The following is a 288358-nucleotide window of genomic DNA, read 5'->3' as shown; positions in this document are numbered from 1 at the left end:
GGAGCTGTGTGTGTGACATGCATGTAGTGGAGCTGTGTGTGTGTGACGTGCATATAGCAGAGCTGTGTGTGTGTGACATGCATGTAGCTGAGCTGTGTGTGATGTGCATGTAGCTGAGCTGTGTGTGTAATGTGTATGTAGCAGAGCTGTGTGTGTGCTACGTGCATGTAGCAGGGCTGTGTGTGACGTGCATGTAGCAGAGCTGTGTGTGTGTGACGTGCATGTAACAGAGCTGTGTGTGTGTGACGTGCATGTAGCAGGGCTGTGTGTGTGTGACGTGCATGTAGCAGGGCTGTGTGTGTGTGACGTGCATGTAGCAGGGCTGTGTGTGTGTGTGTGACGTGCATGTAGCAGAGCTATGTGTGTGTGACATGCATATAGCAGATCTGTGTGTGTGTGACATGCATGTAGCTGAGCTGTGTGTGTGATGTGCATGTAGCTGAGCTGTGTGTGTGCTACGTGCATGTAGCAGAGCTGTGTGTGTGCTACGTGCATGTAGCAGGGCTGTGTGTGACGTGCATGTAGCAGAGCTGTGTGTGTGATGTGCATGTAGCAGAGCTGTGTGTGTGTGATGTGCATGTAGCAGGGCTGTGTGTGTGTGACGTGCATGTAGCAGAGCTGTGTGTTTGTGTGACATGCATGTAGCTGAGCTGTGTGTGTGATGTGCATGTAGCTGAGCTGTGTGTGTGCTACGTGCATGTAGCAGAGCTGTGTGTGTGCTACGTGCATGTAGCAGGGCTGTGTGTGTGTGACGTGCATGTAGCAGAGCTGTGTGTGTGATGTGCATGTAGCAGAGCTGTGTGTGTGTGATGTGCATGTAGCAGGGCTGTGTGTGTGTGACGTGCATGTAGCAGAGCTGTGTGGCGCATTGCGCCACCAGAAACTCTGGTGCTATAATTTCCTAATTACTAGTACTTGTATATTCAGTGCATAGTTAAACATGAAGGCAAAAGAAATTAATGAGACTTCATTAAGTTGTTTTTTTTTGCACGTTAAAAAAAAAGTGAATACACACGCAAAAAAAATGCAACAAGGATCAAATATGCAGTAAATGCGTGCAGTTTCAGTTAGTTAAAATGCTGCCTATTTCACAGACTGAAACTGCGTACACCCGTGTGACTGAGCGAAGGGGTCGAGCCAAGTATAAACTTATTCCCTATCCACAGCATAGGGCACTCATGTCAAACACAAGGCCCCGAATCCGGCCCGCCGGCCGTGCAGCAGCCTAACAGGCGCTCTGTTCACCCAGCCTGCAGCAGCGGTCCGGAGTGAAGCCGCCTTAGATCATGGTCACACTGCAGATGTTTACCGCAGAATTCTTGTGCCAATGCAGATCCCTTTGCACTCAGTGGGTATTCGCGCCATAGTCTGTGTGGTTTGGTTTCTGCACACTGATTTTTAATCCAGGTATGGAAAAAAAGTGAGACTTCTGAATGTGAATTCTGCACCATTTATGTGCATCACATCTCACTTCTTGACGCCGATTCCAAGCCGCTTCTTTGCAGAATCTACTTCAGGAATACTGCACTTGGATTTCCCCAGATCCGCGGTCATTATCCGAGTCCTCAGCTCAGCTGCAGATCTTGTGACAGGCTCCACGCAGAAAACCTTTAGCCAGATCCCACCTTGTGGACGTGCCCTTTGTGTATGATCACATGGTCCGATTCACCACGTCTTTCTGCGTTGGAACTCTGAATTTTTCCCATTGACAGGGCTAAATCCGCAAGGTAAACCAATAACCGTGGCAGAAAGACGTGGATTTAAGAGGTGGAATTCACGCTGAAAAATATGCCGTGGGATCATCCCCTTAGGCCATCTTCACATGGGGCGGATTTGCCTTGTATTTTCCTAGCAAAACGGATGAGATTTTCAAGATCCTGTACATACACTGCGGCCGAAATCCACACGAAAAAACGTGCGGAAATTGACATGCGGTGCAGATCCTAAATCCGTAATATGTTAATTATAGCAGCGGGTACGCTGCAGATTTCGTCCAATGGACTTCAGTGGAGCGGCCAAAAGCCGGACCAAATCCACAACACTAGCTGCGGGTTTGACAAACAGATTTTCCCCACAGCAAATCCGCTCCGTGTGAAGATCTCCTCGGGGCTCTTGGCAGGGTGGATGACGGTCTCTGCAGGCACTGAGTTACTGCGGTTAGTGGCGGTCAGTCTCCCTTACCTGCAGGACAGCGACATACAGAAGCGGATTATTAAACGTCTTCCCGCAGGCGGGTGGCGTATATTTCCAGGTCATCTCTGTAATCCCGTAATCCTGGAAGAACAAAGTCACTTATCTGGAAACTCAAGTGAAACATCTGTTTATAAATATTAACGCTGTAAATTTGCGTTTTCTGCATCGCTGACTGTGGCCTCGTTCACATCTCACCTAAATTATGCAGAAGAGATTGTTTGCATATTAGATATTCGGTACTCTGGAAGTCTCTGACGAGCCCCGCTGATTATATAAGGCTGCAGAAGAGCTTGCCGCCTCCTCATTGACCTCCAGGGTATAAAGGGGCAAATCCTTTTTATATGGTGGGAGGCTAGAATACGATTCATATATACTAAGGTGATCAGACGTCCCGATGTAGGCAGTGCAGTCCCATTTTGCGATGCTGTGTCCCGCCTTCCCCAGGGTCCCTAAGCAGGACAGCTGCAGCTCTCCAGGTGGTAATCACTCAATGGCGCTGCTGAGGGATTTACACACTCATGTCGGTGTGTGCCGGCAGGATCCTCCCCTGACCTCTCCTCGTTGGTTCTGCAGAAGGAGAGGAGATGGGAGGAGGCGTCCGGGCGCATACACTGCCGTCAGTGTGTAAGTCCCATAGCAGCGTCGAGCAATAGAAGAGAAGGAGAAGGTAAATATATCGGGGCCACTGTGGGGGTCACTATTACTACTGGGGCCACTGGGGGGGCACTATTACTACTGGGGCCACTGGGGGGGGGACACTATTACTATTGAGGCAACTGGGGGGGTCACTATTACTACTGGGGCCACTGGGGGGGGGGACACTATTACTACTGAGGTAACTGGGGGGGAGTCACTATTACTACTGAGGCCACTGGGGGCTCACTATCACTACTGAGGCCACTGGGGAGGTCACTATTCTTACTGAGGCCACTGGGGGGGGGCACTATTACTACTGCGGCCTCTAGGGAGGGGGTCACTATTACTACTGGGCTAATATAGGGGACACTATTAGTACTGGGGCTGATATTGGGGACACAATTACTACTGGGACTCTATGGGGGTCACTATTACTACTGGGGCTGATATAAGGGGTCACTATTACTATTGGGGCTGATATAAGGGGTCACTATTACTATTGAGGTCACTCTGCAGATAGCAACGTATCTTAAGCCGACTTAGGGTATGTATACACATGGCGGAAACGCTGCGGAATGACTGCAGGGTGAATTTTTCGCTGCAAATTCTGCAGCATTTCCGCAACCAAAAAAACAGACAAAATCCGCTGCATACCCGTAGCGCTCCCCCTCACCTCCTTCGAAGGCTTCCTGCAGTCAGCGCTCCCCGGCTTCCCAGTGGCCTGGTCAAGTGTGGCTCCGGTGGTCAGGTGATGCTTGTCAGATGAGCCCACTACAGGCCGCTGGGAATCGGAAGTCGGGGAGTGCTGACAGTGGGAAGCCTACGGCGCAGGTGAGGGGGAGCCCCGAATAGTATGAAATCAGCTGCGGATACGCGGTTGATTTCCAGTCGAAATCCACACCAATAGTACAGATTTTGACTGTTTTTTGGGTGGCGGAAATGCTGCGAAATTTGCTCCTTGCCTTTTTCTAAACAGCCCAGTACTTTTTATAACGACCGAGGTAAAAATCATATGTTGTGATAAGCCCCGCCCCTGACCACACCCCTTTCTCCCGCTTTGACCCTGGGAAAATCTGGTGACCTTATATATACTTACCAGCATTTGAATCCCCTTTCATAAAACAGTTTTGAGCTCCGCCCCTGATCAGCACAGAAACATCCACAAAGCCTTTCGCTTTAGGTATTTTTGCATAAGCCCCACCCTATTGTACGTTGTTGGGCAAGCCCATGAGGATCTGGACGGTTGGGAGGTCTGATAAGCGGGTATGATGTATCCAGTACATCAAGAACTAACAAGAATGAGCATCCTGCACTGTGAGACCACTAACTCTGCCCTCTGCGACACTGGCATTCATGGGCGGCCTTAGCTGCCAGTGACCTGCAGTAGTCACCAGCTTGTAGGGAGGAGGCACAAGGCAGATGTGGACTAGGGGCAATTGCACCCTTAAAGGGAACCTGTCATGTCCTATAAGCAATATGGTGCTTATAGGACAAGGGGCTATGGAGGCTATGGAGTCCAGGATTGTACTTTTCATACTTGCCGAGCTCGCCATTTCTCTGCTGTCACCCTGGGAAGTCAGCGTCTTGTCTATCAGCCCGACTCTTTTTATAGTGTGCACTGACTGAAGAAAAGAGTCACACTGACAAAGCAGGCATCTTGTGGAGCTACATGAATCCTCCTCCTCCTGGCTGCATCTCTTCCCCTGTGATGTTTTAAGGTGCCATTGTCAGCCCATGGGCACCCTGCAACACAATTGCTTAGTTCTCCTTAGTACTGTATTTATGTACTGAGCTTGGTTCTGGTATTGTGTCTTTGTACTAAGCTTGGTTCTGGTGCTTAATTGAGGTTGTGAGTAGTGTTGAGCAAACCAAAACAGTTGATCCTTGTTTTAGGTCAAACTTAGCTAAAAGTTCAGTTCAGTTCAAACCTAAACTTCGTGTGGTTCATCTTGGCCTAACCCCAGCACTACCACCTTCTTTTAGGGGTATTTGTGAAGTTCCAGTTCAGTTCAAACTAATGCAAATTGGACCAAACTTTCTACCAAAATTTGGCAAACCGACCGAAACCAAACTTTTCAAATCTTCACTTCTCACTAGTTCTGAGCTTGGTTCTAGGGCTGTATTTATGTACTGAGCTTGGTTCTGGTATTGTATCTGCACTGAGTTTGGTTCTGAGGCTGTATTTATATTATGTGCTTGGTTCGGGTATTGGACTCTAAGTGGAGACCTGCACAGGAAGAAAAGATACCTCAGTGCTGATGGGTATAATGTAGTCTGAAATTCAACCCGTCTCATCAGTCTCAAGACTTTGTTCAGTCCATCCCAAGCTTTTCTCTACAGCTCGGCTTATTTAGATCCCAAACCAAACCCCTTAAAGCAATTGGTGCAAGTCTAGACCACTAAAATCAACTCACGGAATGAAATCGGACATGACAACAAAATGAAAAATATACCCCCCCCCCCCCTTAAATCCCCCCATGCACCTATGACGGCGGGTCTGCAGAGTCTGGACAGCTGCTGGTGGCCCGCTCTGGATTCACACCGATCTATACCGTCTCTCTGTCCATTGACTCCCATGCATTGCAGCCGCTGCCATAAAGCGCACCCACTGCTGCACTGTCTATACGTGCGTCTCCAGTATGGCCACCGTACAAACCTACATCTCAGGCTGAAATCTAATTACCGAGGATCACATCCGCGAGACATTCCCTCAAATTCGCCGTTTCTCCTGTCTCGTCCCGACAATGCCGCGCTCCCGTAAATCGTGTTCAGTGTTGAGTCCTGACAATCCTATTGTGGCCTCGGCGAGAGCAAAAACAAAAGGCGTCCGCCAGCGCGATCGCTATATCTAAATAAGGCGCCGTAAAACATAATAGAGGGCTCGTCTTCCAGGCAGGGGATATTTGTTGCACCTCCCTAATGATGTCTTGCCAAGGCTTAACTTTACGAGGCCACAACAGTTTGGGAACGGCTCGTGAATTTTATCCCTTAAGTTTCCCCGCCTGTGACAGTTCTATTGTTCTGTACGGAGAAAAAAGTCGCTCTGAAGTGACAGAACACAAATAACGCGGCGGCCGGTAATGAATACAAATGTGGGGAGCGCTCGTCTCACACGGGGGGCTCCGGAGAAGAAGCGTCTTATTTACACAGCGCCAGACGGAGGCAAGTGCGACAAAAGGCGAATCGTAGATCAGCCGACCGTATAGATTATGGGGCTTTATATACGTTTCCTCACAAGATGCTGTTAAACTTCTACAAATTACAAAACCGTACGGAGAATAAGACTGGGAGGCGTCAGCGAGGCGCAGTGATGGATAGCGAGGACGAGGCAGCAGCCGAAGCTCCGGGACCCCAACCCCACCTGCCGCAGGCTGTTTGTAATACTAGTGCCTTCGGGCCCCGCAGGAGATAGGGCCCCACTTGCTAATAGAAGGAGTAGCAGGTTAAGACCGGTGTCTCGCACATGGATGGGGCGTCCGTGTGTTGTGCGATGCAAGTTGCGCCCGAGCAGCTCAGGCACATCTATCTGTGACCCGCGTAGATCCGTCCATAGAGTTACATAGCACAAGGAGCCATGTACACTGCAGCACAGAGTATTTCAGTGGGAAGGGGTGTGCCAATCTTGTGGAATGTCATAGACTGCGAGTGTAAAGAGCCGACCCCCAGCAGCGCAGAGTATTTCAGGGGAACCATGGAAGGACTGAGGAGGGGACCTTCACACTGGCGAAAAAACTGCGCGATTTTCTCGCAGAAGCGCTGGCCCCATTGAAAGCAATGGGAGAGCATCACAATCCTCTGCTGCGGCTGTGAGAGACGCGGCAGGGGATTCCTTCAGAAGCGGCAGGGGTGAAGGGATTCCCTGCATCGATGAAGGGGTTCCCCGCGGGGCTGAAGGGATTCCCCACAGGGATGTGAGGCTCTTTTCACATGTAGACGCCTCCCATCCAAGGGTTTCACATGGATTGCGAGGGCGATATCGGGCCATGAATCACGGCGTGAGAGTCACATTATAGAGGCATCTCCCCAGCAGCACAGAGTACTTCAGAAGAGGAGTGCGCTGATCCTATAGGAGGTCGGTAGCCAATAATTACATGGTGGGGGGCTCATTCCCACAGGCGTGATTTCACTGCGTATAGCGCATGCGATGTGCGTGAATGGAGTTGATGAAATAGATTGATGCATTCACACTCACATGTATACATTGTGTATAATACACACGTGAACGCAGCATGTTCTGTTCCACCGCGTGTTGCGCACGTACAGCCCTATTGTTCTCTTTGGGTTGCGTATTCTTGTGGAACAATACGGCCATGTTGTGTATTTCAGTCCGTGAATACGCTGCGTACTGAAATCGGCAGAAACATGCAGGGAATCGGCATATCGGCCGTGTTTTACGCATATTAAACAAAAAGCAGGAAACCCCATAAATATGCGGGGTATACTCGGGTTTCTTGCGTATTTAGAGCTCTTTCACACGTAAATATACAGCGAGTAGCGCTCATTGATTTCAATGGGTTCATTCACAGCTGCGTATTTTTTACGCCAATTTCAGTTTCGTGAGAGAACGCGGCACGTCCTTTCTGGGTGTGTACGGTATTACACAATGAAATAGCCCATTAAAATCAGTGGGCGCGTGTAAATACTCGTGAACGCAAGAAAGCAGCGTATTTGCTTTTGCGGTCTGCTTTTCCCTCCATTGTGCGCCGGGTAACTCCCCCGCCCCCTCCCCTTCTTCCAGCTGCCATAGAAGTCTATAGGAGCTCGCTGCGTATCACGGTGAAAGATCACGCGTATCACACGCGTAAATACAACATAGTAGAGTATTGCTGGAGCGGAACATGCGGATCTTCGAGGGGATCGCCTCCTGAGCGCTCCTCACAGCGTCCTGTATGGCATCACATAGCAGAGGGTCCTGTTCGTTGGTGCTCTGATGCCCCTGCTGCGCGCCTCTATATGAGACCCTCCATATTCTGCCTCCATGCCCCCACCTGGAAGCCCACCATCCCTGTACACTCCTCTCCATGCGCTCGGTAATACCCGCACAGCCCACGCCGCCCCCTCCAGGTCTCTAATGACTTTATTTTTCTCCCAATCGCTTAATACATCAAAGAGGCGAAAACCTGAGAAATACGGAGAGAAATTAAATAAAATGGGTTTCTAGAAGTCCCGGCATTAAAAATGAATCTGCGCGGCTCCCAGGGGTGGGAGGATCAGGCGCCTTCTAGGCATTTTACTGATGATGAAAGGAGACAGAGCGAGAGAAAACGGTGTCATGCCGGCGCCGGTATCTGACAATGATCAAAAGGAAAGTTTCTTTAACTCGGCGGACTGTTGAGCGTCGGGCGCGGCGCGCACATCCCAACTCATCAGGCTGCAGCATTCTGCCCCCCAACCAGAAGCTGAAGGAAGAGCAACACGCGGCCGCGATCCTACCACCCCATATCATATAAATCATCTTCCTTTACCCCTCCGCCTGCCCTCTACTCCTCCCTGCAGCGACTGCTTTTTGCCCGCTCAATGCACTAAGATTAAAAGTAATATTTGCCATTTCTTTTTAGGTTTAAAGGTCTTTTCTGTCATATTTCTGACTTGATAAATTATATAATTCTGCTTTGGCACAGCCACCACTAGGGGGAGCTCATGGCATATGAATGTATGCAGCTAGTATTGGTATTAGTGTATCTTGACGCCACCGGATGTGGTGGGTGTAGCTCAGTGTTAGGGAGCTTGACAGCAATGTCATGCCCCCAGTGTCCGATTGCCTCACCCCTCATCTGCTGTGTTGTGCTGGCCTTCACAGAATGTTCCCCGGCGGCTGAGGAGAGTAAGGCCAGCTCCTGTTCTCAGAGGTAAGGGTGCTTCCTCTGTGACGTTATCAGCCCTGCACTATGTAATTGCGGAGGGCCGATGGGTTTCCATAGCAACCAAACACCAGACAATAGTGCCCGGGCCTGCCATGGTCTATGATCGCTATTTATTAGTGAATACATTGCAGTACATAAGTACTGCAATGTATTGTCATAGTGATCATAGGTCCACCGGTTCAAGTCCCCTGCAGGGGCATAAATAATAATAATAATAATAAATAAAATGTAACACAAACATAGTGAAAAAATGTAAGAAAAAACAAAACACACACAAAAATACATGTTTGGTATCATCACATCAGTGATAACCCCTAAAATAAAGTGAACACACTGCGCAGCAAACACTGTAAAAAACATATGCAAGAAAAATGATCAAAAAAGCCAAAATGATACCCCAAAATGGTAGCACTTAAAACCACAGCTTGTCACGCAAAAGTCAAGTCCCCATACGGCCATGTTGATGGAAAGATAAAAAATGTGGAATTTTGAAAAGCGGAGAAGAAAATCCCCCCAAAATGGAGTAATCCGGCCATCATTGTGGCTTTTATGTTACCTATACGAGGCGGCTTCTTCCTGTTATGTTGCCCTCACAACATGCGCTGCGCTGGTCTAAGGGAATCTTCACACGGGGGAATATGATGCAGATATTTAAGTGCACATTCCACCTCTCAAACCACAGCAAAAGTCTGCAGTTAAAGGGATAGAAAACTACTAATGTATTATTATAGGACAGGCCAGTAATAATAGATGGGGGGGGGTCTGCTACCTGGGACCCCTGCAGGTCGGGTGTTTGCTGGGTCGGTATGTTCATACAATGAGCTGATTTCTGCACGAAGCAGACAGCTCTGTTCTCTCTGTAGTGGCCAGGCTTGGTATTACAGATAAAGTTCCCATTCACTTTCATGCAAGCACAGTTAACAATACCAAGTCTGGCCACTGCAGAGAGGATGGAGCTGTCTGCTTCCTGCAGAAATCAGCTCAGTGCATGAGCATACTGGCCCAGCAAACAGCTGACAGGCGGGGGTCCTTGACAACGGACCCCTGCCAATCTACTATTGATGATCTATCCTGCTGATAGGCCATCTGTAGTTTACAAAAGGACAAACTCTTAGGGCTCTTTCGCACGACCATATGCGTTCTTACCATCACCCGTAAAATCGCGTAAATGAAGAATTGCCACGATCAAATCCCGATCTTTAGCCGCGTATTCTCCCTTTTTCACACGGGCAACTGCTGCCTAATACGCTGCAGTGCGGAAATCGCTGGATCAGCAGAAATCCTCAGAGTGACTGCTAATGGTTAAATAGAGCGAGCGGTCTTCTCCCCCTCACTATCCAATAGAAGTCTAATGCTTCAGATGGTCGGGAACTTTGCCCGATTTTTGAATACAGCTAAATAGCGGCATATATACAGTCGTGTGAGAAGCGGTATATATACAGTCGTGTGAGAAGCGGTATATATACAGTCGTGTGAGAAGCGGTATATATACAGTCGTGTGAATAGCGGTATGATTTTACCTCCGTCGTTATAAAAAGTAGAGGGGCGCTTCAAAAAAAGATAAGGGGCAAATTCAGCGGCATTTCTGCAGCCAAAAAACAGTCAAAATACGTGTCATTGCTGTGGATTTTGACTGGAAATCAGCTTTTCTTCAGTCAGTCCCAGGATCAAAGCGGGGCAAAGGGGTGTGGTCAGGGGCGGGGCCTATGACAACATATGACTTTTACCTCCATCCTTATAAAAAGTACAGGGCCGTTTACAAAAAGCCAGTGAGCAAATTCGGCTGTATTTCTGCGACAAAAAAAACTGCCATGATACGTACCATTGGCGCGGATTTTAACTGGAGATCAGCCGCGCACCTGGAGCTGATTTCATACTATTCGGCGCCCCCCTCACCTCCTCTGGAGGCTTCCCGCTGTCAGCACTCACTGGCTTTCGGTTCCCAATAGCCTGTAGTGGCCTTACCTGACCAGACTGCAGGGAGCGCTGACAGCGGGAAGCCTTCGGAGGAGGTGAGGGGGAGCGCCGCATAGTGTTCAAGCAGCTGCGGATATCTGTACCAATAGTACAAATTTCGACAATTTTTTTTTTAGATGCGGAATTTGCTGTGGAAATTTCTGCTGCGGGCATCCCACAGCATTTCCACCATGCGTAAACATACCCTAAAGCTGGGTTCACACAGCGCGGATTCCCGTCGGAAATCTCGCGGTTTGGCCGCAGCAAAAACCACAAGATTTCCGCCGGGAAAACCGCCACGGTTTAAGCCGCGGCGGCTTTGAAGCGGCCCGGCCGCTTGCTTTTCCGTTGCAGCTGTCGCTCCCATAGAGGAGAGCGCGGCCGCAACGAAAATAAACAAAAAAGAAACGGTAAATAGACATGCTGCCTCTATTGAAACCGCGGCTGCGGCCGCCGCAGCCGCGGTTTCAACCGGATTTGCCGCAGCGGATTAGCCGTCCTGTGTGGACGAGATTTCTAAGAAATCTCGTCTACACGGCTGCCTAATCCCGAGATTAGCAGCCGCAGGCGGTTTTGCTGCGGGCGGATCTACCGCGGCAAAACCGCGGCAAATCCGCCCTGTGTGAACCCAACCTAAGTCAGCTTGAAGTATGCTGCCACATGCAGAGTGGCCTCAGTAGTAATAGTGTCCCCTATAGCAGCCCCAGCAATAATAGTGACCCCCAAAGTAGCCCCAGTAGAACTAGCACACCCCCTATACCAGCTCCAGCAATAATACTCACCCCCACAGCGTCCAGTAGTAATAGTGTCCCCCATACCAGCCCCAGCAACAATAGTAACTCCACAGTAGCCCAAATAGTACTAGCTCTCCCCTATATCAGCCCCAGCAATAATAGTGACCCCTAAAGTAGCCCCAGCAATAATCGTGACCCCCACAGTAGCCCCAGTAGTAATATTGTCCCCCATACCAGCTCCAGCAATAATAGTAACCCCACAGTAGCCCCAATAGTACTAGCGCTCCCCCATACCAGCCCCAGAAATAATAGTAAACCCACAGTAGCCCCAAAAGTACTAGCGCTCCCCTATACTAGCCCCAGCAATAATAGTGACCCCCACAGTAGCCCCAACAATAATAGTGACCCCCAAAGTAGCCCCAACAATAATAGTGACCCCCACAGTAGCCCCAGGAATAATAGTGACCAGAGGTGTAACTTGAAGCTTCTGGGCCCCAATGCAAAATCTGTAACAGGGCCCCCAACTATAATGCTTTATTCATAGTACTGGGCTCCCTATATGGAGAAGAGAGGCCTTATGGGCCCCCTAAGGGTCCTGGGCCCAGGTGCAACCGCATCCCCTATAGTTACGCCAGTGATAGTGACCCCCCACAGTAGCCTCAAAAGTATGGCGCTCCCTTAAGACTCATATAATTACCCTCCTCCCGGTCTTCACAGCGCCGCTGCTCCTCTCAGCGCTGCTGGCAAAAGTGTGTGTGCCCGTAGCAGGGCCTCCTCCCTCTCCTCTCCTGTCTTGCGAAACCAAAGAGGAGAGGTCAAGGGAGGAGGGGAGGAAGATCCCAGATGCACACTGCCGTCAGTGTGTGCATCTGGCCACGGTGCGGCAGAGTGATTACCGGCCGGGGAGCTGCGTCAACCCGACGTCCCAAAAGCAGGACAAATGGCTGTCCCGCTGGGGTCTCGGCAGAAAGCGGGACAAAGAGTCTCAAAGTGGGACTGTCCTGCCTAAAGCGGGACGTCTGGTCACTTAGCTAGGGGCCCCCACAGCACTTATTTAGCTATCTCATGCAGTGTCTATGTATGTATCTGTGTGTATGTTTGTACTGTTAATGTGTGTTGAGTTATGTGGATTGGCCTAGACAGATCACCAAAAGGTCAGTGTCTGGGGTTTGTCCTAACTTCTGCATGCGTTTGCCGTTTCCTACGTAACCCACCATGTTTCCCTGTCAGTCATCCCTAGTTGGTTCCTGGAATTAGTGGGAGTCCCAATAGTTGGACCCCACTGATCATAAAGCTAGCCCCTATCTTGTGGATAGGGACTAACTTTATAACTTGGCACAACCCCTTTAAGTCGGCCATGCACTTTGGACAATGGTTAGCAGATCCCGCTGGTGCCGGCTGCTGGAGCCCCTGGCAGTTGCCCTTCTGCCGGCTCGGTCTATGATGCTATTTCTATTAGCAGCAAGTTCTATCCGTTCTTCATCTCCGTTGCACAACTTTTCTTTATTAACCCCAGATGGACGTCATCTCGCAGCCTAGTAAATGTTGATTACTGTCACCTCATCTGCTCTGCATTAATGACGCTTAGATATTCAGCGCCGCGGTCTGACCTGAAATGCAGACGTTGGAACCTCAGGCAGCAGAGAATTAATAAATCCAATTACTCTATAATCTGATAGGAAAGACAGAGAAAGGATTACAGCGGGGAGAATGACTGCTTCCTCTTAAGGGGTCAAGCAGCCAATCATAGGAGTCAAATCTTCTGGTAATAATTAGTGAGGCGTCCTCCTGAGAGGTGATGCACTACATGTTCCAGCAGGGACAAGATGGCGCACAGAGAGCTTTTAATTCTAGATTTTCACTATGTTGGCAAAAGTATTGATACGCACATAGAACGGCATGAAATTGGATTTTATTCCCTTTTTCTCATTCACTGTTGCCCGACTTTAGTCTCAATGACTGCAGTCACCCTCCGCGTCCGCTTCCCACCAAATTCACATAGATGTATGAAGGGATTTGCCTCTATTCCTCGAGGAGCTTCAGATAGTGATGCAGGGGATGATAGGCATGTATGGGGGGCTCTATTACAACACCGAGGGGCCAATATTGCTGCATTGGGAGGGCTCTATTACTACAGAGAGGGGCTCTATTACTACACCGAGGGGCTCTATTGCTACATTAGGAGGGCTCTATTACTACACCGAGGGGCTCTATTGCTACATTAGGAGGGCTCTATTACTACAGAGAGGGGCTCTATTACTACACCAAGGGGCTCTATAGCTACATTGGGAGGGCTCTATTACTACACCGAGGGGCTCTATTGCTACACATGGGGCTCTATTACTACACCGGGGCGGCTCTATTACTACACAGAGGGGCTCTATTGCTACACATGGGGCTCTATTACTACACCGGGGCGGCTCTATTACTACACAGAGGGGCTCTATTGCTACATTGGGGTGGCTGAATGACTACATAGGGGGGTTTCTATTACTACAAAGGTGGGTTTCTATTACTATACAGGGGGCTCTGTTACTAGAATGCTTCTAACCAGGTTGTGGTGGTCCTAGCGGAACTCTTGCACTTAGGCCCATGAGCCTGCAGCTACGCCCGTGGAGCTGAACAACAGAAATCACCTGAAACCCCACCGCAAATGTGATTGGGGCGCTACTCTAAATTACACCAGAAACCGGCGGAAACTATAGTTGAAACCTCTGCCGGCTCATAGCCGCCGCAGGCTTCAGTCCGCATGGATGAGGATTCTGAATGAGTGACTTCGCCTGACTTCAAAAGTTTGCCCGAAACTTTTAGTTCCCCGCACAATGCTCCAGAGTGCAGCAAACGACAAGATATTATTCATTATTAAACATTTATTATTGTATTTTTATGCCTTTGTCTCGATTGGCTGCCCACATTAATTGTTAAATATTGCTTAATAATAGCCGGCGTTTGTTGTAAGGAAGCGAGTTACTGCGCATTTTCGTGCTCTAATTATATTTTGCTGTTAACAAGGGACGTGTTCTCTTGGATACAACGTTGCTTATAATTAGTAAATTGGCCCAAGCAGATAATAAAGATACATGAATATTGAAAGATTGTTATTGCATTGTTCATTAAACACTGCGGCTGCCAACGGCACAAAGAGATCAAACACAGAGGAATCAATGGTAATTACGGGGAGATGGCGCCATTTACAGCACTAGAGATGCTGGTAAACACTGCAGATTGTCTCCATCCTCCCCCCCCCCCCCCCCCCCCCGCCTTCAAAATGCACAGGGGTCACGGGAAATGATCTGCATTAATATAATTAAGGGGCTCCACACAGACCCCCCGAGTGAGAATAGAGCAGTATTAAGGCAAAACGTGCAATTATACGCCAACTATGCCTCCTCCACCGGGGACCGAGACGGAAAAATGAAGAGGATGAGTCACTTTTATGGACTTTTCTTTGTTAATTGCAAGTGAAATTAGAAAAATAAACATTTTGGAAACTTAACCCCTTAGTGACACGGCTTATTATGGACATAAGGACTCAATCTTTGGGTGGATTTTCATTTCCACTATTCAAAACCTATAAATTTTATACTTTTCCATCGACATGAGTTTTTTTGTTACCATTTGTTGGGTACATATAATGTATCGTATAACGTTTATTAACTTTTTTTGGAGAAAAACCACCTCAATTCTGCCATTTTATAGTGTTAATCATGCAGTATAAGGGCTTATACGAGCCGGCCGAAATACGCAACCATCTGAGCTGCCTTCCCCTTCCCTCCCCATCGATGGCTCATCTCCTCTCTCCTCCCCTCTGGCTGTTTGCAATGGGAGAGGGCGGAGCTAAGGAGAAGACAGCTCAGATGATAGCGTATATCGGCCGGTCGTGAAAATGGCGACCAATAGATGCTCGTGTGAATAAGCCCTCAATGACAATTTTTTCTGCGAATCGGTACGCTTAAGACAATACCAAAATTATATACTATTTTAGGTTTTTCCACTTTTGCACAATCCAAACCTTTTTTTGAATTTTTTTTTCCATCGCTGCAATCAAAGTCCCAGAACCTTTCATTTGTCCATGGACGGAGCTCTGTCGAGGGCTTGTTTTTTGCGTGACAAGCTGTAGTTTTTATTGGTACCATTTTGGGCTAGCTATGGCTTTTTAATCAAAATTAGTCTGTTTTTAGGGAGTCGAAATGAGCAAAAAAAATTTTGGTTGTTATCAACCTTTTTTTTTTCTTCAGCATTTGACATGTAGAATAAAAAGCATGTTTAATGCATTGCATCGGTCATGACAGATTCGACAATACCAAACGTGTTTTTTTTTTTTAATGTTTAAACAAAGAAGAGAAAGTGCGCAAAAAAGGTTTTTTATTTTGCTGATTTTTAAAGGTTTTTTTATTTAGCCTTTTTTTTCTTTACATTGTTTTATGTCCTTGTAGGAAACTTGAATCTGTGATTTTATGATCGCACTGATAATACATTGCAGTACTTCTGTACTGCAATGCATTATAACTAATCATAGCGATCATTGGCCATGGCAGACTGGGATGGATTTGTCTGGCATCCCGTTGCCACGGTAATCCAGCAGCCCTCAGCAGTTATATGGCGAAGGGCCAAAGACATCTCAGAGTGCGTCCTCTCGCCATAAACCCTTTACATTTAGCATTGAAAGGGGTGTGTAAGGGGTTAACAGCAGGGATCATTGTTCTCACCAATCCCTGCTATTGCAGCGGAAGGTCGGCTGTCAGTCACAGCCAGTTACCACTGCAAATGGCGCGGCTCACCTTCTAAGCCTGCGCAGTCCATAGGACATATGTTTGTATCCACGTGCGCTAATTTATTCCTGTCCAGGATGCAAACTTACGGCCTAGGGTGGGAAGGGGTTAAAAGAAACATTCTTATCTAAAGTGCTACATTGTATTCTGTCTAAAGCGAGGCCTGAGGGGGCGGAGCAGAGAATACCAAACAACCAATAACAGCCCTTTTACCCAGATGGTTAACGTTCAAATAATCGCTGGATTGTGCAAAAGTGAATGATTGTTCAGTGTAAACATGGCCAACAACTGAATGATGAATGATAATTCATTCACTTATTGTTGATCATTTTGTGCAGGCATAACAATGCTTGTTCATCCTTTGTCAGTCGTTCTGTGTAAAGTAACGTTGTTCACAGACAACTGCAACAAGTGATTCTGAGCGCCAAACCAAAGAGCACTTGAAAAATGAGCACAGAATAACGGAGCAGAAAGCCACTAAAAACCGTGGTAATGGCGACAAGGTACTGCCTGAATCACCCTTACCAGACCGGCAACTCAAGCAGAGCACCCACTCTGAAAAAGGCAACCACAGAGCATATGGGAACTAACTGAGAACTCAACCACTGAGCACTGAACTACTAAGCACAGACCTAACTGAGCACTGAACTACTAAGCACAGACCTAACTGAGTACTGAACCACTGAGCACAGACCTAACTGAGTACTGAACCACTGAGCACAGACCTAACTGAGCACTGAACCACTGAGCACAGACCTAACTGAGCACTGAACCACTGAGCACAGACCTAACTGAGCACTGAACCACTGAGCACAGACCTAACTGAGCACTGAACTACTAAGCACAGACAAACTGAGTACTGAACCACTGAGCACAGACCTAACTGAGCACTGAACCACTGAGCACAGACCTAACTGAGTACTGAACCACTGAGCACAGACCTAACTGAGCACTAAACCACTGAGCACAGACCTAACTGAGCACTAAACCACTGAGCACAGACCTAACTAAGCACTGAACCACTGAGCACAGACCTAACTGAGCACTGAACCACTGAGCACAGACCTAACTAAGCACTGAACCACTGAGCACAGACCTAACTGAGCACTGAACTACTAAGCACAGACCTAACTGAGCACTGAACCACTGAGCACAGACCTAACTGAGTACTGAACCACTGAACACAGACCTAACTGAGCACTAAACCACTGAGCACAGACCTAACTGAGCACTGAACCACTGAGCACAGACCTAACTGAGCACTGAACCACTGAGCACAGACCTAACTGAGTACTGAACCACTGAGCACAGACCTAACTGAGCACTAAACCACTGAGCACAGACCTAACTGAGCACTGAACCACTGAGCACAGACCTAACTGAGCACTGAACCACTGAGCACAGACAAACTGAGCACTGAACCACTGAGCACAGACCTAACTGAGCACTGAACCACTGAGCACAGACCTAACTGAGCACTGAACCACTGAGCACAGACCTAACTGAGCACCGAACCACTGAGCACAGACCTAACTAAGCACAGAACCACTGAGCAGAAAGCAAACTGAGAACAGAATTAACCGAGAGCAGAACTAACCGAGAGCAGAACTAACCGAGAGCAGAACTAACCGAGAACAGAACTAACCGAGAGCAGAACTAACCGAGAGCAGAACTAACCGAGAGCAGAACTAACCGAGAGCAGAACTAACCGAGAGCACAACTAACCGAGAGCAGAACTAACCGAGAGCAGAACTAACCGAGAAGAACTAACCGAGAACAGAATTAACCGAGAGCAGAACTAACCGAGAGCAGAACTAACCGAGAACAGAACTAACCGAGAGCAGAACTAACCGAGAGCAGAACTAACCGAGAGCAGAACTAACCGAGAGCAGAACTAACCGAGAACAGAACTAACCGAGAGCAGAACCACTGAGCACAGACCTAACTGAGCACAGAACCACTGAGCACAGACCTAACTGAGCACCGAACCACTGAGCACAGACCTAACTGAGCACCGAACCACTGAGCACAGACCTAACTGAGCACAGAACCACTGAGCACAGACCTAACTGAGCACCGAACCACTGAGCACAGACCTAACTGAGCACTGAAGCACTGAGCACAGAAAACTAACTGAGCACAGACCTAACTGAGCACAGAACCACTGAGCACAGACCTAACTGAGCACAGAACCACTGAGCACAAAACTAACTGAGCACAGAACCACTGAGCAGAAAAATAACTAAGTACATAACTAACTGAGCACTGAACCATGGAGCACAGAACTAACTGAGCACAGAACTGAGCACAGATGTAACTGAGCACTGAACCACTGAGCACAGATGTAACTGAGCACTGCACCACTGAGCACAGTACTAACTGAGCACAGAACTGAGCACAGATGTAACTGAGCACTGAACCACTGAGCACAGATGTAACTGAGCACTGCACCACTGAGCACAGTACTAACTGAGCACAGAACTGAGCACAGATGTAACTGAGCACTGAACCACTGAGCACAGATGTAACTGAGCACTGCACCACTGAGCACAGTACTAACTGAGCACAGAACTGAGCACAGATGTAACTGAGCACTGAACCACTGAGCACAGACCTAACTAAGCACAGAACCACTGAGCAGAAAACTAACTGAGCACTGAACCACTGAGCACAGAACTAACTGAGCACAGATGTAACTGAGCACTGACCCACTGAGCACAGACCTAACTGAGCACTGAACCACTGAGCAGAAAACTAACTGTGCACTGAACCACTGAGTACAGAACTAACTGAGCACTGAACCACTGAGTACAGACCTAACTGAGTATTGAGCCACTGAGCACAGACCTAACTGAGCACTGAACCACTGAGTACAGAACTAACTGAGCACTGAACCACTGAATACAGACCTAACTGAGCACAGAACCACTGAGTACAGACCTAACTGAGTACTGAACCACTAAGCAGAAAACTAACTGAACACAGAACCACTGAGCACAGACCTAACTGAGCACTGAACCACTGAGCACTGAACTAACTGAGCACTGAACCACTGAGCAGAAAACTAACTGAGCACAGACCTAACTGAGCACTGACCCACTGAGCACAGACCTAACTGAGCACTGAACCACTGAGCAGAAAACTAACTGAGCACTGAACCACTGAGTACAGACCTAACTGAGTACTGAACCACTGAGCACAGACCTAACTGAGCACAGAACCACTGAGCACAGACCTAACTGAGCACAGAACCACTGAGTACAGAACTAACTGAGCACTGAACCACTGAGTACAGACCTAACTGAGCACTGAACCACTGAGCAGAAAACTAACTGAGTACTGAACCACTGAGTACAGAACTAACTGAGTACTGAACCACTGAGCAGAAAACTAACTGAGTACTGAACCACTGAGTACAGAACTAACTGAGCACAGAACCACTGAGCAGAAAACTAACTGAGTACTGAGCCACTGAGTACAGAACTAACTGAGCACTGAACCACTGAGTACAGAACTAACTGAGCACTGAACCACTGAGTACAGACCTAACTGAGTACTGAACCACTGAGCACAGACCTAACTGAGCACTGAACCACTGAGCAGAAAGCTAACTGAGCACTGAACCACTGAGTACAGACCTAACTGAGCACTGAACCACTGAGCACAGACCTAACTGAGCACAGAACTAACTGAGCACTGAACCACTGAGCACAGACCTAACTGAGCACTAAACCACTGAGCACAGACCTAACTGAGTACTGAACCACTGAGCACAGACCTAACTGAGTACTAAACCACTGAGCACAGAACTAACTGAGCACTGAACCACTGAGCACAGACCTAACTGAGCACTAAACCACTGAGCACAGAACTAACTGAGCACTGAACCACTGAGCACAGACCTAACTGAGCACTGACCTATTGAGCAGAAAACTTTGCAAAAATGTGCTGGTTCAAATACCAACATAGAGAAGCTGCTAATACGCTCACCCAGCTGATAGCCCAGCCAGCCTACCAACGCTGGAACCAAAGGGAGATGTTAATCCCTCGGCATCCAGGCCTGAATGGCACTGTGCATGCATTGACTGGTGCATCATGTGATCCGGAGCTGGTGTTGTGACGCCCCCCCATGCCAGCGGTGGAACCAGATCCATGTTAACAGGTCATTGTTTTATTAGCGTAAATACATTTCCTTTTCAGCATGTACAGAACAAATAGCATAAATCAGATTAAACAGTTGCATGTGATACATAAGTCCAATATCCTCCACTCAGCGGGCTGATACTTTCATCCACCTACAATTTTGTGAACAGTTCATACATCACAATGAGATTATGTTCAGCCTGATACTAAACTCCGGGGGACGTCATACATTCTCCAGCCAGGTCCGTTCTCCCCTGCACCCTCGATGGAGCTCCTCTGTATCCGCCAGGGTTTGTTTTCCCCTCGCTATTCTCTGTATACCGCCATATATCAGCAGAGATGAGAAAGTGTTATATGATTCCACCTCATTCATTATCAGCTGGCAGGACCTGCAACAAAACCTTCAAGTGCCCAACTAATTATATCAGTGACCATTAAAAGTTCCCCAAAGCTGCCGAGAACAAGATGTAGAGGCCAACAGAACCGGAGCGGACGCTGCAACATAATCACATTTATATCGCGCAACTTAATATATTCAGTCACTGTAATTTATGAAATGGATATTTTATGTGAGCAATAAACCGAGAATGAACCCAGAACATATCACTAGTGAGGAAAACGTCATAACACATCAGCATCATACATGTCACATGCATTGTTATAACTCCAGGCTGATGTGATATTCTTGTACATAGGAGGCAGTATTATAGTAGTTATATTCTTGTACACGGAGGCAGTATTATAGTAGTTATATTCTTGTACATAGGAGGCAGTATTATAGTAGTTATATTCTTATACATAGGAGGCAGTATTATAGTAGTTATATTCTTGTACATAGGAGGCAGTATTATAGTAGTTATATTCTTATACATAGGGGGCAGTATTATAGTAGTTATATTCTTATACATAGGGGGCAGTATTATAGTAGTTATATTCTTGTACATGGGGGCAGTATTATAGTAGTTATATTCTTGTACATAGGGGGCAGTATTATAGTAGTTATATTCTTGTACATGGGGGCAGTATTATAGTAGTTATATTCTTGTACATAGGGGGCAGTATTATAGTAGTTATATTCTTGTACATGGGGGCAGTATTATAGTAGTTATATTCTTGTACATAGGAGGAAGTATTATAGTAGTTATAGTCTTGTACATAGGGAGCAGTGTTATAGTAGTTATATTCTTGTACATAGGGTGCAGTATTATAGTAGTTATATTCTTGTACATAGGGGGCAGTATTATAGTAGTTATATTCTTGTACATAGGGGGCAGTATTATAGTAGTTATATTCTTGTACACAGGAGGCAGTATTATAGTAGTTATATTCTTGTACATAGGGGGCAGTATTATAGTAGTTATATTCTTGTACATAGGAGCAGTATTATGGTAGTTATATTCTTGTACATAGGGAGCAGTATTATAGTAGTTATATTCTTGTACATAGGAGGCAGTATTATAGTAGTTATATTCTTGTACATAGGGGCAGTATTATAGTAGTTATATTCTTGTACATAGGGGGCAGTATTATAGTAGTTATATTATTGTACATAGGAGGCAGTATTATAGTAGTTATATGTTTGTACATAGGAGGCAGTATTATAGTAGTTATATTCTTGTACATAGGAGGCAGTATTATAGTAGTTATATTCTTGTACATAGGAGGCAGTATTATAGTAGTTATATTCTTGTACATAGGGGGCAGTATTATAGTAGTTATATTCTTGTACATAGGGGGCAGTATTATAGTAGTTATATTCTTGTACATAGAGGGCAGTATTATAGTAGTTATATTCTTGTACATAGAGGGCAGTATTATAGTAGTTATATTCATGTACATAGCAGCAGTATTACAGTAGTTATATTCTTGTACATAGGGGGCAGTATTAGAGTAGTTATATTCTTGTACATAGGGAGCAGTATTATACTAGTTATATTCTTGTACATAGGAGGCAGTATTATAGTAGTTATATTCTTGTACATAGGAGGCAGTATTATAGTAGTTATATACTTGTACATAGGAGGCAGTATTATAGTAGTTATATTCTTGTACATAGGGGGCAGTATTATAGTAGTTATATTCTTGTACATAGGGAGCAGTATTATAGTATTTATATTCTTGTACATAGGGGGCAGTATTATAGTAGTTATATTCTTGTACATTGTAGCAGTATTATAGCAGTTACATTCTTGTACATAGGAGCAGTATTATAGTAGTTATATTCTTGTACATAGGGGGCAGTATTATAGTAGTTATATTCTTGTACATAGGAGCAGTATTATAGTAGTTATATTCTTGTATATAGGGGGGCAGTATTATAGCAGTTATATTCTTGTACATAGGGGGCAGTATTATAGTAGTTATATTCTTGTACATAGGGGGCAGTATCATAGTAGTTATATTCTTGTACATAAGCGGCAGTATTATAGTAGTTATATTCTTGTACATAGGGGACAGTATTATAGTAGTTATATTCTTGTACATAGGTAGTAGTATTATAGTAGTTATATTCTTGTACATAGGGGGCAGTATTATAGTAGTTATATTCTTGTACATAGGGGCAGTATTATAGTAGTTATATTCTTGTACATTGGAGCAGTATTATAGCAGTTATATTCTTGTACATAGGAGCAGTATTATAGTAGTTATATTCTTGTACATAGGGGGCAGTATTATAGTAGTTATATTCTTGTACATAGGAGGCAGTATTATAGTAGTTATAAACTTGTACATAGGTGGTAGTATTATAGTAGTTATATTCTTGTACATAGGTGGTAGTATTATAGTAGTTATATTCTTGTACATAGGGGGCAGTATTATAGTAGTTATATTCTTGTACATAGGGGGCAGTATTATAGTAGTTATATTCTTGTACATAGGAGCAGTATTATAGTAGTTATATTCTTGTACATAGGGGCAGTATTATAGTAGTTATATTCTTGTACATAGGGGGCAGTATTATAGTAGTTATAGTCTTGTACATAGGAGGCAGTATTATTGTAGTTATATTCTTGTACATAGGGGACAGTATTATAGTAGTTATATTCTTGTACATAGGGACAGTATTATACTATTTATATTCTTGTACATAGAAGCAGTATTATAGTAGTTATATTCTTGTACATAAGAGCAGTATTATAGTAGTTATATTCTTGTACATAGAAGCAGTATTATAGTAGTTATATCCTTGTACATAGGGAGCAGTATTATAGTAGTTATATTCTTGTACATAGGGAGCAGTATTATAGTAGTTATATTCTTGTACATAGGGTCAGTATTATAGTAGTTATATTCTTGTACATAGGGTCAGTATTATAGTAGTTATATTCTGGTACATAGGAGGCAGTATTATAGTAGTTATATTCTTGTACATAGGGGGCAGTATTATAGTAGTTATATTCTTGTACATAGGAGCAGTATTATAGTAGTTATATTCTTGTACATAGGGGACAGTATTATAGTAGTTATATTCTTGTACATAGGGGGCAGTATCATAGTAGTTATATTCTTGTACATAGGGAGCAGTATTATAGTAGTTATATTCTTGTACATAGAGGGCAGTATTATAGTAGTTATATTCTTGTACATAGGAGGCAGTATTATAGTAGTTATATTCTTGTACATAGGGGGCAGTATTATTGTAGTTATATTCTTGTACATTGGAGCGGTATTAAAGTAGTTATATTCTTGTACATAGTGGGCAGTATTATAGTAGTTATATTCTTGTACATTGGAGCGGTATTATAGTTGTTATATTCTTGTACATAGGGTCAGTATTATAGTAGTTATATTCTTGTACATAGGAGCAGTATTATAGTAGTTATATTCTTGTACATAGGAGGCAGTATTATAGTAGTTATATTCTTGTACATAGGGGGCAGTATTATTGTAGTTATATTCTTGTACATTGGAGCGGTATTAAAGTAGTTATATTCTTGTACATAGTGGGCAGTATTATAGTAGTTATATTCTTGTACATAGGGGCAGTATTATAGTAGTTATATTCTTGTACATAGAGAGCAGTATTATAGTAGTTATATTCTTGTACATAGGGGCAGTATTATAGTAGTTATATTCTTGTACATAGAGAGCAGTATTATAGTAGTTATATTCTTGTACATAGGGGCAGTATTATAGTAGTTATATTCTTGTACATAGAGAGCAGTATTATAGTAGTTATATTCTTGTACATAGGGGCAGTATTATAGTAGTTATATTCTTGTACATAGTGGGCAGTATTATAGTAGTTATATTCTTGTACATTGGAGCGGTATTATAGTTGTTATATTCTTGTACATAGGGGGCAGTATTATAGTTGTTATATTCTTGTACATAGGGGGCAGTATTATAGTAGTTATATTCTTGTACATAGGAGGCAGTATTATAGTAGTTATATTCTTGTACATAGGGGGCAGTATTATAGTTGTTATATTCTTGTACATAGGGGGCAGTATTATAGTAGTTATATTCTTGTACATAGGAGGCAGTATTATAGTAGTTATATTCTTGTACATAGAGGCAGTGTTATAGTAGTTATATTCTTGTACATAGGAGGCAGTATTATAGTAGTTATATTCTTGTACATAGGGGGCAGTATTATAGTAGTTATATTCTTGTACATAGGGAGTAGTATTATAGTAGTTATATTCTTGTACATAGTGGACAGTATTATAGTAGTTATATTCTTGTACATAGGGAGCAGTATTATAGTAGATACATTCTTGTACATAGGGAGCAGTATTATAGTAGTTATATTATTGAACATAGGGGCCAGAATTATAGTAGTTATATTCTTGTACATAGGGGGCAGTATTATAGTAGTTATATTCTTGTACATAGGAGGCAGTATTATAGTAGTTATATTATTGAACACTGGTGCAATTATATAGTAGTTTTTATCTTGAGCTATTTCTTGGCTGTTTCTGTGAATGCTGATTGACATTTTGGCTGCCGTCGGAGCTCATACAAGGTTTGTGCTGATCAGCATTTCTGCCTAATAAATCTATAACGCCTCTCTTGTACAGTGTTAGTATCTTGGTGTTCATATTCCTTCTTCTCTTTCGGCAGGGACCCCCCCTGGGGTTAAAATGACTCTGGACGGATCTTTTCACTGTCGAAGTGGAATGGAAATTAAACTATCTCAAGTCTGCAATTTCATCTCTGACTGTGAAGAACGGGAGGACGAGGGCGATCTGTGCCGTGAGTGTCCACTATCATGTTCTAACCCTGCATCCTGGTGTGACATTCCCTTTACTTTACAACAATATAGAGGGCAGTGTCTTTATTGTAGGAGGACCTGACTGCTTGCGGATTATCAAATGTGAATTACAGGGCAGTCATAGAGAAGAATATGAATGCGCCAGGAGACTGCCGGTATATCGTGGATGCCGAACCGCAGCCATGTGTTTACCTCTAAATAAGTCGTCTTCTTTGTATACCGTATCTTGCTTCTTTATGCCTACAGAGGTCCCAGATTATTAGGACTTACATTGCGTTACACTGCTTATATAAATGCACAAACCTAGATGTTGCCCAAGTATCACTCATATTAACATAATATGTAAGGCCATCCAGTTTAGCCTATCATCCCCTAATTTTGTGTGACCTAAATACACTGAATGACCCTTTATTAGAGCCCCCGACTAAGGTTGGGACATCGAAATATTGATATATCGCCAATGGTTTGGTGTTACTTTTCATGGATATTGTTATGTCTGATTTATCGGTAACATCGATAGTGTAGGGCGATAGAATATGGATTTTTGTGAAGAAGCAGCGTGTCTTGTGGTCCGGTGACCAGATCTTCTTTTTTTACATTCCGCCCTTCCCTTTGTGTTGTACAGGATGTAGTTTTGCTCGCGGGCCGCGGCACTAATGAACTTATAAACAAGTTCTAGAAACTTTTGGAAAGTGTCAGTTGACTCTTTGTCACCAATCAGGTTTGCTCCCGGCAAAACGACTCTCAGAATAGTGGGGTCTTCGGCCCTCCTCCACATGGTTGGTTCATGGCGTTAGACGAGGCTCTGAACACTTGCGTCTAACGCGATGGCTGTGGGCAATGCTTTCTAAATGAAAGATGGAGGGCTGCTGAGCTGAACGCACGAAGGTCGCGTCCAGAAAAGGAGGCGGACATGTCGTACGTTCAGCGTCTAACGCGAACGCAGTGCCCATAGAAAAGATAGGAGACCCATCTAACGCAATTACAGTTGCGTTCGTGGCACTGCATTTGCGTTACCAGGCCCTGCATTGTTTACAAGTTGCCATGGAGACCGTTGGTCCCTCAGCGGCAACTTGAAAAAATGCAGTGCAGGCAGCCCCACGAACACAGAGATCACGCTCAGATCCCGTCAGGATTAACCCAAGACCTGTTTTATTTTCATACAGCATTTAAAAAAGTCGATATATCGATAGTTTGTTCAGCGATAGTCGATACTATGGACTATCGATATTTTTGTGTCCATGTCCCAACCTTACCCCCGACCCTTTATTAGAGCCCCCTATCCTTTATTAGAGCCCTTGGTCCTCTCATAATTTGTGCTTCCCTGTATGGTAATTCCCCCCGTGACCCCGGAGCATAAAATCACGTGACAAGTTTTCCGTCGAACAGTTTCAGTGTGAATCCACACTAGATGTGAAAAGCCAGCGAACGGAGTGACTTCCAACGAGGCCGGTCATCGGTGCTAGACTAGCCGGGGTCTCTTTGCCAACTGCAGGGGATTCTCATGTAACGATGTGGAGATTATACCGAGAATGGCGCGATCGGGGAAAACATCCAGTGAAAGGGGATCCTGTGGACGGAAACAACTCATCACTAAAAGGGGTCGGAGGAGGATGTCAGGAATCGTTCTGACCAACAGGCTGCACAGTCAGCTGAATACAACGCTGGAGCTCCAACTAACGTGTCCGAATGCACAACTCGCCGTTCCTCCGCACGGATGGGGTATAACAGCAGACGACCAGTTCCAGCGCCATTGTGTCTAAAATTTGTATCACTCTGAAGTGCAAAAACATCTCCTGGTCAAATGGATTTAGATTTCTGTTGCTGATGGGAGGTCAAAATATGGCATAAGCAGCATGAATCGCTGAGCCCTTCCTGTCAGACTGGTGGAGGTGCACTAATGGTGGGGGAAGGCTTTCTTGGTGCACCTATGATATCAATGGATGGACGCCATGATGAAATGCTGCAATTCTGAAGGCTAAATGGAGGTCCTATGTACTACTTAATGGGGGCTCTAATAAAGTGGCTTTTCGGTTTACGTTAGGTTCAGGTTGGTCTTAAAAGTGCGATTTGTGTGTTCAGATCACACTCTTCAGCTGATGGTGCCCACTGACGGCCGGTCAGTCTTGTGCCCATGATGAATCATTATTTTACTTGTATAGCGGTAGTACTTAGAGGTTGGATATCACTGTTATTAGATGACTTCATATATTACTAGAGATGAGCGAACGGCTCGTTTAGGACAATTACTCGATCGAGCATCGCTTTTTTCAAGTAACTGCCTACTCAGGTGAAAAGATTCGGGGGGCATCGGGGTGGAGCGGTGGGTAGCAGGGGGGAGCGCTCTCTCTCTCTTCCCCCCCCCCCCCCGCTCCCCACCGCAACCCCCCGCTCACCCCCGGCGCCCCCCGAATCTTTTCACCCGATTAGGCAGTTACTCGAAAAAAGCGATGCTCGATCGAGTAATTGCCCTAAACAAGTACATTCGCTCATCTCCATATATACCCTATACATATAGTGGCGGTACGATTGTTTGTTTGGTCACTGTTTCATGTAACTGGGAGTGGGGGTAGGTTTGCCGAGGATATATGTAATTAGAGGTTCCTAGTAGTTCTGTGCTGCGGGGTGGTACAGCCGATGAGTTTATGCCATGTATACCAGCCAATGACCTTCTGCGCTGTGATGGCCGGAGGACGACAACTCACAACAATAACAGATTTTATGTTTGTTTCCGGGAAGGAGCGAAGCTGATGAATGTGCGGCAATTACTTAAAGTCGACCTAAAACACAAACGGAGGAATCACTTACTGACGCGCAGCGGCGTGTTCACTTATTTAATGGCACAACTCTATCTATATCCGCATAAATCATCAGTAAAGGGACTCTGGCCCTCACCCAAAATACAGCCACTTTGTTAATGACTTTTGTTTTATATACCTTTGCGACAGGTGTAGCCGAGGTATATTATATATTATGTACAGATGTAGCAGAGCCCAATCTGTCAAGAAACTCTTTACATTATGCGTTGTAAGACTTGAGATTCGGAACTCACAAAGCATGAACTTCTTATTGAATTCACTGTAGAACTCTGTATGCACTGAGCTCCCCCTAGTGGCAGATGCAGATGAACACAATGTTATCACGACGGTATGCAGGGGATTTGGAGCTCTGTAGCAGAAAATTGGTGCTTTGACGCCCATAAAAATATATGTTACAAAAATAAGTAGCAAAAGAAGCCCATTTAGAAAACTGTTGTTGGTCGTTTCTTTCATTTTTCATGAAATATTGAAATACAAAGACATTTATTAACCTCTTAATGACGCGGACCTTTTTGTTTCATCTTTGCTTTGTCTTCCACATTTTCAAAAAATCTTAAGCGTTTTATTTTCCTAGCGATGTAAATGTCGGGGGGGCGTGTTGTTTTTTTGCGGGACAAGTTGTTTTTACAGTGTTGCTGTTTAATGCACTGAAAAACTGTAAAAAATGTGTAAATGAAGTGAAATAGAAAAAAAACACAATTCTCCATCTTTTAATGACATTAACTTTATTCTGGGAGTCAGGGCTTATTTACACGAGCGTATATCAGACAGCGTTTCACGGCCAGGTGATATACACTTCCATCTAAGCAGTTCCTCCCTCCCCCTCACTTCCTCTCTGCTTCTCTCCTCCCCTCCGAGCGGTTTGCAAGGGGAGTGGGTGGGATGGGGTGGAGCTAAGCTCACACCCCCTCCCCGCCACTTGTCCATAGCCAGCAATGGGAGTGGGTGGGACATAGCAAAGCTTAGCTCCACCCCTGTCACGCCCCCTCCCATTGCAAATGCCGGAATTGAGGAGAGAGGCAGAGAGCCAGGGAGGCGGAAGAAAGGGGGGCACTGCTTAGATGGAAGCGTATATCGGCCAGCCGTGAAAACACGACCGATGTACGCTCATGTAAATAAGCCCTTAGTCCGATTACGACGATACTAAATTTATATTGTTTTTTTTATTGCTGTACTGCATTTAAAAAATATAATATCTTTGGCATTAAATGATTAACCTTATTTTGTGCCGCCATCTTCTGACAGCTATGATGGGTTTATTTTTCGGTCAGCATAGTTGGTACCATTTTGAAGAACATACAACGTTTTATTAACTTTTTTCTTGGCGACAGGGTGAACAAAAAAGGTATAATTCTGGCATCGTGCGTGTTCTCTTTTTTTTTTTCGACGTTCACTGTGCGGTATAAATAATGTGTTACTTTGATAGATTGCACTTTTACGGACACGCCAATACCAAATATGTTTTCTCTTCTTTTTTTTTTTCTTATTTTGCTTTATTTTTTATTATTAATATATAATTTTTTACTTTTATTATATTCCCTTTTATTTTTTATAATAATTATTAAAACTTTTTACACTTTTTTAGTCCCTACTGGTGACTTGAACTTGAGATTGTTTGATCACTCAGACAGTATAATGTAATACCATAGTATGACATTATACAGCATTCTGACCATGATGTGCCACAGGCTTATATTGATAGGCAGTCAGTCACGGCAGCCTTGGGGGCCTTCAGAAGGCCGCAGCCTGCCATGGTAACTGTACGGCACCTTGCAAACTCATCACGGGGAAACGGTTCAGGACCCCCAAACACCGATCGGGGCATTTAAATGCCTTTGTCAGAATTCAAAAGTGTCATATAAAGGGTTAACAGCTGCAATCAGCATTATCACTGATCGCAGCTGTTGGGGGCAGGTGTGAGCTGTCAAAGATGGCTGACACCCGCCGTGTATGGAGTCTGATCGGTCCCCAGTCCCGCTACATATAAACCTTACACGCCCAGAATACAACTGTACACCCCGGGTGTGAAGGGGTTAAGTAAAGTGTGTGCCCAGCTGTGAGCGACAAATGTTTTACAGGGCACAAGCGTCTTACCACATTAGTCTCACCTGGCAGCACCTCTGTACCCAGATGGAAGCCTCCGCCAGCTACGCGGTATGAAGTAGGTTTCTGCTATATTCTATACCAGTTTTTGTTGTACGCCATAGCGAATGTGGTGGGGCCACGCCCCCTATCACGAGGCCACACCCACTTTTTTTTAAAAAAAGTGGGTGCTGTCTTCTATAAAAGCCCCAAAAGTTGCAATAGTCTTCTTGATGTTCCCCAGAAGCGTTTGTAGGATGATATTCCTCCCCGGTAAACGCTGCGGAGCTCCTCCCATGTGTCACACCGCAGGCTTTATAGTTTTGGTTTTTTATGATTTTTTTTCAATTTTTTCTTAGCATCAACTTCATACAATTCCTCATAAATCCTCATTATTGAACGATTTCCTTGTATCTCTTGTTCCGTACACCGGCCTACGTAAAGCCTGCGCCAGCGTAAATGCCACAAATGGATTGAGGCGCAGACTCGTAATACATTTGTCACATCTGACAGCACCGCCATAGACCGGACTGAGAGCTGCGCCAGCGGGTGCAGGTATCAGTCATCATTTCTGCCAGTTTCTGGCACCCCTAACTCGATACCCCGTCCAGGAAACGTGAGGAGCGCGCTTCATACACCAGTCTTAATTTTACCATATATGAAGGGGCGCGTGCCTGGGCATACATCGGGCACATCTGGACGGCAGCTGGGAGCCCGCATAGATTTCTGCCATAATTTACGCTATTTTCTGGAATAAATTGTACATAAAGGAGTCGGTCAGACGGGAGAGCAGCGCAGAGCGGCGTACTGATGGAAAAGCTGTACAAGCAACATATTGTGGCTTTTTTACCGCAAATAAAGGCGCCTCCAAATCGCCCCCTTTGTCAGGATCGGAGAACAACGCGCTGCGCTCTGCTTCGTGGTTTGTACTTTTACATCATCAAAGCAGACTGTTCTGGAGAGGGCACGTAGTTTTCTGGAGGGAGTGCATATATATGTTTCTGGGGGTCACATACTTTCCAGGGGCATGCATAGGCTTATTAGGGTGAGATGTACATATTTTTGGGTGACATCATACTTGTTAGGGGGGCACATACTTATGGCGGCACTGTGATTGGCTGCTATGGGCAATAAAGGCAGGTTTTTTAAGGCCACTTTGATAGGAGTGCGGTGCCGGTCTGCCTGTCCGCGGCAGCACAAGTCTGATGAATTCTCTATGTGATTGTTCCCAGCAAGAGAAACCACGTAATCTTGTAGATATGATACCTTGTAATGGCTAACAAAAATACATGATGTAATAATAGCGAGCTTGCGAACCAACGCAGGGTTCTTCTTCAGGCTTATGGATTGGATCTGAAGAGGCATGCATATTTATACACACTTATAACATACATACTTATGACAAGGCACAGATATGGATGGGATTGGTTCGCACTTAAAAGGAATTCTGCAACAGCAGTGTCTAGGCACTGATAGCGGAGTGAAAGTTTATGGTCCCTAAATTACTGTTGGGGGGGGGGAGGTCGGGCAGGTTAGAAATGCTACAAGAGGCGCACAAACATTTTTAGCTAAACACTGATAAGGGAGTGAATGTTTATGGTCCCTGAATTACTGTTGATGGGGGTCTTATCTGTATAATAAATGTCTCACACTTCCCATTCACCCATAAATCCTGGGGAATAATTTAACCCCGTATTCAGCGTGTCAAAGGTTGTTATCAATTTATATTCCCAAATTCTTCTGTGGTTTTGTGACTTGAAACCACCCTTCAATATCAAACCTCTCATATCTCCTATGTCATGTCCATGGTTAGAGAAGTGCTCGGCCGCAGGTAATTCTCTTTTTCTGTGTTCAATCGTGTGGCGATGAGATCTCATCCTGGCTTTCAGTTTCTGTCCTGTTTCTCCAACATAAAGACCCCCAACAGGACATTTACTGCACATGATCAGGTACACAACATTGGGCGAGGAACATGTGAATGTCCCCGGGATCTTATAGTCCTGCTGTGTGTTGGGGATCCGTATCCTGTCCGCAGTCAGTATATGTCAGCAGGTCTTGCAGCTCCTTACATTACAGGGATAAGTTCCTTTTTGTGTGTCAGAGGGTAATGCACTCCTGATTATAAAGTTCCTCAAGTTAGGAGGTTGCCTGTAACACAGAAGCGGAGGGTCCGGGAATATGGTTTTCAGACGGTCATCCTTGTGTAGGGTATGGTGGAGTTTTCTTGCGGTTTTCCTTAGTACCTCTAGTTGTGGATTGTAGGTCACTACTAGAGGCACACGATTGTTTCTTTCCTTCTCCTTGTATTGGAGTAGTTGACTTCTGGGTATCCTGGTGGCTCTGGTGATTTGGTCATCAATTGAGGTGGGATGGTAGCCCTGATTTATAAACGTCCTTTTAAGATGGTACAAATGTTCCTCTCTGTCCATTGGGTTGGAGCAGATCCGGTTGTATCTGATGGCCTGGCTGTAAACAATGGACTTTTTGATGTGTTTAGGATGGAAACTGTCCCATCTGAGGTATGTAGGCCGATCAATCGGTTTTCGGTATAGGGTTGTCTGTATTGAGTTGTTTGAAATCTTTATGGTGGTGTCCAAAAAGTTGATTTCTGTATCTGAGTAGCTTAATGTCAGGTTTATGGTGGGTGGAATGCATTGAATCTCTCATGGAATTTTATTAGTTCTTGTTCTGTGTTGGTCCAGATGATCATGATGTCATCAATGTAACGGAAGTAGGGAAATGGTTTGTTGGGGCAGGAGGCCAGAAAGTCACTCTCCAATTTTGCCATGAAAAGGTTGGCATATTGCGGTGCCATTTTACACCCATGGCGGTTCCGGTGAGTTGCAGGAATATCTCTTTGCCAAAGAACAAATAATTGTGTGTGAGAATGAATCTTGTGAGTTTTAGCACTGCATCAGAGGCGACCCCATTGGCCTCAAGGTGCGCCTGGCAGGCAGTCAGTCCATCTTTGTGTGGGATGTTGGAATACAAGGATTCCACATCCATAGTGGCCAGGATGGCGCCATTGTGGAGGGGACCTACGGTTGACAGTTTGTTCAGTAGGTCCGTGGTGTCTTGCAGGTAGCTGGTTGTGTTTCTCACCAGTGGTTTGAGGATTCCTTCCACCCATCCTGAGATTCCTTCAGTGAAGGTACCCACACCTGAGATAATCGGCCTCCCTGGGTTGCCAGCTTTGTGTAGTTTTGGAAGCATGTAGAATGTTCCAACCTTGGGGTTCTCCGGTATCAAGTCCAAATGTTTTGTGGAGCCCACAGACAGCCTTCTGATGACCCTTCTCAATTCCCGCACATATTTCTGAGTCGGGTCTTGATCCAGTGTGGTGTAGTATCTGGTGTCCGTCAGCTGTCTGTCTGCTTCTTTCTTGTAGTCCGATGTATTCTCTACAATCACCTCTTTGTCTGACCTTACAGGAAACCTCCCTCCAGGGTTCTACTGCAGGTTTGAAGATGGCGACTGCGGGTGGGCGCTGGACCCCAGAATATCGGACTGGAGGATCGCAGCACTGGATGGTTCTGGAGGTGAGACCAAATGTCATCATCGGCCTCTGGAATAGCAGAGCTGTTAGTGACACAGCGTGAGGGGATGTAGTGCTGTGGGGTTAGGACAGTATTGTAGTGACCCAGAACACCATCCTGGTCCCCTCCATAAATGTCACACATGTTTTGTCCTATGTAGATGCACTATGCAAAACATGTCCTGTCATATCCAGTGTGTGTTGCACAGCTGCGGCGCTTGAGAGGTTAACTCAAATAAAAGCCTGCATGTAGATGTTCCAGTATGTCATGTCATGTGGTGTGAGAGAGGGTATAAATCGGAGTGTTTGAGAGTGGGAAAAGGAGTTCAGTCTTTAATCTGTGTCTTCCATCTTGTCTGCTACCTAAGTGCCACCAAACACAGTCACATGGAAGCACCTTCAGCCTCCTTGTGATGAAGATGGAGGAGAAGGAGAGATATCCCGTAGCAACTGAATTCTGGATGTGAGTGGAGTGAGCCCCAAATCAGAGAGTGAGCCTTTGTAAGTAATTACTTTCTCTGACAAGGCCAGTGCAGAGGTACTAGTCAATCCTTCCACTGTTTAACTTTCCTATTCGGCCATCCAAAGCTAGGATCCCCGCGTAGACGTATTCTCGTTAATTGTCACACCCACATGTTTCCAGTGTGGGGTGCAAATACTGAAAGTCAATAATTGCAGCTAGAGTGTCTGTGGAGTGACCCCTACCCCCGTCCTCCTCCAGAGTGCTTCCAGTCCAGGAGCGGTACCTGACAGATAACATGGACTGCAGGACCGGTGTCATCCTGTGTTTCCTCCCTGATCTCTGATCTCTCTTCTTACCTGAACTGTGAAGATTGTACCTAAGTTGTCATGTAATAATTGTATACTCTAAGTTATTTCAAGTAAAGTTCATACTGGGCCCTAACCGTTCCTAGGCACCCAAGAAATCTGTTTCTGTGATTATTCTCCGGCGTTTAGAATACCGGTGTGTAGGAACGGTGGCGTCACCCGTGACAACTACTACCCCCATCATCCTATTTATTGGCATTCCCCATCCTAGGGGTGTTTTTGGTGGTCTGCAGGTATACTCTGGACTTGGCTGTGTGTCATCCCTCAGGGAAAGGAGTCTGATAAGCACCGCCGTGACAAGTGCAACACCCCAGAGAGTTGTAATCCGGACACTTGACTAGCCTGCAGAGCTGGGAGGGATAAGTGTTGGCTTGTCACGGTGGCAATTACCACGCTCTGGTCCCTGAGGGATGACACGTAGCCAAGGCTAGAGCAAGATTGCAGGCCACCTTCGACACCCCTAGGATAGGGAATGTCAATAAACGGGATGAGGGGAGTAGTAGTAGTTATCACTTGTGACACCACTGTTCCCACACACCGGTATGTTACACGGCGGAGAAGTAACACAGAGACTTATGTATAGTACCTCGGGTCCCCAGGAACGGTTAGGGCCCGGTATAACTTTACTTGAAGTAACTTATGCAAACAATTATTGAACACAATGCAGGTACAATTCTTTTAAGTGCAGGCAGAACAAAGCTCAGAGTTCAGGGAAGATACACAGGATGAAACCAGGCCTACAGTCCACATTATCTGTATGTCACCGCTCCTGGACTGGGAGCACTCCAGAGGAGGAAGGGGGTAGGGGTCTCTCCGTAGACACTCTGGCGACAAATTACTTATAACTGCAGGCACGTGGGTGTGACAGCATCGTACCTCTATACGGTGATCCTGTAGTTGGACGGCCGTATAGGAAAACTTGTAGTATGAATTGGTACTTGTACGATGGGTCTCCATATACAGAATTATTGGAAGATGCTCTCTCTCTTAGGATCTTGGGACTCACTCCATTCACATCCAAACTTCACACACTACGGGAAATCTCTCCTCTTCCTCCATCTTCACCTACATGGAAGCTTAAGGTTCTTCCAGGTGACTCTGTGTTAGCACTCTCTGAAGATGGATCTGAACTGAACTCCTTTCCCATTCTCAATCTCTCACATTTATAACTTCACTCACACTACATGACATGACAAACTGATACATTTACATGCAAGCAGAGATTTTATTAAAGTTACCCTCTTAAGAGGGTATGTAGATGCACTGTGCAACACACACGCTGGATATGATAGGACAGCTTTGCACAGTGCATCTACATAGGACAACACATGTATGACATTTATGGAGGGGACCAGGAAGGTGTTTCAGGCCACTACACAAGCCATCACTTAACCCTCCCAGCTACCCCTGTATGTCAAGTGTCTGCGGCACTCCTCAGAGGTACTGCAATATTACACATTATGGGCTTAGATACACCGACTAAGGAGAGTGTATCACACACAATAGGCTTAGATACACCAGCTGGGGAGACTGTATCACACATGATAGGCTTAGATACACCGGCTGGGGAGACTGTATCACACATGATAGGCTTAGATACACTGGCTGGGGAGACTGTATCACACATTATGGGCTTAGATACACCGGTGGGAGACTGTATCACACACGATAGGCTTAGGTACACCGGCTGGGGAGACTGTATCACACAGTAGGCTTAGATACACCGTCTAGGAGACTGTATCACACATTATAGGCTTAGATACACCGTCTAGGAGACTGTATCACACACGATAGGCTTAGGTTCACATCTCCAGCGCAGATCCAACATGAACTCCCAGATGACAGACGGCAGAATGATGTGCTATTTTGTCTAGCAAAATTCCAGTCGGAATGCGTAAAGCTGGAAGACCCCATTACAGTCAGCGGGGTCCGGCAGGAGCCAGATCTGACGGTTCCGGTATTTTCATTGTTTGACTCCAAGGACAGAACAAGACAACAGAAATAGACCAGAAGTGTGAGCGAAGGTGTGAACATGCCCTTAGATACACCAGCTGAACAGACAGTATCACATGCGATGGGATTAGATACTCTCATACACATATAAATCATCTCCAATAATCCTGCAGACTCCAACTTACAAAGAAACGAAAAACACACATTAGGAACATGACATTTACACTCATATGCATACCCCACACGTATACCCTACACTCCATACCCACACATATACCCTGCACCCCATACCCACACGTATACCCTGCACCCCATACCCACACGTATACCCCACACTGTATACCCTACACCCCATACCCATACGTATACCCCACACCGTATACCCTACACCCCATACCCACACGTATACCCCACACTGTATACCCTACACCCCATACCCACACGTATATCCTACACCCCATACCCACATGTATACCCTGCACCCCATACCCACATGTATACCCTGCACCCCATACTCACACGTATACCCTACACCCCATACCCACACGTATACCCCACACTGTATACCCTACACCCCGTACCCATACGTATACCCCACACCGTATACCCTACACCCACGCGTATACCCTGCACCCCATACCCACACATATACCCCACACCAGATACCCTACACCCTATACCCACACGCATACCCTACACCCCATACCCACACGTATACCCCACACCGTATACCCTACACCCTTTACCCACAAGTATATCCTACACCCCATACCCACACGTATACCCCACACCGCATACCCTACACCCCATACCCACACGTTTACCCCACACCGTATACCCTACACCCCATACCCACACATATACCCTACACCCTATACTCACATGTATACCCCACACAGTATATCCTACACCCCATACCAACATCGTATACCCTATACTCCACACACTATATTCCACGCCTTTAACCCTACACCCCATACCCACAGCCTATAATCTATACCCCATACCCTATACTTCACACCCTGATCCACTGCCAATACCTACCAAACATATTTGTAAAACAGACAAGAATTAAAACAAATACAGATTCTCCCCCCCTCCCCTCCCCCAGAGTGTACAGACACATAACAACTACCCACAAGAGCACATAATACCTAATATACATGGTACACAATGAAACATAATACTACGATCCCAAAAGGACGGCCAACCCAAACGCTCATAAGCTAGAAACTCTCAGCCCTTGAGTACAAAGTTTTTAACCAATTTACAAACCCCACTGGCAGACCATACTTCACATGGGCAGACCATACTTCACATGGGCAGACCATACTTTACATGGACAGACCAGAGATACTCGTGATTTACTCCATCAAAAGCTTTCGCCTGATTCAGGGAAAGTAAAACCCCTTCCAGAGACCCGCACTGCCTGTCCACAGCCCCCCGCTTTACAGCCCCCCGGACCTTCAGCTCTGGCCGGGAACAGAGCAGCGCCAAGCCCCAGAAAGGAGCCGGGGTGCAAATATCACCAACCTCAAAAGCCCTTCCACCTGAATCCTTCTGCCTGCACTGAGGAGCGCTATGGGACACAACATTGTGCGCGGCGGTATATCTCACGCCCGCTGTCATGGGCAATATTCCTGTTCTGTTTTTTTGGTAAAATTCCCTCTACTGTCGCTTCACAACAAGGCATATATACGGCATTGATTACATGCCCACAGAGAACAATGGGCTCTCTGATGCTAATATGCTGCGTTCTTTTTGCATTTATGTGTTATGCAAAGCTTACACGCAAATGTGAGCGAAACAGAGTAAGGCAATGTATCTGAGTGGTAAGTATTTAATTTTTTTCCCTAATGACAGAGCCCCTTTAAGGTGGACAGAAAGAGATGATATGACCTGGGGTTCCTAAAGCCGGGAGGCGAAGGTGCCCCCCTAACCTGGCAGCAACACTCACATAGCTTCTAGGAGCCGACACTGCTGGGGGCCGATAAACCAGGACCCCCACTCCTCCCCAAATCAGCAGACACTCCAGAATAAGACACAACTCCACCAGACACTCCTCCCTCACCTCCTTTACTAGTAACCTTGTACATTCACTGCCTTTTCCCTTACCTCCCCCAAATACTCCTCCATAAGGTACCCCAACATTTAATACTGCAATATTTAGATTTCCCACACCCCAAAACTCCCCTTCACGCACACCACTTGCTATCATACTGCCCCCTTTATCCCTTTCACTCCCCTCCATGTTTTCCATATCAGTCTCATCCTTCTCTGCCCCCAGACCAGTAACAGCTCCCCTCCTGGCTGGGGAAGTAAGAGGCACTTGGCGGGCCCAGAGGCCCCTGCCACCTCCCCAGACATTTGCAGGGGAACAACCCAGGGTTGACTTCTTAAAAACTGCCTCCCCCAAGCCACCAGCCCTACCCCCTTTTAGTAAGACAGGAAACGGGCCTTGCAGCCATACACATGGCATGGCTTTCTGCCCCCCCCCCCCCCCCCTTCACCACCACCAAACTTAATGTAATCCCACTAAAAGAAGTCCGGCGTGAAATTTAACAAACACCTTGACTGGAAATTGATCCTTCAGCCGCACCCACAGAAAAGCCTTAAGCCCCTCTCACCATCACCATATTCACAGCTCTATGTGTGTGGCCCAACATTGGTCAGTCCCCTTCAGCACTAGCCACCATTGGGGATTTTAGGGGGGCCTCCAACACCATATTCCGTTCCCGTCACCATATTCACAGCTCCATGTGTGTGGCCCAACATTGGACAGTCCCCTTCAGCACTACCCACCACTGGGAATTTTAGGGGGGCCTCCAACACCAAACCTCCCCCCACATATGTCATCTTTGCAGTGGTGCCACCCGTTACTGGGCAATCCCCTTTTTTTGGGCCCACCGCAGGGCCCTTCTGGGGGTCACCTGATGCCGGATAAACCTCTCCACCCAACTCCTCCACCCTCCTGAAAAGCTCAGGATTACCCAACGCCGGGCAAACCCTCTTCCATAAGTCCACTGCAGGGCTCTTCTGGGGACCTCCAACCCTCTATGTCTCCTTTTTTTGGGGCACCCACCGACAAGCAACCACACTTCTCTGGGCCCACCTCAGCCCCCCCCCCCCCCTCAAACTTGCATGTACATGTGAGTTTCATATGAGTGCGATGGGATTTTTAACTCGCCCAGAGCAAGTAATGAGTGAGTTTTTAGCGATATTGCTAAGAAGTGGAACATGATGCAGCTTTTCCATCTCGCAGCAGTGCTATGAGAGGAAAATGCCAATGTAAAGTAACCCATAGAAACAATGGATTAATACATCACACAGATAATTTGTGTGATTTTCTCTCCTGTGTAAATAAGCCCTAACTCATAATATCACACATGATCGGATCAGTTACTGGAGGTAGCTGCTCGTTGGCTCATCACAGTCTCCGCAGTCTATCATGAAGTTGTGTCATTCCGTCCAATGTCACCTTGAGGTTTAATGCAGCCGGCGGAGACAGAAGATTCCAAGCAGCTGTCAATCAATCTAGAAGAATGAAAACGGCCTGTCATCCACTTATTTACTGTATAGACATTGTTCTCCGGCTTCTCGGCCTGCGGTCTATTCTAAAGCTTCAGTTTACTCTGCATCTCATCCTTTATATTACATAGGAGGTTATTATACCCATTGTATTAAAATTGGCTCAGTTGCAGTTGAGATCAACTGTGGGGCCCCCCATGTTGGAAATATGTTGTCTGGTCCCTGACTTCTTACAGGCATCTAATCTTGCGATCCTAGAAAAGTGATGAAAGTGTGACTCAGTATGATGTCATCTCATTAGAAGGCACCTCAGTGATGTAAGCAGATGAGGAGGAGCCACGTGATGTCACCTGATTTTGAGAAGCCAGAGAAATGTTATTAGGTCAGGAGGCACGTCAGTGATGTCATCAGATCGAAACGGAGGCTCTGCGATGTTATTTGTTCCAGAGAAACTTTAGTGATGTCATGTCACCATTGTGTGCTATATAAGAATGTCAATAAAATGTGTTCTTATTTTTATAGATGACTCAGTGCTGATCTTAAATACAAAGGAATCTAAAGCTTCTCAGGGATCCATAATGACCAACGTTCTGTACCCATCACCTCTGAAGAACTCTACCTGTGAGGTCAGTACAGAGCACAGAGAAACCTAAACACCTAGCCATTTGTACAAAAAAATACTGCTCCTCAATATACAAAGATATAACTACTATAATACTGCCTCCTATGTACAAAAATATAACTACTATAATACTGCCTCCTATGTACAAAAATATAACTACTATAATACTGCCCCCTATGTACAAGAATATAACTACTATAATACTGCCTCCAATGTACAAGAATATAACTACTATAATACTGCCTCCAATGTACAAGAATATAACTACTATAATACTGCCTCCTATGTACAAGAATATAACTACTATAATACTGCTCCTATGTACAAGAATATAACTACTATAATACTGCCTCCTATGTACAAAAATATAACTACTATAATACTGCCTCCTATGTACAAAAATATTACTACTATAATACTGCCCCTATGTACAAGAATATAACTACTATAATACTGCCTCCAATGTACAAGAATATAACTACTATAATACTGCCCCCTATGTACAAGAATATAACTACTATAATACTGCCTCCTATGTACAAAAATATAACTACTATAATACTGCCTCCTATGTACAAAAATATAACTACTATAATACTGCCCCTATGTACAAGAATATAACTACTATAATACTGCCTCCAATGTACAAGAATATAACTACTATAATACTGCCTGCTATGTACAAGAATATAACTACTATAATACTGCCCCCTATGTACAAGAATATAACTACTATAATACTGCCTCCTATGTACAAGAATATAACTACTATAATACTGATCCCTATGTACAAGAATATAACTACTATAATACTGCTCCCTATGTACAAGAATATAACTACTATAATACTGCCTCCTATGTACAAGAATATAACTACTATAATACTGCTCCCTATGTACAAGAATGTAACTACTATAATACTGCCTCCTATGTACAAAAATATAACTACTACAATACTGCTCCTATGTACAAGAATATAACTACTATAATACTGATCCCTATGTACAAGAATATAACTACTATAATACTGCCTCCTATGTACAAAAATATAACTACTATAATACTGCCTCCTATGTACAAAAATATTACTACTATAATACTGCCCCTATGTACAAGAATATAACTACTATAATACTGCCTCCAATGTACAAGAATATAACTACTATAATACTGCCCCCTATGTACAAGAATATAACTACTATAATACTGCCTCCTATGTACAAAAATATAACTACTATAATACTGCCTCCAATGTACAAGAATATAACTACTATAATACTGCCTGCTATGTACAAGAATATAACTACTATAATACTGCCCCCTATGTACAAGAATATAACTACTATAATACTGCCTCCTATGTACAAGAATATAACTACTATAATACTGATCCCTATGTACAAGAATATAACTACTATAATACTGCTCCCTATGTACAAGAATATAACTACTATAATACTGCTCCCTATGTACAAGAATGTAACTACTATAATACTGCCTCCTATGTACAAAAATATAACTACTACAATACTGCTCCTATGTACAAGAATATAACTACTATAATACTGATCCCTATGTACAAGAATATAACTACTATAATACTGCCCCCTATGTACAAGAATATAACTATTATAATACTGCCTCCTATGTACAAGAATATAACTACTATAATACTGCCTCCTATGTACAAGAATATAACTACTATAATACTGCCTCCTATGTACAAGAATATAACTACTATAATACTGCCTCCTATGTACAAGAATATAACTACTATAATACTGCCTCCTATGTACAAGAATATAACTACTATAATACTGCCCTCTATGTACAAGAATATAACTACTATAATACTGCCCCTATGTACAGGAATATAAGTACTATAATACTTCCCCCCTGTGTACAAGAATATAACTACTATAATACTGCCCTCTATGTACAAGAATATAACTACTATAATACTGCCCTCTATGTACAAGAATATAACTACTATAATACTGCCTCCTATGTACAAGAATATAACTACTATAATACTGCCCCCTATGTACAAGAATATAACTACTATAATACTGCTCCTATGTACAAGAATATAACTACTATAATACTGTCCACTATGTACAAGAATATAACTGCTATAATACTGCCCCCTATGTACAAGAATATAACTACTATAATACTGCCCCCTATGTACAAGAATATAACTACTATAATACTGCCCCCTATGTACAAGAATATAATTACTATAATACTGCCTCCTATGTACAAGAATATAACTGCTATAATACTGCCCCCTATGTACAAGAATATAACTACTATAATACTGCCCCCTATGTACAAGAATATAACTACTATAATACTGCCTCCTATGTACAAGAATATAACTACTATAATACTGCCCTCTATGTACAAGAATATAACTACTATAATACTGCCTCCTATGTACAAGAATATAACTACTATAATACTGCCCTGTATTTCGGGATAATATAGTTGCGGTACTCCCTGACTGTATAATTGCTAATGATTCAGGTGTCACTCAGTGTCTTTTATACCTGCTGAGCAGTCGTGGCGCTTCATCCTCCTATTATGACGACTGAGCAGTATGGCGGTCGCAGCGCACATTCAGTACCAATTTGCCTTGGAGATAGGCTGCAGGTATCGGCATGAATAATATATGCTGCACAAGCGGTTGTATAGAAAACCGAAGCAACTGGATTTTACATATAAGTATTTTAATAATTGAAGTCGCCCTCAGGGGCTTCGCTGCTTCCACTTACGTACTACAAGATGCAATGTAATCCTCTTCCTGTGATACAGTTGCTCTTGCCGCTGCGCAATTCTCTTAAGCGTCCCAGCCAACATGTAATTAAGTGTGTCGGGCCCAGCGCCGCCGCGTCCCTTCACAGAACTCAACTCTCCCAGGATTCCTCAAGGCTGAAGAATTCTTTTCATGTGGATGTTGTGATCCGCGGAGCTGATTCGTATTCGCTCATTTTAATAGCTGCTGCTCCTCGCGAGTGACTCTTTTTGTTAGCGGCCTCTGGAGGAAACCGCGCAGATAATTGAAATTGGATGTATTCCGAGTGATCTAACCAGCGTGGATGGACAATCAAGGAAAGCATACGAAAAAAATAGCAATAAGAAGCTGTAACATCTGGCGCCGAGACGTGTGACTTGTCATCATCGATGAGTGTAGATGATACGTGGAATCAGTAACATGAGACCTGTGTTGGCCGATCGCTGTGGCCGTCCAATCTGGAGTGCCACGTAAGGGCTCATTCACAGGGGCGCATGCAATACGCTGCATGTTTACTGCCTGGGGATTTAGTTTTGCGTTTTTTTGTGGCCGTTTCCTGCATGTGGATTTGCAAAATGCAAGAAAGTCCGATTGACTTCACTTTAAATAATGTCTGCTGCCAACGCGCGTAAAAACAGTGCGAATGCGCATGAAACTGTATTTACTGTGTTTGTACACAATTCCATAGACTTGGGGCACTTCTGTCCATGAATACGCACAAAAATAGGACATGGTGCAATATTTTTGCTCATCTGAATACTCCAATGCAAATCAATGGGTTAATTCTGTCCAAATTATGCGCTGAAAAAATGCGTGCGTAATACGGAACGAAAAGTGCGATTGTCCTCAGTAAGAGAAAACAAGTCATCTTGTAGATATGATAGCTTTTAATGGCCAACAAAAGTACATGATGTTATGGCGAGCTTTCAAACCAACGCAGGGCTCCTCAGGCATAATGGTTGTTCAGAGGGGAATACAGATAAGAGGGAGAATATAGACTTAGAGTTACTTAGTGAAAGAAGTAAATCATAAACCGTGTTGCTAGGAATGCGGTTCAGACAGTATTTGGTTTCATGAATACAATGTTGCGGAGCCGATGACTTTCTCTCCACTGCAGAAAATCCAACCGAGTGGAACTTTGTGCAATGATTGCAGCATCGCCTGCAGCCTCGTTACCCACAGGGAGTCATTAGGGTCAAATCGCTGTACTGCTATGATTCTCGCCATGAAGCCCTAGCCTAACACAAACTTCATGTATGTGATACACATATAGACATCATACATATATACCGCGTGTGAAGGAGAAATCGAAAGCACATGCCTTTAAATGGCTGCATTTACTGCGGATCTTCCGCAATTCAAATCCGTTCGTGTGAGGGGGCCCCGGTATCTGGCTCAGGGTTTCTTTCCCCAGTGATCTGGGATGGTGTCAGTAGCACGGCGGCTCTGGGAATAGCTCACATAGGGTCCGGGAGTTGACATGTATGGTTTCCGTAACAAACTTTAATGAAATGGTAAAAGAAAACAGATTAACAGTTTAAGTGCTGGCATGACTCAGGACTGTGTAGCAATGGGCTATTACAGAGGATCTGCATTGGCAGTATTGCATCCAGTGCCCATATACTAAGTCTCTTAAAATCCTTAACCGATTACCTGTAAGGTAGTCTCTGGCAGCTCAATACCACGTCAACATTGTCGGGTAGGAGGGGAACGATTAGGCTCTCCTGTGTTTGTATTCAGCTCAGCCTCTATCCAAAAGAAAGATCTGTCCCATTGAAGAGCTCATGCCTGTAGGGCTGATCCTGTGCACAACTGTTTCTCTCACAACAGGGAGTAACCCTTGCTGCTCACTCCACAGATAAACAGGAGCATCCCCAGCTCCTCACTCTGCAGCATAACTGCACAAACTCAGAGGAGTATCACCAGCTCCTCACACTGCTGCATAACTGTGCAAACTTAGGGGAGCATCGCCAGCTCCTCCCAATGCTGCATAGCTGCACATACACAGAGGGGCATCTCCAGCTCCTCATACTGCAGCATAGCTGCACTGACACAGAAGAGCATCCCCAGCTCCCCAGCTCCCCACACTGCTGCATAGCTGCAAAGACACAGAGGCGCATCCCCAGCTCCTCTTACTTCTGCATAGCTGCACAGACTCAAGGGAGCATCACCAGCTCATCACACTGCAGCATAGCTGCACAGACTTAGGGGAGCATCCCCAGCTCCTCACAATGCTGCATTGCTCCACAGACACAGAGGAGCATCCCCAGCTCCCCACACTGCTGCATAGCTGCACAAACTAACTATATCCGGTCCCTTCTTCCTGCTCAGAGAGCTGCTGATTGGTCGCTCCCCTCTTTAAAGTCACAGTAGTTTACAAATCCCTGTCAAGCAGAACATCAAATGAACAATAAAACAATCAGCAACAATATCCCCCTTACATTAGCATATCGTATTTCTCATCCGTGGTATGAGCAGGAATAGGACATCCATGTGCACGGCCTCACAGCCCTATAATGGGGCCATGTGCTGTCCGTGTATGGGGGGCCTTTTACTGTAAAACCCCTTTCACACAGGCGTGTGTTCCTTCTGTGTGCTGTCTGTTGTCTTACTGACTGAATATTGTAAATGAGTCCTTGTCTGGAGCTGCTCTTCACCCGCCGGCCTCAGGCTTGGCACAGGCTGCTGGCAGGGACGGGGTTAATGCCTTCTCGCTGTGATGGATCCGCCGTGCCGTGAATATCACCAGAAGGAAACGAGTTTTTCTTTCCGACATAAATTGCATTAACGCTAAATTCTATTTAATTTCGTCCAATATTAAAAGCATCTGTAAACTGTTCTCTAATCCGCTGATGACGGGCGCAGCCAAGTGCCGGGGCACGCAGAGCAGACTGCAGGCACAGATGCAGCAGAGCTAGATGTGTCTCAGAGCTTGTGCAGATGATGCAGTCCTATGTAAATCAGCAGGTAACACACTGTTATCTCACTAGGGTCCCTGAAAGAACTAACTGAGCTCTGCTACATTTTCATGTCCTGTCCTATGGAGATCTTATCTAGAATCTTTCCCATCATATAGTATCTGGGTTGTCACAGTGAGGACATACGCAGCCTAGAAAGGGTCAACGTGTCCAAGGCGAGGCTTGTCTGCCAGCTGCGCCTGTACAGCTTTAAGAGAGTGATAATTATCCCCAATGTGAATGTCACTCGACTGTAATTGTAAAGAATTATCCCGCCAGCAGACTGACGGATGGGGGAGTGCAGCAGAGCAAGCCAAGCAAGCAACGGTGAGCAGGTAGCTACATACAGTCGTTAGTGATAGCGCAGCATCGGCAATATCACAGAGACTTGGGAAGGACCTAAGAGCTGCTGTGTCTGTACCTTCGAAAGGCAAAATCATACACTGGGAGGCGCTATTGTGTGCACTTAATGCTAAATAAGAAGCATTCTCAGTAATGTTACCGCTGCTCTCTAGTGAATGTTCAGAGAAGAGTTACCAAGATGATGAGCGGTCTGCAAATCATGTCCTATGAGGAACGGTTAAAGGATCTGGGAATGTTTAGCTTGCAGAAGAGAAGGCTGAGAGGAGACTTAATAGCCGTCTACAAATATCTGGAGGGCTGTCACAGTGCAGAGGGATCAGCCCTATTCTCATCTGTATAAGGAAAGACTAGAAGCAATGGGATGAAACTGAGAGGGAGGAGACACAGATTAGATATTAGACAGTGAGGGGGATCAATGAGTGGAACAGGTTACCACGGGAGGTGGGGAGGTCTCCTTCAATGGAAGTGTTCAAATAAAGGCTGGTCATATATCTGTCTGGGATTATTAGTGATCCTGCACTGAGCAGGGGGTTGGACCCGATGACCCTGGAGGTCCCTTCCAACTCTACCGTTCTATGATTCTATGAATGGATAGGCTGCATCTGCAGTGATGTCACCGCTGCTCTCTAGTGAATAAATAGGCTGCATCCTCAGTGATGTCACCGCTGCTCCCTAGTGAATGAATAAGCTATATTCTCAGTGATGTCACCACTGCTCCCTAGTGAATGGATAGGCTGCATCCTAAGTGATGTCATCACTGTTTCCTAGTGAATGGATAGGCTGCATCCTAAGTGATGTCATCACTGCTTCCTAGTGAATGGATAGGCTGCATCCTCAGTGATGTCACCACTGCTCCCTAGTGAATGGATAGGCTACATCCTCAGTGATGTCACCACTGCTCCCTAGTGAATGGATAGGCTGCATCCTCAGTGATGTCAATACAGAAAGAGTAAAATTTTAGTTTCTTGCTATTCTTTCTTCTTCGGACAAATTTGCTATAAATCATTGAATTAGCGAGCGGCGTGCGTGAATTGTAAATATAAAGATCCTTTCATCCGTTTATTATGAACAGCGACAATGTTTCAGTGCTGTGCCATTTACAGAGTAGTAAATAATTTACTGTGTATAATTACACTGACATCATAAAATATATTTTTATATGAAAGTCATTTGAATTCAATGTTTCAATCTGTTATTTTAAGATGAGTGACCTATCATCAGAGTGTATGTAATAACCAGAGCGCCACATACAGGATCTAACCTGTACTACACTTAGGAAATTAATCTTGATATAGATTCCCACCCGTGACTCAGGTTAGTGGTTGCATAAACCTCCACTGGTGCAATACACAAAGCTACATTCTGCTGAGGATGGGTTAGTGACTGATAATATCAGAGCCAGAGCCGAACACAGAGACAAAAACCGTGTCATCAGAACACCTCTCTGCTTTGCTACTGTCATCAGAAAGCTAGATAGGATACAGGAGTAATCATTAAAAAAGTTACAGTAACACTAAATATTATATATATATGGATGTATGGCACAATCAGGGAAGAAACAATCCCCGGCTCCAGAAGCCAGAGGGATCAGTAATACTGCTTTATTATGCCACGCGTTTCAGCAATACAGGTTTTTCCTTTATCAAGCATATGATACATACATAGGTTTAATACATCAATATGTATAGAATTTAAAATCCACTTACTGTATATACTCGAGTATAAGCCTAGTTTTTCAGCACATTTTTTTGTGCTGAAAAAGCCCCCCTCGGCTCATACTCTAGTCTAAAAAAAAACCTCCATACTCACCTCCAAGCCGGCATTTGTGTCTCCGTCGGCGGTGCAGCAGGCTGCTTGAATTCTCTCCACTGTTCTCTTTGCTCGGCTCTGTCATCCCCCGCCGTTAGCGCTGTGTAAGTAAGAGCAGTCATTGGATTGAGCGTCGGCCAATCACAGTCAGTGCTCGATCATTCACAGCCAATCCAGCTGCTTTAGAATTCTCCCTGCTCGGCTTTCAAATCCCCTGCCGTCAGTGCTGTTTAAGTAAGCGCTGTGATTGGATCGAGCGCCAGCTGTGATTGGCTGGCGCTCAATCCAACCACACCTCTTACTTACACAGCACTGACAGAGCCAAGCAGAGAGGACGGCAGGGGATGACAGCGGGGAGAATTGAAGCAGCTTGTCGCACAGACACCGACGCCGGCTGGGAGGTGAGTATGGATTTTTTTTTTATACCCAGTATATACCCGAGTATAGCTTGGCTTATACTCGAGTCAATAAGTTTTACCAGTTTTTTGTGGAGAAACTTATTGTCTCGGCTTATACTCGGGTATATACGGTATGTTCCTCTAGGTCACGATGCATGCTAGCATGGGAGCCATCTTGGCGTCATGTGACTCAATACGTCACTTTTTTTCTCAATGCGGACGCATTCAGCGCACCGTTTACAACTTGATTGATTAAAACTAGTATTTACTACAGCAGAATGCGCACGGCTGTGGACTGCAGAACTTGTTCAGTTCGGTTTATAAATCTCCTAGATTATAACAATACTGTTCAGCTCTAAGATATTAAACATACCATGGTATCATTATTTGTTATCGCAGGATATCCACTGCTACGGTAAATAAAAACCGCAGGTCTGTTGTTTACTTGGAAGACATAAATCATTCATAAATATCCCAAATAAAAATTAAAACTCTTAAAACATATATAAATATCGATCATAATGCAGCGATCTAAACGCGGTTATACATACATTCAGCCTTAAAATCCACTGTGAATATCAGGGATATCTGATGACTAGGTACAGCACAGTTCTGAAGCTCTGATTAGATCTGCTCTAGTATTTTGCCCAGCCTAGTGGAGTCAGTCTGTCATCTATAGATCTGTCCAGCCTAGTGGAGTCGATCCTCTATAGATCTGTCCAGCCTAGTGGAGTCGATCCTCTATAGATCTGTCCAGCCTAGTGGAGTCGATCCTCTATAGATCCGGCACATTTCTTTTTTCCTAAGTTGACTGATGGGTTTTGTTTGAATATGTTTGAGTTGTGTTACAGACAGGAAGTCCATGAAGTGCCGGATGCACTGTGTGGGAAGTCCATGAAGTGCCGGATGCACTGTGTGGGAAGTCCATGAAGTGCCGGATGCACTGTGTGGGAAGTCCATGAAGTGCCAGACTCACTGTGTGGGAAGTCCATGAAGTGCCGGATGCACTGTGTGGGAAGTCCATGAGGTGCCAGACTCACTGTGTGGGAAGTCCATGAAGTGCCGGATGCACTGTGTGGGAAGTCCATGAAGTGCCGGATGCACTGTGTGGGAAGTCCATGAAGTGCCGGATGCACTGTGTGGGAAGTCCATGAAGTGCCGGATGCACTGTGTGGGAAGTCCATGAAGTGCCGGATGCACTGTGTGGGAAGGCCATGAAGTGCCGGATGCACTGTGTGGGAAGTCCATGAAGTGCCGGATGTTCTGTGTGTGCTGACCGCCCTTCTGATGTTGGATCTCTGATTGGTGATACGTAACCTCACAGCATTTTAACCTATAGTTGTTCTTTCTTTTGATTGGCCTTTCTTCTTGCTTTATCTTGATGTATTCCCCACCCTGTTGAATGTGGTGACAACATTTACATTTATAAATTCCTGGTTTTGGTGCAAAGATGGTATTTTTGTTCTAATTCTTCTTTTCTTGAGGGGTTTTGAGGTTTTGTTCTTCCTGAATATCCGTTTAGGGTTTTCTTCCTTCGACTCACTCAGGATGGGATCGCTCTTAAGGTTGGACCAATTTTTCTGTAATATTCTCCGGATATCTTGAGCCGGGTTGTTATATTTGGTAATGAAGGCTTCCCCGGGTTTCACATTTTTATTCATTTTTCTTTTATTTATTGTAAATTTCTCCTCTTCTTTTCTTTAATTCCATTTCTTTTTTTTTTCTTTTAGTACTTTTTCATATGCTCCATCAATGAGTTTTTCTGGCTATTTCTTCTCCAGGAACCTTTTCTTTAGAAGATGGGATGTTTTTTGTAATCATCCGTTTTTGTCCAGCTGCGTCCGTAGGGGATATTTATTTTCCAATGTCGCGCATGGCAACTGTAGAAGTCTACGTAACTGTTGCTATCTACTTTTTAAAAATGAGTGGTGGTAATGATTTTGTTATCCTCATGAATTAACTCTCGATCTAAGAATACTAATTTATTGGGATTGGTGTTATCTGTGACCCGGAGATTATGTTCATTTTGATTTAAACACTGAATAAATTGGATTACATCATTTTTCCCTGAAAATAAGACATACCCTGAAAATAAGACATAGCATGATTTTCCAGAATTTTTGATGCAAAATGATTTTTTTAGGCTTTTTGAGGATGCTTAAAATATAAGCCCTACTCCAAAATTAAGCCCTGCTAACAGTTAATTAAATAAGTCAATTTAAATAGTGTCCAGGCAGCTATACTTGTAAAAAAGTTAAACCTTTTTGAACAAAACTTAATATAAGACACTGTCTTATTTTCGGGAAACATGGTATGAACCTTTTATGGAATATTATCCATTTGTCCCTAAATCTGTTCTCTTCAAAATTTCCCACGTATAAATTTGTGTAACTTGGTGCGAATTTCATCCCCATCGCGGTCCCTCGTTTCTGTTTGTAGAGTAGTTGTTTTCCAGAATAAATGGGATTGACTCTGTGATGAATTGAATCTGCTGGTCAGGCATTAGCGGATCTTTGGATAAATGATCTTTGATTGCTGGGATACCTTTATCATGTGGGATGCGGGAGTATAGTGCCTCTACATCTAGTGAGCACCAGGGGTACGAGTCACTCCTTCCTATGTCACTAATCAGGTCTAATAAATGACCTGTATCTTTGAGAAATGTGGGGAGATTCTGAGTATATTTTTGAAGTTGTTAATATACTCGGACAATCGACAAGTAATGGAGTCTATGCCTGTGTCCTGTTGTCTGATCTCTACAGCTTGATGTGTGACTTGTGTCCTGTTGTCTGATCTCTACAGCTTGCAGTGTGACTTGTGTCCTGAGTCTGTCCTGTACAGCTTGCTGTGTGACTTGTGTCCTGTTGTCTGTCCTGTACAGCTTGCTGTGTGACTTGTGTCCTGTTGTCTGTCCTGTACAGCTTGCTGTGTGACTTGTGTCCTGTTGTCTGTCCTGTACAGCTTGCTGTGTGACTTGTGTCCTGTTGTCTGTCCTGTACAGCTTGCTGTGCGACTTGTGTCCTGTTGTCTGTCCTGTACAGCTTGCTGTGCGACTTGTGTCCTGTTGTCTGTCCTGTACAGCTTGCTGTGTGACTTGTGTCCTGTTGTCTGTCCTGTACAGCTTGCTGTGCGACTTGTGTCCGGTTGTCTGTCCTGTACAGCTTGCTGTGCGACTTGTGTCCGGTTGTCTGTCCTGTACAGCTTGCTGTGCGACGCGATTTGTGTCCTGTTGTCTGTCCTGTACAGCTTGCTGTGCGGCTTGTGTCCAGTTGTCTGTCCTGTACAGCTTGCTGTGCGACTTGTGTCCTGTTGTCTGTGCTGTTGCAGCTTGCTTTGTGAACTGTGTCCGGTGCCGCTGGACTCCTGGTTAGTGTAGGGACTAGCAGTATAGCCAGGAACCTTGACGTGGCCCGCTAGCTTTCATGTTTTAATCACGTCACGGCTCCTGGCTATACCACTAGTCCCTACACTAACCAGGAGTCCAGCAGCACCGGACACAGTTCACATCGCAAGCTGCAACAGTCCAGACAACAGGACACAAGTCACACAGCAAGCTGTACAGGACAGACAACAGTACGCAAGTCACACTGCAAGCTGAAGTAACCTGACTGCTCACCCTAAACACCAGACAGACACTGACAGGAGCTGGGTTTATATGTGCTGCAGACTAAAGGAGATTGGCTGCTGGAGAATACAACACCCAGCCAGCTCAATTAACCCCAACCTGTAGTACAACAGATCCCAGCAGCACACCCTAACACTAGTGTTATAAATGCACTAGTTCACATGATTACATTGGTTTCTATGGCTCAGTGTGTATAAGCCATTGTGCTGGAGTCAGTGGAGTGAGCACTAGCTCCACCGCTCCTGATAAAGTGTATGTACACCTACTGTATTTAGTGAGGTAGGTAGTTTTTTTAAAATTTCTTTGAGGTGAAATTTTATATATGACCAGAGGCGTAACTTGAAGCTCCCGGGCCCCAATGCAAAGCCTGTAACAGGGCCCCCAACTATAATGCTTTATTCATAGTACTGGGCTCCCTATATGAAGAAGAAAGGCCTTATGGGCCCGCTAAGGCTCCTGGGACCAGGTGCAACCGCATCCCCTATAGTTACACTCCTGTATATGATTAATAATAGTTTATTTTGAAGGGGATCCACTCCGGGGTGTTGATTTTGGCAAATCTATTGGTTTTGCTATTGATTGCAGAGGGGCCTGCTGGACCCGGAGCCTTTCCTTCTTCTGCATGGCCTTTTCCTGAGTATCCTCTTATGGGAAATGTTGGGGAAAGGAATTGATCAGTTCGGCTCCCAACGTACTTTGCTGCCAAAGTTGACTGGCGACAACTTATTTCCCTTTCCCATTGAGCATACAATGCCGGCTCAGTCGAGCACCTGTGTTGGCGTTTAGCTTGTGCTTCCGACATCTACTGTATGCGTACGGGCGTCTTCAAGGGAGTCTCTGCCCATCAAAAACTGTAATAATGGCTGGATTATTTAAAAAAAAAAAACCAGTTTCCGAAGATATGATTTTACCTCTGTACTCTCTGTTGTACATACCCAGGACTCCTAAGCTCTGCGAGAGGACTCCTAGGCACTCCGGTACTCGGACTGGTGGTACCAGTGAGTAAAGTGTTAAGAAGTATTTGCAATCGGCATCTTTTCACGCGTCCAACCGTTACAACGGTCTCCAGCGGTGACAGATTCCCTTTAAATCTCTACAATGTTTTTCACTCTCCGCTGTGTGTTCCGATGATTTCCCGGACTTGTCACATGACTGCGCTGCCACTCCACCTCTCGGATGGTTAATGAGGACCTCTCCTGGGTGGCAGAACTTCTAATGAATGATCTATGTGCGGAGTTACCAGAAGATGGATGCGCCCGGCAGATCTGATCCGTCAGAGGCATCTTAAGCATCTTGTGTATTTAACCAGCAGATTCTGTTACAGCAATTAATAAGTACGCCCCTGCTTTAGGGATGCGGAGACTGTGACAAATGGCCGCGTCCTGGGAGAGGAGCCGTGACGTTTGTTGTTTTATTTATCTTCTCGGCTTCTAATCAGGAGATCATTTGCTGAACACACACTTTTATGATCGTCCATTAACCAAAAAGTAGCAAACAAACATTTTTGGAATACAAATGATCCGCTTCTTCTGTTTTCGGTGTGATAAATATCCCTTAGCTGGATAAATGATGATGAGGTTAGTTCCGTGTATACTGCCAGTGCCAGCCCTGGGTCAGATGGCATCCTGTCCGAAAGTTGGGTTTTTTTGTGCAGTCCTCCCTCTGCCATAAGAAAAAACTATATATATTGTAGTGATAGGCAGTCTGTCTGTACTCTGCCTGTGTAGAAAGCAACAGTATATACAATCATTATCAAAAAAATCCCACCACTAGAAGAAGTTTTTGCTGCAAAAGTCGGCACGCGGTTCCATCTCAGGCAGATCTGTAAATCATGAGAGTTGTGGTGATTAGATGGATGGTCTTGTCACCCGAGACTCTAAAAGTGGTTCCCCCCTTGGCCTATAAGAGGCTCTCGGAGGCTCCTTGTGTGCAGTGACCTCTTCTTCTGCTTGTGTAGAGCTTGTTGACCACTAGACGCCTCTAGGATGCAGAGAAGAGACTTCATCACATTACCAGAGGGGGGCGCATTATTGGGATGTGAGAAGCTGGATGGTCGTATCCATGAATTGTCCCCCACCGGCCATTCTGACCAGACAGTTAGGAGGTGTTGGGACCAGTGGATGGGGGCACACAAAATGACCGGGCTCAGAACGCCCTCTACAGACCACCAGTAAAGAGGAGCATCTCACCAGACTGTTAGGAGGTGTTGGGACAAGTGGATGTGTGAGGGCACACTAGGTAATCGGGCTCAGGGCGCCCCCTACAGACCACCAGTAGAGAGGATTGTCTGATCGTCCACCAAATACCAACAGCAATAAGTGTTTCATTATCTGCCATCCAGAGACAGGTGGGTCCATCGTTGCACCCCTGTCTCAGCCGGAACCATTTCCAGGCACTTGGATGAAGGATATTTGGTCTCCCATTCCCCATTACATGTATGGCCTTTGACACCCACCGACTCCTCCATTTGCAGTGCTGTCGTGAGCGATGAAACTGGACACTATGGAGTGGAACCGGGTGTCTTCCGCGACAAATCCAGGTTTAGTTTGGGCGCTGATGACAGCCGTGTTCGTATCTGGAGCCTCCATGCCTGCCTATGTCACATCTTGTATCCAAACTAGAGGTGGCCCAACAGTGTACTAGAGCCTCAATACCTGCTCGTATCACATCTTGTATCCAAGCTTGAGGTGGCCCCACAGGGTACTAGAGCCTTTATGCTCGCATATGTCTCATCTTGTGTCCAAGCTAGAGGCGGTACAACAGGGTACTAGAGCCTCCATGCCCGCATATATCTCAATTCCCAGTCATTGTAACAAGACTTGTATAAAAAGTCCCACTTTGACTCGAAGGAATGCTGCCTTTCAATAGGTGGCACTGTGGAGGATTTATTCCATCTCCCTTATTTGCATATTACCCAGAGGAGCGTGCGTGGCCATTTGAGTCTCCTCACTTAGTTTATAGTATATAGTTGCACTCCCTAAGGAGAAAAGAGCGTTTCTGACCCCTGTCCCAGGCCTCTCACTAGCAAAAGCCAGACTCCTACTGTACACTGATGAAGGGCAATAACCCGGAAACAGCTGTCTGTACATGGAGTCTGGCTTTGCTTTTAATTCCCAGTCATTGTAACAAGACTTGTATAAAAAGTCCCACTTTGACTCGAAGGAATGCTGCCTTTCAATAGGTGGCACTGTGGAGGATTTATTCCATCTCCCTTATTTGCATATTACCCAGAGGAGCGTGCGTGGCCATTTGAGTCTCCTCACTTAGTTTATAGTATATAGTTGCTCTCCCTAAGGAGAAAAGAGTGTTTCTGACCGCATATATCTCGTCTTGCATCCAAGATAGAGGTGGTACAACAGGGTTCTAGAGCATCCATACCTGTATATATCTCATCTTGTGTCCAAGATAGAGGCGGACCAACAAGGTACTAGAGCCTCCATGGCCGCCCGTATCACATCTTGTATCCAAGTATGAGGTAGCCCAACAGGGTACTAGAGCCTCCATGCCCACATATATCTTATCTTATCTCCAAGCTAGAGGCAATACAATAGGGTACTACAGCCTCCATGCCTGCCTGTATCACATCTTGTATCCAAGCTAGAGGTGGTATAACAGAGTACCAGAGCCTCAATGCCCGCCCGTATCACAATTTTTTATCCAAGCTAGAGGCAGCCCAACAGGGTACTAGAGCCTTTATGCCCCAATATGTCTCATCTTGTGTCCAAGCTAGAGGCAGTACAACAGGGTACTAGAGCCTCCACGCCCGCATATATTTCGTCTTCCATCCAAGATTGAGGTGGTACAACAGGGTTCTAGAGCACCCATACCCATATATATCTCATCTTGTATCCAAGATAGAGGCGGACCAACAAGGTACTAGAGCCACCATGGCCGCCCGTATCACATCTTGTATCAAAGCATGAGGTAGCCCAACAGGGTACTAGAGCCTCCATGCCCTCATATATCTTATCTTATGTCCAAGCTAGAGGCAATACAATAGGGTACTACAGCCTCCATGCCCACCCGTATCACATCTTTTATCCAAGCTAGAGGTGGTACAACAGGGTACTAGAGCCTCCATTGCCGCCTATATCTCATCTTGTGTCCAAGCTAGAGGTGACCCAACAGGGTACTAGAGCCTCTACGCCCACCTGTATCACATCTTCTATCCAAGCTAGAGGTGGCCCAACAGGGTACTAGAGCCTCCATTGCCGCCATATCTCATCTTGGGCCGCCTCAAGCTTGGATTCAACAGGGTACTAGAGCCTCCATGCCCGCCAGTATCACATCTTGTATCCAAGCTAGAGATGGTACAGCAGGGTAGTAGAACCTCCATGCCACTCGTATCACATCTTGTATCCAAGCTAGAGGCGGTACAACAGGGTACTAGAGCCTCTCTTCAAGAGGTCAGTTTTTCGCCATAAATTATCCTTTTGCTCTGATATTGTAATTACTTACATCAATGTTACAATCACAAATATTAAATTGCATGTGATTTTGACAACTCCTAGGAGAGGGTTTTTTTGACAATGAGTGTATATTAAAGTCTGGAGGGGATCTATTGACTATGGAATAGTGTTATGGGCATGCTCTGCGACCCCTGCAGGGAAGGAGAGGGGTGAGCTGTGACATGACCTATTGTGCGTGGTGATCCTGGGTTATGTCTATAAATGTCACCTCTCATTGTATTCCTCCCTGTGATGATAGTCAGATGACTGCTGGGAAGTTTTCTCTTCCAAACATGAAGTGTCAGACTTTCATTAGATCTAATGGTCAGTGGAAGAACTGCAGGATTTCAGGATTTTTTGTAAACATATGTCTGATACAATAGTTTTATTTATACAGTACGGAGGTAACAATCTTTAACATGGTTGATGCATCGTGATGACGACATCTTTAGTTGAGTTAGCATTTTACCTTAAATATCAAGTTAACGTTTGCTGCTTCTGCAGGTAATTTCCTGATGATGCATTCCCTGTAACCAAACTCTATTAAACGATGGCGGCTCCTTCACTCCGTACAGCGATTTCTTCCAGTGTACAACTCTGCAGATGATGCATGGACCGAGGCTTGTAAGGTTAGAGGCTCATTGACCTCACCGATGCGTCTGGGCCGCCAGCTCAATAATATCTTGTTTTCTGTAGGAGAATCGGGGTCTATTAAAAGCTGAAAACTGCACATGAAGCAAAAACTATTTCGGTGTCAGAATTTCCTTCTGTCCGCATCAGCGTTTACATAGAAAACTGGCTATTGAACCTGATGCTGCAGAAATAGCGCACGTGTCAATCTGGGCCTCATCCAGGTACATTCATTTGTTTTCTGAGCTCCGTGCACATGACTCGCCGTGTGTACGATCCCTCAGGCTATTGCTCCACAGCATCGCTCACGAGTCAGAGGAATATCATGGCGTTACTGCTATTTCAGGGCTTCCATGGGAGAAATAATAGATTATCTGGTTTTATGCAGGTCACATTGGGACCAACGCAAAACATGTGACTTTCAGATAACCAGGAAAGCTGGGTGGCAACTCTGTAATTCCATCATGTGTAATGTGGATGTCCTAGTTCCATAAATCACAATTCTGCCTATGTTTGCAGCAATACCAGAAAAGGGAAAGTAATAGATATGAGTGAGCCAAAGTTACAGAAACAACGGGGAATCATTTTTCACTTTTTTCACAGTTTAAGCTGAATTAGATTTTTTTCTTGAAAATGTTAGAGAATTAAATACAGTAATTGTTCGTTGGTAAAAACAAAAGGGGCTCCAAACTTGAGACATCAACGTCTTCATAATTAGCAACCACAGGAAATGGGGTTAATTATAAAACATATGACAGTGAAGTCATTAGATAAACTAGAAATGACCCCAATAATGATCAACGGGAACGGTAGAAAAGTATCGGGGAAATCACTACCTGAGCTGCAAGAACAAATTGTGCCATGTGTCAAGTGACAACAGCAGGAGTGGAAGGGAATGATTAAAGGGGGCGTCCATAAATCGTTGTATAGTGGAGAAATCTGCAAATTACGAATAAGCTACGTGCTACTGCAGCGACTGAGAACCAGGCCTTCAGCCGAGGAGACAGCGGGGTACAAGGTGGTACAAGGTTCTGCATCCAGCTGTTCCCCGCTCGGAGCACCTGGCTGTTATACATCCGGGCGCTCAGAGCGGGGTATGGAGAGCAGAGCTGGACCACTCTATTCTTCATACCCCGCCTGTCATCAGGCAGCCGGATACAGCTGAAACAATAGTATCAGCTGTATCCTGCTGTGAATCCATGAAAAGGCTCACAGTTGTCTTGCAGCATGCTGAAAGATAACGATGAGCGACGGCGTAACGAAAACTGCAGGATGTCAGCGCAGTTAGACACAACGATTATCGCTCAAAAGACAGCTTTTGAGCGAATTTTGAGTTATAATCGTTGTATCTAAATGGGCCTTTACACAGCCTTGCAAATCACTCATACTTTAGCTGTTAGCTGTAATAAGTTTCTGCGCTTCCCCTCTAGATGCAGTTCAGCGGGAACGTGTGCTGCACTTGCATTCCCATACCAACTATTAAACAGCATCTCCTGTGCTTTCGTCCCCAGAGGAGACACGCCTTCTAGCTATAGAGGCATAACTATAATACTGCCCCTAATGTACAAGAACATAAATACTATAATACTGTCCCCTATGTACAAGAATATAACTACTATAATACTGCCCCTAATGTACAAGAACATAAATACTATAATACTGCCTCCTATGTACAAGAATATAACTACTATAATACTGCCCCTAATGTACAAGAACATAAATACTATAATACTGTCCCCTATGTACAAGAATATAACTACTATAATACTGCCCCTAATGTACAAGAACATAAATACTATAATACTGCCTCCTATGTACAAGAATATAACTACTATAATACTGCCCCTAATGTACAAGAACATAAATACTATAATACTGCTCCTATGTACAAGAATATAACTACTATAATACTGCCTCTTATGTACAAGAATATAACTACTATAATACTGCTCCTATGTACAAGAATATAACTACTATAATACTGCCCCTATGTACAAGAATATAACTACTATAATACTGCCTACTATATACAAGCATATAACTACTATAATACTGTCCCCTATGTACAAGAATATAACTACTATAAGGGCGCCTACCCACTGGCGTTTGCGATTTTCGTGCGTGAAAAACGCAGCGTTTTCCGAGCGTTTTTCACGGTGTTTTTCGCGGCTTTTTCGCGCCTTTTCCGTTAATTTCCATTGATATTCATGGGTGCATTAAGAGAAAAATAAGGACACATATGCAAATGACAGTTCCTATGTAAACAATTGCAACAGACCGAAAAAAAAAACGCCAGTGGACAGGAACACATTCTACACTAATTCCTCTTGAGAATAAACGCAAAACGCAAAAGAAAAAAAATCGCCAGTGGGTGGGAGCCCTAATACTGCCCCCTATGTACATGAATGTAACTACTACAATACTGCCTCCTATGTACAAGAATATAACTACTATAATACTGCCCCTATGTACAAGAATATAACTACTATAATACTGCCCCCTATGTACAAGAATATAACTACTATAATACTGCCCCCTATGTATAAGAATATAACTACTATAATACTGCCCCCTATGTACAAGAATATAACTACTATAATACTGCCCCCTATGTACAAGAATATAACTACTATAATACTGCCCCCTATGTACAAGAATATAACTACTATAATACTGCCCCCTATGTACAAGAATATAACTACTATAATACTGCCCCCTATGTACAAGAATATAACTACTATAATACTGCCCCTATGTACAAGAATATAACTACTATAATACTGCCCCCTAAGAACAAGAATATAACTACTATAATACTGATCCCTACGTACAAGAATATAGCTACTATAATACTGCCCCCTATGTACAGGAATATAACTACTATAATACTGCCCCCTATGTACAGGAATATAACTACTATAATACTGCCCCCTATGTACAAGAATATAACTCCTATAATACTGCCCCTATGTACAAGAATATAACTACTATAATACTGTCTCCTATGTACAAGAATATAACTACTATAATACTGCCTCCTATGTACAGGAAGATAACTACTATAATACTGCACCCTATGTACAAGACTATAACTACTATAATACTGCCCCCTATGTACAAGAATATAACTACTATAATACTGCCTCCTATGTACAAGAAGATAACTGCTATAATACTGCTCCTATGTACAAGAATATAACTACTATAATACTGCCCCCTATGTACAAGAATATAACTACTATAATACTGCCCATATGTACAAGAATATAACTACTATAATACTGCCCCCTATGTACAAGAATATAACTACTATAATACTGCCCCCTATGTACAAGAATATAACTACTATAATACTGCCCCCTATGTACAAGAATATAACTACTATAATACTGCCCCCTATGTACAAGAATATAACTACTATAATACTTCCCCCTATGTACAAGAATATAACTAATATAATACTGCCTCCTATGTACAAGAATATAACTACTATAATACTGCCCGTATGTACAAGAATATAACTACTATAATACTGCCTCCTATGTACAAGAATATAACTACTATAATACTGCTCCTATGTACAAGAATATAACTACTATAATACTGCCCCCTATGTACAAGAATATAACTACTATAATACTGTCCTCCTATGTACAAGAATATAACTACTATAATACTGCTCCCCTATGTACAAGAATAAACTACTATAATACTGCCCCCTATGTACGAGAATATAACTACTATAATACTGCTCCTATGTACAAGAATATAACTACTATAATACTACCCCCTATGTACAAGAATATAACTACTATAATACTGCCCCCTATGTACAAGAATATAACTACTATAATACTGCCCCTTATGTACAAGAATATAACTACTATAATACTGCCCCCTATGTACAAGAATATAAATACTATAATACTGCCACCTATGTACAAGAATATACCTACTATAACACTGCTCCCTATGTACAAGAATATAACTACTATAATGCTGCCCCCTATGTACAAGAATATAACTACTATAATACTGCCCCCTATGTACAAGAATATAACTACTATAATACTGACCCCTATGTACAAGAATATAACTACTATAATACTGCTCCTATGTACAAGAATATAACTACTATAATACTGCTCCTATGTACAAGAATATAACTACTATAATACTGCCTCCTATGTACAAGAATATACCTACTATAATACCGCCCCCTATGTACAAGAATATAACTACTATAATACTGCCCCCTATGTACAAGAATATAACTACTATAATACTGCCCCTATGTACAAGAATATAACTACTATAATACTGCCTCCTATGTACAAGAATATACCTACTATAATACCGCCCCCTATGTACAAGACTATAACTACTATAATACTGCCTCCTATGTACAAGAATATAACTACTATAATACTGCCCCTATGTACAAGAATATAACTACTATAATACTGCCTCCTATGTACAAGAATATACCAACTATAATACCGCCCCCTATGTACAAGAATATAACTACTATAATACTGCCCCCTATGTACAAGAATATAACTACTATAATACTGCCTCCTATGTACAAGAAGATAACTACTATAATACTGCTCCTATGTACAAGAATATAACTACTATAATACTGCCCCTATGTACAAGAATATAACTACTATAATACTGCCCCCTATGTACAAGAATATAACTACTATAATACTGCCTCCTATGTACAAGAAGATAACTACTATAATACTGCTCCTATGTACAAGAATATAGCTACTATAATACTGCCCCTATGTACAAGAATATAACTACTATAATACTGCCTCCTATGTACAAGCATATAACTACTATAATACTGCCCCTATGTACAAGAATATAACTACTATAATACTGCTCCTATGTACAAGAATATAACTACTATAATACTGCCCCCTATGTACAAGAATATAACTACTATAATACTGTCCTCCTATGTACAAGAATATAACTACTATAATACTGCTCCCCTATGTACAAGAATAAACTACTATAATACTGCCCCCTATGTACGAGAATATAACTACTATAATACTGCTCCTATGTGCAAGAATATAACTACTATAATACTGCTCCTATGTACAAGAATATAACAACTATAATACTGCTCCTATGTACAAGAATATAACTACTATAATACTGCTCCTTATGTACAAGAATATAACTACTATAATACTGCTCCTATGTACAAGAATATAACTACTATAATACTACCCCCTATGTACAAGAATATAACTACTATAATACTGCCCCTTATGTACAAGAATATAACTACTATAATACTGCCTCCTATGTACAAGAATATAACTACCATAATACTGACCCCTATGTACAAGAATATAACTACTATAATACTGCTCCTATGTACAAGAATATAACTACTATAATGCTGCCCCCTATGTACAAGAATATAACTACTATAATATTGCCTTCTATGTACAAGAATATAACTACTATAATACTGCCCCTATGTACAAGAATATAACTACTATAATACTGCCTCCTATGTACAAGAATATACCTACTATAATACCGCCCCTATGTACAAGAATATAACTACTATAATACTGCCCCTATGTACAAGAATATAACTACTATAATACTGACCCCTATGTACAAGAATATAACTACTATAATACTGTTTCTTATGTACAAGAATTTAACTATTTAATACAACCCCCTATGTACAAGAATATAACTACTATAATACTGCCCCTTATGTACAAGAATATAACTACTATAATACTGCCTCCTATGTACAAGAATATAACTACTATAATACTGACCCCTATGTACAAGAATATAACTACTATAATACTGCTCCTATGTACAAGAATATAACTACTATAATGCTGCCCCCTATGTACAAGAATATAACTACTATAATATTGCCTCCTATGTACAAGAATATAACTACTATAATACTGCCCCTATGTACAAGAATATAACTACTATAATACTGCCTCCTATGTACAAGAATATACCTACTATAATACCGCCCCTATGTACAAGAAAATTACTACTATAATACTGCCCCTATGTACAAGAATATAACTACTATAATACTGACCCCTATGTACAAGAATATAACTACTATAATACTGCTTCTTATGTACAAGAATTTAACTACTATAATACTGCTCCTATGTACAAGAATATAACTACTATAATACTACCCCCTATGTACAAGAATATAACTACTATAATACTGCCCCTTATGTACAAGAATATAACTACTATAATACTGCCTCCTATGTACAAGAATATAACTACTATAATACTGCCCCCTATGTACAAGAATATAAATACTATAATACTGCCCCCTATGTACAAGAATATAAATACTATAATACTGCCCCCTATGTACAAGAATATAACTACTATAATACTGCTCCCTATGTACAAGAATATAACTACTATAATGCTGCCCCCTATGTACAAGAATATAACTACTATAATACTGCCCCCTATGTACAAGAATATAACTACTATAATACTGACCCCTATGTACAAGAATATAACTACCATAATACTGACCCCTATGTACAAGAATATAACTACTATAATACTGCCCCCTATGTACAAGAATATTACTACTATAATACTGCCCCCTATGTACAAGATCATTACTACTATAATACTGCCCCCTATGTACAAGAATATAACTACTATAATACTGCTTTATATATACAAGAATATAACTACTATAATACTACCTCCTATGTACAAGAATATAACTACTATAATACTGCCTCCTATGTACAAGAATATAACTACTATAATACTGCCCCCCCCCCCTATGTACAAGAATATAACTACTATAATACTGCCCCCTATGTACAAGAATATAACTATTATAATACTGCCTCCTATGTACCAGAATATAACTATTATAATACTGCCTCCTATGTACCAGAATATAACTATTATAATACTGCCTCCTATGTACCAGAATATAACTACTATAATGCTGCCCCCTATGTACAAGAATATAACTACTATAATACTGCCCCCTATGTACAAGAATATAACTACCATAATACTGACCCCTATGTACAAGAATATAACTACTATAATACTGCCCCCTATGTACAAGAATATTAATACTATAATACTGCCCCCTATGTACAAGAATATTACTGCTATAATACTGCCCCCTATGTACAAGAATATAACTATTATAATACTGCCTCCTTTGTACCAGAATATAACTATTATAAAACTGCCTCCTATGTACCAGAATATAACTATTATAATACTGCCCCCTATGTACAAGAATATAACTAGTATAATATTGCCCCCTATGTACCAGAATATAACTACTATTATAGTGCTCCACTGGACATAAAAATGTATGAATTGGTTTGTGAGTCAGAGTCTGGAAGTGATTAGAATCTGACCCTAAATTAACTGTTTGTTGTGGTTTTAGCTCCGAATGTCGTTTCTCCTCTATGGTTTCTTGTTGGGAGACATATCTGTGCGGCTTCATGATAACAGAACTGGAAGAGTCAAGACACGAACACTATGGCACTTTGCCAATGGGGAGGGTCTTGGAGTTTGGCAGCATTTGGTGCTATCTCTACAGGGTGTGCTAGAGAGGTAAGTCCTTCTTGGAAAAGTCGGGTTGCAAGTAATATGAATGATATGAAAGCTCCTATGGGAGAGTTTACCCATCTTTCCTGAGATTCTGAGTGGATGACATCCCTAGTTAGCACATACTGCCCTGAAATCGGGTGTAATTGTATTCACGGTCTGTGTATTCCATCATGCAGGTTTTGGCTGGAGATCCATGCGTCCTGGTCCAAGGAGTCGGACTCCATTATCGCGTTTGACAATATATCGCTGAGCCTGGGCTGTTATCTAACAAGTAAGTACCACTACTTTCCCCAGCACCACACCACTCTGGGGGGCAGCAGGTTACCATAAGCCGGCTGCACGTTTGAGTTTGAAGGTTCCTGGTCAGGTGACCTGGATGTGCCTTCATTATGCATCTCTATAATGGGGATTTAGATACATGGTGATCCCCCGATAGTAACTCTTTACTGCACTATAAGATGCATTACTGTTCAGCTGATATGGGACTGCACCCCTCTGCATTAAAACTGCAACACCAAGAAGGATAGGACATGGATTTATGGAAATACCAGGGTGGATACACATGTTCATGATATGCAAATGGTGAAAAAGGGGAAACAAAATATTCAAAATATCTTGAGTTATTCAGTATGATCGCCACGCGCAGAAATACACGCACCTACCCAGCTTGGCGCGCTCTCAGTGATGTCTGAGAACTGTTCTCCCATGCTGATTGCACTTGGGCTCCCTTTACAATTTCCACCCAGTGACGTCCCAGATGTACATAATGGCAGACACGTTTGGAGACGCTGCAGGCCATGGTAGCGCATTTAGACCTCGCAGGCTGCTCACAGTTGCACAAGCAGCATGGAGCCTGACATTGTAGTGTTGAAAAACGTCTCTTAGACACTTTGGTGCAATGCCGTACCGCTGGTTCTACAACCAAATCATCAGAACACTGAGCTGTTGGCGTACCTGGAGTGAAGACTAGAGGGGTCGGCCTCCGTATATTATACCACTCCATGCCAAAATCCCAGGAGTCGGATTGGTGTGAGGTTCACTCATGAAGACCCCTTCATGGCGTCGCCCACATGGTCTACAGACCAATGTCTGACTACTGTGTCCGAGACAAAAAGCAGGACTCATCACTGAAGAGGATAGACCTTTACTCCAGCCGCCATTGCCGTCTTGCTTTGCACCACGATAGCCTGTAGGAGCGGTGGTGTGAGATCAATGGATCACCCGTCGCTGGACGTCCGGCTCATAGCCCAAGGTCATGCAAGCTCCTTCTGATGGTTTGTGTAGACCCTGCTCCACGCCCGAGGCTCGGGATGTGACGTCCAGTTCCCCTTGCAGTACAGAATGGATCACCCGTCGCTGGACGTCCGGCTCATAGCCCAAGGTCATGCAAGCTCCTTCTGATGGTTTGTGTAGACCCTGCTCCACGCCCGAGGCTCGGGATGTGACGTCCAGTTCCACTTGCAGTACAGAATGGATCACCCGTCGCTGGACGTCCGGCTCATAGCCCAAGGTCATGCAAGCTCCTTCTGATGGTTTGTGTAGACCCTGCTCCACGCCCGAGGCTCGGGATGTGACGTCCAGTTCCACTTGCAGTACAGAATGGATCACCCGTCGCTGGACGTCCGGCTCATAGCCCAAGGTCATGCAAGCTCCTTCTGATGGTTTGTGTAGACCCTGCTCCACGCCCGAGGCTTGGGATGTGACGTCCAGTTCCACTTGCAGTACAGAATGGATCACTGCGCGCCATTCTACTAATCTGACGATCCGTTCTGTGTACCTCTTGCTGTCATTCGGTTGAACAGCGCTGACATCTCGGGTACACGTGTAGCGATGTACTGGAGTGATAAACCAAGGTCTCTCAGTTCAAGGATTCTGTACCTCTCAGTTTGCAACAAGTGACGCTAACTGTCACCTCGACCACCAGGAGGCATCGCACAATCAGACCGCAAGATGTCATCAGATTTTTGCAGCTTCATATGGCTGAAAAAACTTGCTTTTGATGTGGCTTTGATACCACTGAAGCCCCTCCCACATGCCGGAGATTGGCACTAGGTGCTTGAGAATTTGAATAACTTAGCAACACCTACTTCCTCGATCTGCATAACCTCACGGCTTCTCCTTGGTGTTGCAGTTTCTGTTGAGGAGTGTATTTCGGTGCACGTCATGGTATTGGGATTTCTAGCCCACCGAATTACAGGACTTTTCAAGTGAAGTTTTACTTTTAGCGTTCGCTTATTACCAGCTATTCTGCATGCTGAGGCATTTGTATTGATCTTCAGTTGTATGAATTTTGCTGGAATCTGTCGACATTGTGCTGATGGATACATAAGTGTGACTGTGGTGGAGACAGACTGCAATTCTATTGCTGAACCAGTAGGGGTCCCGCAGTAGGATCTCCCCTATTTCCAACTTTTATGGCAAAATTAGTCAATATGTCATTTTTCTGTAACGACACTGGCTGGAGACAAGACCACAGAACTGGACTTCATCTATAATAGTCGCCTTTCCCAGGGACTTACAGTGTCTACCAGTACTCAACTACCTCTAATACAATAGAGCTGAAATATGTGACCACCAGAGAGTCAAATGAGCAATAATATGGATCAGGTATCATCACTATTAGGTAACAAAGATGCATGAAAAGGAGCTCACCAAAAGAAGACATAAACAGAATGGTGATGATAATGATAGTATCAGATAATGGAACAGATGGAAATGGTAGACAGATAATTGCAAACTGACAATAAATGACTAGCTTTCTCTAAATTTTCCCCTATTCTCTCTCTGACACTGACCCTAACACCAGACACCATTGTCCTTAAATATTCCCAAAAATCTGCTCAAAATGAGTGTGTCATAAGAAAAATATCTATTATATAAATCACATTTTTGTGTTAAACATCTTTTTTATTTTTATTTTTAGTCACAATCTATATTTTAAAAAAATCCTAAATTTTTAACATTGACCGCAGAGCCTAAAACTAGTGTGTCGCTTTGCAGCGTTCATCTCACTAACATCACAGGCAGGATTACACTGAAAGGTAACAATCATCTGTAGATAACACAGGATCCACCATTCTCAATAACTAATTAGCTGTGAATATTTACTCCCTTCCCTTTAAAATGACCTCTGTACAGGCTGCAGAGCATGCCTATAACAGTATCCCATACAAAGTCAATAGGTCCCCTCCTGTCCATTGTATGAATGACCAAACATTGAGAAAAAAAACTGTACTGCGCATTACAGACGGCGAGCCGCCTTGGTCATCCGCAATAGAGAAACAGCAGGTACGCAGGGTCGCCGACTGGGCTCATAGCCGAAATCCACTGTGGGCCTCCCACATGCAGAATCCGGTCTGCCGGTGTGAGCCTGGCCTAAAAAATTCTACACTCAGAAAATAAAAATCAATTAGAAAAATTGAAAATGTTTCACTATCTGGTTTTCATTAATACAAAAAAAATTGGTGATATAGTCCCTTAAACCCTTTCCAATCCACTGTCTGACGTCTGAAGACATTATGATTTAAGGCTGTACAGCTCCAATGTTGGAAGACTTCCGTCGGGGTTCTCTTATCGTATATTGCCAGCCTCTCTGCTGTAGGTGCCTATCCAACGTTTCACCTCATGCAGTACTGGCTTTAGCCAGCAGGTAGCGCCGTTGTATAATGGCAGAAAAAGAGTAAGCCCCCTAGAAAAACCAGGGTACAAGTTGGATTGGAGAGGGTTAATGGAAACACTGTCTCTGGCAAACAATAAAAGCGCATTAAAACCCAGAGACAAGAAAACCAAACTGAGCAGAGCTGAATTAAAAAGCGGGACAAAGGCTTATGCAAATAGAGAAAATGTAAAAGCACAAACAATAAGGCTAAGAAGTAGGGACTGGACTAAAAGTAACCACAGGAACAAAAGTATACCAACAAGAAACAAAGCTAGACTAAGAACAAGGTACTAGAAGCATATAAGGAATAATAATAATAATAAATCTGTATTTGCATAGCGCCAACTTATTCCGCAGCACTAGGAATACCAGACTGAAGTGCACATAGTTTACACTATAACCAGCAACACATTGCAGAAGACAGGAATATGTAAAAAGAGGCTAATCAGTCGGGAACGTCTCTCCAATGGGTTGCAGCAATTTGGTCAGCTGACCCACTATAATGAATTAGCCATTGTCCCAACAACAAACTAGTAGAGAGTAGATGAGGAAACAGGAGGAGCATTCGTACTGATCAATTCCACTTCCGACTACGATAGTACCATTTTAAAATTTATTAACCTCTTCATTTTACTAATACTTTTACATGACCGTGTATAGGATTTTACGTATCTGGTAGCAGAGGGGTCTACTAATCTACTAATTAGAAGGGGGTCACATACTTTTAGCAGTGCACTATATGACGTAACACTGGATTGTTTTGCTTTTATGTAGCTAAATGACCACTGCTCCACACATTACACCCATTTTTCTAAGTGATCACCAGTTTTGATGCGATTTCTTCTTTTTTAACGCTCCAGGTAACGGTGAGATGGTGGTGCAGACGGCATCGTTCCTTTCAAGCAATCTTCTAATGGAGAGCAGCAGCACCCAGAAGAAAAACGAGACTGGGGCGCAACATCTAGAAGAAGGATTCATCCCTACTCCCCAGTCAGCTAAAACAGGTGCAAAATTAGAGGGCGCTATTCAAAAAGATGCTTTCTCTGTTTAAAGATGTTTTTCTGAGACTAGGATGTTGATTGCCTGGGCATAGTATCAATAACTAACAGATGGGGAACCTGCTCCTGACACCCCACAGATCATCGGAATAAAGCGACCGGAGCGCTCCAGTGAGTGCTGCATCTCTTTCATTGATTACCCTGTCACAGTGCTATGCATACAAATGTGGCTTATTCTGGTACTGCAGCTTAAGCCTTTTTAAGCGAATGGAACATAGCTGCAGTACCAGTCACAACCACAAACCTCATGTCTCTTAACTATCTGTGGATTTTGTGGGACAGTCCCAGATTTTGGGGTTGTCCTAGCATCCCAGAAAGCAGGAGACGTGTCCCGCAGGGTCAGCTGAGAATGGAGTAAAATAAAAAATAGCCTGTGCTCTCCCCTTTCACTTACCCCCACCACTCTAGTCCATGCCACCCCGGTCCGCCAATGACTTCCAGTAAGCACGATCACTTGTTGTCTAGCATTTGATCACTGCTGCCAATCACTGGTCTCAGCCATAGCAATGCTGAGGCTGGGGATTGGCTTCCAGAAATCATGTGATCGTGCTACCTGGAAGTGAGCAGGAGATCAGATCAGAACAGTTGGAGGAGTAAAAGAGGTGAATGTGGGCAATTTGTGTTTCACTGCATAAAAAGGGGGCATTATTAATGAGCGGGGGCATGCGAGGACACTATTACTCAGCAAGCGCATTAGTACTGGGGAAGGTAATGCAGGGGTACTATGACTTTGAAGGGGTCATTGAGGGTCACTACTTACTGTGAGGTCACTGAGGGGTGCTAGTTCTGTGACAGGGAGGCTAAGGGGCACTAATACTATGAGGAGGTCAGTAAAATTCACTATTACTGTGAGGGGGTTAGAGGCTACACTGTTACTGTGAGGTGAACACTAAGGGGCATTATTTCTGTGAGGGGGTCACTTAGGAGCACTATTGCTGTGAGGGTGTTACCGAGAGGCACTATTACCGAGAGAGGGAGGCTAAGGGGTATTATAGCTGTGATGGGGGCAGTAAAATTCACTGGCTGCACTGTTACTGTGAGATGAACACTTAGGGGTAGTATTTTTGTGAGGGGATCACTGAGGCGCACTATTACTGTGAGGGGATAATTGAGGGCATTACTACTGTGAGGGGGTCATTAGCAGGCACTATTATTGTGAGGGGGTCACTTAAGAGCACTATTGCTGTGAGGGTGTTACTGAGGGGCACTATTACTGTGAGGGGGTCATTAGCAGGCACTATTATTGTGAGGGGACACAATGGGTGTAGCTTATCATATATTGCCTGTGTTCCCCACCCCCTGCACCTCCTGTACCACCCTCAACCCATTTGTGTCTAACCCAATGTACCTTATATTGTATTTGTTGTATTGTTTTGCATTTATCCATGCCTGAAAGCGCTGCGGAATAAGTTGGCGCTATACAAATAAAGATTATTATTATTATTATAAGGGACGTGGCCTAATGTTAAAGTAAAACTGCTGCTGTGCACACCATAGCAAGTGTCTTACTAGGAGGTATGCAGCCCCATGTACAGTTCTGTGCCTGTAGTAACCATGAAGTAGAGTTGGCACTGGAGTGCGGCATAAAATCATGTGCAAATTTTCCGTGGATCAGTGTCGGTATGAATCCCGCGATCTGAGCGACTTCTATCGAGGCCCGGTCATCGGTGCTAGACTAACCTGGGCCAGGATTTCACTGCCAACCCCGTGGGTTTTAATCATGCAACGGTGTGGCGAGCATGCCAAGAATGAGTGTAATCCAGGAAAACATCCAGCGAGAGGCGGTCCACTATACAGTTATATCATAAAATTAATCATCATGCAACTTTAGACGTTAATAAAGGCATGGTAAGGCGTCCTTGAGGGGTGGGGCCTGTCATAGTAAAGAAGTTTATGGGTACGACAGTCGCCAACCTATAACCTGTGCAAGATGGAGCCCAAATTGCACTATCACGGCCTAACAAGCTCCAACACACTTCGCTGCCACGACTGACCGTTTCAGACAGGTAAGTCAGCCACCTCGGTACACCAGGCGACACACAGCTAACACACTTTGGTGTTATGGATCACTTAAAGTGTCAAGGAAATTGACTAAATAAAGTTTGAAGCGTTATTCTAAGAAGGGTTAGCAATGATTAGGTAAAAATATACAAAATGAGATATTTACAGAAGGAGGAGGAGCTACAAATGCACACAAAAAAAATCAAAAATACCAGTCTATGAAATGGTTTCAAATAGTCCTAGAGCAAGGAGCACGCAGAGCGGGGGACAGGCCAACATTTAGATGCAACTCCTGGGTCTCGCAATGGGGGAGGCAGATCCCCCTTTAGTTTTAAAGTCCATTGGGGTCCCACCTTCACTGTCGTCTTCATGACATCACCAAGGGCTGGCTAAGTAGATGTAAAGATTTCCCAGGTAGAAACTCAAATAGGGAAGCTATGGTCACCATGTTGCATATCATACGTTTACCTACCAATGGATATGTAACATGATATGCGATAAATGATTAGTTTCACAGGTATGTGACTCTGTGGATTCTGGGGGTTGCACAGTGACGAGACCGAATACACTGCATCTATAGTACACTCACGGTTTTGAAAACATAATTGCTGTTGAGCTGGGACCTTTGGATGACCCATAATCTCTGTTATTATTTTTTTTGTCCCATCTCAGTGGAGGGGAATCGCAGTCAGCAAGTCTGGAGGATGTGTATTGGAGGGGCAAAGAGACAACAGAATTGCCTGCAGATGGCTAATTTAATAATCACTACAACAAAAGGGCTTCCTTGCTGGTCCCCTCTGGTAAAGATGCGAAAGGCAGTGAAATATTGATGAGCTCTGCCTAGGGGGAAATACACTTAACATCTGGCTAAATCCACTCAACTTTTCCCATAACGGAAAGGTAGCAGAGTGACACACAAAGATGGGTGACAATCTACCAGCATCACTTCATAACAGGACCTATTCCTAGTTCTGCTATGAGGTGACCCTAGTTCACAGTAAAAGAGCAGTGATTCTGGAAATCATTTTGGGACAGAGAACTGCGTTGACTTGCTCATTATATGACATGGCGTCCGATGTATAATCCATGCATCATGACATCACAAGACGTGCTCATTATACATCACTCTATAGGTGACATAATGAAGACATTTTGGCCGATTCATTAGAGCGTCTCTCCTATTCTCTGGCACAAAGTCTGATTATCATTACAATGATGAAAATCCTAGTCAGACCCTGATGGCCGACCAGTAGGATTTCATTCCTGAACCTCGGTGATTGATCAGCAGGGGCGAGCACCACATCCAAGTGCGACAGATTCATATCTGGAATTTACCACAAGCTGTTACCATTAGTGCAAAGAAAAAGGTTTGTGAAGAGCTGCACAAGCGCAACACATATATATATATATATATATATATATATATATATATATATATAAAGGTGGTGAAAGCCCTCACTGACTGACAAACTGAGTCACCACTAATTCTCTAACTTCCCAGAGTCGCACAAACATAAAATTTGGCAGGACCATTCTTTAGGTCCTAAATAGGAAAAGTAAAGGGGGTCACAACTCGAAAATTCAATGCTAAGTGTAAAAGTATTGGCACCCCTGTGTAATGTACCAAATCTAATTCTTTAACTTCCCAATGTCGTACAAACATGAAATTTGGCAGGACCATTCTTTAGGTCCTAAATAGGAAAAGTAAATGAGTCACAACTCAATTATTCAATGTTAGTTGCTAAAGTATTGGCACCCCTGTGTAATGTGCCTAAGTTAATTCTTTAACTTCCCAGTGTGGCACAAACATGAAATTTGGCACCGCTATTCCTTAGGTCCTAAATAGGAAAGTACGGGGGTCACAACTCAGTTATTCAATTCTAATTGCAAAAGTAAGTGCACCCCTATGTAATGTAACTTCCCAGTCTCATAGAAGTGTGAAATTTGGCGCAAGCATTCTTTATATCATAAATAAGAAGAGTGGGAGGGTGGCACATTCTGCAGAAGGACATCGGTACATGCTGCCTGAGGAGAATCTAACGCTCCTCTAGGTGTATACATATTTTATTCCTCGGTTCCTCTAAAGTATCCCTGGCTTCATAAAACTTCCTGTACAAACAACCCGTAAACACCTGTAGCAAATTAATTTGGGTGAAGCTGGGTATATCAGCTAGTTTTACAATAAAAATTAAACCCAAATTTGTCTAAATCAAATTTTGTGTCCCAAAGTATCATTATACGATGCAGAAAATTACTCTGCATCACCCAAAAGTTATCTAATCTCACAAAAGTATGTTCTGTTGGACAAAATGTTTTCTAACATCTAATGGTATTTATGTCACCAAATTGCCTTCTATACAACATAATTTTGTGGCACAGAAAGCGATTCTGTCAGAAGTGCTGCTCACAATTCACACCGCACGTAGCGGAGACGTTTATGTGATACATGTTTTGCTCTTTTGCCCGCTGGAGTCTTTCAGATTCTCTTAGACACAATGGCGCTGGATCTGGCCGCCTGCTGTTATGGCCCTTTTACATGGGCTGAGAATCTCACATTTTTCGCTTGCCCAGCGGGACGTGCTGGTGACGAGCTCATTGAGAATCGTGCCGTCCTTGGGCATTTATTAGTGTTTAAACTGGACGATAAGTGCCCAAGCCGGCGCTGGCTTTTATGCCGGCTGAAACTCAAAGACGAGCGAGAACCTCACCGCCCCCGTTCGCCGTTCAGTTGTTTGCCTGCATTTAAACTAAACAATTACGTTTTATCTAAACGGGGCATTATAGCCCATCCGTCCTAAGGGACATTAAGTTGTGCACTAAGATACGTTAGTTTGCTGGTGGGAAGCGGATCTGGACCCATCTGACCAGGAGATGTTTTTCCGCTGCTCAGTGATACAAGTTTTGCGCTCTTTTGCCCGCTGGAGTCTTTCTGTTTCTCTTAGACACAATGGCGCTGGAACTGGTCGTCTGCTGTTGTATCATCCGTGCGGAGGAACGGCGAGTTGTGCGTTCGGACACGTTAGTTGGAGAACCAGTGTTGTATTCAGCTGACTGTGCAGCCTGTTGGTCACAACAATTCCTGACATCCTCCTCCAACCCCTTTCAGTGAGGAGTTGCTTCCTTCCACAGGATCCCCTTAGCTGGATGTTTTCCTCGATCGCGCCATTCTCTGTATACTCTCCACACTGTTACATGAAAAAAAACCCCTGCGGTTGGCAGTGAGACCCCGGCTAGTCCAGCACCGATGACCGGCCTTGTTGAAAGTCGCTCCGATCGCTGGATTTTCCCATCTAATGTGGATTCACACTAAAACTGATCCACGGAAAACTTGTCACGTGATTTTATGCTCCGGGGTAACGGGGGGAATGTCCATACAGGGAAGCGCCAGTTGTGAGAGGGCCGGGGACTGTAATAAGTTGGCAATTTGATGTAAATCCAACTATTAACCCCTTAGCCATACGTGCTTTTACAGCGGTCACTAAGGGCCCTTAGACTAGGCCACTTCTTCCCTACGAACCTCCTTTATCATAGAAAGAAAAGAAAAATCATATTACATATCGCCACATTCGTAATGAGCTTTGCTATCAAAATATTGTGGCCCACGTGGTAAATGTTGTAAAAAAATTTAAAAAATGCTATTTTTCGTTTATTCACTTGTCAAAAAATGCAATAAAAATCAATCAAAACGTGTCGTGTGCCCTAAAATGGTACAAATGGAAACAGCTGCTTGTCTCGAGAAAAAATAAAGTCTCCCACGGTTCTCTTGGCAAAAAAATAAAAATGTTATGGATTGTGGAAGATGGCGATGCAAAAACAATGACTATTTTAAATAAAAGGGGCTTTTATTGTCAGAAAGTAACTTAAAAAAAAGACTCATAATCGTACTGACCCCCAGAATCAAAGTAACACGTCATTTATACTGCACGCCGATCCGCGTAAAAGAAAACCTAAAGCAATGACGGAATTTCTGGGGGGTTTCTGTTACCTTCCAAAAAATTAATAAAAGTTAAACCAAACATTATATGTACCACTAGACGATATGACTCATCCCACAACAAGCAAGGCCTCATATGATGGAGCAAGGCTCTTGGATCACAGCCATTCAATAAAAAGACTGCTCGGTCCTTAGGGTACAAAGTAGGCCAGTCCCTAAGGGGTTAACACGCAGTATTATATTCCAGCCCAGCAGATCGTCACTCTGGCAGTTTAGTTCTGACGTCTTACTGTGAATTCGCTTGCAGGTTACTGGTTCTTTACTACGTGCGGCGCCAGCGGCCCTCATGGACCCAGCCAGAAGCTTTGTGATGAAGCCTATGAAAACTTCAGCGTGATTGTTGGAACGGGGACCCTGAAAGGCGTGCAGATCTGGAGAGTGCCGGAGACCAACAGATACAGGTAACCCCGGACAATGCCCTTAAAGAGCAGAGGGCACCAATGCATTCTTTAGATGGCCCCTAAAAGGCCTGCCGGGGGCCGCAGCATACTTGTATAGTGCTACCAGCTGCGCCTCCAGCTCTCATCTGTTCATGCTTAGAGGCGGAAAACAAAATTTGGGGAAGATTTGCTTTCTAATATTTGGGTAGTACCAGCTTAGACCAACAATCCTAAAACGTGCCACATTTATCACAGTGACTGCTGGATAATAAAGCTGGCACATCTGTCTTAGGGCTCATTCACATCTGTGTCGGACGTTCTATCCGGACCCTCCATCGCAGATTTCTCTTAAAATCCAGCAGAATACATGGGGGCATAACAGAAGCGGGACGAGCCTTGTGGGGCCGTTCACCACCATTGGTTTAGATCTTGGAACGGAAAGGGTTTTCGGTATTTCTGCTCCCATGATAGAACGCAAATCTGGAGTGATGTGAACGACCCCTAACTTTATATGACCGACCCCTAACTTTATATGACCTATCAGAAAGCTTAGTGGATGCTAGTTTTTCATTAAGAGGTGTTACATTCAGGCCGCACCTGATTGTCTCACTAAGCCTCATCCTTTCTTCGAATGCAACAACAAATTTGTCTTGTTTCCGACAAGCTGATTACGGGCGCGTATCTGCGTCTGTAATATGGACGTGTGGCCTATTTTCTTGCACGCTTATTTTGCTTAAGTCGTCCGAACTGCAGCATGGTTACCTATGGCAGATTGGTACAGCGTATTAACCACGCAAAATCTGTGCGCAGAGTATGCTGTAGTGACATGTGACCCGAGCCTTAGGGCGGCTTCCCATTGGTGCATGCGCAACAAATTTACCCAGATTTTAGTGGTGGTTTTCCCCAATTCTATATGTGAATGTACCCCAACTATACTGAAGGCGCTATTACTCTGCAGGGCACAACAGGGGGCACTAGTACAGTACTAGTAAGTGCAAGCATTATGGGAAGGCACTGAGAGGGGCAGTGAGGGTAGCTGCAGGGCATGGGGAGAGTATACAGAGATAAATAATGTCACCAATCAGAGGAGACGTCACCTGTGATCACTGGAGGTAACTGCACTGTAATCACTATCACCGCATAGAACTGGTATCTGAATATTAGATGGTGATTATATTATTTAGAGCGGAGCTGCTGTATCTGAGCCCGCAGTGTTATAAAAGCCGTCTTATCTGTCCAGAAATGTTTTTGTATATATAATGTATATGGAGAGGCACACGACTAGCATCACCTCTGGCTGATAGCGCCGCACCAATGGCTCACTTAAAAGACTCAGTGATGGAGCGTAAAGTTCTTTGCAGAGTTGTTTGGGCAACCGTGTTGTGAGGGGTCCCCAAGCCGAACGTTCACACCTGAGTTCCATAAGCCTTTAGCTATGCCCTCGCCCGTGTGAATACCCTCTAGGGTGGCTTCACATACAGCATGTTTTGGAAGCCGCATTTGCAGCGCTGGAAGCAGGTTTTGAGCGACACCAAAAAGTGGATTTAAAAAAATTGAGAAGCATAAGAGAAGAACTTCTCCATCCTGCAGATCCACTTCTGGCTTCAGCTAAAAAGACTGCATCAAAATCTGTAAGTGCGTTTCCCAAAAAATGTGTGTGAAGCCGCCCGACTCCATGCGGATTCTGAAGCAGAATGGGGATCGGCCTGCAGTTCTGCACCAAAATTATCAGTTAGTCCAGCGGGATTTAGTACGGAATTCTGCAGTGACAAATATCATTCTGTCCCGTCGGAAATACTCCATCCGAAGTAAGCTTAATATTTCTGCAAGACACAGCTTAATTTGCTGCTGCAGATTTCTGCTCCGTAGCCCGCATGCTTGCAGATTTTCTTGCACAGTTTTCTGTCTTTAGGTGCGTCTTGCAGAAATCTTCTGCACGTGTGAAAGGTCCTTTAGACAAAAGAGAGAGGTGGACTGCTGCATTAATGTCACAGAGGATTGCTGACACTGATACATTGTAACAAACCTATCAGCCATGTGGGCAGGACAAGGTGTCAGGGCATGAATCCGCTCTGCATAATAATAGTTCTCACAGCTGAGGGTTTGGTACAATTATATCAGGTCTAGCTCTGTGGGCTAAACCCCCTGAACTCCACACTGCTATCGTACTTTGTCCTTCACTCATACATTGTAGCAAACTATCAGGACAGGAGAGGGACTTCTGTTGCTGATGTGTTTAGTTGTTCAGATTAGGGTGGGTTTTCAGATGACAACAAGCAGAGATCTTAAAATAATGAGGATTAAAATAGAAGAAAATGTCATCAAACAATGACTAAAATAATACTGACCAAGAACTGGAAGACTCCTTTAAAAAGAGGCAAACCTAACCTACGCCTGGTTAATAATAAACAGAACAGCACAGGCATCCCCCAATCTGATCAGGACCCGCAAGTTCCAGCAAACGCTGCAAGCAACCACCAGACTGAATGGCTATGAAGCTGCCTCCTACTCCCAGCACAGAACATCGGGCAGGAGACGAGACGCTATCCTCAAGAAAATATGTTCTTGTAGTAATTTGTTATGATTTATATACAACTAAGTATCTAGTGTATTATTTCCTATCAGTAAATGCCCCTAGCTTCTGTGGATTATTCCCGCTACTGCTACTTCTCTAAATTGATACAGCCTCATTACCGAATATCATTATCCAGCTTTACAAATGGAAACAGCAAAAACAAACATAGTCCTGAATTAACAGAGTCTGAGATTTCATAGAAAACTCAAAATTTCACTCTTACAAAGCGTTGGTGAAACATTAATCTTTATATATCGAATTACCCTATGTACAACACTCTAACTAGTGTAATACTGCCCCCTATGTACAATAATATAACTACTATAATACTGCCCCCTATCTACAAGACTCTAACTATACTGCCCCCTATGTACAAGAATATAACTACTATAATACTGCCCCCTATCTACAAGACTCTAACTATGCTGCCCCCTATGTACAAGAATATAACTACTATAATACTGCGCCCTATGTACTAGACTCTAACTACTATAATAGTGCGCCCTATGTACTAGACTCTAACTACTATAATACTGCCTCCTATGTACAATAATATAGCTACTATAATACTGCCTCCTATGTACAATAATATAGCTACTATAATACTGCCCCTATGTAGAATAATATAACTACTATAATACTGCCCCCTATGTACAAGAATATAACTACTATAATACTACCTCCTATATACAAGAATATAACTACTATAATACCGCCTCCTATGTACAAGAATATAACTACTATAATACTGCTTCCTATGTACAATAATATAGCTACTATAATACTGCCTCCTATGTACAAGAATATAACTACTATAATACTGCCCCCTATGTACAAGAATATAACTACTATAATACTTCCCCCTATGTACGAGAATATAACTACTATAATACTGCCCCCTGTGTACAAGAATATAACTACTATAATACTGCCCCCTGTGTACAAGAATATAACTACTATAATACTGCCCCTATGTACAAGAATATAACTACTATAATACTGCCCCTATGTACAAGAATATAACTATTATAATACTGCCTCCTATGTACAAGAATATAACTACTATAATACTGCTTCCTATGTACAATAATATAGTTACTATAATACTGACTCCTATGTACAAGAATATAACTACTATAATACTGCCCCCTATGTACAAGAAAATAACTACTATAATACTTCCCCCTATGTACAAGAATATAACTACTATAATACTGCCTCCTATGTACAATAATATAACTACTATAATACTGCCTCCTATGTACAAGAATATAACTACTATAATACTGCCTCCTATGTACAATAATATAGCTACTATAATACTGCTCCTATGTACAAGAATATAACTACTATAATACTTCCCCCTATGTACGAGAATAGAACTACTATAATACTGCCCCCTATGTACAAGAATATAACTACTATAATACTTCCCCCTATGTACGAGAATAGAACTACTATAATACTGCCCCCTATGTACAAGAATATAACTACTATAATAATGCCCCCTATGTACAAGAATATAACTACTATAATACTGCCTCCTATATACAAGAATATAGCTACTATAATACCGTTCCCTATGTACAAGAATATAACTACTATAATAATTCCCCCTATGTACGAGAATTTAACTACTATAATACTACCCCCTATGTACAAGAATATAACTACAATAATACTGCCTCCTATATACAAGAATATAACTACTATAATACTGTTCCCAATGTACAAGAATATAACTACTATAATACTGCCCCCTATGTACAAGAATATAACTACTATAATACTTCCCCCTATGTACGAGAATTTAACTACTATAATACTGCCCCCTATGTACAAGAATATAACCACTATAATACTGCCCCCTATGTACAAGAATATAACTACTATAATACTGCCTCCTATATACAAGAATATAACTACTATAATACTGCCCCCTATGTACAAGAATATAACTACTATAATACTGTTCCCTATGTACAAGAATATAACTACAATAATACTGACTCCTATGTACAAGAATATAACTACTATAATACTGCCCCCTATGTACAAGAATATAACTACTATAATACTGCCCCCATGTACAACACTCTAACTAGTATAATACTGCCCCCTATGTACAAGAATATAACTACTATAATACTGCCCCTATGTACAAGAATATAACTACTATTATACTGCCCTCTATGTACAATAATATAACTACTATAATACGGCCTCCTATGTACAAGAATATAACTACTATAATTCTGCCCCTATGTACAAGAATATAACTACTATTATACTGCCCCCTATGTACAATAATATAACTACTATAATACGGCCCCCTATGTACAAGAATATAACTACTATAAACTGCCCCCTATGAACAAGAATATAACTACTGTAATACTGCCGCTGATGTACAACACTCTAACTACTATAATACTGCCCCCTATGTACAAGAATATAACTACTATAATACTGCTCCTATGTACAAGAATATAACTACTATAATACTGCTCCCTATGTACAAGAATATAACTACTATAATACTGCTCCTATGTACAAGAATATAACTACTATAATACTGCCCCCTATGTACAATAATATAACTACTATAATACTGCCCCCTATGTACAATAATATAACTACTATAATACTGCCTCCTATGTACAAGAATATAACTACTATAATACTGCCCCCTATGTACAAGAATATAACTACTATAATACTGCTCCCTATGTACAAGAATATAACTACTATAATACTGCCCCCTATGTACAAGAATATAACTACTATAATACTGCTCCTATGTACAAGAATATAACTACTATAATACTGCCCCCTATGTACAATAATATAACTACTATAATACTGCCCCCTATGTACAATAATATAACTACTATAATACTGCCCCCTATGTACAATAATATAACTACTATAATACTGCCCCCTATGTACAAAAATATAACTACTATAATACTACCCCCTATGAACAAGAATATAACTACTATAATACTGCCCCCTATGTACAAGAATATAACTACTATAATACTGCCCCCTATGTACAAGAATATAACTACTATAATACTGCTCCCTATGTACAAGAATATAACTACTATAATACTGCCCCCTATGTACAAGAATATAACTACTATAATACTGCCCCCTATGTACAAGAATATAACTACTATAATACTGCCCCCTATGTACAAGAATATAACTACTATAATACTGCCCCCTATGTACAAGAATATAACTACTATAATACTGCTCCTATGTACAAGAATATAACTACTATAATACTGCCCCTATGTACAAGAATATAACTACTATAATACTGCTCCCTATGTACAAGAATATAACTACTATAATACTGCCCCTATGTACAAGAACATAATTACTATAATACTGCCCCCTATGTACAAGAATATAACTACTATAATACTGCTCCTATGTACAAGATTATAACTACTCTAATACTGCCCCCTATGTACAAGAATATAACTACTATAATACTGCCCCCTATGTACAAGAATATAACTACTATAATACTGCCCCCTATGTACAAGAATATGACTACTATAATACTGCCCCTATGTACAAGAATATGACTACTATAATACTGCCCCTATGTACAAGAATATAACTCCTATAATACTGCTCCCTATGTACAAGAATATAACTACTATAATACTGCCCCCTATGTACAAGAATATAACTACTATAATACTGCCTCCTATGTGCAAGAATATAACTACTATAATACTGCCCCTATGTACAAGAATATAACTACTATAATACTCGCCCCTATGTACAAGAATATAACTCCTATAATACTACTCCCTATGTACAAGAATATAACTACTATAATACTGCCCCCTATATACAAGAATATAACTACTATAATACTGCCCCCTATGTACAAGAATATAACTACTATAATACTGCCCCTATGTACAAGAATATAACTACCATAATACTGCTCCCTAGGTACAAGAATATAACTACTATAATACTTCCCCTATGTACAAGAATATAACTGCTATAATACTGCTCCTATGTACAAGAATATAACTACTATAATACTGCCCCTATGTACAAGAATATAACTACTATAATACTGCTCCTATGTACAAGAATATAACTAATATAATACTGCCCCCTATGTACAAGAATATAACTACTATAATACTGCTCCCTATGTACAAGAATATAACTACTATAATACTGCCCCTATGTACAAGAATATAACTACTATAATACTGCCCCCTATGTACAAGAATATAACTACTATAATACTGCTCCTATGTACAAGATTATAACTACTATAATACTGCCCCCTATGTAGAAGAATATAACTACTGTAATACTGTCCGCTATGTACAAGAATATGACTACTATAATACTTCCCCTATGTACAAGAATATGACTACTATAATACTGCCCCTATGTGCAAGAATATAACTACTATAATACTGCCCTCTATGTAGAAGAATATAACTACTGTAATACTGTCCGCTATGTACAAGAATATGACTACTATAATACTTCCCCTATGTACAAGAACATAACTACTATAATACTGCTCCCCTATGTACAAGAATATAACTACTATAATACTGCTCCTATGTACAAGAATATAACTACTATAATACTCCTCCTATGTACAAGAATATATCTACTATAATACTGCCCCCTATGTACAAGAATATAACTACTATAATACTGCTCCTCTGCACAAGAACATAACTACTATAATACTGCTCCCCTATGTACAAGAATATAACTACTATAATACTGCTCCTCTGCACAAGAATATAACTACTATAATACTGCCTCCCATGTACAAGAATATAACTACTATAATACTGCCCCTATGTACAAGAATATAACTACTATAATACTGCCCCCTATGTACAAGAACATAACTACTATAATACTGCCCCCTATGTGCAAGAATATAACTACTATAATACTGCCTCCTATGTACAAGAATATAACTACTATAATACTGCCCCTATGTACACGAATATAACTATTACAATAATGCCCACTATGTACAAGAATATAACTACTATAATACTGCCCCCTATGTACAAAAACATAACTACTATAATCGTATAATTAGTCATTTCAAATTATGGTACCTTGGCTGCAAGTTATTTTGCACGTGCAAATGTGCATACAAAGTTTACCGTAAGACCTGCAGTTGTGTGTGATGCAACGCAACATCAGATGCGCAAAAAAGTGGCACAATTGGGTATAAGCCTGTGTGAATCTGCCCTTGGTCCAGTACTTCCTGGGGTGTGTGACACGCTGTATACGGTGAGCTGTATGTCTCCGCTCGGTCGTCATCTCTTCGGTGTAGTAGATTGGATGGGCTCCTGTGAATGGCTGTGATTTTGCGGCGCGCTGTTCGTCAGACACCAGGGTTCTTCAGGCTTTAATTACATGAGAACAGCGGCGCTCTATACTTATCATTAACAACAGTCTCTTGAGCCGTGTAATTATATGATCATAATTAAACCCTTCTGGGTATTTATATCCTTCCTCCAGTTAATATCTCACTACTTTAAGAGTAGCTCAACACCCAACTGCAGCGGATTATAATCTCCAGCCGCAGAAGATGCGAGTTATTTTATGACTATTTCATGTCACCTTCATATTCTGCAGCGCTGTACTGTCAAAGTAAAAGTATGGGGACTGAGGAAGTTATAACGCCTCAGTATCCGAGCTCTAAGCCCCCTATATGCTGCACAGTATATACTATATCGCTGCAGGATAAGTATTTACATCCCAGTAACGAGATGTTTGACAGCACCATGTCACGTAAAGGTCTCCCATCCTACACATCGCCCGAGAGAGTCCATCCTATCGCAGCCTCACCATATGTTATGCTACCAGCCGGGGGCTACGAGGCTGGAGCGGCTACAAACAGAAGGAGCAGATTGAGTGATTCATATGGCTTCGTTGCCCTGCAGTCAGCCATGTGTAAAGGCAATGCTGGGAATTGGAAATAACTGCATAAATATGGGACACAGAGGACCAAGGGGGATGTGTCGCTGGAGAATGACCTCTTCTAAACGTCAAGTTTTTATGCTAAAAATATTTTACTTTTACGAATTTTTGGTGACTTTTGTTGTTACATTTCGATGTCAAATCCTAAAATTCGGCATTTCTCACACTGACCACTAAGCCTTATAATAGACTGACACTTTCTGTTCTGTAGAATAAATTTCTCAGCAGTCGTCTCATTTTCATCACAGAAAGGATTACACTGAGAGGTGACACCTACATATAGATAACACATGGCCACAATTCAAGTTATGTGATGTCACAGCTCACCTCCTCCCCCTCCCTGCTCAGGTCACAGAGCATGCCCACAATATTCTTCCATAGAACTCTATAGGTGATGTCAGCAGCTCACCTCATCCTCATTCCTGCATCGGTCACAGAGAATGCCTACAACACATTCTCATAGTAGTCTATACGGGATGATCACAGCTCACCTACTTATAATTCCTGCACAGGTCACAGAGCATGCCCACAACACTCTGCCATTGAAATCTAAAGGTAATTGTCATAGATCACCTCCTCCCCCTACCTGTACAGGTCACAGAACATACACTTTATCCTATAAGTCCATGGATCATGTTCAAGCAGCGGGTGCGAACTCGCTGCACTGCAAAATGCTTTGATGTGGGGCTGCTTCCAAGGGCAGCTCCTGAGATCTCCTAGGGCTCCTGTCCACGGGCGATTGTGCATTGCGTTACTTGCGGCGATAATCCGGCCACGGGTAACGCAGTGCACGCTTTCCATAGCGTTGCTATAGAAAGTGCAGCCTCCAGCCCACGAGCAGAGAATCATACCGATTCTCCACTAACGGGACTCAAATCGCGGCATGCCGCGATTCTCCGTGGTGAGTCTATCTGTCAGGCTCACCGCAGAAAACTAACAGTTCTCTCCCCTGCTGCCCGGCGGCGGAATATCACTGGACAGGGGGCTTTAGTATTTACCCTTTAACTTTACCAAGCAGGATCTGGTCTTCACTGCCGGAGTTGTTACCCCAGAAGTCTTGTATTGTACTAGCTGGCGTAAACTGGGCAAGGTAACCGTATGACCGTAGTGGAGGGGCAGGCAGAGACATGGTCATGGAACACAGAGTCGAGATTTAGATCGGCAGAAATCCTGTGTAATGGTAAGAGTGAGAAAAGGTCCGGGCAGAGTGCAGGCAGAGAACAAAAACAAGCCAAGGTCAGGAGAGGGGAATTCAGGAAAACTGGGTAGAACAAGCATGGGTCAAGCCAGGAGTCAGTCAGGAGTACACACCTTTGGATACCATACTGGACTAATTACTCAAGCACCTTCCAGTGGGGGGAGGGTGCCTTAAATAGCAAAAAGTCTATCCAGATTGGCCTGAGATGCAAAAATTGGCTGTGTTGACCTTTTAAGAGGTCGGGTCAGGCGCATGCATTCACCAAGTAGCACGGAAATGAGCTTTAGGCTAGTGGAGGAAGCAGCGTCTACCACATGTGACAACGGCAGCAGATCAGGCACTGCAACCACCAGATGGGTAGGTAGGCAGAGCCAATGGCCACAGTCACCGAAGAACATGATAGTCATCTCCTGCCCATTGTGTGATGGCCCACGAGGCTGTTGTAAAGAATCTCTCTAAATGCTGTTAAATGCACCTCGGACATGATGGCCGCCCACATAATCATGTTCAGACAATAGAATAAAAAATCTACAATCAAAATAAATACAGATTAGAAAAAATGTTTCACTCTGATTTTAATCAGTAAAAAAATATAGGTAATGAAATCTTCACTCATTAAACCATACTTCTCGTTTTTTAGCAGATCTGTGAAAATTAAACTTTTAAAAAACTGTTTAAAACTTTTAAGATTTTGATAATATTTCACATAAGAAAAGATGTGTTTCACTTGCAGTACTCTGTCTGACCATATGGTGTGCTGTTGTGAATGAGCATCACATACGGTAGAACACAGCTCTTTTATTCAAGTCTATGTAGTTTAATTCGCAAAGACTCCACCTAGTGGTAGAAATGCTTAGCACACCTGTTTATGACACTGGTTTAGTTGCATTCCAGATGATAAATATTAGCCTTTGGTTGCGGCCACGTATCCCGCAGGTTGTGGCACGGTTCTGCATGTGGCTTCAGGTCATCCAGCGGTGACTTCATCTCCTTCTCTGTTTAGAATATCGGGTTATGGAGCAGCTGGTGGCATTGGAGTAAAAACACCTTCCAGGGCCCACGGGACAGCGCTGGTCGGGGTGTTCGAGTTACAGAAGGACGACATCTTGTACATACTGGTGGGTCAGCAAGGAGAAGATGCCTGTCCGAGAGTAAGTGATTGTGGATATATATAACTGAATGTCATTATCCCGTCCCCCAAGTGTCAGCGTGTTATTATCCCGTCCCCCAAGTGTCAGCGTGTCATTATCCCATCCCCCAAGTGTCAGCGTGTTATTATCCCGTCCCCCAAGTATCAGCGTGTCATTATCCTGTCCCCCAAGTGTCAGCGTGTTATTATCCCGTCCCCCAAGTGTCAGCGTGTCATTATCCCGTCCCCCAAGTATTAGTGTGTCATTATCCTGCACCTCAAGTGTCAGCCTGTCATTATCCTGTCCCCCAAGTATCAGCCTGTCATTATCCTATCCCCCAAGTATCAGCATGTCATTATCCTGTCCCCCAAGTGTCAGCGTGTCATTATCCCATCCCCCAAGTATCAGCCTGTCATTATCCCGTCCCCCAAGTGTCAGCGTGTCATTATCCCGTCCCCCAAGTGTCAGCGTGTCATTATCCCATCCCCCAAGTATCAGCGTGTCATTATCCCATCCCCCAAGTGTCAGCGTGTCATTATCCTGTCCCCCAAGCGTCAGGCTGTCATTATCCCGTCCCCCAAGCGTCAGGCTGTCATTATCCCGTCCCCCAAGTGTCAGCGTGTCATTATCCCGTCTCCCAAGTGTCAGTCTGTCATTATCCCGTCCCCCAAGTGTCAGCGCGTCATTATCCCATCCCCCAAGTATCAGCCTGTCATTATCCCGTCCCCCAAGTATCAGCGTGTCATTATCCTGTCCCCCAAGTGTCAGCGTGTCATTATCCTGTCCCCCAAGTGTCAGCGTGTCATTATCCTGTCCCCCAAGTGTCAGCGTGTCATTATCCTGTCCCCCAAGTATCAGCGTGTCATTATCCTGTCCCCCCCAAGTGTCAGCGTGTCATTATCCCGTCCCCCAAATGTCAGCGTGTCATTATCCTGTCCCCCAAGTATGAGCGTGTCATTATTCCGTCCCCCAAGTGTCAGCGTGTCATTATCCTGTCCCCCAAGTGGCAGCGTGTCATTATCCGGTCCCCCAAGTATGAGCGTGTCATTATCCGGTCCCCCAAGTATGAGCGTGTCATTATCCCGTCCCCCAAGTGTCAGCGTGTCATTATCCTGTCCCCCAAGTGTCAGCGTGTCATTATCCTGTCCCCCAAGTATCAGCGAGTCATTATCCTGTCCCCAAAGTATCAGCGTGTCATTATCCTGTCCCCCAAGTGTCAGCGTTTCATTATCCCGTCCCCCAAATATCAGTGTGTCATTATCCCGTACCCCGACTGTCCGCGTGTCATTATCCTGCCCCCCAAATATCTGTGTGTTCTTATCCCGTACGCCGACTGTCCGCGTGTCATTATCCCGTACCCCGACTGTCCGTGTGTCAGGTAGCCTTAGATTCTGAGCTATTACCTGTGAACGCCACGTCTCTCGGGCCGCTCTTTATTCGTGGCTGTAAGCCGTGTGTCTGGGTAACTTTAGTTGATCCGCAGCTCAGACATCGCATTAACCATAAATGACATAACGAGGATGTTGCAGCTCGGGGTTATTTCATTAGTATTGACGTCCTCTCTGGCTATAAACAGGAGGTGTCAATACGTTCCCGGTGTGACGTCAGCCCACCCGGCAGCAGAGACCCCCCTCACTCTTCAGCTTCACCCATCTACACAACGGGGGTCACTTATTATATATAAGTTCATGTCGAAAACCACATCATATTTCGCACCAGTAGCGCAGAGTTTGATACACAATACAATTTGCAGGGATATTGGTGCAAAATTAATCAGACTTTTCAATGTCCATGTGCTGATGAGCTGAGGTGTCCCGGGTTTTCTTCTAAATGACCATCGGAATAACAAGATAATAAGCCGCAGGAAATCTCCTTGTTGATTGTTTCCATGTAGCAAAATTAGATTTTATCTTAACTGCCCCACACTGTTTGTTGCCCCTGTGTGAGGGGGTGATGCCTGACGTCCCCTCCCCCCCCCTTACCCTCCTGTTTAACAATGCTTTGTATGTGCCTTGCAGTATTTTAATTAAGGGCTCCGTCACACGGGTGTGGATGAACCACAGCCCAGTATCGCCCTTGCCATCCATGTGAAACCCGTGGATGCGAGGCGCTTTCACGTGCAAACAGCATTGCATCCCTGCGGGGATGAAGGAATCCCTCGGCGTGGTCGTCAGAGCCGCGGCAGAGGATCGAGGAGTTCCCCCATTGATTTCCCTGCGTAGCATTGTGGGGTCATGCAGGAAAACATCACTAATGTGAATGAACCGCGTTGCTAGCACCTACCGGAAGGGGAGCATGCGCCGTCTTGGTACTGGGAGACAGCCACGTTGTAAGTGAGAAGAGACATGTCTGATGTTCCTATGGGGAACACATTATTGGTTTGGCGACACCGACCGCTCAACAAGGGACTTGTAGCCTCTGTCAATGCAGAGCCCACCAGAGACTGAAAACTACCAGCAATCCTAATAAGTAGCCTACGGGATTTTATGTGCGCCCCTACAGGTTGGTGCCGGCGGTCTCCGCTCCTCTCCCTCGGCAGACAAGATAAAACTATAGCCTGAGGGTTTCTTTACAGCGGTCCTACAGAGAGACTATACTGTCATCGGACGTGGCCACCATCGGACTGACCGGTAATCCACTCTGTTCAGTTGCGCTGTGCTGTAAGCGCGCCGGGACCACCGATTCATCCGGAGAGATTCTTTACTGTTTTGAATAACGTCCCATTATATTGTAAGCCACGTCGGTGGGATCTCTGACTGATGCTGACCAGCAAACGCCCGCACCAGGCGAGCCACCTCGCCCCCCGAGCTTAGCCACGGCCGTGACCAACCACCGGAAGCACAACCATGACCAATCACTCCCTCCACCAAGGTCAGCTTTTCCCAGCGGCCGAGCCCACTCCAGGAACACCCACCACCGGTTCTCACACATGTACTGTAAAGGGAACCTCCTTGTTGATGGTTTCCAAATAAAATGTGGAGCATTCTGTGACGCCATTCATCATAGAAGAAAGGGGACATTTGCAGGCAACTTACATAATATCTGCACAAACTGGCGGGGCACCTGGGGGCCCTTTAAGAGCAGCTCACATCTGCCTTGACGATGAAGTGCCGGTGATCACTTCTATCTTTCCTAATATGAAATAGAGCCGCGTCCTTCACGGCGACCGTTCCCTATCCACTTCCATTATGTGCAGAGAGCAGACGATACGCAATATATATATTTTAATGAAGCAAATTCAGGGCCTTTTGAATAAAAGCGAAATATGAATTTCTGTCGCCGGAGTGGAGATGTATTGGCCAAGGGACTAATTAGGTTCTACTCCATTGGATTGAAGTTTATTCACGTAATTGGATTGTAATCAGCGGCCGTACAATAGAGCAGCCAGCGCCCGGATGCTTCATAATGTCAGCGCCAATTTCTCTCCACATTCCGGACACTTTATTATTAAATCTTCATAATTCAGGCTTGAAAATTCAATTACAGCTCAGCTCTGTGAGAGTCGTCTATAGGGGCGGCTACAGCGACGGCCCATCCAGTCCGCGTTATCAGCGCTGATGGGTCTGATTTGGGTACTTAAAGGACATTGCCACTAAACCTAACAAATATCACAGTAGGATAGATACATTCAGCAGCAGACAGAGCTGACAGGCCATGATTTTAGAGGAGTTAACCCTTCAGACGCTGCAGCTATGCAACACACATACAGAAAGTGACATGACAGTTTTGCACAGTGCATCGACATGAGACAGACATGTATGACAATTATGGAGGGGACCAGGATGCTATTCTGGGACACTACAGTTCCCCCCTACTTAAAAATAAGCCAATCCCCGGCGCCTCTAAAACAGAGTGTATACATCCCGGGACGTACCATCTTAAGTGTATTACTTCACTATCACTGGAAAAGGTTCTGCGCAGTCGCAGAGTGTGCAAGGTGAAACCTGTAAACACAATTCCATCCACTGGTTACCTATGTATAAGGCTTAGCCCACCCCCAGTGTACTAGTGACTAAAGGAAGTGTCATTATTGTGTAAGACTTTGGGTTTATGACAGCGTGTAAGAAAGTGATTTGCAAGTACTTTTGTGAAATATCTACCAGGGTGGACAGAATCCCAAACCGCAGGTATTGCTATGGAGCTTCATACATAACTCTTTGCTCCAAAGACTAGTGAAAAATGAGATCAGTGGAATGACCATCACTGTCTCTTTAAGAGAATGAAACACACTGTGTGACCTACAGCAACAATTAGAAGAGGTGACTGGCAGAGAAAGAGCACATGACCCGTGGAGGCCAGAATACTTCGCTGTAGCCCACCACCCCTCTTACCACCAATAAAAACACCACTCCTTCTTCTTTGGCTAAATTGGCCACAGCAGCCAGTTTATTAACAAACAGTACATAAAATGAACAATGAACGAGAGGGAGTCCTTGGAGTCACAAAGATCTGGTGCAACCATAACCGGGAAAAAATGCAACAACTGCCCCCCACCGGACTACAGGTTCAGGGGCCAACCACGCCGCCGAAGGCTGGCAACCCCTATTGTGACTTATAGCCGGAGGGAGTCTACTGCCGCCCCCTCACCAGCCACGTCACCTGCACCAGATCACATCAAAATTTAACACGGAGGGATTCCCCCCACACAATTTCCACCGACTCCAAGGACCCCCCCCCCACCCGCCAAGCTGCCATGACAAATGGTATAAACCCCCAATTCCAACCCCAAACCCTTGGACGGGCGGGCAGGACTCTCTCGTGTTCCCTAAAAAGGTGCCGCTGCCACTCCCCCCTTCCTTAAATACTCCCCCACCCCTTACTTTTTCCACCAATCCTCCACAGCTATCCCCCTAAATCTAGAAAATTCTCCCCAACACTAACAAAATTAACCCCATACTCCCCGAATAATTCTAACTCCAGCTATCTCCCCCCACGTGTAATGACGGGCTTCCATTTTAGGTGGGGGCCTCGCCTTCCCCCCCATTCCAGCCCTATCCTGGAAGTACCTGGAAAAGAGAAAAGTCATCAGAACAGTCAGTAGCTCCAGTCTATACCACTGTCTATGACTGAAAAAGTGGTAGGAAGGCCCCGCCCCCTGAGACAGGCTGATGAAGGGCTGCAAACACAGAAGAGTGGCCCCACCTAAACTTGTATGAGCGTCCATTAACTTTATTAGGCACATCAGGTCAGATCCTGTTCATGGGATGCCAAAATTATTGTGGTAAACTATTAGACCACTAATGGCAGCCATTATCAACCTGACAATGTTTATCTCAATCCAAATGTATGTATTCTTCTGCTCGGCCGGGTGGCTGTCTTCACTGTAGAACTAGTATTTTATTCATGAAGCACCACACTATGAAATGTAATGTACAGTACACCCCCCTTAGAGTGTATTCCCATCTGGACTTATGGTCCCTCCTCTGGAATCCTCATCTATCTCAAGAATGGGGCCCAAGAACACCATATTTTTCGCTTTATAAGACGCACTTTTCTTCCTCCCAAATCGGGGGAAAATAGTTGTTGCGTTTTATAAAGCAAAGATGCCATAATTCGTCGCATCGGCATTCGTTCACGCGATCGCTCTAACTAAATTGCAGGCGCACAAACAAACTCGCGATCGCGCGAACAAATGTGCAATCAATTACCAGTACTCTCTCCTCCCCACTGCTGCCGATTGGTGGTGAGTGCCAGCGGGAACTGCTGCTGCTTCCCCGCCTCCACCAATCGGCTTTTTCCCATAAATATTTTTATTCCCCACGGGGGACTTGAACTTGCAGTTACTTGATCACTTGTACTATATACTGCAGCACTTCAGTGTTTCAGTATATAGCAGTCTTGCCAGGCACAGGGCTTGATAGGCATCTTTGCATGGCATCCTTTAGTAGGCTCCAGGCTGCTGTACTAACCCATCGGCACCCCCTGATCACGCTGTGGAGGGTCAGACCCCCACCGATCAGCATGTTATCTCCTATCCTGTGGACAGAGTGTAACTTGCGATTCTGGTACAACCTCTTTAAGAACGGGCGTTATCGAAACAGCGAAACACAAGTTACAAGCGGGCCTCTTCCTCTAAAATTGCCCCACTTCTCTCTCCGCAGGCCGATCCCATCCTGAAAATGGTGTGCATGGGCGAAAATAACCAGATCGAGGAGGAGATCAGGATCAATGGGAGTGTCAGCGAGTGGGCGGGCGGAGGAGGAGGCGGTGGAGGCGCCACCTATATTTTCAAGGTAATGTACAGCTGAGGAGGTTGGGACGTAAGAAGTGAGCCGGTCTGGGGGCCGCAGATGTCTAAATATACCAGTTTCGGTAATATATGGACAGCGCTACACAGATAATACGCCTTAAGGTAGGGGCACACAGTGGAATCTGCTGCAACACCCGTGGTGGGATACTGCAGGCACTGATTCGCTACCCAAGCATGCAGCTGGAGTTGGGAGGGTGTAGTGCATGGATATGTCATGGTGCCACTTACCAACTCCGGGTCCCAGAGAGAGTTACCGCAGCAGAGGATAGGGCCAGTAGTCCTCAGGATGAGGGGGGTAGTAGTTGTCATGAAGCCACCGTTCCACACACCGGCCTTCATACACGCCAGAGTAATAAACACTGGACAAATGTATCGCGGGTCCTCAGGAACGGTTGGGGCCCGGTAAAACTTTACTTGGTTTAACTTTGCATACAGGTGATTCCAGGTAGATTCACAGCAGCAGTTACAGGAAGAAGCTCAGAGGTTGGGAGGATAATTACACAGGAACAATACGGCCCTACAGTCCACATTATATATATATATGTCACCGGTCCTGGACATTATATATATACTCTGGAGGAGGCAAAAAGACAAGATCCTCTCCACATACTGTCTAGCAAGACAAAATTACTCAGAAGAAGACTTAGTTTAAATGCACCCCGTCCATTCTCCGCATGGGGGTTAAAATCACGTACCTCTGTGTGGGGATCCCATTGGTGGACGGCCACACAGGAAAAATAACTGCTGCAATGTGAACGGGTACCTGGTTCAATAGCAATTGGGATTTGGTGTGCTCACTCTCTCTGGGGGATTTTTAGGGACTAACTGATTCTCTCATGTGTTTCACATGCGGTAGGGATGTCTCTCCATCTCCTCCATATTAGACACAAGAAGACCAGAGGTGTCTCTCTGCGCCCCTGCGGTTTCTCCAACGGATCGAATGAGAGAGAAGATCCCCAGCTCCCCCATAGGGAGTCTCTCCTTCTTCTCCATTTTCGATACAAGGAAGCTGAAGGTGCTTCCCTGCATCACTGTGGGTCGTCCAACAGCATGGGCAGATGGAAGATCATCAACAACACCTCCCGCTCTCAGACACTCACATTTATCACCTCACTTGTAGCACATGACACTATAAGATAGGTACATTCTGCAGCAGAGCCGGCAGGCAATGATTATAAGGTAGTTAACCCTTCAGACGCTGCAGCTGTGCAACCCACATACAGAAAATTGACATGACAGCTTTGCACAGTGCATCCACATGAGACAATACATGTATGACAGTTATGGAGGGGTCCAGGATGGTATTCTGGGACACTACACCGCCATCCTTCTGTCTTGGATCCAAGGACTTATTTAGCCCTGTCAAAATCCGCATGCAGAATTGCAACATGAAAAAAATGTGCGTTTTTGTGACATCTTGATCCAGAAATGCGTCAGAATACCGCATGCAGATTTTGCTCATCCACAGAAATAAATCCACTCTTGGGTCCACGGCAGAAAGATACAGGTTTTACCGCGGTTTTTAGAGATGGAATCCACGCAGATCAGTGGCAAAACCCCAAGGCTCCGCAGTGCATCACGGAATAAAAGGATTGACGTCAGTTCTTGGTGTTTCCTCAGCTGAGTCTCGGCGTTCTGCCACAAATTTGCGTTGGTGTTCAATGGGCGAGTCCACGTGCGGCGCCCAGACACAGGTTCCGTGGAGAAGGCGTGTCTGGTGGCCACATACTGATTTGCCTCATTGAATCCATATGGAAACCGTAGTGTTCTGCGTGGGTCATGTGACAGATCTGCCACAAGCTGCACACCCCGTACATCATATCTTACACTCCAGTCACACATAAAGCTGCTACTTTCACACGGCTACAACATCACATGTATGTGAAGCCCATGATTTCCACTGGGTTCCTTCACATTAGCGACATTTTGTTTGATGCCATTTTGCTAGAAAAACAAATTGCTGCGCGCTGAACATTGCCGCGATTTGCGGTGTCTTGTAGCCCATGTTACCCGTGGAGCCTCCTCATTCATCGCATCGCACAAACTTGCAATTTTCGCATTATGCGATACATTTTTAACATTAGAAACTGCTATTAACTGTCTTGTCATAAAATCGCGGGTAGCACTGACGCGATGCAAGAAAAAAGCATCACTCGGAGCTCTATCACACGGGCGCAGGCAATGTTCGGTCAGCCATGTCACAGCCACAGTGTGACTGAAAATCGCGTGAACGGGCGCACAAATCTCCTGTTTGTGTGCCCATTCAGACGGGTTCGGGTGTGGCGAGTATACGCCGAGCCCATAATACCATTGGGCAAGGGGAGACTGTTAAGCTGTCGTGGGGGAGGGGCAGGAGCTAATGTGCTAAGCTTCCGCCCCTTGTCAGCTGCCAACAATTGGCAGGAGGGTAGTTTAGCAACTAGCTCCGCCCCACCCCCTCCCATTGCAAACAGCCGGCAAGGGGCAGAGAGGAGGAGGGAAGGGGGTGGGAGTTTAGCAGTCAGGCTCTTAAACTCCCTTCCACCTCTCTTCTTCAGCAGCTCCTGTAGGCTCCCATAAGAGTCTAAGGGAGCCGCTGCCGTATTCTGGCCAGAAAATAGTTGCTGCACCGTATGCGCTATCTTGGCCGGCTGGGCGCATCTGAACTGATGCATTGTAAACCAATGCATCAGATAGGCAGCGTATATCGGCCAGCTGTGAAAGTGCGGCCAATATGTGCTCGTGTGAAAGAGGCCCTCAGGCCGGCCCCACACCAGCGATCGCGAATTTGCAGCGAGAAAATCGTGGCAAAATCTCATCTTTATTGAGCTATGTATGAGCGGCATAATATTGGATAATATTGCATCTCATCTCTGCTGACTGCAATAAAACCGCGCGACAAACTCATGCAATTTTTTATCGTCGGCATAAGGCCGCCTGCAGACGAGCGGGTCGGATCCGGCAGCGAGAATTCTCGCCGCAGGACCCGACCCGAGAACCTGCAGGGACGAGCGCGTACTCACCCGCGCCTGGCGGCTCCGGCTCTTTCATGTGCCGGCTGCGGCGCAGCCCGCGCATGCGCAGACCGGAGCCGGCGGCCGGGTGAGTACGAGCCCCGCACAAAAATAGGACATGCCGCGGTTTGTTTGCCGTGCGAGATTTCGCGCGGCCAAACCGCGGCCGTCTGCATAGGAGTGCGTATTGTAATGCACTCCTATGCAAACTTTCAGTGGCGGAAATCCCGCGGCGGGATTTCCGCCCGTGTGCAGGCGGCCTAAGTCCATGCGACTTTGTAAAGTTAAAATGGCAAAATTAATATTCTGCTTTTTTTTACTATGGCAGCAGGCGAACATCAGTCCGCGTGAAACTAATGATTTCTAATGGTTTCCTTCCCATTTGCGGTGTTTTCACTGATGTTGAGGGGATTAAAAAACGCGGCATTGTCTCTATTTCTGTGTTGTGCAACTTGTCTCCCATGTTTCCCTATGGCGGCTTCTTTTTATCGCAGCTCAACAAACGCGCGTTGTGATGCGCTTTTAACATTACAAAGTCCCATTGACTTATGCAATAAACATTTCTCCTCGGGCGGCAGCGATGCAAGAATATTCTAAAAGGGAAGCATTGCTGACGCTCACAAGTCGCACTGAATAAAGATACGCTTTTCTCGCTGCAAAATCGCGATCGCCTGTTTGGAGCCAGCTGACGCTACAAAATCGTGTGTACAAATCTGCGATATCGCTGTCGACCGCGTGAAAGAGGCCTCAGGACTGCTAATTGGAAATTATGCTTAGCTAATTAGCTATAGTACACTGCTGTTGCACTATTCCCATGCTGCTGCCGTAGATGTAACGTTATTCTACATCTCCCGCAATGCAATGCAGCAGAACATGCAATATTTACAGCAACACATGCAGAAGTAACCAAGTATCCAAGCCGGTGGTGATACGCTGCAGCCGGGGCCACAGCTGATGGAGTTTCTCCTTCCTGTATATCCTTTTCTCCTGCGTCAGGATACGGTGCCAGCGGTGAAATATGCCTTTTCATTATTGTGTGTCGGCTTTTTCTCAGCTTGTATCTCCCCATCACACGGCGATTAATACACCGCTGTCACGTACTTGACAACAAGCGGAGTTTTTCTGTCCTCTGCTTGCTGTTAGAGTGGATATTAAACAGGCGATAGCCATTAATAACGGCCCAGAGTAATGGGGGATGAATTCAGTATGGATTCTCTGCCGTTTACTCTGTAATTATTCCTCGCCGCCTGGAGGTGGCACCGTAACGAGCCGTTGTCTGCATGGAGCGTATGTTGTATAACCTCCATATACTGCTCAGCACTGATAGTGCCTTTCAGGATGTGCGCTGCCCATGTAATAGGCACTAATGCCATCAGAGATGCAGGCTGTGCGCTGATAAGCTGGAGGTTCCTCGCAGGACACGGCGTAAGTCGTTCCCAGAAAAAATTCTAATTTTGCTTCATCTGACCACAGAACAGTTTTCCATTTTGCCTCAGTCCATTATAAATGAGCTTTGGCCCAGAGAAGACGCCGACGTTTCTGGATTGTGTTGATACATGGCTTCTTCTTTGCATGATACAGCTTTAACCTGCATTTATGGATTACACGGTGAACTATGCATGATTTGGTAACATAGTATCTTAGCCTAAAAAAAAGCCCCATGTCCATCCAGTTCAGCCTGTTACTCCTCAATGTTGATCCAGAGGAAGGCAAAAAAAACAACGAGGTAGAAGACAATTTTCCCCATTCAAGCAAAAAATTCCTTTATGCAATCAGAATAATCCCCGGAATGCCGACCCTTCTGAAGTTATTAATGATTATACCATATAATATTGTAATGCACAAGTAGGACGTCCAGGCTCCTCTTAAACTCTTTTATCGAATTTGCCATCGCCACGTCCTCAGGTTAAAGGTTCCATAGTCTCACTGCTCTTACAGTAAAGAACCCCCTTCTATGTCAGTGTAGAAACTTTCTTTTTCCTAGACACAAAGAGCGCCCCCTTGTTACAGTCCTGGGTATAATAGATGTTGGGAGAGATCTCTGTACTGACCCCTGATATATTATATATAGTTATTAGAGCGCCCCCTTGTTGCAGTCCTGTGTATAATAGATGATGGAAGAGATCTCTGTACTGACCCCTGATATATTATATATAGTTATTAGAGCACCCCCTTGTTACAGTCCTGGGTATAATAGATGATGGGAGAGATCTCTGTACTGACCCCTAATATATCTATACATAGTTATTAGAGCGCCCCCTTGTTACAGTCCTGGGTATAATAGATGATGGGAGAGATCTCTGTATTGATCCCTGATATATTATATATAGTTATTAGAGCGCCCCCTTGTTACAGTCCTGGGTATAAAAGATGATGGGAGAGATCTCTGTATTGACCCCTGATATATTATACATAGTTATTAGAGCGCCCCCTTGTTACAGTGCTGGGTATAATAGATGATGGGAGAGATCTCTGTACTGACCCCTGATATATTTATACATAGTTATTAGAGCGCCCCCTTGTTACAGTCCTGGGTATAATAGATGATGGAAGAGATCTCTGTACTGACCCCTGATATATCTATATATAGTTATTAGAGTGCCCCCTTGTTACAGTCCTGGGTATAATAGATGATGAGAGAGATCTCTGTACTGACCTCTGATATATCCATACATAGTTATTAGAGCGCCCCCTTGTTGCAGTCCTGGGTATAATAGATGATGGAAGAGATCTCTGTACTGACCCCTGATATATTATATATATTTATTAGAGCGCCCGCTTGTTACAGTCCTGGGTATAATAGATGATGGGAGAGATCTCTGTACTGACACCTGATATATCTATATATAGTTATTAGAGCGCCCCCTTGTTACAGTCCTGGGTATAATAGATGATGTTAGAGATCTCTGTACTGACCCCTGCTATATCTATACATAGTTATTAGAGCGCCCCTTGTTACAGTCCTGGGTATAATAGATGATGGGAGAGATATCTGTATTGTCCCCTGACATATCTATACATAGTTATTAGAGCGCCCCCTTGTTACAGTCCTGGGTATAATAGATGATGGCAGAGATCTCTGTACTGACCCCTAATATAGCTATATATATTTATTAGAGCGCCCGCTTGTTACAGTCCTGGGTATAATAGATGATGGGAGAGATCTCTGTACTGACCCTTGATATATCTATACATAGTTATTAGAGCGCCCCCTTGTTACAGTCCTTGGTATAATAGATGATGGGAGAGATATCTGTATTGTCCCCTGACATATCTATACATAGTTATCAGGTCGTCCTCAGCCATCTTTTCCTAAAGTAAAGAACCCTAATTTTGATTACCTCTCTGGGTATTTAATCTGTCCACTCCATTTATTTCTTTAGTTGCCCCCTTTGTGCCCGCACAAGCTTTGATACATTCTTTTTCAGTATCGGTGCCCCAAACTGTACACAATATTCCATGTGTGATCTGACCAGTGATTTGTAAAGAGGAAGAACAATGTTCTTGTCATGTGCCCCTAGATCTCTTCTGATGCCCCCCATGATCCTATTTGCCTTGGCAGCAGCTGCCTGACACTGGTTGCTCCAGTTAAGCTTACAGTTAACTAAAACCCCCAACTCCTTCTCCATGTCGGTGTCCCCAGTGGTTTCCCATTTAGTGTGTAATGGTGACATGTATTTCCTGCCCGCGTGCAGAACCTCACATTTATCAGTGTTAAACCCCCCCCAACTTATCCAGATCCATTTGCAACTGCATTCTGTTCTCCCTTATGTTTATGACTTTTTATATCATCTGCAAATATTACTATTTTACTGTGCAATCCTTCTACCAGGTTATTAAAAAGAATAGTGCCCAGTTCTGACCCCTCCAATACTGCCCCCTGTGGTACCCCACTAGTAACAGTGCCCCTTTCAATACTGCCCCCTGTGGTACCCCAAAAGTAACAGTGACCCCCTCCAATACTGCCCCCTGCGGTACCCCGCTAGTAACGGTGACCCCTCCAATACTGCCCCCTGTGGTACCCCGCTAGTAAGAGTGCCCCCCCCACTAATAACTGTAACCCAATCAGAATAAGTACTATCTATAACCCCCCTCTTCTATCGCTGACCAGTTACTCACCCCCTTACACACAATCTCCCCAGACCAAGCATTCTCATTTTATAGACCAACCTTTTATGCAGCTCAGTATCAAACGCTTTGGAAAAGTCCAGATACACAAGATACAGTGACCTCCCGGTCCGGTCTAGAACTTACCTTCTCGTACAAGCTGATCAGGTTGGTTTGTCAGGAAGTATTCCTAAGCCCATGCAGTGATTTGCATTACAGAATCATGCCTGTTTTTGATGCAGCGCTGCCTGAGGGCCGTAGATCTCCAGCATCCAGCTGTTTTTCATTAGTACCACTTCCTTTTTTAGCCTTTTGTTGCCCCTGTCCCAACTCTTGTGAGATGTGTTGCTGCCATCAATGTCTAAATGAGTTACTGTTTTAAATGAATTGGTAAGATGTCTCCCCTCCCCCTTCTAATATGTGAATAAAATAAGGTTAGATGAGATCTCCGAATCATTGTATTCTTTTTTTCTTTAGTTTTATTCACATCTTACACAGCGACCCAACTTTTTTGGAATTGGCATTGTACATGCACTCTGGTCCAGTCTGTGGTGATCCAGGCTTGTTGAGAATTGTAGCTCCATATGAGCTGGAGAGTCATAGATTAGAGACCAGCGCCCTAGAGGGTTAATGGTGTAACTGCTGGCATGAACAGCTGAACCACCCGTATCTCACGGGATCTTCTGTTCGCTTCCACCAATTCAGGACAACCTCCAGACCATCTTCTGTTGAATTTAAATATTCCCCTGATAGATTTGAAATGTCACCAGCAGGGGGCAACAAGCACTGTGGGTGTCATTCTGCAAAACTATGGTCTATAACCTGTGGCTTCCCAACATGCTGGAAGTTGTAGTTTCACAACCACTGGAGAAACATGAACCGCAGACTGCTGCTCTAGAGGAAACAGTCAGGGAGAAGCCATAGAATCCGCCATCACAGGACCTCTAGTAAACAAGATGTTAGAGAGTGTAAGATTTTGCCATAATTGGTTCCATTTTGACTCGGGAGGCGGAGTCAAGATATTTGTCTGAAAATCTATTTACTTTTTCACAGATGGAGAATGGAAAATATATTCCGCTGCTGATTGCTGCAGGAGGCGGAGGAAGAGCATATAGGGCGAAAGCTAACATCATTCACCCGGAGAGGCTGGAGAGTAATTCCACCATTCCGGGGATCAATGGAAAATGTGGAGCAGCAGGTACATTGGGGGTTAATATTTTTTGCTAATATTCACATTAAAACTTTTAAAAATTGTACTTGTAATACCCCACCTGACCAGATGGTGTGCTGTCCAGAGAAACCTACCCATGAGCTTCTGCAGCACTATGCACTTCAATCTGTACATGGAGAGGAAGTCTCTACAGTGCCACCCAGTGGTCAGATTGGTTAAATCAAAATCATGAGAATGTGTTAACCATCTGAATGTCATACATGTAGAATTATTCTGATGACGTTTGTTCTCTTGTTCTCGTTGGGCAGGAGGTGGAGGCGGCTGGAGTGATCACACAGCAATTCCTTGGGCAGGAAAATCGCTCTTGGATGGGGGAACTGGAGGGGAATCCTGCCCCCAAGCCAATAAGAAGTGGGGGTGGGAAACAAGAGGGGGTTTTGGAGGTGGAGGAGGTGGATGCTCTTCAGGAGGAGGAGGTGGAGGATATATTGGTAAGCAGGATTAAGTGCTATTTTTTTCTTTCTTCTGGCTTAATGTGTATAATAACATGTACTTACTGTATATATCTCCTGAAAATAGTGATATGTATATAATTATATATGTACAGCTGGTATAAGTTATACATCCTGTATATAGTGATATGGACCATGCTGGTATAACCTGGGTATCTCCTGTACATAAATATATATGTACAGCTGTATATAGTGATATGGAGCATGCTGGTATAACCTGGGGATCTCCTGTATATAATTATATATGTACAGCTGGTATAAGTTATACATCTCCTGTATATAGTGATATGGAGCATGCTGGTATAACCTGAGTATCTCCTGTATATAATTATATGTGTACAGCTGGTATAAGTTATACATCTCCTGTATATAGGGATATGGACCATGCTGGTATAACCTGGGTATCTCCTGTATATAATTATATATGTACAGCTGGTATAAGTTAAACATCCTGTATGTAGTGATATTGAGCATGCTGGTATAACCTCGGTATCTCCTCTATATAATTATATATGTAAAGCTGGTATAAGTTATACATCTCCTGTATATAGTGATATGGAGCATGCTGGTATAACCTGGGTATCTCCTGTATATAATTATATATGTACAGCTGGTATAAGTTATACACCTCCTGTATATAGTGATATGGATCATGCTGGTATAACCTGGGTATCTCCTCTATACAATTATATATGTACAGCTGGTATAAGTTATACATCTCCCGGTATATAGTGATATGGAGCATGCTGGTATAACCTGGGTATCTCCTGTATATAATTATATATGTACAGCTGGTATAAGTTATACACCTCCTGTATATAGTGATATGGACCATGCTGGTATAACCTGGGTATCTCCTCTATACAATTATATATGTACAGCTGGTATAAGTTATATATCCTGTATATAGTGATATGGAGCATGCTGGTATAACCTGGGTATCTCATGTATATAATTATATATGTACAGCTGGTATAAATTATACATCTCCCTGTGTATAGTGATATGGAGCATGCTGGTATAACCTGGGAATCTCCTGTATATAATTATATATGTACAACTGATATAAGTTATACACCTCCTGTATATAGTGATATGGAGCATGCTGGTATAACCTGGGTATCTCATGTATATAATTATATATGTACAGCCGGTATAAATTATACATCTCCCTGTGTATAGTGATATGGAGCATGCTGGTATAACCTGGGTATCTCCTGTATATAATTATATATGTACAGCTGGTATAAATTATACATCTCCCTGTGTATAGTGATATGAAGCATGCTGGTATAACCTGGGTATCTCCTGTATATAATTATATGTGTACAGCTGGTATAAGTTATACATCCTGTATATAGTGATATGGAGCATGCTGGTATAACCTAGGTATCTCCTGTATATAATTATATATGTACAGCTGGTATAAGTTATACATCCTGTATATAGTAATATGGACCATGCTGGTATAGCCTGGGTATCTCCTGTATATAATTATATAAGTACAGCTGGTATAAGTTATACATCTCCTTGTATACTGTGATATGGAGCATGCTGGTATAACCTGGGTATCTCCTGTATATAATTATATATGTACAGCTGGTATAAGTTATACATCCTGTATATAGCACTATGGAGCATGCTGCTATAACCTGGGTATCTCTTGTATATAATTTTATATGTACAGCTGGTATAAGTTATACATCTCCTGTATATAGTGATATGGAGCATGCTGGTATAACCTGGGTATCTTCTGTATATAATTATATATGTACAGCTGGTATAAGTTATACATCTCCTGTATATAGTGATATGGAGCATGCTGCTATAACCTGGGTATCTCTTGTATATAATTTTATATGTACAGCTGGTATAAGTTATACATCTCCTGTATATAGTGATATGGAGCATGCTGGTATAACCTGGGTATCTCCTGTATATAATCATATATGTACAGCTGGTGTAAGTTATACATCTCCTGTATATAGTGATATGGAGCATGCTGGTATAACCTGGGTATCTTCTGTATATAATTATATATGTACAGCTGGTATAAGTTATACATCCTGTATATAGTGATATGGAGCATGCTGCTATAACCTGGGTATCTCTTGTATATAATTTTATATGTACAGCTGGTATAAGTTATACATCTCCTGTATATAGTGATATGGAGCATGCTGGTATAACCTGGGTATCTTCTGTATATAATTATATATGTACAGCTGGTATAAGTTATACATCCTGTATATAGTGATATGGAGCATGCTGGTATAGCCTGGGCATCTCCTGTATAAAATTATATATGTATAGCTGGTATGAGTTATACATCTCCCTGTATACAGTGATATGGAGCATGCTGGTATAACCTGGGTATCTCCTGTATATAATTATATACACTACCGTTCAAAAGTTTGGGGTCACCCAAACAATGTTGTGTTTTCCATGAAAAGTCACACTTATTCACCACCATGCGTTGTGAAATGAATAGACAATAGAGCCCAGACATTGACAAGGTTAGAAATAATGATTTGTATTTGAAATAACATTGTTTTTACATCAAACTTTGCTTTCGTCAAAGAATCCTCCTTTTGCAGCAATTACAGCATTGCACACCTTTGACATTCTAGCTGTTAATTTGTTGAGGTAAGCTTGTGAAATTGCACCCCACGCTTCTAGAAGCATCTCCCACAAGTTGGATTGGTTGGATGGGCACTTCTGGCGTACCATACGGTCAAGCTGCTCCCACAACAGCTCAATGGGGTTCAGATCTGGTGACTGCGCTGGCCACTCCATTACCGATAGAATACCAGCTGCCTGCTTCTGCTGTAAATAGTTCTTGCACAATTTGGAGGTGTGTTTAGGGTCATTGTCCTGTTGTAGGATGAAATTGGTTCCAATCAAGCGCTGTCCACTGGGTATGGCATGGCGTTGCAAAATGGAGTGATAGCCTTCCTTATTCAGAATCCCTTTTACCCTGTACAAATCTCCCACCTTACCAGCACCAAAGCAACCCCAGACCATCACATTACCTCCACCATGCTTAACAGATGGCGTCAGGCATTCTTCCAGCATCTTTTCATTTGTTCTGCGTCTCACAAACCTTCTTCTTTGTGATCCAAACACCTCAAACTTGGATTCATCCGTCCACAACACTTTTTTCCAGTCTTCCTCTGTCCAATGTCTGTGTTCTTTTGCCCATCTTAATCTTTTTCTTTTATTGGCCAGTCTCAGATATGGCTTTTTCTTTGCCACTCTGCCCTGAAGCCCTAAATCCCGCAGCCGCCTCTTCGCTGTAGATGTTGACACTGGTGTTTTGCGGGTACTATTTAATGAAGATGCCAGTTGGGTACCTGTGAGGCGTCTGTTTCTCAAACTAGAGACTCTAATGTGCTTATCTTCTTGCTTAGTTGTGCAACGCGGCCTCCCACTTGTTTTTCTACTCTGGTTAGAGCCTGTTTGTGCTGTCCTCTGAAGGGAGTAGTACACACCGTTGTAGGAAATCTTCAATCTCTTAGCAATTTCTCGCATGGAATAGCCTTCATTTCTAAGAACAAGAATAGACTGTCGAGTTTCAGATGAAAGTTCTCTTTTTCTGGCCATTTTGAGCGTTTAATTGACCCCACAAATGTGATGCCCCAGAAACTCAATCTGCTCACAGGAAGGTCAGTTTTGTAGCTTCTGTAACGAGCTAGACTGTTTTCAGATGTGTGAACATGATTGCACAAGGGTTTTCTAATCATCAATTTGCCTTCTGAGCCAATGAGCAAACACATTGTACCATTAGAACACTGGAATGATAGTTGCTGGAAATGGGCCTCTATTCACCTTTGTAGATTTTGCACAAAAAAAAAGGCATTTGCAGCTAGAATAGTCATTTACCACATTAGCAATGTATAGAGTGCATTTGTTTAAAGTTAGGACTAGTTTAAAGTTATCTTCATTGAAAAGTACAGTGCTTTTCCTTCAAAAATAAGGACATTTCAATGTGACCCCAAACTTTTGAACGGTAGTGTATGTACAGCTGGTATAAGTTATACATCCTGTATATAGTAATATGGACCATGCTGGTATAGCCTGGGTATCTCCTGTATATAATTATATAAGTACAGCTGGTATAAGTTATACATCTCCTTGTATACTGTGATATGGAGCATGCTGGTATAACCTGGGTATCTCCTGTATATAATTATATATGTACAGCTGGTATAAGTTATACATCCTGTATATAGCACTATGGAGCATGCTGCTATAACCTGGGTATCTCTTGTATATAATTTTATATGTACAGCTGGTATAAGTTATACATCTCCTGTATATAGTGATATGGAGCATGCTGCTATAACCTGGGTATCTCTTGTATATAATTTTATATGTACAGCTGGTATAAGTTATACATCTCCTGTATATAGTGATATGGAGCATGCTGGTATAACCTGGGTATCTTCTGTATATAATTATTTATGTACAGCTGGTATAAGTTATACATCCTGTATATAGTGATATGGAGCATGCTGGTATAGCCTGGGCATCTCCTGTATATAATTATATATGTATAGCTGGTATAAGTTATACATCTCCCTGTATACAGTGATATGGAGCATGCTGGTATAACCTGGGTATCTCCTGTATATAATTATATATGTACAGCTGGTATAAGTTATACATCCTGTATATAGTGATATGCAGCATGCTGGTATTACCTGGGCATCTCCTGTATATAATTATATATGTACAGCTGGTATAAGTTATACATCTCCCTGTATATAGTGATATGGAGCATGCTGGTATAACCTGGGTATCTCCTGTATATAATTATATATGTACAGCTGGTATAAGTTATACATCCTGTATATAGTGATATGGAGCATGCTGGTATAACCTGGGCATCTCCTGTATATAATTATATATGTACAGCTGGTATGAGTTATACATCTCCCTGTATACAGTGATATGGAGCATGCTGGTATAACCTGGGTATCTTCTCTGTAGAATTATATAGAGCCATAGCTGGTATAACCTAGTCTTTGTCTGGCACATAATTATACACAGCTGGTATAAGTTAAGCGTTGTATTACTGTATTGTGTTGGGTGATTTATACTGGAAGTTGGTAGAAGTTGGAGGATATGAAGGTGACTTATTCCGGGACCGATGAGATAAATGACTTTTCTTTATTACCAGTGTAAAATCTTGTAGCCGTCCTATTTGTAGTAATGTATTATAGAACATTATCCTGTCTTTATCTGCATTATTTAGTGATTTATTTCCACACTCGGGAATTTCCTGAGCATTTTTAGCTCTCAGGTATCGCAGCGCAGACACTGTGCTAAGGTCATGGATAACCTAGCAAGAGATTCACAATTCACCGCCATGAATCAGAAAAATCCTCGTCCCCAAATCTGGGGAGAATTCAATAAAGATTTTTAGCTGCTTTTTCCACTTTGCCGCACTATGTAACCGTGCCGGATGCACATATAATGCTCGGTTACGTTGTACTGCTCTTCATGCCTTCCTCTACTCACATCCAGAGCTGCATTATATATTCTGCTGGTTGGTTTGTGACTCTTAGGTTATAGGAGCTCTTATTTGCATTCTTCCTTCCATTAGTTTAAACATGGTCTATTATGTTGTAATAGTGGTGCAGGTGTGGTGTTGTAATGGCACGGCAATGGACAGTCGAAAGCAGCTCACCTGAATGCTCTACTGTACACATACAGTATATTCTTCATCACTCTATAACAGAACACCTCAAACTTGAAAAGTTAAAGGGGTTGTCCCGCGGCAGCAAGTGGGTCTATACACTTCTGTATGGCCATATTAATGCACTTTGTAATATACATTGTGCATTAATTATGAGCCATACAGAAGTTATAAAAAGTTTTTTACTTACCTGCTCCGTTGCTAGCGTCCTCGTTCCCATGGAGCCGACTAATTTTCGCCCTCCGATGGCCAAATTAGCCGCGCTTGCGCAGTCCGGGTCTTCTGCAGTCTTCTATGGAGCCGCTCGTGCAGAATGCTGGCTCCGTGTAGCTCCTCCCCCGTCACGTGCCGATTCCAGCCAATCAGGGGGCTGGAATCGGCAATGGACCGCACAGAAGAGCTGCGGTCCACGGAGGAAGAGGATTCCGGCGGCCATCTTCACCGGTAAGTATTGAAGTCACCGGAGCGCGGGGATTAAGGTAAGCGCTCCGGTAAGCTTTCTTTACGTCCCTGCATCGGGGTTGTCTCACGCCGAACGGGGGGGGGGGGGTTGAAAAAAAAAAAACCGTTTCGGCGCGGGACAACCCCTTTAACAAGCACCGTCCCGAACACTACAACAGGCCTGGTTTCAGTATTGAGCGAGCGTACAGATAAGCGAGCGTACTCACTAAGGCAAACTACTCGAGCGAGTAGTGCCCTATGCAAGTACCTGCCCGCTCGCCTCCAAAGATTCGGGTACCGGCGGGGGGGCGGCGGGGGAGAGGGGGAGGAACGGGAAGTAGGGGGATCTCTCTCTCACTCCCTCCCCCCGCTCCTCCCTGCTCACTCCCGCAACTCACCGCTCTCCCCCCGCCGGCACCCGAATCTTTAGAGACGAGCGGGCAGGTACTCGCATAAGGCACTACTCGCTCGAGTAATTTGCCTTAGCGAGTACGCTCGCTCATCTCTAGTTATTATATATAATAGAGCTGCCCCACCAGTGTTCATAGATCTGTTTATTTGGTTACTGCTGGGAGGGAGACTCCATACTTTAGCATGCACTGATACTGTATTGCTCTGGGCCGATAATCTGTGGCCATACTCTTTCTTTGACTTAGCAACCAGACAACTGTGGTCCACTTGGCCCTGGAGTCGTCATGGTCCCTTCTGCGCTACTTTGCTGGCTCTCATTTCTCCTCAGCCAGTAATACTGGTCTACTGCTCCCTGCTACCTCACCCCACTTCTGGTCGTCTCTGCATGAATCTTGAGCCTTCCAGCCCTCTTTGGCTCAGAGCCACATCTCTGCTACATGACTGAGTGGTTGAGGCTTCTTTCTGGTGCTAAAACAGGTAACTGGGTCCCATAACTAAAGATTGTCCAAACTGGATAGATTATAGTATATCCTTACATTCTCTCTGTGCCATGCTGTGAGAGGGGAGAGGGAGCAGCCAGGATCAGACATCTGAGCCAAACTGTTACATCACATTAGAAAGAGCCCGTCTGCTGATCAGACACGGACCGCTAAATTGTCCATTTACAGAAACCAATCTGCAGGTTGGGCCATTAAGTAGATGTTATATGAAATTATCCTATTTCTCCCTGCAGGAGGTAATGCAGCAGAAGACAACAGCCCTGATGCAGACGGTTGGGATGGGGTGTCCTACATCAGTCCGCTGGGAGTTTTGTACACCCCTCCCCTTAAAGGTAACTATTATGCCATTTTCAGGGGTGTATAAGGGTGGAGTTGGGTACAAAGAACATGCAGATTTACTATGCAGTTGTCACAGGGAGGCTGTACGGCCTAGCTGCTATGTGGACATTGATGTGGATGGTGACTTGGGGCCACACAATGCCCTGTGATGAAACTAAAATGCTGGAGCAAGCATGAGGCAGGAAGTGTTGTCAGAAGGACACAGGAGCGGCAGGGATTGCTCAGAACTCTAACCCGCACCTTGTTTCACATCCTAGTGACTGAAAGCCACGGAGAAGTGGAGATAAAACTGAACCTGAACTGCAGCCACTGTGAGATGGATGAATGTTACTTGGACCCGGACTCCCAGGAGCTGATGTGTCACTGTGAGCTGGGCCGGGTGCTGGCCGACGACGGGGTGTCCTGTATCGGTAAGAAGTGTATCGTTATTAGGGTTTATGGGAAGGGTATTATATCCTAAACACTGCGGTCTGGGAAGATGAGATGTGAGGAGCTGTTTGCAGAAGTCACTTATCTGGCCCCATAATGTTGGTTCACTGCGGTCACTGCGATCAACGAACAAGCGTCTACGGAGGCACCTATATAAACATCACTGCAGCGCCCCGTCCATGGCACAAGCAGCACAGGAACACCTGAAGATGCTCTACAGTGGGAAGAGCCAGCGAACTGCTAGTGACTGGGCATATGTCTGCTAGTGGCTGGGCATATATCCGCTGGTGGCTGGCCATATATCTACCCTTCTGGGAGCCATGTCAGTTCCTTTCTTTATCAGGATGGGGTGAGTGCAGTCAGATAAAGATGCCCCTGGACTGACGCCCATTTTCCCATGCTGCCCCCTCCCACATCCGCTATGCTGTATCCCCACTGAATACGACCCGTTTCCATGAGCAATCATTGGGCAATCAGTTCTCAAATCACAGCTAAAACCCCCAACTAGGAACAAAGTAACACTGACAGAGGAACAGACTAACATGGCTATAGTGGTCATCAAGGAATAAGCCGTGTCAGCAGCACAACCACATACAAGTACCTGGGAAACACTGAAACCATGCCCGCACAGCTAAAGGGTGTAGACTTCACAATGGGGCAGCAAAATACGTCACTGAGCAGCAAAGAGGGTGCAAAACCTTCCTCACATCAAAACTGATATATCTTTATTTCCTCCACATAAGACAGCAATCCTTCAACCACAGATAGTGGTCTTTATCCAGCTGTAACGTGGCTATAGTGATAGGTAACAGACACTGGAGTGACACCAATAGAGATGAGCGAGCACGCTCACTTAAGGCAGTTACTGAAGCGAGCATCGCTCTTCTCGAGTAACTGCATACTGGTCTGAGCAGATTCAGGGGGGTTGAGAGAGAGATCTCTCTCACTCTCCCCCCCGCAACCCCCCACCGCTCCCCCGAATCTGCTCGGACCAGTATGCAGTTACTCGAGAAGAGCGATGCTCGCTCCAGTAACTGCCTTAACCGAGCGTGCTCGCTCATCTCTAGACACTAAGGTGACAACATGAATAGTGCTGCTGACATAACTTTGATGTAACGCGGATACAGAATCACTGACACAGTAACAATAACACCAACATAGCAACAGACATTGTGTTACTAGGCTGCTATATCTGTTACTATGTCAGTATGTCCGTGTCACTATATTAATCCAGTATGTCCATGTTGCTATATCAAAGTCACTAAGTCAGTGTTACTACTGTATTTCTGTGTTACTATGCCGGTGTCACTGAGTAGCGCTGACATAGTAGCGCTGACATAGTAGCGCAGACATAGTAGCGCAGACATAGTAGCGCAGACATAGTAGCGCAGACATAGTAGCGCTGACATAGTAGCGCTGACATAGTAGCGCAGACATAGTAGCGCTGACATAGTAGCGCTGACATAGTAGCGCTGACATAGTAGCGCAGACATAGTAGCGCTGAGATACTTGAGTGAAAGAGTGACACTGGCATAATGACATAGTAACGCTGACATGGTAACGTTGTCACAGCCTGATGGATGTCCCGCAGTGACGTAGTAACGGTAACGCTGGCACGGTTGTACTTTCGGGTTATTTGATGGATGTTTTATACTCAAATTTTTTTATACAGGAAAATAAACCTCTGTAAATGTTGTTTGTTTTTATCAGACGATCAGCTGCAGTCGGCGCAGGAGACCCATCTGCCCCTCTCTCTGGTGTTGTCCATTGTGACGTCGGGGCTGGTGGCCGCCCTCATTCTGGCCTTCTCGGGTGTTATGATTGGTGAGTTGTAGCCGTGCCCTGGTGGTGGGCAAGTAAGGGCGCGTGCCATCTGTTACTCTATACACCTCATGTGTGGCTCCGGTTGGCACCATCGTGCTACTATTCATTATATACGGGCACCATTGTGTCTCCATCAGCCGTCCCAGTTGCCAAAAACTAAATTTGCCTAAAAGCAATAAAAGTAGAAGTAATTGATAATTACAGAGAGAGAGACAAAATCCTCCCTGCAGCCGGTGACAGCCGCAGGCGCCGCGCCGGTAACTGGTACTGACGACTCCCGAATCCGTGTGAGTTATTCTGCCCAATGATTACCATTAGCAGCGCGTTCTCCTCGTCCTTAATAATGAGGCCGGCCGGTATAATGAGCTTCGCCGTGTCCGCACTAATAGCGGCAGCGTGATTAATTCCTACGGTGAGTGCGGAGGGCAGGAGACAGATTCTTCTAGAGTCCTGACTGTACCTTCCACGTCTTACTGTTCTCTCTCTTTCCACATTGCTTAGATACAGCAGACAGTATCACACATGGTAGGCTTAGATACACCAATTAAGTGGCACGGTGTCACAGATCATACGCTTGGATACACAGATCGGCAGATAGTATCCCATACAATAGGCTAAGATACGTTCAGCAGACACTTTAATACAAAACAGGCTTAGATACATAAACCACCAGACCATATTACACATACTAGACTTAGATATGACAGCTGATCGGATGTATCACCCATCATAGGCTTAGATACACACCTTGGCAGACAGTATCACACATAATAGCATCAGATACAGCAGCTAATATCACACTTGATAGATACATAGATACAGTAGCTCAGCAGATGTACCACATAGGATCGTTTAGATATAGAACTCAGTAGACATTATAGGCTTAGATACACAGATCAGCAGTCAGTATCACTCATAATAGTCTTAGATACACATATCAGCAGATGGTATCACACATGGCAGGCTTAGATACACTGCTGTAGTGCAGTAGACATCATCAGTGTCCATCCTTCTTGGACAGCACATTACATTGTATCACTGTCCCATCCACATTGGTGTCAGTGTTGCTCGTTTTTCTCCAGTGTATCGGAGGAAGCACCAAGAACTGCAGGCCATCCAGATGGAACTACAGAGTCCAGACTACAAGCTGAGCAAAGTCCGCACCTCCACCATCATGACAGACTACAACCCCAACTATTGCTTCGCTGGCAAAGTCACATCTATAGGGGACCTGAAGGAGGTGCCCAGGAAGAACATCTCCCTGATAAGGTAACCACACGTGTCTTATGTAGTCTTACGTATACATGCAGCGCTGGACTGCAACCAAACCCGGCCCATCTCCTCTGCTTATGGGAGACGACGAATTATCTTGCAATTCTGCACCAAAAACAAGTGCCGCCGTCTTTCTGGACTGTAGGATGCCAAATTGAAGCTAATGTATCACCAAAAAATCAACAGATTAATTAATTCAGGTTTTTATTACAAACATATTTTTAAACATTTTCTTTATTTTTTTATTACTAAAAACTCATCACAACAAAATCCTGAAATATTGTATTTTTCACACCGACCATGAGAGAATATAAAACGCTGTGAAGCTGACTTTTCAGCTTTGCTGTATAGACTGGAGCAGAATTAACAAAGTCACCTCATTATCGTAAAAGTAGGGAAAGTCAGAGCTCTTTTACTTGCGACGACGTCCGGGTGCTGAAGTGCCTGACAATCCTCCCAGCAATAATCACTCTTGTGCTTTCACAAATGGAGGTGTGTGTGGGGGGGGGGGGGGGGGGGGGGGGGGGGGCAGAGATTCTTCCATTCACAGTAAACAGGCTGGTGTTCATAGATGAAGGACGGCCTGTATATTCAGGCCGATCGTCGTTCGATTTCTATGTCTGCTGAAACTGAAAGATAAGCAAATTATCATCAATTGTTCAGCATTTACTCCATAATTATCGTTCTGATTACCAGGATTCAGCGAGAATCTGAATAATAGTTTAATGTAAAAAAGGCCCTAGCGGTGCTTTCACCGTGCGTTTAGCAGTCTCTATCAGAGGTATCTGCCAGGACAATATCCCAATGTATAACCCTGACGGATGCCAGCGTATAAGTGTACAGTGGCATCCATCACCCATGAATATCCATGTTAAAAAAAAGCCATGCGGTATATGTTTTTTTCAGGATACCTCTATATGCAATAGCGCAGCAGACTTCGCTATTCCATACAGCAGAATAAAAGGCATAACAATGTACACCGGCCCATAAGGGCCTAAACTACTATTTGGTCTCTGTCATGTGAATGACAATCAGGGATTACAATCGGTGCACCTTGCGTGGCCCCGTGAGGCTCCCAGAAGGCCCATGGCTGCCCAAACTGCCCCACAGTCTAAGCAAAATTGGAACCTGTGCTCCGGACGCTGGCGGCAGCAGCATGACATCGTGGTTTGGGGCCGGGCATAGCCCAAATGCTCCCCCGTCTCCTCTGTCTCAGTACAGTATGTGCAAGAGACAGGGGGAATAGTCGGCTATGCCAGCTCCAGACTATGATGTAATTATGTTGGAGCCAGCATCTGGAATACAGGTTATTCAGGGTGACCAGTGTTGCAGGGGCAATTGAGGGGCAACAAAGGGACACTAATGTGTGGAGAGGGGCAACAGAGGGGCACTATTATGTGTGTGGAGGAGCAACAGAGGGGCACTATTGTATGTGATAGAAGGACACTATTGTGTGTAGAGGGGCTATTTTGTTTGCAAGGGCAACAAAGGGGCAGAATTATGTGTGATGGGGCAACAGAGGGACACTATTGTGTGCCACAGAGAGTGTGTGATAGAAGGACGTTATTGTGTGTTGAGAGGCAATAGATTGGCACTAAAGTTGCTTGGAGGGGTAACAGAGGGGGATTATTTATGGAGCGGTAACAGACAGGACTCTATTACTCTGCGGGTTCACTTTCATCTGTGGGGGCACAGAGGGGAATCTATTATTTTTGTATGCTTCCTAGACACGGTATTATTCTATAGACACTTTTTTGACTATTACCTCCAAGTTATGGCAGCTGCTATAAAGCACAATGCTGCACTGTCCACATCTGCCTATAAGTAGATCCTACCAGGGCTATAATAAAGAACAGGCCCGCCCTGTATTATAATCATCTATAACTAAAAGTCCAGAAAGAATTTCCAAGATGGATGTCTACATTAGCTGCATTAACTTCTATGAACTCTCGGGCTGCCACGGCCGGAGCTCATCGTCCCAGGAACCCAAGATTAACTACAGCTCTCCAATTTCAGACAGCAAGAGGGAAATATCTGCTGTGACTTCACCTTCTGCAGCGTGTTGTCCGTTATCATTAAATTTATCGCCTGCCACAAAAAGACCTTGTGCTAGAGTCAAAACCAATTTGTCAGAAGGTTCCGAGGAAGGCGAGACGGATGAGACCCAGAGCCGGGGAGAACTTCCTTCAAGTTTTAATGATAAATACGTTACAGACAATGACTAGAATCTGTCACTCACTTTTATATGGACGCCATCGTAGAACAAGACGCCGGGGACTCAGCCGCAGAAAAAAAATATCCCGTCACAGCGGATAAAACTCTTTCCTATCAGTGGATTTATAGTAAATGTCAGACATCCCCAATTTCTGTGAATTGCTTGAGAAATCTTCCCAGGACAGATGACAGCTCGAGAGATGATAATAATGTAATTGCTACCAGTCTGTTATAGCTGTGAAAAGCCAAAGCTTAAGTGTGAGGCAGATCCAATCTGTGAGAGATATGAGATAGATAGATAGATAGATATGGTATAGATGCATATAAGATAGATAGATAGATGTGAGATAGATAGATAGATAGATAGATAGATAGATAGATAGATAGATAGATAGATGTGAGATAGATAGATATGAGATAGATAGATAGATAGATAGGAGATAGATAAATAGATATGAGATAGATAGATAGATATGAGAGAGATAGATAGATATGAGATAGATAGATAGATAGATAGATAGATAGATAGATATGAGATAGATAGATAGGAGATAGATAGATAGATAGATAGATAGATAGATAGATAGATAGGAGATAGATATGGGATAGATAGATACATAGATAGATATGAGATAGATAGATAGATAGATATGAGATAGATAGATGTGAAATAGATAGATAGATATGAGACAGATATTAGATAGATAGATAGATAGATATGAGACAGATGTTAGATAGATAGATATGAGATAGATAGATGTGAAATAGATAGATAGATATGAGACAGATATTAGATAGATAGATAGATAGATAGATAGATATGAGACAGATGTTAGATAGATAGATAGATATGGGACAGATGTTAGATAGATAGATAGATAGATAGTTATGAGACAGATATTAGAGAGATAGATAGATAGATATTAGATAGATAGATATGAGATAGATAGATAGATTGATAGATAGATAGGAGACAGATCTTAGATAGATAGATATATAGATAGATATGAGAGAGAGAAGTATAGAAAGCGCCATGCGATACATTAGATAGCTTTATGAAATAGAAAAGGGATAAAATAGATATTTGCTGGATGGATAGATTGTGAAACATATTTAGATTTCTAAAATAAAAAATTGATACTTGGAAATAATGATTTCTTAGGTTGTCAATATTACTGCAGCTCACTAGTTTCTGGGTGACAACACCTCATGGCACCCATTGTACATTAGCATATAAATAGGACTTATTTTGCAGGGTTATTTGCCTTCCTGGTTCCTCTTAAATTTCTGTATTCATTGTATGTTTGTGATTCTGAGCAAAAACATCATAAAGAACCCACCCCTTTATAGACGGTTATACAAACATTTCTATGTAGAAGCTAACTACATGTATGACCTATGGCTGACCAACCTCACATACTATAGAAACTCACAGAGGCAGTAGTCTATTCTTAAAGTAAAGACCTTTCACAGTGTAGACTATTTTTACATTAAAACTAGAGACATTAAAGCAATGGGGGAACCTACCAGTGGGTAGGTTCCCCCATTGTTTCCTAATTAAAGGGGTAACCTGGTCTTGATTTAGTCTCCTATAAAGGGCTTTATTTATATGTTCTTTGTTTTTGTTGGTGTGCCCCCACATGGCGGTATTTTAATATTTGGAACTAAAATCTAGTTTTAATGTAAAAATAGTCTACACTGTGAAAAACCTCACATACTATAGCACAGAGGAGTAGCATGTCGGAGAGACAGAAACTGCTGTTTATCTGAGATTTGATGTACATTATAGCAGAAAACAGAAAGATAGACTCCAAATGCAAATGCTATACAAAATGTCTTAATATTGCCATACTCTAAAATCATCAGTCTGCATTAAATAAAAGAAAGAAAAATGACAATGAAGATATTGTCCTGATGTGATATAAACAGTGTAACTACTATACAACCTCATATGTACAAGAATATAACTACTATAATACTGCCTCCTATGTAAAAGAATATAACTACTATAATACTGCCTCCTATGTAAAAGAATATAACTACTATAATACTGCCCCCTATGTACAAGAATATAACTACTATAATACTGCCTCCCATTTACAGGAATATAACTACTATAATACATCCCCCTATGTACAAGAATATAACTACTATAATACTGCCCCCTATGTACAAGAATATAACTACTATAATACTGCCCCCTATGTACAAGAATATAATTACTATAATACTGCCCCCTATGTACAAGAATATAACTACTATAATACTGCCTCCTATTTACAGGAATATAACTACTATAATACTGCCCCCTATGTACAAGAATATAACTACTATAATACTGCCTCCTATGTACAAGAATATAACTACTATAATACTGGCCCCTATGTACAAGAATATAACTACTATAATACTGCCTCCTATATACAAGAATAGAACTACTATAATACTGCCACCTATGTACAAGAATATAACTACTATAATACTGCCCCCTATATACAAGAATATAACTACTATAATACTGCCTCCTATGTACAAGAATATAACTACTATAATACTGCCCCCTATGTACAAGAATATAACTACTATAATACTGCTCCCTAAGTACAAGAATATAACTACTATAATACTGCCCCATATGTACAAGAATATAACAACTATAATACTGCCCCCTATGTACAAGAATATAACTACCATAATACTGCCTCCTATGTACGAGAACATAACTACTATAATACTGCCCCCTATGTACAAGAATATGACTACTATAATACTGCCCCCTATGTACAAGAATATAACTACTATAATACTGCTCCCTATGTACAAGAATATAACTACTATAATACTGCCCCCTATGTACAAGAATATAACTACCATAATACTGCCCCCTATGTACAAGAATATAACTACTATAATACTGCCCCCTATGTACAAGAATATAACTACTATAATACTGCCTCCTATTTACAGGAATATAACTACTATAATACAGCCCCCTATGTACAAGAATATAACAACTATAATACTGCTCCCTATGTACAAGAATATAACTACTATAATACTACCTCCTATGTACAAGAATATAACTACTATAATACTGCTCCCCTATGTACAAGAATATAACTACTATAATAGTGCCTCCTATGTACAAGAATATAACTACTATAATACTGCCCCTATGTACAAGAATATAGCTACTATAATACTGCCCCCTATGTACAAGAATATAACTACTATAATACTGCCCTCTACGTACAAGAATATAACTACTATAATAATGCTCCTATGTACAAGAATATAACTACTATAATACTGCCTCCTATGTACAAGAATATAACTACTATAATACTGCCTCCTATGTACAAGAATATAACTACTATAATACTGCTCCCCTATGTACAAGAATATAACTATTATAACAGTGCCTCCTATGTACAAGAATATAGCTACTATAATACTGCCCCCTATGTACAAGAATATAACTACTATAATACTGCCCCCTATGTAAAAGAATATAACCACTATAATACTGCCCTCTATGTACAAGAATATAACTACTATAATACTGCCCCCTATGTACAAGAATATAACTACTATAATACTGCATCTATGTACAAGAATGTAACTACTATAATACTGCTCCTATGTACAAGACTATAACTACTATAATACTGCCCCCTATGTACAAGAATATAACTACTATAATACTGCCCCCTATGTACAAGAATAGAACTACTATAATAATGCTCCTATGTACAAGAATATAACTACTATAATACTGCCCCCTATGTACAAGAATATAACTACTATAATACTGCTCCCTATGTACAAGAATATAACTACTATAATACTGCCCCCTATGTGCAAGAATATAACTACTATAATACTGCCCCCTATGTACAAGAATATAACTACTATAATACTGCCCCCTATGTACAAGAATATAACTACTATAATACTGCTCCTGTGTACTAGAATATAACTACTATAATACTGCTCTTATGTACAAGAATATAACTACTATAATACTGCCCCCTATGTACAAGAATATAACTACTATAATACTGCGCCCTATGTACAAGAATATAACTACTGTAATACTGCTCCCTATGTACAAGAATATAACTACTATAATACTGCCTTCTATGTACAAGAATATACCTAATATAATACCGTCTCCTATGTACAAGAATATAACTACTATAATACTGCCCCTATATACAAGAATATAACTACTATAATACTGCATCTATGTACAAGAATGTAACTACTATAATACTGCTCCTATGTACAAGACTATAACTACTATAATACTGCCCCCTATGTACAAGAATATAACTACTATAATACTGCCCCCTATGTACAAGAATAGAACTACTATAATAATGCTCCTATGTACAAGAATAGAACTACTATAATACTGCCCCCTATGTACAAGAATATAACTACTATAATACTGCTCCCTATGTACAAGAATATAACTACTATAATACTGCCCCCTATGTGCAAGAATATAACTACTATAATACTGCCCCCTATGTACAAGAATATAACTACTATAATACTGCCCCCTATGTACAAGAATATAACTACTATAATACTGCTCCTGTGTACTAGAATATAACTACTATAATACTGCTCTTATGTACAAGAATATAACTACTATAATACTGCCCCCTATGTACAAGAATATAACTACTATAATACTGCGCCCTATGTACAAGAATATAACTACTGTAATACTGCTCCCTATGTACAAGAATATAACTACTATAATACTGCCTTCTATGTACAAGAATATACCTAATATAATACCGTCTCCTATGTACAAGAATATAACTACTATAATACTGCCCCTATATACAAGAATATAACTACTATAATACTGCCCCCTATGTACAAGAATATAACTACTATAATACTGCATCTATGTACAAGAATGTAACTACTATAATACTGCTCCTATGTACAAGACTATAACTACTATAATACTGCCCCCTATGTACAAGAATATAACTACTATAATACTGCCCCCTATGTACAAGAATAGAACTACTATAATAATGCTCCTATGTACAAGAATATAACTACTATAATACTGCCCCCTATGTACAAGAATATAACTACTATAATACTGCTCCCTATGTACAAGAATATAACTACTATAATACTGCCCCCTATGTGCAAGAATATAACTACTATAATACTGCCCCCTATGTACAAGAATATAACTACTATAATACTGCCCCCTATGTACAAGAATATAACTACTATAATACTGCTCCTGTGTACTAGAATATAACTACTATAATACTGCTCTTATGTACAAGAATATAACTACTATAATACTGCCCCCTATGTACAAGAATATAACTACTATAATACTGCCCCCTATGTACAAGAATATAACTACTATAATACTGCTCCTGTGTACTAGAATATAACTACTATAATACTGCTCTTATGTACAAGAATATAACTACTATAATACTGCCCCCTATGTACAAGAATATAACTACTATAATACTGCCCCCTATGTACAAGAATATAACTACTATAATACTGCCTCCTATGTACAAGAATATAACTACTGTAATACTGCTCCCTATGTACAAGAATATAACTACTATAATACTGCCTTCTATGTACAAGAATATACCTAATATAATAACGTCTCCTATGTACAAGAATATAACTACTATAATACTGCTCCTGTGTACTAGAATATAACTACTATAATACTGCCCCCTATGTACAGGAATATAACTACTATATTACTGCCCCCTATGTACAAGAATATAACTACTATAATACTGCCCCCTATGTACAAGAATATAACTACTATAATACTGCTCCTGTGTACTAGAATATAACTACTATAATACTGCTCTTATGTACAAGAATATAACTACTATAATACTGCCCCCTATGTACAAGAATATAACTACTATAATACTGCCCCCTATGTACAAGAATATAACTACTATAATACTGCCTCCTATGTACAAGAATATAACTACTGTAATACTGCTCCATATGTACAAGAATATAACTACTATAATACTGCCTTCTATGTACAAGAATATACCTAATATAATACCGTCTCCTATGTACAAGAATATAACTACTATAATACTGCTCTTATGTACAAGAATATAACTACTATAATACTGCCCCCTATGTACAAGAATATAACTACTATAATACTGCCTCCTATGTACAAGAATATAACTACTATAATACTGCTTTTTTCAGAGGTCTTGGTCATGGAGCATTTGGAGAAGTTTATGAAGGTCAAGTGTTGTCCAGTCCGAATGAGCCACCTCTAAAGGTTGCAGTAAAGGTAGGTTAATCAAGGGGAATATTGACCACTGGTATGTATATAGTCTTACCTGTAAATCAGATAGATGATAACCTTCATAGTGGCGTCTTTATGATCTGGCTGTCCATTTGTCACTGACCACCCCGTAGATCCTGCATAGGCTTCTGAGTTTCACTGACACATGTATTATAATAAAGTTGTAAACAAAAGACCCAAATTGACCTTAACCCTAGTAAAACTTCCCCTCGTCTTGATATAATGCCTGTAAAAATAGGGGCCACCCCAGTATTAACTAGAGAAAGCCTAATAGAGGGGTGATCTATCCATAGAAAAATCTTGTCCAGATCGGAGTGATCATCTCAAATAGGCAATCTTTTACAAAAGGTAGTCGTTGCTCACTGTCAGGAATGTTTATCCTCAACCAGGGCCTATTTTTTCAGTTGACACCCATGAAGGCCAGTGCCTAGGGTGGCAAAATTTAGGTGCGACTATTCTTTTCTTTATAATTTTTTATTTCCGCTAGCAATTTATTTACACCTCTGGCTGGGAGTTGGGTTGTTGGTAAGTATAAGTAGTATAGCAGAGTGTGTGTTAATACAGAGGTCTTCTGGTTAGACACTGTAGACAACATACTGGGTGGCGGTATTACACATCGCTACAGTCAATCATTGGTTCATTGCAATAATTCGTAATACTGCTACCCACCATGTCACTTTATAGTATCATGGCAAACTCCTTCTACCCCGACATCGGCCGTCAGGGGAAAGTGTGGCGACCTTCATCTACACTAGATCCTTGGCCGATCCCATTGATATCGATGAGTTTGGCTGCCATTTGCCTAATGTGGTACATGCTGTTTTTTCTAACCACTGTTGGGAAACCAGAGCTGTGGGGTTCATTGGGAATTGGCAAGGTTATTAAAATTATATCATGATATGACAAAGTGGTACAAGGAGGATTCCGTGAAGGTTTGTCACGTGAGACATCAAAGCATTCAAGAGGACCATGAAGCCACGAGCTTCCCCAGGCTGACATGTCCTGTTCTATGTAGCTCAAGTGTCATCCAGAGACACCCCTTCCATGCGGCAGTATGCAGGACCTTAGAGGGGCGAGGGACCTCAGAGGGCCACCCGGACGGTATATATTTTTTTTAATGGTCTGTAGAAAATAATTGTTAGCTGCAAGCCGGCCGGGCAGCAATCCAACGAACATAAACTCCATCTGCAACTCCAGTCTAGCAGCTTCCAGTGTTATAATCAGTCTATGACCCCTGACCTCTCCCCAGCATCTGCACTCCTGCATGTAGCGAGTATGCCAGGGGGAAGTGGGGGGGACATCAGGGGTCACAGACTAATTATAGTGGCGGGCATCGGAAAGGAGCTGTGGATAGAGCGAGTTCAACTCTTGTCTGGTTATTGCTCGAGGACCATTATGGGGGAACACTTAATACTAGAGCTACTATGGGGGACGCTATGACTACTGGGGAAGCTATGGAGGCACTATTAATATTTGGGCCACTATGGGAGTCACTGTTACTACTGGGGCCACTGTGGGGCGCTGTGGTGGTCACTAATGCTACTGGTCCAACTATGGAGGAAATTATTACTACTGGGGCCACTATGGGGGACAATCTTAGTACTGGGACCTCAATATAGTTCACGATTACTACTGAGGCCTCTAAAGGGACCGTATTACTGTGGGATCACTAAGAGTGTCACTCTTACCACTGAGACAGCTAACAAGGTCACCATTACTACTGGAGCCATTAAAGGGGGTCATTATTAATACTAGGACTGTTATGGGGGTCACTATTTATACTGGGACCACTATATAGGTCACTATTACTACTGAGGCCCCTAAAGGGGCCCTATTACTGTGGGGTCACTAACAGTGTCACTATTACCACTGAGACCACTAACAAGGTCACTATTACTACTGGGGGCCAAGGCTCACTGCTTCAAATATGTGTTGGGTATATTATGTACTGGCACATTCAATGCCTGTAAAATGAGGGGTGTTGTTTTTGCAAGGGGGTGGGGGGCAGGGTCTACTTCACACTTAGCTTCAGGCAGCATAAAAGCTTGGGGCTTTACCGTATAGACTAGGATATGAGGAGCAGAGTAATCTCATTGTTGTTATCAGAGGGTGAAGAAGGTCTTCATTCTATAACTGGAGGTCTAGATAAGACAGAATAGTAACTCTATACACTGAATACATAGACGAGGCTCTGTATGCAGCCCCCCTGCAACTCCCTGGTCTCTGGGGGAATGGTTGTACTCATCACTTCCTGAAGACTGTAATAATCTAGGACCCATCCTTCTCATTTTATTCCCAACTCTTTGCAGCAGCCATAAAGCACATACATTCTGCTGTGCTGTCTATATAAAGTGTGTGTGTCCCCTTTAAACACAGATTGTATGGCACATGTGGAGTTAGAGTGGTCTCGGGAGTCGAACCCACTACATACACTGCGAGTGTCAGCTGTCTCCCGCCAGCAACAGCCGTGATCAGTGCTCACACTGCTAGTGTCTGTTAACCCTTTAAATATCGCTGTCAGTTCTGACAACAACATTTAAACGCCCCGATCAGCATTCTTCGTTCACTAACAGCGAACTCCGCCGTGCAATCGGGCTTGCCGTTTGGTTGTCATGGCAACATGAGGCCTTCTCAATAATATGGTATTGTATTGCACTGTATACGAGATCTCTTATAAAAATAAGTTAAAAAAAAAGTTTTATTAAATATTATTTTAAAAAGTAGGAAAACAAAAAAAAAACCTTTTTAAAAAAATTAGAAATTTCATGTCGCTGCATCTGCAAAAGTCCAGATTATTAAAATATCACATTATTAATCCTGCATGGTGAACCCCGGCAGAAAACATAGATATTCTTGTACACAAGGCCAGGACTGCCCTATTTTGGTCAACAAAAAATTGAATAAAAAACTATCCAAAAGTCGTATATAATTCAAAATGGTATTAACCCTTTCCAATCCACTGTCTGACGTCTGAAGACATTCTGATTGAAGGCTGTACAGCTCCAATGTCAGAAGACAACCAACAGGGTATTCTTACTGTAGATTACTGGCTGCTCTGTTGTCAGGGACCTCTCTCCACCATGTCCCATACTGCAGTACTGGCTCTAGCCAGCAGATGGTGCCATTGTAGAATGGCAGAAAGAGAAAGCCCCTGGAAAATCCTGAATCCCAAATTGGATTGCAAAGGGTTAATAACAACTAGAGGTCACCGCGCAGAGAGCCCTCACACAACTGGATGGCGCAGAAGTAGAAAGGAATCTTTTATTGTTAAAGGTATTTTAGTTTTTTAAGGGGTTGTATAAGAATATCAAGTTTTTCTCTCTCCACAGGATAAGGGATAACCTGCTGATCAGTGGGGGTCTCACCACTGAGCCCCCCACAGATCTGGAGAACAGGTCTCCTGTGTCCCAATCTCCTGTCAGTTTTGGGGTCGTTTCTCCATTAACTTGAATGATAGTGATGGAAATACCCAAATGGGTTGCAGCTAGAGATGAGCGAGCATACTCGATAAGGCAGACTACTCGAGCGAGTAGTGCCTTATCCGAGTACCTGCCCGCTTGTCTCTAAAGATTCGTCTGCCGGCGCAGGTGACAGGTGAGTTACAGCGGTGAGCAGGGGGGAGAGAGGGAGAGAGATCTCCCCTCCATTCCTCCCCGCTCTCCCCCGCCGCTTCCCGCCCTCTGCCGGCACCCGAATCTTTAGAGACAAGCGGGGAGGTACTTGAATAAGGCACTACTCGCTCGAGTAGTCTGCCTTATCGAGTATGCTCGCTCATCTCTAGCTGCAGCTCAGGTACTCGGCAGTCCTATTATAAGTGAACGGAGTGCTGGTGCGTTTGCATGACCAGCACTCCATTTAGTCTCCTCCTCACAGCCGGAGGGTGCAGTAACCGCGCAGTGAGGAGGATGGGGGACATGGGACCCCTGTTCTTGAAATCGGCAGGGGCCTTAATGGTGAGACCCCATCGATCAGCAAGTTATCCCCTATCCTGTGGATATGCTGTGGATAGGGGATAACTTCATATTTTGGTACAACACCTCAAGGATGTACTGCATTAAAAAACGATATACATTCGATATCCGGTAATCATAGAATAGAGATAAAAACGCTTGCCAAAAATGGCATTTTTCCCCATTTTTTCCCAGAAATGTTTAGAGGTTTTCAGTACATTATATGGTACGTTAAATGGTATCATCAAAAAATACAACTTGTCCCTCAAATACCAGCCTTCGTGTGGCGCTGTCACCGGAAACAGAAAAGATCATTTATAAAGATGGGGAGGGAAAAAAGAATATGAGAAAAAGGGCCACAGCTGGAAGGGGTTAATCCTTTAAGATCTTCTACTAGTCATGTGGCCCATTCCAACGCTGGTGCCAAGGACCGTCATCACCACAGCACATGGCAGCTTAGTTGTTGAGGACTAAGTGACAACCCTGCCCTTGTGGGATTTGTAATGGCGGCCATATTGTTTGTCAACAAGAAATCACTGCAACTTTAAGGAGTTGTACCAAGATTGCAAGTGTTTCCCTATCCACGGGATGGGGTATAACTTGGTGATCAGCAGGGACCTCCGCACTGAGACCCCCACTGGACTCCCGTGTCCCCCTCTGCCTGTCACTGCGGGGGTCACTTCTACCCCCTCAGTCATGTCAGAATGAATGGAGTGCTGGTTGAGCATGTGCGGTTGTGCTTCATTCATCTCAATGGGGCTGACGGAAATACCTGAGCGGATGCTGCTTGGCTGTCTCTGCAGGCCCAATGAAAGTGGATGGAGCATCAGAGCGCTTATGTGACCACTGCTCCATTCACTGACAATAGGGGGCATTGGACCCCTGTTCTTGGGATCAGTGGGGGTCTCAGCGGTCGGCCCCCACCCATCAGCAAGTGATCTTTGTACAACCCCTTTAAGAAACAACCAAGTAACATTTGTAGCAGTGTGATAGAAACGGACAAATGAAACTTGGACTCTTTCTTTCTGTTTGGTGGCAATGCCCTTTATGGCCTCCCCCGCTCAATAGTGTAAATCACAGTTCTATCTGGAACAATCCGGCATCAGATCATTCCTTGGGTGAAAGACAAAAAGTTACCAGCTTTTTTCTTTCTTCTTGTTTGTAAACTTTGATTGACATCTTATTTTAAGAACCTACTTCTCGAACAATAAATCCCGGCTTCCATCGGGCCGATCCGAGCCGGGAACATCGGTGATTGTCAGCTCCGCTTGATTAAAGCAGTTACAGGTCCAACATCCACCATAAACCAGCGGTACCCAGGAGCCATCCATTACCGTGATTCCGGAAGCAGGCTGCAGCCGCCTCGTAAACCGTCCTGTCTGAGACGTCTTAAATCACGGGGAGCGCTCTGCAGGTGCGCCTCTTCTCCGGGCTCTGGGAGGAGGAAGACATGGGGGGTTGTTTGTTCCTACGAGGCAACTTTTTTTATACTACTTTTCAAAGTTTAAAGATAATTGATACAAGAGCGGCGCGGCGGCGTGATTGCTTCATTATTCTGCAAACAGAAGGCGTAAAACCGATCCGGCAAAATATATATATATAGTAAAAGAAACAGAAGACGGTTGTAAAACAGCTCCAGAGCCTTAAGTAGTGTTACTGAATCAATACAAAGTTATGGGCCCAAAACTTGGAAGAACCTTTAACCACTTCAGTGCTGATAACCGTATAACGGAGAGTTCTGCAACTTTCTAATATATTTGTGTCGCAATTTTTCTCAATTTTCAAGATCTGTCCGCCCTTCGAAAATTTGGATATATTTGTTTACATCCAGAAGTTGTACTGATAATACTTATCGTAGAGCACGCCGCCATTTATTTCTCTTGCATATCGATACGCAGTGTCCACACGCCGACTTATCATGCATGCGTATGTTAAAAGCACGCGTGCTACACGGTGAAAACACGGTCGTGGACATGAGCCCTTACTCACATAGAAGTCAATGGGAGTTTCTGTAACACTATTTCCGTACGTTGATAGCTTGTACATAGCGTAGCTCGCTGTGGTACACTACTTGTGTAAGTCCCATTGAATTCTACGTGAGCGTAGCCCAAGAGCGCTCGGCTGTTTACGTCCTCCCAGCCACCTCATATACGGGAGAAAAAATGTTCCGATTCATTGACTGCAAGCAGAGATCTTGGAAACGGCGAGGGACATAAGAGGCTGGACTGAATGGTTAGGATGCGCCATCTATATCAAACACTCTCACTCATGCTCTCTGTCTGGTATTGCAGCCCATAATGATACGGCGCCAATGTTGAAGAATAAAAACATGGTACAGCGTGCGAGGTGAAAACAATGGCAGACACTTGCCGATCGCTACTTCCCCGAAGTGATGCGAGGGTCTGTGTATTATGGCGCGTGATCTCATCTAATTAGCATCTGGAATGGGACAACTACTGATATTCCTCGTACAATGTGCGAACAGGTAAATGCGAGCTGAGTTTGTCGCCTGGCACACTCAGGATATCCCAGCATAAATTATTGAGTGATCATAGTATACAGAAAAAAAACCTGTAGAATAACAGATCCGGCTCTGCTGCATCAGCGGCTGAAGTGACAGAAGTGTGTCACTTTAATTTGCACGTTTGAACGGAGATAAGAGAGTAATGAGTAATGGCCGCCGCTGGCTGCTGATGAGAGAGGATGATGTGATGAATCTGAATATTAAGTGTGCGCCGAGCATCCTGTAAGTCAGCAGTTTGGCCTTTTTTTGAAGTCTTCAGACTGTCGATACATTGAATTCTGTAGATGCCGACTCAGCAGCAGGACGGGCGCCGGTTTTACCGTAAGAGCCTTGTTTCAGCTCAAGGTTTTTGATCATTGCTGGACTTCTCCCATCATGGTCATTGTCACGTAAAGTCTTTAAAGAGGATGATCCCTCCAGGCAAGGGTGCGCCAAGACTGCGGTGAAGTGTGAAATGGCCCCCCATAAACAAAAAAACAAACACTCATTTTATAGGCATTGACAGCGGCAATACACAGAGGTGAACCATTGAGACTTGTCTGAAATGAGTAATAGTGCCCCCAATAGTGCTCCGCTCCATGGCCCCAGTAGTAATAGTGCCCCCCCCCCAATAGTGCTCCCCTTCATGGCCCACAATAGTAATAGTGCCCCCAAAGGTGCTCCCCTTCATGGCCTCAGTAACAGTGCCCCCAATAGTGCTCCCCTTCATGGCCCCAGTAGTAACAGTGCCCCCAATAGTGCTCTGCTTCATGGCCCCAGTAGTAATAGTGCCCCCCCCCAATAGTGCTCCCCTTCATGGCCCACAATAGTAATAGTGCCCCCAATAGTGTTCCGCTCCATGGCCCCAGTAGTAATAGTGCCCCCCCCAATAGTGCTCCCCTTCATGGCCCACAATAGTAATAGTGCCCCCAAAGGTGCTCCCCTTCATGGCCTCAGTAATAGTGCCCCAATAGTGCTCCCCTTCATGGCCCACAATAGTAATAGTGCCCCCAAAGGTGCTCCCCTTCATAGCCCCAGTAGTAATAGTGCTCCCCTTCATAGCCCCAGTAGTAATAGTGCTCTGCTTCATGGCCTCCAGTAGTAATAACGACCCCCTTTATGACCCCAGGATTAAGCAGCTCCCCCTAGTGGACCTCGGGCAGCAACCAGACAAGAACTGAGCTCGCTTGATCCGCATTTCCCTTCCGGAACTATTATGCTCTGTACAACATTCTTCTGTCGCACCAAAATTGCAACTCTTCAAGCATTTCGCTGGGCCCCACCACTTTTTCAAAAAGTGTGCTGGGTCTAGCATTAGAGGATGTAGTTGTGCCCACAATGGTCATCACATCTAGTACAGCAGACGCCTGCATGCATTATACTAGCAACCTACTCGCTGAGAACTGGTGCCGCCCAATGGAACAAATGTATTAAAAGACTTGCACCTCATTATACATTCATCACTCATAGCCAGAGGCACGATTTACAGAGACCTACATATCTAAGGAGATACGCCCCAGTGTCTACTAGGTAGTTAGAGAATTGTGGTGGCCATCATGGAAGACTGACAAGCAGGAACTAGAGGATCTGAGGGACAAAGATGCAGAGTATGGACAGCAGGTAAGAGAACGTCTCCCACCAGCTCTGCTCCCTGCCAAAATTTTGTCCTGAGACTGAAGTTTGTTGTTGACTGAAGCCACCACCAGGGGGAGCTCCTTGCAGACTGAATTTATTATTTATCTCTATGGCTATGAATCAGAAAAACAGAGCTCTGATGCCCATAAAGATACATCATGAAACTAGTAGAGAACATGGGATCTGTTTGGATTCACCCCTGAATCAGCAGTAATACCAAATGTTAACCTCTAACCTGTTCCAGATATCGCCAGATGATATTACCCATAATCAGCCCCACAGACTGACCACCAGAGCTGTAGGTTCTGACCCCTAAACCACTCTAGACCACCAGGGATATTACTAGGAATTCTATTACTAGCCCCGAAACTGCACAATGCAAAACCTGAGACCTAGAGCATTGTTAGGGGAGATACGGCATGACGTCTTACAATAGTCTATGTATAATGCCCATTTTCCTCTGCCCTAGACGCTGCCGGAGGTCTGCTCGGAGCAGGATGAGCTGGACTTCCTGATGGAAGCACTGATTATCAGGTGAGTCCTATACACAATATGGTGGCATCAAAAATGTAATTTTAAGGTGGCACTATCTTGGACAAAGGCACTTCAAATCACGGCAACTACACTGAATGGCGTCTTTATTAGAGACCACCATCTGCGTTAGGCCTTCTTTAACCTGCAGCAATTCATCATGGCATCCATCCGTAGGTATCCAGGTGAGCCAAGAAAGACTTCCCAGCACAATTACTGCACCTCCACCAGCCGATTCATGCTGCTTGCGCCAAATTCTGACCTCCCATCAGCAACAGAAATCTGGACCCATCTGACCAGGAGATATTTTTCTGCTGCTCAGTGATACAAGTTTTGCGCTCTTTTGCCGGCTGGAGTTTCTCTTAAACATAATGGCGCTAGAGCTGCTCGTCTGCTGCTAAGGAACGGGGGAGTTGTGCGTTTGGACATGATAGTTGGAGCTCTAGCGTTGTATTCAGCTGACTGTGCAGCCTGTTGGTCAGAACGATTCCTGACATCCTCCTCTGACCCCTTTCAGTGATGAGTTGTTTTTGTCCACAGGATCCCTGTTCTCTTCGTGTTTTTTCTTGATCATGCCATTCGCAGTATACTCTCTACACTGCTACTTAGGGAAAAAACCCCGTGGTTGGCGGTGAGACCCCGGCTAGTCTAGCACCGATGATCGGACCTCATTGGAAGTCACTCAGATCGCTGGATTTTCCCATCTAATGTGGATTCACACTGAAACTGATCCACGGAAAACTTGTCACGCGATTTTATGCCGCACTGCGTGGTCACAGGGGGGAATTTATATACAGGGAAGCGCAAATCATGAGAGGGCCGGGGGCTCTGATAAAGTGGCCAATCAGTGTCTGTAGCCCATACAAGCTTGAACTGGCGGGCATCAGGAGTGCCAGTTATACTGATATAAGAGGTATTGTTACCCCTCACTGATGCCGAGAAGAGGCGGAAGTGACCAATAAGGATATTATTTTGTTTTTCTCCCCAGTAAATTCAACCACCAGAACATCGTGCGATGCATCGGAGTGAGTCTGCAGGCCTTGCCACGCTTCATTCTGCTGGAGCTCATGGCTGGTGGAGATCTGAAGTCCTTCCTCAGACAGACCCGACCAAGACTGGTGAGAGAAGCCGGATTATAGGGGACACAAGAAATGCTTCTAGATGCCAACAGAATTCTTAAAGTTAGCAGTTCAGGGAGGCAGTACTATCTGTATCTACATGATTTACAGGAAGAGACAAGGAGGTAGTATTATCTGTACCTACATGGTTTACAGGAAGAGACAGGGAGGCAGTACTATCTGTACCTACAAGATTCACAGGAAGAGACAGGGAAGGCAGTACTATCTGTACCTACATGATTTACAGAAAGAGACAGGGAGGCAGTACTATCTGTGCCTACATGATTTACAGAAAGAGACAGGGAGGCAGTACTATCTGTGCCTACATGATTTACAAAAAGAGCCAAGGAGGCAGTACTATCTGTACCTACATGGTTTACAGGAAGAGACAGGGAGGCAGTACTATCTGTACCTACATGATTTACAGGAAGAGACAGGGAGGCAGTACTATCTGTATCTACATGATTTACAGGAAGAGACAAGGAGGTAGTATTATCTGTACCTACATGGTTTACAGGAAGAGACAGGGAGGCAGTACTATCTGTACCTACAAGATTCACAGGAAGAGACAGGGAAGGCAGTACTATCTGTACCTACATGATTTACAGAAAGAGACAGGGAGGCAGTACTATCTGTGCCTACATGATTTACAGAAAGAGACAGGGAGGCAGTACTATCTGTGCCTACATGATTTACAAAAAGAGCCAAGGAGGCAGTACTATCTGTACCTACATGGTTTACAGGAAGAGACAGGGAGGCAGTACTATCTGTACCTACATGATTTACAGGAAGAGACAGGGAGGCAGTACTATCTGTATCTACATGATTTACAGGAAGAGACAGGGAAGGCAGTACTATCTGTACCTACATGATTTACAGGAAGAGACAAGGAGGTAGTATTATCTGTACCTACATGGTTTACAGGAAGAGACAGGGAAGGCAGTACTATCTGTACCTACATGATTTACAGAAAGAGACAGGGAGGCAGTACTATCTGTGCCTACATGATTTACAGAAAGAGACAGGGAGGCAGTACTATCTGTGCCTACATGATTTACAAAAAGAGCCAAGGAGGCAGTACTATCTGTACCTACATGGTTTACAGGAAGAGACAGGGAGGCAGTACTATCTGTACCTACATGATTTACAGGAAGAGACAGGGAGGCAGTACTATCTGTATCTACATGATTTACAGGAAGAGACAGGGAAGGCAGTACTATCTGTACCTACATGATTTACAGGAAGAGACAAGGAGGTAGTATTATCTGTACCTACATGGTTTACAGGAAGAGACAGGGAGGCAGTACTATCTGTACCTACAAGATTCACAGGAAGAGACAGGGAAGGCAGTACTATCTGTACCTACATGATTTACAGAAAGAGACAGGGAGGCAGTACTATCTGTGCCTACATGATTTACAAAAAGAGCCAAGGAGGCAGTACTATCTGTACCTACATGGTTTACAGGAAGAGACAGGGAGGCAGTACTATCTGTACCTACAAGATTTACAGGAAGAGACAGGGAGGCAGTACTATCTGTACCTACATGGTTTACAGGAAGAGACAGGGAGGCAGTACTATCTGTACCTACATGGTTTACAGGAAGAGACATAGAGGCAGTACTATCTGTACCTACATGGTTTACAGGAAAAGAGAGGGGGGCAGTACTATCTGTACCTACACTGTTTACAGGAAGAGATAGGGAGGCAATACTATCTGTACCTACACGGCTTACAGGAAGAGATAGGGAGGCAGTACTATCTGTACCTACATGGTTTACAGGAAGAGACATAGACATAGTACTGTGTGTATGTACCTCATTTACAGAAAGGCAGTACTATCTGTGCCTACATCATTTACAGGGAGGCAGTGCTATGTATATTTACATCATTTATAGGGAGAGACAAGGAGGCAGTATTATGTGTATGTACATAATTTACAGGGAGAGACAGGGAGGCAGTACTATCTGTACCTACATGGTTTACAGGAAGAGACAGGGAGGCAGTACTATCTGTACCTACATGGTTTACAGGAAGAGACATAGAGGCAGTACTATCTGTACCTACATGGTTTACAGGAAAAGACAGGGGGGCAGTACTATCTGTACCTACACTGTTTACAGGAAGAGATAGGGAGGCAATACTATCTGTACCTACACGGCTTACAGGAAGAGATAGGGAGGCAGTACTATCTGTACCTATGATTTACAGGAAGAGACATAGACATAGTACTGTGTGTATGTACCTCATTTACAGGGAGGCAGAGCTATGTATATTTACATCATTTATAGGGAGAGACAAGGAGGCAGTATTATGTGTATGTACATCATTTACAGGGAGAGACAGGGAGGCAGTACTATCTGCGCCTACATAATTTACACGGAGGCCATGCTTTGTGTATGAAACTCATTTACAGAGAGGCAGTATTATCTGTATCTACATCATCTACAGGGAGGCAGTACTATGTGTATGTACATCATTTACAGGTAGGGACAAGAAGGCAGTGCTATGTGTATGCACCTCGTTTACAGAGCAGCAGTACTATCTGTGCCTACATCATTTACAGGAAGAAACAAGGAGGCAGTACTATCTGTATGTTCATCATTTACATGGTACTATGTCTAAATAATGATTCATAAAGAGACAGGGTACCAAAACAATTATCTGATACATAGAATTCATGGATAATTGACAGATATGAGATCAGTCAGAAAGTCATCGCAGTCAATGATTTGAACAAATGTCGCCTAACTTAACATCGAATAAGCTTATCAGCAAGTGAATGGCGGTATAAAGGCGGACTCTAATTAGCTCCCTGGAACCGGATGTCAGGTGCAATAATGTGGTGATTTGCAATGTGTGGAGGGTCTGATGAATGAGTCGGAGCTGATGTGACCATCAGCCGGAGGAGGGAGAGTCATTTATCAACAGTGGTAAAACTAAACAGATGCAATATGGTACAATTTGCAGCTCCTATTGTACCGCAGACTGTACCACAGTGTACCGCAGTCTGTACCACAGTGTACCGCAGTCTGTACCACAGTGTACCGCAGTCTGTACCACAGTGTACCGCAGTCTGTACCACAGTGTACCGCAGACTGTACCACAGTGTACCGCAGTCTGTACCACAGTGTACCGCAGTCTGTACCACAGTGTACCGCAGTCTGTACCACAGTGTACCGCAGTCTGTACCTCAGTCTGTACCACAGTGTACCGCAGACTGTACCACAGTGTACCGCAGACTGTACCACAGTGTACCGCAGACTGTACCACAGTGTACCGCAGTCTGTACCTCAGTGTACCGCAGTCTGTACCTCAGTGTACCGCAGTCTGCACCATATTGTACCGCAGTCTGTACCATATTGTACCGCAGTCTGTACCACAGTGTACCGCAGTCTGTACCACAGTGTACCGCAGTCTGTACCACAGTGTACCACAGTCTGTACCTCAGTGTACCGCAGTCTGTACCTCAGTGTACCGCAGTCTGCACCATATTGTACCGCAGTCTGTACCATATTGTACCGCAGTCTGTACCATATTGTACCGCAGTCTGTACCATATTGTACCGCAGTCTGTACCATATTGTACCGCAGTCTGTACCTCAGTGTACCGCAGTCTGTACCATATTGTACCGCAGACTGTACCACAGTGTACCGCAGTCTGTACCACAGTGTACCGCAGTCTGTACCTCAGTGTACCGCAGTCTGTACCACAGTGTACCGCAGTCTGTACCACAGTGTACCGCAGTCTGTACCTCAGTGTACCGCAGTCTGTACCACAGTGTACCGCAGTCTGTACCACAGTGTACCGCAGTCTGTACCACAGTGTACCGCAGTCTGTACCACAGTGTACCGCAGTCTGTAACACATTGTACCACAGTGTACCGCAGTCTGTACCTCAGTGTACCGCAGTCTGTACCACAGTGTACCGCAGTCTGTACCACAGTGTACCGCAGTCTGTACCACAGTGTACCGCAGTCTGTAACACATTGTACCACAGTGTACCGCAGTCTGTACCTCAGTGTACCGCAGTCTGTACCACAGTGTACCGCAGTCTGTACCACAGTGTACCGCAGTCTGTACCACAGTGTACCGCAGTCTGTACCACAGTGTACCGCAGTCTGTAACACATTGTACCACAGTGTACCGCAGTCTGTACCACAGTGTACCGCAGTCTGTACCACAGTGTACCGCAGTCTGTACCTCAGTGTACCGCAGTCTGTACCTCAGTGTACCGCAGTCTGTACCTCAGTGTACCGCAGTCTGTACCTCAGTGTACCGCAGTCTGTACCTCAGTGTACCGCAGTCTGTACCATATTGTACCGCAGTCTGCAGCTGGAGAGATTAGATATAGATAAGAGCACATGGACAGACAGGCACATCGCTGGCTCCTTGCACACTGTGCTGTATTCTCCACATTGGCAGCTGTCCGGCTCAGCATGACCTGGAGGAAATATAGATTTTGTTCCAAGAAGCTGTATGAAGCCCCAACCCTCCCGGCCGCCGCTCCTCCTGTAATCTGTTCTCAGACTGGCATTGTCAGGCAGAATTACTCTCATAAATAGTCCTCGGCACAACAGCCGCCATTCTTCCCTCCTTCCAGACACATTAGGGCACTGGCCTCAGGGAAGGAGAATTATGTTCCACAGGCAGAACATCACGTTGTATCCTGTTCTCTCTCACACATTATAAATCTCCCGATCTCCCCGTTATATAAACTCATCTCCATCTGATAAGAGACTAATATAAGAATTACTAATAGCTAATCCAGCCAACATCACCACAAGAACCTTATCACATAGCGCCAGACTGCAGAGCCGCACATCACAGAGAGCAGAGAATGGTGGGGAATGAAGATACAGAAGTAACATATCAGGAATTATCAGTCACTTGTGTTATCTCCTCCAGAAAGTCTCATCTACATCAGTACTACAGTCTGGACCTAGGGGGCAGTATTATAGTAGTTATATTCTTGTACATAGGGGACAGTATTATAGTAGTTATATTCTTGTACATAGGGGGCAGTATTATAGTAGGTATATTCTTGTACATAGGGGCCAGTATTATAGTAGGTATATTCTTGTATATAGGGGCAGTATTATAGTAGTTATATTCTTGTACATAGGGGGTACTATTATAGTAGTTATATTCTTGTACATAGGAGCAGTATTATAGTAGTTATATTCTTGTACATAGGAGCAGTATTATAGTAGTTATATTCTTGTACATAGGGGGCAGTATTATAGTAGTTTTATTCTTGTACATGGGCAGTATTATAATAGCTATATTCTTGTACATAGGGGCCGTATTATAGTAGTTATATTCTTGTACATAGGGGGCAGTATTATAGTAGTTATATTCTTGTACATAGAAGGCAGTATTATAGTAGTTATATTCTTGTACATAGGGGGCAGTATTATAGTAGTTATATTCTTGTACATAGGGGGCAGTATTATAGTAGTTATATTCTTGTACATAGGGGGCAGTATTATAGTAGTTTTATTCTTGTACATAGGGGGCAGTATTATAGTAGTTATATTCTTGTACAAAGGGGCAGTGTTATAGTAGTTATATTCTTGTACATATGAGCAGTATTATAGTAGTTATATTCTTGTACATAGGGGCAGTATTATAGTAGTTATATTCTTGTACATAGGGGCAGTATTATAGTAGTTATATTCTTGTACATAGGAGCAGTATTATAGTAGTTATATTCTTGTACATATGAGCAGTATTATAGTAGTTTTATTCTTGTACATAGGGGGCAGTATTATAGTAGTTATATTCTTGTACATAGGAGCAGTATTATAGTAGTTATATTCTTGTACATATGAGCAGTATTATAGTAGCTTTATTCTTGTACATAGGGGGCAGTATTATAATAGTTATATTCTTGTACATAGGGGGTACTATTATAGTATTTTTATTCTTGTACATAGGGGGCAGTATTATAGTAGTTATATTCTTGTACATGGGAGCAGTATTATAGTAGTTATATTCTTGTACATAGGGAGCAGTATTATAGTAGTTATATTCTTGTACATAGGAGCAGTATTATAGTAGTTATATTCTTGTACATATGAGCAGTATTATAGGAGTTTTATTCTTGTACATAGGGGGCAGTATTATAATAGTTATATTCTTGTACATAGGCGGTACTATTATAGTATTTTTATTCTTGTACATAGGGGGCAGTATTATAGTAGTTATATTCTTGTACATAGGAGCAGTATTATAGTAGTTATATTCTTGTACATAGGGGGCAGTATTATAGTAGTTATATTCTTGTACATAGGAGCAGTATTATAGTAGTAATATTCTTGTACATAGGGGGCAGTATTATAGTAGTTATATTCTTGTACACAGGAGCAGTATTATGGTAGTTATATTCTTGTACATAAGAGCAGTATTATAGTAGTTATATTCTTGTACATAGGGACAGTATTATAGTAGTTATATTGTTGTACATAGGGAGCAGTATTATAGTAGTCATATTCTTGTACATAGCAGCAGTATTATAGTAGTTATATTCTTGTACATACTAACAGTATTATAGTAGTTCTATTTTTGTACATAGGGGGCAGTATTATAGTAGTTATATTCTTGTACATAGGGGGCAGTATTATAGTAGTTATATTCTTGTACATTGAGGGCAGTATTATAGTAGTTATATTCTTGTATATAGAGGGCAGTATTATAGTAGTTATATTCTTGTACATAGGGGGCAGTATTATAGTAGTTATATTCTTGTACATAGGGGGCAGTATTATAGTAGTTATATTCTTGTACATAGGGGGCACTATTATAGTAGTTATATTCTTGTACATAGGGGGCACTATTATAGTAGTTATATTTTTGTACATAGGGGGCAGTATTATAGTAGTTATATTCTTGTACATAGGAGCAGTATTATAGTAGTTATATTCTTGTACATAAGGGGCAGTATTATAGTAGTTATATTCTTGTACATGGGGGCAGTATTATAGTAGTTATATTCTTGTACATAGGGGGCAGTATTATAGTAGTTATATTCTTGTACATAGGAGCAGTATTATGGAAGTTATATTCTTGTACATAAGAGCAGTATTATAGTAGTTATATTCTTGTACATAGGGACAGTATTATAGTAGTTATATTGTTGTACATGGGGGGTAGTATTATAGTAGTCATATTCTTGTACATAGCAGCAGTATTATAGTAGTTCTATTCTTGTACATACTAACAGTATTATAGTAGTTCTATTTTTGTACATAGGGGGCAGTATTATAGTAGTTATATTCTTGTACATAGGAGGCAGTATTATAGTAGTTATATTCTTGTACATAGGGGGCAGTATTATAGTAGTTATATTCTTGTGCATAGGGGGCAGTATTATAGTAGTTATATTCTTGTACATAGGGGGCAGTATTATAGTAGTTATATTCTTGTACATAGGGGGCAGTATTATAGTAGTTATATTCTTGTACATAGGGGGGCATTATTATAGTAGTTATATTCTTGTACATAGGGGGCACTATTATAGTAGTTATATTTTTGTACATAGGGGGCAGTATTATAGTAGTTATATTCTTGTACATAGGAGCAGTATTATAGTAGTTATATTCTTGTACATAGGGGGCAGTATTATAGTAGTTATATTCTTGTACATGGGGGCAGTATTATAGTAGTTATATTCTTGTATATAGGGGCAGTATTGTAGTAGTTATATTCTTGTACATAGGAGGCAGTATTATAGTAGTTATATTCTTGTACATAGGGGCAGTATTATAGTAGTTATATTCTCGTACATAGGGGGTAGTATTACAGTAGTTATATTGTATTCTTGTACATAGGAGCAGTATTATAGTAGTTATATTCTTGTATATAGGAGGCAGTATTATAGTAGTTATATTCTTGTACATAGGGGGCACTATTATAGTAGTTATATTCTTGTACATAGGGGGCACTATTATAGTAGTTATATTTTTGTACGTAGGAGCTGTAGTATAGTAGTAAAATTCTTGTCCATAGAGGACAGTATTATAGTAGTTACAGTCTTGTTCATAGAGGACAGTATTGTAATTATACTCATGTACACAGGGGATGTCTCACTGAATTTGATCTGTGATTTCTATGACATGTTTGGTGGATTTGAGTGAAGAGATTGATTATGGATATTGTCTGCACTCACTACCTGTTTATTTTGTATATATACGGTATACTATATAGCAACTTGAAAGATTAGTTAACACTGAGATTACAATAAAGGCTCATTCACAGGCTCTTTTGAAAACGAAGTATCTTGTAGATATGATACCTTTTAATGGCTAACAAAATGCATGATGTTAATGCGAGCTTTCCAACCTACTCAGGGTTCTTCCTCAGGCTTAAATGAAATGGATCAGAAGAGGCATATATATACACACATACATATGTCAAGGCACAGACATGGATGTGATTAATTTGCACTTAAAACAATACCAGAACAGAATGAGTAGAGAGGTAAATACTTATACGTACGTGTGTAGATATATGCCTTTTCAGATCTATTTCATTATACCTGAGGAAGAACCCTGGGTAGGTTGGAAAGCTCGCTGTAACCTCATGTATTTTTGTTAGTCATTAAAAGGTCTCATATTCCCTTTTATTGGCTATTTCAGTACATATTCTGCACCAAGATAGGACAAACTGCTTTGTTTTAATGGAACTGAAAGGTGCGTGAATAATACACAGTTGTGAATGAACCTCTTAATATCAATGGGTTCTATTCACTGTGCATATACGCCCATGTGAAGGAGCCCTTAGCTTTATAAACAGAATATTTTACCTTTTTTGCATTTGTCTCTAGTTTTCGTCATATTCTCTTCTTCTAACTTTTCCCAACCTTCATCTCCCTATAGAACCAGCCCTCCTCCCTCACCATGCTGGACCTACTGAACGTGGCTCGTGATATAGCCAACGGCTGTCAGTATCTGGAGGAGAACCACTTTATTCACAGGTACCTGTAGAAAGCCTGAGGATATGGGAAGCGCCGTAGTAAGAGCAGGAAAGATGCTAGAAGGAGGAAAGTAAGCCCTGACTATTCAGTTCCCACGAAGGCTTAAACTGACATCATGGCCCAGCTCGAGTATTACTGATAGTGCTATTATGTGAATGGCTCTGTGATGTGTTTACTGTACGACACTATTATGTGTGCACTATATGGCGGTATTATGTTAAAAAAAAAACTGTATTGTATATATGAGCTCTAGTTTGAGAAAGGGAGTGCTACTTTACCTTCCACCTTAGGTAGTGATACAGCTAGAATTAAGGCTCATTTAGACCCGACGATTCTCGCTCGAAGCCGTCTTTTGAGCGAGAATCGTTGGGTCTAGTTGCACTGACATCGTGCAGTTTTCATCAATGAATCGCTGATCATTTTCTTTTAGCATGCTGAAAGAGAATGATTACGCTTATCAGGAGTTCACAGCGGGATACAACTGATACTATTGTTTCAGCTGTATCCTGCTCCCTGAAGACAGGTGGGGTACGAAGAACACAGCTGTCCAGCTGACTTCTTCATACTCCACATGGAGCACACAGCTGTATACCAGCTGAGCGGTCCGTGAACAGCCGGGGTATGAATAACAGAGAGGTCCAGCTGTGTTCTGCATACCCCGCTCAGAGCGCTCCGAGAAGAGAACAGCTGGATGCAGAAGACAAGCGGCCCCGCTTATCTTCTGTATACTCCGCTTGGAGAGCAAAGTGATCGCTCAAAACTTGAGCGATCACCTTACTAAATGCACACAATGATTATCGCTCATAAGACATCTTTTGAGCGATAATGGTTGGGTCTACACCAGGCATTACACCTGATGGTTTAGGATGTCTTCTTTAGTATAAATGCCCCTTTTAAGAGTGAAACACGAATCTGAAAGCAATCAACACTTTGGAGGAACTTTGCATAAAAGTTCTAGGATGATCAGGGACTAGCAGCCCGCCCTGCGGTTACTGTCACTGCGCATTATCTGACCATTATTAAAACAATTGATCATGTCTTTCCAGAGACATCGCTGCGAGGAACTGCCTGCTCACCTGTCAAGGACCTGGCAGGGTTGCAAAAATTGGGGATTTTGGGATGGCTCGTGATATATACAGGTAATATGCTGCAAGAGATTACTAAAGACCATACAAGCAACCCTCCTGCTCTCCGCTACGGCCCTCTCGTGTGTGTCTGCAGTAGGCAGAATGTGTCCTTCACAAATAAGCAGATCCCCTTGTATTCTGTGTTCTGCTGCTTCCTGTAGATGATGTAAAGATGTAGTTTGCACATTGCATGTGACATGCTGCGTGCTGCTGCACCGAGCACAGCCTGCCGCCTCTCCTGGGCCCTATACCTGTATGTATGTCCGCAGTGTCCTGCTCACAGCATGTGGTCATCTATGTACCTACAGACCTCACCTCCTTATGTGATGCTTGAGCACCCTGGGACTTGTTTGCCGACAGTAATTATAATTAATATGGTGGACAGAAGCTGAATTATTCTGTTCTAAAACAGCAAATTAAAGCAACCCTGCGCTTCCAGGACAAAGTCTGTCCAGTGACCAGTGGGGAGGGTTATATTACCTGATGCCGTCGCTGTTCTTCCTGTTCTGCTGACGATATTCATGTTCCCGAGGCCTTTATTCTTCCAAAAGGTCTGTGGCAATCTTCCCCTTATTAGAGCCCCTGGCTCATTTACTATTGGCGCTTCCCTGTATGGTAATTCCCCCCGTGACCCCGGAGTGCGGCATAAAATCACATGACAAGTTTTCCATGGATCAGTTTCAGTGTGAATCCACATTAGATGGGAAAATCCAGCGATCTGAGCGACTTCCAATGAGGCCGGTCATCGGTGCTGGACTAGCCGGGGTCTCACCGCCAACTGCGGGGGGTTTTCTCATTTAACGGTGTGGAGAGTATACCGAGAATGGCGCGATCGAGGAAAACATCCAGCGAAAGGGGATCCTGTAGACGGAAACAACTCATCACTGAAAGGGGTCGGAGGAGGATGTCAGGAATCGTTCTGACCAACAGGCTGCACAGTCAGCTGAATACAACGCTGGAGCTCCAACTAACGTGTCCGAACGCACAACTCGCCGTTCCTCCGCACGGATGGTATAACAGCGGGCGACCAGTTCCAGCGCCATTGTGTCTAAGAGGAAGAGAAAGACGACACTCCAGCGGGGAAAAGGGCGCAAATGGGAGGTCAGAATTTGACGCAAGCTGCATGAATCGATGACCCCTTCCTGTCAGCCGGTCAGAACATGTCAGCACCTCCATCTAATCTGTGGCCACTACAAGAAGCTTCCTGTCCGCAGGGGCCGATATTCCTGCAGAATAAGTTCATCCCTGAGTGGAATCTACGCCATGACGAATTGCTGCAGATCTGAAGGTCAAAGGAGCCCAACGCCACTAGATGGGGGGTAATAAAGTGGCCACTTAGTGTATAATGGGAACACGCTCATTGCTGGTCATAATATATATTATATATATATATATATATATATATATATATATATATAGCATTGTGCCAGTAGGTAGTCTTTAAAGCTTATCCATATCGGTACCTTTATTGTTAACCCCAAGGCGAAAACCAACAGAAGAACAAAAGAGATAAATACCGTACTACATGAATGTTCATGGGGGGGGGGGGGGGGAATATTTACTGCACTTTCCTGCAAGCTGACATCAGTGCGGTCACCGAGGACCAGCAGGTCAGAGCCGAACACACAGCTAATATCTAATGCAGAGCGATATCTGATCGGAACTACAATTACAACCCTGAAAGGCCACGTCGGATGTTGTGTGGATTATAGAAACGCTGACCGCCATTTATAATTATACATAAACCTGAAGGTCGCTGTTTACCTTTAAACACTTACCAGAAACAAATGTAGGTCTCATTCACACGAGCGTGTACTGGTGCGTACATAGGGGCGCACAAAACCGGCGCACACGTGCATGCACAAACACGCATAAATGCAGGTCCATGCAGCATTCAATGGGGCCGCGGCTGCCGGCAAACTCTGCAGTGATTTTCAGGGAAGGACGTTAAATATAAGATCTATAAGATAAGCTATTTGGTCTAAAAAATAAAAAAATATATATACACTCACCTCTCCACCGCTGCCGGGGCTCAGGCACATCTACCCGCTTGGGTCCCGTCACTGTAATGAAGTTCTTTCAGCAGGCGGGGATTTAAAAATTCCAATAAATTCAATGAATGGCTGAGCGCTCAGCCAATCAGACGTAGCCCTTTCAGCAGGCGGGGATTTTAAATCCCCGCCTGCAGAAAGAACTTCATTACAGTGACGGGACCCAAGTGGGTAGACATGCCTGAGCCCCGGCAGCGGCGGACAGGTGACTATATATATTTTTTTACACCAGATAGGAATGATTTTCAGGGCATGGCTTATATTTAAAGCCCTTCCCCAAAAATCACTGCAGGGGTTGCTGGCAGCCTATTACTTTCAATGGAGCCGCCGGCATCGGCCGCTGCCCCATTGAAAGCAATGGCAAAACATTGCGATCCTCTGCAGGGAATTCTTTACTGTGCTGTCACAGTGTTCAGTGACAGGGGGACTCCCCGCAGAGAATATTGATGCGCACCACGGACCTACGGTGCACACATGTCCTATGTTTTGCAGGTAGGTGCGTTTGCACGCCTGTAAAACACAGACATGTGAACACACCATAGGGAACCAACGGTTCTAATAGGCGTGTGTTTTTTGAATGACGTTTGTATGCACACGCTCGTCTGAATGAGGCCTTAGTTGCAGTAATTAATTCTAGATGGAGGCTGCAGAAGAGATTGCAAGGCCAGTCAGCCACCTGCAGTCTGGTCATGTACGGGGTACGGCCCGCACTTATCGGGGGCTTTTGTATAGAGCGGCGAGGACTGGACTTAATAAAAGGTTAAAACACGGCAATGCTTATTCAAAATATCTAAAACTATATTCTAAAAAGGGAAAGCAGCGTACGGTATATACAAGAGCATGCTAAAGAGATGGGGATAGGTATATACAAGAGCATGCTAAAGAGATGGGGATAGGTATATACAAGAGTATGCTAAAGAGATGGGGATAGGTATGTACAAGAGTATGCTAAAGAGATGGGGATAGGTATATACAAGAGTATGCTAAAGAGATGGGGATAGGTATATACAAGAGTATGCTAAAGAGATGGGGATAGGTATATACAAGAGTATGCTAAAGAGATGGGGATAGGTATATACAAGAGTATGCTAAAGAGATGTGGATAGGTATATACAAGAGCATGCTAAAGAGATGGGGATAGGTATATACAAGAGCATGCTAAAGAGATGGGGATAGGTATATACAAGAGCATGCTAAAGAGATGGGGATAGGTATATACAAGAGTATGCTAAAGAGATTGGGATAGGTATATACAAGAGCATGCTAAAGAGATGGGGATAGGTATATACAAGAGTATGCTAAAGAGATTGGGATAGGTATATACAAGAGCATGCTAAAGAGATGGGGATAGGTATATACAAGAGCATGCTAAAGAGATGGGGATAGGTATATACAAGAGCATGCTAAAGAGATTGGGATAGGTATATACAAGAGCATGCTAAAGAGATGGGGATAGGTATATACAAGAGCATGCTAAAGAGATTGGGGTAGGTATATACAAGAGTATGCTAAAGAGATTGGGATAGGTATATACAAGAGCATGCTAAAGAGATTGGGATAGGTATATACAAGAGTATGCTAAAGAGATGGGGATAGGTATATACAAGAGCATGCTAAAGAGATGGGGATAGGTATATACAAGAGTATGCTAAAGAGATTGGGATAGGTATATACAAGAGCATGCTAAAGAGATGGGGATAGGTATATACAAGAGTATGCTAAAGAGATTGGGATAGGTATATACAAGAGCATGCTAAAGAGATGGGGATAGGTATATACAAGAGTATGCTAAAGAGATTGGGATAGGTATATACAAGAGTATGCTAAAGAGATTGGGATAGGTATATACAAGAGCATGCTAAAGAGATGGGGGTACCGGTTCTTACTAATTAGATCGGTTCGAATCTGAGCACTAGGAGCCGCGCCGGGGCTGGCAGTCCTGTACATAGGACAATCTCCTGGACTTGGTGTCCCTGGAGTCTTAAGGACTTCCCCAGTCCCAGCTTCTACATCCCACTCATCACATTGAGAAGAAGGTTGATTGGATGCAGGAATCCCCAGGAGAAGGCTTTGTCCCGCTGTAAACTATTGGTGGCCTACCCTTCGGACGGGTCATCGATAATAGATCGCTGAGGGGTTCTTTGAAATGCAATAAGTTTGGGATAGTTTGTCCACCAGTCATAGCTGACCCCTCATTCTAATCCGCATGAAGAGATCTATAACATATGCCTATAGGACTGACAGATTTAACCCTGTGTTGGTAAAGGAAAAGCTATAAAGCTGTTTTAATAACCAGTGAATCTGCCATTTCCTCCATAGGGCCAGTTATTACAGAAAAGGAGGGTGTGCCATGCTGCCCGTAAAATGGATGCCGCCCGAGGCCTTCATGGAAGGGATTTTTACATCGAAGACCGACACCTGGTAAGTAACAGCGAATCACTAAACCGTCAAGATGTTTACAAGAACACATCTGCTCCTCAGATCCCTCATAGAAACCCAAAGTATTAGCAGCGGGGGACATTGTAAACTGACAGAACATGGACAACGGAGCCTTGTAGGAGCTGTGAAGACATCACACACATCGTCTGCCCTCACTCAGGGGGTCTTACAGGACATTGGGACATCCATTAGCACCAGAACCCTCTGTAGGGAACGGCATGTGAAGGGTTACCATGGACGATTGGCGGCACACAACATACAGCAGTGACTGTGCAGTGGCGCCTGCGATGGGGCTTGGAGCGACGGACTGTAAGTGAGTGGAAGGAAATGTTGTGGACAGATGAACCACAGTACACCATCTTCCGATCGAATGGTGGCACTTCGGTGTAGCGGTTGCCTGGAGAGCGGTTTCTAAGTGACTGCAGCGTCCCAATAGTGAAGTTTGGAGGAGGAGGTTATGTTATGGTGGAGGGGGGGGCAGGGTTCTGCTGAAAGGACTAGGGCCGTTGGTTATAGTGAAGCCCACCCTCAACACCAATGGGTACAGAGACCTTCTGGACAATGTGGCATCACCTACCCTGTGGTAATACTCTGGTACCGCTCCGTGTCTCCACCAACATGACCAAGCGCCATGTCATACGGCACGCAGTGTGGAGGAGCAGAACGTCTGCAGACTTCATTGTCCTGCCCAAAGTCCGGACCTCAATCCCACGGAGCATCTTTGGGATGAACTAGAACTCCATTTCCGTGCGCCCAACATGACCATCATCCCCCATCACTATCTGAAGCTCCTCCGGGAATGGTGGCAAATCCCTGGACACATCTAGGTATTTGGTGGAAGCGGCCGCAGAGGGTGACTGCAGTCATGGAGGCCAAAGGCGCCCAACACCGGATGGGAAATGTGAACAACACCCAATGTCATCCCCTTCTAGGCGTCCCAATACTTCTGCCAACATTGTGCATCGTAGTACATAAAGTCACCAGCAGGGCTGTCACTTTTGCCTCCGTTCTGCCCCCCTGATCCGCAGACTGTTTTACTGCCGTTTTCTCTTTCAGGTCCTTTGGGGTCCTACTCTGGGAGATTTTCTCCTTAGGATACATGCCGTACCCCAGTAAGAGTAACCAGGAAGTGCTGGAGTTCGTCACGAGCGGCGGAAGGATGGATCCCCCCAAAAACTGCCCCGGACCGGTGTACGTAGATGTTCTTGGATGAACTGTAACTTAGCAAACATCTGGAACAACTTCAAGACAATAATTTGCCTCTTGTACTGATCTTCAGTTATAACATGTCTCTAGTTACATCCAGAGCTGCATGCACATTTGTTTTTGATGGTTTCCTGCTACCAATGTGGTAAGATTACATCAGGTTCATTATCTTCCATACTGAGGGGTCCTGCTCAACACTCCCCTCTATGGGTCAGAGCAGGAAGCTGCTACCGTAGGTATCCTCCTTGCAGTATCTAGATGGCCGATTATCCCAACCGCTAATACAGCTTTTTCCTGATCACCGCACCAGCTTAATTCCAAAAACGGAGCGAGACCACCCACAGAATTTCTAAAGACTGCTTTGGATGTGACTGGAGTATGCAAACTGGGAATGCAGATTAGATGTGACTAGAGTATAAGACATGATCTAACTCAAGCTCAGCACAAGAAGTAAAGCAACATATACATAGACCTAAACTTTGCAGTTTTGTTATAAGTTGGAGGGTGCGGGGGTCCTTTAAGAGTCTGGGAAGTTTTGGGGGGTTTGTGTCCCGCTCTCTAGTTTTATGCTTTTTGTAGTGAAGTTTCACCATTTTGATTTGATTTCTGCCCAATAAAAGTTATTACTTCATTCTCCCATATAAACTAAAATTATAAGTAAATAGATCCCGCAGGGCGTTAAACTGCGAGCGAGGAGGAGGAGGAGGAGTCCCATACAAGAGCCTCTCCTGAGGCTGAAGAGCTGTTCACCTGCAGACACCCCAATATCAGCCTGAGGGCTCATCCACACGAGCGCCGAATCCACATGGTTTTCCATCGGGGCCCTCAGAGCCGCGTTATTTACCCTCGTGTCCTGCGTCGCTCCGTAGAGAAAGACGCAGAAAAACATTGAACTAGAACGCTAATTTCACACGGGCGAGTGTAACACTAGGCCGTGGGACTCAGCCCGATATCGCGTTTCTGCACGTGCGATTTCCTTGCGTATGCGAGGCGTTTTTAGGTTAAAAGCACAGTGCGTCGCTCCGGGGAGCGGGGAGAGTCTCCCATTGTTTTCATTCGGAAACCTCGCTCACACGCCAAACCATGCTGTGCCGCCCTGTTGTAAACAGTGGGTGATGTGATGCGAGGGAGCGCCCATAGATAGGACGCGGTGCGTGTGCGTGTGAACCCGGTCAGAATGAGGCTCATATTCGAGCGAGATTTGTGCGTCTCACAACGCAGACATCTCACATGATTTTCTTGGCCGTGTGAAAGTGGCCTAAACGTGGTATCTGTGTAATCGCACCGACCCGTAGAACAAAGTCCATGTGTCATTATTTTTACTGCGCTGTGAACGGTGTAAAAATGATCAAAATGGCTCATTTGCAATAATTTTTTTTAAAGTTTTCCTATACACTATGCGGTACATCAAATAAAACAAAGTTATGGCTCTTGGAGGGCGCGGAAGGAAAAATGAAAAATCTCTGGTCCTGAAGGGGTTAAACAACTCATTCAGCACAACAGACTCTTAGCGCTCCCCTGGATGGAGGAGTTTTCATGTAACACAGCCTCACATCACTGCGGGGATTCCCTCTAGCCACAGCTGAAAGGCATTTCCCTGCTGAGACTGGAGGGATTCCCCCTCTCACAGCTGCAGCAGAGGATCACCGATTTCTCCCATTGCTTTCAGTGGGGCCAGTGCTGCTGCCGCCGTCGGCCCCATTGCAGACGATGGGCGCAATCTCAAAAAGGTAGAACATGCTGTGATTTTTTTCTATTGCAACATCGCAAATGAGAATGAAACAATTGAAAATCGTAATTAGACGTTTTCACTCGCATCGCAGGAAAATCGTGTGATTTTTATCGCCAGTGTGGCTACCAGGATATTTTTCCTATGCAGCTCTGGATGTAACTGGAGTAAAACACAAAATGCAGTTGATATTGGATCTACCTTTTCATTCTGCGTCTTATTTTTGCAGGGCGGGTCGGGGCTGATAAAGTAGCGTGCCGCGCTGTATGATAACCGGGTGTCTCTCTGTCTCTGCACTCTAGGTACCGAATAATGACGCAGTGTTGGCAGCACCAGCCGGAGGACCGGCCGCACTTCTCCGTGATACTGGAGAGAATCAACTACTGCACACAGGTACCGCAAATACTGGTTGCTCCAGAGGACCGTGAAATGCCCAAAACAGCAGATTACAGGGAGACTCCCCAGGACCGGCGTATCAAGGGGAGACCCCTCTAACAGAGAACTGTTCCCCAACCAGACTGTCCCCCCCCCCCCCCCCAAAAAAAAGTGCAATGCCAGAGTTCAATTTTTTTAAAATTTACTTAAAAATGAGCAGAAAGTCATATTTATCCTGAAATTGTACCAATAGACACTACAGCTTGTTACAAACAAAGGAGCCCTCAGACAGCGCCACCTAGGGAAGAAAAACAGTAAAAACAGTTATGGGGTCAAAGCATGGCAACAGTTTATTTTTTTTCTTTTAAGCAGCACTACATACATGGGATCGCGCAGCACAAAGATGGCGGCTCAGTTTTACCGCCACGAAAATAAAAAAAAAAAAATATGAGATTGCATTTTTTGTTATTTCAGCTCACTAAGGGCTCCTTCACACGGGCGAGGGGCAGTGAGTCGCGGCCCGATAACGCACTCTCCACCATGTGAAAGCCCCGTGGATGTGAGGAGTCTTTATGTGGAAATAGACCCGCATCACTTTGGGGATGCAGGGATCCCCCGCCGCCGCTGTCAGGGGATCGCGAAGTTCTCCCATGGCTTTCAATGTGGCCGGCGCTGAAAACAATGGGCGATCTCGCAGCTAGTTAGGACATGCTGCGGTGCCATGCGGAAAAACATCGCTATTGTGAAGGAATCTATTCAGAAGAATGGGTTTCATTTTTGTGCGAGAGCCATGCGCTTCGCAACGCACAAACTTAGTGCGATTTTCACGCCAATGTCAAGGCACCTTTAGGCCTCATGCAAGCGGCCGGGTCGGATTCTGACTGCGAGATTCTCCCCGTGCCGCTGCAGTGACCTCTCACTTACCCGTCCGGCGTCTTCTTTCTCTGCTCTCCGATTTGCCGGCTGGCGCACAGCCGCACATGCGCGGAGCAGAGCCGGCGTGTCAACGGTGACGTTCCTATGCCAGTCTCTGCGAGGCTGGAACAGAAATAGGATATGCCGCAACTTTGTCCTATGCCTGCATAGGATTGGGTGCACGGATGCAATCCTATGGCTGCGTGCAACAATGGAAATTCCACGCGGAATCTCCGTCTGTGGGTATCGGGCCTTAGAATTGTGTTTAAAAGTCTTCCAGCGAGTCACGTGACACATTAAATGGTCGCATGGAAAAATAAAACTAAGTATAAAACCAGCCCTCGAAGCCGCGGCACCGGAAATATAAAACCAGGCCTCGCAGCCACGGCACCGGAAATATAAAACCAGCCCTCGAAGCCATGGCACCGGAAATATAAAACCAGCCCTCGCGGCCGCGGCACCGGAAATATAAAACCAGCCCTCGAAGCCGCGGCACCGGAAATATAAAACCAGGCCTCGAAGCCGCGGCATCGGAAATATAAAACCAGCCCTCGCAGCCGCGGCACCGGAAATATAAAACCAGCCCTCGCGGCACCGGCACCGGAAATATAAAACCAGCCCTCGCAGCCGCGGCACCGGAAATATAAAACCAGCCCTCGCAGCCGCGGCACCGGAAATATAAAACCAGCCCTCGCAGCCGCGGCACCGGAAATATAAAACCAGCCCTCGCGGCCGCGGCACCAGAAATATAAAACCAGCCCTCGCGGCACCGGCACCGGAAATATAAAACCAGCCCTCGAAGCCGCGGCATCGGAAATATAAAACCAGCCCTCGAAGCTACGGCACCGGAAATATAAAACCAGCCCTCGCGGCCGCGGTACCGGAAATATAAAACCAGCCCTTGAAGCCGCGGCACCGGAAATATAAAACCAGCTCTCGCAGCCGCGGCACCGGAAATATAAAACCAGCCCTCGCGGCCGCGGCACCGGAAATATAAAACCAGCCCTCGCAGCCGCGGCATCGGAAATATAAAACCAGCCCTCGCGGCCGCGGCACCGGAAATATAAAACCAGCCCTCGCAGCCGCGGCACCGGAAATATAAAACCAGCCCTCGAAGCCGCGACATCGGAAATATAAAACCAGCCCTCGCAGCCGCGGCACCGGAAATATAAAACCAGCCCTCGAAGCCGCGACATCGGAAATATAAAACCAGCCCTCGCAGCCGCGGCACCGGAAATATAAAACCAGCCCTCGCAGCCGCGGTACCGGAAATATAAAGAAAGTGGAAAGCAAAAAATGAAAACGAAAAAAGGGCTGCAGCAGGAAGGGGTTAAGGACCCTGCCACATTTGAAATGGTTGATAACAGGAAACAATAGAGTGCATGTACACAGAGAGATGATACGCTGATTGTTTTTTGCGTGGCATTAACCCTCCGAGCCTCCATACTAAATCAGTAACCAGCCGCACTAAGTGTCTTCTTTTTGGGCAAAGAAGGCACTGGGCCCGGTTGTGGCTGCCACCTCGGCACCCCTGGGTGTTCTCCTTTAAGACGTTTCCTTATCTTCAGTCCTGGAGCTGCTCACTGGATTTCGGCTGCTGGAGGTGGATGAAGAGGATATTACTAGATAAACCCAGGCTGAGCCTATAAGTCAGAGGAGCCGCGGCTCGGGGATTCACTACCTGATTCTCACGTCTGCTAAATCTCTGCCCAAACCTTCAGCGAGAGCGAGGAGAATATTTTGCTGCAATTATTTTTTTTTTCCTTCAGAGATTCTGGCTGTGTCCCCTTGTATATACTTAAGGTCAGCCAGTAGACAGAACAGAGAGTGCAGCTCTGGAGCACAGCATAAAATGTAACTCTGCATCAGGAAAAGGCTTAAGGCCCTTTAACACGGGACGAATGTCGGGCAAACGATGCCCTACACTCGTCCCTGTGTGTCCGTGCTCTGGTGCTATCACATGGGAGCTAGTATTGCTGGCTCGCTCACATAGCGGCCAGCAGGGGGCGGGGCAGTGCAGGAGATTTCTCTTTTCGCGCTCCCCCGTCTCTCTCCATTCACTTAATACAGCAGCCGTCCAGTACTGAACAGCCACTATTTACACTGACCGAAGACTGATCAGCTCATCACTCATCTTCAGTTTAAATAGCGGCTGTTCAGTACTGGACAGCCGCTGTATTAAGTGAATGGAGAGGGACGGAGGAGAGAGAAATCTCCTGCACTGCCCCGCCTCCTGCTGGTTGCTATGTGAGTGAGCCAGCAATACTAGCTCCTCTATGACAGCACGGGAGCGCAGACACACAGGGACGAGTGTACGGCATTGTGCGCCCAACTTTCATCCCATGTAAATGGACCCTGACTAATGCATGTGCAATGACCCTACCAGCAGAATAGTGAGTGCAGCTCTGGAGAATAATACAAGATGTATATAAAGACAAGTTTTTCTGTGGATTAATCCTATGTATAAACTGCTCAATAGTGGATTTTCTGTTAGAGACGCGGCTGTAGATGCTTTCCATCATATTGATTAAGCTGCTGGAATAGAGGAACATCTTTCCAGCTCCTTATTCCTGGGTGACGGGCTCCGCTGATTCCTCCCGCGGCTCCACATTCTGCAGTCTCGCATTCTGTCGCATTTATTGGATACTTTTTTTTCATGCTGGCCAAAAAAAAAAAAAATTCCATCCCCGGGAGCCGCGCCAGCCGACTCGTGTCATGAAATAGACGATTATAAATCAATTAATGGCGGCTTTTCATTAACCTCTGCCTGCATAATGTGTTGTTTAATTAACCGCTGTACTGCGGGCGGACGATGCCACGAGACAGAAAGAAAGGGACGGGGAAGATGAACAAGAGACAGAAGAAAGCCCGAAGAGCCTGACGCAGCAGTCTGCATCTGTGATAGAAGTCCAGGGCCGGAGCCGCCTCTAAGTAATGGCCTCGTTCCCTTGTACACAGCGTATATCTCAGTGAGGAGTAATTGTAACAAAATGTCATCGCCGAGGTTTATGGTTCACCGCTGTCACATCCCTGAAATGGATAATGACAAATATCCCAAGTTACACAGAAATCTACGAAGTCCCCAGCCACGAAACACAGACGCCACCTCCATGGCATGGTATCTTTATCAGCAGGTCTGCAGACCAGAAGCGCTTCCAAGTACGAGGAGCCATGAGAACACAATTGACACTTCTGTTTGATAGCTATGACATCATCAATTTCCACAGGCCACAGTAGCAAAACAGAAATGATACTTCCAACATGGCATGGTATCTCCATCTCTAAGTTTGCAGACCTGAAGTCCTTCCAAAGGCGCTGTGAGAGCACACAATAGACACCTCTGCTTGATAGCTATGACATCATCAATCCCAAGCATGGAGCTCCACCCTCTGACTGGTAAGAGTGGCATCAATGTACTGTTTAGTTTCCAGCAGCACAGAGACCTCATTCATAGGATGGTATCTTCATCCACAGGTCTACTAGTAATGGTTCCAAGCTGGGGTACCATGAGAACACAGTGGACACCTTTTTGATAGCTATGATGTCATTGTTCTAAAAAAATTATAAAGAGCTCCTCCCTCTGGCTGGCAGCAATGACATCATCAACGTTCCAGATGCAAAACAGTTTCCCCATGGGGTATCTACATCCACAGGTCTGCAGACCAGCAATGGTTCTAAAGCAGAGGCACCACAGCAACACAGAGGACACATCTGCTTGATAGTTATAACATCATTGATCTTGAGAATGGAGCTTCTCCCTCTGGCTAATAATAAAACACAGACAACCCCCCCCCCCCTTCATGGGATTACATCTTCATCCACAGGTCTGCAGTTGTGTAATAGTTTCAAGCTATACTGCAGTGAGAACACAGTGGACACCACTGCTTGATAGTTATGACATCATCGATCCCAAGCATGGAGTTCCTCCCTCTGGCTGGTAGCCGTGACATCAGTGGACTCTCTAGTTCCCAGCAGCAAAGCACAGACACTTCCTCCTCGGGATTTCTTCATCCACTGGTCTGCAGAGAACAGAGTGGACCCTTCTGTTTGATAACAATGACATCATCAATCCCGACAATGAAACTCATCGATCTGGCAGGTAGCAATGACATCAGCGATGGACTCTCCAATTTCCAGCAGCAAAATTCAGACAATCTCTCCATGGGATATCTACAGGGTTAGTGACATTAAAGTTCCCCAATTCAGAGGCCTCTGGAGGGAGTTTTGCTGCTCCAAATCAGATGAAATTCAGACGACGGCCACTTTAGCCACAAGCACTGTGTTGGGGAAGTTTAATCTCACTAATCCTGTACATCCACTGGTTTACAGTCTAGTAATGGTTCCAAGTAGAGAACACAATAGGCACCTCTGTTTGATAACTATGATGTCATCGATCGCGACAAAGGAGCTGCTCCCACTGGCTGCTGCCACCAGTGGACACCGCAGGTCCCAGCAGTAAAATAGACGCTCCCTCCATGGGATGAGATCTCCATCTACAGGTTTACAGACATTGAATGGTTCCCCCCTGCCTGAAAAATATCACTACATATACAGGTACATTTACATGGGCTGTTAGCCGCCTAACTAATCAATCTAATACAGGTGACTGTCGTCCCATGTAAATGCCGGACCTGGCAGGGCAAGTGAAAGGAGGATCACTCACTTCGCTATAAAGTAAGCGACTATCGGCCCATTTACACAGGCGGTCGTTCATCTACGAACCACAGCCGATTCACTCCGGAGTTGTTGGCCGGACGAGATCTCCGATGCGCTCCGCCTCCAATCACCGCTCCTCTGTGAAAGAAGCCCGACAGTCGTCACGTATAAAAGTACCCCAAATCCCCCTCAATTAAAGTACTCTTCATTAATCTTATATGAGAATACCCAAAATAATATGCAAAATATCTGATAAAGAGAAGTGATGACACAAGGAGGCGCAAATCAAGGAGGCGGTATGCTAATAGGCTGACGACTAGTCGGACCTTGTAAACAAGGTCAAGGAGACAATCCGCCAGACCTCCAGCAGAAAATACTCTAATCAGTAGATCTACCACATGCTGAAAAGTTTTCTCACCGGGAAATGCAGCAGTCATTGGAATGGGATATGCTGAAAAGTTTGCTGTCCACTGAAGTCACCTGTTACACCCCATCATTGCCAATCAATATAATCTCCTATCAATCCTGATGCGTTTGTCCCATGCATATGCTGGCAGAGGCCATCCAGTACATTAAATGGTACATTAAGGGACACCATTGAAAAATTTAACCCGTCCTACAAAAAAGACGCCCCCGTGTGGCCGTGTCAACGGAAAAATTTTTTTAAAAACTTTTCTTTTTGTAAAGCAGTGATCGATGCAGCAAGAAGGGGTTAAGCACATAGTGGTGGCCTTAAGATGAAATAGTGGTCTTCTGTCTGTGCAAATATCACAACGGTCTGGAATTGCTTCTTATAATGTAAGCCGATCTGTCAGCGCCGGGATTATGATACCAATTGTTTCCCTCTTCTGAGCAGTAAGTCACCGGCCAGTCAGCCATATAAAGAAATGTCGCCCACCTTAAAATTGAATATGCTTATCAGAAAATGAGACGGCGGTATAAAGGCGGACTCTAATTAGCGGCCTGAAAACCGGATGTCAGGTGCAATAACGTGGTGATTTGTAATGTGCGGAGGGTCTGATGAATGAGCCGGAGCCGATGTGACCATCAGCCGAGGAGGGACGATACTGCTACGACTGAACAGATGCAATGCGATGCCGTCCGCAGCGCCGACTCGGCAGTCAATACGTTTTCACATGTTTTGTACAAATGATAAAGTTCAGAACATTCAGTATTTGTATTTAATTCCTAAAACTGAATGAATACAGAAACATTCCATTAATCCACCCGCTGAGGACCACTACCGTGCCGGATTATAGGACACTGAACTACTGGATGGATTAATAGCTAGGTACGCTATAGAGAGATTAGGTACAAGTACACTATACTGACAGAAGTATTGGCCCCCCAGCAGTCCGGCGCTGTCTGGTGATGTGTGAGCATCAGGTATAAAGGTGAGGATCCCACAGAGGCCCAGTACAGAAACCATCAGGATGTCACCAGGTGTAGAGCTAACAACGGGGTCTGGTTGGGGGGGGGGGGTGTCACCAGGTCTAGAGCTAACAACGGGGTCTGGTGGGGGGATGTCACCAGGTGTAAAGCTGACAACAGGGTCTGGTGGGGGGGATGTCACCAGGTGTAGAGCTGACAACAGGGTCTGGTGGTAGGATGTCACCAGGTGTAGAGCTGACAGCGGGGTCTGGTGGGGGATGTCATGAGGTGTAGAGCTGACAGCGGGGTCTGGTGGAGGGATGTCACCAGGTGTAGAGCTGACAACGGGGTCTGGCGGGGGGATGTCACCAAGTGTAGAGCTGACAATGCAGTCTGGCGGGGGGATGTCACCAGGTGTAGAGCTGACAATGCAGTCTGGTGGGGAGATGTCACCAGGTGTAGAGCTGACAATGCAGTCTGGTGGTGGGGGATGTCACCAGGTGTAGAGCTGACAACGCAGTCTGGTAGTGGGATGTCACCAGGTGTAGAGCTGACAACAGGGTCTGATGGTGGGATGTCACCAGGTGTAGAGCTGACAGCGGGGTCTGGCAGTGGGATGTCACCAGGTGTAGAGCTGACAACAGGGTCTGGTGGGGGAATGTCACCAGGTGTAGAGCTGACAACGGGGTCGAGTGGTGGGATGTCACCAGGTGTAGAGCTGACAACAGGGTCTGGCGGGGGAATGTCACCAGGTGTAGAGCTGACAACGCGGTCTGGCGGTGGGATGTCACCAGGTGTAGAGCTGACAACGGGGTCTGGTGGGGGATGTCACCTGGTGTAGAGCTGACAACGGGGTCTGGTGGGGGGATGTCACCAGGTGTAGAGCTGACAATGGGGTTTGGTGGTGGGATGTGACCAGGTGTAGAGCTGACAACGGGGTCTGGTGGGGGGATGTGACCAGGTGTAGAGCTGACAACGGGGTCTGGTGGGGGGATGTGACCAGGTGTAGAGCTGACAACACAGTCTGGCAGTGGGATGTCACCAGGTGTAGAGCTGACAACAGGGTCTGGTGGGGGAATGTCACCAGGTGTAGAGCTGACAACGCGGTCTGGCGGTGGGATGTCACCAGGTGTAGAGCTGACAACGGGGTCTGGTGGGGGATGTCACCTAGTGTAGAGCTGACAACAGGGTCTGGTGGGGGGATGTCACCAGGTGTAGAGCTGACAACGGGGTCTGGTGGTGGGATGTGACCAGGTGTAGAGCTGACAACGGGGTCTGGTGGGGGGATGTCACTAGATGTAGAGCTAACAGCACAGTCTGGCGGTGGGATGTCACCAGGTGTAGAGCTGACAACAGGGTCTGGTGGGGGAATGTCACCAGGTGTAGAGCTGACAACGCGGTCTGGTGGTGGGATGTCACCAGGTGTAGAGTTGACAACGGGGTCTGGTGGGGGAATGTCACCAGGTGTAGAGCTGACAACGGGGTCTGGTGGAGGGATGTCACCAGGTGTAGAGCTGACAACGGGGTATGGTGGGGGGATGTCACCAGGTGTAGAGCTGACAACGGGGTCTGATGGGGGCATGTCACCAGGTGTAGAGCTGACAACGGGGTCTGATGGGGGCATGTCACCAAGTGTAGAGCTGACAATGGGGTCTGGTTGTTGGATGTGACCAGGTGTAGAGCTGACAACGGGGTCTAGTGGTGGGATGTCACCAACCAATCAGTACGGACATTGCGGCTTCTGGACCTTACAGAGTCCACTGTTGGCCATGTTATTGGGGGTGGAGACTATCTGGTGTGTGCGGTTCAGCCACGTTCAGGTAGACCTCGTAATCTGACAGAACGTGGACAACGAAGCCTTGTAGGAGCTGCGAAGACATCACACACATCGTCTGTCCTCGCTCAGGAGGTCTCGCATGCTATTGGGATGTCTATTAGTACCAGAACCATCCGTAGGGAATGGCATGTGAAGCGTTACTATGGACAAGCAGCTGTGAATACACAGCGGCACCTGTGATGGTGCTCAAAGCATTGTTCTAGGACTGTAAGTGAGTGAAAGCAAGTGTTGTGGACAGATGAATCACAGGACACCATCTTCCCATCGGATGGCGGCACTTGGGTGTAGCGGTTGCCTGGAGGGCGGTTTCTACACGACTGCATCGTCCCAACAGTGAGGTTTGGAGGAGGTTCTGTTATGGTGGGTGGTTCTGCTGGAAGGACTAGGGCCGTTGGTTATAGTGAAGTCCACCCTCAACGCCAATGGGTACAGAGACATTCTGGACAATGTGGCATCACCTCCCCTCTGGTAATTCTCTGGTACAGCTCCGTGTCTCCACCAACATGACTGAGCGCCATGTCATACAGTACGCAGTGTGGAGGAGCAGAACGTCTGCAGAAGTCATCGGCCGGCTCAAAATAAATTCCATTGAAAATCTTTGGGATGAACTAGACCGCCGTATCCATGCACCCAAGACGCCCATCATCCTTCGCATCACTATCTGAAGCTCCTCTAGGAATGGAGGTATATCCCTCCACACATCTATGGTGATTCGGTGGGAAGCGGCCGCTGAGGGAGACTGCAGTCATTGGGGCTGAAGGCGGCTCAACACCGGACTGAAAAATGTTCTTAAAATCGAATTTCATCCCCTTCTTTGTGTCACCACAGTGTGGAGAGATGAAATAGATATCAATAGATATAAGAGAGATGGGTTGGTGAAGAGATCGTATTAAACAGATCTTAGTATTGTAACAGTTCTGACAATACGGGTTTTCAGTTCCTAGAAGTTCTTCGATGTGATTCGAACAGCAGAACATTCCTAATTATTCTTCCACTTTGCTGCCGGCGGTCAGCTTCCACTTCTGACAGTCATACGGCTCTGGACGGTCTAGAGGCCGTTGTGTCGCTGCCCATCTTGTACCCTCAAAGCTCTGTGCTTATGGAAGTTTCGTTCAAGCATCCACTTGTCTTCTGTCGTTGCTGCGCACACTCTTCTCTCGGAGATGACACTATTTCCTACAGTTCTGTGCAGAAGTTTTAGGCAGGTGTGGGAAAATGCTGTAAAGTAAGAACGCGTTAAAAACTAGAAGGGTTAATAGTTTGTCAATTAACAAAATGCAAAGTGACTGAACAAAAGAGAAATGTAATCCCATCAGTATTTGGTGTGACGCCCTTTACCTTCACAACAGCATCAGTTCTTCTAGGTACACTTGCACACAGTTTTTGAAGGGACTCGGCAGGGAGGTTGTTGCAGACATCTTGGAGAACTAAGACTGGAGGATGTGAGATCACGACTCTGTGGGGCCAAATCAGCACTTCCAGGACTCCTTGTTCTTCACTCAAGACACTCATTATTGTACCGCTCTCCACCATGCTTCACGGCTGCCTGCAGACACATTATTGTATTGCTCTCCACCATGCTTCACTGCTACCTGCAGACACATTATTGTACCGCTCTCCCCCATGCTTCACCAGTTTTTATATGTTCCCGCATAGTTGAGACACTTGGCCTTCTTTCTACGTATGACTTGGCTGCAATTCAGATTTCTCTGAACAGTACATTGGTGTTTCTGGGTCCCACTGGTTTCTGCCAGTTCTAAGCTGATGGCCCTGCTGGACATCTTTCGATTTTGAAAGGAAGTAAGCATGTGTCTTTCGTCTGCTACACTGTTTCCTTGGCTGACTTCTGCATCTGCGTTCCTCAATTTGCCTGTTTTTTTGTGCTTTTTAAAAAGATCTTGAACAGCACATCCTGAGATCTAAGTCTGCCGTGAAATCTTTGCCTGGGAGAGACCTTGCTGATGCAGTGCAACTAGCTTGTGTCTTGTTGCTGTGCTCAGTCTTGCCATGGTGTACGATATGTGACATGAAGCTGTCTTCCACAACCTCTCTCTTATAGCAGTTTGCCTGTTCCTCACCCAGTTTTAAGCCTCCTACACAGCTGTTTGTTTCAGTTAATGACCGTTTCAACTTACATATGAAAATGATCATTATCACCTGTTTAGTTTAATTGCTTAATCATAGAACTGACTATAATCTTACAAAATCCCTGTCTGTGTGCAAGTGTACCGAGAAGAACTGATGCTGAAGGCAAAGTGCGTCACACCAAATACTGATTAGATGTTCATTCCGTTTACCTTTGCTTAATTGACAAAAATAAACAAACACCATTTTTGAACGTATTCTTACTGTGCAGCATTTTTTCCAAAATTGCCTAAAACTTTTGCACAGTTCTGTACCTCACGTGTGTAGACTGTGAAAAGTGTGAGGAAGTGTAAGATTGTAACGTATGTTATGTTTTTCTGCTTGCAGGATCCAGACGTCATCAACACATCACTGCCTGTAGAATACGGGCCGCTCATAGAGGAGGAGGAAAAGGTCCCTACTCGGCCAGAAGATCCAGATGTGATCCCACCGCTCTTAGTGACACCAGAGAAGGCAGGAAGAGACGGTCTACAGTCTCCTCCTCCTGTGCCAACAGTTCGAAAAGTCCCTAATAAAGTCCATGCTGAACCACAGGGTCGTCCAGATCCAAGACAGGCTCCAGAAGGGGCGCAGGAGAACAAAGTATTTGCTCAAACCAATCCACCTGCGGAGCTACAAAGCACTAGAGGGTCCAGAAACAAACCTACCAATCTTTGGAATCCTACCTATGGTTCATGGTTCACTGGAAAAACGGTAGACAAAAACATTGCTCCTCCAGATAAGCCACTTCCAGAGAGAGAGAATATAGTTAATGAGGCAAGCTGTCTGGCAGCCCCCAGGATTACTGCCGGTAGACTCCCTGGCTCCTCCGTTCTTCTAGAGCCATCTACACTGACTTCAAACGTTCAGGAAGTGCCTCTGTTTCGGCTTCGTCACTTTCCATGTGGCAAAGTGAATTATGGATATCAGCAGCAGGGCCTACCTGTAGAAACACCAGTGCCCCCATGTCCCACCACACACAAAGACTTCATCCCTAGGAGCAAGAGTAATCCAAGTCAGGAGAATGTCTAATATCGCCTACTGCCATCTCCTACTGGGAAGAACTTGCGTTACAGCCACATTGATCGCAAACAAATGCCAATTATACAGTTTTCTAATACGTGCCAAACAGTTCATCATCACTCCATGACAAGACAACTACACGCCGCCACCGATCATGGAAACGATGGTCACCTTGCAGATGTCAATTGATTACGATGACTCAACACAGGACCACTCTTACCATCGCGACCAGATGCTATCAACTCAAGCAGTATGAAATTCAATATCTAGGGCCCTGAGCACAACCATAACCAGTCATGATCATTCCTCTCTTGTGAAGCCCAGTGGTCACTCCAGAAAGGAGTCATCTCTGAACCGGTGTAATAAGTTACCTCCATCTGCTGCCCCCTAGTGTTTATGTTGGTTACAACAACTTTGAGGTCCCATTGTGATAATATACAGTGTGTTGGGAGACTCTTCAGATCCTTCCACTTTTTTTTACATTTTGTTATGTTGTGGCCTTGTACGAATGAAAAACAAAATGTCAAGTTTTACCCCATCATTCTGCACTCAGGACCCCCTAATGACAAAGTGACAACAGAATGGGAGAAAGCTTTGTAAATGTGGGATTTAGGGATTTTCTGCCATCTGTCAGGTTCGATGGGGGCCGTCCGTGGACAGTTATTTTCAGGTCTCTTAAGAGATGTTCGATTGGGTTAAAATCAGGGCTCTGGCTGGGCCACTCTGAGACATTTACAGAGTTGTCCCTAAGCCCCTCCTGTGCAGTCTTGGCTTGGGTCTTAGGGTCATTGTCTTGTTGGAAGGTAAACCTTCTGCTCAGTCGGAGGTCCCTTGGACTCTAGATTATCTCTGTACTCTGCTCCATTCAGTTTTCCATCAACCCTGACACGGCCCCCTGTCCTCCAGCATGATCCTGCCACCCCCAGAGTGACAATTGGGATCTTGGTCACCTCTCTTACCAAGGCCCTTCTTCCCCGATGACTTAGTTTGGGGGTCGGCAGCTCTAGGAAGAGTCCTGGTTGTTGTTCTTCCATGTACGAATTATGGAGGCCACTGGGCTCTTGGGAACTTTCAGTGCAGCAGAAAGGTTTTGTAACTTCCCCAGATCTGCGGCACCACACAATCCTGTATCTGACCTCTACAGGCAGTTCTCTCCTCCTCATGACTTGCCTTTGGCTCTGATATGCATTGTGAGCTTTGAGACCTTATATACACAGTGGTCTGTCTTAAAATTCTGTCCAGTCAACTTAATTTACCACAGGTGACTCTAATCAAGATGTAGAAACATCTCAAAGATGGTCAATAGAAATGGGAGGCCCTACAGCTAAATTTCACCTGTTATGCCAAAGGGTATGAATACTTATGTCAATGCAAAATGTTAGAAATCTCTGTAAATTTAAAAAAAACCAAAAAACTAACATTTTGTTTTCACTTTGTCGTTAGGAGGTATTGAGGGATGAATGATGGGGAAAACTTGATTTTTTTTATTTGTACATATATATAAAATGTAAAAAGACTGAAAGGGTCTGAAGCCTTTATGGACTCACTGGAGATGATCTCTGTTCCTAGCCCTGAAATGTTGGTCTCAAGTTTGAAACAGAATGGGATGTGGGAAAATGCCCAAAAAGTGGGTATTTTTGGTTATAAAAATGTTGGATGGTGGTGTTTCAGGTTCACAAAGTCTGACAAAGGTCTGATCACTTAGGACATCTAAAGGAAGATCAAAGGAAGGGGTTCATAAAAAGTTTTTCTGAACCTCAACCTGGTATGGGAAGTGAAGGCAAAAGCCAAATATTAGTGGTCATCCCTTTTTCATATAAAAAAATATGGCTGCCAACTTTTGTTTTATGCGATAGTAAAGATGATGTGTTATAAAGGAGCAAACCTGTAACTGCAGCTCACAAAACATAGTGCAGGCCAAACACCATTATTATTGTTCCTGCTTCAGCTATTCTGCATGTTTTTACCTTTTTCCTTCTTTGGTTGCGACTGAAAGTTGCGGTTTTCCAGTGCCATGTAAAGCCATACCGCTACCTCAAGCTTATACCGCATCACCTCACCACAACCTGAGCCGTTCCAGGGCCAACGCGACGCTCAGAATGTTACGGTCGGTGAAAAATTGTTCCAACCGTTGGAAATATAATTGTTCCCTCTCGCTAATTAAATGCTAGAAAAATGTGCAGACCAAAAGCATTTGCGACCGATGACACAGATTCCCTTAGTCACAACCAGTCGGTATTGTCTACTTAAGTTTAGCGGATAATCATCTTTTACAGTCAAAGCATTAACTTGTGCAGTCAGGTCTACGGCCAACTTTACATCAAGTCTCTGGGTCACCTCATCAGCCTACAAGCATGCCTCAAGCTTCTTCCTTCACGTCAACCCCAGTATTCTATCCAACCTCCTTGCCAGAAGGTTATGTAAAGGAAAATCACATTCACAAATTGACAGCGAAGTCAGAGTCATGTGACAACTAAATTCTCACCAGGAGTTCGAAAAATGTTAGTTGGAAATTCTGAATTATGGGACACTATTAAAATAAAATTGACACTTTCAGATATATTTCATGTTTTACGCCCGATCATCAGTGGTCATTTATAAAAAAAAAAGACCATTGGCTTTTCCTCAAAGTTCTCACAGTTCTTCCTATAGCAGCAACAGCAAGGCAAGAAGTTTCTCAATGAACAATGGTGGCCAGATGGTGATAGACTGAGAATCCAGCCAAAAATGTGCCTATGTGAAATAGAAAGGTGGTTCTGCTATTTAGGAGCTCAATAATACCCCCCCCCCCCCCCCATGTTCAGTAAAGGGAAGGATGAGTTTGACCATCGCAGGGCACCATCAGCGTTGGTGAGGTCTTGGGTCACTCGCTTCCAATGGGACTCCAGTAACAACTATAAAGATAAATTAAGAACTGTGACGCGTCAGACGTTTCTAGATCGCCTCTGTATGTCAGAACTGTAAACAGAAACATTGCCTGATATTTTTGAACAACTGACCAGAGACCAGGATCTTGCTACTATGATTCACGTTTGGGTTGGGAAAGCACTTGGCACTTCACCGAATATATCCAAAAATGGCCAAGTAGTAACTTTTTAACTTGTGCCAGGGAAATGTTCCTCATATTTACATCCCATTAGACCATCCTTGGCGAAAGCACCTTCCCAAACCTGTATCTATGATTGGCTGTTGCACCTGACTACATTAGGAAATGCAATGTTTAAATCCCCTGCAACGTATATTAATGAGGACAGAAAATACCATTGGTTATTCCAATACTGTGCCAGTCACTCAAAGACTTTGTAACCCAGTCCCTCCACGCTTGATTGGGTGATGTCATCCTCACACCCGTGAAGACACCAAGGTCCTGGAAGTTAGAGCGGGAGCAGCACATGTGGAGAGAAGCTTAACCTGTCATGAGCAGACTCAGTGGCTCCTCCGGGTTCTAGGACATAAAGGTTTTTACTGGCTTATGGATGATGTAAGGTATGGAAGGACTCCATTACAAAGACATCTTTGGGCGGCTGGCACAGTCCAAGCATACATACCGGACTGTTCTGCCCTCATTAGCATTTGTGACTCTTAGTGGTGGATTACTAGTCCTGTGCATCGATGAAGGACTAAGCTAGCAGCAAGAATTAGTGTGAACACATTGATCTTCGACACTTGCGGCCTTGGGTTGCTCCAGGTCATTTTTTTTTTTTACTCAATGGTATATGGTGTGGGAATTTTAAAAAGGGTTTCCTAACTTATGATGGTACAATGGACAATTATAGATACATGTTTGGGAAGGTAGATTTGTAGCTCAAAGTGAGCTGTGGATGGTTTAACCCTTTCCAATCCAGTGGAAGGCGTCGTCTGACATTAAGATTTGCCTGCATAGCTCCGATGTTGGACGAGGGCCGACACATTTTTAACAGTATGCAGGACAGCTCTTCGACAGCAGAGAGCTGCCCTGAATACTGTAGCATGCATGTGCGGAAAAGCCTCTGACATCGGAGAGCTGTCCTGCATACTGCTGGAAACACGTGGCGGCTGACATCGGACGTATAAAAGGGACATTTTAATGTCGGACGAGGAACGATACCGGATTGGAAAGTGTTAATTTTAAAAAATTGCTAATAAATTCATCCTGCCGCGTAATCTTATGGGTTTCTGTTGAGTAATTCCAAGGAATCCACAATATGATTTCCCACCCAAAATAAATAAGAGCCGAGGAGTGTGCAGGCGGTAGGGAAGTTGGATTGGAAAGGGTTAAAAGGTAAAAAAAAAAAAAAGAAAAGTAGCCAGTTCTTTTAATATCTTGGTAATGAAGTGCTTTCCTCTTGGAGAAGGCATCGAATATTATGCAATAAAGTTTTGAGCATTGAGCTACTCTGCACTGGGCAGCACAGTTACATGAGCGATCATCTATGTAGCTTTCTAGATCCACGGCAATCTGTCCTTAAATGGCCACCAATGGTGTCCTAAAAATTACCCAAGAGGTTCAGTCTACAACCATTTCCAACTATTTGCTGGCACATTGGTTTCTTTATAGTGCAGGGCCAGTCCTACCTGATACAGTATACTTAGGCAATACGAACAATGCTACGGGGAGACTCCCAAGTTTACAAGAAACCCCTCCTCCTCAAAGGCTTGCTCACCTTCCATGTCCCAGCAGCGCAGAGGAGAAAGGCAGAGAATTCGCTGAATCATATTTTGCCTCGAGTGTCACCTTTAAGTCTATTATTAACATTTCTCGCCTCCGGCTATGCTTTCTGCTCTTCAAACCCTCAAACATCCTTGGGGACACCTAAGTTTCTAAGTGATGAGTCTGAAGTACAGTTTGCGGTGAAGCAACAAGAGCGGTGCTGCAAAATAAAGTTCGTTGTAGTCAAGTTAAAGACAAACCCAAGTAGGCAAAACACGTAGTTGTCAGTGAGTGGATGTGGATTGGCTTTGACCCACTGATTATCTTGGCGCTGTATCTGGAGGCAGCACCTGGGATACCCAATTTTCACCCACCAACTGGAATCTGGTCTTCACTGTGGAGTCTCCAGACTAATACTCACAAATGTCGCTAGACGAGACCAAAGCGTTGTAGCGGAGGGTGTGAACAGAGACCAAACCAGGGCAGGCAGAGGGAGAAGAGTCCAATAAATGAAGCTGAGGTCAGGGATGGAGAATTCCGGAACAAGCAGGAGCCCAGAAACCACAAGAGCACAAACTACTGAACCAACTTAGGAGACGATGCCTAATCTAGCCAGGACCGTGTGGGAAAAGGTTGGTGAAAGATTAGCAGAGCGCTCACTGGCCATTTAAGTATGGGGGCCAGCATGTGGAGAGGCTAGAGACTGGCAGATGGGTAGGACACGGCGTCTGCCACAAGAAAAAGAGGCGTGCGAACAGTGGCCAACCACGGCAGAAGACAGATGAATGTGAGCCAAGATGGTGGTCAGGAAGGTGCACCATGACAAAATTTTCCTCAGTCCTTGCCCACCAGCCTCTAATCAGCAATCCCTGAAGGAGGTCTGGCCACCATCTTCCTCTTACTGACCCAATGAGTGGCACCAGCCACGTCTTCCATTAACGATGAACGGTCCAGAGATGCTTGGTCTTTTAGCAAGCGGTGGAGTCAAATATGCATACAGAGTCTAAAGGGTTGTAATGGGAAACAGAGAACTGTCCTTTAAGTCCCTGCTATCGCCATACAGGAGACAATGTGTAGGTGAGGTCTACAGAGACAATATTTACAAGAGCAGCACGGTAATTCTTAGACTACTGCTGCATCATCAGTACTCAGGGCGAATTGGGTAGTCTAAAACATTACATACGGTTCTGATGGGCCAATCAGGCAGCAGCAAGCACAGTGACTACCGATGTGCAGTTGCTTCGAGCAGTGACAAGAACACTGTTGGACATAGTAAGAGGGGCCCCACGAATAGACAGATTGGCGGCAGAACTAGAGAGAACATAAGGCAATGTAACTCCCATCCTCCCGCCCCTGTATAGATTTTGCCCCGAGAGCAGATGGTTACTTTAAAGAGTAGCTACACTTTTCAAAAACATTCGATATGTCAAAAATTTTGATCAGTGAGGGTGCCGCTGCTGACACCCCATCAATTGCTGAACAAGGGGGCTGCAGTGCTCACCCGAATGCCGTTTTCGCCTCAGCTGTCTTCACTGCTTTTCGGCTCCTCCTGGCAGCTGACAATGGTTTCATAGAAGTGTATTATGTTTTTATAGACCTCTATGCAGGCTGTCATGAAATTACCAAGATTTGTCACTTAAAGAGGTTGTAAATACCAGGCCTCCCCCTCACACTCAAAACACCACGCTCCCAGATGGAATATATATCTTTTCAGCAGCTGTGTGAGCAGTTCTGTGTCCAGCCTGTGAATGAAGCAGCTCTCTCTACCCCTCTCGCAGCCATTTTAAGCATCATCAGCTGAATTACTTTCTGATAACTACCTGTATGACAGGTAACCTGATTCCTCCTCTTCTAAGGAGCTTTGGCAATAGCTTGTACTGTGGGAAGGAGGGGGGAGTGGCTTCCATGTCTGGTTTATCACTCACATCCATGTGAGCATTTACAAAGATTGTTCTTTGTGGCAGAGGTGGATAAACTCACTAAGATGCACAATGTTCACTTCGCTCGCATCATCTTCGTTTATATCCCGTCACACCCAGAGCAGCACTCAGCTGGTTGACGCTTGTAATCTGACCGCTCTGCGCTGACAGACACCCCTAAAACAGATGAGGCCAAGATCCTGTAGTACATGGCACTGAGATCTACATGAATCGAGGATATCATGACTTTCCACCACATTATGCTACCTGAGAGTGTTTGGCGCAACCACTATACTGATCCGCATGCGTCGGCAGGTGAAACGCAGATAAAACGCTGCTTGCTGCATCTTGTAATGCTATACTGATCCTGAGTTACATTATGCAGGATACTCCAATCACAATTAGAGCTGCATTCACAATTCTGGGTTCCTGTTAGGACCTCCTGCTGCTCCTGATCTGCTGTACGGCGCATAAGGGTTGTCTGGTTTTCCGTAACCAGTTCTGTTATACATCTCAATCTGCATGAGACTACAGAGTGTTAGTAGATCTTCAGGGAATGTTCTAAGTAATATCCAGAAGAAATATCAATGCAGCTCTGGATGTGAGTGGAGTAGAACATCCTGTAACTCAAGAACAATACAAGCAAAGCAAACAGTGTACCCTAATAAAGTGCTTTGGTCCACAGGGACTTATAGGTGCCAAGGTAGAGCGTGCAAGAACAAAGCCCATCCACAAGTGCCACCACCATCACGGTAATGTGGTAGGACGCAGTCAGAAATGCCCCCCCTCCCCCCTTCCCCCGCCATTATCTATGGCTAGAAATATCCCATTATTCGAGAGAGCATTTTCGTTAAAAAATTATGGCTGCGGGAAAGCTGTAATGATGGCCAAGTTGGTTAAGGCCCATTTACACGAGCAGATAATCGCTCAAATGACAGTTTGAGGGGGACAGCTTTGAGCGATTATTTTGCATAAAAAATAATTGGTATTTAAGTAGCTACTCAGCTACCTAAATACTAATTAGGTATGCAAATGAAGCCTTCACTGAACTCAGCTAATAGCACAAGGCTATTATCTGCGCTCAGATCCTTTGTTCTCCCCGTGGAGAACTACTGAGAAAAGTGAGTGACGATTTTTAGGTGAGTGACAATGTTAACGATCACCTAAAAGTGCCCGAAATGCGGGTGCCCCACCCCCATTTACATGCACCGATTATCGCTAAAATGATCGCCGATTAACACATTTTTAGCGATAATCATTCAGTGTAAATGGGCCTTTACTATCCAGCTTTACCAGAGACCTATATATAATGTATTTATGAGGGGTTTTTATTTAAGGGGTAACATTATGTTAAAAAGAGATAAATCAGGTGTGTGATCATCACCTCCAGGTTACATGCAGAATGTATCTGTATAAACAGTTGATCACTGTGTACATACATTAGTTATCCTGTATTATACTCCAGAGCTGCACTCACTAGTCTGCTGGTGGAGTCACTGTGTACATACATTACTTATCCTGTACTGCTCCTGCGTTACATCCTGTAGTATACTCCAGGGCTGCACTCACTATTCTGCTGTTGGAGTCACTGTGTACATACATTACTTATCCTGTATTATACTCCAGAGCTGCACTCACTATTCTGCTGGTGGAGTCAGTGTGTACATACATTACTTATCCTGTACTGCTCCTGAGTTACATCCTGTATTATACTCCAGAGCTGCACTCACTATTCTGCTGGTGGAGTCACTGTGTACATACATTACTTATCCTGTACTGCTCCTGCGTTACATCCTGTAGTATACTCCAGAGCTGCACTCATTCTGCTGGTGGAGTCACTGTATACATACATTATCCTGTACTGCTCCTGCGTTACATCCTGTATTATACCCCAGAGCTGCACTCACTATTCTGCTGTTGGAGTCACTGTGTACATACATTACTTATCCTGTATTATACTCCAGAGCTGCACTCACTATTCTGCTGGTAGAGTCACTGTGTACATACATTATCTTGTACTGCTCCTGCGTTACATCCTGTATTATACCCCAGAGCTGCACTCAGTAATTCTGCTGTTGGAGTCACTGTGTACATACATTACTTATCCTGTATTATACTCCAGAGCTGCACTCAGAATTCTGCTGGAGTCACTGTGTACATATATTACTTATCCTGTACTGGTCCTGAGTTGGAGCCTGCATTATACTCCAGAGCTGCACTCACTATTCTGCTGGTGGAGTCACTATGTACATACATTACTTATCCTGTATTATACTCCAGAGCTGCACTCAGAATTCTGCTGGAGTCACTGTGTACATACATTACTTATCCTGTACTGTTCCTGAGTTGCAGCGTGCATTATACTCCAGAGCTGCACTCACTATTCCGCCAAATGTAAGAGTGCTAAAGTAGCACTTTTTATGTAGATCCATCCTATATGTAACCTGTAACAAGTCTGTGGACATTCCCTTTAAGTATCTTCCATCTATTATATGTTCAGTCTACTACATATTACGAAAAACTTCACATCCACTCTCTCTCTTTCTGGTCTACTATACCATCAGCGAAATCCACAGGATCAGCAGCCGCTGAACAAGCAGCGCTCCCCACCATCTCCATTGTGTACAGAAGCTTCAAGGACATCTGCTTTACGATAAAGCAGTTTATGCAACATGACTTCTCTGGGGCTGCCCACATCAGGGATACTATATGATGGAATATCTGTACAGTATTATATATAGGACTGTAGTATTCTATAGTATTTTGTATCCATTCCTGTATTTGTATTGTATTTGTGTGTTACATGTCTGCGCATGGAGATCAATAAATGCTGTACAGCGATTACATCTTAGTGGCATCTTGTCTCCTGGTTGTCCAAGAGTAGCACCCTGTTGTACTGCGCAGCAGCGAGGCGCCGGGAACTCTGGATCGGATGCCGAGCAGGACATGTGTTTACAAACACACAGTTTTATTTAGCACTAGCAGGGGTGTACAAAACATTCTTTCCCCCTCCCCTCCAAAAAAAACCCAAAAGCCTTGTGCTATTTAGTTATTACTTCCCCCACCTCCCACTGTCCTCCTGCGCTCCACAGGACCCACAAAGGGTTTGCTCAAGGTTTATGCGGGCCCTTAGGCAAAAGCCTCAATGAATCTCTTTACAGTGTGCCACTACTCATGTAACGGCAAATCTGCATACAGTGACCAAATAATGGTAGATACCAGCTCTACACAGGGGTTTTGTAGAGCAGGTAAGTCATTACAGTACTGGTGACATCCTCTCATAATATCCATGGACCACTGGTGACATCCTCTGACTGGAGCCGTTTAGTTTCCTTTTTCTTATGCATGCTGCCCAGACCGACATGATGGCTTCTCCCAGATAGCAATAAAATAAGAAATGTAAAGTTTTTTGTTAACGCGATTGTCAATTGGACTTTCTAATGTTAAAAATGCAACACACCAAAAACGCAAGTGTGTGGGAGCCCTTAGTGTCTTAGATTTGTTTTTGTTCAAAAAGGTTTAACTTTTTTACATGTATAGCTGCCTGGATACTATTTACATTGACTTTCTTTAATTAACTGTTAGTAGGGCTTAATTTTGGAGTAGGGCTTATTTTTCAAGCATCCTCAAAAAGCCTGAAAAATCATTTTGCATCTTCAAAAATTCTGGAAAATCATGCTATGTCTTATTTTCAGGGAATGTCTTATTTTCAGGAAACAGGGTAGTTGAAAAAAATAAAATCTAACATTTTGCGTATACAGCTTCTGTACAGACTTATGTGTCCCCATGACAACAGACTACAAACAAACTGATAAGAGTCCAATCCCGGAATCATGGGTTAAGGGTCTTTGGGATGAATCTCGGACCCAACGTTTGATTGCCCTACAATCAATATCTAAGTGTGCTGCTGATCACCCAACAAGCAAGCCAATGCTCGGCCGTTGGGCGATTGCAGCTTTATGCAACATAAAAAGCAACATTGTCAGCGGCACAAGTCGTCATATTTGTGCGAGCCGGGGATGGGCTGACGACAACGATGAAATTGTGGGGCCGAACAATCCTACCCATAAGCGTCCGTCCCCACATAAAATACGAATATGCCTGTATAGATCTCGCTGAGGGTCACTCGGCGGGCAGAGCAAATTTGCTCTATATATAGAAAGACCTTAAAGCGGTTGGTCAGGAATTCGGCAAAACAACCACCAACCGTGCAGCCGATGCAATCCCATGCGAGAAAACTCTGGCCTGAAAGGCGGCCGGGTTGCGAGTGGAGGGTAGAGTGGCTTACCATTTAGCTTAACGGGACTGAACATTGCTGCATTAGGCTCCACCTTCATCTTCAGCCCCACCCCCTCTGGGCTAGACATTTCTCCTGTTCTAAGATAGGTTTCCACAGGCTGCATGGATGGCATCCTTTTTTGTTGAATTACTGGACAACCCCTTTAACTCTCTCACCAAGACTACACCCAGGGTTTGTTTGTAGTCTGTAACCATGGAGACACATGAGTGTGCATAGGAGCTGTGAACACAAAACGGAAGAGACTTGATGCAAAGTTGTGTCAGGTTTTATTTTCGCCACTAAAGTCATATAAAACTTGGCAAAAAGAGCTCAAACCCTTTAAGTCAACTGCAGCAGTCAACGCCGATTCGGTAAACTGAATGGAAAGGCGTAATTAGAGCCAAAACCATGATGGATGGACGATCAAAATTAACCTAAATATTCCCTGCACATAAAATTAATTTGCTGCATTAGTAAACATGCGGCTTATGATATTAAAATCCAGACAGCATTACTTGACCTTCTCACTTCCCGGTCGCTCCGCGCCGCAGAGAGACAGGACAGGATGTCAGGTTCTCATGTAATGACTGAGGAGAGTGAGGCAGAGAATACATTAGTCCGGGCTGCAGAAGAAACGTCCGCTGCTCACCACTACAGCTTACAGGCCATGATTGTCTACTGCTCTGGTCACATCCAAAGCTGCATTTACAGTTCTGCCACTTTTATTGTGCCAATGAATTTAAAAAAAAATAAAGCAACTTTGGAAATAGTCCTAAAAATCTCCTCCGCAGGCTTATGTGTCTCCATGGTTACAGACTACAACCAAACCCTGTGTAGTCTGATCCGGAAGTCGTTTGCAGCTACACTTTTCTGCCTCCCCTCCAAATGATCAACACAAGACTGCAGGACCAGACTACACAGGGTGAGTTTGTAGTCTGTAACCATGGAGACACATAGATCTACACAGGAGCTGCAGACACAAAACGGTTTGTGTAGAGCAGGATCTATCTAGCTCCATACACAGCAGGTACTGGCTGTCTAACAGCTGACACTTGCCGCAACAGCCACAAACAGTGTGAATACGGATTACAGCTGTTAACCATTTAAGTACCGCTGTCAATTTTGATCGACGCATGTAAATACCGCAAACAATGAGATCGTGAGGTACTATTCGATTGCTATGCAACCTGGGGCCTCCTGTGGCCCCCGCGCTGCCATGGCTGATAGTCTTACAAGCCACACCACAGACATGGCTTGATAGGCAGTCTGTCAGGATGCAGTAGAATGCAATACTCTGGTATTACAGTACTCTGTATGTGCCAAACGATCAGAGGTTCAAGTTCTCTATGGGGACTAAAAATAAAACGTAAAAACTTCCCATTCTGTCAGTATCAAAACGACAGGGAACAAGGTGTATCCACTAGGTGAAGTCCCCTGGTGTAGGCACCGCATCACGACTGACTCCTGGGGTGACGTCACATTGGCACGTTCTCGTCAGACTGTTTTTGTGGGGTGTTTTGCTATTGCCTTCCATAAGTCATTTTTCACCCCCCAGCAAGCTGGGCACTCATTTTACTGACATCTGAAGGATGGAAGGCTGAGTCAATCTAGAGCCGCTACCTGAGCCATATGGGGATTGAACCCGCAACCTTCAGGTAGTGAGCGAGAGCTTAGGACTGCATTTCTACATACACTGAGTGACCCCTTTATTAGAGCACCCGATACTCGCATGATTGGCACTTTCCTATATGGAAATTATTCCCGTGACCCCAGAGTGTAGTATAAAATCACATGACCAACCTAGAGGCGAACCAAGATGTGATACTGGCGGACATAGAGTTTCTAGTAACTTGTTGTACTGCCTCTAGCTTGGATACAAGATGTGATACGGGCAGGCATGGAGGCTCTAGTACCCTGTTGTACCATCTCTAGCTTGGATATAAGTGGGCATGGAAGCTGTAGTACCCTGCTGGGCCACCTCCATCTTGGATACTAGATGTGATACAGGCGGGCATGAAGGTTCTAGTACCCTGTTGTACCGCCTCTAGCTTGGATACAAGATGTGATACGGGCGGGCATGGAGGCTCTAGTACCCCGTTGTACCGCCTCTAGCTTGGATACAAAATGTGATACGGGCGGGCATGGAGGCTCTAGTACCCTGTTGTACCGTCTCTAGCTTGGATACAAGATGTAATACGGGGAGGACATGGAGACTCGTAGTACCCTGTTGTACCACCTCTAGCTTGGATACAAGGTGTGATACGGGCGGGCATGGAGGCTTTAGTACCCTGTTGTAGCACATCTAGCTTAAATACAAGATGTGATATAGGAGTAAATGGAGGCATACAGGTTCCGTATGGTATCTTGCGGCATATCACTCCATAGTTGCTGTTACTGAGCCTCTAGATTGTGCAAACTCATCAGCTGTGGAAGTTGGCGTCCCCGATCGTCCCATACATGTTCAGTTAGCCAATCTGCTGAAAATGCCTCTTGGAAGTCACCATTAGAGGAACACATGTGGCTGCAGGTTGTCCTGAACATATCGCTGAGCTGTCATTGTCCCTCGTACCACTACTAGGGGGGACCGACTGTCATATGTGATGGCCCCACAGACCATCACACCAGCAGGGGGCAGTATGCCACTCCACAGCAAAGGCAGGATTGTGGGTCTCCCCCCGAGGTCTCCAGCTACGAACACGTTCAGCATCAGCGTCCAAACTAAGACAGGATTCATCGCTGAAGACACCCGGTTCCCCTCTGTAGCGTCCAGACTCATCATTAACGACATCACTGCAAACGAAGGTGACTGTGGGTGTCAGAGGCCGTACATGAAATGGGGGTCGGGAGACCGAAGGTCCTTCAGCGAGCGCCTGGAAATGGTTCCAACAGACACAGGGAACAGTAATAATGGCGCCCCCTCGTCTCAATACAACCATCTAGCATCTCAAAGCCCAATAATGCGCCCCCTCTGGTAACAGGGTGACATCTCTTCTCTGCGTCGTAGAGACGTCTAGTGGCCAACAAGCTCTACAAGTGGAAGTGGAAGTCCTTTAATAGGCCAAGGGGGGAACCACTTTTAGGGCCTCCGGTGACAAGACCGTTCATCCAATCACCACAACTCATCATCTACAGATCTGCCTGAGATGGAGCCGCAGGACGGGGTCTGCAGCAGAACGAGTGTTTTTTTTCCTACACAGAGTATACAGAAGTCCTTGAGTCTTGCAGGGACTCCTCAGTCCTCTCTATCTGGGGAAGCTGTGATGACTGATATGACCATTCCTGCTCCTACAGGGGCCGACGCTCACTGATTATGACAATACCCCCCTGCTTCAGTATTCTGTTTTAGTTGCCTTTCAGGACTCTGGGAAAGTTGGATCTTCACCTTTCATGCAGACGTGGAATGATGGGAGAGATTTCCTGTTGATTAAATACAATTTGCTTCAGTTTTCCCATTCAGTGCGGAGTGGAGAATTCTCAGCTCCCGCAATCAGCAACACCGGGAAAACAGCGCCCCGCAATCAGGCCAGAAGGAGGAAATCGCTTGATGAGATGTAATGCAGGAAGAATCTAGAGTCTCCTTGAATGAAGAACTGCACTTATGTATCACATCTAGTTTTCAGGTTCTGCCACCTGAATGCAAATACAACTCTGAGCATCGTATCTTTTACTCCACTCACATCCAAAGCTACATCAAAATGCTATTGGTTTCCTTCGTGTTTATAGGCTGTGGGGCTTGTCCCACTTCGAGACGTTTTGCTACAGCTCTATACATAGCCTGCAGTACCAGCCTTGGCCACTGCGCAATGTCTCATTCACTGCGGTACCAACCCCGGCCAGCAGCTCAAAGTGGGACAAAGCTCTTAACCCTTTTCTTGCTGGTTCACAGCCCATCTCCACGGTCTTCTGCACCATCTGCTTAATGTGCGTCCTGTGTCCTGGCCTGACCGCAGGTCTCCATACACACGTATGATACTCAGAGCTCAGGTCCAGAGACTTGCGGTCAGGCCAGGAGGCACTTCTACAGTCCGAACATTAAGCAGATGGTGCAGAAGACATTCTGGACGGTCCCTAATTTGTCTATTCTGCTGCCATTTCAATGAGCTGCCACTAAAACTGTGAATGCAGCTTTGGCTGTGAATGGAGTAAGAGGACAAACCAACAAAATAAAGCAAACATCTCGGCAAACGGCTCAGTGAAATTTAAAGTTTATATTTTGCAAAATTATGTAACAAAACCGAAAGATACAAGATCGTTAGAAGATACATAAAGCTTGTGCAAAATGACTCCACGCTGTATATAAAGCGGAGTTGTGCTTTATAGGGGTCCCCAGGATTAGTAAAACATGGCTGCTCCCTCCCAAAACCAGCGCCACTCCTGTCCATGGGTTATGTCTGGTATTGCAGCTTTGCTCTATTGAAGTGAATTGGGACTGAGCTGCAATACCTCCCACAACCTGTGGAGAGAGGCGGCGCTGTGTTTGGAAGAAAGCAGCCACGTTATTCTAATCATGAAAATCCCTTTAAGAAAATACATTCATAGAAAGATGCCCCCTAAATTGCTGAATACGTATGGCTGAAGAGGCGTAAACCTAAACCAAACCTGACGCCCCATGGAGGGATCACAGCGTCAGTCGCCACCACAAATCACGTCGCCCTCTGGGATCCGCTGCAAAACGGCAGGAAAGCAAAAAAGATAAATAATTCATTTAACGATAAAGAAAAGTGCATTCAGTTTAAAAGTGCTGCTCCCGTATTGAGCCACGTGCCGCCACCGCCCACAACTGCGCCACCACGAATACTGCATATAAATACATGAGATTGCTGCTTTGTACTTAAGGGGTTAGAAAAACATGGCTGCCTTCTTCCAGACACAGTGCCATCCATGTCTAGGGGTCATATCTGGTATTGCAGCTCAGCCTCCATTCACTTCAATAGAGCTGAGCTGCAATACCACACACAACCCTATGGACAAGGGTGGCGCTGTGTCTGGAAGAAAGCAGCCATGTTTTTCTAACTCTGCACAACCCGTTTAAAAGGGCTTTTACCAGCAAACACCTTTATCCCCCTATCCACAGCCGGGATAAACATCGGATCACTGGGGGTTTGCTGCGATCCTGAGAATGGTGCCTCAGAATGCCAACCTGAAGGGAGCCGCAGTGCGCATGCGTGACCCCAGAGCAATGCATGTGCTTGGCAGTCTCCCTCTGTCCCAGAGATCTTCACGGGTCTATAGAAGTGACTGCAGTTCACGGTCGTTGAGCGTGCGCATTGCCTCTCCATCCACATGAAGCACGCTGGGGGCGCCCTTCTAGGGATCGCTGGGCGTCCCTGTGATCAGGCATTTATTCCCTATCCTGTGGATTGGGGGGGTGATAAAAACCCACAAAGGAAGCGGTAATAGGAAACATGCCATGAAAAGCTTCTGTGGGAAATTGCAGCGTGCCATAAAGTGACAATCCCCCATGTCATTTTTAGGTGCGACATGCCGTGCCGATCAGTATTGGGGCAGATTTGTCATCCTAGTGGTCAGAGCTTCTGTATATAGGACATAGTTAAATGAAAGGTCAGCCTCCAGTCACCACTAGCAAGAATTTACTGCATACTGTAAAGCAACACAACTGCTAACAAATAGTATATATTGTAAACTCCCCCTAGTGGTAGCTGCAGGAATGACACAATTTCATAAAAGTTAGTGCCCCTCCAGTCTGAGGACAACATTAGTCCAACGACCAGAGGGATTTCTATTACTTGCTGCCAATCTTACGCCCCCCGTTCTTCTGCCAGTTCACTACTTTCTGGGCCCCTCTTCAATCTTCCAATATGGCTGCAGCGATTCGAAGGGTACGTTCATAGGGCGGCATTCGGCGCAGAATTTTCTGTGCGAATTCCGCTTTTAAAACCAGCGCCTTCTGCCGCCCTTCTGCACAGATTAAGCGCCGTCAATGGCGCCGTAAAACCTTCATGCATAATGTCACATAGAAATGCGTGTTTCAGTGTCAAGAAGGGACGTCACTTCCTGATGCAGAGACACATTGCAATTCCGGATGCGCATCGATGGGGCTAAATCTGTGTGCGGATCCGCGGCTACAATGACATCAGAAAGCCGCAGGTTTCTCCACAGTTTTTAGAGGCGAAGTTCATGCTGGAAATTCCACGCTGAAGTCTGCCGTCTGAACGCGCCCTTATACTATCGGATGCCCGCTGAGCCGCGCCGATGCGTCAGTAGTCTTAGAAGCTACAGGCTGGTCTGATTGGTAAAAGTGCGGCTCATGTGATCAGCACCGGCCAATCTGAACACAGCAGACTGATTACTAATGCACAGTGTACACAGGGGTAACGGATCTAATCGAAGGGTCACAATAAGGCAGCTAATGAGCCTCACTACCCCAATAGGGTCACCAGGAGAAACGCTCCAAAACTGACACCCCCCCCCCCCCACCCCCCCATCAGCCTCTACAAGTACAATGCTACCATCAGGATCGCCGCCGTCCAACAGTGAAATCATCCAGGCAGCTTATGGAAGTCATGCGGGTAACATTAAAGTGGGTCTCCAATTTCGATAATCCCTACTAGAAGGGTCCCTTGACAATTAAGCGATAACAAAGTGTCATTTTGCTGAGACAGCTGTAATCTGTAAGGAAACCTGAGAGTAAGTGCTCACTTTCACTGCAGCTCCCCCACAGGAGAAATTAAGCATTACACAGTGCCCATTCACATCAATGGGCTTTCTGTGTAATACATGACAGGATAGGTCCTCCCAAGAAAGAGACAGGTGCTCCTTGTAATTGCTCTCCACTCTGGCTAAGAAATAAGGATCGCGTAGCAAGGACTGCCCACTTTTCTATTAAAAGGGGTTGTCTAGTTGTAAACACTCCTCAGGGAACAACCACAATAGTAGATCAGCAGGCGTCTGCCTCCTGGGACGTTCTCTTATAAACTGTAAGCTGGGCCTCTGCACTCGTGCACTGAGCTGATTGCTGCAGGAAACAGACAGCTCCGTTCCCACTGCAGTGGCCAGGCTTGTTATTGCAGAAAAGGTTCCCATTCACTTCAACGCCTGCAATACAAAGCCTGGCCACTGGAGTAAGAATGGGGCTGTTTCCTAAAGAAATCAGCTCACTGTACAAGCTCACAACCCAAACAGCAGCTTATTGGTGGGAGTCCTGAGCAGAAAAAAACTTGTCAGTCTACTATTGAAGACCTATCATGAGGAAACGCCATCAGGAGTCTACAACTGTAAAACTCCTTTAACTCAGAAATTCCTAATAGGGTGGGTGAAACTAGACAATCCCTTTAAGTGATTTCTTTAAAATAACTCTGTAGTTCCAGGAACACAACTAGTTCAAGGACCTGGGGGTGCTTTCCTTTCTCCCACTTCTGCTACAAATCCGCTTCATACTTCCAACATGGCGGCGGCCTTCCCATCACTGCCTGATGTACACTTGGTGTAGTCAGACATTACATGCTGCTCTCTTATTGGCCAGTACTATACTTTGAGCAGCGATAGCCAATCAGAGCAGAGTGTAATGTCTTGGACTACTGATGCACCACCACCAGTCCTCAGTGTGCATCAGGCACTGTAGTCTGAGAATCGCTGCGGACATCTCAGTGGTAGGGAAAGAACCCCAGAAACAAGTGGATCGGCGGCAAAACCAGGAGAAGAGACGGCAACAGGTAATATATTTCCCCAATTCCGTCCTCCATGGCTAACTTTAAACCCGGGATTGGAAGGTCACCTTAAGCCTTTGCTCACAGACTACTGTCACCACCACCTAATTAATAGTGAAGCATCCCTTTAAGTGATGGTGTAGCAGCTCTTCTGACAACATACATGTGACCCCTCCCTATGACACACGTGACCACATACCATAATTTCTCCCACGGAGGCTCATGTCAGGCCTGTTTGTACCGGATCCGGCCTTGTAAACTTTATCAGATGCTAATTGGATAAGTGACAGCGGACCAAATCCCAGGACACCCCAATATGGGTCATGTTACCCCAGGTTGGAGGGGAAGTAATACATTCTAGACTGCGATTAAAGTCTCATTAAAAAAAAAAAAAAAAAAAAAAAAAAGAAGAGCTCAATCCCCAAAAAGCAGAAATCTGACAAAAACATTCAAGTGGAGCCCAAAAATCCCAATTCTCATATATAGAGTCCAGTGTGCAAAAATCAGGGTCAGCAGATCTCATCCACCAGTTTGGATCCATTGATCCCCCTGTAGGTGACTCTTCCAGGTCTCACCAGGATGCCGTGGTTTGGCTTGCAGTGGAAATATCGTTTGTCACCAACCGATCCATCATTCTTTCCTTTGGCAGAGCGCAGTTCAAGTCCCAACCAGATGCCAGGAGCAAAGTCTGCCGCACCAATGTACCGTATGATGGCTATTTCATTGGAGCTGGTCAGCAGGACCTGCGAACCCTTGTGCAGTTTTACACCCCCGTCACTGGTGCTGGTAGAACTGGTGCTGCTCCAGCTGCGGCGGAAGGCCGGCTTCCTGGGCCTGTCAACAGGAGAAGAGATATAGTTATGCTATTTCCAGCATACCTGAGGAACACAAATACCCATGGGGGAGATTACTGCTGGGCCCATTATTACCCCTGTGGAGTAACACAGTTTGTATGACTGACTAATGGGTGCAGGGGGCAAGCGGATGAACAACTACTCAAATATTATTTCTGGTAGTCACTTTTTAAGACCCGTCTTCACCCCTTCTATGAGAAAAAGAAAAACTGAACGAAAACTACTATAATACTGCCCCCTATGTCCAAGAATATAACTGCTATAATACTGCCCGCTATGTAGAAGAATATAACTAGTATAATACTGCCTGCTATGTACAAGAATATAACTACTATAATACTGCCCCCCCATGTCCAAGAATTTAACTACTATAATACTGCCTCCTATGTCCAAGAATATAACTACTATAATACTGCCCCCTATGTCCAAGAATATAACTACTATAATACTGCCCCCTATGTCCAAGAATATAACTACTATAATACTGCTCCCTATGTACAAGAACATTACTACTATAATACTGCCCCCTATGTACAAGAATATAACTACTATAATACTGCTCCTATGTACAAGAATATAACTACTATAATACTGCCCCCTATGTACAAGAATATAACTACTATAATACTGCCCCCTATGTCCAAGAGTATAACTACTATAATACTGCCCCTATGTACAAGAATATAACTACTATAATACTGCTCCCTATGTACAAGAATATAACTACTATAATACTGCCCCCTATGTACAAGAATATAACTACTATAATACTGCCCCCTATGTACAAGAATATAACTACTATAATACTGCCCCCTATGTACAAGCATATAACTACTATAATACTGCCCCCTATGTCCAAGAATATAACTACTATAATACTGCCCCCTATGTACAAGAATATTACTACTATAATACTGCCCCCTATATACAAGAATATAACTACTATAATACTGCCCCCTATGTCCAAGAATATAACTACTATAATACTGCCCCCTATGTACAAGAATATAACTACAATAATACTGCCCTCTATGTACAAGAATATAACTACTATAATACTGCCCCCTATGTACAAGAATATAACTACTATAATACTGCCCCCTAGGTACAAGAATATAACTACTATAATACTGCTCCCTATGTACAAGAATACAACTACTATAATACTGCCCCCTATGTACAAGAATATAACTACTATAATACTACCCCCTATGTACAAGAATATAACTACTATAATACTGCCCCCTATGTACAAGAATATAACTACTATAATACTGCCTCCTATGTACAAGAATATAACTACTATAATACTGCCCCCTTTGTACAAGAATATAACTACTATAATACTGCCCCCTTTGTACAAGAATATAACTACCCCAATACTGCCCGCTGAGCGGAAAACAAATGGATCTCATTATAGTCAATGGTTTTCGTTTGTGCTGTTCGGTTTCATCCGCACGGCCAGGAGATTTCACTTTCCTGCTCCCATAGCGGAAAACATTGGGGCGCCAGCATTCAGCACTTGTTTGAATAGTTTTCTAGGATCCTTATTCTGGCTTCTCTTGATGATTTGACACTAAACACTTTTTTCCATAGTTTTGCTGTAACAATGATGCTGTTTTTGGCTGCTTTGTATGATTAGTATTCCTATTATACTCGGCCTCTGGTCGGTGGTTGTTTAGTATTCCTATTATACTCGGCCTCTGGTCGGTGGTCGTTTAGTATTCCTTTGCTGCATCTTCCTGTCAGCACAATATCCACAGATCATGTGTTTGTAAACTTTTTTTTGCCATGTGACCATTTAAATGCCCGGGCTGATCATGTGACTCGCTCATATCATGCCGCCCGCTCTCCGCCCGCTCCATGAATGGGTTTTGTTTGCATTACCATTTCTCTTTACATGGAGTTGGTTTTCTTGGTCGTCTGGAGCTTCAGGTGTTTTACTGTTGATTCTATTTCTGTATTGTTTGTATCCTGTGATTTTTAACCCTTTCACACTACGGGGTGTACAGTTATGTCCTGCAGCCTCGGGGTGTGCATGAAGGGCGATCTCGCTCCATACAACGTGGGTGCAGGCTTTTTCTTACAGCTGACACCCGCCTGCAACAGCTCCGATAAGCTGTGCCACTCATCAGAGCTGTTAATGTTCAGGGGTCCCGCAATAGGATCATTGGTTGCCGTGCGGGTGTCATAGCGGTGGGGGCCTTCTTAAAAGGTCCTAGAGCTGGCATTGCACATTGCCTATCAAGTCACGCCTGTGGTGTAATGTAATAGTAGGGCATTACATCTTACTGCAGGAGCGATCAAAGCATCGCAAGTTCTTGTCCCCTCTGGACTAAAAATAAAAAAGGTTAAAAAGGAATGAAAGTTAAAGAAAAAAAACCCTTCCGTCACTCCCCGCAGAAGAAAAAAAAATATTAGTACAGCAAAAAAAAAAACAAAAAACCAAAAAACCAAAAAACAGGAAACGATATAACGCCATAGAAAAAAAGAAACCCAAAGATGGCGGAATTTAGTTTTTTTTCTATTTCACTCCACTTAGAATTATGTTTTTCAGCACATTATATGGTAAATTAGTACCATTAAAAAATACAACTGCCCTGCAAAAAACAGCGAGCCCTCCTACAGCGACGATGATGGAGAAGTAAAGGAGGGTGGGGAGGAAAAAACAAAAGTGGGAGGGGAAAAAAAATAGGGCCGCGTCCTCAAGGGAAAATGTTCATTGGTCATGTAACAATTTAAATGTCTGGGCCGATCACAGGATCACATGATCGCCCGGCCTCACCAGCTCTCTGTCCGCGCTCTATTAAACAGTCCTGTCCTTTGTGCCAAGGCCAGATGAAGGCGCCGCTGCGGCCTGAACTGTGTTGCTGCCGACTCTCCCGGTTCCGTGTCTGAGCGCACCTAGCAGCAGCCATTTCTCTTCCGCGATTGTGATCTGGTATGTATGTGGTAAGCTCGGTCCTGTTACCGTATCTGCACATATACATTCAGCCCATCATCTTCAGCTCTTATTTAGCCTGTGAGATATATTGATGCTTAAAATCAGTCGGCTCGTTCATTCCCTTTAATTCACTAATGCAGCGAATGGGAAAGACTGACCGATTTCTCGTCTGACCGCCCCTTTCATACAGGACGACCCGACGGGTGCAGATACCCAAAGGATCGTCTCAACGGTGATCATTCCTGTGCTTTGCCACAATGTTAGTTGCATTTAGGCTGCGGGTCAGATGGCTCCACTGACATCAATGGCGGCCGTCCACGCGGATTTCACGGTAAAACAGAGAATGCTGCGATTGTTCTTCTGCTTGCAGAATACACAGTTCGTATAAAAAGAAAAAATAAATAAAGATCAGAACTACAGGTCTGCGTTTTGCTGCAGAAAGTCTGTGCTGACGCCGATCGCAGGATCCGCAATACATATCCCTTCATAGACCGGCCTTTCCTGCAGGGACCTGGAAAAAGGTCACAATGTGATGTATAATATTAGCAGCGCAGTACCGGATAATGCGGCCGCTTCCTGGCAGCGCCGCTCCTGTAGAGCACATCATTACAGCCCGGCAGCCCACCTCCTTCTCCGCGGATTGCGGGGAGCTTATTATATTCTTACCTGCTTATTACTATAAACTTCTACAACTGCCCATTAAACAAGCCTCCCTCCAGCCGCCGCGCAGACATTAACGACGGACAAAATTAAGGAGCACATTTCCGGGTGCCCATTTGGTATTTTTGTCACATTTGTTCTTATATTAATTGGCTGCTAAAAGCCCCGGCAGAGCGGAGGGGGATCATTAGGCGAGCCCCCCACCGTGAGCGTTTACTGCTCTGGTGTGACGATGCTGCGGCACAGTTGCCTTTACGTCGCCGCTTGTGTCGCGCACTTCTAATACTTTAACCAGGTGACCCTCTTAACGTGGCAGGGCTGCTATTTGGAATTTAAAATAAAATTGCCCGTAGCGGCTCCATTATGTATCGGAGGTTAAAAAATTAATTTGCATCCTGGTTCCGCTGCTTGTTCTGTCTCTGCGTTCCTTTTGTTCGATATTTAAAGAGCCGGTACACCGCTCTCAAAAAAGAAAAAAAAAAAAAAATCAAATAAACTACCCTTTGTAGGAATTCCCTAGGGAAGGAAACATCATCTCGTACTAATATGTCCTGTAGGTGGCGCCGCTGCTTCATTTTCAGCATTGCCTGATATAGGCCCATTGGGGGGGGGGCACAAAAACTACTGCGCCTGAATGCAGCTGAAGTCGCCCGTATGACGGCACCCACACGGCAGAGTTCTGAAAACGCAGTCAATAGCGATGAGGAAAGGCCGAGACGGCTTCAAACTTTATACTTCAGCCCAAAACTTCAATCCTTTAGTTCTACTCCAAGTTCACAATGAGGCGCAGAGATGACAGAAGAGCGAAGCCTTTTAAGCTCAAAACCATCTAAGGCCTCGTTCAGGCAGGATTAACCCCCTGGATCAGCCCCATCATCCATGGCAGACCGGCGGGCATCCTTTATATACCCGCAGCAGATTTGCATTTTTAAAATGCCAGAGATCCACATGGAGACTCCGTGTCAGTGGACACTGCGGAAAAGCAAATACAGTAGCAAGAATAAATAAGTGAACCCTTTGGACTTCCCTGGATTTCTGCTTTGATGAGTCACAACTATAGACAACCAGTGTAACACACAGACATCATGTACCACACGGCGCAGGGATACATCGTACATGAGCCTCGGCCATAGTAACTCTGAAGAGCTCATTGGCCAAAATTATTTCCATGAAGCAGATGAGATTGGTGGTGCGGGAGAAAGACCCACAGACGGGGCCCCCCACAGACGGGGCCCCCCACAGACGGGGCCCCCCACAGACGGGGCCCCCCACAGACGGGGCCCCCCACAGACGGGGCCCCCCACAGACGGGGCCCCCCACAGACGGGGCCCCCCACAGACGGGGCCCCCCACAGACGGGGCCCCCCACAGACGGGGCCCCCCACAGACGGGGCCCCCCACAGACGGGGCCCCCACAGACGCCTCCGTCCATGTGAACTCTATTAGAGAAGTACTGGCTAAAAATGGTGATCCTGGAAGGAAGCTGCTGCTGGACAAAACAAACACTGTGGCCCATCTCGGGTTTCCACGTGACGAGCTGATGTCCCACAATGCTGCTGGGAATGTTCTATGGATGGAGGAGACAAAAGTGCAAGTTTTTAGCAAAAATGCACAACACTGAAGAAAGAACAGTAAATACCACACCAACACCCAACTGTGGAGTCCGGTGGAGGGGGCACCGCGGCCCAAAGCTATGGTGGAGGGAGCAATATAGTTTAGCCATATGGTAGAGGAAGCTTCATGGTCTGGGGCTATGGTGGATTGGGCATCATGGTCTGGGGCTATGGTGGATTGGGCATCATGGTCTGGGGCTATGGTGGATTGGGCATCATGGTCTGGGGCTATGGTGGATTGGGCATCATGGTCTGGGGCTATGGTGGATTGGGCATCATGGTCTGGGGCTATGGTGGATTGGGCATCATGGTCTGGGGCTATGGTGGATTGGGCATCATGGTCTGGGGCTATGGTGGATTGGGCATCATGGTCTGGGGCTATGGTGGATTGGGCATCATGGTCTGGGGCTATGGTGGATTGGGCATCATGGTTTGGGGCTATGGTGGAGGGGGCATCATGGTTTGGGGCTATGGTGGAGGGGGCATCATGGTTTGGGGCTATGGTGGAGGGGGCATCATGGTTTGGGGCTATGGTGGAGGGGGCATCATGGTTTGGGGCTATGGTGGAGGGGGCATCATGGTTTGGGGCTATGGTGGAGGGGGCATCATGGTTTGGGGCTATGGTGGAGGGGGCATCATGGTTTGGGGCTATGGTGGAGGGGGCATCATGGTTTGGGGCTATGGTGGATTGGGCATCATGGTTAGGGGCTATGGTGGATTGGGCATCATGGTTAGGGGCTATGGTGGAGGGGGCATCATGGTTAGACACTTGCTCCTCAGGCCCAGACACTTTGTGATCACGAAGGGAACAGGTAATTCTAAGGTGGATCAGAACATCTTACAGGAGGATGTAAGGGCCATCCAGGACCTCAAGCTGGAGAGATAGGGGGTGGTGCAACAGGAAATGACAACACAAGGCATCCCAAAAACATTGGTGAACTGAAACACATGTAGAGGATGGAGGATACAGCTGGGTGTTATTAGTTACATTGTGTTTGTCTATAGTTGTATCATAGCTACAATCTGACCTCATTGTATTAGTAATCAATGCAGAAATCCAGGTCATTCCAAAGGGTTCACTTACTTTCCCTTAGAGCTGTAAGCAATAAAGCAGCCCGATTTCTGCGGTTGGCACGTGCCGCCTGCGACCGCCACCTCTGGCTGAGCTCCCCGGCCCCCGTCTCGCGGACATGAAGGGATCTGAGGCGCTGCTATGAAACGTTTGGCTGGACCAGATATTTCTGTTGTGCACGTCCCCCACATCATTAATATCCGCGTCTTTATCCCAAAAGCGCATTTCAATCTTTTTTTAATACGATTTTGGATGTCAACAGTTTTGCAAAATCTTTGAAGGAAACTGTCAGCAGTTTTATGCGGCACGAACCGAGGGCAGCCAGAAATCCCGACGGCTCCTCCATTGCAGAGAGCAAGGATTTACTGAGAGGCGCTTCAATCAAAACATAGCTTTACATAAAAGATAGGCAAGGGGAGAAGTGGCCACTAGGTGGCGCCACTGTGACTTCTCTCTGCCAAATGTCTGATTGACAGGTCTCTCCCTATATGCAAAATAGGAAAGATCTTTCAATGAAGCCAAGTCAGGCAATGAGAAGCCAGAGGAGAGCCACCTAGTGGCCATCACTACCAATGCCGACGTCTTTTTTTTTTTAACGATGACTTCTCTGAACGCCGCGCAATTCACAGTAAGGGTGAATATTCACATAGTGGAAATGCTCAGGTTTTCCATGTGGATTTGCGCAGTACAGAGCAGGTGGATGAGACTTTAACACCCGCCTCATACGCTATGGAAATCATAAATTCACCAGCAGCGCGGCCGACGCAACTTTAGACTAACGACTAACTAGTCCCCATAGTGCATTGCTGGTGTTAAACTACTAACGTTCTATACAGGCTGTCTGATTGGCAAGCGCTAATCACGTGATCAGCACTGGCCAATCAGAGCGGTGCACAGTGTGCATTACTAGATGGACATTGTGGAAGCCATCTTGGAAGGCCAAATGCAGCACCAGGAATGGGCAGATCGGACAGACAGCAGAGGAGGACAAGTTCAGGTAAAATCTGCCGCACCAGTTCTGTGGTCCTCGCACAGAAATCAGTCCCCAAATCGGAGGGTCGCGTTCAGATCTCAGCCAATTGCCTCACAGCATCATCTCCACCAGAACCCATTTTTCGACATTGTGCGCACTTACCCTAAAACAGTTCTCCATGGGAGGGCGCACGCACTGCTGTAGAGTCACGTTCACAGACCGGGCACAGATGGCCAAGGGCAGCGAGGGAGCGGGCAGCCGGGTAAGTATTAGGGTAAGTTCACATGGCGGAATTTGCAGCTGAATTTTCAGTGTGAATTCCACCCCTAAAAACCGCATCAAAATCGTTGCGGCTGAGCAGGTATGGCCCTGCGAATGGGCAGACCGTGTGGAATCAAGTCCCGAAAAATCATGTTTCCACGTCGAGAAGTGTGAACATGCCCTAAGAGGTCTCTGCCGCCCCTGTCCTATGAGCAGCATGGCTTACTTTATGGTACTTAGGGGATGTGACAGGTCCCCTTTAATAGGCTGACACAGGAAGCACAGTATACAGCAATACTAAAGTAGTGCAGTATATTGTACAAGCGATTAGACGTCGTAGGATCAAATCCCCAGTAGGGACTAAAAACCAAGACAAAAAAAAAGGGATTTCTAATTTTTATCGAAAAACTAAAAAAGTTTTTAAAAAGTTTCAAGCCCCTCTCCCTCCCATCTGTTGTGTATAAATGTATATCTACAGTATATAAATCTAGTTGTTATCACTGCATCTGTAAAAGTCCTATTAAAATATCAGGTTTATCCTGCACAGTGAAGGCCATCAAAATAACATTTTTACCGACAGGAGCGCACCCGTTCTACAAGATGGAGCCGATACAAACGAGGACGCGGCCCGCAAAACAACAAAAAATTGTTGTAGTTACAAGATGGCAGCAGGATTTTTTTTTTAACCTTGTTTTTTAAGCAGTACAACGTACAAACGATGCAAATCTGGTATTCCCATAATCGTAGTAAAGCTCGGGATAAAGGTAACGCCATTGTTTACCATACTGTGAGCACGACAAAAACAAACATGACCCCCAAAAACTGTGCAATTGGCATTTTTCCCTATTTTACACCAAGGGAAAAAAAAAAAATCTTAAGTTTTTCAATATCTTATATTCGTGTACTTTTGGAAAACCCAGCCTGCACCACCGAAAACAAGCCAGCATGCGGCTAAATCCCTGGAAGAAAAGGGTTATGGGTTCTTGGAATTGGGAAAAAAAGAAAATCCGAAAACACCTGAACAATGGCTGGTGTGGAAGGGGTTAAAGTACGATCAGGGTTTCAGTTTTTTCCCCATCAATACTACAAGTGACGCCGAGAGCCCAATAGGATCCATCCCCCGTGCCGCTCCAGCGTCGGTCTCTGATCTGGTTTGCATGCCCCTCCGTAGTGTGCGGCTCTAACACATCGGTCGCTATGCTATAACCGGAGCGGTTGGCGTCTGCATGGAAGCACGGCGTTCGCCCCTTACGATTCGTGGACATTCAGTGTGATCCTAATGGACTTGGAATAAAATACCGAAGTTGTGACGTTGGCAGTGGCGCAGAACCTCGTCCGTCCCGATTCACCTGCAGATGTCGCAGCGGCTGCTCTAGAAGCGCCCGCAGCGCTCGTCACGCAACGCTCTACAGATCCTGAATGACTACATCACAACACAGATCTGTTTGTCAAAGTTCACTTTGTCTTCTCACCTCTGGTGTGTCAGTCTTAACTGTAATTCTGGCATTCTATTCACGAAGCTCAGGAAGAACAGTGCAGAGTAAAAGTGCCTGTATTATAGTACATTGTATGGTGAGAGGTCAGCTGAAAAACAGATTAGACACAATCTAGTCTGATTATTCGCACTAGCGCTGCTACATCTGTGGCGGCAATAAACGGGGCCCCCTGGAATAGACGTTTAAAAGGGTACGTTCACCTTTGGAACAAACTAAACAAAGAGCGGTGCAGACGAGCGGCTCGGAGTCTCCAGGCAACCTGACAGAGGTTGAAAAATGGGGGGAAGAAAATGCAGCGTCCACATGTGCCGAGCGGAGAGACCCATAAACACCGGCGCAAACCTGACACCGCTGCCAAAGACACCGCTACTAAATACTGAAGTCAGGGGCGAGAAGAATTATGCATCCAATTACTGTGCCTTCGTGTAATGATTGCTGATCACTTTTCAACTTCATATCAACATGTAGGTCACCTCCCATCACCGATCGCCAATCTACATATATAATTAACCCCTGAAGTGGAGTCACTGAGTACATACATTACTTATCCTGTATTATACTCCAGAGCTGCACTCACTATTCTGCTGGTGGAGTCACTGTATACATACATTACTTATCCTGTACTGCTCCTGAGTTACATCCTGTATTATATTCCAGAGCTGCACTCACTATTCTGCTGGTGGAGTCACTGTATACATACATTACTTATCCTGTACTGATCCTGAGTTACATCCTGTATTATACCCCAGAGCTGCACTCACTATTCTGCTGGTGGAGTCACTGTGTACATACATTACTTATCCTGTACTGATCCTGAGTTCCATCTTGTATTATACCCCAGAGCTGCACTCACTATTCTGCTGGTGGAGTCACTGCGTACATACATTACTTATCCTGTACTGATCCTGAGTTACATCCTGTATTATACTCCAGAGCTGCACTCACTATTCTGTTGGTGGAGTCACAGTGTATATACATTACTTATCCTGTACTGATCCTGAGTTACATCTTGTATTATACTCCAGAGCTGCACTCACTATTCTGCTGGTGGAGTCATTGTGTACATACATTACTCATCCTGTACTGATCCTGAGTTACATCTTGTATTATACTCCAGAGCTGCACTCAGTATTCTGCTGGTGGAGTCACTGTGTACATACATTACATATCCTGTACAGATCCTGAGTTACATCTTGTATTATATTCCAGAGCTGCACTCACTATTCTGCTGCTGGTGGAGTCACTGTGTACATACATTACTTATCCTGTACTGATACTGAGTTACATCCTGTATTATACTCCAGAGCTGCACTCACTATTCTGTTGGTGGAGTCACAGTGTATATACATTACTTATCCTGTACTGATCCTGAGTTACATCTTGTATTATACTCCAGAGCTGCACTCACTATTCTGCTGGTGGAGTCACTGTGTACATACATTAATTATCCTGTATTATACTCCAGAGCTGCACTCACTATTCTGCTGCTGGTGGAGTCACTGTGTACATACATTACATATCCTGTACAGATCCTGAGTTACATCCTGTATTATACTACAGAGCTGCGCTCACTATTCTGCTGCTGGTTGAGTCACTGTGTACATACATCACCCATCCTGTACCATACCTAGAGGTATAATCTATGCTGCAGGGACCCCGGATTATGCGCCAACTATATTTATATGAGACATAAGTTACATTTCTACGGTATACGGACAGCGGGGCCGTCGAGAAGGTCTTATTTGTTTCCGCCAGTTTTACCGCGCCTGTTAGGGGGTTACAGTAACAGAGCGCGAGTCAACGGCGGAGCTTTGAAAGCGGACTAATTATCGGCTGCAGTGGTGGAGCCGAGGCCCCGCGAGGCTTCATCATACTCATCCGTCACAGAGACTGATTAGGTCTCCAAATTTCTGAAGACGTTTCTGTAACTAACAGGTCCCCGACGAGCGGCGGATGAGGCAGCGATCAGCAGAATACGGGCTGCGCTACAAGCCAGAGACAATGTATCCGGAGCGGAGTACCAGGTTACTAAGTACAGTAAAACTGACATACGGGCGACTACCGGGGGCATCCACCGACATACGGACGACTACCGGGGGCATCCACCGACATACGGACGACTACCGGGGGCATCCACCGACATACGGACGACTACCGGGGGCATCCACCGACATACGGACGACTACCGGGGGCATCCACCGACATACGGACGACTACCGGGGGCATCCACCGACATACGGACGACTACCGGGGGCATCCACCGACATACGGGCGACTACCGGGGGCATCCACCGACATACGGGCGACTACCGGGGGCATCCACCGACATACGGGCGACTACCGGGGGCATCCACCGACATACGGGCGACTACCGGGGGCATCCACCGACATACGGGCGACTACCGGGGGCATCCACCGACATACGGGCGACTACCGGGGGCATCCACCGACATACGGGCGACTACCGGGGGCATCCACCGACATACGGGCGACTACCGGGGGCATCCACCGACATACGGGCGACTACCGGGGGCATCCACCGACATACGGGCGTCTACCGGGGGCATCCACCGACATACGGGCGTCTACCGGGGGCATCCACCGACATACGGGCGTCTACCGGGGGCATCCACCGACATACGGGCGACTACCGGGGGCATCCACCGACATACGGGCGACTACCGGGGGCATCCACCGACATACGGGCGACTACCGGGGGCATCCACCGACATACGGGCGACTACCGGGGGCATCCACCGACATACGGGCGACTACCGGGGGCATCCACCGACATACGGGCGACTACCGGGGGCATCCACCGACATACGGGCGACTACCGGGGGCATCCACCGACATACGGGCGACTACCGGGGGCATCCACCGACATACGGGCGACTACCGGGGGCATCCACCGACATACGGGCGACTACCGGGGGCATCCACCGACATACGGGCGACTACCGGGGGCATCCACCGACATACGGGCGACTACCGGGGGCATCCACCGACATACGGGCGACTACCGGGGGCATCCACCGACATACGGGCGACTACCGGGGGCATCCACCGACATACGGGCGACTACCGGGGGCATCCACCGACATACGGGCGACTACCGGGGGCATCCACCGACATACGGGCGACTACCGGGGGCATCCACCGACATACGGGCGACTACCGGGGGCATCCACCGACATACGGGCGACTACCGGGGGCATCCACCGACATACGGGCGACTACCGGGGGCATCCACCGACATACGGGCGACTACCGGGGGCATCCACCGACATACGGGCGACTACCGGGGGCATCCACCGACATACGGGCGACTACCGGGGGCATCCACCGACATACGGGCGACTACCGGGGGCATCCACCGACATACGGGCGACTACCGGGGGCATCCACCGACATACGGGCGACTACCGGGGGCATCCACCGACATACGGGCGACTACCGGGGGCATCCACCGACATACGGGCGACTACCGGGGGCATCCACCGACATACGGGCGACTACCGGGGGCATCCACCGACATACGGGCGACTACCGGGGGCATCCACCGACATACGGGCGACTACCGGGGGCATCCACCGACATACGGGCGACTACCGGGGGCATCCACCGACATACGGGCGACTACCGGGGGCATCCACCGACATACGGGCGACTACCGGGGGCATCCACCGACATACGGGCGACTACCGGGGGCATCCACCGACATACGGGCGACTACCGGGGGCATCCACCGACATACGGGCGACTACCGGGGGCATCCACCGACATACGGGCGACTACCGGGGGCATCCACCGACATACGGGCGACTACCGGGGGCATCCACCGACATACGGGCGACTACCGGGGGCATCCACCGACATACGGGCGACTACCGGGGGCATCCACCGACATACGGGCGACTACCGGGGGCATCCACCGACATACGGGCGACTACCGGGGGCATCCACCGACATACGGGCGACTACCGGGGGCATCCACCGACATACGGGCGACTACCGGGGGCATCCACCGACATACGGGCGACTACCGGGGGCATCCACCGACATACGGGCGACTACCGGGGGCATCCACCGACATACGGGCGACTACCGGGGGCATCCACTGACATACGGGCGACTACCGGGGGCATCCATGGCATCTCTGCGGGCCCAGCAACAGACACCGGTGGGAACCGCCATTCAACTCATATGCTGGACCACCAGGGGAAATTCTGCTAATCCAGCATGGAGGTTTTTTTTTTGCGCGCTCTGACCAGAATTTCTCAACTGTCAGATTAAAGGATTTGCACTGTATTTTAACCCCTTAACACCCGTGCTGTTTTGGGCGTAATGACCACCACCATTTTTCTTGCCTCTGCTGGTGAAACGGCTAATTAGATTTTAGCTTATTAACCCCTTCCCTCCCCATGACGTAAGGGTACGTCATGGGAGCGGGGTACTTACCGCAAAATGACGTACCCTTACGTCATAGGAATAGTGCAAGATCATGACTGATCTCGCGCTATCCCGCAACAGGAACCGCCTGTCAGTCATAGCCAGCCTCCCGCTGCAGCAGCATGGGAGCATAGGAGATGCGCGCCCCCCCCCCCGCTGTTAACCCCTTCCCTGCCGCGATCTATATAGATCGCGGCATAGGAAGGCTTCACAGAGGGAGCGCGCTCCCTCTGTAAAGTTGCTGTGCTCTCGCGATATCGCAGTATCGCAGAGAGTCCGGCCTGTTGCTATGGCAACAGGACGCCAGATACTGGCGTCCTGTGTTGCCAGTGCCTGGGATCGCTGTATAAGCGATAAGGCATGGCAAGACAGAAGTCCTGCCATGCCTTATCACAGCGATCACCAGTGCTGTGCTCTAAGTCCCTCAGAGGGACATAGATGGTGTAAAAAAAAGATAATAAAAAGGTGAAAAAAAAAAAGAAAAAAAATGTTAAAAAAAACCCCACACCTTTTTTAGTGCCTTTTCTCATATTAGCATAAAAAAGGTAAAAATTGGCACATATTGGGTATTGACGCGTCTGTAACGATGTGAACAATAAGTTGAACATGCTTTTTATTCTGCATGGCAAAAAGCGTAAAAAAAAATGCAATAAAAGTGATCAAAAAGGCCGCATATTCACTAAAATGGTACCAATATAAACTACAGTTTGGCTGCCTGCAGACGAGCGGAAATCCCGCCGCGGGATTTCCGCCGCTGAAAGTCTGCATAGGAGTGCATTACAATACGCACTCCTATGCAGACGGCCGCGGTTTGGCCGCGCGAAATCTCGCGCGGCAAACAAACCGCGGCATGTTCTAATTTTCTGCGGGGCACGCACTCACCCGGCCGCCGGCTCCGGTCTGCGCATGCGCCGGCTGCGCGGCAGCCGGCACATCAAAGAGCCGGGGCCGCCAGGCGCGGGTGAGTACGCGCTCGTCCCTGCAGGCTCTGGGGTCGGATCGCGCGGCGAGATTTCTCGCTGCCGGATCCGACCCGCTCGTCTGCAGGCGGCCTTTGTCTCGCAAAAAATAAGCCCTCCCAGAGCTCCGTACATAGAAAAATACTAAAGTTATAGGACTTTGAAGGCAGCGATATAAAAAAACAAACAAACAAACAAAAAAAAAGGGGGGGGGGTTTATTGCAGAAAAAATATAAAAATGTTGGTATTGTTGTAACCGTACCGACCCGCAGAAAAAATGTATTGTGTCATTTATGCTGCCGATTAACGCTGTAAAAAAAATTTTAAAAATCTATGGCAGAATTGATGTGTTTTCTCTCCCTGTTATCATAAAAAAAAATAAATAACAGTTTTACAGTCTATGTACCCAAAAGTGGCATCGATAAAAACTACAGTTTGCCACACAAAAAACAAGTCCTCATACGGCCGCGTCGGCGGGAAAATAAAAAAGTTAGGACTTTTGAAAAATGGAGATGAAAACTGCTAAAAATCGTTGTGTCCCTAAGCCCAAAATAGGCCGCGTCATTAAGGGGTTAAAGGCTCCGGACTCCTTTAGAGAAAGGATTGTTTCTTCTTTAATTGAATTCATGTATTTTCGGCCGACATTTGAATATATATATATATATAAAGTATTTTGCGCGGCTCGTCTTCAGCAGGTTCTGCACATCACTGTATATAGAAGCTGCGGGCGTTTTCACACGAACGTATTTGTGCTACGTATTAGGCAGCGAATAGAACTCATTGGTTTCCGCCGCCTCGCTCACATGAGGGTATTCTGCACACGTATAAACATACACGGCAGGCTCTATATTCATGCATATAGCACATTAAACCAATTAAACCTGACCGCCATTGAAATAAAGGTGAGCGCGCTTGTGGGGTTCTTCGCACGTGGAAATACGCAGGGCATGCGCACACAAAAAAAGTGAAATCTACACAAACACGCACAAAAATACAGCGCCCATCATGAAAATGCCCAGCGTAAACACACATGCTGGGGAAGGAACACAGATCAGCGGCTAGTAAACCGATTCTCATTCAGGAATCTTTGGCGCTCTCATTGAAATCAATGGGGCGCAGTGCGCCTGCCTGAAATTAGCTTCCTCATTCAGGGATCAACCGGGTCCCCGTTCTTGTGATCAGTGGAGGTCCCAGCAGTCAGACCCCCCACTGATCAGCTAGTTATCCCCTATAGACGGGATGGGGGATAACATGTTGGAACCGGAATACCTCTTTAATTTAACCTGACTATTCCAAAAGATGTTTAAAGAATTAAAGGGATCTTGGACAATCCATCTGGGCACGCCCCGCACTATTAGGTCTTACCGGCCAAAGGAGCGTCTCCGGTCCTCGTCTTTCCGTGAAGCTGATGTAGAGCTGAGGCTTCTTTTGAACCCTAAATATAAGAGGGAGAAGGTAGAGCAAATACGGAGTCAGGCTGTATAACAGTTGAAGACAAAGTAATATATGTAGCAGTGCCATAATAGCTTTAACAGAGGGGTCTGGCTTAGAAGACCCTCTTTCATTCAGTGTTGAGTGAGATTTTGTTGACCGATGACCGGTCATCTGGATATGTCAGCAGTAATGGATGTCACGTCCTGCGCCGACCATGGGAGGAGCGGCGCACTGCCACTGATTTCAATGGGAGTGAAGCTGGTGCTGCCACTTCCTTCTCTGACCAGGGATGTCGACATCCGGTCCACTGCACTAACAGCGGGCCAAACGATCAGCTGATGGATGGGGGTCCCGCGTTGCAGACCCCCATCCATCAACTACTGATGACCTACCAGAGAACAGGTCATCAGTTATAAAAAGTTCAGTTTTTGCTCCTAATGCGAACACAATTTGTCAGGCAAGGTAAATTTACTTCACACCTAGGTGGCGCTATAGAGGCACTGTTCCATCTTTCCATTTGCATATTTCCCAGAGGAGCATGGATGGCCTTAGACGTCTCCTCACATCTTATGGAGAGTACCTGGACCTTTCCTGATCCAATGGTAAAGTCACAGAAAGTTCTGACTGTCTGATTGAGTTGTTATAGGGGTTGCGCCAAGACTGTATCCCCTGCTCATATGTCCTATTAGGGCCTATGATCATCATAGAGCGGGGTCCCTCCCCTCTATGAGCCAGAATGGTGGACTTTAAGCCTTCTTTGTATTACAGGACCACCATTTATCTGAATGGCTGTCCTAGAATGCTGCATTTCCACTGCAGTGGTCACTACAAGGGACATGGAAGGCTATCCACAGCTGCCAATGCCAGTAGTTGGACCTAGGGCAATCAGCTGTTCAACGTGAGCCCCACATACTGAAACGGGGGTGGTCTCTAATGAGACCCGCATAACTTACTGCACAACACAAAGTTTGTCCAAGTGCAAATTTGACCCTCTAAAAAATACTATTTGCAAAACTTACAAAATTGGACTTAATGTCCCCAATAAACGTAATCGCTACACGTTCATCGTATCAGGAGACGCGAAGGAGTAAGAGAAACACTGCAAGGTGTGAGGACCCCTCTTCCCAGTAACGGCTACACCGTCCTCCCACCTCCAGAAGATTATGTCACAGATATTAAGTTATTGCTTCTCATAAAGATACATTTTTCTGCTGACAGGCCGGAGCCACAGCTGCAGGAACAGAAAGACAGCGAGGAGATTCAGCACTTGGGATTTCTTTTATTACCATATAATTGATTTTAGCAACTTTCTTACAAACAGAACTTCACTTAAAAAGCCTCCGCGCAGTCCCAAAACTTACTGACATGCCACAGAAGTAGGTCAGACGGTCCTAAGACCCCCACTGATCGCTGCACCGAAGGGGCAGAAGCACTCAGCCAAGCACTGCACCACTTGAGCTCACCTCTCTGGGCTCATAGACTTCTATAAACTAGTCTTCAGCCAGCATCAGGAGGACCTTGTGTGCCAGGCCACAAAGCCAAGTCCACAGAAAGGAGATAAATGGGGTTTTCTGGACTCGAGTCTGATTCGTTTAGGAATCTGGTATGGTGCCCGAATTAAATGGGTATCCCCGATCTATGACTTTCATGGTGCATGGATATGCCATTGAAGGCTAGAGTTGCAGGTTGTACTTCTACCTCTAGCCCTCGTCCCCACTGTCTAGCCCAGCTGGATATGGTAGCTGAGGGTAGTTGGGACTTACAGAAACAGCCGGGCGGGCTACACTCTGCATTTCCGAAACTCCTATAGAAGTCAATGAGAGTCGAAGAAACGGCACAGGAAGTGAGCCACAAGTTTGCAGTTTCCTTATTTGGCAGCTGCTGAGACAGCGCAGGTCGAAGGGCTAAACGGCTTACGCAGCTCCCTTTAACATCATTGGGAGTTACGGAAACAGCATAGCAAACTTCACTCATGTGTTTGTTAGACCGATCACTGAATTCAGCCCAGCCGTGGGCAAACTAGAGATGGGTCTGGGCCATACATGGATTGGGTAAATGTCCCCCAATGTGTTTTACCTGTACAAACCCTGCGCTCCCCAACTTCAGGGGTCAATATAAGCCTATGTTCACACGGTGGAATCCAACATGGATTTCTCTGCATTCATTCCACCCCTATAACCAGCGGAGATCTGCAGGTTTGGGCCTTTTGATGAATAAATCCGTGTGGAAAACTCCCAACGCAGATGCCATGCAGAAATGACACAGAATCCGCATTAACGAGTGACGTCACTTCTTCCACATGTGGATATGTAATCGGCGCTGCACAGACCGAGGCAGGGAGTCCCTGGGAAATTATTGGGTTGCCAAACTGACATGGAATTAGTGTGGATTCCGCAGGGAAAAAAAGGGTCATCCTGCTCACGGCGAGGGCCAAAGAAGTGCACGTTTTACTATAAATGGTCTCGCTTGTGATGCGTTTTTTGGCTCCAGGGTTTGTACAGGTAAACACATTGGGGGACATTTACCGATATCCGACGTTTCCAATGTGGGTCTTCGTATAATTTCCCCGGCGCACGATGCGCCCAATAAATGAAAAGGTGCAGATCTCTCCATGTATTATTATTCTACCAGCACCTCTGTATGCCCTCTCAGAAATGTACGCCAGGGCTGACCCAGGAGCCGGTGTACATTATACATAAACCTGTCGGTCTGGGATGGCCCCGCCCCGTTAAGCTCCGTCCACTTTTTGGAAAAATGGTGTGGCTGCGAAAAGCTATTGCACATTTTTGCACAAAAGTTCACAACTTAATTAACGCCAGAAACTGGTGTGTAAAGCTTCATAAATGTGCCGAGGTGTTTTCATTCATTTCACTCCTTCAGCCGCGCAGTCAAAAACTGCACCGCAGATCCGCTACAATTTACGGTAAAGTGCAAAATACTGATGCACAATACCCGGCCAGTGTGAAGAGAAGGCGCTGATGGACTGCAATAAGCTCTTGTGCCAGCAAGATATAATCTGCGTATTTTGGCCACTGAATGTAAACAACGTTTCCACTCACTGACAACAAGCAGCAACTTTGGAAATTGTGAACTGAAATACTATATATATATATATATATATATATATATATATATATATATATATATATATATAAACACTTTTCATTAAGAAACAACTTTAGTTTCCATTAAGTCGGGGGCGGCAGTTTCTGTGACTTGAATGGAAAACATACCTGGGAACGAATGGTTCAGTTTACTTGCTGGAATCTCCGACAAGGAATCCAAAGAGCCAGAGACCCTGCGAGGAAAAGGAACACAAGTTCAGATGAGCTTTAGATGAGGTTCTCTAAAAAAATTGCACAACTAAACTCATAGTGGTGGGCAGAGATCTCAAGAACCGCTGACATCAGTAGCGTCTGTGGGAATGGAGAGTGACCCGTGACATCTACTTTTACGCCCTCTGCTCACCTCTGAACTCTAGACGGAGGCGCAAACACCCCATGTTTAGGAGGACACGTAAAGTACTGGACCCCGGAGATCGAGCCGTCATTTTTACCATGAGGTTTATCCAGCTCAATGCCACACCAGTTCCCTGCAAAGAGACAAGGCAACATGTTAGGGCTGGGGAGCGCTGGGCACAGGGTGGCATAAAAGAAGTTTGGCCAACTATTCACTAGCAGCGGGAAACTTCCACCTACCATATCAAGCCACCCCAATGTTTGCCCCCTGACTGCCAGGCACAAGTACCGTCGGGGAAGTAAGATTGTGCCAACTGTACGTAGAAGAACTGCGATACCTTACAGATCGATAATGAGACGGCAGAGATGGCACAGGAAGGAGAAGCTACATAGGGGCATCTGCAGACAAATCCTATTTTAGTGAGGGTGGCAGATGCAGCACCGAGGGAACATGTTGGAGGCAAGCAATGCAGCTAGGGACTGACACACACCATTGCTGGAAGTGTATGTGGCACAGATGTACACTGGTTGGCACTGCAGATTGGGACCAAGACACCAGGGCTGGCACAGTATGGGGCACAGATGCACAAGGTTGGCACCGTAGGGGATGCAGACGCACTCTGATATACAATGTCTGGCAATGTATTATATACAGATTTACCCCAACTCGCTGAGTGTAGACAAACCCAACATGGCTAGCGACCGATACGGAAAGGGGTACATTGTAGTCAAAAGTATGTATACCTGTACACACGTGATTGACTCTGTTCACATTGTGTACATACTTAAATCAGATGCTTTTAAGTGGTAGCGGCCCTAGAGAAATGCTGCTGCAAACAAACTCAGCTCTGCTACATCTATATTTATCTTTAAAAGGGGCAGTCTGTGGAGGAAAAAGATCATTAAAACCTTAAAAATCAAACTCGCCTCACCCAGTCCCCTGCAGGTCCCATTCCAACGGTGCTCGGTCCCCCACTGCACTCTTCTTCCAGCGATGACGACCCATCACGGGGGTTATGTGACTGCGGCAGCCCATTATGGGCTGGACGTAACTCGGAACCAGCTGACACATGTCCCGTTAGAGGAGGTCATCGCTGGAGCCAGAGTGCAGTTGAGTGCTGAGCAAGTTTCAATGTCATTTCTTTCCTCCCTAGACCGCCCCTTTAAGGAAGGACCGTCCTGCCCTCCGCTTCTTCGCCAGAACATCTCGGAGCATGACATTTGGAGTTGGCAGAAAAGCAGTGATAAAAATAAAACACTTTTACTTGATTAAACCAAAGCGTCAAATGTAAAGTCCTGTAGAACTTGCTCTAGATCGTCCTGACTAACGAGATCACAGGAGCTCGCGGCGCGCGTCTCGCGACCTCAGAAGACCTTACGTGATTCAAACAGATTCCCTAGATAAACAGCGCAGAACGCAAAGAACAGTCTGGCAGTGGAGAGGTTAAAGATGGCCACGCGCTTCACATGGTTGTTGGCACTGCTACGAGCAGCGGACAATCAAAGAGACGCTGTACATCGGAGATAGCCGGCCAATCAGGAAGTCTCTGTATCTACAGCGTATTTGCGAGCTACATGGACTGCGCTTACCGTCAGCGGTGACACCGCGTCCCCTTACAGTCCGCAAAACTAATAACTTATCGTACCGGCAAACAAAGGGACAAAGTTACATAAAGTCTCGTCTCACTCATCAGCAAATACCTTCAGCTTTCACAACCCGTCTACAAACTCACACCAAACTTATAGTATTTTGTGGAACCACTTTAACAACTTCTCGCTTGCTGCCGCCCTATTCTGACCACCACAGCTTATTCTGCCACGGATGGTGCGGTGTGAGCTGCAGGATGTACTGGCACCATTATGGGGCGAATACAACTTTCTGATCATTTTAACTTTATTTATTTTTTAAGTGGCAACGAGCCAAAAAAGGGAAGAAAAAAAAAAGACGACTCTGGAATATTTTTCTTCTGGCATTCACCCTCTGCGATAAATAATATATATTAATATTTCGGAGGCAGAGATCAATTTTTTTTTTTTTTTCGTTTTGGAGGTTTTTTTTTTTAAATTTAACAATCAAAACTGGGAAGGAGGGTTTTCTGTTTTTAAAGGGGATGTACCAAGACTACGAGTTATTCGCCGTCCACAGGGGATATGTACATAACCTTGATACAGGAGCCTTCCAGCCTCTCCGCGGTGACACGGGTGATGGGAAACATGGAGGTTTAGTCTGACCGCAAATAAAACAACATCCCAGCGGCAGGACATGAGTATCTGTCGCCGCTCGTGCATCTCCCATCAGATGGAACATCATGGCAGTCGCCGGCAGTGCGGCGAGTCACCCAGGTGAGAGAAAAATCAATATTTAATTCACTTACTCCGATTCCTTTAAATGACTGACACAGGCGGTTTTCATTGTGACGGTTAAGCTTTCCATAGTAGAGCGTTTAATGAGTCTTTGCTCTTGGGCTTTTAACCCCTTAATGACTGTCAGCGAACTTCAGAGGAACATGGGATACTGCGGCGGAAGCTTGGTATTACAGGCCGTCCACTGAATCCACAAACAGAAGACTGCCAGAGCCGCTTTTTGTCTGTGGCTAATTGAGAGGGATACTCAATGGCGAAGCTTCCTTCTTGATGTGTATATGGAAAGGGGTTGGTAATGAAGGCTTTGATCTCATGCGCCTTGTATTTAGGCTTTTTATGTTTTTTGTATTAAACATTTTTTACAAATTTTTTGAATGCCAGGATTCTCTTTTTTTTAATAAACTAATATCTTGCAGTTCCCACACTGACCACTATGCCGAATAGTCTGACACTTCCTGTTCTGTAGAGAAAACGTCTCAGCCGTCATCTAATCACAGACAGGATTACACTGAGAGGCGACACCTACATATAGATAACACAGGTCTGCCATTCACAATAGTCACAGCTTACCTCCTCTCCCCTCTCTGCACAGAAGACAGAGCATCCCCACAATCACCTACCATAAAAGCAAGCAAGTCAAACCCTGACTAAAGGTTCCTGTATCCATGTGGCTAATGCAAATCTCAGAATGCTATTAAAAGTGTTGTGCCAAGACGGTGAACCCCATTTCTATGCCCTATTAGAGTCGCCCGTTAGGACCCCTCTCTCTGTGACCCTGAATGTAGAGCCACTCTATAAGAGCATTCACCGTCCTTGTATTACAAGATGAGCAGTCACATAAACGTCCATCCATTAACACCATCTAGCTCGCCACAGCTTTCCCCCCCAACAAAATCAGCTGCTTGCCAGGGGTGCCGAGAGAGGGACACAATGTGACCTGCAGTTCCCCGCATGTCCTGCATACTGGGAGGAGTTGTGCTACGGTGTATAACTCCTTTAAGTGCAGCTCAGGCAAGTTGGCTGCTCCCATAGTCGTGCGGAAAAAAAAGCATGAAAAAAAAAAAAAAAAAAAAAAAAGAGAGAGAGAGAGAAGGCTACACAGAAGGTCGGACGGGCGTGGATCAGGTGCCCAACTAGCAGACGGCCAGGCACCCATAAGAAAAGGCAAAAATAATTTTGTAATTTGCGCCTTTCCAATCGCTCTACACACAGCGCAGCTCTGGTCCATCTGCATTTCTGGCAAGATGGTCGCCCATAAACATACATGGAAAATATAATTAAAAACTTTACGACTAACCAACATCTTAAAACATCCAACCAGACTGCATCTGACTCTGGAGAGACCCCTCTACACGTCTCTGCAGAGTCGGCAATGGAGACAGTGGGACTTCCCATAGAGAAGGCAGAGAGGCCTCGTTACCATCTCTGCCGTCCAGACGGCTGTATAAACGGCACTCTGAGTGGACTGTGGGCGACTTACCTGGTGCAAAGCTTGTTTTGCCGTAAAACCTTACAGTGCCAAGTCTCTGGCCAATTACAAGAACCCGGTCACCGGGCTGGAAAGCCATCTGCTCCGAGGTGGGGCTCCCCGCAGAGGACGATACCGGGTGCTGATGACCTGCAAAAGACATTTCATGTAAAGAAACCGGAAGAGGGAGCAAATGTGGAAGAGAGAGCAAGAACGGGGAGTGGAAAGTCCGACAGCACACCATCTGTGATATGTTAGCACACGGAAAGTGGATTGGAAAGTGGTGAAATGACAAAATGTCACAGTACAATATCAAAAGTGACAAACCAGGGATTTAGGCTGGTCACACACGACCGCATGCGAGTTGTGGAATCCGTGATCATCACCTGTCCGGACGATCCACGGTATTCCACATCCATTACAGGAATAGAACATTCACATATCTGCTCACATGAGCGGACAGCAATTGCCTCTGGCGAAAATAAAATCGCCGCATGTTCTATTTTTGTGCAGATTCCGCACCGCTGCCTTCCAATGAAGTCAATGGAAGCTGCCCGACCTGTAGCCCATCCACAATTGCACAATGCGGATAGATCGTGGGTATCCACGTCATCGCCTAGCGACGGTGCGGGAAAAACAGTCTTTGAAAAAAAAAAAATCTGCATTGCGCATGTCCGATGGCGAGCAACTGCAGCCATCCACAATACAGAAAAAGCAGACAGGTACGCAGGGTCGCCAGCCGCGGTCAGGACCAGGTCCTGCTGCGGGCTCATGTGTGCGGAATCCGACCCGTCCGTGTGAGACCGCCATTACATTAAATATTACAAGACTGCAGTGCAAAAAGGCTTTTCTGTGCAGGCAGCTCTGGAGTGACATTAGTCAGGTGACCAGTGAGAGAGTGGACTCGTGGCATTACCAGTCCTGAATGCGGAAGACCGGGGCCTGACTACAGCAGGAAGCCGGTGATGACTAGGGAGGGGTGGCTTGGTTTCAATCAAAAAGGATGAAGTTGATGAAGCGGAGGAGGAGCATGCGGAGAAGCTGGTGGATCCAATGTAGAATGCTGAAATGTGGAATAAAACATACAAAGCTCCAGACCATGCAACGCTGACAGCAACAGGTAAGGGGCGACAACACCCAGTGCTAGCTTATACAATAGACGGAACTGTTGGAACAGGGCCAGCCGGAGCCGGACCCACTTTGTCGCATGTCCCCCATTATAGTAGCAGACTTGGATGCCTTCACCCTTTTTCCAGTCTGATCTGCTGTTTACAACCTCCTCCTCCCCTCTGCCATATCTAAGGGCCTCTTCACATCACATTTAGGGCATCCGTTGGGTGTATAATGTTTCAATACCAGAAAACATTGAAAAGTAATTACCTGACGTTCCCACAGACTATAATTGGTGAACGTGGTTCAAAAATGTATCTTTTTCCGTAGAGTATACTCTATATGAAAAAATGGACACAGCCATATAGAAGTGTGTAGCTATACATTCTGCATATACACAATAAGCACCGGTACGCGTTACGGGGTTGTCTGGTGTTCAAAAAGAAATTTAAAAAGTTGTTTTAGAATCATGGATCCAATTCCAACAACAACCTAAGCAGCGGTACTTACAGGTCAGCTCCACGACAATCCAGCGCTGCGGTCCTTCATAACTTAGTTTTGGAAGCCGCTGGTCACTGCAGCCAATCAGAGGCGACACCAGTAACGTGCCGGGTCACAGTATCACCGCTCGGTTGCTGGGAGCCACGATGCCAGGAGCCTTTCCACAACTAAGATCGTGGGACCGCAGCACTAGATCACCGGGGGAGACGACCGGCAAGGATGGCTGCTTTTACTGTTTTAACAGATCTGAACCTGTGTTTAAAAGAAAATGGTATAACACCGACCGCCCCGCTAACATCCCATTAGTCTGCATTAGATTGTTGTCGTGTACGTTTAATGTGAGCGAGAAGCCCGCGATCCAGCGCTGAAGTCTGTCAGTGTAAACACTCTGCCTGAGCGCTAACAACCCTAACGCTTGTGCAGTTGTTTACCTGTCAGCCCATGTAAAAGGGCCACAACTGTGCATTTAACCCCTTAGGCTCAATGTCCATGGGCGGATCAGATTTACGGGAGATCTACAAATGCATTAAAGCATGCAGATTTGTTTTGTGGACCTTTCGGTTCGGAAAACAGATCGCAGCATGCTCCATTTTTTTTGGAGATCCCGCATGGACGGCTTCCATTGAAGTCAATGCTAATGCTGCGGATGGGCCGCAAATACCACAGGAAAGCAAGAGTTTGGAAAAAAATAAAATAAATTTATGGTGCTTCCGCACGCATCCACAGTGAAAAAGAAAGAAGATCCGGCCAGGACGCAGAAGACCCACACCGGGTCCGGACAGGTAATTATGTGTCCTCAGCCGCGGGCAGGGTGGGAGTCCGCTGCGAGTTCCCACATGCGGAATCCAACCCATCTGTGCACATGAGGCCTAATGTATGGTTTTGGATAACAAGGTGTATACAGCGACGATTTGGGGTATTTTTCTATTTTATTCTGTAATTTTTTTCTTCCTTATTTCTGTAAAAAAATTTTTACCATCTATGACCTCCATGACTTTCTATAAGACCTCTGGGGGTCATTTACATTGTGTTTCTTTTTTATTACACACTTTTCCCCTGAAGCTGAGGCATCCATAGGAGCCCAGTTACAGGGAAAACATCCCCCAGTAGTGACAGGAGTCACTAATAGAGCTGATCAGGGTCTGCGGAGCCTGCAGCTCTGCTGTGCCAGGGGATCCCGGCGGGAGCAGAGACTTTAATCCTACGCCGTATTATTGTGATCAGGTGGAATTAAAGCCCAGGTCTTTAAGGGGTTAAGAAGCAAACAATTAAAAACTGCAAAAAAGTACAGAAAAAAAAAAAAAAGTGTCCAAATCCATTAATATGATCTGAGTGAAGGATGTGGATTATGAAATTCTCCAAATTCTGTGATATTAGTAGCTTCTTTTGGAACATTTTTTATGAGTTTATAAAGATTATTAAAAACCTTCTATATATTTTTTCTCATGATCTGATAATCCAGAATATTTGATCATCCAGATTATGTCAAGTAATGCCAGATTCAAATTAAAGGAATTTCATTGTAACAAGGCGCGCACATATATAGATATAGAGATATACATACATACACATATATATATATATATATATATACACACACACACACACATATATCTATACATACACACACACACACGATATCATAACGCTTATTCTAGGCCACTAGAGATAACCAGTTAAAGGACACTGAAAGCCTTTTCCTGGAGACATCTGTCCCGCTTCTCCACAATAGTTGACCAGATGCATCCATAGTTCAGGGATTTTAAAGCCACTACACATTCCTAAAGCAGCCCGTACACCAACAACTGCCGGATGGAAGATCATTCATACGATAGCCGCTTCCCCTCACTCAGTCCCACAATCATGTACTTAGGGACTTAAAGGGGGATTGCGGTAAAGTGGATAAAATTACAAGTTTTCACCCATAAACTGCATGGGTGAAAGCCGATCGCGTTTGTCCCCCACCAATCCTGAAAACAGGGGACCCGTGTCCGCCATCTCCCCCCCCCTCCCGGATTTTGCAATGTATGATCCCTTCTCCCTATATTCTTCCGCAGTGAAAGTGAATGGGTTAGCGGTTGGAAACTGACAAACTATTATCAGCAATCTTTGTCTGCCCCACTGAAACAGATGGAGCCGTGGACCACCCACGTGCAACTAGCGGCCCATTCACTTTCACTGCTAGATTATAGAGGGATCTTATAGAGAAGGGATTCTTCACTGAGAAATGGGTGGGACGACAGGCCCCTGTTTTAGGGATCTTGGGAAGGGTGGGGGGGCTCGCAGATTGCTGGGATCCAATTGTTATCCGTTTTCACCTATCCAGTGGATGGGGGACCACCTGTAATTTTGTGCACTTAAAGCTGCAGCCAGACAGCTCTGATGGTGGCTTATCTCCGGTGGGACAAAAGAATCGGGCATCAAAAGGGCCACTCCGGTAATTATTTAAAAATTCATTAATTATTTAATTAGCCTCCAGTATATACAAGAGAGCTAGTGTTACCTTGGTTATTTCATACTATCTGAGACTCCTGACCCCTTTTTCATCAGATGGTCACGTGATCTCAGTTCTAACAAGCTCAGATCTACTTGGGTTCATGCTGTCTGAGAAACTGACTAGTTTCAGTCTGTGTGATGCCATTATATTAATCCGACCACAGAAACTGCCTAGATGAGGAGACACGCATTTCTATAAGTTACCGATGATCACAGCTTATCCTCCTGACTGTATACTTATGGTCTGTAGCTTATTTAGGAGAACTAAAGGATAATTATAATTAAACTGTCCCCTCAGCAGGCAGGAATGGTATAGTCTGTAGCTAATGCATCATTGGATTGATTGAAAGTGAAAAAAATATCACTCAAGATGGTGCCTAATAAGCATCAGACAGGTGGCTGTACTACACAGAAGAGACCTCCACATCGTGAGAGGCAATCAAGGTGATGGGGGCAGGGATGGAAACCTATTTTCACCGGAGTGACCCTTTAACAAAGGAAGAAAACAGAAATGTGGGAAATATATCTAAAAGTGACAGAAAATATCTCTCCATAGGTCACATAGCAGAGGTAATGAATGGCTGATACAAGCTTTCCTCTGCTGTCTTGATGTGAATGTCTTGTGTCAGAGTTGGAATTATACCCTAATGCGATTCTTGTCAGGTGCTGTATAGTGCAATTATGTTCACCTTTCTTAGAGGACGTAGAATTCGGAGAGTCATCGTTGCTTTGGATAAATGTGGCATTTTTCTTTAAAGGCGGCCGCCCTGCCAGAAGACGAGAAAAAGTTTATAATTAGTTCACGGCATACTTTTATCTGAAAAAAAAAGTTTTCAGACTAAACTCTACCTGAAAGTGACTTACCAGATGAGTCAAATCAGAAATGCAATTGGAAACAGTCAGCAAGCTGGTCAATTAGATACACACCTAACAACATAACTGAGCTTTAATAGTGCAGGAGTTACTTATTCTTCCCTATGTCACATGCTTGTACAGTGCCTGGAGCAAAGACCACACTTAGAATGTAAATCACCAAAACAAGTTCTGTGCAGACACTGGATAAGCAGGGAATTTTGGGGGACTCATCTATGAAACTGCAGAATAGTGAGTACAGCTCTGGAGTGGAATACATGATGAGTAATGTATGTACACAGTGACTCCACCAGCAGAATACTGAGTGCAGCTCTGGAGTATAATACAGGATGTAACTCAGGATCAGTACAGGATAAGTAATGTATGTACACAGTGACTCCACCAGTAGAATAGTGAGTGCAGCTCTGGAGTATAATACAGGATGTAACACAGGAGCAGTACAGGACAAGTAATGTACACAGTGACTCCACCAGCAGAATAGTGAGTGCAGCTCTGCAGTATAATACAGGATGTAACTCAGGATCGGTACAGGATAAGTAATGTATGTACACAGTGACTCCACCAGCAGAATAGTGAGTGCAGCTCTGGAGTATAATACAGGATGTAACTCAGGAGCAGTACAGGATAAGTAATGTAGGCACACAGTGACTCCACCAGCAGAATAGTGAGTGCAGCTCTGGAGTATAATACAGGATGTAACTCAGGAGCAGTACAGGATAAGTAATGTATGTACACAGTGACTCCACCAGCAGAATAGTGAGTGCAGCTCTAGAGTATAATACAGCATGTAACTCAGGATCAGTACAGGATAAGTAATGTATGTACACAGTTACTCCACCAGCAGAATAGTAAGTGCAGCTCTAGAGTATAATACAGCATGTAACTCAGGATCATTACAGGATAAGTAATGTATGTACACAGTGACTCCACCAGCAGAATAGTGAGTGCAGCTCTGGAGTATAATACAGGATGTAACTCAGGGTCAGTACAGGATATGTAATGTATGTACACATTGACTCCACCAGCAGAATAGTGAGTGCAGCTCTGGAGTATAATGTAGGATGTAACTTAGCATAAACATACAGTGAGTAAGAATACAAAGACTCTCTATTTTGCTACATGTATATAGTGTCTCCAGCAGCAGAATAGTGAGTGCAGCTCTGGATGAATAGTTGAATATGTATTAGATGCAATCTTAACACAAAGCAACTCTTTACCGGAATTAATTTTTGATTTCACATGGCTCAGGTCGATTTTTGTAGGTTTGATGGAACCAGTCATCCTGTTAGATGAGCTTCTGATAAACGTCTTCATTGGTTCGCTGGCTCGTCTTATCTTGGACAGCGGCGCAAAAATACCTGATTGAAGATGCATTTTCTTATCAGGGAACGTGAAAAAATAAGCTTGTGAATAACTAAAGAAAAAAGTGATAATTATAAAATACAAGTACTAATGCTAATGATTCTATTTATCCTCAAGTCATACAGGACGGCGGAGGGACCATCCTTGTGTCTAGGGTCGCTGGAGGAATACATAACATAATACACAAGCTCGTACCACGTTTAGGGGAACACTTAAAGTACTGGACTCCGCCTACACTGCCGTTGTTCTTCCCGTCAGCTTCGTCCATCTCTATCCCGGCCCACTGGCCTGTAGCAAACTGGGTGGGTCCACAATACCTTAACGTACCAACCTACGAAGAGATAGGAGTCGGTTAAGGAGAGTTCAGCAAGAGGAATAAACTTATCTGATCAGTGACCTAATCAAAGCAACTTCCGTTAAACACTGAAGGGCGCCAATTACTCATCATGGACTTTCATGCTGCCATCTGTATTGGGCACATTCTTGGCTATGTGAAGCTAAAAGGTGACAAGGTGGGTGGATGACCGTGCAGAACTATCACAATGTAGCGGCGACCTCTGCATTCAGCGCTAAGGACGACAACGCACCAGTTTCCGGCTGCTGGAGGGGCGCCAAAAGCCGGAGGCTGAGATGCAGAGCTCAATCACAGATTTCTAGGTCTGATTATTTTATTTAACCACTTCTGCATCTTGACGTAATTGGATTACTGATGCCCCAAGTAGCTGGCGCACCTTGATATACTATTACGTCCAGGTGATCGTGCAGTAATGTCACTTTGTCCACGCAATCACCTGCGGGGAAAATGGATTACTACATGTACACGCTCACGCTGCAACTGCGAAGTACATGCATACCTGCGGGTCCACACGTGGATTTAGCCCTTTTGAATGGACAAATCCGCATGAAGAAATCCTGATGTGATTAAGTCATAGAATCTGCATCAAGAAATGACATCACAGCTGAAGACCCAGAGGAGAAGGCAGAAACCTTTAACTGCTTCTGCCTTGTCCTTTACAGGCTGCATACCCCGGCGTGAGCGAGTTGTATTGCAGAGAGAAAAGCAAAAGTGCCATTTCCGCTATTGGACTTGGTGATCACGTGACCACCAGGCGCCCCCTGCCATAGAAGAGCTGCAGGGTCCTAGCAGAACCAGACCAGCTCTGTTAGTGACTACTCTCCCCTGTAAATGGGGCTTCTATGGACGCCCCAGCCACAGTGGAAAAGTGTTTTAAAAAAAAAATACAATGTGAATAACCCCCTGAGGTCTTATATGACATTATGGGGGACATAGATGGTACAAAAAGTTACAAAAACAAAAAAGAAAATAACCCACCACTGAATGCCAACAAAAACAGTCGCCATATCTGCCCTGTAATCCGAGACTATGCAAATTATACATCAAAACGCCCAAAAGAAAAGGAGGAACCCGTTCCTGGACTTTATTTTAGCATTTAAAAAAAAAAAATTTACATTTTTGAAATTTGTATATATTTTTTTAAATCCGGTTTTGTTTAGCTTTTTACCGCTAATAAAGTGAGGGAAAAAAGAAAAAAAAAAATGAGTAAAAAAAAAAACGCTGAGAAAATTAGCTTTAGTTGTGAATCTGGCTTTAAAGTGTCCGATAGATTCATAATTGGGCCAAACCCACAAGACGTGTCGAAGTTTTGCAAATACTCTTAAAACCCCTCTGTCTTTAGAGACTCTTGTGCCAAGACGTGCGGGTCACAAGTACCCGCGCTCGCGACCGCAGAGCTCCGTTTAGAGGCTTGAGAAACCGGAATTAAAACACACAAATATGAAGAAAAAAAATTCAGAAGCTGGCGAAAAAAAATGTACAAGTCGTTTCCTTCAATGACTCTCATTATATGAAGTGAACTGCGTTCCCCGGCGGGTAATTACACCCTGTAACCCATTGTCCCAGAAAACAAGGACAGCTGGCACCAGCCGCAGAGCGCCAGTCGCTGATTATTTTGTAAAATGAGAATTCAGAGCCATATGGAAAGAACGGGCCGTGCAGCCATCGCACGTACAGACGGCGCCGGCTGCCAGTTGGTCGCATTATTGGATTCCAGATTACTAAAGCTGAAACAAGCGCGAGCCGCACAGCCCAAACACACGCCACCGGACCGCGAGCGCCAGACACACGGACGGGAGTGTTCAGCCTTAACGCCTCATTATTGCAAAATGTAAAACTTGGCAACTTGTTGCTTCTCTTGGATCTCTGCTTGCTTGCAGTGAACAGAAAGACTCCTGCTTGTATGCAAAGGCTGAAAACATTGTAGAGACCCAATGCTTCTTTCACAGCTGAGGGTTTGTAATTATTGTATCCAGTCTAGACGATCCTCCATATGCTAAGGGCGAGTCTGGGGCTCCGGTGCAGAGCCAGCGGAAAATCTGGGCCGAAATGGCGCTATTTCATCCATGAAAATGTAGGCGAGTTGGACAGAAACTGCACAAAGCACTTTACAGTCAATAGGGGGCATCTGCTGCCGCTTAGTTCTGGAATGTGCCGAATCCTTCCCTCTCCTTGGGGCGAGTTTAAAATGTGGTCTGACCAATAGATATACGGTCAGATAACATTGTGTTGATTCACGTGAGCGATTCTGCACTTGGCCCGCTTGTCCAGGACTGAAGACATCGCTCGATGCCCTATTTTTGGGCAATTGTTTCAGAATCCCCTGCGATTTCCTACGGTAGCAAAAAATGGTTTTAAACGTTGCACTCGCATGTAGATGCAATTTTCATGCAATTTTTTAAAAGTTTTCCCGGTATTCCATTTTCCTGTTTACACTGATCTCAAGAGTTCGCTCAGCCTTGGGTCCACACAAGTGTCCGGCCACTCAAGATACATCCATTCACTGACAGCAAGCAGAGATTTATAAAAGAAAAAAAAAAGGGCAAAGAATGGCAACACAAAGTTTATTAGAAAAAATTGGTGGAACGTTTCACTATAGACTGATAAAGCTTTATTTATACAAAATCTTAACTCCTCAGGGCAAAAAAACAAAACAAAAACACAGCAGGTCCTATTTTGGACCAAAATTGTCCATGAAGGTCTATGGGATTCCGTAAAGATGCACGATACTCGCATATTCACGTGTAAAATCAGTGTGGCCTTCTTGCATTTTTTTTAACCTCGTGTGTAAAACATAGTGAATACGTGCACAAAAAAACCGCAATATATAGGGAAAACGTGAAAATGCTGCGTATCTCATAAATAAAAAACCTGAATAAACCCGTGTGTATGACCCCTTAAGAACAGAGGGGTACCCCCACCTGCATTGCTTTGTTTAACCCTTTAGATATCTTGGTCATAGAGGACTGCAGCATCAGAGGAGTTAAATGGTCCGGATCCAGCGGTCTCTGGTCGCAGCATAATGACAGCTGTAACATACAGCCGACCCCCGCTGTGGATGCTGCAGGTAAAGCCTCCGAGTCCGCACCATCCCTGCGCCATATATGTACAGCGCTTACTACATAATACCAGCACTATAAATGTACAGTGGATGTCACTGAGGGGTTAAAGGAAGTTTTTTTTTTTTTTTCGTCTGATCACGGGGGTCCGTCCGGTACACCACAAATGCCTTATGTGAATGGAGAGGCTGTGGAAACGCTCGGCCACCACTCAATTCACTTCTATGGGATGGAGTAGATAGCTGAGTGCATTGAACTTTGCCTGACCCATAGAAGTGAATGGAGCGGCAGTGTGTGCACCCACGCTCCACACACATGGAGGGCGCCGGTCTTAGGATGGCTGGGAATACTCTGCAATCAGATATTTATCCCCTATCCTTTCTATAGGGGAAAGATGTATTTAATTGAAAAAGCCCTTTAAATAAATCTAGGCCATCTTTTTAGAACTCTGCATTGTACAATTCCTCTGGTATTCCTCCTGGAAATATATGAATAAGCAATGCATAAGCAGGTGTTCTTATCCCCTTTATCAATGGAGAGTTCAAACATTGCTTACTGTGTGAGGTCACACCGAAAAGGGGAAGGATACAATTGTCAATTCATTCATATATTTCCAGGAGGACTAACGGAGGAACAGTCCAATGCAGAATTCACAGTTTTCTATTCCCCATAAGTGTCAGGCGAGCGGATCCGTTGTCTTTAAAATCTAAGAAACAAGAGCTGCAAAAACAAAACCTTCAGAGGATGGATCCACAGAAATACAATCTGAAGACAACGGGGCCCCCTGGTGGACGCCTGTCAGGCAACAGCACAAAACAATCATTGTGTGCGGCGTTTACTGGACCAATTAATCTGGTTTCAATCATCCTCGGCTCTAATTGCATCTACAAATTATGCATCCTCTGCTGTGCTGCTACATATCATAAAGCCCAGAAATATCCGGCTATAATCGGCACCTCACATTGTGACATGTTAATTGCCCCGAGATTGGGAAAACACATCACTCACCCAGAAGTGAATCGTAAAGCGTAATGGATGTGCAGGGAAATCTGAAGAAATACATAGAGCAATAAATACCGCGGCTCCTCACACCCTCCACAAAGGTGCAAAAGCAGGAACCAGCGTCTATAATCCAAAGCTAATGAGGGACGGGTTCAACGCCTCCTGTAGCAGCCAGTCACGTGGATCGGTGCCTGGCACTAAGACCAATTATCCCAGCCCTCCTCCCTTCATCCTCCTTTCCTTTGAGTTTTGTCTTGTAGTAAAATTAAAACTGAGAAATCTTCTCTTTTCCAGGAGCTCAGCCCTCCCCTCCCCCCCATCTATAACATAGCTGCCTGCAGCTTGAGCCTCCCCCCATCTATAACATAGCTGCCTGCAGCAGGAGCCACCCCCCCATCTATAACATAGCTGCCTGCAGCAGGAGCCTCCCCCCATCTATAACATAGCTGCCTGCAGCAGGAGCCTCCCCCCATCTATAACATAGCTGTCTGCAGCAGGAGCCTCCTCCCATCTATAACATAGCTGCCTGCAGCAGGAGCCTCCCCCCATCTATAACATAGCTGCCTGCAGCAGTAGCCTCCCCCCATCTACAACATAGCTGCCTGCAGCAGGAGCCTCCCCCCATCTATAACATAGCTGCCTGCAGCAGTAGCCTCCCCCCATCTACAACATAGCTGCCTGCAGCAGGAGCCTCCCCCCATCTATAACATAGCTGCCTGCAGCAGTAGCCTCCCCCCATCTATAACATAGCTGCCTGCAGCAGGAGCCTCCCCCCATCTGTAACATAGCTGCCTGCAGCAGGAGCCTCCCCCCATCTATAACATAGCTGCCTGCAGCAGGAGCCTCCCGCCATCTATAACATAGCTGCCTGCAGCAGGAGTCTCCCCCCATCTATAACATAGCTGCCTGAAGCAGGAGCCCCCCTCCTTATCTATAACATAGCTGCCTGCAGCAGGAGCATCCCCCCCCTCCTCATCTATAACATAGCTGCTTACACAGGAGCCTCCGCCCTCTGCTGCCTACATTAGGAAAGAAAAGGTTAAAGGGAGCCCGTCAAACTTTGAGCCCCATAAACTACTTTTGTGGGGCTCAATGGTCAGGGAACAATGAGTCCAGGGAACGCTGTTTGATCATCTCTGGGCGCCCCGTTCCTGCGCTGATGAGTTCCCTAACACAGAACTATAACAGCGGTGTCCCCTCCAAGTTACTGTGCGCTCACAGAATGGCTTTCAGATAGCTCTGTGCATACGCTCTCGAATTCATCTCTATGGAAGAGCGCACTGAAAACAGTCAATCTGTGCGCACACGGCAACTTCGAAGGGATACAGCGCAGGAACAGAGTGCTCGCTAGACGCCCTGTTCCCTTACTTTTGAGCCCCATAATGTAGATTATGTGGCTCAAAGGTCATGGCAGGATCCCTTTAAGCTCCATCTCCTTGTCTAAGCCCCACTACCCAGCCAAAAATAGATCAAGATAGCAAGACATTTCTTTAACCTTTTCCCATCCCAAGACATACATAGACGTCGTCATTGGGAGGGGCTTAACAAATAATCCCGCACATTACCACCACTAGATGGCGCAGGCTCAGAGGCTGAACCCACACTATCTGCATCGAGAACCGGCTAGAAGGGAGACGAAATCGTAGAATTATGAATCTGGTTGTTAACCCCTTACATGCCGAGGTGTGTAAGCCTTTGGATGTAAACAAGAATACTCATTCACAGGAAGGAATATACCAAGTCTAACAGAAAGTTGCATTTTCATTCTGCAATCTGTTTTCATTAAGATAAGACAGGGAAATCACATTCCAGTCGTGAAGTGGTTAAATTACCATGCACACAGATACAGCATTTACTGCACTGACAGCTGTGTGACACAAAAGCCGTCGTCAGTCAGTAGCAGCAGCCATAGCCGTCAATCATACCTTCTGCCCGGCTATCAGCACTCTGTCTCCCAGCTTCAGACCCGACGACTGGAGCGATACGTTCCCCGGCACGTTGTCGTAGCTGGGAAGGGAGATCTGGGAGAGATCACACAACAAAGGCATGGCGTCCAGCAGGATCTGTTTGATCTCCTTTGCTACGGCGGCCGCATCAGCCATCTCCAGGGGCATATCCACTGGGTCAGGAACCACATCTGCTGGGACATGGCCTCTGTCGTCCTGCAAAGAAACACAAGTCATTGGTTCGTTAGCGATTGCCTCTCCAATCAGCAGATTCCGGGCCCCATTGCAATTTAACTAACTTATGCGCACTGTGTGCCAAACTGTGATTAGCCAGCACTGACCATGTGAGCGGCACTCGCCAGAGTACAGGTATGTCCAGAATACTGTCCTGTTCATGGGCTGGAGATACACGGCGCATTACAAGACACATCTCCGATAACTGCAATGTAACAAGTGGCGTACCTGTGGTTCCACTAGATGACTAGGACACAAGTTGGAATGACAGCCGGCAGAGTTCTTATAAACTGCTCAGATTTTATACAAAAAAATATTGGAAAAGCATATAACTACTATACAATGAATGACCTTTAATGGGTGAAGCTGGAATATTCTTTGTATGGCCTCATGTATACAGCTGTAGTAAACATCACCTCAAGGGGCTCATTCTCAGGGGTGGATGCAGTTTGGTCTGTGAAATATGCAGCGTTTTCACAGTCCGAAACTGAACGTATCTCCTGCTTATTGTGTTTTTTGCATACTTTCAACACTATCAGACATATTTACTGTATAATTAAGCAATCCCATTGGCATTAATGAGATTTCAGTCCATAATGCAGGCTGTGCAGGTTTGTATACTCCAATGCAAATCTATGGGGTTTCAGCACTGCTTATTATACACATAATATGCAGCGCAAATACATCCATGGGAAGAAGGCCTTTAACTCCTTCCCTCCCCATGACGTTAGGGTACGTCACGGGAGCGGGGTACTTCCCGCAAAATGATGTACCCTTACATCATAGGGATAGCGCGAGATCATGACAGATCTCACACTATCCGGCAGCGGGAGCCGTCTGTCACCGACAGCTGGCCTCCCGCTGCAACAGCGGGGGTGCATCAGAGATGCGCCCCCTGCTGTTAACCCCTTGTAGATTGCGGCATGGGAAGGGTTCACAAAATTTTTAGCATTCTGCCTCCCAAAAAATGCAATAAAAGTGATCAAAAAAGTCGTATGTACCCTAAAATGGTTCCAATAAAAAACTACAGCTCATCTCGCAAAAAATAAGCCCCCACAGAGCTCCGCCCATGGGAAAATAAGAAGGTTACAGGACTTTAAATGCAGCGATTAAGAAAAAAAAAAAAAAAAAAAAAAAAAAGATTTCCAAAAAAAAGGGTTTTTATTGCAGAAAAGTGGAAAAACCTAAAAACAAAATGTAAGAATTTTGGTATCGTTGTAACCGTACCGACCCGCAGAAAAAATACAGTGTGTCACTTATGCTGCATGATTAACGCTGTAAAAAAAAAAAAAAAAATCCATGGCAGAATTGATGCGTTTTCTCTCCCTGCTACCATAAAAAAAATAATAAAAGTTTTACAATATAGTCTATGTACCCACAAATGGCGCTGATAAAAACTACAGTTCGCCACGCAAAAAACAAGCCCTCATACGGCCGCATCAACGGAAAAATAAAAAAGTTCTCTATTCTTTAAAAGCCATGAAAATCCGCCAACAATCATTGCGTCCTTAAGCCCAAAATAGGCCATGTACTTAAGGGGTTAAAGGGGTTGTCCCGCGCCGAAACGGGTTTTTGTTTTTTTTCAATAGCCCCCCCGTTCGGCGCGAGACAAACCCGATGCATGTGTTGAAAAAAAAAAACGGATAGTGCTTACCTGAATCCCCGCGCTCCGGTGACTTCTTACTTACCTTGCGAAGATGGCCGCCGGGATCTTCACCCTCGGTGGACCGCAGGTCTTCTGTGCGGTCCATTGCCGATTCCAGCCTCCTGATTGGCTGGAATCGGCACACGTGATGGGGAGGTGGAGCTACGAGGAGCAGCTCTCCAGCACGAGCGGCCCCATTCAACACGGAGACCGGACTGCGCAAGCGCGTCTAATCGGGCGATTAGACACTGAAAATTAGACGGCACCATGGAGACGAGGACGCCAGCAACGGAACAGGTAAGTGAATAACTTCTGTATGGCTCATAATTAATGCACAATGTACATTACAAAGTGCATTAATATGGCCATACAGAAGTGTATAACCCCACTTTGTTTCGCGGGACAACCCATTTAAGGGGTTGTAAAAAAATTGCAAGTTATCCCCCCCATCCATAGGGGGAATAACTTGCTGATCAGTGGGGGTCTCACTGCTCCGGATCTCGAGAATGGGGGTTCTGTGTCCCCTGTCCTCTTCACTGCAGGGTTACTGTACTCTCCGCAGTGAGGAGGAGACTGAATAGACCGCGAGTGCTCAATTAGTGGTCAATGGGACTGTTGAGATCTCTATGCAGCACCCACTCCGGTATTTTTGTCAGCCCCATTGAAATTAATGGAGTGCTGAGCGCACGTACTCGGACAGCGCGTCACCCACCTACCAGCAAGTTATCCTCTATCCTGTAGAGAGGGGAGAACTTGAAATTTTGATACAACCCCTTGAAGGTATTAAATGCACAATTACAAACTTTAACTTGATTAAGAAAAGAAAAGGATCTCATTCCCTTTTACCATCGTGTTCGGAATCAGTATCACCAAGGTCCAGATTAGGTTCACATGTAGGAGCTCTAAGGCAGTAGTATGTTATGATGGGTCACCACACTTTTGCCTTTGCCACAGCGGCCAAAAGGATACACTGCAATGCAAGTAGTTTTTCTACTTAGTAGCGCAATGTGGCGCTCATATGAACATTTCCCCCGAATTGCTTCAAGCAACCCTTCTGTCCTGGATAAACAAAAATGGCCGAACCACTTTGAGTACCTGATGCACACTGTGCATTAGTAGACATCATTAGTCTAAGACCCTACACCTGCTTTGATTGACCAGTGCTGCCCATGTGAGCTGCATGTAATGTCTTAAGGTGCGTTTAGATGTAATGATCATCCTTCAAAAAAAAAAAAAAAAATTGTTAAAATGTCCAAAAAACGAATGACAATTATAATCGTTTGGGCTAAATGCGAGCCGATGACTGACGACGAACGAGGCTCGTGCACTTTTAGTTCATCATTCAGTTTCTGCAGGAATAAAATTCATCGGCGGCTCGTTCACATTTCGTTCTGTTTAAACACTCCCCGCTCAATATTTCACATAGGAAACAATAAACAAGAAGTGAACGATTCCTAATGATGATCTGCCTGTCTAAACAAGCTGCACAAACCCAAACGAGTCAGCGGTGAGGTCACTCGCTGAAACGAGAATTTTCTCATCCAAAAGGGGGCCATTAGACTACTAATGTATGCCAACGCACAACAGAGAAGGTAGTCAGAGAAGCGGTTCGGCCATCTTTGTTTATCCATGCCCACAGTAGTGATACCAGAGCACTAGGAACTACAACTATGTGCAGGTAACCAAAGATGTAGATTTGCTGACCCTGCAGAATTACACAACGTGAACTCTTTAGATGCCAACAAAATAAACTTGTCTTATTCCGCTGGCGCAGACCTCCTCGCTCCGAGTTCTGCTTCTCTTACCCTGAAGGCAGGATTTGCTCTATATTCCAGCAGGGCTTTCACAGCTCCCAAGCAGAGGTTTGAAGCAGCGATGTGCAGCGCAGTCCCGAAATCAAAGTCACTACAGGTGGCATCGACATCTGAAAGAAATGAATCAGTCACAGCGGGGACGGCATGCCGCACCACTGACGGAAATGTCACTTTTATCTCTTCACACAGGAAAATACAACATTAGTTCCTGACAGTAAATCATAGAAAAGAGACAGAAAAGGTTGCACAGCAGTCGCCCGCAGACAACTTTGCTCCCTCAAACGCGGTCACGCCGAGCTTAACATTGCAAAACAAACACAGAAAACCAACGAGCTCTGAAGCGGCAGGACGCGGCGCTGTTTTAGTGTACAAGAAAAATACAGAGCGGTGCTGAGCGATATTAGCATTATATCCACAATAACGATATGTAGCAGGCCGAGTAAGCCGAGATGAGATTCGGGACAGCGGGGGAGGCCTGCTGCAGAGGGCAAATGAGTTGGGGGGGATAAGAAGGCAGACTAGAAGGGGTGGAGGCGGCCAAGCACTGGCGTAACTATAGGGGATGCAGCTGCACCCGGGCCCAGAAGCCTTAGGGGGCCCATAAGGCCTCTCTTCTCCACATAGGGAGCCCAGTACTATGAATAAAGCATTATAGTTGGGGGCCCTGTTACAAGTTTTGCGTTGGGGCCCGGGAGCTTCAAGTTACGCCTCTGCGGCCAAGTACTGGAGGGCAAACGAGACCATGTACACGGAGAGGGAGTTTGGGTATAGAGCCAAAAAGGCGAGGGGCCGGGTACTTTATAGGTTTGAAACATGGCTGGCCTTCACTATGTGTGACCTGCGCTGTTGCCCAGAACGCTGACCACCAGCTGGTAAGGGAGGCATCTGGCGAATGTAAGCCAGAGGCGATCACTCCCTTAGGTCTGCCCAGCTATATGAATATCTCCGTCATGTGGCAGTGTCTTTTGGAGATACATGAATCCTCCTCATTCTGTCTCCACCCCTCCAAGGTCCTGAGGCGCTGGTGTCAGCCCATTAACACCCCCAAAACACAATTGCTTGGTTCTGGATTTGTGTACGAACTTGGTCCTGGGGCTACACTCATGTTATGAGCTTGATTCCGGTACAGTATTTATTCCCTGAGCTGTTCTGGTGTGTATAGGCTGCCATCTTGCCGCCTTCTGCACAGGTAGACTGTCGATCAGTGCAATGTATATTTTTTCAGATGATGGGGAGGCCACCAACAAACCTTCCGAGCCGGGTGCCATCTAACTGAAGGTGAGTACTGGTTTGGCACATGGCTCGTCTCTCTAAGCAGCATAGGACAAAAACGCGGGCCTGGAAGACATTGACTAGTTGTGTCCCTGCGGCAGGAGGGTATGAACCAATAACCCTGCAAACTGCGTATTATATTTGTGGGATTCTGACATCAAGTATATTAAGGACACCTCTGTTTGCCAGACTTACCTCTTGGCTTCGAAGCCTTCAGTATAAGATGTATCAACTCTGGAACATCGAAATAGGCTGCGTAATGCAGAGCGTTCATATTCGTCCAGCGACTTCGTAAACTCACGTCTGCTCCAATGTCAATAAGGTAAGAGGCGAATTTCGTGGCGCTCTCTGCGTCTCCTGCGACAGAGAAATCACACGTACATTTAAGAACAGAAATATTGCATTTGGTGACTAAGACAAAGCTCTACGCACTGGAACTGTCAGATGGCTCATTGCCAATCATTGCTTTGCTTCCAAATTACGTTTTGTGCATCCACTGACAGAACCGAGGGGGAGATAAAGAGCGCGATTTACTGCTTCCTGTCTGCTTATTTAATTTATGACCCCAGAGCCACCATGTACACGTATAAAGCGGAGAGCGGGACAATTTCTGGAGATATCTCTTCTATTTACAACATATTCTGAATAGATCGAAACTGAACAAAAAAAGGGAAAAGTTATAACGCAAATGACACATCAAAAGTCAAAGGATACATTGTTGCAACAACAAGATATTACATGCTATGCGTTATACGTGTTAATATGCTCTTGCACTGAATGATTGCTGCATTAGGAACACCTACTCAGTAACAGGTTGGGCCACCCTTTTGGTTGATCACAGCTTTCGAACACCGGGGGAACAGATTCCACAAGGTGGTGAACATCCTCCATACTTACCTCGCCCCCATGCCCGGGGCAGCAGCTCCATTAGTTGGTGCACATTTTGCAGATACGTGGGAGCAGATCTCACGGCCCTTTCTATCATATCCCAAACATGTTCCATGGGGTTCCAGTCCAGAGAGTTTGGGGGCCAAGGCAGTGTGGAGAATTCATTGTCGTGTTCCTACAGCCACCCACTAGTGATCGGAGTTCGATGACACAGAGCGTTGTGGTCGGGGAAGACTTACTGAAGATATGGGTGCAGATGGTCAGCGAACAGGTCTCTGTGGTGTTCACCATTTACCATTTGTGGTAGGATGATCGACGGCCCGAGGCCATGTCAGGAAGATGCTCCCCAGACCAGGACATCGTCACCACTGGCCGGCTGGACCCCAACGATGCACCATGGAATATGGCTTCAGGCTGTTTACGCCAGATGTGTACCTGGCCATCCGTACAGTTCAGCAGAAAATAGGACTCATCACTCCAGACAACCTCCTGCCACATGTCCGAGGTCCATTGACATCCTTCCCAGGCCCATCCAGGACATTGTTGGTGATGATGCAGGGTCATCAGCGACCCTTGGTGATTTTCAGCTACTGAACTCCAGTCGACATAACTACTTCTGTTGTACTGCTGGGTCACTTGGTCCACTGTGGCACATCGTTGCGAGATACCAGACATTCACGCCTCTAAAATCAACCCCATGTGGCCTTCCGCTGTGTGATCTTCTGTCGGATGTCTGTCCATGGAGCCTTGGTACACTCTTACCAAGAAAATTGCCAGAGGCAAGAGAATAGCCTAATGGGTATACCCTCTGAAACACAAAATAATAAATTGTATACTTTATTGACATATATGCACTCAAAAAAGGGCAAAGACACTAAAATAAAGGAGTAGGTGGTTGAACTAGATCTGGAGAATGTTCATAGAGGAACTAAGTGTATGTTATCTAGGCAAGCTGAAAGGGTACGATACAACAGTGTGAGTTAATAGAGGTGCTGTGCAAGCTGTAATTATAAGTTTCCTAGGTAAGCTGAAAGGGCCGTCATTTATAGTCACTGTCATATTCACACCGCATGCTGTCCTCAGGGAAACGACATAACTGCAGGCAGCCAATACTATAGCCTACCTGAGGGAGGACGTGTGTTATAGAAAGCTGGGCATCTAGGCAGTCTTCGTGGTTTAATAGAGACTTCTCCAACTGCCAAAAGTCACACGATTTCCCAAAACACTGCATGCTGTGTGTGTATACCAGAGACCACTGTGACATTGCTAATCTCTATCACAGCTGTGTTCAATGCACAACCAGCATAGCAGTTTACTGGATAACACAACAGCGCAGCATACTAACACAGCAGCTTATATGCCATATGAATATACAGAGATCTCTCTCATATTTCCAGCCTATGTCACAACTCTGATTAAGACATAATTAGCATAGCAATGCACTGAATCTTATATTTTGGCTGCTTCTTATAGGACCTCTATCAACTAACACCCTGTGTGTCCCAGTATTGGCTGCCTGCAGTTATGTCGTTTCCCTGAGGATAGCATGCTGTGTGAATAGGATAGTGGCTATAAATGACGGCCCTTTCAGCTTACCTAGGAAACTCATAATCAGGCTGCTTGCACAGCACCTCTATTAACTCATACTGTTGTATCATACCCTCTCAGCTTGCCTAGCTAATATAGAGAGATGAGCGAGCACACTTGTTTAAGGCAGATACTCAAGCGAGCATCGGTCTTCTCGAGTAACTGATTACTCGTTTGAGCAAATGCAGGAGGGGGGGGGGGGGGGGGCGCTCTCCAACAGAGCGGCCAGCAGGGTGGCTGGAGATTTCACTTCTCTCTCTCCCTAGTCCCCCTCTATTCACCTAACACACTGAACGATCATTACTCAGGATTTTATGCAGCTTAAATGATGAGCGATGATCTGAACGATGATCCTTCAGTGTAAACAGCAGCCGTTTAGTACTGAACTGCCACTTTGTTAAGTGGATGGAGAGGGGCGGGAGTGAAATCTCCTCCTGCTGTCCCAGCCCCTGCTGGCCGCTCTGTCAGAGAGCTAGCGATACTCGCTCCTGTGAAACAGCACGGGAGCGAGTACACACAGGGACGAGTGTTGGGCATCGTTTGCCCAAATTCATCCACTGTAAATGGGCTTTAAGTTCCTCTATGGATCTACTCCAGATCTAGTTCAGCCACCTACTCCTTTATTTTACAGTGACTTTGTCCTTTTCTGAGCGCATATATGTTAATCAAGTATACAATTTATTATTTTGTGTTTGGGAGGGTGTAACCATTAGGCTATTCCCTTGCCTCTGGCAATTTTCTTCATAATTGTTCGTTTAGCCAGGCATACCCCAGGGCTGTCGCCTTCCCTTACAATTGGTACACTCTTCACATCGCGGTTCGGGACCTGCCAACAAGTGTGACCGTTTGATAAATACTGGCACCATATCTCCAAGCACCAACAATCTGCCCAAAGAGAAGAGTCGCTCAAGTCACCACATTTACCCATAACTGCCAAATGTTGCCTTATGCTGCGCAGGAGAGATCGGCACATTACCTGGGAACAGATGGTGATGCAGCCATTAAGGGCACCGCGTTACTGATCACAAGGCATCACGTGCCGGCTGTTCCTAAGATGCAGTGATCATTCAGTGTATATGTACATGGGATGAGCAGCATTGGTTGCATATGAGGGTGGAACGGCTTCCAGCGGAGGAGCCTGCTAATGACACCGATGTACAGAAGTCCATATAGACACACAGCTCACCAATGCCTTGCGCTCCAGATTTGCACGTGTAATGCAGCAGAGTCATGTCCGTCAGTCCATCCCTGTCATTGACATTACAGCCACGCTTCAAAATCTGCAAACAACCAATAGTTACATACAAAGTGAAAACACAGTCGGTGCAGAGATGCTCAAAATGAATACCAAGGGAACACGTAAGCATCGCCCTTTTGCCTCGGTCAGGTGGGTATACATTGTATAGAAAAGTATATTGTACTATTCTTATCTATGCAGAGGCCTGCAAGAGAACATTTAAAAAAACATACATTTTTTTTACAATGGGCGATGTCTCATTGTAGGACTGTCCAGTGAGATGTGTTAGAGCCTTCTGTCAAAGGTACAATTCAGGGCATACTCCTGACATACACAGAAGGCTCTAATGCAGGAATGCACAACATGTAGTTCACAATGCCATTCTGTGCGGCCCCCAATCATCTGGATGCAAATATCTATGCATGGCTGCTCACATGTAGTTTCCATGTCAGGGTGAAGAGTGGTGGCACATTGCAGGGCAACAAGAACATGCAAGTACTAAGGGTTCAATGTGCCGCCCTGTCTTGGTCACCTATATATTAGCCCTTGGGGCTCCAAAAGTGATAGTCAGGGTCTAGGTCTGTGGTGGCGAACCTATGGCACGCAGAGCCCTCTCTGCTGTCACGCGCGCCGACGGCTGCTCACCACGGTACTGATCGACAGGGGTGCTGCAGCTCCCTGGCTGGTAATCACGCAGCGACGCTGATCCCGGTGCACACTCTGATGTCAGTGTGTGCACCCAAGATCCTCCTCCCCTGACCTCTCATCCTTAGTTCAGCAGAAGAGGACAAGGGAGGAAACGTTCCTTTTTATAACAATGGAGGTAAAAATCAGGTTGTGGTAAGCCACACCCCTAGCCCCTCCCCTGACCACACCCTGCGTCCCGCTTTGGGGCTCCACGAGAAACTATTGCTTCAAAAAGTGCTCCATGGCTGAATTAGTTTGGGAAGCACTGTATTACAAGTCTCTAGACCCTTTTGGAACTCCAGAAAGGAGTATGTGAGTTAGAGGCATCGTATATGCAGGCAACTCTCCTTATTGCAGTTTATAGGACTTCTGAAACGCCCAGCCATTACCTTGACACCCATCATTTACAATGGAGAGAGCCACATGCATTGTCTCTTCTCTCTGCAATGCTGATTGGGGAGGAAGTTGCCCCCCAATTTCTCAATAAGTGGGAGTCCTGGAAGTGGAACTTACTTCAATTTATTATGAGGTCTCAGATTATGAGGTCCCTTGTGGCGCTTGGAACTGGTTTAGTATGTTGCCCTGAGACCAGAAAAGTTGTGCATCCCAGCAGTAATGTGACATGACTAGGGCCTATGGGGCAAACACACTAGAGATGATTTAGTAGAAAGTCAGGAAGTGTTTAGAGCAGCGTTTCCCAACTCCAGTCCTCAAGGCACCCCAACAGGTCATGTTTTCTGGATTTGCTCAGTACTGCACAGGTGATGTAATTATTGCCGGAGCTTCAGAGGTGTTCTTACTATAGGAGATCCTGAAAACATGACCTGTTGGGGGCGCTGAGGACTGGAGTTGGGAAAAACTGGTTTAGAGGGTGGAAGAAAAGCAGAAAGACTGGAGGAATCTAGAGAAATCCCTCCAAACATACGGAGAATCTGAGAGAAGTAACATTAATGTACATAGGGGTTTTCCACTAACATCACATATGGTCTATCAACAGGAGCTGGCATAAGTGTTTGATAAGAAGGTCTAGACTCTTAGGGCTAGGAGCCCCCTTATCAAGGCTAAAGGGGTTTTGCTCTCCTGTCTGCCGGTTTTGGAACATGTAGACAGTATGTTATGTTTAAGAGATGGTCTTGTCTATGGAAGTGGGACGTAGGGTGGGTTTTAGACATATAGCATGAATAGAGGGGTGCGGTGTACAGATGTAGCAAACTGTAAAGGCTTTAGACACAACGACAATCGCTCAAAAGTATGTTTGGAGCGATTCTTGCTCTGTCTAAATGCACTGACATCGTTCGGTTTTCGTGCACGAGTCATTGATCGATGAATTCTAGCTTGCTAGAATTGAGCGATCAGCTGTCATCAGTGGAGCAGGCTGTTATCAGCCGGCTGCACTGATAAGATTCTCTGTGCCTGTGTCCTGCTGTGAATTCACAGCGGGGCACGAGCTGCAAGCACAGAGAACACTACAGCCATTTGCTTGCGTACAGCAGCTGTATTGTTCTATTAGCGGCCGCGGCGGTGTCCCACTCCAGCTGCATATTCTATAGTACCTAATTAGCTACTTTAAAGTATGCAAAGATAATCGCTTAAAACTGTCATTTAAGCTGTCGTTTGAGCGACTTTTGGGCGATCATCTGTCAGTGTGAATGGGGTATTATTTGCGTGATAACTTTCCACAACAAGTTACCTTAAGAGCCATTGTTCTCTTATCTTAACACAACAATGGCCATTGAAAGGGCAAAGAAATCACGTGCTGTAGTTATACAGAGTAGATTTTAAATCTGTGTCGTTAGAAGGGGGAAAAAAAAAAAAAGTTACATGTTGACGAAGCTAGTGTGTTTAATGGGTCACATCAGTGAGTGGGGATTTCCTAGCGCAAATCCGCACACACGCATTTGCTGCATTGAACTAGGCTAAATGTGCTTGCAGATGCATGGCTGCGAGAAGTGAAAACCACAGCAAAAATAAAAATCCACCGATTTCTGCCACAGTGTTCACTGAAGCCGACCCAATACAGATTTCAATCAGGTGACCATAAACTTAGGCCATGTTCACATGCCGCAGTTTGCTGCAGATCCAATATTAACCCATGGAGATTCTGTATTAAATCCACAGTGAATTCTGCACAAATAACCCTACCCTGCGCTGTAGTGGAGACAGGGTGCATTTTCAAATCCATGTTGCAGAAGAAAAAAAAAGCATGCCCGGGAATACTACGTCACAGACATGCGCAGAGTGATTTTTAATATATATATTTTTTAATTCTCCGCACTGTTCAGAGCGAAGATGCGTATCGAAATGCTGCCCATACCTAATACATGCATGTGGACAGCATTTCATACACAGCATATCCAAGGGCTGCGTAAGATATGTGGAGAAGTAGATCATGCTGCAATTCTCCAATGTATCAATACGCAGCGCCTACATGCAGGTGTAAACGGAAGAGTGAAAGTCCATTGACTTTCATTGACCCCATTCAACGCATGTTACGCATGGGAAATACACTTGCGTAATAGGCAGTGACAATACGCCAGTGTGAATGAGCCCTTAGGACATTTTCAAAATTTGCTGCACACTGTGGGATCGATCCTGACTTCCGAAAGCTTCTTAGCATTTTCTCTGTACTGAACCTGCTTCTCTAACCTCCTCACTTGCAGTTACACAGAGGTGCATAAACTCACCTCCTTCCCAATGACCTCTATGTTCTGCTGGACTTGGGGGACCCATTGTCTTAGGATAGCAAACAGCTCAGAAACCGAGGTGTTCGGATCAAACAAAATATCCTGACAGGAGGCGTCGTGTGGGTCAAAGAAGGAGAATTCTGCAAAAGAAAAATAAATAGGAATGATTTGATGGAGAGGTAAGAAAACCCAAAACTTTCTGATCAGCGGGAGTCCAAAAGGGGCAGTCGAGGATGCGCCCGCTGCTATATTTATTACATGGGAACTGCCGGAAGTAGAAGTTCAGACACTCCACTACCTCCGGTGCTCCCACTGAAATGAAAGCAACGGCGGGACACACGATCAACCGCCGCTACATTTATGTGAGGACCTTCAGGATCCCCATTCTTGTGGCCGTTGAAGGTTTAAGTTGTTGGATTTCTGCCAATCCGAAAGTTGTCCCTTACCCTGTGCACAGGCGATAACTTTAAATATTGGCACAATTCTTTTGAGAGCAAACCAGAAGAATACAGAATGCTGCTTTGGATGTGACTGGAGTAGAAGACATTATAACTCAAGCAGTAGTACAAGATAAGTAATGCTGAAAATCCCATGCTAAAGTGTTGTTTATTTGCCATCGCTGCCAGGACTTCTATGTCTGAACACGTATGAAAACGTCAAGGTATGAAGTTTGCCCAAAGCAAAGAATCCGCTGGAAGTAAATGAGGTCATGCAAGTGGCCATCTTAGATTCTGATACGTAATATGTTACATATTTCGCACATTTGATAAAGAGCCTGATGTCCCATTACAACAATCTCTTAACACATACCTGTTGAAGCAAAGACTCCTGTCAGGCTGTGTGCATACAGTGGAATCAATGTCAGATTTGTCTAAATGGTCGCATCCAAGTCACGGATTTCTAGCGCAGGTTTGCCCTTTTAGTTATCGCAGACCCACATGCCGATTAAGCCCTTTTTAATCGGGCAAATCCACGTCCAGATTTCCCAATGCCAATTCAAAATCAGGAAGGGACATGCCACTTTTTTGTCCACACGAGGATTTCAAATCTGCACCGTAGGGACTTTGGCGCAGACCTGTATTTTAACCCCTTCGAATCCAATTTTGGATTCAGGGTTTCCTAAAAGGTTCTCTCTTTTTGCTGTTATACACGGTGCCTCTGCTGTCCAAAGCCAGTGTGTGTGCGCGACAGAGAGGCTCCGACAGCGGAGTGGCTGGCAATAGACGGTAGGAATACCCTGTCGGACGTCTTCTGACATTGGAGCTGTACAAGCTTCAATCAGAATGTAGAAAAATGTCACAGTGGATTGAAAAGGGTTAATGCACTTAACACTTTTAAATGCGGATTTTGCAGGGGCTTTGATGCAGAATCAGCAAGAACATGAGATCTGCAAGGTGAAGAGTCAGCAGCAGGAATGTAATAGACAGTAAGGAGCTGCTAGATAAAAGAACAAGGCTGGGGGCCACCAACGGGACGTTTCTGGAGTTGAAAAGATTCTTTTGAGCAATTCTCGTTGTGTCTAAATCAGCCTTTACATGTCGCAATCAATAATGATCTCATGGCATGTGAAGGTTTCACAGGGGGCGCTCTCCCTCTGTGATGTCATTGGCCCTCTGCTATATAATTGCAGAGGGCCAATGGATTGCAATGGCAACCAAATTATAATGGCATCCGGGTCTGCCATGGGCTATGATCGCGATTATTATCAGTACTGCAGTATATTATCACAGTGATCATAGAGAAAAAAAATAAAAAAACAAAAACTTTTTTGCCCACTTTCCTATTTTTCTTTTAAACACTATATCTCGCCTTCCCCCAAAATGAAATAAAAGTGATTAAAAACTATAAGTACCCCAAAATGGTACCAATAATAATATTTTGTGCGCATTTGCAGATGAAAGGGGATGCGTGAAATACAGTGTAAGAGTGCGGGGAAAAGAACACATCTCGAGCTTACTGGGCTAAATAGCCTTTTAAATCACGCCTGTGAACAGTTGTGCAAAAACGGAAAAGAAAAAAAAAAAAAGCGTATATAATTTCCGCATTGTTGTAATCGTATCGACTCGCAGAAAATCATGCAGGATAAATGACATGCTAATGCTGCATGATTACTGCTGCTATAAAAAATAATAAAGGCAGAATTGTGGGTTTTTTTCTCCCTGCCCTACAAAAAAAAATTCATACAAGTTATGAAATACATTATATGTACCCAAAAAATGGTACCAATACAAACTACAGCTCGCTGCACAACCCCCCCCCCAAAAAAAAAAAACACAAGTCCTCATATGGCCAAGTCGAAAAATAAAAAAAAGTTATGGCTTTTGAAAAGTGGAGTTGAAAACCCCCCAAAATTGTTATGTCCTTAGGCCCAAAATAGGCCGCAGCACTAAGGGGTTAAAGGTTAACTGCACTTAAAAGAACAAAAAAAAAGCTGCTTTTGAAATGTCAGTGCAACATGTCAAAAGTGTTTCTCAGTGAGTTCTGGGTGCCGAGATCCCCCGCTGATCACTGAAATGAAGGGGCTGCAGGCTGACATTGTTGCTCGTCTGTCAGCTCCTCTTGACAGCCGAAGGCGAACAGCGCTCAGGTGAGCTGCAGCCCCTTCATTTCAGTGATCAGCGGGGGTCTCGGCACCCGGAACCCACAGAGCAAAACTTTTCACATGTCACTCTAACGTGGTTTTTTTAACATATATTACTATTGCTTCCTATAAAAGAATTGAATTTACGTAATTCCCCCACATATCAGCGCCGGCTGTCGGCTCCCACTCACCGCAGTCTGACGGCATTGGAGCAGCAGCAACGGAGAAAGTGACCGGTCGGTAGGAGTCCTGATAGCACGCCTGGAAGCGGCGTAGAACGGGCAGAGTGTGTCCTTCGAGGTACCCGACAGTCAGGTCCTCAATGGTCATTTTCTAGAAAACCACCTGCGGGTGCAGAAAGAGAAGAAGGACATCAGAGAAAACCCACAAGAGGCTGGACAAATGCCAGGACTAAAGCTGTTACAATAGGGCAGTGCCAGGCACAATCAGATCGCCCACGGTGCCCCTCTCTCCTGCCTGCAGCTGTGCCACTCGCTTGTCACCAGGCTCATTAGATTTCAGAATATCCCGCTCTTCTGTCACCTCCCTCGGCATATTATACACTGCCACTATTATTCCAGCTTCAGCAGAAAACTCTGCGCGTTCCAAACATCTCAAGGGTTTCTGCAATTTATTACAAGAGCTGATCGCAGACAGAGAGAAGCCCAGCAGTGTTATCAGAGGGACGCCAGGGGAACATCACACAACCCGAGGAGGCTGTAGCTGCGAGCTACCGCAGCACTGCCTCTCCAAGTCCTCCCAGCACCCCAACCGCCCGCCGCGCCGGGAAAGGGTGAGATTACGTTCAGACGACGCGATCCACGTTGGAAGAATCAAACAGAGTTCAATAGGAGACACGTATAAGATAGCACCACCGTGGATCAACCCATTCAACGAGGCCAACTCACGTGTGGCTTCCAGACACGGAAAATACATCAATAAGGGATATCCCTTTTTTTCTGCAACATGGATTTAAATTTTTAGGACGTAAAATAGAAACATGCGCGGCCGTGCGCCAACGTGACCACCACTTCATTCATAAAGAACAAATGGGGATCCATGCGCTCAGCAATCTTCCTCCTTCCCATAGAAGTGTCATGGAGTGGCTGTCAAGCATGCGAAGCGATCAAGGGATCACTGGAGGTCCCGGCACTCAGGTTTCTGACATTTATCCCTTGTACTACGGAGTTAAGGGGACGCAGTGCGAAGAAGGGCCGCAGAGCCTCAGGATCTCCCCGATCGCCCGTGCGACAGATCGTCACTTTATAGGTGCCGTCGTTGGTCTTCAGAGGCGGCGGCTCCCATCAGAGCTGTAGAGCCACATCATAAAGTTATTCCTGCCTGAAGCAACTTTATAAATAGTCACAGTTAAAAATCTCCTCTCGTTTTGTGTCTACAGCTCCTATGCAAACCCATGTACATATAAACCCTGCAGTCTCTTGACCTAAAGTAGAAAGTAAGCGAGGAGGGAGATGGAAGAGAGCGTTAGGCTGTTTTCACACGGCCGAGAAAGTCGCACGAGAGTCGCCCGTTGCGAGACGCACGAGTATGAACCCCATTCGTTTGAGTGGGGTCAGATGCAACGCGGGAAACAAATCGCGTTACGTCCCGTCTTTGGCTGTGCCCTCGCATTGCCTATCTTTTTCAATGAAGGCCGGCGGCAGCATCACACCATGTGCTAGGTGCATGCGATGCGATGTCCACCGATTGAAAACAATGGGAGACCCCCGCGCCCCCCCGCTGCGGCTGACGCTTCCACGAAGTGATGCCAGACAGTTTTGATATAAAAACGTCTTGCATCCAAGGGGGGAAATAAAAAAAAAAAGCATGTTGGCGAGCGCGATATCAGGCGGTCATTTCTGGTCCGATATCACACTCGCCCGTGTAAAGTTAGCGGGAGGCCATGTTCATACGCCATTTTTTTTCGTACCATAAATTCTATTTCAACTTCACGCTTCATTACTTTCAATGAGAGTCAGCGCCAAAGTCTACATGCTGCAGACACGGATATGAAAACCATATACGGTATATATAAAAAAAATAAATAAAAAGTCGGAATCGGTCACTTGTTGACGCGGATTTTACACCCGGAAATCCATTGATTTGTGCATTGAAAAGAGCCAAATCCGTCTGTAGAAGCGCGGCCGTACGAATTAGCCACAAATACGCCTCATTTTCTCACTTCAGACGCACCGGAAAAATTTGCTATGAAAACTTACGGCGACCAAAGCCGAGGAGCGACGGGACGAATCCTCCACGGTATTAAGGCGTCTCTCCCTCAGTGTACCGGCGGCCGGGTGTCCTCACCGGAGGCTTCAGATATTTAATGACAAGCAAACTAAAGTCGTCTCTCTACACAGTAATTAAGTCAGTGGGTGCGCCAACTAGTGGTGACATCACCGGAGGAGATCGGGCAGACGTCATCGCCGGGAATTACACTGAGGTATGGAGAGCTGAGGGGTCTGACGGAAGCATCACCGTTAGACATAGGGTCTCACAATACATACAGAGGCGCCGTACAGCAGAACTTGAGTTTAGCTTTGTGCTTCATCTAAAGGGTTTATCTAGTTGTAACCTATTAATGGGACCCCACGGTTCAGCACTGAACTCATTTTGAATAGCCTGCAATACCAAGTCTGGCCACTGCAATAGCAACGGAGCCTTCTGCTTCCTATACAGATCGGCTTAGTGCACAGCAACAGCTGATCAGCAGGGGTCTCCAACAGTGGGCTCTCGCTAATCTACTATTGATGGCCTATCTGAAGGCTAGGACTGGACAACCCCTTTAATTACTGTTTCTACAATATCTGCTTGCTGTCATTGAAGAGGAATAGTCATTAGCAGAGATTTACCCTTCGAATGTACCATGAATCCCAGCAAGAAGTGCAGTACATGCATGTGCCAACCTCATTACGTGGCAAATTTCATACGCCGGTATTCGTGAAAAGCAACAAATTTATTAAGAGGTGCCCGCCTAACACATTTACCGCATCTCTGGGTATCCGTGCGCCAGAGAGGGAAATCTACACCAGCTATATGCTAGCATTCATGCCGGCTTCTAGTGCAAATTCATCAGGCAGACCCTCCACCTACCTTTTAAAAAGTGCTGAGAGAAGCGGAAAAAAGGCAAAAAAAGAAAAACTTGTGCAAAAATATATCACTTTTTTCCTCTCGAATGGCACAAGAACTTTTAGGTCCTCTTCACGAGGACGGTTTTCCGCAGCTGCTCCACAAGTAAAAATGTGGCCAAATCCACATTATTTAGGCGACCCGGCCGCCGCAGATTTACTGCCGAATTACTGTAATCCATTGTGGAAATGCCCACGATTTCCCAAGGCGCCGTATACTTCACCCCGTGCTTTACTTCCACTACAGTAGGGAGGGGGGTCCTCTCTCCTTGGGGAGAGCACCTAGAAGGTGAGCGAGGGCATGCAAGCTCCTCTGGGAAATATGCAAATTCACTGACAGAAAGCAGAGCTCTTAACGCTGGAAAACTGAAACAAAGATGGGGATTTACTAAAGGCTTTATGTGCGTTTTCTTGTGTGAAAAAAAAGCGCAAAATCCTTATCAATAATCTGCTATTTCACAAATCCCAATGCTTTCCAACCGGAGGCGGAGCATCGTACAACGCGACAGACCTACAATGGTTTACGCCGGAAATTGGAAGACATTTCGCGCGTTTACACCGCCAGCGCAGATTTCACATCTTACGCCAACGTACCTCGGACTTTCTCAAAATATATTCTTCGTGTCGCCTATAAACGGAAGCAGTGCGGGATCCATAGTATGACAGCAACTGGAGGACCTTGCTATGTGATAACGGGGTCCGTTGGGATACCCCAGCCCATTCCAATGGGGAATATAGCGCTACATGCAGTGCTGTTCGTTGGCGGAGGCTCCAACGCAGATGTGAACAGAGCCTGGAAAGCTGTACGGCCTTCCGGCATACGACCATTAAAGGGTTACTGCCACCTCGCTGGTGTTCACATGGGCGATTCGCACACCAGGCCGTAACTCGAACAGTAGTGAACGACGGCGCCGGACACATGCAGCCATCTCTGCGTGCATTCCCCACCTAGATGAGGGGTAGGAGACGTCTCTTTAGGTGGGATGGGGGTCCCCTGTTCTGCAGGTAGGTGGCCCCCATATACATCTACCTGACACTTACGGCACATGCTGTGGAGTCTGCATCGTAGATGGGTCTCATTCACACTACGCCTCCACCTGCCAACCCTGAAACAAACCCACAGACCTCCTCCGTGGTACCAAATAATGGGAGCGGTCAGCATCCGACCCACGTGACCCCAAATGTACCACTTTATGATCTGCCATCACTCCCGATCAGTGAACGCGTCCGCCCCAGGTCTATTGCATAACCCTCTGTGCCGTCGCAGATAAGGACCCACCCAACGTACCTGGCCGGGATCCCAAGAACCGTCCGCAGCGAGGAGGAACATGTCTGGGCTGTTTTGACACTTCAGAGTTGAAGTCTTTGAGAGGCAAATCCGGGCGCCCAGATCTGTCCTCGCGGTATTCATTCTGCATATGGATTACATCATACGCGGCTTGCGGTTACCGACGATCCGTGACATCAGTAGCTCATCGGTTAACAGGGGCATACAGAACAAGAGAAACTACCCCTTCCCTCCCTTGCTGGGTTCATGGCGGCCTGACAACCGCCCCAACCCTCCGCCGCCACTAAACCTCTAGTGATGGAGTAAAACCAGCGCCATCCATTCACAGACCCAGCAGTCATACCGCTGCCAGACTGGCATCATCTGAACCCGGACAACAGATGGAAGTTAGACCTCAGCACAGAGTTCAATTCCAATGTTCGACCACTAGAGGGAAGTAGAGCCTCATCTACAGCTACTACATAGAAGTGTCAGCTCTGCAGACCAGTGTGAGCTGCTCCGAGCCATTATGTAACGGCGAGGATCTTACTCCGGGTATGGCGGGCCACGGCGGATCAGCCCTACGTGGTGCAGAGTCAGGTACAGTCCGCAACATAATCTGCGCCCCACTACTGTCAATAGGAGTCTGCGCTGTAGTCTATACTCCGCGGATCTGGAACCGGCGAGTCCTCAAAAATCCCTGGTTGATGCGAACGGGACTTCACAACCCGGTTCACGTTACAGAGAAGTACTGCGGAGATTTTAGGCTTCACTATAGAAAAATATTCCCAATGAAAATATATATGCGCTACAGAATGAGAATGGAGCCAATCCACAGCAGAAACCCCAAGGGCCGCCTTGTGTATCTTCATCTGTATGTCCCCCAGCACCATTATGGAAGTCACATGACCCATTTCTTTCTACCTACCAAAACCCCCTTGCATGCACTCCCCCCTGTTTCATATCACTGCTAGCCTCCTTCCCCCTCTGGCAGCTGTAAATATAATCCCCAGTAAATCCCTTAGTCAGTGTCCTTCCCCTTCTTGCAGATGTAAATACACTACGTTGAGAAAAGTATTGACCCCACCCCCACTAATCCTGTGCCGTCAGGTGATGTGTGAGCAGTGGGTATAAATGCAGGGTTGAGGCTCGGTCTGAGGGGCAGAGTGTCTGCAGACTGCATTGGCCCAAAGCCCGGATCTCAATCCCATTGAGCATCTTCGGGATGAACTAGACCGCCGTATCTGTGTGCCCAACACACCCATCACCCCACCACCACCACCACCACCTCCCCCAATCCCTATCTGAAGCTCCTCCAGGAATGGAGGCAAATCCCTCCACACATCTACGGGGATCTGGTGGGAAGCGGGCGAGGAAGGCGACAGCAATCATGGAGGCCAAAGGAGGCCCAACACCGGACTGAAAAATGGGAATAAAACCCCCATCTATGTGTCCCAACACTTCAGTCGCCATATAGTGTAGACAGATAAATGAGGAAGACATGAAAGATGAGATAAACATGGGTTGATACAGAGTCCCCAGTCAGTCTTTTTCCTCTTGGAGCTATACATTTAAAATCCCCAGGCATCTTCCACCTCTGGCAGCTGTAAATACAGTCTGCAGTAAATTTTCCAGTCAGTCTCCTACCCCCCTCCAGCAGTTGTAAATATAGTCCCCAATAACATCCAAAGTCAGTCTCCTTCCCCCTCTGGCAGCTGTAAATGGGGTACTCAATAATATCACCAGTCAGTCTGCTTCCCCCTCTGGCAGCTGTATATGGGGTCCCCAATAACATCCCCAGTCAGTCTCCTTCCCCCTCTGGCAGCTGTAAATGGGGTCCCCAATAACATCCCCAGTCAGTCTCCTTCCCCCTCTGACAGCTGTTGATGGGGTACCCAATAACATCCTCAGTCAGTCTCCTTCCCCCTCTGGCAGCTGTAAATGGGGTCCCCAATAACATCCCCAGTCAGTCTGCTTCCCCCTCTGGCAGCTGTATATATAGTCCCCAGTAAGTTCCACAGCAGACAGCAGTTGTACCATGGAGTAATGAGCAGTGACTGGACCATCAGGTCCTGGAGGACTTCTACTGTACTGAGCCTCCATCCTATCAGTGGTCTCCAACCTGTTGGGCGCAGTGGGCCGGCCGCTAAGAACCAGATAAGCTGGTGACAATCCCCTGCAGCCGTACGGTGCCGCTCCCATCGCTCTGAACATGAATCCCCCCCCCCCAACCCCCGCAGCACCCAGGGGGATTGGCCTGTAATTAAACTTTCATGCCGATTCCCCGTAGTGAAGGCTGCGGCTGCAGAGAGTGCCCAACAGATGGTGATAATAGGGTGCGCCAGTGAGATCACCATCCTGACACAGCTGATTACAGCAGCAGGAGCGATGCTCTGCAGCCACAGCCTCCTACAAGCTACCAGGGCTCATTCACACGGGCGCATCCGATCCATGAATGTACTGCGTGTTCACGGGCGGCAGCTCTGCGCGGTCACTGCCGATTTTGGCCTTTTTTTATGAGTAATCGCCGCGCATTTCTGCGTGTAAAAGAAAGAGCCGCTCCGCTGGATTTACGAACACGTATGTAGCATGTATGGCGTGTCCACTGCATCTGTGCAGTCCAACTCCCTCACCGAGCGGAGGCGAGACGCGGGTAAGAGCGCCCCGATCAATATATTAGGGAACTGTATTACAAGCGACTGTCCGCGTCCCAGTCGCCCCCCCTCACCTGTCCGCGTCCCAGTCGCCCCCCCTCACCTGTCCGCGTCCCAGTCGCCCCCCCCTCACCTGTCTGCGTCCCAGTCGCCCCCCCCTCACCTGTCCGCGTCCCAGTCGCCCCCCCCCCTCACCTGTCCGCGTCCCAGTCGCCCCCCCCTCACCTGTCCGCGTCCCAGTCGCCCCCCCCTCACCTGTCCGCGTCCCAGTCGCCCCCCCCTCACCTGTCCGCGTCCCAGTCGCCCCCCCCTCACCTGTCCGCGTCCCAGTCGCCCCCCCCTCACCTGTCCGCGTCCCAGTCGCCCCCCCCCCTCACCTGTCCGCGTCCCAGTCGCCCCCCCCTCACCTGTCCGCGTCCCAGTCGCCCCCCCCCCTCACCTGTCCGCGTCCCAGTCGCCCCCCCCCCTCACCTGTCCGCGTCCCAGTCGCCCCCCCCCCTCACCTGTCCGCGTCCCAGTCGCCCCCCCCCCTCACCTGTCCGCGTCCCAGTCGCCCCCCCCCTCACCTGTCCGCGTCCCAGTCGCCCCCCCCCCTCACCTGTCCGCGTCCCAGTCGCCCCCCCCCTCACCTGTCCGCGTCCCAGTCGCCCCCCCCTCACCTGTCCGCGTCCCAGTCGCCCCCCCCTCACCTGTCCGCGTCCCAGTCGCCCCCCCTCACCTGTCCGCGTCCCAGTCGCCCCCCCTCACCTGTCCGCGTCCCAGTCGCCCCCCCTCACCTGTCCGCGTCCCAGTCGCCCCCCCTCACCTGTCCGCGTCCCAGTCGCCCCCCCTCACCTGTCCGCGTCCCAGTCGCCCCCCCTCACCTGTCCGCGTCCCAGTCGCCCCCCCTCACCTGTCCGCGTCCCAGTCGCCCCCTCAGTTACCCCCCTCACCTGTCCGCGTCCCAGTCGCCCCCTCAGTTACCCCCCTCACCTGTCCGCGTCCCAGTCGCCCCCTCAGTTACCCCCCTCACCTGTCCGCGTCCCAGTCGCCCCCTCAGTTACCCCCCTCACCTGTCCGCGTCCCAGTCGCCCCCTCAGTTACCCCCTCACCTGTCAGTATCAGTGCCACCAGCCCCTTACATGTCACTATCAGCGCCCAGTTTTCCTGTCAGCGACCCATCAGCCCTCATTTTCCCCGCCTGTCACTATCAGCCCCAATTAACCCTGTTACCACCTCCTGTCACTAGGAGCCCCCCCGTCTCCCTTCGGTTCCCCTCCTGTCACTGAGAGCCCCCCGTCTCCCTCCGTTCTCCCGCCTGTCACTGGGAGCCCCCCGTCTCCCTTCGGTTCCCCTCCTGTCACTGAGAGCCCCCCGTCTCCCTCCGTTCTCCCGCCTGTCACTGAGAGCCCCCCGTCTCCCTCCGTTCTCCCGCCTGTCACTAGGAGCCCCCCGTCTCCCTCCGTTCTCCCGCCTGTTACTAGGAGCCCCCCGTCTCCCTTCGGTTCCCCTCCTGTCACTAGGAGCCCCCCGTCTCCCTCCGTTCTCCCTCCTGTCACTGAGAGCCCTCCGTTACCGTCACACGATGACCCTCAGCGTCTCCCCATCCATCCATCCAGCGACCAGCGCTCACAGCGGCCCCGCCCCCTCATACGTCACGGCAGAAGCGAGCGTCGTGACGTCACCCAGCGGCTTCAGTGTGAGGAGAATGGGCGGGAAAGACGAGTGAAGTGACAGTGGGGCGCGCGACGGGACGACTGTAGGAGCGCGGGGGGCTGAGAGCCCCGGATATCCCTTCATGTAGGGGGGCGGCGGGCTGAGAGTCCTGAAATCCCCTCACGTAGAGGGGCGGCGGGCCGATATCCCCTCACATAGCCGTCTGTAGAGGGGCGCCGGCCGATATCCCCTCACATAGCCGTCTGTAGGGGGGCAGCGGGCCGATATCCCCTCACATAGCCGGCTGTAGTGGGGCGGCGGGCCGATATCCCCTCATATAGCCGGCTGTAGAGGGGCGGCGGGCCGATATCCCCTCATATAGCCGGCTGTAGTGGGGCGGCGGGCCGATATCCCCTCATATAGCCGGCTGTAGTGGGGCGACGGGCCGATATCCCCTCATATAGCCGGCTGTAGTGGGGCGGCGGGCCGATATCCCCTCATATAGCCGGCTGTAGTGGGATGGCGGGCCGATATCCCCTCATATAGCCGGCTGTAGGGGGGCGGCGGGCCGATATCCCCTCATATAGCCGGCTGTAGTGGGGCGGCGGGCCGATATCCCCTCATATAGCCGGCTGTAGTGGGGCGGCGGGCCGATATCCCCTCACATAGCCGGGTGTAGGGGGTGGCAGGCCGATATCCCCTCATATAGCCGTCTGTAGGGGGGCGGCGGGGCGATATCCCCTCATATAGCCAGGTGTAGGGGGTGGCGGGCCGATATCCCCTCATATAGCCGGCTGTAGTGGGGCGGCGGGCCGATATTCCCTCATATAGCCGTCTGTAGTGGGGCAGCGGGCCAATATCCCCTCATATAGCCGGCTGTAGTGGGGCGGCGGGCCGATATCCCCTCATATAGCCGGGTGTAGGGGGGCGGCGGGCCAAGAGCCCCTGATATCCCCTTATATAGCTGGCTGTAGGGGGGCGGCGGGCCGATATCTCCTCATATAGCCGGCTGTAGTGGGGCGGCGGGCCGATATCCCCTCATATAGCCGGCTGTAGAGGGGTGGCGGGCCGATATCCCCTCATGTAGCCGGGTGTAGAGGGTGGTGGGTCTATATCCCCTCATATAGCCGGGTGTAGAGGGTGGCGGGCCGATATCCCCTCAAATAGCTAGCTGTAGTGGGGCGGCGGGCCGTAGTCCCCTCATGTAGCCGTCTGTAGAGGGGCGCCGGCCGATATCCCCTCACATAGCCGTCTGTAGGGGGGCGGCGGGCCGATATCCCCTCACATAGCCGTCTGTAGGGGGTGGCAGGCCGATATCCCCTCATATAGCCGTCTGTAGGGGGGCAGCGGGCCGATATCCCCTCACATAGCCGGCTGTAGGGGGGCGGCGGGCCGATATCCCCTCACATAGCCGTCTGTAGGGGGTGGCAGGCCGATATCCCCTCATATAGCCGTCTGTAGGGGGGCAGCGGGCCGATATCCCCTCATATAGCCGGCTGTAGTGGGGGCAGCGGGCCGATATCCCCTCACATAGCCGGCTGTAGTGGGGCGGAGGGCCGATATCCCCTCATATAGCCGGCTGTAGTGGGGCGGCGAGCTGATATCCCCTCACATAGCCGGGTGTAGGGGGTGGCGGGCCGATATCCCCTCATATAGCCGTCTGTAGGGGGGCAGCGGGGCGATATCCCCTCATATAGCCAGGTGTAGGGGGTGGCGGGCCAATATCCCCTCATATAGCCGGCTGTAGTGGGGCGTCGGGCCGATATCCCCTCATATAGCCGGCTGTAGTGGGGCGGCGGGCCGATATCCCCTCATATAGCCGGCTGTAGTGGGGCGGCGGGCCGATATCCCCTCATATAGCCGTCTGTAGGGGGGCAGCGGGCCGATATCCCCTCATATAGCCGGCTGTAGGGGGGCGGCGGGCCGATATCCCCTCATATAGCCGTCTGTAGGGGGGCAGCGGGCCGATATCCCCTCATATAGCCGGCTGTAGTAGGGCGGCGGGCCGATATCCCCTCATATAGCCGTCTGTAGTGGGGCGGCGAGCCGATATCCCCTCATATAGCCGGCTGTAGTGGGGCGGCGGGCCGATATCCCCTCATATAGCCGGCTGTAGTGGGGCGGCGAGCCGATATCCCCTCATATAGCCGGCTGTAGTGGGGCGGCGGGCCGATATCCCCTCATATAGCCGGGTGTAGGGGGTGGCGGGCCGATATCCCCTCAAATAGCTAGCTGTAGTGGGGCAGCGGGCCGATATCCCCTCATATAGCCGGGTGTAGGGGGGCGGCGGGCCAAGAGCCCCTGATATCCCCTTATATAGCCGGCTGTAGGGGGGCGGCGGGCCGATATCTCCTCATATAGCCGGCTGTAGTGGGGCGGCGGGCCGATATCCCCTCATATAGCCGGCTGTAGAGGGGTGGCGGGCCGATATCCCCTCATGTAGCCGGGTGTAGAGGGTGGTGGGCCGATATCCCCTCATATAGCCGGGTGTAGAGGGTGGCGGGCCGATATCCCCTCAAATAGCTAGCTGTAGTGGGGCGGCGGGCCGTAGTCCCCTCATGTAGCCGGCTGTAGTGGGGCGGCGGGCCGATATCCCCTCATATAGCCGGCTGTAGTGGGGCGGCGGGCCGATATCCCCTCATATAGCCGGGTGTAGGGGGGCGGCGAGCCAATATCCCCTCATATAGCCGGCTGTAGTGGGGCGGCGGGCCGATATCCCCTCATATAGCCGGGTGTAGGGGGTGGCGGGCCAATATCCCCTCAAATAGCTAGCTGTAGTGGGGCAGCGGGCCGATATCCCCTCATATAGCCGGGTGTAGGGGGGCGGCGGGCCAAGAGCCCCTGATATCCCCTTATATAGCTGGCTGTAGGGGGGCGGCGGGCCGATATCTCCTCATATAGCCGGCTGTAATGGGGCGGCGGGCCGATATCCCCTCATATAGCCGGCTGTAGAGGGGTGGCGGGCCGATATCCCCTCATGTAGCCGGGTGTAGAGGGTGGCGGGCCGATATCCCCTCATATAGCCGGGTGTAGAGGGTGGCGGGCCGATATCCCCTCAAATAGCTAGCTGTAGTGGGGCGGCGGGCCGTAGTCCCCTCATGTAGCCGGCTGTAGGGGGGTGGCGGGCCAAGAGCCCCTGATATCCCCTTATATAGCCGGCTGTAGGTGGGCGGCGGGCTGAGAGCCTCTGATATCCCCTCATATAGCCGGCTGTAAGGGGGGCAGTGGGCCGATAGCCCCTTATATAGCCGGCTGTAGGAGGGCAGCAGGCCCAGAGCCTCTGATATCCCCTCATATAGCCGTCTGTAGGGGGGCAGTGGGCCGAGAGCCTCCGATATCCCCTCATGTAGCCAGCTGTAGGGAGGCGGCGGGCCGAGAGCCCCCGATATCCCCATATATAGCCGGCTGTAGGGGGGCGGCGGGCCGAGAGCCCCCGATATCCACTCGTATAGCGGGGAGGGCGGCGGGCTTTGTTCACACAAAATACGCAGCATGCTCTGTTTTCCGGCAAATTAGCGCAGAGAAAGAGGACATATTGAACTAATTACTCTAATTGCCCATCTCGGTGGAGGGCAGCGGGTTGTGTGTATTTTTGCGCACTATTTGCACATGTAAAATGTTCACACAACATGCACACAAATACATCCCTTGGGGGATACGTAGATGTGCTGATGGCGGCTCAGCCTGAGCCCCACCCTAAGATAATATCTCTATAAATATATTTCAGTTATTTCCCACTAAAATAAAAACCTGGTAAATATGCATGTTTAAAATAAAAAAAAAAAAACATCTCGCCACGGCTTGCGGTAGAGGAAAACGCAGTCTGCTGCTTTGGCCGTAGTCACACAGCTGAGGTCCGTTCATATGAGCAAGTCTTCACTCAGACCCGCCGTCCGAGATTGAAAAAAAATGCTGCACTTCCTGTTTTCATGTGGTTATCACACAAGAATGGGACGTGAAATGCACGATGTCCCGCCCTGCACATGGATGGGGCGTCCGTATGTTGTGCAATGCGAGCTGCACCCAAGAATCTCGGGCACAACTCGCTGTCCCCCATGCAGCTAAGTAAAGACATGGAGACGCATGCCACCCCAATGGAGGCCATGATAAGGACAGTCTGTGTAAATATGGCGCCTAGGACTACATTCGCTATTTACACTGGGTGCTTCCATGATGTGTTGTCAGAACTTGTGAACACGGCCTTAAGCCCTGTATGTACTATATGAACATAATTCCCAGCCGTGTGTTCTACGGATGGCACGCGGACCCGTAATAGGCTATTCACACATCGCAGCATGTCCTATTCTGGCCCATTGTCATAGACGAGAATAGGGCATGCAATGTGCAGGACTAAGGGCTCAAGGGCCTATGAGTAATTTGCCGACGGTGAGCCGACTGTCGCAGCGTATGGCAGCGATAGTGCACTGCCCATGACAGCGTATCTCGCGCACGCTGTCATGCGTAGTGCGATTTGTTCCTTTTTGTTCTTAATTTCCTGCTCTGTTTCGTAGCGACGTCGCATATAGACAGCATTGAATACCCTACCCATAGAAAACAATAGGGCAGTTCATGCGTGATACACAGTGAAATAGGGTATGCTGCGATCTTTTTCACACGCAATGTATATACGCTAATGTGAGTCAACGTACTTTCATTGACTGCACCACATATCACATGCGTAATACGCAGTGAAATTACGCTTGAGGACATGAGCCCTTAAAGGAGTTTTCCCATTACTGTAAATTGCTCTACAGCCACTCGGTACTTCCTGGTTGCTGCTAATCAGAACCTATTACTGTAGCAGACAATCACTGACTACAATGGTGACCTTCTATGGCCAGTGATTGGCTGCAGCAGTCGCATGACTTGGTCAGTAGCCACCAGGAAGTACTGAGTGGCTGTGGAGCAGTTTTAAGTATTGTGAAAAATCCCTTTAATAAACATCATACAGTTCCCCAATGTCTTTCTGCACAATTTTTTCGTGCACAACAAGAGCAAGTGTCTGTGAGTTTGGTCTAAATTCAACAAGATACATTAAATATTATCCCTGCCCACACAGGCCTAACCTCTTAATGCCGGCTGCACATGGGCATATTATTATCTGAATGATCGTAGGGAATCATGTTCAAGTCCCTACTAGTTCAGAGGAAAAGTAATGAAAGGTAAAAAAGGAAACATCCTGCTAAAAAAAATTTGGGCACTTTTTTTCCCTTTAAAAAAATTAGACAAAAAAAATCTATACATATTTAGTATGTACTCAACAGAAACTGCCCTTACAAGGGTGTCAAACAACCTCCTGACAGCCAAATCGAGGGGCGATTACTCCCTACTGATCCTGTTCGACCTGTCCACAGCATTCAACATTGTTGACCACAAACTTCTCAGTATGCTCCGCTCCATTGGCCTAAAGGACACTGCTCTCTCCTGGTTCTCCTCCTACTTATCTGACCGTTCCTTCAGCGTCTCCTTTGCTGGCTCTACCTCCCCTCCTCTTCCCCTTGCTGTTGGGGTCCCCCAGGGCTCGGTCCTTGGCCCCCTCCTCTTCTCCATCTACACAGCCCCTATTGGACAAACCATCAGGAGTTTTGGTCTCCAAAACCACCTCTACGCTGACTACACCTCTTCCCATGACATCTCTGCACCTTTCCTCCAAAACATCACTGACTGTCTGTCCGCTGTTTCTAACACTGTCTTCTCTCTACCTAAACCGAAACCTCTCTAAAACTGACCTACTGATGTTTCCGCCCTCTACTAACCGACCTCATTCTGACATCTCCATCTCATTGTGTGGCACCATAACTCCCAGACAACATGCCCGCTGCCTTGGGTTCATATTCGAAGCTGATCTCTCCTTTACCCCCTATATCCAATCTCTTGCCCGAACATGTCAGTTGCACCTCAAGAACATCGCAAGAATCCGATCTTTTCTCACCGCGGACTCGCTAAAAACGCTCAGTTGCCCTCATCCACTCTCGCCTCGATTATTGCATCTCGTTGCTGATTGGCCTCCCCTGCACCAGACTCTACCCCCTCCAATCTATCCTGAATGCGGCAGCCAGGCTCATCTTCCTGTCCAGCCGCTACCCGGATGCCTCTGCCCTGTGCCAGTCGCTGCACTGGCTGCCCGTTAAATACAGAATTCAATTTAAACTCACTACCTTTATCCATAAAGCTCTCCACAGCGCTGCGCCGCCCTACATTGCCTCCCTCATCTCAATCCATCACCTCAATCCATCACCCAGCCCGCGCCCTCTGCTCTGTTAATGAAATCAGACTGAGTGCCCCTTTAATTTAATCCTCTTATTCTCGCCTCCAAGACTTCTCCAGAGCAGCACCAGTCCTCTGGAACGCACTACCAAAGGCTATCCGCGCAATCCATGACTCACAAAACTTCAAGCATGCTCTCAAAACGTACTTCTTCAGGGAGGCATACCATATATCTCCTAAACCAAACCCCCCTGGATGCCGCATGATAACATGCTCCCTGACCAACTGACTGCAATTCCCTGCTAGCCACCATCAACTGCCCCCCCCCCCGCAGTCATACCGTTTCTGCCGTCACATGGCTTAATGTCTGACCTTTGTCTATGTGTATAGCATCCTTCACTCTCCACCTCGCCATACCGTGCACATTTCCAGCCCCTTTTACCTTCTGTATCACCCTATTATCTGTAGTATGTAAGCTCGTTGGAGCAGGATCCTCACCCCTACTGTTTCCTTAAATTGATTACTTCATGTAACCGTGGTTCTGTAATTTTTGTACTTTTGTCTTTCTGTATTCCCCCTGTCCTTGTAAGCCCTGCGGAATATGTTGGCGCTATACAAATAAAGATTATTATTATTACCGCAAGCACAACAATTTGAACAATGAAGGTAGAATTTTGTGCATATAGGTGTACATATAGGGCTCCTTCACGCAGATGTGAGCGCAAATGCTCACCTTCAGCGCAGTGTATTTGTGCTATGAACAAGGTAGATTTGCGCATGTATCGGTGCATTGTAATGCAACTTTTGCGCCTGCAGGGCAGACTTCTTTGCACGTGGGACACTACCATGGCTCAATTTAAAAGGCCATTTAGCCTAATAAGGTCTAGATGTGTTCTTTTCCTCGCGGTGTGGAGCTGTATTTTGCGCATTCCGTTACATAAATCAATTTTCCTTGGAAATTCAGAATTAGTCTGCTTTCATTTCTTTTACTAACATGTTCCCCCAGTAGAAAACTTAGTGACAGACTTTACAATAATTGACATGTTCTTTTCTTCCAATGAAAGATAGTTGCTCGTAGGATAAAGTATGTTTAATCCAGTAAGCCACAAATCCTATTTCCACTTGACATCTGTCAATGGAGACAGAGGAGAAGCACTGAAAGACATCTACCTACAGCCAACAGAGCTCTTACGCCTGTTTGCAGCTACTGAGAATCGTATATTTGTTCTCCGTTTTGAAAGAGGACTTTTTTTTACCTGTGAGATAATGGAGCATCATCTTGGAGCATCAGACCAAGCCAAAATGTAAGGACTATTTACTTACTTGCTAAACGTTTACATACAGCGTCCAGGATGGGTTGCACACCTTCTCATAATGGGATCATTCAAATTCTTGCAAAAAATGCAGCTAAACCACTAAAGAGAAGCAAAGAGCTTCTTCCTCCTGATCACGAAAATAATGGAATTACAGCCCCTCTGCCGGACAGTAAAAATGAAGAAATTAAGCAGAAAAGTTGGATGCTAAAAGGGGACCACCAGACTAGTCAGCTGGAGAGAAAAGTTTCCAATGGCCCTGCTGGACTTTCTCAAAATGGATCTTTCTCTCATGATCAAGGGAAGTATGAAAAACCTGGCACTGCTGATGAAGGAATGGTTAATTTAACATACCAAAAGAGGAGAAGTATAAGAAAACATAGTTCAACTGGTTCAGAGCAAGAGATGTCGGGAACAGTGCAACTAGAGGGAAATTCAAGGAGAAAGAGGAGGACAAAAAGTCAAAGGGTTGGTAAACATAGTCGACATGCTAAAACAAACCAAGCGGTTGTTCCTGACGTGGAAAAAAAGGTTGATTTCCCGGAGGAGCTCGTTAAGGCTCACCAGGATGCGTATGCATTCCTGAACCCTAATCTTTCAAAATATGAAGCTGTCATTTCTATGGCAAACCAAGCAGTCCAGACTCATCTTGTCATGCAGCAAATGATTAGCTTCATGGCCCTGAGATTTGAGGATATCAATCAATGCTTGGAAGAAATTGCAGAAGATGGAGAAAAACTTTTAAAAGCTCTAGGATGCAACCTTACTTGGCCTTCTGGAAAAGTAGATCCTGCCGAACAACCGGATCTACTGCAGCAGTTGTTGCAGTATACAATTAATAAAATGCAATCCTTAAATGGAACGGTATCCTCTTTGACCACCAATGCCTTGCAAGACTCCTGCAGTTTATTGCAGTCAGCTGTTGACAAATTTCAGGAAAGGCTGAAACAAAAGGAACATTGGGATGAGCGACTCTTGAAGATGATCAAATCTTTGGACGATGCGGCAACAGGATCTGCGCAGCCCCATCCTAATGATACAACTCTTTATTCTGAAGACAGTGGAATTGGTGGTGATTCAGAATCTATGAGAGGTTATAGATCTCCTGATAAGATGGGAAGGAGGTCAAGTATTGACTCATCAGGTCAAGTAAGTTTGGCAACAAGTGAAGTTGTAACAGCACAACAAATGTCATCCAATATAGACAAGATGTCTGACCTGAATCTGAAGAGCACAATTGCCCAAAACAAAAATACTAATCATTCATCTGGGGCACAAAAAAACAATACAAGTATTTCTAAACAAACTGTAATGTCGAGCAGCCCTTCAATGAGCTCAATAGGTAGCTCTGCCACTTTAGAAGATAGTACACTTGATCCAGAATCAGAAGAATCAACCAGCAGTGCTGAGAGTTGTGATGAAAGTGACGATAATGAAAGTTTAGCAAGTTACGTCACCTTAACACAAAGACCCCTAACTTCTCCAGCAGGCATGGGTCCCTATAAACATCCATCCAAATGGTTGGAGAACCTGGAAAATGAGGAGATGACGTTAAAAATGAAAGAAGCCATCAGTGAAAAGATCAAATTTGTTCCTGGTAAATCGATAAGTAACGTGTGGACTAGAGAAGAAGTTAATACAGCCATTGTTAGGCCTAGTACTGCAGATGGGAGCAACAGAAGAACCTGTAAGCAAAGAAGGTCTCGATCTGCAGAATCACTTAGAAGTCAGTCTGATGACCCTACCTTGTTAGAACTTCAAAGAACACAGAAAGAACTCAGCAAAAAGTTGGGACAACTATATTCATCGACAAAAAACACAGAAACAACACAAAATTCAAATGTTAAGTCTTTTTCACATGGTGGTTGCATAGTCTCTAGTAATAATTCTTCCACCAACAAACTAAAGGCCTGTCTTGCTAAAAATTTCAACATCTTACCTAGTCAGGAAAGAGTTGCCATAAGAAAATTTAATATGAATATTGCAATGGACTCAATTAGCAAACCAGAAAATAAGGTATTAGAAACATCATTAAAGCCACAAGATGCCAAGGAGGAAGAACAGTTTCTTGCGGCAGAGAGAAAGCTGAACAGTTTAAATGCATCTCCACGGCAGTCTGTCCGGAAACTCATCCAAACATTTAGTCCAGTGGATGACACTAAAAAAAACACAAATGTAAAAATTCTGGGACCCCTTAGGTGTGCAAGAAAATTTGGAGTTCCTGTCCTTCCTCCCACAATTCCAGCTTATAAAGGATTACAACCCCTGGATAACAAAACAGGAGAAGAAACTATTACTGAGCCAAGTACATATGTCACTACAAGTCCTCTTACTGCTGATTTATTCATATCTTCAAAGCCTTATGATGTGGAAAGAGCTGAGGGACTAGAATCTGGAACTGAAGACTTTGAGAACCTGCCACCTCCTCCCCTTGAAATACTTATGGATGATTCTTTCAACGTGCTCTCAGCCAATGAGCAGGAGAAACATACCAGCTTTATTTGCCCAATGCAACCACACATGTCTCAAAAAATTAAGACCTCGATAAATATAAAAAATGTGTTACCAAGCAAAAATATTGCTGATGTCTACATAGCCAAAGATAGGGTATGTAGGAAAGACAGTCTAGTTAATAACGGACTTAGAAAATACTCTTTGCAACCTGATCAACTTTCAAACAGTAAAGAATTATATATGGACCTCCAGCACAAACATGAAATAGAACATGCTGCCTCCTTGTATAAGCAGTCACATAAAATAATCCATTTACAGAATCCAGGTGATGGTGAGACGGTGAACCCTGACAAAGATAATAAAGAGCCGTGTGTGGTTACACCCACGGTTAAACCAAAACAATATTCTCCTACACTACAGAGAAATGTCATCTTAAGAAAAATTTCTCCTACAAGAGCTGCCGCTTCATCTCCACCAACTGCTAGAAAAATAACAAGTCCGCCAACTATCAGGACTGCTCAAAAAGCTCATTACCCTGTACAGCAACCCTCTTCTGTAGTCCAGAAAAGCTCCAGCACAAGTACTCCAAGAGTATCAAGTCCTCCTAATGAGAAGATGCTAGCAAGTCCACCATCACAACGAAAGCTGCCTAGTCCCCCATCACAACGAAAGGTATCAAGTCCTCCTCAAGTAGGAAGACAGAGTTCACCAAGCCAACGTAGTCTACCAAGCCCTCCTCAAATTCGAAGACAACAAAGTCCACCAAGTCAGTATAGACAGCAAAGTCCCCCTCAAATACGAAGACAACAGAGTCCACCAAGTCAGAATAGACAGCCAAGTCCACCTCAAATACGAAGACAGCAGAGTCCACCAAGTCAGTATAGACAGCAAAGTCCCTCTCAAATACGAAGACAACAAAGTCCACCAAGTCAGTATAGACAACAAAGTCCCCCTCAAATACGAAGACAACAAAGTCCACCAAGTCAGAATAGACAGCCAAGTCCCCCTCAAATACAAAGACAGCAGAGTCCACCAAGCCAACGTAAGCTGCCAAGTATGCCTCTACGAAACCAACAGAGCCCACCAAGTCATCGAAGGCTACCAAGTCCCCCACAAACTCGTCATGAGCCTAGTCCCCCTTCTTATTCTACACCCTCTCCTCCGGTTTCTCCATCCCATACAGGATTAAGATGCCATTCTGAGGACCAACATCTTTCTTCAAAAATGATTGGCAATGCACAGTCAATATTTTGCCCATCATCTTCTTCCTTATTTGAAGCCAAGCCTCCATCGCCACCAGGCCCAAGTAGGCCAGGAACTGTTGTGGACCAGGTTCAGAGTCCTGTTCTGAGACACACTTTCTCTATTCGTCAATATGATGACCAACACAGAAGAGTTGCAATGAGTGCAGCAAATCCTCAGCCTTTTGTCCGGAGGTCTTATTCTGACCGAAGACCAAGAGTTCAGCTACGTCTTCCAACATCCATCTCTGCTAATGCTGTCAGTGACTTCACTCTTCAGCAAACCAGGTAGGAAATAAGACTAAAATGCTATAAGAGATTATACAATACTATCGTATTCTGTGTATTGGTGCTTGAAATTCACAACAGATGATCTCTTTCTAACGTCTCAAGTTAAACTGATCATGACATGAGTGTGTTTCAGTCTGACAGTTTTTCTACAAGTAATTTATGCCATATGTTCACACTTAGTGGAATAATGCAGATTTGTGGAAAATCCCTGCTAATTCCACAACAAAAATTGCATCAAATCCATTTTTTGGTGGATTTTGATGCCATACTTGCCACTAATCTGCAGCAGAATTCACCCCTTCAAAGTGATATCTGCTGTAGATCAAATTCCACACCAAACAATGTAGATTTTCGTGCAAATCTGCACCACAAAATTACGTGTGAACGTCCCCTGAGGGCGCCTTCACACTTTTGATCGCGATATCGCTGCATTTTTTTAACGCAAATGTTAATAGGCCTTTCTAATGTTAAAAACGAAAGTTTGTGCTTTACGATTTTTGTGCAATGCGTTTTTAACATCAGAGAGTAAAAAAAAAATGCAGCGATATGACCTCTTTTGAATGAGGTCAGATACATGAGCGATGGGGTGCAGGAAGAAATCCCAGCATGCTCTCTCTTTGCATGTTCCTCGGAATGCATCGCCCATTGTTTTCAGTGGGACCGTTAAACATCGAACAGCATGCAAGGTTTCCAACTGAAAACAATGGTAAACACTTGTCGATCCTCCGACTCGCCTTAAAGTTACTTCTTAAAGGGTTTTTCTGGGAGTAGAAAAAAAAATTATATAAATAGGGAAAGTTTAAAAATAGAGATGAAGGCATACTCTTCTCACCAGTCCCCTCTGGTCCTATCTGGGAAGAGGATGAGGCGATCCCATGCCATTCATTGTGCATATGACCTCTAAACCAATGACAGGCTTCAGCAGTTACATGCCGTTCGTGGCAGGATGACTACACAATGAATGGTAAGTAGAGATGAGCGAACCTACTCGGTTTGGGTGTTTTTGAACTCGAGCACCGCTTTTTCCGAGTAACTCACTACTCGGACGAAAAGATTCGGGGGGCGGCGTGGTGGAGCGGGGGGTAGCAGTGGGGAACAGGGGTGAGCTCTCTCCCACCCCCCACCCCCACGCAACCCCCCGCTCACCCCGAGCGCCCCCTGAATCTTTTCGTCCGAGTAGTGAGTTACTCGGAAAAAGTGGTGCTCCAGTTCAAAAACACCCGAACCGAGTAGATTCGCTGATCTCTAATGGTAAGTGATCACCTCATCTTCTGGGATTGCAGCTTCGGGGACTGAGGCTCCTTTACTGGATTGGAGAGGGAGGCAAATGTGATGCACTTCAGTTGGTATTTCCCTTCATTCTGCAAACATCTGGTGAGTAGATGCATTGGACCATCTACAATGGTGCAAGGAGTGTCGTCATTGAACAGTTTAGCACTCGAAGAATATTCTATAGAGTGATGAATCACACTACTCCTTCTTCACATCAGATGGATCTACTTGGGTCCTGGGGACCGCTACTTGCCTGAGTGTGTTGTGCAACAGTTAACCCCTTAGTGACAAAGCCTGTTTGCGCCTTAATGACCAGGCCAAATTTTGGAAAACTTACATGTGTCACTTTGACATAGAATAACTCCATAAAGGTTTTGCATATTCAAGTGATTCTGACAATGTTTTTTTTCTCCACATATTGTACTTCATTTAGGTGGTAAAAATAGACTGATAAAATTTGTGTATATTTATTAAAAACGCCAAAATTGGGACAATTTTGAATTTTTAAACATTTTTTTTCACATTTTCAATTGCAATATCCTGTTTGTCCTGTGTTCAGAAACATACCCGTTGTGGCCCTAATCTTATATCTGTATGCCCTTGAGCAGCCAAACCGATACAAAACCTCCACAAATGACCCCATTTTGAAAACGAGAACCCTAACAAATTCATTTAGGGGTGTACTGTGTATTTTGACCCCACAGTTTTTGAATTAATCATGATTCAACAGAATACCCCTGTTTGTCCCATGTTCAGAGACATACCCATTGTGGCCCTGGCTGCACAACGGGGCCCAAAAAACTTTTATGTGATTGCCATTATCCGTCACGAGGCCTTCGGGGAGGTGAAATTTTAACTTTTACGTGATTGCCGTTATCCATTGGATAGCGGCAATCGTGACCAGGGACCGTGTACCGCGGCCCATCGTGAAATCTCCAGGCTCTCAGCTACATTTGGTAGCCAGGAGCAGGGAGATTTTAAATTACCCTGGCATTCCGCGTCTGTTGCGCATGCGTCCGCCATTTTGGCGATAGGCACGTGCACAGAAGCTGGGGTAAGGTCCCTGGATAAATTCGGGGGTCTTAGGTGTGTAATTTCATCTCCCCTCACAGATATGATCCATGAGGGGAGATGAAACTTAAACTTTTTAAACTTCTTTTTTTTTTAACTTTACATGATCGCCATTATCCATTGGATAACAGTGATCATGTGACCGGGAGCTGCATACAGCGACTCCCGGTTATACCTCTCTGCTCTCAGCTACACATGGTAGCCGGGAGCCAGAGAGACTTTAAATTTCCCGGGCAGCGAGCCCTTCTGTGCACGCACCCAACGTTTGGGGGGAACTGAATATTTCATTTTTTTAAACACTTTTATGTGATTGCCATTATAGCGGCGATTGCGTGACTGGGTGTCGCTCCCCTACGCAGCTCCAGGTTGTCAGCTACCTCTAGTAGTCGACAGCGTGGGGCTGTTACGTCCACCTGCAGGGCTGTAATCCTCAGAGCAAGTATGTTTTTACAGTCCTGAGGATTAAAGCCCAGCAAGCTAGGACGTTAAAAGGCAATGGGGCCGTCACTAAGGGGTTAAGTACGGCAGAGGTTCTGTTATGGTCTGGGTATGTGTTACATGGCATGGTCTTGGTCCACTGATTGTAATGACAAGAGCCATAAACCTGGAAGTGACCCTGACATTCTAGACAATAATCTGCTGCTGACAATGTGGCAATACTCTGGGAATGGTCGGCCATATTTCCAGCAAGACAACGAGCCTTGTCACACATCTAACACTGTGTTACATTGTTGGTTTGAGGATATGGATGTCCCACAATTGGACTGGCAGCACAGAGTTCCGGTATTATTGTTTCTTTACGCCCCTGTCACACCCCTAGCTCCCGATAGGGTCAAGCGTAGAAGGTCCTAGCAGCACAGTGTGCATTACTTATTGCCGGCTGTGGTGGCTTAGGGTGAGGGTTACTTTTCCATTTAGGCTTACATTATCAGCTATAACAGGAAAAGGAACCCTCACTGTAAGCCACCAGGGCCAGCAAAAAACAATGTACAGGGTGCACCAGTGACTCTCACCGCTGCTTGTCTGTGATGCCTCCCAGACGCAGGGAAGATGAGGGCTGATTGACGGACGCCGGCTGTGTCTTCTGTTCCACCAGCCGGCTGCCTAACGATCCTGCTGCAGTCCCGCGGCACACTGCGATTCCTGGTGTGCTGCTGCACTGCGCGTCCGGCCGGCTGTGACAGTGCCTCCCTCCGCGGCGGTGCCCTCCCTGCTGCAGCCGCCATCAGTAAGTTACATGGGGGGCCGTTAGTGGGCTGCAGTAGAAGGTGCTTCACAGCTCTTTCGCCCCCCTGCTTAGTAGCCTGGGCCAGCAGCGTCCGACGCAGAATGCCTTTTCACCCCCCAGTCAAGATACAATAATACCCAGAGTCCCAACCTGAACCCTACTGAACATCTCTGGGTCAAACTGGAACATCAGATCAGGAAATATGACCGGCATCCTTTGTCGTAAGGAGAACTTGCAAGGCTTTTTTTTTTACCTAGTTTTTTACATGGATTTTTTCTCACTTTTTCTTTTTATTCCCCTTTTCCATGTCCCTGTTGGGGATTTGAACATAATCCCCCTACTGCAGGGTATTATCTGGATTCTGTCACATTATAAGTCATGGCAACACATCAGCCCTCAAAGATTGGATTATGGAGGGCCGATGACATCACATTGGGAGGTCCCTCCCTCTGTCAGCCTTGTACATGCTGCGATCAATATTGATCTCGGCATGAAAGCAGCTACTGGCGGGAATCTGTGTTGTCTGCGATCCCCACTATTACAGTGGGACCCTGACTATCGGCTACAGCCAGCTACTGCTGTGGATGGCCCAGGCTTAGCTCCCGAGCCCGCACCATCCACCTGCTGTATTTTACGGTAACCCCTTCCATGATGTACATCATGGGGCAGGAAGAGGTTAAGAAATTGTGCCAACATAAAGTGGGCATATGGTAAATGTAATTTATCAGCTATTTTGTGTGCTATGACTGTCTTACAAGCAAAAAAAAATGCTACTTTTTCCAAATTTTCTCTAGAGTTTGTTTTGACAAACAAAACATGTCAACCAAAATTTAGCACTAACATTACATACCCCGTGTCATGAAAAACTGAAGTGTAAACTCCGCTCCCCGCTGTTAACCCCCTCCTAATGTTCATCGCAACATGCAAATGGTTCACATTGATTTCAGTGGGAAACCTCCCACGCACATCGCACCGCATGCAAGAGCCACGCAAGGCATTGAAAGTCCCATTGAGAACAAGGGAACGCAAAAAGAGGCTGCCACGATTGTTTTCTGCACCGCATCGCTCGTCTGTATGACTCCAATCAAAAGGCTGGGGATCATATTCACACGAGATTTTTGCGTCTCGCAACACACACAAATCGAGCTCAATTTTCTTGGCCGTATAAAACTGGACTTATATGTTACATTAAAGCCGGCTTCAGCGTAAGTGTATTTACGTGCGCATTTCCGCCGTGTATTTGTGTGTTTGGCGTTGCGTTTTGCGTACTCAAAAATACACACAAGCACGCCCCAATTGATTTTCACTAATTAATTAAGTTTAACTATTTCAATATGTGCTGTTTTCGTGTGCATGAAATTAGAACATGCTGTGTATTTTTTTTTTTTGCAAATGCGTGCACAGCGCACACTTCTGTGAACGAACCCGCTGAAATCAATGGCTTCTATTCACCGTCTATAATGCGGGCAAAATGAACACGTGTAATACGCAGCAAAAATACGCCCGTGTGAATAAACCCTTAAGGCAGTATGTTACGCAGGGCATGCAGGCACAAACAATACAGTAAAATACGCACATGCGCATAAAAATGCAACACCCATAATCCAAATGCACGCATAAATACGCGTACGCTTGTGTGAAGCCAGTCTAAATGGTATTGTTTAAAAATACAACTCGTCCCGCAGACAATAAGCTCGTATGTAGATATGTCGCCTGAAAAATAAAAGTTATGATTTTTTCAACGTGCAAATACTAGAATTGCAGAATGGGACTTGGACGCACGCGCATCAATCATCCTCGGTTATGAGAGGGTTAATGCTGTAAGAGAAAAAAACGGTGGCAGAATTAATGTATTTTTTTGTTGCTGCCCTCCAAGAAAAAATTAAGAAAAGTTATGCAATGCAATATGTGTACCCCCAAAAAATGGTATAAAAACTACCGCTTGCCACGCAATAAGAAGCCCCTCATACGGCCACGCCGGCGGAAAGGCAAAACAATAATGGCCTTTGAAAAGTGGAGATGAAAATCCCCCCCCAAATCATTGCGTCCTTAGGACCAAAATAGGCCGCGTCACAAAGGGGACGAAGTGCAAGGCCCAATGCATATGGGCGGATTTCTGCTGTGGAATCCACGGCGGGCATCTGGCCACGGACTCCGCTGCAGTGTCCGTCTATAGCATGCAATGTAAAATGATTCTTCCACGCATACGAGCGGAAATCACTTTGATTTCTGCTCGCGGAGGGAGAAATGCAGCATGCTTTATTTTTGTGCAGAACTCACACGGACGGCTTCTATTGCAGTCAATGGAAGCCGCCCGACCTGCGGCGATTCCAAAATGTCGATTTCGAAATCCCCGCGGATCCGCGGCACGGCATTCTCTGCACTGCATATGTGCGCTGGCCGGCACATCCACAGCACACAGAAGACCAATCCAGACAGGTACGTGGGGAGTCACCGGCCGGCACAGGGTCTGATTCCACTGCAGGATCTGACCCGGCCATGTGCATTCGGCCATTAGGGACCCACTCCTATTAATACATTTGTCACATCTTACACCAACGGGCGGTGTACCAAGACCAGTGTGAAGCACGAGTGCCCCTTTGACTTTAGAGCAATGACTGGTAAAGTCCCGCCTGCTGATCCTTCTGCCGTCCTCCGGCTTACTTCATCCTATCTACCAGAGTGCTGTAATTAAGTAAATTGCCCTGACAAGCAGTCGGGGTTATTAATGACCAGCCAGGGAGATTATTATTTTTAGTCACAAGTAAAAAGAAAGTTCTGACTACACGTGAATAATTCTTCCCAATGATTTATGCGCCATTATTCGTCACGCCGTTCCTCGGTCCTGAGAGATCACTTTAAGGGCCACCTATATTCTTGACAAATCGCCCTCTTCCTCCTCTTGTTTCTTTAATATGCAAATCTGCTTATTTGCATCGCCTTTTCATCTTCACGGTTTTAGTAGGTTTGTGAATCAAAGCATTAGGTAACGACAAACTTTATGCCACTCGCTGACTGCATTGTAAAACTGAGCGACTACTTTATGGCTTTGCTAATTTCTCCCAAAGTCAATCAGGAGATTGCGGGGCAAAGGCGGAGGAGGAGGTTGGGCGCTGGTCGAAGTGTTAAATGATGTCTGTAGTTCAATGTTACACGTCGGATTGTTCTTTATGTACGGAGATAAATGGATACATTTTTATTAAGAAAATATATGCGGCTATCACCTTATTGATCTGATAGTCCGGATATACACATGGGAAAAGGGTTTGCATGCTGGATTAGCAGAAATTTAGCCTGGAGGTTGTTGAGTGCATAGGAGACGGCAATGTCTTCCGCCGTCAGATCAGGACTGAAGATCACAACTTTCAGGGACCTTTCACACCTACGGAATATTTCTGCGAGACGCACCTAAAGACACAGGAGGTTCTGCACCGAAATCTGCATGAACACATTGTGGGCTACGGAGCAGATAAAGCTGCGTCTTAGGTGCACAGGTAAGGGGCTGAATTAGTCCACGCAAACGTCTCTGAGTCACAATATTTTCCCTATGGGCTTGAGCTCCGCACCTGTTAAAATCTGCACATTTTTACTTCAAAACCGCAAAATTAAATTTCACCGCGGATAAGCTTTCTACTGTGAAGTTAAGGACATCTTGTGCAATTGTTGTTGTGGATTCCTACACGTCTCGCACAGATATGAACCCCATTCTTCATTGGGGAAACCTTGCGGTGCAATGCAAAGTTTCCCCATTGAAAACAATGGAAGAAACCCCCCCGATCCTCCGCCACGGCTGACAGCGGCCGCGGAGGATTGCTTCTTCCCCAAAGTGATGCAAGGCAGTTTTGATATAAAAACGCTTTGCATTCACGGGGATATCATATATCGGTGAACACAATATCGGGCCGTGATTCGCGTCTCTGTGAAGTTAGCCTTACCACACAGTAGGTGTAATCCTGCAATTAAAGTATATGGAAAAAAACGCAAGACATTCCACAGTTAAAAATGCTATAATATCCAAACTAATTGACAAATCCCACATCTGCGCTGCGTCCTACTCCGTTCCGTGTGAAAGCCCCCCAAGAGGTCCCGCAGAGTCAGCTTATACAGTCTTCATTTTACGTTATGCGCAGGAGGCCTGATGTTCCCCCGCAGCCTTGTAGTCCGTTCATCTCTTCTGTACCTAAAACCAGACATAGATGGAAAATTTTTGTTGGTGGATTCCAATTTCAGCAGGTTCCACTGACAAGCGAATGACTGAACTCGACCCAACCACCCAGAGGGGGAAAACAGCGCAGCAATTCATCCTGGTGGAGATCCAACTAGGTGATATAATCGTACTGCGGGAATATTGGCCCCCATGGACAGGAAGCTTCTTGTACTTGTTGCAAATTAGATGGAGCACAGCGCAACAGAAATCTGGATCCACCTAACAAGGTCATGTTTTTCTGCTGCTCAGTGATACAAGTTTTGCGCTCTTTTGCCCGCTGGAGCCTTTCTGTTTCCCTTAGACACAATGGCGCTGGAACTGGTCGTCTGCTGTTATATCCCATTCGTGCGGAGGAACGGCGAGTTGTGCGTTCGGACACGTTAGTTCGAGCTCCAGCGTTGTATTCAGCTGACTGTGCAGCCTGTTGGTCAGAACGATTCCTGACATCCTCCTCCGACCCCTTTCAGTGATGAGTTGTTTCCGTCTACAGGATCCCCTTTCGCTGGATGTTTTCCTTGATCGCGCCATTCTCTGTATACTCTCCACACCGTTACATGAGAAAACCCCCTACGGTTGGCGGTGAGACCCCGGCTAGTCTAGCACCGATGACCGGACTCGTTGGAAGTCGCTCCAATCGCTGTATTTTCCCATCTAATGTGGATTCACACTAAAACTGATCCATGGAAAACTTGTCACATGAGTTTATGCTCCGGGGTCATGGGAGAATTTACATCCAGGGAAGCGCCAATCATGAGGGGGATGGGGCATTTATAAAGGGTCGGGGATTATGACAAGGGGGCCATTCAGTATATATAACACGTTCGTAGAAAGAGGTGACTGGTGTCCGGCATCCAGTGAGATCCTCCAGCTTAGATGACACACAATAGTAATCGCTGGCCGTGGCGCCCTCACTGGACGGAGGGTTACCCTGTGAGGGGCGGCTGCTTCCAGGCTTCTCCCTATCATGTTTATTTGTTGGTTGTGATGAAAAGCTGAGATTAGTCCTGATGGGACTCCTGTACGCTGCAGCATCCTCTGCGCTCGCTCTACCGCTCCCCATTTATCTGGAAACTTGTTGGAACTTGGAGGATAATTGTTGTAGTTAATTGCCAAAGGAAAGAAGCCAACACCCCTGCTGCTATCATACAGCATGTGTATACAGTGAGCTATATACATCTGTCAGCAGTTCACAACTCCCACCTGATGTGCGGCAACTACAATAAGCTTCCTGTCCTGTCTGAGCTATTGGACCTTTTGGTGTCTTGTTAACACGTGTTGCATATACATTAACATGCGGGGAGTCATGGGACAGGACCTAATATGTAGGACCCCTCTTGCCCGACGAAGTGCAGCAACTTGACGTGGCATCAATTTCACATATGAACGGAAGCTGTCTGAAGGGATGTTCAGCCATGCCGTCTGGATAGCCACCAACAGCTCCGTGGTATGTGTAGGTGCAGAATCTCAGGTGTGAACGGTCCCTTCCACCGCATACAATAAATGCTCTGTTGGGCTCATGGCTGGGGCTGTGCGGGCTGCACAATCATAGGAACTCCTCAGAATGCTCCTCCATCCAATCCTGGACAACTTGACCTTATGGCACATTCCATTATCCTGCTGGAATATCCCATCAATGTGGGGGTACATGAAGTCCATGAAGGATTGCAAATTTTTTACTAAGCAGTGAAACTTAATGGACATCGGTGAATTATCTGTTTAGGTGAACCCAACGCATGCCATGAGAACACCACCCACAATTTGCCAGTCCTCTAGGGTCTAGTTATAACCTCATGAGCCCAGTTGAGGCACAATGCCCAAGGTGGTGGCCTCCTGCACTGAAAAGTTTGTCTTTTCTCATGGACATTACTAGTCAGATGCTGCCAGGCGTGATCATTAAGCACCCGTGGGCGGCTACTGTCCACTGTGGGTGGATATGTCTTTTATGACGTATTCTGGACACACGTGACACTGCAGATCGAAGAATCTTCTATAAACTTTGTAAATGGAATCTCTCATCTGTCTGGCACCCATTATCACGCCTCGTTCCAACTCCGATAATTCACATTGCCTCACCGTGAGCACGCTGGCCGGTGTTCAACCTTACTCACAAGATAACACCTCACCAGTTATACAGGTATGGGTGTTCCTGAGCGGGCCCACCGAGGTAACGCCACTTCATCATCAGTTTACATACCGCTATCCCAGGACTTGAGGCATGTCGGTGTATATTTGCTACTTTGTCAGATTATATTCACTGATATCAGGAGTTTTGAATGAGGGCTTGCAGACTTTCTGAGCGCACCAATTCCATAGCCTCCAACCTTTTGCCAAACTTTGGAGCTATTACACCATACAATGGCATCGACATTCATCAGCATAATCATCCAGATTTACAGATAGAGTTACAAGGATGCTAAAGTTGGACCAAAACAAAATCCCCAGATTCCACCATTAAAATTTGCATTTGGCCTGGCTGAGCGTTCATGTTATTTCAATAGGGGAAACAGCTGAGTGGCTGATGGATGGGCAAAAGCTGATAGATCAGTGGGGCTCCGACCACTGGGACCCACACCAATCCCAAAAACGGGGTACCCATGTCCCCCCTATTTCGCAATGTAGGATCCATTTGTCTACTTCCATAATGTAGCAGCGAACAGGCCGCTGATCGCACATGCACGGCCGCAGCTCCATTCATTTCAATGGGGCAGACAGAGATAGTGAAGCATAACGGCACCGCTGCATTCACTTCAACAGGAATGACGAAAATAGTCAAACATATCACTCGACTATCTGTAGGCTCCACGGAAATGAATGGAGACGCACATGTGCGACCAGCGGCCCATTGGCTGCTACATTACGGAAATAGGGAGAAGCAATCCTGCATTGCTAAATAAGAGGGGCATAAGTTCCCCATTTTCAGGATCAGTAGCGGCCCCAGCGGTTCCCACCGATCTATCAGTTTTGTAGTTTCCTCCACTAACCTGAATATGCCTTTTACAAACGGTTACAGACCAGCATATTACGGTCACATTTCTGTGTCCCAGCCTGACCGCAGGGTTTACCGACCCGAACTTGGGGCATCATGAAGACCTATAATACCCCAAGTTCTGGTCAGTAAATTCTGGGACACAAGTCCATATTATGGACGCAGAAATGTGACCCTCATGCGCTGTTCTGATACCGGCTTATGGGTGTATTTAGTTGCTCCAGTTTTCAATATGGCTGCAGTTTTTGCTGTAAGTGTGGTTTTTAACCGGACATCAAGCGCCACAAACAGAAAGTAGCAAAATGTTGTTATACAGTGATTACAGTGAATCACCTGCTTATAAAATCAGTGCTGCGGCCCCTTTATTCTCAGGATCGGTGGTGGTCCTGGAGGTCGGACCCCCACTGATCATAGTGACAGCATCCTCTACAATATGCTCAATGTAAAATAATAAAAGTTGCACTTTATTAAAGGGGCGGTCGTCTGAACATGTTCTCCTTTTATTTATGCTCGACTTTTAGCAGGGTGTTTCCTGGAATAAGCAAAACATGTTGTGTAAATGTTGCAGCCGCGGGATTACATGCATACCAATATGAGTCTAATAATGCGATTACCACCGCATGCTTAACATCATAACGTCACCTCTCGTTACAGTCTCAGCCATAAGCCTCTTTTCTCATTTCAGGGTGGAGGAATCCACTCAGAAGGACAGCGAGCCCGCGAGCAGCCAGGGCTTAGCAGATCCCCGAGCCGCCGGCCAGACGGCAGAACAATCCGGGCTGTGTGTAGTGGGCCAGGGGCTCCAGAAGGAATGACTCTCTCACCTACCAGTTACAAGCCTGAAGATGGGGTCTTCCCAATGAAATGTGCTTTATTTGGGGATGTTCCCTTGTCTATTATCAATGTGTTATATGTATATACAGAAATGCGCTGATGACTGTTATAGAAATGTATGTGTATTGGGGTGATAGCTTGTGACTTGCTGGGCGACACTTGTCATCCAACACAACCGTCCAAACTGCAGGCGGCATGTCATAGAGTTCAAGCTGACAGACTCCCTAAGCCCAAGCTTGTCAAGTGCAGCAAGTCATGCATCCCCACACAAGTGTGCCTGGTAAACCGTGCAACCCAAAATGTGTACCAGGCAAGATACTACCCAAAATGCCTGTGCCTGGCAGACTGTGCTAGACAGAACATCTAACCCAAAATGTCCCGGCCGTTCATGCAACGCAAAATATAAGCTGGGCCAGATGCCACCGAACATGTGTGCCAGGCAAGAAGCCCCCGAAAGGTGTTTTCATTTAAAGGCTACCTTTGCACTCCTCTGTTTCTTTTTCTCTTGTGTGTCTTGTGTTTTTGTAATTGGTTTCATTAAAATTTTCTGATTGTTTGATTTCTATGCTTACATTATTTTCCAAGTCGCTGCAGACTGGAGGACTGAAATCTTAGCAGCTTCTGTCTGACCGCTCCTCCCCTCGCCGGCCGCCCGCTGGTGAAGGGGCATTAACTGAACTGTTACAGAGGGCTGTATGACCGTGATTGGTGGAGCCGGAGATCAGGAGGACAGAGACCAGAGAAAGCTACTATAAGGGGCCATTCACACGGGTGACGGAAATTTGGGTCTGTGAAAAATGCAGCTTTCAGTGTGTTTGTGTTGCGTATTCGCTGCGTTTTTCACGCATGAACGAAAAAAATGCAAGAAGGCCCAATTCATGTCACTATTTCCCACGGTCTCCTGGCAACATGCGGCTAACATCTGTATTCATTGCATATCTGCAGAGATCCGTGTTATATGAACCACATCACTGATAGTAGAGAAGATAACGGCATGCAGATTGCAGCGCGGGGCACACATGGATTCTGTGCCAAAGCCTATATGAAAATGCCACCTAAACAAGGCAATGCATTGGCAAGTACTGACAGGTCATGCAACCCGAAACAGATGTGTGTGGCAACGTGCAACCCCTAAAGTGTATGCCAGACAGAACGCAGCCCAAAATGCAGGCGTCGGGCAAATCATGTAACCTAAAACCTTCATTTTCCCCATTGAGCCACAGCCCAATATAATTTGGTGGTAACTGTTCCACAACTACAGGCACCCCAACATGCACCATGGAGTTCTATTGGAGTGTGAATATCGCATGTGAGGGATGTCTTCTACATCAACTCTTCAGCAGCACTTATTAACCTGGGCTTTACTTTCACATTACACTTCAGTGTCATCCAAAAATAGCATCCAGGGCAGCCAAAAATACAGCGTGTTGTCCTGCCAGGGCAGCGGGATCCATACAGTGAAACACCCAAAAAGAGTACAGCATTGTCTTAAAGGGGTCCTCCAGTGTGATGTGAATGAAGCTTGATGACTGTATAATTCTACAACCTTCTAATGGACCTTGTATTTTAAATTTCCATCTTTTTAAAGATTTCTGCTTGCTGTCAGTGAATGGGGACAATAAGGTTTACTTCCTGAGGATGGAAACCTAATACTTCTCACAGCAGTTGGTTTGTTACAATTGTTTCCAGTCCAGTTAATCATCAGGGAGTTGAACACATCAGCAACAAAAATCTCACTTCAGCTCAATGTTTGTTACATTGTATCAGTAAAGCGCTTCATCGGTTTGGAGTCCAGACAGATCGCCAATCAGATAGGATTGCATAGATGGATACAGTAATATCAAACACTCTGCTGCCATGAGTATTAAAGGGGTTTTAAAGATATTTAAAGATACTGGCACACTCAAATTCCCCATGTGAACGGAGCGCGATGCAAATGTGTGACCTCTGTTCCATGCACTTCTATGGGACATGTGGAGATCGATGCATTTGACTATCCACATCCGTCCCATAGAATTGAATGCAGCGGTGGTCACACGTTTATACCGCGCTCCATTCTTACGGGGAATTTGCGTGTGTCAGTTAAGGGGTTGCTGCAGATCCCTTTGGTTGGACCCACAGAGATCAGACATTTATTCCTATTATGTGAATAGGGGATAACTATCTTTGGTGGGAAACCCTTCTGTGGTTTATTTCACGCAGCCGGAAATATTCCGCAGCACGGAGTGGAGTTTGCCATTGTGCAAAAACTTCTGCGCCAAAATTCACATGTCTATTACGCTAATGAGCAACTGAAAATGGTGTGGGAGTATATTTACTCAGAAATACAGAGTTTTTGCAGCAAAAAAGGCGTAAAAATCTGTGGCTTTCTGCCTCGGTGTTTGGCGCAGGTTTACACATGGAAAATTCCCGGTCAAAGGGCAGAATCTGCGTGGAAAATCGTGTTTTCGCATCAAGAAGTGAAATTTCTGGCAGTCCTATTGAAGATGAATAGAGCGGCCGTGCAGGTGCGAGCGCTGCTCCATTCAATCTCTTTGCTGCAAAGAGTGCAGTGAGCCTGCAGAGAGAGGTACGGGCGACCGCTGTTCTCAGGATCCGACACTGATCAGACTTCTAACCTATCCTGTGGAGGGTAATAATAGTTATTGTTGGTACAACCCCTTTAAGAGTTGCATTAAAGGAGATGTCCCGCGCCGAAACGGGTTTTTTTTTTTTTAAACCCCCCCCCCGTTCGGCGCGAGACAACCCCGATGCAGGGGTTAAAAAAACCACCCGCACAGCGCTTACCTGAATCCCGGCGGTCCGGCGTCTTCATACTCACCTGCTGAAGATGGCCGCCGGGATCCTCTATCTTCATGGACCGCAGGGCTTCTGTGCGGTCCATTGCCGATTCCAGCCTCCTGATTGGCTGGAATCGGCACGTGACGGGGCGGAGCTACACGGAGCCCCATAGAGAAGAGGAGAAGACCCGGACTGCGCAAGCGCGGCTAATTTGGCCATCGGAGGGCGAAAATTAGTCGGCACCATGGAGACGAGGACGCCAGCAACGGAGCAGGTAAGTATAAAACTTTTTATAACTTCTGTATGGCTCATAATTAATGCACAATGTACATTACAAAGTGCATTATTATGGCCATACAGAAGTGTATAGACCCACTTGCTGCCTCGGGACATCTCCTTTAAGCTCATCTTGGGTCGTCCACGTGTCTAAAAAGTAATCTATGTCAGCTATGAATGAGCTGGTGTAGATTTCTGGTGTAATTCACATCATTTTCTAGTGTTAATTATGCTTACTGCATATCTGTCGGACTAGAGCAGTCGCACCCCCTCCTGATAGATCTGATAGTCGCACCCCCTCCTGATAGATCTGATAGTCGCACCCCCTCCTGATAGATCTGATAGTCGCACCCCCTCCTGATAGATCTAATAGTCGCACCCCCTCCTGATAGATCTGATAGTCGCACCCCCTCCTGATAGATCTGATAGTCGCACCCCCTCCTGATAGATCTAATAGTCGCACCCCCTCCTGATAGATCTGATAGTCGCACCCCCTCCTGATAGATCTGATAGTCGCACCCCCTCCTGATAGATCTGATAGTCGCACCCCCTTCTGAGAGGTCTGATAGTCGCACCCCCTCCTGATAGATCTGATAGTCGCACCCCCTCCTGATAGATCTGATAGTCGCACCCCCTCCTGAGAGATCTGATAGTCGCATCCCCTCCTGATAGATCTGATAGTCGCACCTCCTCCTGATAGATCTGATGGTCGCACCCCCTCCTGATAGATCTGATGGTCGCACCTCCTCCTGATAGATCTGATAGTCGCACCTCCTCCTGATAGATCTGATGGTCGCATCCCCTCCTGATAGATCTGATAGTCGCACCTCCTCCTGATAGATCTGATAGTCGCACCTCCTCCTGATAGATCTGATGGTCGCACCTCCTCCTAATAGATCTGATGGTCGCACCTCCTCCTGATAGATCTGATGGTCGCACCCCCTCCTGATAAATCTGATAGTCGCACCTCCTCCTGATAGATCTAATACTTCCACCCCCTCCTGATAGATCTGATAGTCGCACCCCCTCCTGATAAATCTGATAGTCGCACCTCCTCCTGATAGATCTGATAGTCGCACCTCCTCCTGATAGGTCTGATAGTCGCACCTCCTCCAGATAGGTCTGATAGTCGCACCCCCTCCAGATAGATCTGATAGTCGCACCCCCTCCTGATAGATCTGATAGTCGCACCCCCTCCTGATAGATCTAATAGTCGCACCCCCTCCTGATAGATCTGATAGTCGCACCCCCTCCTGATAGATCTGATAGTCGCACCCCCTCCTGATAGATCTAATAGTCGCACCCCCTCCTGATAGATCTGATAGTCGCACCCCCTCCTGATAGATCTGATAGTCGCACCCCCTCCTGATAGATCTGATAGTCGCACCCCCTTCTGAGAGGTCTGATAGTCACACCCCCTCCTGATAGATCTGATAGTCGCACCCCCTCCTGAGAGATCTGATAGTCGCATCCCCTCCTGATAGATCTGATAGTCGCACCTCCTCCTGATAGATCTGATGGTCGCACCCCCTCCTGATAGATCTGATGGTCGCACCCCCTCCTGATAGATCTGATAGTCGCACCTCCTCCTGATAGATCTGATGGTCGCACCCCCTCCTGATAGATCTGATAGTCGCACCTCCTCCTGATAGATCTGATAGTCGCACCTCCTCCTGATAGATCTGATGGTCGCACCTCCTCCTAATAGATCTGATGGTCGCACCTCCTCCTGATAGATCTGATGGTCGCACCTCCTCCTGATAGATCTAATACTTCCACCCCCTCCTGATAGATCTGATAGTCGCACCCCCTCCTGATAAATCTGATAGTCGCACCTCCTCCTGATAGATCTGATAGTCGCACCTCCTCCTGATAGGTCTGATAGTCGCACCTCCTCCAGATAGGTCTGATAGTCGCACCCCCTCCAGATAGATCTGATAGTCGCACCCCCTCCTGATAGATCTGATAGTCGCACCCCCTCCTGATAGATCTGATAGTCGCACCTCCTCCAGATAGATCTGATGGTCGCACCTCCTCCTAATAGATCTGATGGTCGCACCTCCTCCAGATAGATCTGATGGTCGCACCCCCTCCTGATAGATCTGATAGTCGCACCCCCTCCTGATAAATCTGATAGTCGCACCTCCTCCTGATAGATCTGATAGTCGCACCTCCTCCTGATACGTCTGATAGTCGCACCTCCTCCAGATAGGTCTGATAGTCGCACCCCCTCCAGATAGATCTGATAGTCGCACCCCCTCCTGATAGATCTGATAGTCGCACCCCCTCCTGATAGATCTGATAGTCGCACCTCCTCCAGATAGATCTGATGGTCGCACCTCCTCCTAATAGATCTGATGGTCGCACCTCCTCCAGATAGATCTGATGGTCGCACCCCCTCCTGATAGATCTGATAGTCGCACCCCCTCCTGATAGATCTAATAGTCGCACCCCCTCCTGATAGATCTGATAGTCGCACCCCCTCCTGATAGATCTGATAGTCGCACCCCCTCCTGATAGATCTAATAGTCGCACCCCCTCCTGATAGATCTGATAGTCGCACCCCCTCCTGATAGATCTGATAGTCGCACCCCCTCCTGATAGATCTGATAGTCGCACCCCCTTCTGAGAGGTCTGATAGTCGCACCCCCTCCTGATAGATCTGATAGTCGCACCCCCTCCTGATAGATCTGATAGTCGCACCCCCTCCTGAGAGATCTGATAGTCGCATCCCCTCCTGATAGATCTGATAGTCGCACCTCCTCCTGATAGATCTGATGGTCGCACCCCCTCCTGATAGATCTGATGGTCGCACCCCCTCCTGATAGATCTGATAGTCGCACCTCCTCCTGACAGATCTGATGGTCGCACCCCCTCCTGATAGATCTGATAGTCGCACCTCCTCCTGATAGATCTGATAGTCGCACCTCCTCCTGATAGATCTGATGGTCGCACCTCCTCCTAATAGATCTGATGGTCGCACCTCCTCCTGATAGATCTGATGGTCGCACCCCCTCCTGATAAATCTGATAGTCGCACCTCCTCCTGATAGATCTAATACTTCCACCCCCTCCTGATAGATCTGATAGTCGCACCCCCTCCTGATAAATCTGATAGTCGCACCTCCTCCTGATAGATCTGATAGTCGCACCTCCTCCTGATAGGTCTGATAGTCGCACCTCCTCCAGATAGGTCTGATAGTCGCACCCCCTCCAGATAGATCTGATAGTCGCACCCCCTCCTGATAGATCTGATAGTCGCACCCCCTCCTGATAGATCTGATAGTCGCACCTCCTCCTGATAGATCTGATGGTCGCACCTCCTCCTAATAGATCTGATGGTCGCACCTCCTCCAGATAGATCTAATACTTCCACCCCCTCCTGATAGATCTGATAGGCGCACCTCCTCCTGATAGATCTAATACTTCCACCCCCTCCTGATAGATCTAATACTTCCACCCCCTCCTGATAGATCTAATACTTCCACCCCCTCCTGATAAATCTGATAGTCGCACCTCCTCCTGATAGATCTGATAGTCGCACCTCCTCCTGATAGGTCTGATAGTCGCACCTCCTCCAGATAGGTCTGATAGTCGCACCCCCTCCAGATAGATCTGATAGTCGCACCCCCTCCTGATAGATCTGATAGTCGCACCCCCTCCTGAGAGATCTGATAGTCGCACCCCCTCCTGATAGATCTGATAGTCGCACCTCCTCCTGATAGATCTAATACTTCCACCCCCTCCTGATAGATCTGATAGTCGCACCCCCTCCTGATAAATCTGATAGTCGCACCTCCTCCTGATAGATCTGATAGTCGCACCTCCTCCTGATAGGTCTGATAGTCGCACCTCCTCCAGATAGGTCTGATAGTCGCACCCCCTCCAGATAGATCTGATAGTCGCACCCCCTCCTGATAGATCTGATAGTCGCACCCCCTCCTGATAGATCTGATAGTCGCACCTCCTCCTGATAGATCTGATGGTCGCACCTCCTCCTAATAGATCTGATGGTCGCACCTCCTCCTGATAGATCTGATGGTCGCACCTCCTCCTGATAGATCTGATGGTCGCACCCCCTCCTGATAAATCTGATAGTCGCACCTCCTCCTGATAGATCTAATACTTCCACCCCCTCCTGATAGATCTGATAGTCGCACCTCCTCCTGATAGATCTAATACTTCCACCCCCTCCTGATAGATCTAATACTTCCACCCCCTCCTGATAGATCTGATAGTTGCACCCCCTCCTGATAAATCTGATAGTCGCACCTCCTCCTGATAGATCTGATAGTCGCACCTCCTCCTGATAGGTCTGATAGTCGCACCTCCTCCAGATAGGTCTGATAGTCGCACCCCCTCCAGATAGATCTGATAGTCGCACCCCCTCCTGATAGATCTGATAGTCGCACCCCCTCCTGATAGATCTGATAGTCGCACCCCCTCCTGATAGATCTGATAGTCGCACCCCCTCCTGAGAGATCTGATAGTCGCACCCCCTCCTGATAGATCGGATAGCCGCACCCCCTCCTGAGAGATCTGATAGTCGCACCCCCTCCTGATAGATCTGATAGTCGCACCTCCTCCTGATAGATCTGATAGTCGCACCTCCTCCTGATAGATCTGATAGTCGCACCTCCTCCTGATAGATCTGATGGTCGCACCTCCTCCTGATAGATCTGATGGTCGCACCCCCTCCTGATAGATCTGATGGTCGCACCCCCTCCTGATAAATCTAATAGTTCTACCCCCTCCTGATAGATCTGATAGTCGCACCTCCTCCAGATAGGTCTGATAGTCGCACCCCCTCCAGATAGGTCTGATAGTCGCACCCCCTCCAGATAGGTCTGATAGTCGCACCCCCTCCTGATAGATCGGATAGCCGCACCCCCTCCAGATAGATCTGATAGTCGCTCCTCCTCCAGATAGGTCTGAGAGTCGCACCTCCTCCTGATAGGTCTGATAGTCGCACCCCCTCCAGATAGATCTGATAGTCGCACCCCCTCCTGATAGATCTGATAGTCGCACCCCCTCCTGATAAATCTGATAGTCGCACCCCCTCCTGATAGATCTGATAGTCGCACCTCCTCCTGATAGGTCTGATAGTCGCACCTCCTCCTGATAGGTCTGATAGTCGCACCCCCTCCTGATAGATCGGATAGCCGCACCCCCTCCAGATAGATCTGATAGTCGCTCCTCCTCCAGATAGATCTGATAGTCGCACCTCCTCCTGATAGATCTGATAGTTCTACCCCCTCCTGATAGATCTGATAGTCGCACCCCCTCCTGATAGATCTAATAGTCGCACCCCCTCCTGATAGATCTGATGGTCGCACCTCCTCCTGATAGGTCTGATAGTCGCACCTACTCCAGATAGGTCTGATAGTCGCACCCCCTCCTGATAGATCGGATAGCCGCACCCCCTCCAGATAGATCTGATAGTCGCTCCTCCTCCAGATAGGTCTGATAGTCGCACCCCCTTCTGAGAGGTCTGATAGTCGCACCTCCTCCTGATAGATCTGATACTCGCACCTCCTCCAGATAGGTCTGATAGTCGCACCCCCTCCAGATAGATCTGATAGTCGCACCCCCTCCTGATAGGTCTGATAGTCGCACCCCCTCCAGATAGATCTGATAGTCGCACCTCCTCCTGATAGTCGCACCCTCTCCTGGTAGTCCATGACATTTTTTTTTAAAGTGGCATTAGCAGGTGTTAAAAAAGTCACAATTGTTTTGCACCAGCAAGCCTGGCACAAAATTTGCACATTTTTTATTTGAGTTTTAGCATGCTAAATTTCTGTCTTTGTGTCTCAGTTCCTCACCATTTTAAAGATCTCTGCTTGCTGTCTTTGAATGATAACATTTCTGTTTAGATTCAAAGACTAATACTGACCTATTACTCATCTTTTGTCATGGAAAAAAACGTGTGTGTGGGTAGCACATGCTCCATTTTTGCGCTGATTTTACATTGAAGTCAATGAAAGCCATCTGATCCGCAGCCCTTTGGCAATTGACATTGTGGAAATGTTGCGGATTCCGCATCATCACTAGACGATGATGCAGGAAAAGCAGAAGTTAAAAAAAAAATCTGTACTGTGCATGTCTGACAGCGAGCCATGTGGACCAATCGCAGAATAGAGAAGCCGGAGAATAAAAGGGTCGCCGGTCTCGGTCAGGTCCGCGCAGCCGGAATCCAGACATGCTGTGTGCATCTACTTTAACTACTGCAGAACCTCATAATGCAAACCTCAGCTGCTGCAGAACCTCAGAATATACCCCAGAGATGCTGCAGAGCCTTATAAGACACATCATCTGCAGCAGAACCCTATAATACACACCCCAGCTATATCCTTATATACCCTTCTGTGACACCAAATATCCTTCCTCACAGTAGGGAGCAGATAATCCCGGCAGCCTGTATATTGCGCTGTTTCTGCAGCCTGCGAGAGAGGATAAAGGAACTTCAGATCAGGATAATTATATGATTAGTGCGATGGCTCCTGCCCTCCCTTAGATGGCTAATAATAGTCGTCTGCGTCCCTCTGAAGCTTTGCTATGTTTAGAGAAGAAATACGTATTATTTCTGGCGAGGGCCCCAGTGCGGGCGAATGACTGAGGGGTCCCGCAATAACAGGGTGCAAATCCAACATTCGAGATGTAATGCATACATCAGATTATGGATGAAAGTATTCTGAGCTTATCCTGGACAAGTGATAGGTATCTATTCTGACTCTCCCCATACGTTCCATCAGTCAGGTGAGGGGTGAGTAGTCTGCCCCCTACTGGATGTTGTCAGCAGTAGTAGGAAAAAGCACCGAAGGCTCAAATAGGCGGCAGGAGTGGACTGAGAATGCTTATAGACCCTTGGACACTGCCCGAATGGTCAGAAACCTGTGGTGGCAATTGTGACCTATTAAGCCATCCCTCATCATAAACAATAACCCTGTTATTTTGGGGGGTTTGTGCTCAAAACATGGTTTTCTATAAAGTTTAGTCAGTGTTTAATGAAAAATTCTGCAACTTTCTAGTATACTTTGTTTGTTTACATTGGATAGAAACATGACTGACAACTTATACAGATACTCTCACAGATAAGGATTTGTTACAATTGTATCTATTTTAGACAGTGCTCTGTGAGCTAAAGACAGCAGCAGCAGCAAAGAGCCGCCTTCACAAGGGCTGAAATTCTGCTGGTGGAATCGCTGTGAAAATTCTGCAGCATGTACAGTATAAGCCGTGTGGAGGGGATTCCAAAAATTTCCTTCGCAGTGTGTGGAAACATCCACAATGAATCCACAGTGTTTTTTTAAAAAAAACGCTGCGGATTCTAAATCCACAGGATGTCTATTTATGCTGTGGAAATCACCCTTGAAATTTAAAGGTTAAATCCCGCAGCGGATCCGCAATTAAAAGCGCACAATTAAATGCGAGAGCGAGTGCCTCGCAGTGCGGAGAAAACTCTGCGATATCGTTCAGTGTTTTTAATAGGGCCGGCGGCAGCAACTACGGCCCCATTAAAAACATAGGGAGAACATCGCAGACTTCTGCCACAGCTGTCACAGCTATGGCAGAGGATTCCTTCTTCCCTGCCTAGAAGAGCTGTCGGGCTCTTTTCTCCGACCCTGACAGTTGTCTTCTGTCTTCTGTAAGCTGGGGATTTAAAAATCCCCGCCCCCAGAAAGCGCTGGTCTCATTGGCCTAGCGCTCAGCCTATCACAGGTAGCGCTCAGCCATTGAATGACAGCTGAGCCCTGCCTGCGATTGGTCACAGCGCTCAGCCAATCACAGCCAGCCCTCAGCCATTCATTGTGATTGGCTGAGCTCTCAGCCACTGACACCAGCACTTTCTGGGGGCGGGGATTTTTCAATTCCTAGCCTCCAGAAGACAGAAGAAGATTGCCGGGGCCGGAGACAAGAGCCGGACAGCTCTTCTAGGTGAGTATAATTTTTTTTTTTACAACTAGGGATGGTTTTTAGGGAAAGGCTAATATTTTAAGCACTTCCCCAAAAATCATCGCTGCAGGGGTTGCAGCGATGATTTTCAATGGTGCTGCAGCAGTGCCAACCCCATTGAAAGCAATAGAATAGCATCACAGACTTCTGCCATAGCTGTCACAGCTGTGGCAGAAGTCCGCGATGAACTCCCTATGTTTTCATCTCTATGAGCGATATCGCAGAGTTTTCTCTGCGCTGCGAGGCACTCGCTCCCGCATCGCAAGAAAATATATCGCTAGTGGGTAGGCACCCTAAGGATCCTCACTCACCGTCCAGGTGCTCTCCCTAAGACCAGGGGGATATTCGGGCCAGCACAGATTCTCCATACAGAATCCGGCAGCGGGTCCCTGCTTTCCCGCAGACATGAGGCCTCAAAATCCATTATACTTACCTCTCCGGACGCTGCGGGTCTCCGCTCCATCGCGGCTGGATCTTCTTTCTCCGGCCTGACGGATGTGCTCAGCACGCCGGCAGCGTGCCACGCGCATGCGCCATGCACATCTTAACTTTTTTTTGAACTCCTGCTTTCCCGCGGCACAGCACAAATACAGCTGCGGGTGTGCCACGGGACCGGACGGCTTCCATAGGATTCAATGGAAGCCACGGGAGCCGTCCGTGCGGGAAAACCTCACGAAATGGAGCATGCTGCAGGTGTTTTCCTACACGTGCAATCCCTGCGCCAGGGAAAAAGGACACCTGCAGATATTTAATTACCTGCGGGTGTCCAATGATTCCCTATGGGCGTGGATCACGCGTGCGGGACACCCGCACGGATTTCTTAAATTCATTTTGCCCGTGGATATTGGGCCTAAGGGCTTCTACTCACTAGCGTTTTTTTAGCGCTGCTATATCGCTGCGTTTTTTTAATGAGACTTTCTAATTTTAAAATAGCATCACACAAAAATCGCAAGTTTGTGGTTTTGCGATTTTTGTGCGATGCGATTTTAACATTAGAAAGTCCCATTGAAAAAAAAGCAGCGATATCGCAGCGTTAAAAAAGTGCTAGTGGGTCGAAGCCCTAAGGATGTGCATGGGTTCTGACTTTGCTTTCAAATCCTGGTAATTGTTGCAAGGCTTGTATAAAGAGTTTAACATTAATGTTAGGTATTGCTGCCTTCCAATAGTTGGCGCTGTGGAGTTATTGTTTCATCTCCCTTATTTGCATATTATCACATGAAAACACCCACAGGGCTTTCACACGGTGGACAGTGTAACAACAGCATTAACCAAAAAAGTAGCCAGCGCTCCAGTGAACAGACTTCAAAAAGATGAGCAATGTGAAGGGCTTACTCCACAGGGTGCCTCTGAAGAGTGCACCCCTAATCCTAGAAGGCGTTGTAGTGCACCCCTAATCCTAGAAGGCGTTGTAGTGCACCCCTAATCCTAGAAGGCGTTGTAGTGCACCCCTAATCCTAGAAGGCGTTGTATAGACAAGATCACATGAGGTAGAAGAACGGAAATCTGGTCCAGATGAATCCTCGAGTAGTTTATTCTTGGTCATTTCTGGAGATGAAGGAGGCGACCTTCTATCCGACAGGAATAACGCTGAACCTGATGAACCTCCTTTTAAGTTGATGTGTTCGGTGCGGCAATGGCGGACCGGCTGCTGCGGTTTCTGTAGATGTGAACTGCGCCCTAAGCACACTGCGCCGAATTTACTGACTTCATGTTGCCTGACGTCTGGTGGAAAGTGTGATGTCGGGCCGTGATTTTGTCCTCGCTAGTGTGAAGCAGCCCTTACTCAAAGTCCTGCCCACCTATTCAAAACATTGGCGTACACTCACAAAAAGTTATAGTTTTTGGCACTTGCAGCAAAATTGCGACTTTATGGCACCACAGTTGCGGCACAAGCCAGATCATAAATGTGCCTCAAAGTGTATTAGAAAGTTGTAGAACTTTTCATTATACAATAGGAAGCCTGGATGTTCTCTGGCGGCCCCCTGGACGGCGCTGTCATCGGCTGCACTGGTACACATCAGCCTGTGTCATGTATCAGGACGGCTGCTGTAGGATGATCTTACAAAACTTGGCGAGGAGCCTGAGCAGCGATGAGCCCTGCTGACGTCCTCGGTGTAGACACATACCCAGCTGGTCTCAGGCAAGTGTTGACTGCGCCAAAATAAAGGTCAGAAAAGCAAGTTACAACTGACAGTCCAGCAACGGATGATGAATTACAAGTGATGTTCACATCTCATCAGCGGTCGAAGGGTCAACACTTTACACGTTGCTACAGCAAAAAGCAAGGACCGCAAATCGCATTCTTCCAGCAGGCCTTTATTTACATCTGTTTCTGGGAACGCTGCGTCTCAACCAATATGGCCGCCATCATTGCTTCCATATGGTTTGCCAACTGAAGCTGATAAATCTACCCCTTCATGACCAACCTATTTTGTGCCTTAAAAGGGTTCTACCATCACCTACAACTGCTTCTATCACGTAGTGCTCCTGGGATCTGTAGTACTCTGCACTGCTGCAGGTGTGGGGGATTGGGCTGGCTGTGTTTGTGGATTGCTCCACCCCACCAATCACCACTGGACTGTACATATAAATATCGGCCCCACCTACTAACGGGCGCTGGTCTTTACACCTCTTCATCTCCTAATGTAACCTGGGTGGTAGGATGTGTGCTGTGCAGATTTTTACATAGTAACATAGTATGTAAGGCCAAATGAAGACAATCTCCATCTAGTCCAGCCTGTTTATCCAACTATGTTGCTGATCCAGAGGAAGGCAAAAAACCCCAAGAGCAGGAGCCAATTAGCCCTTTTGGGGAAAAATTCCTTCCCGACTCCCTAATGGCAATCAGACTGTTCCCTGGATCAACCCCTAATAGTTCCTACCTGCCTGTATACCCGGATTAACAATTAACCTAAGATTTATAACCTATAATATCCTTCCACTCCAGAAAAAAATCAAGTCCCCTTTTAAACTCCTCTATGGATTTTGCCATCCCCACGTCCGCAGGCAGAGAGTTCCGCAGTCTCACTGCTCTTACAGTAAAGAACCCTTTTCTGTGTTGGTGAGGAAACCTGCTTTCCTTTAGACGTAGCAGATGTCCTCTTGTTACTGTCGCAGTCCTGGGTATAAACAGATCATGGGAGAGATCCTTGTATTGTTCACTCATGGATTTATACATAGTTATTTGGTCGCCCCTTAGCCGTCTTTTTTCCAGGGTAAATAATCCCAATTTGGATAGCCTCTCTGGGAATTCCAGTCTCTTCATTCCCTTTTGTTCTTGTTTTGGCAAGCATGCAGTTTTTTTTTGTCTTATGTCCCTTGTCCGAACATGTCATATGTCTGATCCACCTGTCCGTTTGGCAGTCAAATGTCCGGTCCATGTTTGTTCTACTCATCCATTGGTGGGCGAATGCCTGAATCTTGGCCTGTTTATTCCACTTTGTCCATTGGAAGGCGAATACTAGGGCTTTGTCTGTCCGCCTGTATGTGAGCAGGAGTTTGTGTGTTACGTCCTTGTCTGGTGTTCCTACCTATTCTTATCTAGGGTGAAAGGGGGTCCCAAGGTTCCAGTATGGGGCCGTCCTTATCCGGACGATCACCCTGCTTGTAGGCTGGGTTCCCTCTTTGTGGTTTAGTTATCTTGTTAGTCTAGAGACTGACAAGACAATGAGGACCCTTGACGCGGGTTGTGAGCTTAGGTACTTTGGCCAAAATAATGACTGATGCCTCATAGTTATTTGTATTGCTCTCTGCTTGTTGTTGATACATTGGAAAGTATTTTGCCACATCGTTGTTGCTGTTTAGTTCTATGTCTGACTTGCAGTCACATGTTCAGGTCAGCAGCAACCAAGAAGGACAGAGAAGGTGTGAAGCAGTTTTAAGTGGTGGGACAACCCAGGGGCATAGCTAAAAATGTCATGGGTCTTAGAATGGAACGCAGTTTCAATTGGTTTTCTTTAAAAACATGGTTTTATTGTGAAAAAGTAGAAAAAAATATTAAAATCAATTTTATATAATACTTGGTATTGTAGTAATTGTGTCGATCCAGATAAGTTGTATTCACTGAATGGTGAATGCCCTGAAAACAAAAATAAAGGCAGAATCCTTCGAGCACTCTAGAGTGGTGCCATTAAAATGTACGGCTTGTCCCACAAAAAAACAAGCCCTCATACGATTATGTCAATGAGTTATGGCTCTTGCAATGCGACAATGAAAATCACTGGGTCCTTAAAGGGATTGTCTCACTGGCATACTGCTAGGTGTCGCAATTGCCACCTGGCCCCTTAGCTAGGGATGTTCACAGGCCCCACCATATATGGTTTCATCGCCATGAGGCAAGCCTGGGTGAAGCTCAGGGGAGGGACCACTACCTGAGCAGCAGCCAATTCAATGCTGCAGACTCCCCAGCGCGCAGTCCTCTCTACCACTGAGAGACTGCAGTTGTGATTCGCCACAACTGCAGTCTGTCTATGCACTGCCAGATGCATCATTGGTCCGGCCAACAGTATCTGATAGTGAAGTAGAGGGGGGCCATGCTAGTGTAACCAAGGCATGTTTTTATATAATTATATATGTATAGCTGGCATCAGTTATACATCGCTTGTCTATAGTGATAAGGACCATGCTGGTCTAACCTGGGTGTCTCCTGTATATAGTTATATATGTACAGCTGATATAAGTTATACATCTCCTGTATATAGTAATATGGACCATGCTGGTATAACCTGGGTATCTTCTGTATATAATTATATATGTACACTTTGTATAAGTTATTCATCTCCTGTATATAGTGATATGGAGCATGCTGGTATAACCTGGGTATCTCCTGTATATAATTATATATGTACACTTTGTATAAGTTATTCATTTCCTGTATATAGTGATATGGAGCATGCTGGTATAACCTGGGTATCTCCTGTATATAATTATATATGTACAGCTGGTATCAGTTATACATCTCCCTGTATATAGTGATATGGAGCATGCTGGTATAACCTGGGTATCTCCTGTATATAATTATATATGTACAGGTATAAGTTATACATCTCCTGAAACATAGTGATTTGGAGCATACTGGTATAACCTGGGTATCTCCTGTATATAATTATATATGTACAGCCGGTATAAGTCATACATCTCCTGTATATAGTGATATGGAGCATGCTGGTATAACCTGGGTATCTCCTGTATATAATCATATATGTACAGCTGGTTTAACCTGTGTACCCCCTGTATATAATTAGATATGTACAGCTGGTATAAGTTATACATCTCCTGTATATAGTGATATGGAGCATGATAGTATAACCTGGGTATCTCCTGTATATAATTATATATGTACAGCTGATATAAGTTATACATCTCCTGTATATAGTGATATGGAGCATGCTGGTATAACCTGGGTATCTCCTGTATATAATCATATATGTACAGGTGGTATAAGTTGTACATCCTGTTTATAGTGATATGGAGCATGCTGGTATAACCCGGGTATCTCCTGTATATAATTATATATGTACAGCTGGTATAAGTTATACATCTCCTGTATATAGTGATATAGAGCATGCTGGTATAACTTGGGTATCTCCTGTATATAATTATATATGTACAGCTGGTATACGTTATACATCTCCTGTATATAGTGATATGGAGTATGCTGGTATAACCTGGGTATCTCCTGTATATAATCATATCTGTACAGCTGGTTTAACCTGTGTACCCCCTGTATATAATTAGATATGTACAGCTGGTATAAGTTATACATCTCCTGTATATAGTGATATGGAGTATGCTGGTATAACCTGGGTATCTCCTGTATATAATCATATCTGTACAGCTGGTTTAACCTGTGTACCCCCTGTATATAATTAGATATGTACAGGCGGTATAAGTCATACATCTCCTGTATATAGTGATATGGAGCATGCTGGTTTAACCTGTGTACCCCCTGTATATAATTAGATATGTACAGCTGGTATAAGTTATACATCTCCTGTATATAGTGATATGGAGCATGATAGTATAACCTGGGTATCTACTGTATATAATTATATATGTACAGCTGATATAAGTTATACATCTCCTGTATATAGTGATATGGAGCATGCTGGTATAACCTGGGTATCTCCTGTATATAATTATATATGTACAGCTGATATAAGTTATACATCTCCTGTATATAGTGATATGGAGCATGCTGGTATAACCTGGGTATCTCCTGTATATAATTATATATGTACAGCTGGTATCAGTTATACATCTCCCTGTATATAGTGATATGGAGCATGCTGGTATAACCTGGGTATCTCCTGTATATAATTATATATGTACAGCTGGTATAAGTTATACATCTGCTGTATATAGTGATATGGACCATGCTGGTATAACCTGGGTATCTCCTGTATATAATTATATATGTACAGCCGGTATAAGTTATACATCTCCTGTATATAGTGATATGGACCATGCTGGTATAACCTGGGTATCTCCTGTATATAATCATATATGTACAGCTGGTGTAACCTGGGTATCTTTTGTATATGATTACACAATTAAAAAACGCATCTATGTTTAAATCAGCGCTGCGGAATAAGTTATAATCTATACAAATAAAGATTCTTATTATTATAAATCCGCATGCAGCTTCTTACAAACACGTGTGGTTTTTGAATATTGCTTACAGTTGTTATTTTTTTAACAAAAAACATGAACGCAGCCTACAAACTAATTTTCATGTAGTCCAAGAAATGAGTCATGTTTGGAAAGCTCATGCCAAGGAGCTAGATCATGTATGCAAATTCATTTTGCAGCTGTATGCAGCACGTTTCAGGTATGGATACTGATGTGGTGGTAAGCGCCCCTCCCCCTCCCCACCCATACCCTCCAAGCTGAATTTTTATTTTTCCAGCAATGCAGCTATGTGAGGGCTTTATTTTGCACGAAGGGTTGTAGTTTTATTGGTACATGTGACAATTGGAATGTGACGATTCTGTAGAGCCCTTACTACTGTCACATGGTTTTATCTCTTGCAGGGTTTGTTACAAAGTATCCATTTTTTTTCATATAACAAATCCTGCATATCAAACAGACTTGATCAAAATGGAATGTCATCCTCTGGATGCAGACAAGAGCGTCCCATTCAATGACAGCAAGCAGAGTGGAACTGAAACATAAATGCTTCCCACACAGTGTTTTGCTAATCAGTATCAGTTATATCTAATCTTTTGTCCCCATTTGACATTGATGGGCCAGGATCACATTTCTGTTTACTAATCTGCAGGATCGCCTTATATACCCGTCATAGGGGGGCTTAAAACCGAATCTGTTCCCACTTCTCAGGTTCTCTACTCCTCCAGACTCCTTCATGAAGAGGGCCCGTCTTCTGAGGGGGGGTTGGGAATACAGGATGTGTAGCTGCACGATAGCATGCGACACAAATGCACCAAAAGTCTACCTTACTGGTAGACAATTAGATGCTGTGGACAGTGAATACAGCTCTGGAGTATAATACAGGATAATTAATGTATGTACATAGTGACTCTACCAGCAGAATAGTGAGTGCAGCTCTGGGGTATAATACAGGATGTAACTCAGGATCAGTACAGGATAAGTAATGTATGTACACAGTGACTCCACCAGCAGAATAGTGAGTGCAGCTCTGCAGTATAATACAGGATGCAACTCAGCATCAGTACAGGATAAGTAATATCTACACAGTGACTCCACCAGCAGAATAGTGAGTGCAGCTCTGGGGTATAATACAGGATGTAATTCCAGATCAGTACAGGATAAGTAATGTATGTACACAGTGAGTCCACCAGCAGAATAGTGAGTGCAGCTCTGGAGAAGGTTGGGTGTGTGAGAGCTCTGCAGGATCCAGGGTGTGGTCAGTAGTTGGAGAAAAACCTACCCAGCAAAGGCTGCAGGTGCTGGGCTTGCTCCAGCCATGGAGTCCCAGACCTCCTCCCTCTGGCCTCGGTCGGGGGGAGGGAGGACTGCACCCCAGGAGGGGAGAACACCTGGTCGGAGTGGCAGCAATGTCACCCTGACTCCCCTGGAGGAGCCCAAGAGGACCCGCAGCCAGAGGAAGAGAGTGGAGGACCATGCGGCAAAACAACGTTTGCAGGCAAGTTGGGCTGATCGCAAGGAGGGCGAGTCTGTAACGGATGTGGCATCACGCATTGCCAAGTATATGAAGGACTTTGGGCATGTCGGGAGGCAGCTGAATAAATATAAGCAGGAGCTGCACGTTGCCCGCTATGATGCGGAGCGGGCCAGATCCCGCACCAGGAAGTTAGCCATATCGCGGCAGATTGAAGCCTGTGAGGAGGCCATTGAGTTTTATGCAGAGGAGAGGGAAAGGATTCTGCAAAGAAGCGGGCCTTTCAAAGAAAAACTGTTAAACGACGAAAGGTTTAGCAAAATGGCGTCTGTGAGCAGCGCTGCTATTAAAGAGCGCTCTGCCAGGTGCTCAAGCAGCAGCACAGGCGAATCAGACAGTGCTGAGGATGGGCGAGCTGGGTGCTCTGGTGAGCAGCAATCGTCGCTGCCAGGTGGGACTACTGGGCCCAGCATCCCAGCTGAACAGGTCAGCCTGCCCCCCACGTCAGGCGAATCTGACCAGGAGGACACCGACGACAGCTGCAGCAGCAGTGGAGAGGGGGCGCTGATAATGCGGCAGATACAGCTGCAGGAGTCCCCAGAGAGGCTACAATCCTGCTACTTTGGAAAGGATTTGCCCCCAGAAACCTCAAGCAAAAAGAGGAGGAAAAAGGAAAAAACGTATATTCAAGAAAAGTTCGTTTATGTCACCAAGCACTCTGGTTTGGCTGAAAAGTCAGACCAGGGTGGTAACCCTGAGCTCCTAGTCCCGGGCTCTATGGTGGGTCCGGTGCAGGGGACTGGGGAAGAGAGGGTTAATGCGGCCCAAAACTCCAAGCCCGCTTGTGCTAGTAGTGGGAATGGAGGAGTAAAGGAGGTGGAGAAGAGCGTTCGGAAAGCGAAGAGTCGCGGCCAGTCCAGAGGTGCTGGCGCTGTTGGTCACGTCCCAGTGGGAGGGGGGCGTGATCCGGCGCCAGGTCCCACCGGTGGTAGCTTAGCTGTCCCCCCTGTGTCCCTAAAGCGCCTTTCTGGTGCAGAGGGGGCGCAGGGGGTGGTGGCTGGGTCTGCCAATCCTCCCACACATGGTAAACATCCTTCTGCTGCTGGAAGGAAAGCTGGGGGAACTGCAAATCCAAGAGTGGCTAAGGTGGGCGGAGCTACAGCCACCAATGTCAAAAGAAATGTTGAAGTACATCTTCAGCCACCCACCAAAGGTGCCATGGACTTGCCCTCAGGGCATAAAGAGAAAATTAAGAGTAAAGGTAACATGGGTCCTGGTCCAGCAGCTAATGGAGAAGTGAGTGCGGTAATGGATGCGGCTGTTGGTACCCCTGCTGCCCCTGTTCCCGCTGCCCCTGTTCCTGCAGGAACAGGTGTCCCCGATTCCCCGGCTGGTATGCCACCTTTTGTACGGGAGGGTGGGGCTTTGGAGGGTAGTCAGGGGGTGGGTCAGGATCCAGTCGCCCCTCCAGCGGCGACAACATCTGGTAGAAGTTAAGCCAGTGTCGCCGCTGGAGGGAGGGGGGATGCGTCCTCCTCGTCTTTGGGCTCTGGGGACGGCGTTTTGCAACAGCGCCTCCTGGAGGCCTTGAGGAGGGGGGAGAGCTCGATGAATGTAGGGGGCAGAGTTGTGGATTTGTCTCTCTGGGTGGAGAGACATGGTCTTGGTGCCTTCCGAGAACAAAGGGGGGAGACCGTCTGGTCCCTGCCGACAACCGGGCAGGACATTGGCCGTAGGAATGTGGCTCGTCTTCAGTGGAGAGGCAATGACGCGTGCCCATCCAGGAGTAAGGTGGTGGAGCTTCTGCTGAAGATGGGTTTCAGGGCAAATGACATCTATGCCCTGATCCATCCTTATGGCACGTCTGAGTTCGACATCAGCTTTGCTCGCCCGGAGGGCCTGGAGCTCTTCTGGGGGAATTATGAGCTGATGAAGGACGAGCCCGGCTGGCGCGGTTTCGCTGCACAAGTGGTAACCCGCCAGACTGGAGTCAAGAGAGTGACCGTTTTGACTCGTAACGAGTCCCTCTCTTGTTATGATATCATGACTTGGATAAGTCGGTATGGAGAGGTGGTGGATATGCCCAATAAGAACCGGGACGAACACGGCATCTGGTCTGGAGCCTGGACGTTTATGGTGAAACTTAAGCGTTCAGGGAATTCGGTGGCCCACATACCATCCGCGGCCTTCCTTGGCAGGGATCGTATCTTGGCCTTCTACCAGGGGCAGCCGAAGCTCTGTCACAAGTGCGGCGACCCCACACATTTGAGTGCAGCCTGTAACGTCATCAAGTGCGCTCTGTGTGGCGAGGTAGGTCATCTTGCGGCATCTTGTACAGAGATTAGGTGTCACCTGTGTGGTGACCTCGGTCACCCATTCAGCCGCTGTCCACGCTCTTTTGCCAATGCGGTCAGGGCCCCAGCGGAGGAGAGCCATGAGGTTGCTTCTGCAGGGGAGGGGACCAGCAGAGGCGATGGAGCCCAGGAGCCAAGGAAGAACAAACATGCTGGGGCAGCCAAGCTAAGGCGCCAAGAGAAGCGCGGAAGGGGCAGGGAGCTGGTGGAAACCCAGGTGGCAGGTGGGTCAATGCTGGCCCCTGCTCCGGACGCAAATCATGTGGCTGAGGCTCCAGGGGACAGGGAGCTGGATGAGGAGGTCAGGAGGATCCAAAGGGAAGAGGATGCCACTTATTCAGATTCTTCCCACTATGAAAGTGTGGGTGAGGGCAAGGATGAGTGGCAAAAGAAAAAGCGCAAGCAGGGCTCCAAGAAAATGAAAAAAAGGGAAGGGAAATCTTCCCCTGCAACGGGCCAGGTGCAGGAAGGCAATCCAAACTCTCCTCTTGTTGGGCTCTCCAACAGGTACCAAGCTCTCTCGTCCTCGGAGGAAGAGATGCCTAGGACAAGCGTGGGGCCTACAGGGGGTGCTGAGCCTTCCTCTTATGGGGGTTTGGTGACCTCCAGGGGGAGGGCTGGCCCAGAGCCCAGTGACAAGGAGGACGAGGTCGAGGAGCCCCTTGCCATGGACCTTTCAGTGTCCAAGAAACGTGGCAAGGGGTCATCCTCAGACCCGGATGAGAAGGGGGGTGGGAAGAAGAAAGCCATCTAACTCAATCACCAATGATGGCGGCACCCGCTCCGTTGACGCTGGCATCCATTAATGTTGCCAGCATTAAATCTGATATGGCTAGATTTGCGGCCTTTGATTTTCTCGGCCGCGTTGAAGCTGACATTTTGTTTTTGCAAGAGACCAGGCTGCCAAATTTGGCAGCTGTGCATAAGGCAAGGAGGGAATGGAGGTCTGGTCCATCTTACTGGTCTCTTGCGGCCGAGCCATATAGCGGAGTGGCGGTACTTTTTACCGCAGCGGTTGAATGCCGACGGGTTATCGAGTTAGAAATAGGGAGGTGCCTGATCCTGGATGTTCTCATGAAGGGACAAGAGCTTCGGCTAATCAACATCTACGGTCCCCAAACCAAGCGGGACCGCAAAGATCTCTTTATGAGGATCAAGCCGTACCTTTTTACCAGTCGGCAGGTGATCTTTGGGGGTGACTTTAACGCAGTCACGAGGACCCGTGACAGGGGAGGCTCCCTAGGCAAGCTGACTTATGATAGCGTCGCGCTTAATAGCATAGCTAGCGAAGCTCGCCTGGTGGATGTCCACATCCGGCACACCCCAGGCCACACGGGTTTCACCTATTATAGAGGCGAGTGCAGGTCTAGAATAGATAGGTTTTATTTGAAGGAGGAAGCCATCTCTTCACCAGTTTCTGTTGTTGAGGTGGAATTCTCCGACCACTGTCTGATTTTGTTTTCCCTGAATGTTGCAGAGACCCCCCGGATGGGTAGAGGCTTATGGAGGCTGAATTCATCACTCCTGGAGGAAGCAGAGATAAGACAGTCCTTTGAGGATTTTCTGCAGAGCCAGGTACCATTACTGGATCTTTGTAGCAGTAAGTCAGAGTGGTGGGAGATGTTCAAGATCAGGGCGGCGAGATTCTTCCGCCAGCTCTCTAGCCTCAGGAGCCTGAGTAAGTACCGTCTTTATCAGGGCCTGAGGAGGAAACTCGAGCATCTCGTCTCGACTGGAGGTAGCCGCGAGGAGATCTCCAGAGTGAAGTCTTTGCTCAAAGGGTGCCAGTATAATAGGCACGCATCTTTGGTTTTTGAGAGGGACTTCGGGAAGTACCACTCGCCCGACCCTTACAGAAACTGCAAGATGTCAGTGAATCGTAAAGTTGTCACTGGACTGATCGACGATACGGGATCTCTGAACAGGTCCAGATCAGGGATTCTGGAAGTCATCAGATCCTTCTACTCGCACCTTTTGAGGAAGAGGGATCTAGATCGAGATGTGATGTCGGCTTTCCTGGCTGAAGCTGTTCCTGAGCCAGGGGATGACATCTTCCTTAATGTTTTGACAGAGGAGATCAACATAGAGGAAGTTAAACTGGCGATTGATGGGCTTGCGCTCAAAAAATCGCCAGGACCGGATGGCTTAACATCTGAGTACTATAAGACCTTTAAGGACCTCTTGAGTCCCCTCTTGACTGAGGTTTTCAATGAGTGTCTTTCCTCGGACACTCTCCCAAAGTCAATGAGGAGGTCGGCTTTGATCCTTCTGTCAAAGGGTAAAGACTCGAGCCGTATTGAGAACTGGCGTCCCATAGCGCTTCTCAATACGGTCAGGAAGGTTCTGGCAAAAGTGCTGTTTAATCGGCTGGTCAAGTTTGCACCCCGGCTCCTCTCGGGCGCCCAGCATTGCTCTGTTCCAGGCCGTAGCACCTTTAGTGCTGTTCTAGGTGTCCGGGAGGCAGTGGAGCAGGGTAGGGCTGGTCACTGGGAGGGGTACCTGCTGTCCTTGGATCAGGCCAAAGCGTTTGATCGGGTTAATCATGAGTACCTCTGGTCTGTTCTTCTGAGATATGGCCTGCCAGTGGGGTTTGTCAATTGGCTCAAGACATTGTACGCGGGGGCTGAGACTTTCCCGCTAGTGAACGGTTGGGTCGGCCACCCATTTGAGGTTGGGTCTGGCGTCCGTCAGGGTTGTCCTCTGAGCCCCTTGCTGTACGTGTTTGCCATTGATCCTTTCCTTAGGATGATTGATGGTGGGCCTATGGCGGGGGTCGGGATGGATCGGGCGGTGCCGGAAGCCGCCCTCAGGGTGGCAGCGTACGCTGATGACGTCACCGTCTTTGTGTCCTCGAGGGGGGAGGCAGAGTACGTGATGGCAGAGGTGGATCGCTACTCGGAAGCATCCGGGTCCGGCATCAACTGGGATAAGTGCGAAAGTCTCTGGTTAGGAAGGGGAGATCCTACATTTAGTCTCCCGGACACCCTTCCAGTGCCCCAGGACTCGGCTAAAGTTCTCGGCATCAAATTCGGCCGGGGAGATTACCCCATGCAAAATTGGGTGGTCAGGCTGGATGGTGCCACTCAGAAGGTGGCCCAGTGGAAGGGTTGGTCTTTGACCCTTCGGGAAAGGGTTAACCTGATCAAAACATACCTGCTCCCTTTATTCATCTACCTGGGCAGCGTATGCATTTTGCCAGAACCTCTCTGGACCCGGGTCTACAACCTGTTCTTCCTAATGTTGTGGGGGAACAGGTTGAACCTGATTAGGAGAGATGTCACATATCGCACGAGGAGACTAGGGGGGTTATCTATGGTCAACCCCGTGGTGTTTCTCGTAAACACCTTTGTTAAGATCAATATAGGCAACCTCTGGCAAGAGAGGGCTCCTCCGTGGGTATTCTCCTGTTGGGGATGGCTTCGGCCTTTCTTCCAGGAATGGGAGACAGGAGGGCGAGTGAAAGATCTTCGCACGCCGCACGGGCATCTTCCGGCTTACGCTACCGTGGTTCTGAAGATGATACGTCGGTGGGGTCTGGGGATGTGGGAGATCAGAACTCTGTCGAGGAAACTCCTCGATAAGAGGGTTCTGTTGACCCATTTCCAGAAGCCCCTGGCGCTCAAGGACTGCCCAAGTCGGGAC

The 288358-nt window shown here is 45.7% G+C and overlaps 3 protein-coding genes across 4 annotated transcripts; 2 read left to right on the top strand and 1 right to left on the bottom strand.

The window, feature by feature from the left end:
* Positions 1 to 87502: 87502 nt before the first annotated feature.
* Positions 87503 to 162993, top strand: ALK (ALK receptor tyrosine kinase). Its single transcript, XM_066595113.1, has 17 exons — positions 87503 to 87566; positions 93647 to 93778; positions 101949 to 102093; positions 102375 to 102557; positions 109865 to 109963; positions 110228 to 110380; positions 112110 to 112223; positions 113306 to 113492; positions 121962 to 122049; positions 130622 to 130686; positions 131672 to 131801; positions 140679 to 140776; positions 141823 to 141915; positions 146274 to 146375; positions 147450 to 147584; positions 149631 to 149721; positions 160955 to 162993. The coding sequence occupies exons 2-17, from the start codon at positions 93665 to 93667 to the stop codon at positions 161636 to 161638; spliced, it is 2481 nt and encodes an 826-aa protein (XP_066451210.1). The 5' UTR covers positions 87503 to 87566; positions 93647 to 93664; the 3' UTR covers positions 161639 to 162993.
* A 15899-nt stretch (positions 162994 to 178892) lies between these two features.
* CLIP4 (CAP-Gly domain containing linker protein family member 4) lies at positions 178893 to 240146 on the bottom strand. Of its 2 annotated transcripts, XM_066595111.1 has the most exons (15): positions 240069 to 240146; positions 231656 to 231809; positions 228884 to 229023; positions 225462 to 225555; positions 221996 to 222157; positions 220520 to 220638; positions 216815 to 217051; positions 210669 to 210804; positions 210329 to 210469; positions 208928 to 209005; positions 204144 to 204281; positions 200310 to 200433; positions 200075 to 200139; positions 196773 to 196842; positions 178893 to 180958 (listed from the first exon to the last, which is right to left on the bottom strand). In XM_066595111.1, the coding sequence occupies exons 2-15, from the start codon at positions 231792 to 231794 to the stop codon at positions 180634 to 180636; spliced, it is 1968 nt and encodes a 655-aa protein (XP_066451208.1). In that variant the 5' UTR covers positions 231795 to 231809; positions 240069 to 240146; the 3' UTR covers positions 178893 to 180633. The 2 variants fall into 2 exon arrangements, with proteins under 2 accessions (XP_066451208.1, XP_066451209.1); XM_066595112.1 differs by lacking the exons at positions 225462 to 225555; positions 228884 to 229023; positions 231656 to 231809; positions 240069 to 240146 and adding an exon at positions 222604 to 223467.
* Positions 240147 to 247446: 7300 nt separating this feature from the next.
* PCARE (photoreceptor cilium actin regulator) lies at positions 247447 to 263760 on the top strand. The gene is made up of 2 exons (XM_066595110.1): positions 247447 to 251651; positions 263104 to 263760. Exons 1-2 carry the CDS (start codon positions 247708 to 247710, stop codon positions 263231 to 263233), a joined length of 4074 nt encoding a protein of 1357 aa, XP_066451207.1. The 5' UTR covers positions 247447 to 247707; the 3' UTR covers positions 263234 to 263760.
* The last annotated feature ends 24598 nt before the right edge of the window (positions 263761 to 288358 follow it).

This window comes from Eleutherodactylus coqui, chromosome 3, assembly GCF_035609145.1.
Source record: "Eleutherodactylus coqui strain aEleCoq1 chromosome 3, aEleCoq1.hap1, whole genome shotgun sequence".
Classification (NCBI taxonomy): Eukaryota; Metazoa; Chordata; class Amphibia; order Anura; family Eleutherodactylidae; genus Eleutherodactylus; species Eleutherodactylus coqui.
This window is presented reverse-complemented; position numbering and strand designations above follow the sequence as displayed.

What these genes read in the sequence shown, in the direction of transcription:
- ALK (XM_066595113.1), top strand. Translation starts at nt 93,665, where the DNA reads ATGGTGTGCATGGGCGAAAATAACCAGATCGAGGAGGAGATCAGGATC. An exon ending in CTCTAAAGGTTGCAGTAAAG is followed by an intron (nt 122,050 to 130,621) that starts GTAGGTTAATCA and finishes CCTCTGCCCTAG; the next exon opens with ACGCTGCCGGAGGTCTGCTC. An exon ending in AAAAACTGCCCCGGACCGGT is followed by an intron (nt 147,585 to 149,630) that starts GTACGTAGATGT and finishes TCTGCACTCTAG; the next exon opens with GTACCGAATAATGACGCAGT.
- CLIP4 (XM_066595111.1), bottom strand. Translation starts at nt 231,794, where the DNA reads ATGACCATTGAGGACCTGACTGTCGGGTACCTCGAAGGACACACTCTG. An exon ending in CAAAACAAGCTTTGCACCAG is followed by an intron (nt 200,434 to 204,143) that starts GTAAGTCGCCCA and finishes GTCTCTTTGCAG; the next exon opens with GGAACTGGTGTGGCATTGAG. An exon ending in ACTGAACCATTCGTTCCCAG is followed by an intron (nt 196,843 to 200,074) that starts GTATGTTTTCCA and finishes TCTTATATTTAG; the next exon opens with GGTTCAAAAGAAGCCTCAGC.
- PCARE (XM_066595110.1), top strand. Translation starts at nt 247,708, where the DNA reads ATGGGTTGCACACCTTCTCATAATGGGATCATTCAAATTCTTGCAAAA. An exon ending in TTCACTCTTCAGCAAACCAG is followed by an intron (nt 251,652 to 263,103) that starts GTAGGAAATAAG and finishes TTCTCATTTCAG; the next exon opens with GGTGGAGGAATCCACTCAGA.